This window comes from Rhopalosiphum maidis, chromosome 1, assembly GCF_003676215.2.
Source record: "Rhopalosiphum maidis isolate BTI-1 chromosome 1, ASM367621v3, whole genome shotgun sequence".
Lineage (NCBI taxonomy): Eukaryota > Metazoa > Arthropoda > Insecta > Hemiptera > Aphididae > Rhopalosiphum > Rhopalosiphum maidis.
This window is the reverse complement of record NC_040877.1, coordinates 2,758,946-3,040,650: the sequence shown is the minus strand read 5'-3', so window position 1 is coordinate 3,040,650 and position 281,705 is coordinate 2,758,946. Positions and strand designations below refer to the sequence as shown.

General features: G+C 25.9%; 4 protein-coding genes across 4 annotated transcripts; all 4 read right to left on the bottom strand.

The window, feature by feature from the left end:
* Nucleotides 1–2,401: 2,401 nt before the first annotated feature.
* On the bottom strand, nucleotides 2,402–6,807 carry LOC113550040. Its single transcript, XM_026951639.1, has 8 exons — nucleotides 6,763–6,807; nucleotides 6,550–6,648; nucleotides 5,126–5,179; nucleotides 4,229–4,381; nucleotides 3,477–3,751; nucleotides 2,881–3,039; nucleotides 2,569–2,645; nucleotides 2,402–2,493 (listed from the first exon to the last, which is right to left on the bottom strand). The coding sequence occupies exons 1-8, from the start codon at nucleotides 6,805–6,807 to the stop codon at nucleotides 2,402–2,404; spliced, it is 954 nt and encodes a 317-aa protein (XP_026807440.1).
* A 4,527-nt stretch (nucleotides 6,808–11,334) lies between these two features.
* Nucleotides 11,335–54,886, bottom strand: LOC113548918 (protein O-mannosyl-transferase TMTC3). Its single transcript, XM_026950020.1, has 16 exons — nucleotides 54,519–54,886; nucleotides 49,546–49,749; nucleotides 49,213–49,349; nucleotides 43,491–43,575; nucleotides 38,913–39,012; nucleotides 38,687–38,802; nucleotides 16,969–17,228; nucleotides 15,033–15,288; nucleotides 14,251–14,399; nucleotides 13,970–14,188; nucleotides 13,311–13,404; nucleotides 12,944–13,234; nucleotides 12,679–12,861; nucleotides 12,331–12,615; nucleotides 12,051–12,260; nucleotides 11,335–11,967 (listed from the first exon to the last, which is right to left on the bottom strand). The coding sequence occupies exons 2-16, from the start codon at nucleotides 49,729–49,731 to the stop codon at nucleotides 11,860–11,862; spliced, it is 2,679 nt and encodes an 892-aa protein (XP_026805821.1). The 5' UTR covers nucleotides 49,732–49,749; nucleotides 54,519–54,886; the 3' UTR covers nucleotides 11,335–11,859.
* A 16,213-nt stretch (nucleotides 54,887–71,099) lies between these two features.
* On the bottom strand, nucleotides 71,100–223,552 carry LOC113549048 (tetraspanin-2A). The gene is made up of 5 exons (XM_026950195.1): nucleotides 223,445–223,552; nucleotides 141,927–142,124; nucleotides 98,830–99,006; nucleotides 81,139–81,324; nucleotides 71,100–71,386 (listed from the first exon to the last, which is right to left on the bottom strand). Exons 1-5 carry the CDS (start codon nucleotides 223,550–223,552, stop codon nucleotides 71,312–71,314), a joined length of 744 nt encoding a protein of 247 aa, XP_026805996.1. The 3' UTR covers nucleotides 71,100–71,311.
* Nucleotides 223,553–255,228: 31,676 nt separating this feature from the next.
* On the bottom strand, nucleotides 255,229–256,901 carry LOC113554498. Its single transcript, XM_026958412.1, has 6 exons — nucleotides 256,763–256,901; nucleotides 256,074–256,536; nucleotides 255,947–256,003; nucleotides 255,740–255,880; nucleotides 255,367–255,518; nucleotides 255,229–255,293 (listed from the first exon to the last, which is right to left on the bottom strand). Exons 1-6 carry the CDS (start codon nucleotides 256,899–256,901, stop codon nucleotides 255,229–255,231), a joined length of 1,017 nt encoding a protein of 338 aa, XP_026814213.1.
* Between the last annotated feature and the right edge of the window lie 24,804 nt (nucleotides 256,902–281,705).

Sequence of the window (281,705 nt, the reverse complement as noted above, 5' to 3'; positions counted from 1 at the left end):
GGAAACAGTCTAAATCAAAAATAAAATATTATATATATGTGAGTTTTATGAAGTTAATGAAAATATTAAATATCATCATTCTTTGTTGGCTTTTTACGGCGGCCACCACAGCAGCACAACTTTTTGCCGGCCTTTGCAGGATTTATCTTCCCAGGTACGACAAAAAGTGCTTACATTTAAGGATTGGTATTCTGAAACTATTATAACCAAATTGCCATCTACTTCATCCATATCAACCACATCGATTTTTTCATCATCCCCCAATGATTTTTCATATGAAATTTGTTTAATGTCTATTGTCTACACATTGTATACTTTTTGATTGATTTTATTATTTTAATAATAAATACGTAATTTTTGGGGAAAGTTAATTTTAATGATTTAACTTTTTTTAAATACATTTTGAATTGTTTTCAATAATACTTATAACTTTGTGTACTTTGGAAAATTTAAAAAACGAGTACCTATTGTTAAGAAATATAATTAAAAATGGGCCATTAAAAAAAATAATGTATTAATGTAATGAAGTGATTTACGACGTTCACGTTTATAATTTTTAGAATTTTAATCACTAAATTTGTTTTTATTTTTCAATTTAATGAAAAATTTGTATTTACGCTAAAGCGAAGTTTTAGAAAATTTTATTTTCACATTGGCTTCCTTGATAAATAATAAATATTATTAATATCTGACTGTTGCGTACGCGAGATATTTTATATAATTGGGAAATGTAATAATATTATCTGTAAAATGTACAATGTAAATGTTAGATAAGATACGTCTGATACAGCGGTCATCGGTGACAAGCGATCGGCCATTGTTTAGTCGAAATAAAACCGTACATATGTAAGTACGCGTCGTAGCCGTTCGATAAGTGAACTGGCAAATAAAAGTGAAATAATATTAATTAAGGTTTAGTACTTTATTAAATAAACCCGAGTGGTCGTGAACACTGACATCTGTTAAAAACTAAGATATAAAATAAATACTTTTTTTCTAATAAATAAGTATATTTTGGTGCTTAGAATTTTTAAATGTTAAAATATCTAATAAGTTTTTTTTTGATAAAAATCACAAATAGTATTTTAGTTACATGAGAAAAATATTTAAATTTTGTTATCATTGATTATACATACCTATACTTACTTTGAATATTTTTTATTTCGGGACCTAAGATACGTATTTACTAAGATTTGAATGTATGTAACTATTTGCTAATATAATGTATTAATTTTGCTTTCTACCGTTGTTACTGAAGAAGGGAGTTTTCTAGATTTATTTACTATTACATTATATTTTATTATATTTAAAATTAATGATAGTAATCATTGTTTTCGAATAACGTTTTCGACATAAATTCAATTTAAGTTTCAGCTCATTTTGACTATTCCATTTTTGGTATCAAACAACATTAAAAATACTGCAAATTTATCCAATAATATACTTTAATCAAGATTTAGTTATTATTGTATTTAATTATACTGTAAATTTATAAATTTAGTTGTTAATTGTAGCTAGTATCTATATCTTAATGACTATAATTCAAATAGTATTTCAGTATATACTACCTGTATAATGTTCGCCTTACGCGTAATTAGTTCTGTAATGTGTATCTTGTAAGCACTAATCCATGTAATATTGATGAACTTTGAAACTATTTAATAATTGAAAGTTGGAAGAGACAATTTAGGAAGTTTAACTGATAAACATTTTTAATAACGACAAAATGCGCCTGGCGTTAAACTTAAAAAATAATAATTTTTAAATTTGTTAGTATTATAAAAAGTTATAACAACTTTTTAAGTAAACAGACCCTAATATTTTATATCATACTATAGTTTTGCTGTACATAACTAACCGTTAAAAAAAAAAAAAATTATAATAACATATGTATATTGGGTACAGAATTTTGTTACACACTGCTCGCGGTCCATGGGTTGGGAACCGTTGGTCTATACTATATTCCTCGATTTAATTATGTCCGCTTTATATATATATACAATATGATCGATATTAATGTTAATCAAAATATGTGTTCGAGGGCGTAACTAAATCATACATCATATGATATTACATAAGGATATCATTAGTTTTTGAAGATATTATAAATACCTATATCTAATAATATTTTTTTGTAAAAAAAGACATTAATCCACGTGATTAATTTCTTTAAATTGTAAAGATTATAAAATTTAGTATGTAATGTTTGCTATCTGTATTTTTTAAATATGTTTTCCATTGACAAGTGTTAATGAAGGAATGAATTAGTCAACTTGCGATCTATACGCCACCGCGATACCGTCCATCACACAGTGATACCTGTCACGATGATATTTGAATAATTTTTATTCAACAATTTGTATATTTCTGTATAGTAAACTGACTGTAGTGGCTTCAAAAGTTAATCATCAAAATGATGTGCTTTTGTAAATTTTGATTTAAGTTCGCTATCTACATTGTCAGCCAGACAGGTGAACGGACAACAGTTTTTTGCTAGTAAAAAGTGTGGTATTAATGTATTATTCACTAAGTTTGGTTATAGTAGTACCTATTACAATATTATCTTACCTAAATTACTGTTCGCCATGGGATTAACTGTATCGCCACAATTATCCTTGTACATGTACGCACCGGGTTCCTTGTAACTGTGAAGATTGCCGAAAATAATAATTTTTACAATATTTAAAGTATCTACCTCTGGGCTCTTATAAGTATTTAAATTTTAGATGAGCGGAGTAATGATACATTGGTTTTTTACTTAAATATTTTGGATTTTGTTATTAAAATAATGAGTTAGTTCACACATTATACAGTTCTTTTAGTAAGTTATATTGGTATATAATAATGATTTAAGAAATTATTAAAAAAATAAAACTGTACCTGTAGTTATACATTGTACAGTAGTTCATAGCGTTATTTGGTTTGCAATAGCTTAGTTTTGTAGCCCACGGTGTTCGAATTTTTTCCTGTTTTTCTATTTTCTTGTAGCTAGATCTGTTTGTTGTGTTTAAGTCCATTTTTTCCACGGGAGTGGTATAACTATATTATGTTAAACAGTTAATGCATATTTTAAATAAATGTAATTATTTTAAAATAATGAAAATACGATTTGTATACACTACTTAGAACGTTCCTTAGGATTTGCGAAGCACAGGGAATAAGTGATTGTGTGACCTCAGTACGAAAATAATAAATATAAATATCTATTTAAAAGTGTTTTTTGAAATACCGATTTACTTTTTGTACAATTCAATTAATTAAAAACTATCGAATTTTCATAGAATTTCCAATGTTTTGGTAGAAACAGAAAAAATAGAGTATTATTATAAAATAGTCATTTAATTAGTAATAACCTCAAAAAAATTTTCTATATTCCCTCCTTTCCCGATTTCCGCTGATTTATGACTCTTCATGAGACACTGTAGAACACATCTGAATCCTATCACCCTCAATACAAATACTGTGGTGGTACTTACCATTGGTTCGGTTTAAAATTTTTCTCTCGTTTCACACAAACGGGTTGGTAAGAACAAGAGCTCGTGGTGAGCCCCGCCATTGGACAGTCAGAATTTATCACAAGGCTGTCAGACTGCATAATTTTTTTGCCACGTCCGAGGCCTTCGTAGTCGCATGGTCCGTAATAATCGTGTTGTTGGGTAGTCATCATCCGCATAGGTCCTTGGTTCTCCGGACAATTGTCTTTGGGCACGATTTTTTGCACTACTGATACACATTGTACTGGGTAACTCATCTATGACAGTCGCAGTTCGATAAAATATTATTAAAGATTTGTGCAAGTAAATATAAATTTATTTATATTAGTCTATATCAGTACTTAAACAACTGTGGGCTGTTGAAATATAGTATGTATTTATTTTATTTATTTTCAAAGGTTTTTATGAAAAACAAAATAATTATTAGTTTCGATTAACTGCACAATTGAATAGACTGTCATTTTATAGTCATTTTTAAACTTACAATAATAAAAAGCTACCTTACTTATATATTAATAATTCCTTTATTAAATTGGTGCTTTTAGTAGGTGTCTAACAATTTAATTTTAGTGTTAAGTAAATTTCCTATTTTTTAACGATTTTGATGGTAAAAAATTATACACACGTTTAATTGTAAGTTAAAAGAAATATAAAAATTTGACGAAGTTTGAGTCCTAGATATAATATAAAACATAATTATTATGCTTGAAAAAAAAACAAACAAAATACTTCACCCTTTGGGACGTTTGGTTTTGAAATTTTCCGGCCATGACTAAGTGATCTTTGTGCACGATAGGCTTCGGTCGATTTTCACACACATCGTGATGGTAGTACGAATGATTGTATACGGAGTCGTCAGTAAATGGTATATTACTCACGTTCGATTGCTATATATTATAATACATAGGTTTACTCATTTAATAAATAAACAATGAAATGTAATAGAGTAAAATATTTATATAATTCTTTACATTCAAATTATGCCTGTAAGATAAGAAAATATAAATATCTAAAACTATGAAATAAATAAAAATATTAAATTATCCGAACAAAAATTATAAATAGAATACATAATAGTATAGTATAATACACTATAATACTATTCTTTTCATGTTAATATGGTTGATTGTAAAACTTCTTATAGAAAACTGCATAATATATGAACCTAAATTATGTGATACATTTAAAGTTGAAGAAAGTTCTTATTGTTAGAAATGTTATAGGTACCAAACGCTAAAAGAAAAAACACGTAAGTGACAAAAGTCGTAAACTTTCAACTACCTATTTATATTTCATAAATACGTGTATAGGTATTATAGTATATAATATAATATTCAAGATGGTACGCATACTTAACTCAAAAATATGGGTAAAAGATTATACTTGAAAAAAATACTTTGTCCTGTTAAGAGGATGTCACACTCACATGTGTTTTCTAAGTATTACAAATATACAATTGTATATTTTACATTCACAATAATTTTACTCCGTTATTTTTAAATTAATGGTGAATTGTCATTTTTTATGAAATTTGAAGGTATTACGTTTATTATTTAGGGACATTTGGAAGCTTTATTAAGCAAGTTATGATAATTTTGTTTACAAAAAATGTACAGTTTTAAAATACTTACTACGTTTGGTTTGCACGATTCTCGTCGACACGGCTGCACATATTGAAATCGATTCTGAAAATCAATAATCGTTTATTTAAACGATTGCTCTTGGTTGAGCATTTTATTATAAAGCACGTTGAGTTAAACAAAACTAATTGTATAGATCAATCACACATTTTATAAATACATAGATTTACAAATTCAGCACTATTTAATCTATAGAGTTTTAGTTAAATATTAATAATACTTATTACTTATACATATTATACAATATCATTATTCAGAGTTAGAAATATATCACATAATTTATAAGTACAAAATGTAGTTTGTGAATGGGAAATGTCCCACATTTCATTTTTTAGTACCTACTCATAAATATATAAGTTTAATGGATATATATATATATAAATTATCTATAATAGTCACTATCTAAATAATATAATAATGGATTTAATGTTATAACATTGTATGAATGACTCCCAGGAAAGAATATCTATTCTATTGTTATCCTGGCGGCTGCGTCTCTAGTGTATACATAATTATATTGCGTTCCTTTGCATCTTCATAGTATGTAAGTACATGATTTAATTCAACATATTCTTTTTATTATTGTAAGTATAAAAATAGAGGATTGTAAAAAAATTCTTTTACAGAAAATATTAAACCAATATATATACACGGGGTGTTCCATTTATTGTAAAATAATAATATTTTTAGAAAACAATTATAATTTTTTTAAGTTTTTACTCTTTTGAATGACAGGATACATTTTAAATTTAATATTCTGAAGGAAAATATTATTTTGAGTATTACGATTTATCAAAATAACATTTTGGACTGGTAGATTATTAGTTATAACTTTATAAGTATTTAAAATATAAACGAGCAGAGTAGGTTCTCCTATATCATTCCACTGAACTCATCAAAATATTAAAATATACTTATGTAATCACGTCACATTTCTTCGCTTCTGTAATAACTCTGAACTCAAATGTATAGTAACTATACTATATTGTTGGATCATCGTTAATAAAATATATTGACGTTCATCAATTTTTATTTTTTTAATAAATTAAAGCTAATTTCTTAATCATTAATCTAACTCAATCGATTTTCTCGCGAATCAAGTTTATATGTAAGAACAGAGACCTGCATCAAGAGTGAATAATTATTATTCCAAATAATAAATAGGGAAGTTTATGTTTTTTTGGAAAATTTTTTTTTATCTTAAACTTATTATACTCATAGATTTTTGATTTTTAAATAGAAAAGTATATATTTTAATTTTTGTTATCAAAAGTTGAATAATTTTCTAAAAATTTTGGTTAATTGTTTAGCTATTCTAAAGTACTGTTAATTAAAAATAAATAACACTGATAGATATAAATCTATTGTATTTATATAACTCGATAAATTTGTGTATTTTTAATACGTTTTATTACCTTTAGTGTTTGGCAAGCCTCTATATTTTGAAATCTACAATTTTTTTTTTCAGCTTTCTGTATACAGGCTTTAGGAACGGCGTTAGGCAATATTGAACACTATAAATAATTTTTTAATAATATACGACATCCATGTTACATATTCTATGTTACGTTGTAACACTGCATTACAAGTTACAACAGTATTATTAAAATATTATTGTATTTTCGTACTTCAAATGATTGTGCTGTTTGTAGACATTCTTTTACTTGAGACATTGTATTTTTTGTGAAATTTGGTCAGTTAAAATTGCTACCTACTTAAATTTGAGTTATTTATTTAATGTAAGTACGATTAAATTTTGTTTGTTAAAAAAAAAATTAAAAAAAATTAAAAATAAATTTACTTATATGGTTGCTTAGTATAAACAATACTATTATTGTGCGAACATAATACAACATTTATTAGCCAACTACTAAATACTGATAATTGGAATTTTAGGTGTATACTTTGGCAGATAATAAATTTTTTTTAATTTTAAATTATTATATAATTATTCTTCTCGAAAATTTGCGTTAGTTTTATCTGTTTGAAACATTTACTAAAAATAAATGTATTATGTGACTGTTTTTAATATATTTTTTGATAACATTTTTAATAATTATAATAAAAAATTTTCAGTACCATAACCGATTTAATTATTATTAAATACTGAAATTCTTCTTTGTGTACAAAACCATACTCCAGGTGACCAGGTCTATAGTTTTTCGTTACACTCTCTTAACGTTAAATACGATACTCAAAATATTTAATAAATCATAATCACTAATAATTAAGAACAAAAATATTCAGTTTAAACAATAAATATTTGGGACATTAACCTAAGTTTTTCATTAGACGTTGTATTATTATTAACTTTATTTTATCCACAATAAAGATAATTAAAAACAATAATTTTAATTAATTAATTGATGGACTATAAAAAAAAATCGACCCGGAAAAATTGTTTAACCGGTTCTCGAATTTAATTTGTTTTGTCCTGGATAATATGTTAAATGATTAACAATGAAAAATACATTTAAGTTTTATGTAACATATTGCCTTAATTCGGGGGTCTCCGACCTACGGCCCGCCAATCTTATTTATGTTTCTAAATTCATATATTAGTTTTCATTGTATTAATTTATTAATTTCTTACTAAAAATAAATAATAAAATAAGAGGTGTTCCTAATAACAACTTACAATAAATAGTCGACTTATAAAATATATTGTTCGTCAGTTAAAAAACACTGCTAAGAGTTTTAGATTTTTTTAATTGTCTTGGATGAATCTAACGACTTTTCGGATCCTGCTGAGTTGATGAATTTTTTGAAATAACAGAAGAATTGGCTGCCGTCCATTCAATGCAAGATACATGTACCGGTGGCAATTTTTTTTGAAGCTAAAAGAAACTATTTTTGCTTTGGGCCTTGATTTTAAAATTTTAAAGGGCGTAACGACTGATGGAGGTTGATACATGTATGAGACACATAAAAGTTTGGTTGGAAATGTTTGTAAAATTGTATTGGATATTGGATCAACAGAACTACAGAACCATTAGCTATTCACTGAATTATCTACCAGCAAGCTTTGTGTGGGAAAAATGCCCGAATATTTGAACAATGGCGGCGTCAGGATTTTTTTTTAGGTAGGGCCAATGGGAGGCCAACAGTTATAAGGTAGGACCATAAAAAATTAAAAATGAGTATATTGTAATGTTTAAGGTTAGGCCAGTGGTGCTTTTCAAGTAGGGTCATGACCCTACCTCGCTTGTCCCTGGCGCCGCAACTGTATCTGAAGTTATGAATATTGTCGTGCAGAGTGCAAATTATATTTTAAAAAGTGCTCTCAGTCATCGGCAGTTTAAGAACTTTTTATATTCTCTATCATTGTGAAGTTCGTTGACTCAGCCGAGGTTACCTATGTCTTTAATAAAGATTTTTTTATTTCCATTCAGAAATCGACATATTTATGACAGGAAAAATTGGTTAACTTACTCGTATTACAATAAAATAAATTTTGAATTAAAAAAATAGAATAGAAACAGAAATAAACATAAATTTTTCTAAATTCATCATATCTTTTTTTAAATTTCATTACCATTATTCATATATTAATTTTTGGCCTGCGATGCCAAAGCGTATATCAGATTTGGTCAGCCGTAAAAAAAGGTTGGAGACTCTTACTTTAATTTATTAATTACTAAACATAGTAACTTATATTTTTTATTTAATAAAAATATAATATAATATTAAATTTAAAAAAAAATGTACCTACATAGTTTTTTTTTTATCATCCAATAGGCCATTTTTATTTTTAACAACCTCTGTATTATCCAATATATTTTTTCCTAAATTCTTAAAACAGGTACTCATCTAATTATTAAGTATAATATATAACAGACATTTGTATACTAGTGATCGTTGACTATCCGGGAAAGTCCCCATATCCTAGGTTAGTGAATTTCGCACTGTTGAGCACCATTTAGCATCATATCATTGCCAAATTATTTAAATAACATCGCATGATACCTATAATATTTATAAAAAAATTGTGCATCGCACGACTAAGCGGTGGTAGTGATTTATACCTATTACCAAACCTTGTTCAGTAATAACCTGAAAAAACATATCATCATTAAACTAGATATACATAATATACTGAAGTCACAGATATACAGAGTGTCCCGCGAGGATTTACCCATTGCGATACCTCCTGAAATAATGGAGATATCATAATTCTGGTTTTTTAATAAGATTCACATGGACAAGAACTACAAATATTTCATGTTTTAATTTATTTTTATGTTTTGATAAAAAAGTTAAAAAATGTATTTTTAATTTAATTATTTAAAAAAAAATTGAAGATAGCCATTTTGTAGAGTTTTTTTTCTAAAAATTTTGACGTAATGGGTAAATCCTCGCGGGATACTCTGTATATACTAAATTAGTATATACAGATTATATACTAATGTAATGTACTTGGCTATGCAACCAAATATGAATCCTGCCACCATATTATGCAGTTTGGGCAATGTTTACAAATTTATGTTATCAATTCTCATGATAACACTAATAAATAAAATAGGCCAAATGCAACCAAACTTCAAATTTTAGTCTTTAACGTTTTGTTAATCCATTTAGCCGTCGTGTTCTTTTTTTTTTTAGAGAACTTGAGTTTCATATAATATTATATATTAGAATATGTTTATACTTATATACATTTTTATTCATTCACATACATTATGGTGTTCCACATTTCACAAATTTACGTTACTGAATAATAGTACTTGAGTATTATGAAATATTAGTATTAGAAAAATAAGCGCCTATTGCCCTTTTATCATTACACATTTTACATTATTTATTATTTTATTGCATTAAAATAGCTAAATTTTTAATTTCTAACGACTTAAGATCAATTCTATGTTAATACTCGTTTCGTTTCAGTTACTATCACTTTATCACATACCATTATATTGATAGCAGATTGTAAACATTGCCCAACCTATAGATGGCGGCTGACTTCATTTATTGAAAGTAGTCGGTTGTCTAGCTTAGTACATATATCTGCGACTGAAGTATATAATATTTATCATATGAGAGATGTTTTTTCCACCCTATATTTGGGGGAATAAGGACATTTTTAAAATATGCACTCATTGATACGTCTCATTGACTAAGTACTACATGTAACATTTTAAAGATAATTTAAAATAAAGTTGATAGTACTAGAATATTTTTTGCTATGTTTTACTAATCACTTTTGTAGTTAAGAGTTAAATTTTGAAAAACATATTGGGTTTGAAAATTTTATATAGGTACACAGATATATATTATATGCCATCAATATGAAACACATGTTTTTGCTATAGTTTTTACTCAAATTAAGTTGGAAATATAAAAATAATGAAAAAATGTAACACAACGTCTTTATTGTTTAAAACATTTAAAAATTTTTATTTTTCTTATAAAACATAAAATAAAAAATCACATCAAAAAGCAATATTTATCTTCAATATTACCTCTGGTAAACATCTATAATTATTTTACATATATAATATTATCAAATACATTAACAGCTAGCATTTTTTAGACCATATACAGTTGTTTTTACATATAGGTATTTGAAAAAAAGAACAAAATTTTGTTTCGTATAAAATATTAATTTCAGAAGTTAAAATTTTCCATGGTCAGAAGAACATGTTTTCATTTAATTTGTTTAAAAAGAACTTGTGGGTCCAGGTACAAAGTAAGAATGCTTTAAATTGTTAAAAATTATAACAATAATAAAAAAAATCACATTGATTGTCCGCAAATACAAAAAAAAAAAAAACATGAAAAATTACGACAATTTTATCAAATACTTTTTATTAACTTATTATTACACGAAAATATAATACTGATTTTTTGAGATTAAATTTTTAAAATTAAATATATTAAATAACTGTTTTTTAAATTCTTTTTCTATTGATTAACATAATGTAATTTTATTACATTCATGTGGTAAAGGAAAACAAAACAATAAGTATAAAAATACACTAATACATTTTAAACAAATAACTGCTTTTCAGACTAAAATGAATGTGTAACAAGACTTATTTTTTATGATTTATTGAAGTTTTAATGTAATTAAGTAGTCATTATTGTTTCAAACAAACAGATGTTGTTTTTTAAGTAGGTTCTTAACTAAGTTAATATATAAATCGATAGAAATTAATTTTTAAAATATTGTTTTACAACCAAAAACCAAAAGATAACTAAAAATAATAATTATAATAATGATAACAAAATGTGAACATCAATATTTGATCATTGTTGTTATTAAAATAATATTATATAGAAGTTGAATCAATTAATACAATCTTAATTTTATATTATAAATTATAATCATACTATGACCTACTAAATACATCACAGCACAATTTTTTTTTTACAAATTATTCTCGTTCAGAACGATTCAAAATAAAAATTCAAGAGAAAAATATATTTTATGATTTACTAAGTAACTTTTGCTCTTAGTTTAAATGTATAGAAGCATATTTTATAGATGAAGTACTGACATTGAGTAGTAGCACCAAATGAGATAACTAGATTAAGTATGAGACAAAGTCTATATGACTGTCGAATTTGTGACTTACAATATGCAATTATGTCACTTTGTTGTCTTAGAAACATTATCAGGTTGTAAAAAAAAAATCCAGTTAAGTACTAACATGAAAACGGTGAGTTATGACTAGGTATGTAACTTAAAAAAAATATATATTTTTTTAAATAATTATTTTTATCATTCATGACAACGATAGTGTAGACGGTTTGGTATCCGACTTCAGATTGGTGTCTGGACGAGTTGTGTCTTTTTCAGTTTTTCGGATTTCCTTAGAATCTGGGCGACTCTCCTATGGAAATAAAAATAAATCAAAATTTGATTTAAAAGGAATTTTTTTGTGTGTTATGGAAAAATATTGTAGATAATACTTACATTGAGCTGATTAGGAGTCTGTTTTGCCTGCAAGCGGTTTTGCACAATTTTTAAATGCTTGACAATGTAGTCTTCATCTGGTGCCATCAGATGGGCCTTTTGTAAGCAAGTTTCTGCCTCTTTCAATAGGCCACGTTCAACGTACACCACGCATAGATTGTGCATCCCTTGCGTATTATCTGGATCTAGTTGTAGTATCCTCTGATAACACTACAAAGATGACAAAAAAGTTTGAAAAGGTCAAGCTTTAGGTTGGAGCGGTCCAACGGTGAACACTTACGTTTTCAGCTGCGTCTAGATCTTTGATGTTGTTGATATATATGTCACCTAGCAATATCAGAGCCTTGACATGGTCTGGATGGAATCTAACTAGCTGGTTGAGGAACGGGGCTGCCTGCAGTGGCCTGTGATCGTCGGCCAACAGCAAAGCCAGGTTGAACAGAGCGGCCCTGAAATCCTCTTTAATGAGGATCGCCTGACGGAACCAATGTTCCGCCGCTGGTACGTCTCCTTCGTCCATAGCAAGCATGCCTAGGTTGAAAAACACCCGTTCGTTCTTTTGGCCCTAAAATCATAAAATATAAAAATATTACACCGGCATTTTTTGGTTTCTAAAATTAATGCGTACGTTTGACAGGAGCCTGAGAAGTCTCTTCTCAGCAAGTTTTCTCAAGTTTGCTTGCCCTAATTCTTGGAGCAGTATGGCTGAGTTGAGCAACGCTTGTTCGTGGTCTGGATCGAATTCCAGAGCTTTGTCTAAGTAAGCCAACGCTTGTGAATGTTTACCCTGTTCCAATAACACGACGCCCAGCTGAAATAATATAAGCAGGTTAAAAATGATGTTTTTTAGAAATTTTTCCTACATGGGTCTATGATAGATACTCAGTACTCACATTGTAGTAAATGTCTGGGTTGTCGGTGTCGTAGAATAAAGCTCGTTCGTACACTTCTTGCGCCTCTTTTGTTCGGTTGAGCTTGAGCAAAACGTCGCCGCGGTTTATGTATGCTTGTGTATAATCAGACCGCATGCTGATGGCCTGCCGGTATAGCATGTCTGCCTCTTCCAGACGTGTCTGGTTTTTAGCAATTAGATTTGCCAAGTTCAGTAGGACGTTTAGATGGTTAGGAGCTATACGAGCTTGGTACGATTCACCAGGTTTGGCTTTAGGGAGCAATGATTTGGCCTATGAATAAACATAGAAGTAAATTTAATCATAGAAATCATTTTAAATATTGAATTCTTTATGTTACGTTACTTACTTCTAAGTAAGCGTCTTCGGCTTCTTTGTACATTTTTAGATGGTTATACGTACGACCGACATTTATGTGAGCGCCAATATCATCGTGTTGAACACTGAAAGAAAGAGAAAAAAATAAATCACGTTTTAATTATAAATCGACGTAATTGTGATAGAAGTGATTCTAATCCATTATAAATAAATAATGATGATTTATCTAAAGTTTGCTTAATATATTTTATATAATTTCATTATTAAAAGTAATTTTTTTGTTTATAAAACATAATTATTAATATTATAGTATGTTTACAAGTGTAAAAATATTATGCTAATAATTATTGATATTATATTATTCATGTAAATATGATTTTGAAAATTGTAGTTATAATTTAAAAGTTTATCGAAAATTATTTTTTTGTATACATTTTTTCAACACTTATTTAAAATTAACTTAATAGAACATATTTTTTTGCTTTAATGAAAAAGTTCAATATCAAACCAGAAATGATTTATTTAAAAGTGTCATAAGAAATATTGTTGATTTTTATTACATATTTATTAATAATTGAATACAATTAACAATTTCGAAAATTTTTATGAATGGTTTACATTTTAAAAATAATTTCGTGGCACCCCAGTCAGGAACCATTTTACTATAGAGTATAGACATTTGGAACTCACCTGACAGCTTTGTGAAAGTATGCAAGAGCTTCTTGGAATCGATTCTCGGCTTCCAAGGCGTGTCCGACGTTGTTGTATAGTTTGGCATTTAGCTTATTCACTTTCAACCCAGAGGTAAATATCGCGTATTCGGACGACCAGTCCCAGTTTCTCGTATAAGTTTTCACTACGTGAGTGACCATAATAATGGCGACGGCTGTCAAAATCAATCGGGATTTGCTGTGGAACAAAATGTTAGTGAGCTGATCGTCGGTCGTAATGAACCCATCAAAGTATCTTACCATTTATCGATGATGAGTCCCAAACCGTAAGCAACAAGCATACAAAATCCCATTGATGGCATGTACAAGACACGTTCTGCTACCACGAATCCAACAGGAAAGAACATGTTCGATGCGGGGAGAAATGGCAGAACGGTCAATCCCAAACTCTGAAACAGTCAAAGTATTGTAGTACTTAGATCTATAGATTTTTAAGCGTTAATTTAATTTGATTTGTTCTAAAGTTTTTTAAAAACTTTTTACATTCAATAACATCATATAGAAATGTACCTATAATATAAATTGGAATATTTAGAAAATAAATCGACCTAGCAATTTTAAACTTTTTATAATTGGCGTGTTCTGGAATTACGAGTATAAAATGGGATTGAAAAGTGGACCGTAAGACGATTTAAGTTCACTAAGTAAATATCTCGATAAAAAAAATAACATTTCCTGTGAAAACTGTTACTCGCCAAAAGTATTTGAAGGAAATGAAAAGATTCAATCGATTGTGTTGTATACTATAATTACGACTTCAAAGGAGATATGAAACGAGAATACGAGGATATAAATACAGGTATACGTATATACATATTATTATACGTATTACACCATATTATTATACAGTAGCTATAACATATACATTGATTATAAGTTAAACGGTTTAAATAAATCGATTTAACTTTTTCGCTAAACGAATCGGAAACTCAAGTATTTTTTGACAATTCTGGTCAGCGGAAAGTTCAAGAAATTTATCTATAGATAAACTTAACAATAATAATCGAACGATATGTATTTACCATAATAACAACAATGCGTTTGGTTCGATTCGACGTAGTAAACGCCGTGTACATGAGCGCGATGATCACAGTGTATGTGGCCAATGTTGCTAGGTTTCTGGGATCTGACGTGGATTCGACTAGTGGTATAGTGCCCATGGTCCAGTCACAGCACAAGTCGCACGGGAATATCAGTAACCAAGCATTAACGCTCACCAAATAGTTATAGGTCAGTTGTCTTGCAGGCCAATCTGATACACTGGCTGGATTATCAAACCTTTACAATATAATTTTAGTTTGTTAAACACTGTATAATTATGTATATATTATTTATGCCCATAGTTGAATTATATAGTCATGATTGTGTGATTTTATGTTAAACATTAATTAAAATTAATCATAGTATAAAACATATATGTTTATATACTATTATTATTTTTAATTTGGGCTTCTTGATTGAAAACGGATTAGTATTATATGAAGTTATTGGTGCAAAAATGAATATTTTTTTTTGTTTTTAACATAACTAGTAAGGTTATTTATTGAACAAGCATTTTATTTAGATTAATGAGTCAGAAAGAAATGAAAAAATATTTGGAATATTAAATTTTTTAACTTAAATTGTGGTTTTTATGTTTACGACCGATAAAAAATTACTGGATACATTACGTCGATTCTGTAAAAAACAATAAAATATATACATATTAAATATATCCCATGTCAATACATTTGGCCCTCTCAGTTTTAGAGATATTAGGCGAATTTTGAAATGTTTTTTTTTCTATAGTTTTCAATGCACGGAAGTAGTATGTCAATGCCAATAAAATGCACACGCCCATATCCTGTAGGTTTTATTTCGATTTTCATTATAACTCGCGTATATACTATATACATGTATGCGTATTTTTATTATTATAGATATCAGTTCGAAAATCGATTTATGTCGCATAACTTTACGCTGTAGGCACGGTACATCATACAGTTGATTATACATAAACGACTATGGGAACACGATATATTTTTTTGGTAACGAATGTCGAATTTTGGAAATAGGTTGTCACCCTGTTAAAAAAATGAAAATTCTTCTATCGATTATCATCGGTAGATATTATATAATTATAGATGCTGAGATGTATAGATGTCATTATAGGCATCTTTGTTTATAGCCACAAGCCTAAATCGGCAAAATTATAGGGCCAGCAAATTTTGACCAATATTAATTATTTTTTTTTTTTTTTAGATGAAAATATAACAGGTTTTATAAGTTTATCATGCACATTTGACGATACAATGTATCTTACGTATCGGTTAATATTACGCATTGTTTACACTTGTTATACATATTATAATTTTAAACAATTAAATGTATTTATTTATTATTTTTTAAGCACACATATAGTGATACTTTGCTAAGTAAAGCGAGTTTTGATAAAAAAAAAATATTATGTATGAGACACATTTATTACGATACAATGATAATATTATAATAGATTACGTCGACGGATTTGCGACCATATCTTATTTTAAGAGTTTTCTGATGATGACGCCTCTGTACGGTGTGCAGTGTACGCCACTGCACACGGCAATAATTTTATAGTGTTATATAACGATGAAATATACGTATGCACATGTGTCATTACATAATATAGATAATACTGTATTATATCATATCATACCGTGTATAGTATATGTATCGTTTATTGTATACATGAAATATATAGTTGTGTCATTAGTTTATTGTATAATTCAGCCGTACCCCATGAAAAATAACATTCATTAGATAGGTAAAAAATATCAAAGTTGGAGGTAGTTTATCCGACAGTTTGATTAAATATATACAGTAGGTATTACTAATTCTATAAGTAAAATTATAAATAGCAAAAATATATTCTCATATTGAATGTTGTCGCGTATGCAAATAAGTGTGAATAAATTGCAACCCACAGGTAAAAATTACCTAGTAAACACGGGCAGTTTGGAGCCCATGATTTTTAGTCTGAACGCCAGTAGTGCACACGTGGAAAAAAACAGGAACGCCAGCCGTTTGACCGCGTCCGACGGGATAGCCTGTAGAACGCCCAACGGGGCGGAAGCCGTGTTTCCGGTGCCAGTTTTTGGCGAACCACCTCCACCACCGGAGCTTCCACCGCTGGTGGCCGACTGGCTATTCACGGCCACGGACAGTCTGAACGAGTTAAGCAGGTCCTTCGGCCTAATCTGAAAAATTAAAATTCATCTTAAGTATATACTGAGTTCTGACTCTTTTTACAAGCATTCTAAGACATTTATATAGGTTAAATTTGCATGTTGAGTTGTGTGCAATATTAACATTATTCGGGTAAATTTTACATTTAACCAAGTACTCAAGGATAATATCAATTTGATATATTGTTATTACGTAATAACAATAATTATATGAATAATTATATAATAATTATTATATTAATTTATTTTACTAATAGTAATACGATATTAACTATATAAACAGGCAATAGTATAAAATTAATCTATAAATGTTTTGAAAATGCTAACGTGTATATAATATAATATAGTAATGTACAAAAAAGTTTCGATTTCAGGCGAAAAATCAATAAAAAATCAAATTAAAAAAAAACGATATAATTATCGTGGAATAATAAATTTTATTATTATACGGACGATTAGTGTAACGTCACATACGTTAGTAATCCTTATCAAAATTTCATTTTGGATCCAAACAAAACAAAATACACATTAAATATTAAATTTTATAATATGGAATAAAATTAATTTGGAGTTTTAGTCTTTTAAAACAGCTAAATCTATTAAATCTATTCACAAAAGAAAAATGCTGAATAAAAAAAATGCTCTAGACTATTTTAAATTGTTTTAACAAACAAAACTAATTTAATAATTTATTTTGTATACATTTTAAATAGGCATCTTAGTTTGTTTGAATCCATTTGGTAACAATTTACAATTTGATAACGCGTCTAGCGTAGATGCATAATAATTGAGCATATTATAAATAATGAAAAATAAGAAATAAATAATAAAAAAATCAATTATTATTAACATTACCTATTTATTTTTACATGTAAACCTATTATAGTACATAAATACCACAATACTCTTATGAAATTACACATTTCACATCTACATTTGTATTATATTTTGTTTAGCGTAATAATCGTTTGTAATCTAACCCTAACCTTGCAATTCGTAATTTTCCTTAATAATTTTATTATATTGAATATTTTTATCAATTTTTACTATACTTCGAAAGCACGTAGTAGTTACTGTGCATTATTTGTATATGTTTGTGTTAGTGACTTAGTGTTATTATAGATGGCATTTTATCACTTTTTAACAATACTTAATTATTCCTTGTAGGCGCTCAGGCAAAGTCATATATAATCAATAGAACAACTGAACAAAAATTATCTAGATGACCAAAATTAAAAAGGTGGTCCAATACTTTATAATAGTTATTATTAAGGAACGGAATTGTATTAAAACAAGCAATTATAATATTTACATTTAAAATCAAGACGATTACTCCAGTTGAGTTTGAGTCTAAACCATGACATTTTTAATAAATTGACACTAATTTTAGTTTTAAATATTTTTGTAAGTATAAATAAATATATAAAAATATTTCTGTGATTTAACTTAATCTTAAATTTTTTATATAAAATATTATTTTGATTTTTATCGTTAACGAACACAAGGGTAATTTTAAAAATACGCAAATTATGAAAATAAAAAAATAAAACAACAGCGACTGCGGTCAAAAAATAAAAATATTATTAGGTTTATTCATTGAGTTAGGTTAAAACATTTCTTAATGAAACAAACAATAAAAACTTAAACGACGTAAAATTATGTATTTAAGTAATCAAGGTTAATGCTGTTCTAATTAATATCATACTATACTGGAAATATGATTTTTTCTATTCATTTTTAAATTTAATTTTTGTTATTTTAATTTACTAGATATATATATAGCCAAGATTATCACATATTAAAATATCTTAAATATATATTTGAATATTTTTACTTTTATATTAAATTAAAAGCTGTTCCTTATAGTTATTTTATGAATATGATTTGAAGAAGGATTACCGTTACCTATAGAACAATAATGTAAAATTTGTTGTTGGGTTGTTGAATTACGCTGCTCGGGGCGATTTCCTACTGCGGTAATCCCTTAAATACATGCGACTGGGTGTACACGTATAAGTTGTATCTATACAATAGGTACTGTTATCGAGTTACCGTTCGCATACAGGGTGATTCTATAAGTATACCCACCCACATATTTTCCTTTACCTAATGAATCAAATTCTTGAGATTTTTTGTACTATCAAGAAGGAGTATTGTGGCAATATAAGTTTTGGTTTTTCAAATTAGAACCTCTTTTTTTAATATAAATTATTATTAGAGGATCATTTTTTGTTGTTGAACATTTTAATGTATCCAATTCAAAATTCGTAGATTTTCAATTGTCAAAATATTTATTCTAGAGACAAAACTCTAAAATAGATATAATATTGAATATAGTATTTACTATTGATGCCTTCTTAGATTAATCTTAAAAATTATAAATAAGATTAATATTAATTACTAATATTTTCAAATCGCCATAGATCCCATATCTTCAAAACTTATATTATTAGTATACACAGTTTATTAACTCAATATATTATATTCGTTAAAATTTTAATCTTGTTTCGAAGAAATGTTAAGGGAAATTATCCTCTAAATAATTCACAGTATAAAAGAAGGCTTTTAATTTTAAAATCAGAAGTTAGTACATTCACAGTTAATTAGAAATTTTTTTTAAAAAAATTTAAAATTCAATGATATTATATTTAAAAATTCTAAAACACTGAATCATTGAAGAAATCTAAGGGGTAGATAAGCATGCTTGGCGAATCGTTCTGTATACGAATTTTTGTCGCGGGCGGTCAACTATATGGGATGGTCGTGCATAACACACGCACGTCCGTCGTCAGAGGTTTATCACCGAAAACGCGCGTCTATTATTCCCACACGCGCCATTAAGTCCACACGCACGCATGGACACTGCAGTACCTAGTCGTTTCATCCTATGGTGCAGTGTATGGCTGTGTGAGAGGCCCCTTTATATAAATTATTACAATCTGACGGTGAGAAACAATCCGCGAGCGAGACGAGATTCGTGAGGGGAACGACGCAAAGAAAAGAAGATTAAATAAATTTTTATACGCAGACGATATCTTTCTTATTGTTATTACTTTATTTTTTTTCGCTCGTGCCCTTCTATACGCGTGTTTCTTTATCCCCTCCCTCTCACCTCAATCATTGGTATTCCGCATTCGCGTTTCCACTCCTCGGTGTACAATTTAATATTTCGCAAACTTTCGGCGCGCAAATCGAAAGTTTCTGCTGTATATAGTAGTATTCCTCTATCTAAGTATAGGTATAAGGGGTTTTCCGTCTTTCAAAATGTTTTTTTTTTTTTTGCAAGCATGCAGTAGATAACTATAGGTATAACTGCATGGGATCTTTGGGGGGGGGCTTAGCACCACGAATGTATAATGAATAAGTCGCGAAACATTTTTTGTTTAATGGGGTACACAATTTTAAATACAAACATGTAGCCAGAATATTTTTTTTTAATTTTGACAAATGCTTAGATTTGTTTTACTATTAAAGGGGGTCCATACTAGGTAGTACAAATGTGAAGGGGAAATTCCCACTCAGATTATTAAAGTGAAAATATAGGGGCCTCATTATCCATCACTACAACATTTTGGTTCTATAGTTGTACATATGATAATTACCAGTAGGTACTAACAACTAAACGTTCGCAAACAACGCTTTCGGAAACTACGACAACAGAACATTTGACAGAAAAGACATCATCTGTGTATTAAGATAATTTGTATGGTGGTGGATGCATATTGATCGTACTATACATTTTTCTAGTCCGGATAAATATGGTGTTTGCGCGCAGAAACGGGTAAAAAACTGCTTGAATTATGGGATACGCATATGTGTCAAGTTTAAGGGATTTTCAATATTGATAATGTTATCAACGTGCGTGACGAATTGTCATCCAAGGGGCTGTCGAATAACGTGTAAAAAACACGTCCTAACGATTTTTTTCACAAACGAAATTAAAAAAAAAATTGACAGCAAAAACCAGCATAAAATTAACGCTTTTTCCAATTCAGTTTTACTATATCTTTTTATTTTTATTTTTCGCTCGCACACGTTTGATATGGTGTACATATATATATTTGTTTTATTGTATATACGAGTGATTTATTGTTTTTGGCATAAACTTGTACCACGAGCATCGGTAGTAAAGCATTCAAAAATATATTTTGGCCACTGAAATACTATTTCGGGAGCCTTTTTTTGTTCAGTATTATTTATTGATATCTTTATAATTTGTTCCGATTTTATTGGTGATTGAATAATAGTAATAATAATAATAATAATAATAATAAAAGAGTTTAATGGTTCACGCACCGTGATTAAAAACTAAAACAACGGGTATAAAATATTTTAAAAGCGTTCTCGAGTAACGTCTAAAAGTAACAAAAAAATAAATAAATAAATAATAATAATAATTCTTATCGGCACAAAAATATTATTAAAAGATAAAACCTTTTATTTTTTTACATTATACACCAAGAAATATAAATATATATGTGTGTGTATATAAGTATGTTACTGAACTGTATGAGATGTATTTTGAATGAATTTTATTAGACTTTTCACGGGCCCCCAAGACCACGGCTTTATTATTATTATTATAATTCATTTTTTCTTTTCTGCCACGCGTTAGCCAATCGAAAATACGAGTATATAATATATTTCCCGCATTGTAACGAATTCAGTAGAATAAATGTTGCCATCTTTACTCTAAACCCTAAGGAAATCTGTTCAGAAATGTATTTCCCATCTTTGTGTAAACCCTATAAATCTTATCACGCTGTAGTTTCACCTTCTGAGTAAACGACGAATTTTCACTCGGTTTACACAATATGCATAAATGTTTTGACCTACATATGTAAAAGTCAGATTTGCGTACGAGCGCGATTGGTTTATTATTCGAGTGAATTTAAGTGCGACTAGTAAGTCTGCGATGGGATAGATGCCAACACACATCACACACAAACTTGACATTTGGCAAAGAGCCGTTTTAAAACAGCAAAGGTCTTTTTGTCATTTTAATGAACATTTGTATCACGGGATATTTGTCTCACCGACGCGACAAAATCCGTGTTTTATTTTACTCTTAAGAGGACGTAGTACTCGCATGTGTTGTCTCCGTCTTACATACGCGAGACAGCAAATTTTCGTTCACCAGTTTCAATATTGTGCTGTTAGTTTTGATATTAGAGTGAACTGACCTATTATAAAATTTAAAGGTAAGATTATTATCCAAGGCCTCACGTAGCTTTTTATTGATATTATTTTTATATAAGTTATGATCTTTTAGAAACTGTACATTTTAAAATGTTCATAACTTACTTAAAAGACAGACTTAAGTTGTACTTAGAAGACAACACATGTGGGTACTACGTCCTATTAATATTATTATTGTTCATGTTACCTTGAATATTGTTCTACACACGACCGTAACACATTTGCCTACCTCAAGTGCCGTGTCCGCAACTATTGTAAATATTTTAATATTTATATTGTACGTTATTAAACTACAGTACACATAATATTATAATACTACATTTGTGGTAAAAAGTTTTGAAACTAATTAAATGTAATATAGTAATATAATAACATAACAAAAAACAAAGAGTTCTAGAAAAGCTTGAATTAATCAAGCAAACACATTGACCACACTAACGTGTATTCTATACAAGGATATGTTCCTAAATTATTTATTCAAATTCTGATTATTGAAATGTATATTTTTCATTTGACCATTTTTACAAATTATTAATACTTATAAATTAATAATACAATAAATTAATCCATAACATTATCAAATCGCCATAGCCTAAATATCTTTCAAGCCCATTATCATGAACCTATTATCTTATTAGTACATAATGTTAAATAACTCAAAAACTATTCATTCTAATTTTGATTCTGCAATTTTTATAAAAAAATATCCGCTAAATAATTTAGTTTACAAGAAAAAGGGGAGAAATTATTTGAAAGTAGGAGTTTGTATCTCTACAGGACACGCCTGAATATTTTGAATAACTTAATTATTAAAAAAAGGGGGTGAGTATTTTAGGTGGATCACTCTGTATACATTTTTCTAAATGTTATTGCTCGTTTGAAACGTATTTTTAAATAGCATTATACAAAATTTGTGTATGTTTTTTTAATATATTATAATTGAATTCAGTAGAACAAACAATTTTGTTTCGCAAGTATAAAAAATATATAACAAAACAATTATAGAAAATAAGTTACGGGAGGCTTGTAAAGACAAAAGTGTTTCGCGACCGTGCCGTACTTAAGACGAGGCTACCGTTGAGCGATTGATTCGATTTTAAATTATTTTTTCTCATAAACGATAACTCTCGTTAAGGAGTTAGTGAAAATAAATAATAATCATATACATATTAAACAGCCTTATCCGGTACACTCGAATATTAATGATCGTCCGACGAATCGCTGCCGACCTTAATTTCTGTACGAGACCAAGTATTGTAATTAATCACATTATGCACGCACTAGAAAATCAGTTTAACGATTTTAAATTTTTTATATATATATATATATATATATATATGTATAAATAAAATAAAAACTATCTTGTAATAATAATAAAAAAAAAGTAGATTCCGAGAATACGTTTGTTTCACTGTGTTGTGGTAATTTTTTATGTAAATCAGTATACCAAAGGAATTATATTATATAATATGTACTACGTAGTTACATTTGAAATTATACTTGGCATTTTGTCTTAACTATTTATTTTATTGTTCTTGTGACAATATCACATTATTTTTCGGAAGAACAACCACAGCCACCGCCTCCTCAGCTTCACAAACGTTCCGTATAGCTCTCAGATTATTATAACATCAATTATTTGTATCTGCTACTGCTGCGTGTCTTCGAACGTTTTTGGGACGGTGTCACGATAAAATATGTTATAACGTAAATAACGGCGATTAAGTGTGCGGTTTTAAGTAAGGAAATTTATCGAGAAATTAATAAATACAATATATAAAATAATGAACTAATTAATTACGGGATTGATAAAAAAAAAAAAAAATAATAATAACTTAAAACATTTCACTCTCTTCAGTATGTATAAGAACATTAACCAAATTTACTGGTTTTATAATTGCAATTTATAACGTTTAGGCACTGTTTTCGTTTCCGTTATCGTCATTACAGCATCTTTAACAGCATCCAACCATCACGTAACATACGATGGTAATTACTTCAAACATTACGAGACGAACAACGACAAATGGATTTTTTATACAGTAAAAATTGTTTATAATGATGTAATATTGTAATATTATTTTAAAAAAGTCATTATAACTATATGTATCAATTATTAAAAAACATATTATTTATTATAAAAAGTTTGGAGTATTTCTACTTTTTCAAAGGGTTTTTTTAATCTTATATTATTAATAGGCATATACTTTCACATAAGTTGTTTAATATTTTTCTTTATTTTAAATATATTATTGTTACAACCTTCGATTATCATACACTGCGTGCGATAATTAATTTACTATTTACTATTTACAGTTTATCTAAATTTATCAAAAATAAAAATCATTACATTCGTATGGCGCATGGTCTTTATAAAAACGTTATAACAATCAATAAAAAATAGCATATACAACATATAAGTTTAATCAGGATCTTTAATTTAAAACCATTAACATGATAGTTCACTATAAATGATGTCATAGTTTGTTTCTAATGTTTCTATATATATATTGTATATATTAGTTCATAAACGATTCACAGAGGTTGTATAAGAATACTTAACTATGTGACATTTTAATTAAAATAATCTCGACGATGAAAAATAAATGTAATTGTATTATGTTTTTCTGTACGCGTGAGAACATTATTGTCTCACAACTTTTCCGTTTTATAATTTTTCACTACTAGATAATGTAACTACGATCAACAAAATCTTAAATTACCTAACTATTTTAAATAATACACTTATATTGGACGTTCTAAATATCTGATTTATTACAAATACAGTAATTTAATTATTACGTTTATACATAATTATGTCATTAATTATACAATTTAATTAAATCATTTACAAAATACCCAATATTTTACGATTTGTTCATCTTACATGACCCAAACGCCAATCAAAAGTTTTCACAAACTTAAATCAAATCATTTTTTTTTAAACTTTTGATGAATATATTTCCATTTCACTTTGATTTCGAGTTTGACGTATCATCGTAAAACTTTACAAGTTGTTTCAAACATACTTTTAAGTGTAGATGATCAAAATAATATCATTTTAGATCAAAGTGCCTTATGGTATCATATATATTACGTTTAATATATAGGTAATTTTCAAACTAATTAAACGTTTTTATTATATGTCGACAACATATCTAAGAATAAGATTAAAACGGCAAAATTAGTTTTCTACTTAAATGATAGTCGAGTAATTTAGTAACACAATATCTATTAAAACTATTAAAAGGTGTATTATTTGCTTTGGATAACTATTTTTGGTGAAAGGCTATAGACTTGCAGTCTTTTTTCGATTGATCAAAATATTATTTTCTAAATGCATTTTTCGAATAATGGAAAATTTATCCATCGTAATACTAAATAATTAAAATGGTATCAAAACATGCAAAATGATTTGTGTTTATTAATGTCACATTTAAAAAAAAACAAAACGCTTTATTTATTCACATAAACATATCAAACATAACTTACCACGCACAATCAAAATATGTTTATTTGTGTTTCATAGTATAAAGTTGACAAATTAAAGCATTTTACGTATTAAATATTATAATGTATTATATTCTCTCAAAAAATTGTGTTTAAAGTGATTATAAGGTACTATTATATTTTTCATAGATACGTACGATACTCGTGTAAAGTATTAACTATTAATATTACCGGTATACCATCCAAAAAATAACCTTCCACGTCTTATCGCTAACCTAACAATTGATGTGTTTTTGACGATTAAAAATATAAAAACATCGAGTATAATTCATTTCAATAATGCCACCCAGGATGATTATTTATGTCTAAATCAGCGAAAGCGGTAGCCGTGGTGGGTTTAAAAACCACAAAACGAAACTCGGAGGCAAAAGTGTATATTATATACATAAAAATGAAGCGGTAAAAAAATCACATAAAAGCCTCGGGTGAAACGCATTAAAAGGAAATATTGTTACAGAATAAAGCGATATTTATTGCTAAAACGATTCTCAGACCCCAGGCCGAGCTGTTATTGCAATAGTGTGGAGGAGGTCAGAAAATATCGGAATATTATTATAGTGGAAACGTGACTCGTTTCTGGACAATTTAATGGCGTGTAGGCCGCATTTGAACGAGCAGCATAATGTGTGTGTGGAGTGTGAGTGTACGTTAGATCACTGTTTTAAAGTTTAAAGAATATACTTAACCCATTTAACGATAATTTTAAGTACTTTTGGTACTCGAATAATTGATATCGCATATATTAAGCTCGTTGTGGGGTTAACTGGCTGCTGGAGGGTTGAAGGATGGGACTGTGGCGTTTACCGATTTTGTCAAAGCTGCATCGTTTAGATTAACGAATTTATCGAGTCAGAACGGTTTCTCAGAAGTCACGTTTTCGTCAAAGAGCTTGGGCTTTAAGCTTAAGTTAATTTTGTGTACATATAACATTATAATTAAATCCCTCCCACACACACACACACACACATTACATGTCATACATAAGGGTATGGTTCAATTAGTTGAAATTCTCAAAGTGAGCCATTGTAAAATAAAGCGAATAATGATTATAATAAATATAATTAGACATTTGTTAATTTCAATTATAATGATTAATCGAATTTGACAAGTTTTAATTAAACTAAATCAATTGATTCAAATTAAAAATTAAGTATCAAAATAATTAATTTATGCATATATATTTAATACACATTATTAAATATACTATAAACAACAAAATTATATGACTATCAAACGATTGAGTATGCCATTATTTTTGGTCAAACGATTACACACACTTAATATTTTACAAGGAACTCACCATCCACCAAAAAAACTAATAGAATTGAGTTTGAAACTATGTGCAAAATTGTTTTTTACTTGGACACAATTTTTATTTATAATAAATATTTCTGATATGCAATTAGAGATAGACTAGTTACTCAATGTGTTGTAATTAATAACTAGTATTTTAGTTTAAATTTTATTTAAAGTTACTTAATATATTTTGTTTATTTATTCAAGAAAATGATGGCACTACTAAATATTTATTTGTTTGTAGGGTTATTGAGAAAAATGTATCATTTAAGTTATAGCTAAAATGTTAAAGTATTATCACAAAATAATGAACAAATAAAGATATAACATACATTTTAATAGATAATTAAAATATTTATTAAAAAATATATGAAAAAATTTGAGCACGGTATCAAAAAGTTAAACATGGACACAATATTAGAAATATGTTTTTTATGTTTTATTCAACTTGAAAAAAAAAATATTGGCTTATGAAATTTTTCAATGTCATTAGATACAAATATTAATTATATATTAAACGTAATTGTAACTAGGAACTATAATATTTAGTTTCTTAAACATAGAACATCATTAGAATATTTATTTTTAAAATTTCCGATATTTAAATTAACTATGAATAATATAGATCAAATCCAAAATACAATAGAAGAAACAGAAAAATATATAGATGAACTCGAAGATCAGCTTTCTGACTATGAAGATGTTATTGCTGAAAGAGATTATCTTAAATCCGAGCTCACAAAAGGTCAGACAAAATTGGATTATATTAAAATAGAAAAAACAAACATATTAAACGAGTTAATCCGTGAAACCAAAGAATTAAGTTGTAGATATAATATACAAGAAGAAAAATTAACAGGTTTACAAGAAGAAAATAATTGTTTACATTGTGAAAACGAAGAAATACTTAATAAACTAGATGAGCTGCAGATCAATATAAACAAGTTAGATAATATCAATTCAACTCTGTTGGAGAATAAAAAAATACTAGAAAGGCAACTTTCGGAAGCTATGGAGATTACAAACAAGTTAAAAGATAAGAAACAATTAACACAATTGAAACTGCAAGATACAGAACAAGAAATAATATGCACTCAAAACACTATTGCCGAAAAAATAACACAGATAACTGAACTGGAGAAAAATATTAATATTGAGCAAGACCGTTATGAATATTTACAGTCTACAATATGTGAATTAAAAACGAAAAGTGAAAATATTTCCAAGACTTTAAAGGCCAAGAAGGCTGAAATACGATGTAAAGTTAATGAAAAATCGGCCGAATTATGTATACTCAAATTTAAATTAAAAGATAAACAAGCTGAAGAGTTGGAGCAAAAAAATAGAACGATACAATTAAAGAAAGAACTTAACTTATTTAAACAGGAGCATTGTAAAGAGAAATGTAGAATAGATAAGAAAATCGGAGAACTTAGAGTTGAGCTTAAGTCAATTGCTTCAAATCTCAAATTGATTAATTCAAAACTTTGTGATGCACAAATAGAAAGTACAAATCTCAAATGCCAGATAAAAGATCAAAACGAGTCGATTAAACAACTGGATTCAACGAAAGAAATGCTACAACAAGAAGTGAAAAGGATCAAAGAGACTACAGATTCAACGACAGAGATGATAACGGCACAGCTTAAAAAGCATGATAATGATAAAAAAATGTTCGATAGGAAATTAGATTTAAAATTAAAAGAACATTGTGAACTCAAGAAACTAAGTAAAAATCAAACGGAACAATTAACAAAATTGAAGAAAAAGATATTAGACGTTAAGTGTAATTTAGACGGAAAATGTACACCAGATATGTGTACTTAAAATTGTATGGCTAAAGCCTAATTATATTTACCAATAATGAATCAGTACCAGTATCCAAATTATGAAAAAATTTGATATATATTAATAAAAAAATATATTTTTATTCATATTAAAATGTATTATATTTTATAACTTTTCGTATTTTGTTTTATCTGAAATATTGATCATACATCACAATATAATTGTTTTTAAATCGGATATTTGTATACATTAAATATTATAATTTGAACGCTTATACCATAAATTATTTATATTTTTGATTTGACGTATCTAGAGTCCAATATTAGTTCTAGGTTATTTTCTTTGATTGTTTAGGAAAATTTCGTTTAAAGTTTTTATTTATTTGATTATTTCTATCATTTTATAATATTAAAATATATGTTTATAGCAGAAAAATATAAAATAATATATGATTTATTAGTAGATATTTTTTAGCCAAAAATTTAAGTTAGTTTGTTTTGTTTATGTATCGTATAGTTTTGTACCTATGATACATTGGCATTATTTTTAAAACTTTACATTTTTTTAAATAAACCTCCTAAAGTTCTTTAATTTTGTCGTTCGATATATTTTTCGTTTAGTTTTGTATTGTGTTATTTTCCACAAGTGTTTTGTATGCAAATTAGATATTGGTCTTTGACTTTGGGTTTCGATATTACTAGTTGTTACCTATTTTGAAACTTCTTAGTGATGAACTCTTCGTAGTACACGAAAGTTTCTTTTGTAGCATTTGAGCTACCTCAAAGAGGGTTGTACCCATGGATAATTTCTAGCTTTTCAACAGAAAACTCTCCTACTCTACTAATTTATCAATAACCTGCTCGTGTTCATACCATAAATGAACCTTCCCTTTGCGTATTTTATTAGTATACCGTTTCTCATTTTGACTTTTTTTTACGCTAACAGTAAAGTTTTCATCAAATTAAATTTTGAGAGACTATAATGTCAAATAAACATTACATTGTATATCTATATTTAAATTAACTCCGCATGTATACTATTGATATAAATATATAATTATATTTTAGATTATTATAATTTTATTATATACATATTATAGGTGTAGAGTGTATTGAAATCGGTTTTAATTTATAATAAGTAAATCCTTTCATCATAGTTAACTTAATGTTTTATTGTATTATTGTGTTTCATAAAAAAATATTGATACTTGATAACTGATTAGATAATATTATCTACTTATGATTAAATCACAAGTCACAACACCACACTGTAAGAAATAATAATACATCATAAATAAGCAAAACTAAATAATACATATTAAATTTTAACTTCAAATATTCTTCCAATTCATTATGCACAATGTGCATTGCACATATTGTATAAAATAGGTAGTGAAAAGACTAGTTTTATAAAACTTAAAAACTTATTTGAACTTAACCAATCATTAAAAATTAGAATAATATTAAAAATTTATTTAAATATATATAAAAAACTACATTTCTATCGACCTGCACTTCTTATGTATACGCAGACTGAATGTTTATAGAAAACAAAATACCTAACTACCCTATATGACGCAACGATTGACATAGGGGATAAGTTTATTTGGTTTAGGGTGTACCCAAGCAAATTAGATGATGACAATCGAAGGAACGTGCTTACCATATGTCAGTATTTTCGGTCCTTCGTATTCTGTATAAACGCATGCACATCATTGCACGTTTAAAACCCGCCGGGGACATAGATTTAAATTTTGTTTTAACATGAACATGCCGGGCGTGGATGACGATGATGATGATGATGATGATGATGATTTAATTTCAACATTAATTACAGTCTATGATTATCTGCATGGATTTGGTCATTGAGTATATGTATTTTTCTGTTATGCATAATATGCTCTTTATTTGTACAGTAACTGATTTCAAGGTTAGCCGTTTTCTTGGTATAAATAAATATAAAACATAATAATTGACTACAAACACGCAACCCATTCCCCGATGGATAACTTATCTGAATGTGTGTTTTACTTAATGGCCGACGAAACTCCGGCCTCGTGGGCGCAATATTATTCTAGACAGCAGCTTACCCTTTGTCTCCCCCTTCCGTATCCATAGCTAATGAAATACGCAACGGTCCGACGCTTTTGCGGGTACCTAGATATACTTCTGTAAGGTATGCAAACTTTGACAGTGGGGAATAGTGGGTTTTGTTTGTCGAAGTTTCATGGTACAACTGACTAAGGGTTGCGGTAAATGTATATCACCGGTGAGCTATACGCGATTCAACCATCTGACAAGAAAACGTTAAAACATTGACGATTTTTTCGTTGTCGCTCTATCGTTTTGCATTATGATTTAAAAAAATTAAAAAAAAAAAAAAAATTAACAAATAAACAAACAATTAATGTCTGAAATATTAATCTCATAGTGCGGAGCTTACATAATTTGTAATATCGATTACGTGTATTTCGTATAATATATAATTTTGAAATAAAATAAAAATGGACATACATTGATCACGAGCATCCCTCTCTCCGCAAGCGAGCAGCACGATTATTATCGGTTTAAAATAAATATATCTATATATATACGATTAATGTTGATGTCAAATAGCGATTCGTGTGTTAATCGACGTATTATGAAATTATAAATCACGCATTTATCGGTAAACGGAATACTCTAAATATCATATGTTTACTTATTAATATATTAATCAATATAAACAATAATAAAATTTAATTTTAAAAACAAAAACGTATTTCAAAATTGTTTATATAAAATAACTACATTTATTAAATTAATAATATCATTTTGTAGAAAATACAATGATCTATGGATTTATTCAACTAAAAATATTTTAACTAGGTACTTACAAATATTTTTAATTAAAAGACCTAATAAATTTATAATATACATTTTAAAATGCATTGGATGTTTTTCAACGCACTATAAATATTTATTCTGTATAGATAAATTTTAAAATGAAAACATCGGACTTTTGGATGAAAGAACAAAAAATGTACAACACTATGAGCAATATAAAATATTAAGTTAAGACTTTTATGGAAATCATTCAAGTTTTGAATTTAAAAAACTTAAAATTAAAAAAATCACAAAAAATATAATAGAAAGAAAATAATTAAATATTTTGATCATACAAGATACAAGTATTTATTTACAAGTTGAAATAATTTTAAAATAATTGATTTAATTATTACCAGATGATCAAAAAATAAACCAAATAGAAAATACAAAGTTAAAAATCATTTTATAATATTTTATAAGTTTCAAAATTGAATAGGAAATATAGTTGGTAAAATATGTACGTGGGAAAATCAGCATGTGGTAGTAACAGTGACTATATTGTGGTTCAGTATTGAGTAAAGCTAAACTAATAATTATGCCTGAACCAATAGAAGGAAAGAAAATTGGTATACCTATAATATTTAAAAATATACTAATATACGTACAATACTATACTATAGAATTATAATTAGATGAGTTTGATATTGTCAACAATATCAATACATATTAATAATTTTGTAATATACTTATAGCTTCCGTAAAATCAAAATAATAAAATGTCAGAAGAGAATTTCAAAAGTCTATAAAATATAACAATAAAATAACCTTGTAAAAATTAAATATTTTGTTTTTTTTACGATACACCTAAAAAATATTATAACACATCCAAACGAAATTGATGATTGTAAAAAATACTGTACACAGATAACACGTATCAATTCTAACATAAACGATTGATTGGGTTAACCAATTTTAAATAATAAATTTATAGATTTTTATTGAGTCAAAGATAAAAGCTGAAATTGTAGTTGTGTCAAAGTTCTATCAATGTATAGATCAAAAAGTTTTTTTGATTGAATGTAATCGTGATATAATAATTTAATTGAAATATCTGAAATATTAATATAGTAGCGTAAGATTGGCGTTTCTATCATTCGATTGTAGTTAATTGTAATTCATTGAATGTTTACAATGTTAACGTCATATATTACATAAATAACAATAATGTATTAATATTAAATTTTAGTAATGAGCAGTTTTAAAGTGAACAATTTATAAAAAATAATATTCCACAACATTTGAAAGATGAAAAAAAAATATCTGAAATGATATATGTGTTAAAAAAAATATCTCGTTCCCAGAACAAAAACACCATTAAACACACGTCAATTGTACAGAGCAGAAGCACCGCCGCCAAGTTGGATTTCTCTGAACTCTGTTGTATCACCTGGTGTTTAATACACGTGACGGCGTCGTGTTTTTTCAATGGACATAATAATATTTCATCGGGAAATAGGTTTTTGCACGACTCTCCCCCTCACCACATCGTCGACGACGACTCCTCGCTTCTCTAATATTTCGTATAACCACGATAGGTACAAAGATGAGCACGGCGGGAGAGGTGAGAGGGCGTTGGTCGCACCGTTCTTTTTTTTGTCGAGGAAATCGAAATGCTCTCCGCTGTCAGATTATCGGCTCCATGCGAGGGCGGCGGGCTAAAGGGTATAAACCCCGGGTTAGATTGGCCATTACAAGGGTGTGCTCGACCAACCCTGAAACGTCCGAGAGCGAAGTAGAGTATATACAGGGCGTCGCGACGGTGAATTATTCAATGCACGGGTTATGTTTACAGTAGAAAGCGCATGTTTCCAATTAACGGACTCGAGTGGCAGCAGAGTCGCAGCGTGGAGGAATGTAAATAGAATTTTATTGTCTCGAAAGAACGACGACGTAGCCGAGGTCCAGCACTTGACTGTGAAAACTTTCAATTTTTAGGGAAAACAGTGGCATATATGACCGAATGGCGGACGGGCTACACGACAAATTTGTACGCGCCCCCTTCGTCTTCCACCTGAAAGACAGCGACGACGACTAAGCATATGTATAGCGAAACGGTATGCGGGGACAAGGCTTATTGTTATTAGTCGTGTCGTTTTACTTTCGTAATTAACTCGTGTGCTTTTCACCGCCACTATTTCGTATTGTGAAAGTATTCATGTATATCACCGCTGTGAATAATAAATATAATTTCCCAACGGTGGCGGAGATAGCGTAGAACAGGGAATGACTGTAGACGACGCGGGCGGAATGGAAGGCTTAAAATTTAAACACCCATGGATAGACAGCAGTGGTATTTGTGGAGGTAGTACAAAAGGAAAAAAAGAAAACTTTTCCTCGTCGTCCATAAAAGTGAAAAATTAACTTTAATGCTTACACAGCAACGACGAGCTCCTATAATCAACTCTCCATCTTGTAGCTCTGACTAGTTCCAAACACGCAAGCGTTTATATTGGGGTATCCTGTTGGTCAGTATAATGTTGGTTTAAATACAAACATGCCGGTACTCAGCATAAAACCACTTCGTTGAAATTAGCTTTCAATGTCATATAATACATAATCAAAACCGCAATAGAGTTGGTATTGATAAATTCTTAAAATGATGTCACACCCACCATGTATTGTCTTCGTCTTACAAACGTATAACATGACAAATTTTCGTTCAGTAGGATCAACTTTGTATAATTAGTTTAAATACTAGAGTGAAATTATGTATTATTAAACTTAAAGATGAGAAAATGATCTGTGTTCTCTCGTTAACTTTTTATGATATTTTAATTTTAATTTAATTTTTTTTTCTGAGTATTTTTAATTACAGCGAGTTCCGTTTAATGTGCTCCACTGGTTTATAGAATCAACCGATTATTGGAATGAAAATTTAAAATCCCAAACCAAATCTTATGTTACTAATGTTAAATTAACCTTTAAGTAGAATCACCAAGTACTGGATAATTGAATTATTTTTAAGAACATTCTTATCGTTTTAATGGTATTTTAAACTTTCACTAAAAAGAAACAAGAATTGTTTTAAAAAAATTAAAATGAGCTATTCAAAAATATGGCAAAAACGTTACTTTACAGTAGTTTCAAAAATTATAGGTACAATGTACATACATTATTATTTATTTAATTTTAAATAATTAAATATAATATATATAATATATTAATTTAATATGGATTTTAATTTCAGGCTAATATGAAAATGATATTTAAATGTATTTTATTTAACAAATACATATACATATAAACTCATAAAAAAAATGTTTTATGGAATCAACTGGTTAATAGAAGTTACTATTTATATTATGTATAATAATTATACTATAAAATAAATCATAAGTAATTATATTGTTACGAGTTTTTAAAGGGGGGAAAAATAAATAAAATTGTTTTTTAATAATTGTATAATGTATAACCAATATGTTATTCTGTAGTTATACACATTTAGTGATACAACTGATACACGATGATTCGAAAAAAAAGTTTGAAAATAATTTTTTTAGAATCTAAAATAAAACCGTATAACATTTTTTTTTTAATTATTAATGAGGATTTTCAAACTAAAAAAAAATTTTTTTTTGTTAAAAAACAATAATATATAAATTTATATATTAAATATATTTGTTGTAAAAGGTTTACAAGCAATTTAATGTAAGTATTTACTGTTTGTATTATACATATAATATATAAATGTTTCAAATTTAAATTAAATATTCAGTTAATAGTTTTATAATGTAAGTAAATGTATTCAAATATTCTCGCTTTAATTTTAATATTTATAAGTTTTTATATAATTTACTTGCAATGTACGTATTAAAGTTTATGTAATTACACGATCTTAATATGATATATAATTATCGATTTTAAATGTCATACTTTTATTGAATTAAAAATAATAATATTATGTTTACACCATATAATCAAGCCACATTCAATTTAAATAAAATATATATACACCAAATTCCCAACAATTGCAATAATATACCACCCACGTTTAGTTGTGTATAAATGTATGAGTGTATGTTTGTAAAGGACGTCAAGTGAAAACATTGTTAACACAAATTTTAGTCCATGTAGGTATATATCATTTCCTGTTTATAGCTTATAAATTCTACAGAAATACTGGATATGGAACGAGAAACTAAGCACAGGCTTAATAATTTATCTCTCTGTGACATTCCGGAACATAGAAATATTTAAATGCAATTGTTTCAAACAAACCCCAAAAAAACCATGCATCTTCCAATTTTAGAAAAAAATGTTATAATAAATATGTTTTATGATTAAATATGGTTTTCATTTATTTTTAAACATACTTAGAAGACCAGTGAAATCGATCCTCTGGTCGAGGGTCACCATAGGGTTTTTATTGTTGTTGTATGTATACGCACACATGAGTTTATCCTTGTGTTTTCCTATTGTTGGACAGCAGTAAAAAAGGAAAAAAAAGATTTAATGGCGTAATATCCAATATAATAATGGTTTTTTTAGGGGAGGGGATGTTAAAAGTTTTTCGGCTCTACATAAATTTCAATCGTAACCATTGTGACTATGGTTTTTTACGATTGAAGATTTAACGGGATCTTGTACTAAGAAATGTAAAATCAATTGAAAACACATTGTATTAGACTCAGGGAAAAATTCAAACTTTTGATAATATAATTTTAGAAATTATAGAATTCATTTACAGTAAGTATTATTTATATTTATACATGGAAATTGATTTGAATTGATAAAAATGTGTAAAACTAAAATATAATCATATTGTAAAAAATAAAACTAAATTACTCAGCTATAATTCGTAGGTTTATAAATTGTTTTAAATGATGTGTATGTGCGTTGTGCAAGAAAGGGAAAAATAGTCTATTAAAGACATTTTATAAATATCCAATAAAACTAAAAACCAATAATTAAAACAATTTTATTTAAATAAATTTTAAATTTCGAGCCATTGAAAATATTTGAAAATATACAAGCGAATTAAATAATGGAGTTCCATTAAAATGTTTCAAAATAGTTATATATAAATAAAATTACTAAAAATAGAGTAATACTATTAAATACAAAACAACAATATCCAATTTTTCACTATCTAAATAAAGGAAACAAATTTTTTTTTGAAAATTATGGCCATTTATTTTTTTAATTTAGGAATATTTTGTTAGCTATATATTAATATTATTATATTTTTGGCCACTTATCTGCCAATTTTTTTTAGAAGTATATTTCTGATTTAGCTTATTTAACAATACTAAATGCTTGATGCCAAATTTATTGACTGATTGAATTGCATATAAGCAATCTTATTAATACCGCAGGATTTATGTCCGGATTAATAACATTGTCTTGAACGTGAGTTAATTCGATTTATTTTCAACTCATCCTTCGTTGCGTAATAACGACGAATAGAATTCATCAACGTGCTTATTCTGTTAAGATATGGAGTAACCAGAGTATGTAAGGTAGAATGGTAACACTTTAATAATTTATAATTATATATTTTAGGTATATTAAAAATAAAATAATAAACAGGTTTTAACGTTTTATAGAAAATATGTAATAATATAAAACATTATTATACAATTAATTTGTTTAATTTAGGGGACACGGATATTTTATTTTATTTTATATTGACATTCATTTTTATCAAGTAATAAATAATTAAGTTGTATAAAGTTGAGAGTATTACATTGATATTAATAATAATACAAAAACAACGTTGGATTTTGACCATACATAACAAATAAAATAATTACTGCGGTCTATTTGAAACAACACTCATTGAATAAATAGAACTTTAAGTTATGAACTCAACAGTCAACATGTCATTGGAGTTAATGCAAAATAAAAAAAAAATCCTTCATAATATTACTTATTTATAAAACCAATAACTTCCTTGTCTTACTCAGAACTTAAAAGATGAATTATAGTAAAAATGAAAAAAATTAAGCCGGCTGTAAAGAATATTAGCAAAAGGGTTTTATGATAAAAAAATTTTATTTACAAAAGTTCTAATGCATTTTTTTTCTATTATGAATAGTGTAACGAGAAGTATTCCTCAACATAGCAGAAAATGAATACAGACAGTGTGTAGGAAGAATTAATCCAACGAGAATTAATGCTATACTCGAAAAAATGTTAAGCAAACAAGATCAGATACATATCATATAACCCTATTATACTTATTCCTCAGCAAGCATAAAAAACTGTGACTAACATTTTAATTCTCAGAAAAAATGATGCTCTAATAAAATGCATTGGTGGTGGGTCGGTGAGCTATATTTAATTTTAGCACTCATTGAAATTTATTTCTAGTTGCGCCTATATTAATAAGTAATAGAGTTTTATGATAAATAATATATTTAATTGTTTATCTTATGGAATGCGATAAGACTGAGAAGATCTGTTAGAATTCCTTAGAATACAATCACGAAAACTATGCTAATAGAAAATACAGTTACTGAGAAACAACTGAAGACAGTTAGATTAATTTCTATTTTAAATTATAATAATGTTTTTGTACAATATATTAAATTTTATTATCTTTTAAGATATTAAAAAATAGTTTAAAACTATTACATTAGTCAGAAAAAAATACTATTAAGTTTTATAACATATTTTATTATATTAATCAGTATTGATATTATAATCTTACGAATACTTGAAGAAATTTGATACATTAAAATAAGAAAAATAATTAAAATTTGTTGTTACTATTATAATTTAATAACTATTGATTAAACGTGTCAGCAGTAAATCCGTGTTCATAGTCTAGTAAAGCGCATTATTAAAATATTTATGAACCAATTTTACCTTTTGTGCGACGAAAACTTCATAAAGAGCACAAACTCCAGCTATTGTGATCCCTTGTTCTTTACACAACATAGCTACGCTTAAGCAGACCACAGAAAGTGTTAGAGGCTTCCATCCTGAAAGATAATAATTGTATTATTGAATTTTAATAATCCAAAGTAGGTAATTAAGTTTTATTATAATTTTTATTTATTCTAGATTAGAAAAAAAATCACAAGTTATTTACCGGAGTATTTTTTTCTTTTGGTTGCTTCGGTATATAATAGATATGCAGATAAGTAAAACACAGACGATAGCGTTTCTGCTCGTCCCACTACACCAGTAACCTAAAACATAAATAAAATATATTACATTCAATTTAAAAAATGTACAAGTTATTTATTTATAAATTCAATTATTGTAATAAATAAAAGTGATTTTTAGAAAATGGTATTTAAATTTAGTGTTTGCGCTTTAAAAATAAATAAAAATAAGTCAATTGAATATTTTGTTGTTAAATTCATATTCCTGGATATTTATAAAACGTTTTCTTACTGAAGCTACTCTTTTAACAATGTTTATCCTGCCTAATTCTACTGTCCTTTATATTGTTCACTACATCGTCCGGTCGTTTGCTAATGACCCAACCGTGCATGTTAAATGACAATTAGTTAGAATCATCCTTTCTCATCTCATAATCAAAAGAACAAAGCGGAATTATAATCTTCTAAAATGTAATAACATGTCTGTAATTGTTATGCTAAGCTACTTGCTGACCTATTTAATAGGGTTGGTTTTTATAATATAATGATTTTACTATGCATAGTACAAACACAGAATTGTTATTAAAGATTATTTTAATTTAAAAATTTAATATTTTTAATATAACTTAAGTATTTTATACTTGATTAAAAGTTGATGTAATATTTGAAAATATTTAAGTTTAAATATGAACAGGATATGAATATACAAATAACATGACATTTCTTTTGTCAGTCTCTAACATAAAGTTTGTGTAAATGAAACTAGAAAAATAAAATTCTTAATATTTCAAAGTTTTTTTTATACTTTTCCATTTTTTTAATTTCAAAAAATAAAAATAATTGTATATCAATATATTTATTTTTCAATATTATGTGCAATACATAACCGTAGATATAATATAGAGGTTATTAAATTAAAAATAGTAGTTATTGTTTGGAATAAATGAAGTGTGTCGGCTTTTAAACTACTAATAAAAAAGTAGCATCATTTTTTTGTATAAGCTACGAATATTTTTTAGAAACAATAAACATGTTTCTGTATATTATAAATTATATAAATCTAAATTATTTATTTATTATGCTTAACATTTTATTCAAATAGCACCTACCTAAATATTATAATATCAATAATAGTAATTTAATTCAAAATTATTTCTTTCTATATCGTATATACATCTCTCAATTTGGAGATCAATTAAAGCAATTGAAAATACTAGTAAAAGCAAAAAAAAAAACAATAATAATATGGTAACACTATTTGATTGTTATGTAAATATCAAAATACCATCGTTTTGCAAATGAGAAGTCTCAACAGGTATTACGGACACAGATTTAATTGACCTACTCGCCAGGGGACATTTCACTGCCAGATATTAATTTAGAATTACTCCGTTGGTACGTTATACTAATACACATTGAAATAAAATAAATATTTCTCTCTCTCTTCCTCCCTCCCTCTCTTTTGCTTACCAATTTTACGTTTTATGGGTAAATAATTAAAATTGATATCGATCGGGAATATAGATATGCAATAATAGTGGAAGCAAACCGGTAGACCAAACCACACCTATTGTCAGATGCCCGTGATGATTTATAGCATGTGTGTTTTACCCAGTCAAATGCATGCCAAGGCCTCGAAAACAGGCACAAATAAATTTACAAAAGGCTCATCGAGTCTTTGACTTTACCTTTGTTATGTCAATCATATATATATTAGAAAATCTTTATACAATTCAAAAATATCGATTTATAATAGTATTTTTCATTTCCAGAGTAGGTACACAAAGATAAGTGACATGCGGTTGCGAACCACCCAAAACTACTTAAGTTATTGTGAATTTGATTTGGTTATGTACAAATAAAATATAGATAATAAAGATACTTATTGTGTATTATATATATGTATATTATAACCAAGTTTTATGTAATCTTAATAGAAAAAAAACTAACAAATAATTTTTGAAAAGCAACAACGAAGTTTTCTTTTAAATATTCAAAAAACAAAAGCTTGGCACAGATGAAGACTCATAAAAACCTCTATTTTCTGTGTTTATTTAATTATACTCTAAATGGGTCACAGGATTTTTTTCTGTGTGTCCTTGAAAAGAATCCCTGCGGACTTCTGAACAAACGACATTTCATTCGGCATTTATATATTATTCATTAGTCACTCGACGCTTGGGTTGTGTTTGTAGAGCACTCGTTTTTCGCAACTAACAACTCAATTACACCTGTGGGAGTCAGACCAATTAATCTCTTCATCGAGAAGGGTAAAATTCATTTTTTATCTTTACTCGGTTGTTAATTATTTATTTGTTCCCACTTAAATACACTTATATTGTGTTTTCCACATCTTCATTTTGTCAAGAATACGGATTTGCTAAGTTACCGATTACAGAACTCTGTAGTTTTGAAACTATTTTTTAGTAAAACAGAGTAGAGATGAAAGTTTGGAGTAAAACTTTTTCTCACATTGCAGAATGATAGCATGTAACTTCAAAACTTTAAGACAGCAAAAGAGTAAAAAAAAATTAATTACTGTCCATCAATGGTTTGATATTAAACTTTAAATTACTGTATAGTCGTCTAAAGTTACATATACTAACTGGTCTTAAAATATGTCGCTTTCATATTTAGACGTCAAGCAATATGTAACTGTCAAAAACAATGTTTTAATTTACTACACATAAATTCAATATAATATAGTATAAATATATATATAAACAGCTACAACTAATGTAAAGTTAAAATAATTATATAATAATTTAAACATTTAAACGATTTTTTGAGAAAATTATCACATCGTTTACAAGGAACACTTATAACAATCTACTTATACAGCGCATTAAAGATGGATTTAAATGCAATTCCACACACACACACACACACACACACATCATCACAAATTATTCTACAATTTTTTAGCTTATATTGGCATTTTAAAAACATTAATAATTTTATATTATATTTTATCAGATTTTTACTCAGATTTGAGTTTGTTTAACGAGTAAATTGCATGACTGAAGGTAACGAGACCTGCGTATTAAGTAGACGTAGAAAGGTTGTCAATGATATTACTATAATGGTAGTGAGCTAATGCAAATTAATTTTACCAAGTTAAATATACATTTTATTCCAACGAAGCTTATTTCATGTAAATACGTCTATAAAAATGAACGTTTACACAAATTTACAAAAGTTAAGTGTAAATAACACATATAATCTATTTGAAAATATGTTGTATTATGAATGAATCATAAATGAAGATAAATTTAATGTCGATAATGATATATTTAAATCAAAAACTAGTTATTCGTTGTTCAGGAATTTTACAAACACAAATACATATAACAATTTTGAAATATCAATGTTTATGTTTAGTACGCGAGTGTTATTAGATTCATCCATCACTGAATGTCAATATATTGGCTAAAAAAATTAGCAAAGAATAGTCCGCCAATAACTGCAATATCACAAATAGATACTACACATTATACTGAACGTTAAATTCATGCTTGAAATTTGGGGTCCAAGCACGTACACGATTCATTCGATGGATATTTTGCTCTGTTGTGTTATGGTAACACAAAATCTATAGACTTACGAGATCTTCGAATTCCCTATAGCCGTATAAAATGTATAGAAAATGAAAGACGGAAGGTTATAGGTCGCCCGATCAATATTATTGTTGGTTTCTCAACTCCCGTACCATTATAGGGTGTTATTATGCGAAAGACTAATAAAAATAATATTAAAACAGTATACTCCCTCCTAACATTTTTTTTAAACCGAGACCCTCAGCACGCAACTAGTGAAGGCGCAAGCCTATTAATGTTCAAATCGCTTGCAGCGTCTCCACTCAATATGTGCTGTATGCAAATCAACTCCCTTTAGATGAATATTTGTTCTATTAGGTGGCATTTTATGCAGCCATTATAAACTAAAACAACGAAATTCACTAAATATAATTTTACAATATTCAATAATAATAAAAATAATAAACTATTGAGTAGGTATAGTATTTTTTCTCTTTTGTTTGACTTAAAAAGTATTTACAAATTAAATTTGTTAGAAATTACCATGAGTTTTTAAGATCATTTTAGCTAATTAAGGAATATTCGGTTAATCAACTAAGTATTTAATATAAATTATTAATTTTTATTCAAATAAAGTTATTATTTATTAAATAAAAATACAATGTATACAATAATAAATTATAATTCGTAAACATATTAAAAAAATATGACGAGTAAAACTATAATTTAATTTATTAGTTACACGTTATAAAACATATGTTACATTTATGCATTCAAAAATAAATGCAAGGTGACCCAAGTTGTACATATAAGCATATCATATTCAATTTAATTAGACAACATTTTATATTAATTTTTTTTTATACATGTCATGGAGACGAAGTTTATGAAAATGTCATGGTAGTCAATGATTAAATTTCCTTTGGGTTTTATTCATTATAAAAATATTTACGGTGTTAATACCCCAAAATAAACACGCGATTTTATATAGCTTATAATAAATATAAATAACTGAATAATACTTACGGCCTCTGTATGTATGGGGTGAATAGCAAAAAGCATGGCAGCCATAAAACTAGTGAATTCGGACGCCATTATAGTATGACAGACTCTGTAAAATAAAAAAATAAAAATAAAAAAACCGTACATGAATACATTGTTAAAGTATATTTACTGAACAGGAAATATTTTTTAATGGGGAAAAAATGAGACGTTATAGTGGATGGCGGTGAAATAAAATAAAAAAACAGTATACCCAATGAGACTACGTGTATTAAATTATTACATACATTTTCATCGACGGTAAGAAATAGTATATTAATTTACAATAAAATAATATGTATATTATTATTATTATACTTATATATACTATTAGTACATATGTATCATATACCTTAAGAACTGTGGTATTAAGTCCACAGAAGTGTTCAGATAAGAATAAATCCTTGGTTGCAGTCATTTATTTTTTATAAAGTACAAAAAATAAAGAAATATGGCCAAAATTAAGTTTTAAAAAGAATTAAAACCATTTGTCAACTTCGCTTATTTGTATTTAAATGCATAAGAATATTTTGAGAGCATATTCTTAGAAAAAGTCAATACCCAACAGAAAAAATTTTCAAACTAAAAATAAATAAAACATAATATTGTAACAATGTATAGGCGAGGTGTGACTTGTTTTATTTATAAGGTTGATTTTCACATCAGTTTGGACGTACTGTTAAATAAAACTAACAAAAAAAAAATAAAATAAAAGTTAACAAAACGTGAAATTAAAAAAGAAAATGATACATAAAAAGAACAATATTTAGATAGAAACTAAAATGATTGAAAATGAGAATTAATGTAATACTATAACGATTTGTATGATATAATAAAAATTAATAATGTGTTTTGAGTTTTTAATAACCAGATTTTGTTTTAAATATTTAATTTATTACATCGATTTATTATAAAAACAAGTACCTACATAAAAGTATTTTTTTTTTTTTTTTGAAAATATTAAGAACTAATAAACAACAATTTTATAGAAACTCTAATTCTATTATAAACCATCCACGGTAGTGTTTGTTTCTGAGATGAGGAGAGAAGAGTACATTAGTTTTACAATGATATTGTGTTTTTTTTAATCTTATATAGGTATTTAAATAATTTATTCAAATGTATGAAGCCAATAATAATTTTATAATATTATTATTTATTTATTCCTTAACAGACAATTTTTTTAGATGTTCAACACTGGTAGAACATTATAAACGTGCCTAATAAACAACAATAAATTAAATAAATAATAAATTAATCTAAGACAATCAACAAGTTAAGAACTACATCAAATATTAAAATTCGTAAAATTAATATAGGGTAGAATTTTGGGAATAGGCTGGTTGTGAATATAGAAAGTATAGTGGCAAAAACATTTAACAAGGAATAGTTTCTGAAGAAATATGCAGGATTACGCAAATGTATGCTGGACAGAAATTTAAAGATCCTTATTTATATATTGTTAAAATATTATTTATTATGATTTATGCGATTGTCAAATAGAAGAACCATAACAAATAAAGTTCTACCTATCTGCTAGTGCTGTAACTTATGTTGAGTATACCAAATATAATATGTATCACATACGGAGTCGGTGTCTTTCGCACGAAAAACTAAACTATACAAAGGATATAAAACATAATCGTTAATAGTAGTTTCATAATTGAAAAGTTTTTCCATATTAAAGTGGATTCTTTATTGTAATGCTTATGTGGGAAAGGGGTGAATCGCTTAAAACGTGTGCAAAACGCAGTTGGCTATGGACAAAAGAAAGTGAAAATAACCCTTAAAAGGACGCAGGCTGCAGAGTGTGAAAGGGTAATAATTTTCCGGCAACCAACATACAATGTAAGTCTGCCTTTATACACGGGAACCTCTAATGTGTATATAATATACATAAATATTATACAATACCTACCTATTAAAAGTTATTTGATCACCAGAAATGAACAATGTAAAGTTATAAAAGTTAAGTTAATTAAAAGTCAATGAAACTATTCTTTTCGAATTAGATTATGACTTATGAGTTATGAGCTGATATCATTTAATTACGTTTAAATAAACATACAAAATCCAAAATGGTATTATTAAACCAAGTTGAGAGTAGATCATTATTTAGTATAAAAAAAGATATGTAGAGATGTAAAATATATATTTAAAAAAAAAAAACAGAATCGTTATGATTTAAAATTTTATTTAGTGTGTATAATATAATATACTTTTATAAATATAATTTTAATATTGTAACAGTTTAATTTTTTTCAATAATTTAGCTTAAAAATAAATGTATTTACTATTCATAGATTTTTATTTTATTGTTACAAAGAAATAAGGTGATAAAGCAAGTACATTTTTAAGAAATCGTTTATATTTTTAATTTATATGAATGATAAGGAACAGAAAATAAAAGTGAAGTTAACATTATTGAAACTACCGAGTGTAAAGAAATTTGTCAAAACTATAAAGCGTGTGGATGACAGGGAACAAGTCTACGAATGGCTATAAACCTTGGTAAACAGTTTCTTAATAGGCTTTAATGGTTTGCGTTCCAAATACAAAGTGCACAAAGACTATAATTATATACATATATATATATATATATATAAATATATATATATTATTCGAGTTGTTATATCATTATATGGCCAGACTGAATGTTAGCTTCATAAACATTCTTCTTTTATTACTAGTAATGGATTATTGTTAAAATTGTTATTTAAATGAACGCTTTTAATTAACGTAACTGATCACAAATAATTATTTTCCGTATCCACAGGAACAATAAAAAATGAATTTAATTCAAATATGAACATTTTTTAAAATTATTACAATAAAAGGCAGCTGTCAGATATTTGCCTGGATTAAGTATTGTGTTGTTTTGATTAAACATGAGATTCCAGCCCATAAATTGGTTACCGTAAAAGCTGTATAGTAAACTTAAATATATCTTTCATTTCGATCAATTCAAGGTATATTTAATTAGTTATTAAGGTTCATCATCATATTATGTATTATACAGAATAATATAATTGATACTGTTGACAGCGTGAATTGTATATATTATATTATATTAATTATTCGTAATATTTTCTGAGATATATAGTATATATATATACAATTCAAATCGAGGGTTTATTTGTTGATTAATATTATTTAAATCTCCAATATAAGAGAAAATGTACTATTTAAAATATCGGGTATAAAGTTTTTAATTTTATAGGATTCAATTTAAATCGAGGTAAAAATGTACATGTTGAGCAAATATTTATACTTCAACTGTAAATTAATTATTATAACTTTTCATCATAACAATTTTATAATTAAAAATCTCACTTTTGCGTAATTAGAAATTAACATAACTTTTAACATGTATTATTTAAAAGTACTACGTTTATATCCATATATAATATTATATCAAGGCGACCGATTATATAATTAAACGATTACATTTTTTTTATTTTGAATACAATTTGTTTGATAAAGGTAACGCAAATTTAACTCATTACAATATAAATTTTCTATAAATTGAATGTATTGTTTTTACTTGGAAGTACATTTTATTTATTTATGTGCACATATATATTAACCTTTGGAAATTTTACTATTTATGATTAAAAATTTCAGAAATTTGTTAATTATTTTTCTTTTATATCCATCATCTTTTAGTTAGAAAAATTGAATATTAAGATCCGTTAGTATAGATGGAAAGATGCATGAAGTAATAATGATAGGATATGACCCTACTCAAACATCTAGGCTAAATAATAAAATAACTTTATTTTATTGTATTTTAATACAAGTTGTCAGAAATAATAATTATCCATTAAATATGAAAGAAGTATTATGTATACATATTAAAATTAAAAAAAAATATATAATAATAATAAAACACAATGATATACTTAAAAACTTTGAATGATTATATAGCTACGTTATAAATGTTTAAAATTTATATGTATATAGTTAATCAATAATATATAACTAATAAAATAATTTTAAATACAAAAATATGATAAAAAGATGATAAACTTATTAGGTCTTCTCCTAACATTTGAGTAGTCAAGATAATATTTCTTCCTAGCATACAAATTTAATATCCTCTCTCACACACAATATTTATCATCAATATTCTATAAATATACTTACTTAAATTAAAATATAAAATAACGTTTATGTTTACGTGAAAATGTTAATTTTAAAAATACATACGTTTTATACACTAAAATAAAATAGTTATCGAAGATTGTTTTATTGAAGAGTTTTTTTTTTATTTTGAAACATCAAGGGACCGAGAAGGTCATTCTCTCAAACTGTTTAATCGAAATATCTGTCTACCCGTCATGCAAATCCGAAAAGGATAAGTAATGGGGTAAAAATCTACTTTTATTGAAGAGGTATTTTTCGTAGCGTCAATAAGTGTACTACGGTAGTGCTTTTATGTAGAATAATATGTCGTATGCTAATTTTTACTTAAAATATACGTCATTACATTTTACGCTATTAGGTAAATTGATTAAATGATTATAGGAATTCTGGAGATTTCCAAGTATACATTGAAAAAAAAGATATTTATACAATTTAAAAACCTCATTAATCTAATTGTAATCATATTTTTAGAAGTAAAATATATAGTAACAATACCATGGAAAGAGAATTCTATTAGACAGGGTTTAATATTCTTTTCTATATAATCTCAGATTTACAATTTTTTAGATTTTTGAATTTAAAAATTCTATAAATTCTAAAAATATTCAAATTAAATAAATATAACTCAACCACTATAAATTATAATACTATAGATCTATATTCTATACTTATTTTCTACACAATGTCAATTAAATTAAATGATTCCATTTTTTATTTCCCTACTATATTATACAATAAAATTATAATTATTATATCAAATAAATGCATAGGTAAGCTGCATCTGGGGTGGTTAGAAAATGTGGATGAGGCGACGTCTCCTCCTAGAACTCCAAAATCCTTCCTCTATATCACATTTACTTATTTTACGTATTATATTTATTTCTGTACAAATTGTAAATTAATATATTTTAGATGAATAAAAAATTAAACTTCTAAAATATTGAAACGATACATGAAATAATATTTTTATTTTATTTTAAATTAAGAGATTTGTTAGTTTAATAATTATGTAATTGTTTTAGTCCAAAATATTCCATTAATTCAAACATTATTATATTATTCTTTTGTTGAAAAGTATTTAAAAAAAAATTAAAACGTATTTAAATTAAAGCTGGTGTATTATTTATATACATTCATCGGTTTGATACAAAATAAATGTATATTTGGTAATTATTAATGTATAGAAAAGGATAAATGTAAATTATAAGGAATTCTAAGGTATAGAGTCATTCAAAGTTCCAGGGCCCATAGTGGTTTTAGGAGGTGCAAAGTTTTCACAAAGTTTTGCTTTTCGGATACTGTTGCTGGGATTAATAATTTTATCATGGAAGGAGTATTTTGTACGGGGTCAAATTCTACACATTTTGTAATCTACACAGCTAGACCTCTTAAATTCACGTGTGCGAATACAAAGTTGTAATAGTTAATGAGATTTGTACCACAAAAATAAATAAATTACAATCCTTTACTTTGATTTCACAAGAAATGTTTTTCTAAAATCTAATTTTATTTCAATTTTGGCTACAACAAATATGTTATTGAATACATAATTGAAACTTACCTATAGTAGAGAACACTTGTTATGGCATGAAGCAGTATGTTTACAAGGTGATATCCCATAGGTTCCAACTGATGAATCATATAATTCCATCTAAAGGTTAGAACCGTTAAAGGTCGATATGATTTATGGCTTTGTTCCTGAAAAAAATTTGTTAAATACGCCAAATGAAATAAAAAATAATATAACTATTTACTTCTAATGTTGTAAATTATAAAAATTAATAAGAAATACACAATATATATGGTTCATTGGTTTGTATTAAAATATAAAATAAAATATTATCCCTAATGTAAAATAAAAATATTTATAGTTATGTATTCATTAATTTTTTACCTTATGCATTGGCGTGCCCCAAAAATCGTTGTAAAATATATTCCATACAGGAGTTTGAGGTTTTAAATCTCGGTTGTCTTTAATAGCACTGATATCATCAAAGACAAAGTCACAATAAAGACTGTTGTAGTAGCATGCCAGGCACGTTAAAAATATTAATGACGATATAGCTACGGATGAAGCCATTGTGTTTCACTTAATGATCTGTAATGTTCAACATGAAAATTAAAAAGAAAATTACGATATTTTGTATTTTTATAATTTATTTTATAATATTAGAGATTGACAAACATAGGTATAAGCAAATTATGAGGATAGTATAATTTATTTTATTCGGTTTACTTAGTAAATCGCATATAGACCTACATTTTTATTATTTTTTTTACTGTATACATTTATCATGTTATATTATACTTTCAAAAACTGTATTTAAATTTATAATGATATTAAATCTTTTAGAGGTATACTTACTTACAAAAAAATCTAAACAATAAAAATTAAATTATATTTTAATTAAGATATCGAATTTCTCAATATTTAGATGATAACAGCTAGTACTTCTACATCCCGTTAATAAAAATCGTATTATTACCTATATATTCCCCAGTTGAATATAAATTTAGTTTAATAATAAAAGTTACCTTCTTATAAAAGGTTAATAGTGTAATTTAAATTGATAGGAAATAAATGGCATTAGTTGTTTGTATTTATATATTGTATACGCTCTTTGATCACAACTATAATTTTGTTGGTAAAATATACCTGTTATTCAATAGACATAGGTAGATGTTTATGTTATTAGTTTGTTAACTTTAAAAATGTACCTACAAATTGATTTTTATCTTTTAAAGATTTCAAATATAGATCGATATCAGTCAATGTTAGCATTTTAAATAAATAAAAAAAAAACAATTTCAAGGACCTATCAAAATTGTCGCTAGTAATTTTTTTCTAGTTATTTTTTATAAGTACTAAACAAAATAAAATTTTCGTAAATGTTTGCATATTTTTAACTTTTTTTTTTTCTACTGGTTTTCACTCAAAGTAGTTTTAACTAGCGAGTTACTAAATTATTCGTTTTAGGTATTATATAGTCTAATTTTATTTAAACAAAAATAGCTCGAAAATAGTATATAAGAAAATATAATACCTAATTTAATAATTCAAAACTCAACATTAAGTTGTCATCATAGAACAATTATCACAGTGTACCTATAGTATATACATCCTAATTCGTGTATACTTTACTAATGGTTGTGAATATTTTTATAATTTTATTATTAATCAGGTTGTTATGCATTACAAATACAACTATATATGAAGAATATTCAATAAATTTAACAAAAAAAATTATAAAAAAATAAAATGCATATTTTCACTGGGCAATCATAAATAGATAAATACTATTCAGTTTGATTATAAAATACGACTATAGTAGTGTTTTCATGTCTTTCAGCATCAATACTTGTAAATAGAGTAAGTAGACAACACTCAGTTTTGTAAAAAAATGCTATTCAAAATGCTGTTTGAAGACGTCGACTAAAAATGGAGATAGTTCTTCCTAACTTTTAAGTTAATAATAACTAAATGTTATTATAGAATTTAATTTCATGATTTGAAATAAAAACGCGTGTTTAGGGAACAAAATGTATTAGGTTACAGCTACTTACATGGCAATTAATAAAACAGCTAATTACAAAAATACATTTTATAATGCAAGATATAGGTATAAAACATAACAAAAAAATTAATAGTATCATAAAAATACACATTTTTAATATAAAAATACCAAACGGTTAAAGGAACAATTATTGAAAAATTGATTTATAATCATTCTAAAATTTACGCATTTGTTAATTTATACAACTACACAAAATAACAATTATTTACATTAAAACTAAAACTGATAATTTTATAATTATCCGTATACAATTATTTTTAATAGTTTAAGTGGTATTTAATGTTGATACGAGCACTATAGGTATGTATTAGTTATAAAAAAACAATCATCAACAATTTCTAAAATTATAATATTAGGTAATAAATTACTTAGGTAGACCAATTTGATTCTGAATGGGATTAACACAAAATTTGAAGTTTGAAATTTCCCTATTCATACAAGTTTTCATTATAACATTGAAGTAACTAAAAAATGATATTTTATTAGGCCTTTTATACATATACATATATATGTATAAATATACAAATTTAATAAAAGCGTAATCAAATAAAAATATAATAAATAGCGACAAAAAATTATGTCAAAAGTATCCAAAATTAATTCTTAATTTAGTTGTAAATTTAAAACAAAAACTAATAGACTGTACATTTTTTATTTGTTTTCCAAATCAAATTTCTTTTACAATAAACTTTATTATCACATGACAAAAAATTACAAAATGTATATAATATGTACTGTACTTAATTAAGTTATTTTTAACATAAAATTAAATTTTAGAAAATCAATTTTTGTTAATAAATCAGATTCAGAAAATGCTGGTTTTATTTTTTACAGTAGAACAACCATGTTTTCGATTTTAACAACGCAGCAATGTAAAAAGGGTCAATAAATTCGACGCTTTGAAAAGGTAAAAAAAAAACAGAAACTACTTTGGTCAATGGGTACGTATTTTAGATGATAAAATGTATTGGTACCACGTGTGATTCAAATTGTATATACGACTGTATTATTGAATATAAATATATCAATAAGATACTTAATGCAAAATAATTGCACAATAATTGCTTATTTATTATTCAAAGAGAAAAATATATAAAACATTTTTTTATTTTTATTTTTTATTTAAATTAGACATGAATATTAAGAAAAAGAATGTAGTAAAAACTATAAACTTATTTGTTTTATAATATTATGTGTACTAATGTATACTTGTAAAAATAGTATTTTTATTGTATTTTATTTCAATATTCGATATTTTTTATAGAGAGAACAAATAAATTAATACATTTAATTAGTTTCAGTCATAGATTTATTAAAATATTATAACTATAAGAATTTGCTGAATTGCGATTTATAGTTTCCTACTGCAATTACAAATATTATATTATTGAATTTCCTTATTTATAGATAGAAATTACGATCGATGAGGAAAAAATGACTTTTTTTTAGTAACTTTTGCCATAAATCTTCCATCAGAGTTTACTTTTTCTATGAAGTTCACATTATTGAATTTAAAATACACGGTATAGCATTACAACGTTGTCTACGCTGATAATGGGCAGTCAATATTATAATATTTATAAATTACCCACTAATTAATAAGTCTAATGATTATAATTTAGGTACCTAGATGTTTTGTACTAGTTTTACAACACACGCACGCTGTGAATAGAAATAAAATTCATTGAAACATATATAGTAGGTATCTAACTAGGTAAATACTAAATAGTATTATGGCATATTTCAATGTATATTGTATTCATATTATGTATAATAATACAATATTATATCAATACAATCGTCAAACACTCAAATTATATCCCATAATGGGCGCATTTTATTTTTCAGTAGATATACAACAGTTTAAGTTTTAATCCATTATTCAATCTGAAAATTCTACGCAACGTGTGATTCGCATCGAACAACCTCCTAGTCGCTTCGCTTGGGATTCCAGAAATGTACCTACCCATACACTGCAATTATTATATTCTAGATACCTGATAACGAGTTTAATAATTCACTATTTCACATCGGTATTAAAATGGCTAATTTAAGGTACGTTGAGTAACAGTCATTGAATTCAGATTAACTTAGTATTCCTATATAAACTTCTTAGTGAGAAGGTGAATGAACTGTACTTATTAGCTTAGGTTCCTACAGATTCTTAGAGACTAGGAGGTAGAACTTATATACACTAACCATTCCATGTTCCAGTAAATAATTATTTAAATAATAAGCCTGTCCTGCGTATGATGGAATTTGAAATCAATCAAATGGACCCATTATTCCTAGATTGTATATATTATTAATTTATATGTTATCTTTAGAACATAATATTATGTTGTGTTTTAAATATGTATCAAGAGGGAATAATTGTTCTATGAATATCATGAATTATAATAAATTTAATATTATTAGGAATTTATTTAAAACGCGTAGATTGGACCAAACGACGATTTCGAGAACCATGCGATTGTAAGCTCGGTCCCAATATTTTACAGGTAAAATAATTAATAAACAAATATAATAAACTCGACTGGAATAAAAATAAAGCATTCTGATCTTCTTAAATCTAATTATATAGGCATATATATGCCTAATCGCCCTAATCTTATAATAATTTAGAATTAGCAAAAGCCCAGAGGGCACCCCCAAAAGAAAATTGTCATTATTCTCCAAAAAATGATTAAACGTTAAATCGACTATAAGATTGTAATGGTCGTGTAAATAATATTAAAACATTGTTTCAAAATGTCATTACAAAAAGGAACAGAATGTCTTAGTGTTAAACTGTATCTTAACAAAAATTTTCCAAGATAAGACGTACGTTATTTATTATTCTTAAATTAAATTGTATAATAATTTACTATATTTTAATAAAAAATCTGGGATCGAATCTACGATCGATCTTTTTTGTTACTTGTGATTACCGAGTTGAATTTACATTAAAAAAATATTATCGTGGACCGAGCTTAAATATAATCTGCCCCAAAAACCGGATCAAGAAGACAAAAACGTAGATAATCAGTAGGTAGGAACGGGTACGCGGTGTGTGTTTTACCACTCACTGTAATATTAATATTATTTCGTATCTGTAGTCCCTAGTCGACCGGTTTAAACGTTCCGCTTGACCATATCTACCGAGAAGAGGCGAATAAGACCACAAGTCCGGTTGTCCGCGGCTATCATTACTCGTCACGCGCGCGCGGATCAAAGGAGGATGCTGTGGGTTGCGAAATTACGTTATTATATTTTAACGTTGCTGCGATAAAATAGTTAAAAATACACCTACCGATCTGTTTAATAATATATGTTATTATATTGTCACTTCGTCATCTGCTGCGGTTGTCGGTACACTTACGCGGCGGCGACGACGATAATAATTGTTACGGTCTTCTGTAATCGTCGTCGTCGACGGTGACGACGACATGTCGCTTACTCGCTTCGATGTAATAATATTGTTGTTGCTGTTACCGTACCGACCGAACTACGAAACGAAACAAAGTGACAGTGTTTAGTAATCGCGACGACGGCGTTACCGATAGCAATACGATGTCGTCGGCGTTATCACGGGGACGAGACTGCGGTCGCGGTAACGACGCGCTCCAGCTTGGGACGCATGATTGTGCGCGACCCGAATGTGGTGGGGTTCGTGCGAGGACTATCGCCGCCGCCGCCGCCGCCGCCTGCGCTGCTGCCTCGCTGGTCGTTGCCTCGGTAAAGCGGCGGCAGCGCCTGCCTCGTGAGCGCTGGCGGCGGTGGTCGTGTTACGATATATATGTATTTTTTTCGTTCCGTTCTTGTTGTTTTTTTTTCAACCCATCGACCGCGCCGTCGCCGTACGACTGAGGCCGACGGTTGCCGAACGCCGCGACCCCGTCGTCGTCGTCGCGGTGTACCGTTTTCAATCGCTCCCCCCACGACAATCGCTCAACTCTCTGAGGCAAGACCATAATAATAATATAATATTAATATTATGCTCGTACCCTCATCCGCCGCCCAAGACCGTAATGATAACAACGATGATAGTACCAATAATAATATTATTGTTGTACACGATTTAAGATAATATAATATAATATATTAATATCTTAAACCGTGTTCTACAATTATTATGAAAAAATAAGTTGGTCGGCGAAAAATTGCCGACACTCAAAAATACATTCGTATCTTTCTGCTATAGTCCTATTATTATAGGAATTGTCATGAATGAGGGATGAAGGCACTTGCAGGTATGCAATATAACGTATGAAACCCTCAAAAAATGTAAACAAAAGTCTTAAGTAGGATGATTCTAAAAATGTAAGCTTGGAAAATTGTTTTAAAAAAATATTTTGCAATTCATTTTTATCAAGGTTACGTTAGTTATTATTCTTATTTATTTAAATTGTATTGTTAAAACAATCAAAATTATTAGGTGAGGACGTAATATTTTTATTGTTGTTTTTTATTTATCAAGTAGACATATAGTATTGATAACGACGATCTAAAACAATTCAGATAAAAAGTAATTTGGTAAAAACTATTGTCAGAAAAACAATAATAATCTATTAAAATGTATTAAAAATACATTTAAATAAGAATATTTTATGAAGACAATTTAATTAAAAAAACACTCTCATAAAAGTGCATGCAATATAATATACTCGTATCATTAGGATTTAGGAATTCTGTAAAATAATAAATTATTAGTCGAAGTTAGTTCCTTAATCTTCTTTTATACCTATGTATATATAATTTATATGGGGTATAGAGAAAACATGAATTCACAGCTTTGGTTATCTATAACTATATATTATAATGGCCTTGACTTATATATATTATTATAATAATATATTCCTTATGCGGTTATATTATAGACGAGAAAAAATGTGTTCATATTATTAAGTCAAGTTAATATATTATACTTATATACATGCATATTATATTTTATTATATTAAATGTATTGATAATCGAGAAATAAATATCAAATAATTGAAAGTAAATAATTTTTGAACTTAAGTTGTAATTTTGAAAATTATAAACATTTCACATAGGTACCCCAGACTTGTCATTTAATTTTAGAATTTTCGTATTCTACATAATTTTATTGATACAAAATAAATAAATTTATAAGTAAACCAAAAATCTCAAACAACCATAAAATGTGTTTATCAAAAATGTTAAATATCACAATATTTTAGAGTTTTCTTCTTTGATTAGAAAATAAATGTTCTGCTTACTGTGACTAAACTTTGCTATATATATATATATATAATATATTTTTTGACATTTAAAACAAATATACAAATTTGAAATTTGAACATTAATATATACATGATGCTTTATAATTGTAAATTTTTGTCCTAACCATAAAAATAATTATAGACATATTCAAAATCAATTTTTAAGGACATTATTCAAGTATTAGTTAGTATGAGTTTTGAGATTTCGAATAAAACTCTATTATTGTTACAAATATATATAAAGCATAGAATATTTTATGTATTTTTTAGGTAGATATTCTCTTTGATGTTTTTAGACAAACTGATATTTAGTCATCGTTTAAACTAGTATAAGTATAACTGTACTATATTACCATAATAATTCTAAGCAAATTAAGATTTACAAAAATTATTAAATTATTTTACATAATATATATATTCTTTATTTTATATACTATAATAAGTATAATATATTATATATCATTCGAATACAATGTTTAAATATAAAATGTATACATATTATACTACAATGTTTATTCTGTAATAATTGGTAATACGTGTACGTATTATGACCTTTTTCATTTACTACGTTACTACATTACTACACTACTGCATTTACCCGAGTCCTGAGTCCAGAATCCATTAATTATGCATTTGTACGTGTTCATGAACATAGGAACCACGCGAACCGTGGTGCTTATTTATATGACTATAGTTATATGAACTGTTTATGCTTATACATGCAGTTCTGTTTTTGTATTAACAAATATGCCGAAGGCAGATTTTAAAATGCCTCATCACTTTTATATCATTCTACCCCTCAAAACAAAATTAATTTTTTCCTTTGATTTTTCCCTAAACAGCATCACTTAATTTTATTTGCTATCCGCTTGTATGGGAAAAAATTAAATTTTAAAAGAAACACTTTGACGTTAAATCTTGAAATTATCTGTTCTTCAGTATATATCCAACTCAACTACCCTTGCATTGTCGCATCAGTAATCTTTATTCTATAAACGAAAGTATATCTACTAAAATAATTACATGTACCTCGAAAATATGTCTGATGTAGGTACTTATACTCATATGAATAATTTATATAAATAAATTAAATTCTTATATTACTTAAATAAGCCGTTGACTAAAAGATCAGTTTTGTTATAATTTCATTATATATTATAATAATTTCTGTTAATATTTGTTAAATAATGAAAAAAATTGATCAGCGTGCAAAGTATTTGGATTCTGGGTTCAAATAATCGAAAAAAATTTTCGCTAGGCATAAACGTTTGTGTGACTTATAGTTATTTATAAATTTATAATTATGATATTTGATCACACGATTATTCTCGTGAGACACGCGTGTCTGGTAACAAAGTGTCTCGTGTGCAAATAGGTGATAATATTATCATTAATATCGATCTATTATTTCGATTTAGTATATGATAACTTAAGATTGTATGATTTATTTATTAAGTTAATAAAAAGATAGTAAATAAAGATATTACCAAAAGTTTAATTTCATATTACTTGTTAGTTTTATTATATCTTTTAAATTACATAGTCCTAAAATTTGTGATTTTTTTTTTTTTTGAGGAGTGAGATGTATCTTTTTAATGGCTTAATCTCATTCCGTAAATTAGCTACTGTCTAAAATTTATTATTCTACGGTGGTTACAATATAATAATTTAATACCTATAAAAATAACATATTTGTACAATGTATATTTTATATAATATATTTAGGGTTTAACAATTTTTAGATAAATAACTTAGTGGAAATATGCTGGGATTCTCTATAGAATGGTCGACGATATTTAAAATTCAAGAGAATCAGTTATTATTTATTATAATTATATTATGTTAATAACAGTGTCTTTCAATTTTCAATTAGATAAATCCAAATATTGTATTTTTCAAATTCAATTCATAAAATAAATTATTATAAATGAAAAATAAACTAAATTGTAATTATCTATTAATCGATTGAAAATTAAATATTAAACTAATAAAACAAATATTAATATAGATATCTTTATAATATCATTATGAAATCTAAATATATGTTAATAGATCATATACATATAATACTACTTTATTAAAAAATAATATATATATATAATTGTTTAAAATATTTTGACATCGGAGTTTAATATTGTTTTTGTTTCAAAATTTAGCATGTAGTATCGTATTTATAGATTTAAATTGTTTGTGTACTATATGAATATTTAAAATACGTATTCAAGTAAACATTTCTTCAAAATTAAAGAAGACTGTATTTTACTATTGTTTGCATAATATTGTACATTATTATGTTACAATATATAAAAAAAAATATAAATAGTTATTCTAAGAAGTGTTGAAATGTTGTGGGGTAATCTTGTTCCACTCCACTTAGATCGAATAAGCTTTAATTATATTATTGAGTGTTTACTATTAAAATATCACCCAGTTAATAAATAGTTAGGTAGTTAAGAAAATGTGAGGTAATTACAGAAATTATAAAATTATAAATAATTAAATAAACAAAACCAAAATCATGATAAATGCTATCTATACAAAAAAAGTATTAGATACTGAATGTAATGAAAAATGATTTTAAAATGATTTCGTTAATTAGTTTTAAAACATTATTTCTGAAAGAAAATACAATTTCAGATTCAGAAAAGAAACAAATTATCAGACTAACTAATAATTTGAAATATTGTTTAATAAGAATCATGCCTCAAGCTTCAATTAAAATATAAATAAATAAAAATTATTTTTGAAGCAATTATATAAAAAAAAAATTGTTTTGTTACATTATTATAGGTACTTAAAGTTTGTTTAAAAATTATATAATTAAAATACGTAAAGACTGTCTTGTATTTATTTTTTTATTTTACTTTTTATATACATTGTAGTGGTATTGCAATTCTGGAGAAAACTTTTTAAAAGGGTTTTTGTGAAATGTGTGTTAACAGTTCAAAAGTTAAATAAATTGATTCTAGCTGAACTTTAAACAACATTATCGGTAATCGGTATATATTTATGTGTGTATATATAAGAGTAGTCTAAACTAAATGTTTTATTAAATTTATTACATCATATTTTCATTGTTGTTATATTTTATTTTAAAAAACCAGTTTAAATTTAGATATGAAATATATCAATATTAGTTATATTTTTTATAAATTACAATATTACATACAGCTAGTGATAGAAATATTATTATAATTAAACATTTTACATATTATCTTTAAAATTATAATAATAATGTAATCTGTGATTTATTTTATTCATATTTAAGCAAAAAAATTACTATAAAAGTTTATAAACCTATATAATATTATCTAGTTATCACTAATACTCGTTTTATAATTTTGTTCGACTTTTGACTATTGGATTTTTGTGCGTGTAAAATTATTGGACATCACAATAATGATGAGATGTATATACAATATAATATATATTATAAACAAATATATGCCAAATAGGTACTTATAGCCTCATAGATCTCGCCATGTCGGCAGTGTCATAACATCCTGTTGCAGTTACTAAATGTATCATAAATAGTACCATGTTCAAATTCATAAAATAACGATACAAATAAATGTTTGACAATTATTCTTTCCATGCTCATTTTCTCTTATTTTTTTCTTGTTCTTGTATACGCACGCATACACACACGACACACGTATATACGTACGACTTACGATTTCGCCTTTAGATTAACTCTTCTCGGCCTGACAACGTCCCGAAATTGCCCTGGCCCGTACCATTAGTCTTCGTCCCTTGGACAAATCCAGTCACCGTCCAATTAAAAACTGATGGCAGGACAAGCGGGCACAGGATTTTGTGTGTGCGTCCATTCAACGAACAAACTGCGAGCACTCAATTAAATGCACTGTCATGGGAAAAATAATGAACAAGGGATGTGATCGCGCCAAGGGGCTGCGATGACGGCGGCGGTGGGATGGTAGGTGACAAACGAGATCGAGCCTTGTGACATGTACACTAATAACGATCCCTATTGTCAACAATTCAAATAGATCAATCGGTTATTGGTGTCTATAATATACTTTATAGAAATAGAGCTATAAAAATATATTTGAATATTATTGTATAATACAGTAGGTTCTGAACGTTTTAAATAAATGAAAAATATATCAATTATTTTATTTAATATTATGTAGAAAAAAATATCAGGTTTGACTGTATCAAAAATTGCATAAACAAAATCAGACAATAATACTTATCTACTTGATTTATTACCAATATGTTATCAAATTTTACCAATTTGTTTGATGAATCAATAACATTATCATTGTTTATCTATTTATAATAATAGTTCTCTAAGCATAAAATATTAATATAAATTAAATAGCTAATAATGTAATTGTCATCAATAATATTTCTCTTCACAGATTGCATACAATTTCATTTTATAATACATTTGATTGATTAAAAATAAATACCTACCTAAGTAAGAAGAGCAGATAAAGTTTTATAAAAATTAAATATAGTTTCATTGTTTTAAATTATTTATTATTCTGTTTTAGTTATTAGTAATATGTATAAATATATTATGTATTTATATATTATATGATGTGACAATAAACTAAATGTGATCTTTTATCAATTATAAGTATATAAAATATTTTCACATCAAATATATACAATTAATTTTTGATCTAATGTAAAGAAACTTTGTTTAATTCATTTTAAATTTAAATTTATTGAATATTATTATTAATTCATTGGTAGGAAATAATGAAAGGAATTTTATTTGTTATATTGTTATTACAATATATATTATGAACAATAGAGGATATATAATTTATCGCTTAAAAGTTTAAACTAATGAAACTAATTTAAACAATTAATTGTATATACAACAAGAAACTGAAATAAATACATTTCAAAGCGTTATGTTTATTGATATTTGGTTATTTATAATTTTATTCAATAAAAACTATTACAGGTACAATTTATTAAAATTATTTATTTATTTAAAAATATAAATCTTTTTAAAAAGTTAGATAAATTATTTTATACCTTACTTATATGATTATTAATAACTTAGAAATTACAATATTGTAATAATATAATTAATATTTTAAATAATAAGAACTACTCATTATAGTTAAAGCGATAAATTGAAGAAATATTTTTTTCTCTTGAATAATATTACATATGATTTGTAATTTCAACTTTATAAAAATTGTATTGTAAAACAAATTATACTTTTATATATTTATAGAAACTTCAACGATCAGATATACGTTTAGCTTAGTTGGAATACTGTGTTACCTCTAATTACTAAAATTGACTCAAGTTCATATATTATTGAATTATGATAAAATAAAAAAATAAATGTTCTGTAATAAAAGAGAAATTAGATACCTATACTGTTCTAAGTGGTGGTAATGCTCAAATATTAACTCTTAAAGAATACACGTTTTAATTTATCTGATGATAGTAAAGAAAGGTCCTTTTGGCACGATGAATCTCATTCTACGTTAAGGATAAATATTTGGAATAGTGCCACGTATTCCCAATGGTCTTTTTCATGTGATTTAACCTCTCTGTATAGAGAACTGAATGAAAAGAAGCAAATAACTTTTAATTTTAAATCACTGAGTTACTGTGATTCTATAGTTAATTTTTAAATTTATGCTTGATCTGTTAACCTATAGATAGATTTTTATTTAATAAATGACAAAAACAAATATTTTAAATAAACATCTATTTTATTCTACATTTTATGCAGTTGTTGAAACAAAATGTTTGATGAGTAGGTTATCAATTATAATCTCATATTTATTTATAACTTATAATTATTAAACGACTTAAGTTATAAGCATATTCCTATATGATATAAATACCCTTGTTGAACATTTTTATTTTCAAATTACGAATATAAATATAAACAAATTCAAATAATATTATACAGATTTGATTGTTTATTTTTGTAAGATAAAAAAAAATACTTAATTAAAATTTATATTGTGTTGTTTGATACTTATTTATAATTTTAAGTAACAGAAACTCACGGAACGTATTATAAATGTTAATGTGTACCTTTTCTAAATTGTTAGCACATAATATTTGTATATAATAATATAATGTGTCTATCTTTATATATTAATATAATTATAACTTATAATTATATATTTTATACAATAAAACACATTTTTTCCCTTATCAAGCCTTCTTTGACAAAAACTCTTATTCTCCATTACCAATTACGCGTATTGTACAAATATTACATATTCTATTGCTTAAATTAAATAAATAAATAATAATAAATAATATTGTAAAAAAAAAAAGTATTGTTTTTTATATGGATTTCATGAGTTATTTATTTTATATGTATTAACTATACTATAAGTAAGTATAGTAGTTATTATAAATAATCTAATTGTGTAGGAAAAAAGTAATATTTTGGGCTTTTTGTAGACCTTGATTTAACTTAAAATAATTGACGGTTATACATATAATAAGCTATTTTGCTATACATTATGAAGATTTGATGTTCAATATCTTCAGACAAACATTTTCTTTAGGAATATAATTTAAAATACGTTGTGGTTGTGGTAATTGCCGTTTAATAACAAATATAATCTATAAACCCTTATACTTAGTGCATACTACTTATGGAGATGGGTAGGGTTGAACTATAGTTCTATATCACGCCACTGGAAAATTATTTTAAGTAGTCTTAATGAAATAGTATAAATTATAAGTACGCCAAATTATTATTAACTAATAGTTTGGCTTTATACTTATTCAAAAATTAAAAAACAATAAGTTTATAGGTATAATTTTTTTTTTATATTTAATTTTTATCTTAATTAGAGGTTACACATGTGATAATTAATTTAATAGGTTTAGTTTAGCAATTGCATATTTAATAATAATTTGACCTAATTAATAACTAAGCACTAAAAATTTACAAAAATAGTGAATTTAAATATTCAATATTTTTTTCATAGTTGTAGCTTATAAATTTTTATTTACTTTTAAGACACCTACCTTGACTGAAAGAAATATTTAAAATATTGTACATATTACACTTTTAAAATGGAGGCTATATACTAAATTAATTAATTTTAGTTACCTGTTAACAATTTGCACATAAGCCCCATATAACACTTAGATAAAGATTTTAAAATATGTATAACATATCTAAATATCAAAATATGATTTTAAGTTTTAGATTCTGAGTGGTGTAGTGAATTTATTAATTTTATAATGATATGTTTTATTTTTGTGTCTGTTATCAGTTCTTCACCTAGAATATTTGATCTTAATGGTTTTTTTGGAACGAGTAATTTTCTTAATTATGAAAAAAAAAGGAAAAACGGGAATTTTTACACTAAATCAGTTTTTGGAAAAATTGATTTTTTTATTTTGTTATAATTGAAAATGAATTAATGTAAACAGTTTAAATATTTTGACTCTTCTTGAGTTATTTATAAACTATTGAAATTTTTGTTTTGTTTTTTTTTTTTTTTATAAAATTAATGAATTTTTGTACGTTCAAAAAGCTTGAAGGTATTTTATAAGCAGTTTTTAATATAAAAAAAATAAAAAAATGAATTCATGATTTTTTTAATATTTATATATACAATTTTAAAATTTAATACAAGGATCATTATATTATATTTTTCAACCTAAGCTAAAAAATGAATTCTACTGTAAGGTAATATTAATTTTTATAAGCGTTATAAGCGTCAAATTTTTACTACATTGCATATTTACCCGTACAATAACTATTTCTCATAAAATTATTTTTCTGTAGTTTAATAACGAATTAGTCGAATTACCATAGGATATAGATACTTATAATCTTTAAAATAAATATTAGCGTTAACATTTTCTATTTGTAGTATAATTTCAGCTCTTTTCAAGTTATTTATAGACATAATAGTTTTAGTTTATTTCTTTAAATGTTGATAACAAGTTATTCATTCAGCCAAATATTTTAAAAATTAAATACAATTCAAAGCATAAGCTTTTCTTGTATTTATAACTTATATAAAAATAAGTAGTCACATATTATAATAATTATAGTAATTTTGTAAAGTATTTAAATTAAATTAACTAATAAATTAATTAAACCTTATAAATTAAGTATTTTAATATTATGTTAATTTTTTCAAATTTTTACTACGGTTTACTACTGGTAATTTATCTAATAGAATTCATAACTTATGGTTTCCTGTGTTTATTCAAATTTATATTATTCTGAAATTTTGGTTATATTTTAAGGACTATCTTCAGAGATAATATATTACAACTATAATTTGTACGAGTGTTCTTATATTAATTAATTGTTTTTATATGCATAATGTGTATATATATATGTATGTGTTTTATTGTTTATCAGTTAATTATTGGTTGAAAATTAACATTGTTTGGCCCTATTATCTATAAAAAGATTTTTTTAAATAAATAAAATAAAAATAAAATTGTTTAATTGGAATATCTGATTTTTTTATCGTTTTTGCAGCATCATGTTTCTTCGATTTTTATTGCCACTTATATGTTAATGTAAGACATAGAAATGCATATATGCAAACTTTTTAAGCTAACTGAACAGAAAAATCAGAAAATAATTTTATTTAAATTATACAATTATACAATATTATAGCGTAGAAGTTTACGCATTGTTGATTTACAAGTATAATATTACCTTATCACTTTAAAATGGTGTTAGATTTTTTTATGTTATTTTGTATTGCGTATCTTAGATTTAATAAATGAAATATAATTTTGAAACGATCATTAATCTGAAAAAGGTGGGTTTTAAAACGAAACGTGAGATTTGTAGATCACGTGCCCGGAAATCGCTGAATGGATCAAAGGTTGGTTCATTTCCGGTCATAAATCTTGATCTCGGTCAGTAATGTTTTATTCAGTTTTTAGGGTAAGTATATCGCACAGTAAATGTATTGGAAACGCCATTTTATGTCTTCGTCGTCTGATGATTTGATAACCATGGTGTTATTTCCGAAAGAGGTGCAACCAGCTATCATTGCGGTTGGCCAATAAATGTAGTTGCATATCGTATGTAATAATTATTGCTAAAATAGTTCATAGAGTATAGACTTATAAATATTGTTTTTTATAAACTATAAAACCATAAAAATGTATAAATAAGTCCAGAGTTCGAGAGTAATCTTATGATAACGATTACTTATCATTATATTTTATGTAGTTTTATTCAATTTGTACCTATAATAGTTGTATGAACGACTGTACTTAGATTGACTGTGTTCAACTATAAAACGTTACTATACGAGAAATAAATGACGATTTTTAAAGCAAAATTATTTGAAAATTTATACCTACATATAAATTTCATAACGTAAGTTATTTTTATTGCTTGTAAATTAAATAAGTTTAGTGATACATAGACTATAGTGTTAAACATAACAGGGTAAAAAATTTAATACGTGAATTCAGTTTCCACTTCGCAGACTCAATACAGAATAATTAATAAGTAAATACATTTGAGTAATTTATATTCTATATGAAAAATACTGAGATTTAAATCAATAATAATTATGGATGTCTAAGTAATTTAAATTTTTCAAACAAAATGTGTTACATTCAAATACCTTTTATTTTTATGATATTTTTTTATTATACATCTATATGTATGAAGAAAAAATTTCCAAGAACCGAACAACTAAAAAATAAAAAAGAGAAAACAATCATTATTTTAACCACTTACCTGAATATTAACAAGCATTTATGTAACTCCTTAGGTTTCCGTTTTTAAAAAATATTTTATTTTATTATTAAACTTTAATGTTCGGTAATTAGAGTTAAAAATATATAGTATTCAATTCCAGTAATAGACTGTTGTTATTATCGTACAATGTAAATCATTATACATTTTTGTTTACGCAAATATTTTTAATGTAGGTTGAATGAACGAAAATAATTGGCCTTGAAATTATTTACTCCTTACATGTCTATTGTGTACATATATGTCTACGAGATTCTTAGTTTCATGGGTTTTTTTTTTGTTAATAGTGGGGCAGGAAGTGGGCACAGAAGGTCTTGTAACATTTCGAGTGGGTTTTGATGACGTAATTAATAACGAGCTTTCGGGTGTTTTTATCCGAAACGACACTAATTCCGAGGTCATTAAGCTTCGCAGTTTGAGGCTCCCTGGGGAGAGATGGAGAGAGGAAACGTCTGCGTGTGGTCTCAAATCCCTAGCTTGGGATCAAAACGTGATTTTTCACCCTTGGCTGTGGAGAAAAGCGAGAAATGGCTGCTGCCGTACCCGTCACTGTTGCAGCATAGGTTGTGGTAGCGGTGGCCTAGTCAACGGTGGGTAAAACGGTGATGGAATGGTGGTGTAGTGGGGTTTTCATTCCGTGGAAAGTCGGCGACTCGTGTAAATCATCCCTGTTGCCAGATTAACAAGAATTCGGGCGTCAATCTTTTTCGGTCACACAGCTGCTACGATTTCTCACGCAACTCTTACGGAAAATATATAAAACGTCCGATTTTCAGGTTGACAATACTTCAATTAGATGTATGCACACTGGTACTACTATAGTGATTAATATCGATACAAAGACCCTCATCAATAGCTCATCGGGATAAGTACATGTACCTATATATATTTAGGGAACATAAATACTAATGATATATTTAAAATATAACCTTATTGATATAACAATACACAATTAAATATTTCAAGTACTATGTTGATACAAGAATATACAAAACGAAAGAAGTCTCAATATCGTAGGTTTCAGATGTATCTCATTGACATTAAGTACCTATGTAACTATTTTTTTTAAATTACTTCCCTATAAATAAATATAATCGTTATTTTTGGTTTAAATAAACATCTAATTTCATTCAATTTGGTACTTAAAAGTCTAAAACAAAATAAATCTGAAAATGTATTTGGTGCTTATAAATTTATGTTAGAACAAATTATATAAAATATTGTATTAAATGTCTAGATATTGGCTATTAAAATTAAATTTTATGCATTTTAATCTACAAAATAATTTATACATTTTGTCAAAGATTAAACTACAAATACTTATAGAAAATTCTTCATAGTTATACATTTTTAGATTGTTATAAATTTACTTATAAAAAATTATGTATTCAATTTTAAAATGTTTTCAGCATGTAAACATTTTTTTATCAAAATTTAAAGTAAAAAAAATTAAAAAATCTATTATATGTTATATAGTTTACTACAATGCTAATAACTATACCTACCCTATCGATGTATTCAATTTGTATACTATGATTGGCTATTATAGTATCATTAAATTCAAAAACCATTACGATCAAGATAGAAAAAAAATCAATAAAATCAAATCAGTATTTTGATTTAGTATGATATGATAGAGTACGTTATCTTGATACATTTTCAGATTGTATGAGTTTATTTATAACACAATTCCATTATCATTAACATTTAGTGCAGTCAAGAATAGTTATATAAAATGTATGCTTATGTTTAGTCACTTAGATTTTTGAACTTATGTTTCTAATTAAATATTTTAAAATCATATTTTTCATATGCCAATAAAATATATTTTGTATTATATTGTTTATGAATAAGTGATAAAGTAGTAACGCCAATTTTAAAACATTATTATAAACTGAAAATTTAAAAAAATTAAAATATTAATAATAATATTTTTAATATAAAAGATTTTTCTCTTCAAGTAGTATCTATCAATATCAATTTTATTACTAACAAGAGGTAATCTGATTTTAACAGTTCAATATCATAATTTCTAAAATATAAAAGCTAAATAATTTAAAAAATAAATTGTTATAAAATATATTATTATTACCCTATAATATTCAAGTTATATTAGAAAATATAATTTCATTGCCTGCGGATTAAATTTTATATTATCTAATTTTCAATTAATAAAATTAACGGAACAATATGTAATGTAAATCGCATTATACCATTATTATTTCCGAACAAATAATAACGATGCAGCATAGTTAAAATAATGATAGTATATTTTATATAAATAATAAATATATCATATATATTTGTTTTTAATCAATAAATATTTGAAATTAAATAATAAACTAAAAATTTAGTGCATTAAGCGTTGCAATAAATGGTGTAGTATAATAAAAAATAAGAAAAAACAAAAAAATAAAACATTATATTATACAACATTTAATGACAATATTATAATATTTTAACAAATTTATTAAATCTCATGAAATATATAGTGTATTATTTTGTTTAAAAGGAAATATAGTATAAAATTATTTCATAAGAGTTAATATTTTCGTAAAAAAACAGAATGCATGTATATTTCATTTTTTAAATTTTTTGTTAAATAATTCAATTTAATAGACAATATTATTCTTTTACCAGTGAATTTTTAAAATATTTATATAATTGATATTTTTCTGTTGTAACAATTTATGAAATCTTTTATTGTCTTAAGCCACCTATGAGTTTGGAAGGTCGAGTTATAATGAATGCAAATTCAAAAAAAAGAGTTCGATGTAAAAAATCGGATGAAAATATGTATATAATAAATTTAAAAAAATATTCTTTAAATTAAAAACAAGATTGATATCTTGAGTAGATTTTGCCAATATAACACAAACGTTTAAAATGAATGGTAATTTAAAATAAGAGTATTTCAAATACAACGATTAGACGTCATAAACCTTCAATTTTGAAACATGAATCTATAATTGGTTTTATACTTATAAATTATACTTAATTATTATAACTTGATGCATACCTTATAGATCTACTTTGATTTACGTAGAAGCTATATAGTTGTTGAATATACCTACTATAACTACACTACAGTTTAAACAATAATATCAATGTAACAATAAACGTATAAATAAATTACTTAAATCATTAAACGATGAACTATTGAAATATAAACAATTCACCACAACATTTTTTTTATTATTATTAATTTATCTAGGTATATTTACAAACTTGAGCTTGGTAAATATTTAAAATAGTGTGACATTTTATAAAATATACCTTAAAAGTAATATATTTTTTAAATTCTTATCTTTAATAAAACGTATATTATGTAGTTAGATATTTGTATTACATGTAAAGTTTAATACTGGAGTATAATAATGTTATTAGATCATTAAAACAATATAAGTTTAGCAAAACGTTTTATCATCATAACCACGAAAATGTTTAAGACGATTGAATAGATGATAACTCCAAATTGACAAATATGTTTAAGAGTACATATATATCATAGTATTATACCTAGGGACGTTATACATAAGTAAAATATTTTTCTACGGCGCAGCCATTGACGCTGAGACGAGTGGCAGAAAATGTTTGAAAATGTTTTTCATGCAAATCAGGGTCTAAATGTAAGTACATTGCGCATCGATAAGGACCAGTAATCCCGTGTTTTCCTTTTTAAGGATTAACAAGAAATTTTGGTTCGTATTTCGGTAGCTTTAGATTCTTATGATAATATTTGTTTAGGTGCATTTAATAGTTTGTTCAGTTAATGCTACACGCACTTATATTAACACATTATTTGATATACCTAATTACAAAATAATGAGATGTGCTAATCTATGTTGGAAATAATATCGTCGACCACAACTAAATAACATACTCACGTGATGTGCATTCGTTGTCGTATATTATATTATACATATAATGTATTATCGTCGTTTTCCACATTGGCGTCGCAAGAATTCTCAGCTGACAAAAACACACCACTCACCAACACACACTCACACACACAAAACGGCATAGGCGACAATATAGGACCGGAAATTAGTATTGTTCTTTCGTCTGAGATATTGGCTTTTCCAGAGGTGATCATGTGGAAATTTCGTTTTTGTAGGATTGCTTTTCGTGTGTTCGATTGGTCGACGTTAGGAGGGCATCGGAATCCGGATAGTGACAATAATATGGCCTTAAATACCCAGATTTTCCTGAGACAAAAGTGTGTAATACCACGATTCCATTACGCCGAAACGAGTTCCAGCAGTTATCTGAGAGAGGAAAAAAAGTAAACGTACGCACGTCGCGTCAGAGGAATTTGATGGACTTGTAAGTGTACCATCCCCAGCCATGTACCGATGCAATATACAGAGGGCACTCACAATATAGAGGCGTCAGCCGTACCAAATCTGACAAATAAAAACCTGACTTTATGTGAATTATAAAAATGTTTTATTTTTTTTATGAAACATGGCAGTAGAAATTCGGTACCCATAGATGACTACGAAGACTTATCGATGTAATAATACCATTAATCACAAAATGCATAGTGCATATAAATCAAGTACATTTTGTTTAATATAAGAATAATAAAATAATATTGGTCTGGTTATTTCGTTATAAGCCTGTGGTAGTATAACTTTTTTTCATATGGGTTATTTTTATATTTCAATACTTTGTAACTTGATGGGATAATCAAACTATATATTTTTAATTTTTTTTTTATTTACATAATGTACTATATAGGTTATAAACGTTTTTTCTATCTTTTCGTTTGATTGCTTTCAATATTATTCATTAGATTTTTGTAAAATATAAGCAATAAAATATCTGTAAACATTTACGAATATACAGACAATATAATGCTTTGAAAATATTTAATTATTATACGCTGCTATTTAAAAAGTTATTAAAAAAATATATTTAATATACGTAAAAAAAGAAAATAATTTGATTTATTTTTGCAAATATGAAGTAGTATTATATCCACTTGCATAAAAATTAATAAAAACATTAGGTAATACTTAGTATAAAATTATGTTTGTTTAATTGATCGTTCTATGAAAGTTTTCTTTTTATTATACTCGTAATGGCATGATTTCTGTATGTGAAAATAAAAATAACTAATTAATGATCTTCTATCATCGGTTGTAGTTGAATTTTTCTTCCTTTTGCAAAGCCTTGACTAAAATCAGACTCAGAACGGATATGAGCATCTGAAACAAATACAGGTCTTAACATTACTAACATTATTTTATTTGCAAAACTAGACAAACCCGAATATTAGATACATCATAATATAAGAGATTGAGTTCATTAAAAATTGAATACCATTAAATTGTTTAATAATAATTTATTTAAAAGAGATCTTAAGAATAAATTGTTTATTTTCGATTTTGTAACAACTGCTTAAAGTGAACAGTCGGTCATTTTGCATAATGCATTTGTAAAAAATAAAATCATTAAATCGTTATTTTTATCCAATTTAATTATTTTTTATTACTTGGTACAGCGAACACCATAATTATAAACTACCTTCTAAATCAGATGCAGTTAAAGTATTTAGAGTTTTGTATCAAAATATTAAATAAGATTCTATAATATTATTCAATCCTAAAAGCAGAAATCAATGTATTTTTATTTTTATTTTTAAAAACAAAATATGATTTCTACATTATACTATTTAAGAAATTTTTCATTCATGACATAGTTACTAGTTGAATTTTAATCTTATCACCAGGTTGGAAGATGTGGCTAAATCATAAAAGTTAAAAATTAAATTTAACTAAATTCATGTTAACAAGTTAAATCTATAGTTTATTTAGTATAGAGGGTGGTGTATTCGATTGGATTTTTAATATTACTCCTTAGACATTAAAAAATCACGATAAATCACAAGTCCACATTATATGACAAGAAGTATTTCGTAATCAAATAAACCAAATTGTCTTTGCTAATAGTTTTGAAGCTTGAACCTGCTATATAATAAGATTTTCTTTTCATTAAAGAAAAAAAATATTTTTGCACCAGAAATATTGGAATGGTGAGTCAGTGGCAGTAGAGGTGTGTACAAGAAAAATAATTTTAATTATTTAAATTAGCATTGGAGAGAAAAATGGCAGATTTAACTTTTTACCTTCATCTCGTCTCTTGTGTTTTCGTTTCTTTTTATTTATTATATATATATATATATATTTCTGTAGTTTATAGAAATAATATAATATAAAAAGAACGAACGTTATAAATAGCTTTATCTTTAGTTTTTTGTAAATTATGCAAATTTAAGCGAAACGAAATATTTATTTTATGAATTTAGTAATCTTTTTAACTTTTCACCCCCTCCTCTTCATCATAAGTTTATTATTTTTAATTTATATTCTGTTTATTGTATTTATTTTGTATTAATTTTTATTTTTTTTTCTATAGTGGAATTTGTTTGTTGTATACGAGAAGAAATAATTTTACAAACTATTTTACAGTTTTTTTTTTTTTTTTTTAATGAATATAACGTTAATTTTATTACAATATTATTATATATATCAGTTCTTAAATTAACACAAAATATTTCAAGAATATTGCTTGATGTTATTTGTATATAGTCGCATCCTTAAAACTTAAAACATTGTTTAAGATATATTGTTATCAAAATTTGTTTGTAAAATATTACAGGCAATATTAGTTTAATAATATATAATCTATTTGCAATAACCAATTCAATTATAAAATACTTAAATTAATTAATTAATTTTAATTTTTTTTTTTATTATTTATTATCAAATTGTAGTACACAACATAATACGTATAATACAACAATAAATAAAATTATATCAAAAATACCAATATACAAATAAACAGTTAGGAATAAAGTAAATCATAAGTTTCATCTTTAAGAATTTCGCTTATGGATGTACAATAACATATTGTTATATAATATACATTTAAGATGGAAGTAATAATGGTATCATCAACACTAATAATTGTAATAATTTACAATTCGTAATTAATCAGGACAATTTAATGAATATTTCGATAATGTTATAAAAATATCATACTCACACATTAAATTTTTATCGGAATTATATTTGTATATTGTTCTTGTATTGTCGTAATGATATAAAATTAAAATAATATACCTACTTTAAAATTCTATTATTTTTGTGGGTTTGTTATTAGTTTATGATTAGAAAAAAACGAAATAAATATTTATGATAATGTTAAAAGCATATATTATATGAAATGGAATGATCTATTTTATGAATTTCTTATGTACCTACTGACAACCAGCATAAAAAATTGTAAATTATTAATTATTTTGATACATGATGAGAAATTAAGGAATCATCAACTAAACACAAATATTTTTGTTCAAAGTAAAATAGAAAAAAAAATGAGTATAAAATATAATAAGTAGTTACGTATTCCACAATACCTATATCAGTATATCGCAGTATTCTTATTACATAACAATCAAATTATATTTTAAATTCATATAATATAATTAGATTTATTCATCACTACTCTACCTAGTCATAAAAATTACAGCATTACTAATTTTTCTAAGCTCTGCCCGTCATCTACAAATAATTCTTATTTTATTATTTTAAACAACATTCCAACTAATACAAAAAACTACACGGATATTATTACTCCAGGTAAAACAGACTGAAAAAAATTTCAATAAAATCACATCATACTCAACATATCTATAAAAACCCTACTTAACTTAGATACTGCGGTTCAGCTATTTATCTCAACTATCATCCAAAATTTAGCAATCAATGCATCCAAAATAAACCCTTTCACCACTTACCCAATCAATGCTTTGTCTTCACACATGACTCAACTCATCACAGAGAAGCGTCGACCCTGCAGTAAATGGCAAAGAACACATGTAGAATGAAAGCCTAATGTTCAAACTTTTATTCTTACGCACATCATTATTTCTCAAATCATTTTTATTAAGTCGAAATTTGCAGTAAGATGTAAAGAAGAAATTTCCAACTCACATCCTATAAAAGCAGACAGTATCCTTTCCCCAAATCTCTATAATAATATGTTAAATAAAGAAGACATACCGTAGTCAAATAACACTACCCAAGTTACTTTTGCCGATAATACAGCTTTAACTTCATTTAAGTATGATATAATCTTTGCCACAAACAACCTTCAAGACTAACTTATCTAAAAGAATGGTTCGTTTCATGAAAAATTAAAATCAACGAAAGCTAATCCACCCATATCGCTCTTACCCTCAAACCTAAAAATATTCCTTGTGTTCACCTTTACCAAATATTTCTCATGGATAAAACTATTCAATACCTAGGTCTTCTTTTCGACAAAATATTAGACTAGGCAAAATACATTATGTAAACAAGAACATCATGTAATATTATTACAGTATAATGACCTCAGATGTTGAAGACAATAAAAAAAAATTTTAAAATAATATCCCTTAACCTCAGACTCTATAAACAAAGTCTACTACTCCGATCCAAAATCTCTTTAAAGAACATTACACTAATTTACAAACAAATATTACGTCTCGCAAAGATGTAAGGTATGTAATTCTAGGGAACCTTAAAAAATTCAAACCTAAGTAAACTTCAAAGGTTTCAAACAATGAATCCGTTTTTTTCTAATGCTACCTGATACTTCAGTAATCATACTCTACACTTCGACCAACCAAAAATATCCACACTTGTTTCCAATCGCTATAATAAATTTATTAACAACTTCTTTAACTGTGTAAACTCCTCCATATCCAAATACTTCTGAAGTACATAACTTGACGACCCTTTCGGTCTCGAATGTAAATAACCACGTAATCTTTTAAATAATTAATAACAACTTACTTCTCTTAAGTTTATAAATTGGAAGTACTGTCAATAGATGCTTCATCTTCTCTTATGTTTTATTAAGTCTTGTACATATGTTAAATAATTTACTTATTCTATTATTTGTAAATATATAAAATATATTATATATAGAAAATTTAAATTTATGTATTTGTATATAAATTTTGTTTTTATTTTTTTATTTTTTTAAGAGCTATAATTTAATTATTTTTTATTTAATCTATTAATTTATAAGTAATTTGATTAATTTAAAATGATCACTATAAACTGTATATAAAAAGACGCCTGTTTATAACTATTCCAATATTGAGTGACATATCCGATAATTTTATTTTACGTGATTAAAAACCGATTTTTTTCATTTAATAATAAAGAGAAAATAATTATTATGTTTTAAACCAACTTTTTAATTACTAAATAAATAATAATAATATAAAAATATTATTTATAACCAATTATTGATGTATTAAATAAAATATTTATTTATAAATTACTAGGTACTACTAGGTAATATACTTTATATAATTTTGATATTTTAATTTAAATTTATTTAAAACTGAGAGAATAAAATTAAAAATTATCTCTTAAATTAAGTTTAAACGAAATTAAACGCTTTCATTAATGTATTTTCTAAAAAAATAAATAAATTAGAAGGTGATATTGCTCATATTATATGGCATATATTGTTTACAACACTATTAATAATTTATAAAGGTCTCACGCAATTTAAGATAAAATGATAACTCATTAGATTGTTGGTAGAAGAGTTGAAAGGTTGGATTGGTCACAGGAAAAGAGCACAGTATTTTATAGGAGCCTTGGAAAATTTCCATTAAAAAAAAAAACAGCGTGAACATTTCTATGTGAAAATATCTCAATAATATTACGGATGGCGTGCCGTGTGCGGCGTATCAAATTTATTCTCAAGCTGCCGCCTTGTCATTTCTTTAATAACATTAATTTCCTTTCCGACTTTTTAAACATAAATCGTATAAAATGGAGACCGACTACGGTTATCGTAGTCATAAGGATTCGATACGCCGAGGAGTAAGGAGTGACGGTCGGTGGTGGGTTGGTTGGGAGAAAAAAAAACATTTACAGTTGTCGTGATGAAATATTATACACTACCCTGTACCTTAGCTAATACTTCATACTACCCTTTCCAATACTTTTATATATAAAATGGATATAAATTATTTAGTTTGCTGGGTTGATGGGCACATACAGTGTAGGAGTAACAGTGGCAGTAGTGTAGCGGTGACGGAAGTAGTAGTAGTTGTACTATAGTAGAAGTGTCGGGTAAAAAGAAACATATCTATATACATATATACATATATATATATATATATATATGAGTAAGACTTTTTTGCGCACCGTACAGACGTTTTTATTTAAAGCTATAAATTTTGGTACCTACGCAATGCGTAGTCGATTTTTTTGAAACACTTGAAACATTCGACGGACCGCAACTTATGGACTTAAGTAACGACGAGCGGGTGGGTATAAAGGCATTGGATTCCGTGGCCATTTTTATACAGGACCTTGAAACAGGTGAGATGTGAATTTTTCTGCGTTGACGGTTAATTTGCATAAAATAAACTATCTGCTGGGATAAAGGTGGTTCTCGGGACAAACAGAGAAATACACAAGAGTCCATAAATAACTTACCATCCCCATATGGTTAGTCCCGATACAATATATCTTGAGCATAAAAATGTATATAATATATTTGAAATGTATAGTAAAAAGATAAAAAAAATAAAAATAATAATACCTAGTTAATTTTAATCATAAATATTCTATGAAAATTATTAATGAGATTAATTTATTTTTAAATTTTAAATGATTATCAATCTTTGTGTGAAATTATTTGACGAAGTGTTTGACGTTGTTTCAAGCTATTTTCTACTCTTTAAGAATAGATTTTTGTAATACTTATATTTATTATATAAATAATATAAATAGGCAAAATAAATATAAAATAAAATGGGTTGGAAATTTAATTGCAATGGCTAACTAAATGTTGAAAGGGAAAATAATAATAAGTAAAAATGAACGTATCATAATATATTATTATTAAAACGTAAGGCGATTTCTTTGGACAGCTATTTATAAAGTTCTACTATTGGACCGATTTTTATGATTTTTTTTCCAAACGCAAGTACTCAGTGAACAGATGAGTTATCTAATGAAAGTAGTCTGACAATGTATCAATTAAATAGTTTTTGGAAATATTTAGTTTTTCGTGTAGCAATGCACGTTTATTGTCGTGCACACACATCTTTACAACCACTACTGGTACGTCTATTGAAGTATTACTGCGTTGTTTTATCATTACTAGACGTCAATTTTTGATAAGAATAGTTTTTGCTATGGACAATAAACAAACATAGGATCATGTATTGGATAAAGTGGAGTTGTACGAGTATTTACTCCAACCTGTAATATTTAGTCAAGGTCAACTTTATGTTGTCACGTGCAAAGTTAGATCTTTTGAAAAATTAAAAATACAAATAATACCAAACAACAAAAACAATATAATGAATATAGTGTATTAAGAAATCCCATAATAATAATAATACAGAAATTCATTGAAATTTGCATTTGTTTGTTTTTGATGAAATATTTGCAGTTTTCACGTATGAAAATATCTTGCATATAATATCTATAAATGTTATTAAAACTTATGAAATTAAATCACTCTCCATTTTACGGTTTTCCTAAATATTAATGACATATTATTGTAATGATATATACATTTTTTATAATCAGTTATATAAATAATTATTCGACAATCTTAATTGTTTACTATAACCTAACCCTGCAGCGACGGGTAATTTAACTAGTATTATATACTTGCAGAAATGTTTATTTTAGACAAAATATATTGTTTGTTGGAATATTTTAAATCTCCAAGATTTACTTTCAAAATTAAGTTATACAATTATTGTTGAGATAAAATTTTGTCAAATTAAAGTTTCTATGAAATTTGTATAGTATTTTTTTTTATTTTATTTACATTTGAATTCAGTTTTTAATAGATTGATGCTCTTTTTAGGTAATTCTATCCTCTTAAGAATGCTATCATAATACCTACATTTAACAAAAAGTTAAATAAATTGTTATAAAACTAATAATTATTACAATATATTTTACTGTATTTTATATGAACAAATTAATAATAATTTATCAAACTTAATTTGTTACAAAAGATACACTAATATTTTATTATGTTTTAAAATTTTACTTGAATATTAAGTAGGTTCACAATGGCTGTTCATTTTAGGTTTGTAAAATGTACAAAATTTAGTAAGTATACTATATACATTAGTTTTTATTATTATTCAGTCGAAAAGTGTATACATAAATATTATGTATAAGTAGTGCTTACATGTACACGTTAGCTTTGTATAATATGTAACAGAGTTTGTTTGTAAAACAAATATTTAAAATAATACTATACGATATATATGACATTTGTGTGCTTTCAAACTTTATCAATAGTTCGTTGTATGAATATATATATATATATTATATGTATAAATGTAATTGAAATAATATATACAAATGATAGTTTGAAGTAAATATAACAGAAATAGGAAAGTTTATATAATATTCAGTGTTCAGTATGTTTTTTTCAACTATTGAATTTCTAAAAAAAAAAAAAAAATTAAATTAATAAAAGGTAGGTGTTAAGTCATATTATGAGTGATTGTATCGAATTTAATGAAATATCCATTTTTATTGACAATTGAATTCTAAATTCATTTTTAGTATGTTTATTGTATTTATATTATTGGTAATTAATTTATATGATATTCTTCATTAAATTTAAGTTTAAATTAACAGATAAATATGCCAAAATAGTTGGTAATTAATTTATGAAAAAAAATATATATGTTACATACATATTGATTAATAATTTAGTTTTTATATTTGATTAGTTATTTTTTTAATGAATAATTTACATTATGTGATTATTTAACTAATTAAAATTGAATGATCGATATTATTATAATTTTCAATCATGTCCTGTAAAACACTTTTAAACAAAATAGATAGATAGCTATATAATTGTATATTGAACTGTTATTTTATGTGATAATTTAACGTTCAATACATTTTGTTTGAAATATAATATAAGTAGATAGTTTCTATTGCATTTCCATCGATATTAAAACGCCATATTATACGCAAACAATACCTAAAGTATTTCAGAAAATATATTGAAAATATAAGCATTCGAACAAATGATTACAACTTCGTGTAAAAGAAAAAAATGATTATTTTATAATGTATACGTGTGTACATCTAAGTGCGAATTAAAAATAAAATTTTTTTGTTTTACAATACTGTAAGCTAGGTTCTCTATATCTTCCGAAATCTCTCTCTTGCTCACACACTATTGAGTATTGCTGCTACATAATATCTATTTTCTAGGCGCCTCAAGCGAAGACTATTTCTCGTATTTCGATTAAGAATTCGCTGACAACACAAAGAACGACAGTATGTCGTGTGTCATAAAAAAAATACACATGCCTTCATGTATTTGGGTGATTATTGCTTTAACAAACATACATGACCGCACCTTACGTATATGCACACGTCGGGATCGATTGACGGTGGCGAACCATATATTTTAACGTGGACCCGCGCATTGAAAGTTTTCATAGAAGGTCTGTGATACTTTTGTGTATTATATAGTATGTGAATACAACACATCGGAGTGCGGCGACGTTGGAAGCAAGTGCCCGTCGAATACACGAGCAACGGTGGTGTAAGAGAGGAGGTTGAATGATTTTTTTTTGTTTTTTTTTTTTTTTTTTATCTAAAAAGGTCATACTAGGAAAATGTCTCCAGAGAAGGTCTTAGAAGGTCAATTCGATAAGGTTATTGGTACAAATTGTGAGTAACTCGTTTAATGCAAAATATGGTCATAATTTAATAATTTTTTTAAAATTATAAAAACACAAAATTCATCAGATGTTATCGAAAACCATGCCAATCAAATAATGTATGCATATCATATATAGTATGTAATTAATATGTTTGAATAAAATATTTTACTAGGCTGTAATCAATTTAAACTTTTAAAATTAAAGCAAATGAATATTTTTAATAAATTATCTAAAATACTAAAATTGTTGAAACGTGATCACAGAGCAATCTAAGATAATACTTTACGGGTTTTTTTTTGAGAATGAATAAGAAATATGATATAACCAAGATTTTAATTACCTATGGTTAGTATGGTTTTTCAATTTTATAGTTTTGAAAATTAAAATACATTCATCACTTCGATCAGAATCTAAAATAACATTCAAATAAATATGATAAATTTAAAAAAAAATAATTTTATCAGAAAAATATTATTTATGAATAAAATAAACACTAAGCTGCCTTATAATATTCTATTTGGGTATCAAAGGCAATAAACAAAAAGTACATCTTTCATATTTAGGAATATTATTTAATGGAATTTCCCACTATAATATTATAGTACGGGAATAATAATGATAGAATTTGGAAATGTCTAATAGTTTTTCATTGAACGTGGTGTTTGGTGTATCGATCTAAATGAGTATCTACTTACTATTTATATTGTTTGAAGTTTTGATATAAGGGAACTACCTATAATATATTTGTATTATATTTAACTTAAAAAGAGGAACGTTAGTACATAAAAACCTACACTATTATATGTCATAATGAAAAGGTTATAAGTTTATAACCTTTAAATATCATAACATTAAACATCAAAATTAAAAATTAAAAAAATAAATATACTATAGAATTTAAGAACCATTCTTCTGTTTAATATAATATTTCTATACAAGAGAAACTTTTTATAAGCTCTTTAGCCAAGTATGTTGTATTTTGTGTATAGAAAAATCCACACATTATTGTGCTGTTTTAGCCATTCTACTCGTATTAGGCGTGTAAAAAACTATGATATTTACCACATGTATTTTGACTATTGATAATTGAACAATTAAATAATATATTATACTTATTTGATAAATGTATATTTATCCTTTCCCTAACCATCACCATTTATTATGTAGTTAAATAGCCTAGGTGAACGTGGGATTATGTTTGGAATCGACGATTACCTCCAAAGCGGCTATCGATATTGCTATGTTGGTGGTCCACCGGGATTTGTCTTCCAAGAACCAGGTAACTTCATCAGCACATCCGTAGAAGAACGCGTTACCGGTTACCGTGTCCCTGCATTCTGTAGGTAATGCTTTTCTCAGCGTCAAATAGTCATTGGGTCCATCCGCTCCACAACAACCGATCTGAAACAATATATTACATAATATAATTAGTGTACAGCAAGCAATAGCAAGCATGCATAACCGTGCAGTATAATATATATTATTGTACATATCACAATGCACATACAATCGACGGATTCGTCAGAATCAACAAAGTGGCGTTTAAAGTTGGTCGGAAAGTAAATTCTGGAAAATCGAGGAAAACTATTCGATATGCCGAAAATTGTTCGCTCCAGAGTTCATCATTTATCTAACGAGCTGAGTCAATTATACGTATTTAAATGGTGTTTACGCCGAATTAATGGATACGCATATGGAAAACATGCGATAATCAGACATTATGTACTTATACTATACGCGTGTAATACGCACCACAAAATATAGTGACAACACGGACGATACAAGTTTAAACATCCGTAGTTTCGATTAAAAACGATTTAATAATGCGAATATATGAGGGAACTTTATATTCTTTGTTCAACGGTTGTCGAACGACAAAACGTTAAACAGACCACGTGGTTCCGAAACTTTCTTTACGTTCTTCGAACTCGCAAAACGTTTGATGTATATTATAGATCCGCAAGTATAATGTGGAATAACGTGTTTTATTCTAACGAGTCTTTATCAACAATTTCAATGTTATCTCACGACTATGACACGTTACGGCCATGACGATGACGGCTGACGGTTATTCAGATCTCAGATGCACTAGCATAAGTAGGGAACATATTTTAGTTTAACAATTTTATATTTTATAAACATTATACAGTTATAAAAAAAAATGGAAATTCAGCAATCCATGACTCTCAATACATATTTTAATAATTAAACGATTAAACAATTACTTTGTAGTGAAGAATGCATCAGCATATTGTCAATGTGATCTTCGATTAATATTTATTATACTGGTAAACAGTTGACATTAAATTATGTATATATCATACATATATTTATTGTTTGCTATAAATATACTTTAGAAACCTCACAGTGACAAAAATCAATAAAATGTTATTAAGTTTGTGTATTTTTAGGAAAATATTTGTATAATAACTGATGATACTTATTATATAATTTAGGTATTGTATAAGTACATAATCGTATCAATTGAACAAGTATAATATTTCAAATCATCTACACAATATTTATGTAAAAAGTAAAATACTATAGGAAGTTATAATATAGTAATATTACAATATTATATACATAGCAATTATTGTAACTGTAATAAGTAAGTATATTATAACGTATAGTATAAAGTGTAAAATATATGATATAATAATATTTTTAGAATTATATTTTTTTCCATTAATTTTGTATTTTACAAGATTTAAAATTAAATTAAGTAATGTTACTTTAGTTGGGAATAAAAAGTATAAAAACATTGTTTACTTTTTATAAATAAGTTATAATATAAATAAAAAAATATATGAACGTATTAGTAAAATACAACTACATTATTTACTTGAAATAACATTTGAATAAGAAATGTTTTTACTTTTTCCCGTCGAATATGTTTTCAAGAAATTTAAATTAGTTATTTTTATTCGAAAAAAACTAAGTTATTTCGAATAAACGAAAACACATTAAATCATGTCAAGATGTACAACATTTCTGATGGATTAATTTACATTTAAATAAATCCCGTACAGTACTATTGCTTTAAATTGTTTAACTTTTTCGTAACCAAATAAATTGAAAATATGACACAAAAAAATTGAGTTCTCTGGGGAAACAACCACTCAACTTCTTTGTAGAGTTTTTTGTGTGTTTACAAGAACATGTATAAGAACATATATCGTCGGCTACAGACTAAGAGTATATGAGCAAACATCGAAAGTCTTAAAAGATCAGATACTTCAAAAATGTATTTTCTGTAACGAGACAGAAAAAAATCTTTTGAAATGTTCAGTTTTGCTTTATAATATTTTCGTACTTCCAGTTTATACGATTATAAGCGGTTGACTGTACCGAATGACAAGGAATAACTTACTGTTTTTTATTAAAATTGTTCATGATGAAAGTAAGTGTTTGATACGCTAAATTTTGTATACTTACATAGACACGTAGTAACGCAAAATATTACCGTCGATATAATTATTAAGTATTGTTTGCCTTTACGTTGATTGATCAGAAATCTTAAAGTCTCAAACACATAAAATGTATCGATAAAGTTGCATGTCATCAGAATAAATTATAAATAATTGTGTTCCGTTGATAATGGTGTTTATCTTTTTTGAAGTTTACTTAACATAAATTCGTTAAATGAATATTCTAATGAACACAAATAAAAGTGTTCATTTTTGTTGTTTACTTCAACTGTAAGTTGTTTACATATTATGATTTAAGATTGTATATAGTTGATATAAAACCAAAATATTTATTTATCGTCAACTATCCAAATTCAGGTCAAAACAATGAAAAAAAAATGAAAATATTTATTGTTGGTAGGGAAAGAATTTTTTAAAATATACGATAATATATTAATGTATATGGGCTATAGAATAACTAGGAAAATAAATACTGCGTCAGCAGTTACACATGAAACTAACATTCTAAACATTTAATAATAAGTTAATAAATCTCAAACATCTCCCATTTTATTTAGTATTCGTGTTTCCCTCGTGAAAAAAAAAGTTAATTCAGAAATAAATATTATAATTATTACTTATTACTAATAAGTTATGAGTAAGTATATATTATGAGCTTAAGTTAACTATAATGTTATATTTTAAATAAAATAGACCAAGTACTGAACTGATTTATCTCGGTTTATACATATGTCGAATTCCATTCACATTTTATCATCAGTCCTTAGGGCAAGATAAATTTGAACTTTGCACACATTTCTCAACATGTTTTAAAAATATTGCACAAAACTTTAAGTTTGAGTACTATCATGGGTCCTTATTTTATCTATAACATTATGTATTTAAGATAAAAGTTTCTTTTCTCCAGAAGTAAATGGTAATTTTTTTAATTCCCTTTGAGTTATTATTATTTTACTGTGAAAATGAATCAAGATAAAATTAAATAAATTTAGTTATCGACATTCATAAGACATTATATATCTGGTGAATAAAAACGAATAGGGGTTATTTTTATAATAGAGCAACTTAAAAGTAATTCCAAAGAAATTGTATAAATATATATTAATATGTCAAAAAGCAAAAAGTTTTTATTTAATAAAATAATATATTTATAATGTATAATACAACAAAACAATTGGTAGAAGTTTCTGCTGTATAGAAGGTACTAATTTAACCTCTTATTGAGTAGGTTACTGTAATGAATGTATTACATTTGAATTAAATTATAAATCATTTTAGATTTATACGACAAAAACCGATTTTGAGCGCGAATAGTATGTCAGCCAAAAAGTCAACAAAATATTTTGTGGGTTTATTAAACTTAATACAAATTCAAACACTTTAATATATTATGTCTATAAATTTCGATATTTTTAATTTCTTAAAGCAATATATAAGTATATTATTTCTTAGTAACTATTAACTTGTAAGGGAAAATTTCTAAACTTTTTTAATCAAAAATAGTAAAACAATTCACAAATCTAATGTTCATTTATAGCTTGAAATGCCCAAAATATTTTTAAAATGGCATCATGTATATAAAATGTTAATATAAACATTTTGTATAAATATCAATTGTTTAAGATTATTGTTTCAAAAAAAGTCGATTTCAACAAAAACTGGTTTTGCCTAAATATTCCATTTTTTCGTATTTTGTTTTTTAAACGTTTATTTTGAAAAGTATTGGTAAATTTTTTTAATTTTATTGTTAAAGTTAAATTTAGATCCAACTTTCTACCAAAAAGTTGAAGATCGAAACATATTTTCTACTGTAAAAAGTGAATTCAAACACACACATACATAGTTTTTTTAAAACTTATAAATAATCTCTTCATCGTCAGGATTTAAAGTAGTCGATTCAGTTTAATTATAGGTTAGCCCGGAAAATAGATGGAATTAAGTTATATATATATATATATATTTGTTTACTAAAAGTTTCCTTCGAAGCATTATACAGGAAGTTTAATTGTTATAGTAAATCGGATATATAATTAGTTTTGAGTTTGCGAAAAGTCAAAAAATACTGTTTTATACCTATACGGTAGAATTGTTAGTTTTTTTTCTTTGATTCGATGGTGGTCTGATCAAATATATTTAAGACTTCATGATAATTTTTACGGAATTTGATTTTCCAAAAGTTCTTACTATTATATACTTACTCTTATATCAAATTACTTCATAAGAATAATATATACATATAATTTATTTACATAATTAATTTTAATTATCTCCATCGAATATTATACCTTTGATCCACATATCATGTTAAGGTATGATGCTAGCTAATCAGTTAACCATGAAAACAGAAAAATCAGCTACATCATTTAAATCAATCGATAATTGGACATTGAAAAAAAACGAAAAGAAATGTCTCATTTAATAATTTCTAATGGTAGTAATTCAGTAATTTTAAATGATCGTATATGTCTTCTCCTGTAGTCATACAAAATTCGGTGATTTTATACAAAGCGTCAAAGCCGTAAACCATCAAATTGGGTTTCTACGCTACCAAAAATCAAAAATATAGATGTATTATATCGATCACGACTACACAACAAAAAAGCAAAAAAATAATATAACAAATTACTCCAAGCTTCAAAAAAAAAGGAAAAAGTACCATAATATGTCTTTTATATCGTATAATCATCATTTGTAGGTAATTTCATCAAGCTCGAGATTTAAATATCCAATTTAAATAATTGTGGACGTAGTTTAAAAATCTGAAAATCAATATCCGTTATGTGCAAACTATTCAATAAACAACCAATTTAACATTTGTACAGTAATAATTTACGAAGACTTAAACAGCTAAATAAATAGTAAAAAATACTTACAAAAGGTTTATTATATTTTTATTTTTATGTGCATAAAATTACTACAAGACTTGTTCATACTTTTTGATTTGATATTTAACTTCCAATCGCATGAATTCAACAAAAAAAAAAAAAAAATAATAAAATGTTTTTTCTACTAACCATCTTGCCGACGTTTTTCAACCACATAATATCATAATGATGATAACTGCGTTCGACTACTGGTAACAAAGAGTTGAACAATTTCTCAACTCCCCTTTGTCCATGTATATTATTATAACAGCTTGTACATAGCAAACACAATAAAACGAGAAAAAGCCGCGTCATCTCTATATACACGCGTACACACATTTGTATAGTTACTGTACGTGCAGTTTCGAAGTAATAAACTTTTGATATTAAAATGAAAATATAGTTTGGTGAAACTTTTATTAACACCATCACCATGCATAATATGAGGAAATAAAGAATACCTATAGTCAACAATTAAATTTAAAGACGGAAAAGAGGTAAACCACTCGTTATGAACGAACTCTATGTGTAATTAACATTTATACATGAATCTAGGTTACAAGTCTTGAAATGTACTCTAATATTCTAATTTTGAGCACGAACTTTCAAAGAAGAGTTTTTGTTGTTTAATTTCTTGGGTAAATATTGGTATATACATACATGCTCACTGAGCCTTCACAGAAGAAGTGTCTTGAATAATAGCAGGTATATATCTAACTATATGTATATATATTTGCTAACGGTATCGTGTCTGTATTATTCCCACAATATAACCTAACGAAATTAAATTGTGAAAAATACAATATTTAGGAGCAATCGCGGATGCAAAAAATATTAACTCGTAAAAAAATGATCGTATTTTCAAACGGGACTCTATGTTAAAATCATTATTTTTGCAAAGTTGTTATATTATAATTTTGTGAATAATGCGCTGGGTGATTTGAAATTTAATTTTGTGTGTTAGACACTCTACACAATGTCGGTTTGATTTAGTGCTCTCGATATAAGTACGTATTATATTATTGTTATAGTGTATATTCCATTGGTCGGGCATGAGCGGCGTTCGACCACTGCTGTACAACGTTTCTGATGGGAATAACAGCTAGCTATATATACATGCTAATCCACGCCAACGAGGAGCTAATTGCCAGGTCGTTAAGTGACGATAGATAGTATAGCGTAGTTCAAACTTCTCTATATATTTGTGTAAAGACTCTCGGGACGATGGGTTTTCGACTGTTCACTAAGGTAATTTAATTGACGAGCGTGGTTGGCGTTTCGTCAAGCTCCAAGTCGGTATAATGTCAATAGAAATGTGTGTTGTAGTATTAATATCAGCTTTTATAATTTTATTTCTATATATTAATAGTGTTTATAATATTATAAAAATAATATCATAATATTGGTTAATATGGCGGTAAAATAGGTCTCGTCTGACTTATCATTGTTTTTTTTTTTTTTACGTTTTTTGACGATTTATTGCGTGCACTTCAGTCATACAATATTATTGCAGTTAACATTCAAAACACTATGCAATGTATACCTATATTGTGTAAAATCGAATAAATATAATAACTGAATATGTAGATTTTGTGATCGTAAAGATAATATTAAAACGTGAGCAATAAAATACGAAAATGTGGCTTACGAATTTGGATTTTGACTTTTCGTCTTAAAATTATTAATTATAATAAAGCTATGTAGTTTTGTTCAATAATTAATGCTCTAGCTACTTTAAAATTATTAAAGTAATAGTACAAGTTAACTCTATCATAGACATGTGATAAAACATAGATTTCTTGTAAAAAATAGTATAAAGGATCAGATTTATATTTGTATAGGTTTGTTTGAAAACTTCAAAAGTAGTTGTAAACAAACAATAAAAATCAAATCGTTAAAAGTCGACCACTGGTCGTGTTAGGTATTGGCTGTCGCTAAAGCGGTTACAATGTAGTATTTTTCACATAAGTACGTATAATAATATTATTGGATCGTTTTATATATTTTGTTTTATTTTAGTATTTGCAATAAATCTAAAATTGTATAATAATATACGAGATAATCCATTTGACATAATAATACTCATTATTATTACAAAAAAACACTAATGTTTTTGAAAATATTTCTTTTAAATAATTTTAAATCATAAAACCAACATTGTTTTATCGTTATATATTATTTTTTAAATTCTTGTTTTTTTTTTTTTGAAAAACATCAAATTTTTAATTTCACACTCCAAAGTAGAATATTATTCTAAGTATTTTGATCTGTAAACATTAAATTTCAACAAATAGTTTATGAGTTATAACATTTAAGAATATTTAAAGCCTAAATTATCGGAATAGTAGTCCAACACATAAAAAACATATTGCGAGGAACTTCTTAACAATAATTAAATTCTTATCATCGAAACTTAAAATACCTATCTCATAAACTGCCCGGTCAAAATTTTATTTTTATAAATCTAAGTACTTTAAAAAATATTTTACTTCAAAAAACAAAACTGAAAATCAATGTTGTCATTAAAAAAATTATTAAAAAATTATTGAAAATAGAAAAAATATTTTTTTCTAGATAAATGCTGTTTTTTACTTAAAATTATGTAAAAATAAATATTTTTTTATTGAACATTTAAATAATAAGTGTTATGTTAAATGAATTATTCGATATAATAAGTGTCGGTTTCTTTTTTTTGTCTAGAAATCGTTGTACAGCAAAAAAAAAAAAAATTTAACGAATCAAAAAAAATTTTGCGAGTATTTGTTTAATATAATGTTCTCAAAATTGAATAACTCATTTAATAGTCCGAGTTAAATTTAAAAAAAAAAAACGAGAATTATTTACAGGTCAAGAATATAACGAAAATTTATAACGTAAAGGTTATAATATTAGGGTCTATATTTTGCCAAATAAAAAGCAAAACGAACAAGAGCCGTAAAAAATAAACACATGTATTCGTTTTAAAATAATGTAATAAATATGTATTTTATCTGGCGCTAGTAGTATATCATTGAAAAACATCAAATTTACCGCAAAAGGTAGCACGCCGCAGGTTGGCCATAGGGTTTTTCACATTGTTTGATTACGCTGTGAAAATCTTGGTTAATTTTGCGCAACATGAGTGGCAAGTGAAAATACATAATTGACTAACTATTGTATTGTGAAGTTACAATTCCCTATACATTATCCTATTGTGAATAATTAATAAGCCAATAGTATGAATATTAAATGATTTTTGCTAGTTGAAAAATCTAACGGTTCATAATAATCTGTAAATTAGAATTTCCGTGCGTTTGTATTGATTTTTCTTGCTACAGATAATATTGTTAAAAATAAATTATTAAATAATAAACAATTAAATATATATAGGTATGGTTCACGTCCGATTTCCGGTGTTTTGTCTTCTAATGCAGGTTAATTATATAATATCATTTAATCGGTCTATTTTGGTTTGATATGGTTTTACCAAAACATTTGGGACTATTATAATAGGGTGTATGCCGTATTGTATAATAATATCGCATTTTTGTCAAATATTAAGCAGAGCTATATTCTCCGGCCGTCTGTCACTAAATGATGGATTATAATATTTTTTATAACCCGGTCGAGTCCGTAATAGTTTGAGCTGTCGCCGAACGCGTACCTTATCGAGTTTGTAAAGAGAATATTGTTACCTACCTATTGTTATCTGCGACGACTGCAATAAAATGTCTACCTGTAAATTCGTACAAAATTGAATTTAACATCGATTTACCTATCATTATTATTTTACTTTGATAAAAAATGTAGGCACACACATATGATATGTTTTATATGTCTCTGAAGAGTTTTTGTCTGCCGTCAAAATGTAAACGTTCGTGCGTACATGCACGTTACAGTGCACCGGAATAGTGATATAATCCGCTGGGCAAAATGGTGTATGCCGTCGATACAAGCTTGGAAAATGGTTATTTGCAGAAAGATTTCAAAGCGGCTTTTCCCTAGGTATACGTGTACTTTTGTTTGTTTTCGATGCTTAACACCTTTTTTTTTATTTATTTCGTTTGATCCTACGCGAAGAACGACGAACTTTGACTAGAAGAGGTGGCCACGTTCAGCACGTTAAGTACAAGTAGTAGTATTAAGTACCTATGTATTTAGTGTGAAAAATATCTGCAAGGATGATAAATAGAAAAAGAAAAAAATTCTGATGAAACTCAAACGTAACCTTCAAGTGACACATTTCACGTGTGGTGTAATAAAAAAAATATTAAGTACATCATCGAATTTAAAACATTATTATTTGTAAATGTAAAGAATTTCGATGCAGATATACTCAAATTGATGAATTATACAAATTTGAATTTCCTAACCTAATTATATTGAGTTTCTATTTTTTAAGTGGTCGATATATTTATTTTTTCTTCATTTAAAATGATGTGATTACAGTCATTCGTGTGTAGTTAAAATTAACAATCTAGTGTAAATTGTACTCGTGCATGAATATAAGTATTGATTATAATATGATTATAAGTATTCTTTTATATGTAAACATCCATTTTTTCATTAAGTATCGATTTTTTTGGAAATAGTTGTTTTACATAATTTAAAGTTATCACAACTTATTAAAGACAATTTTTGGAAGTAAAAAAATATTATTTAATATTATTAATATTTTTCATGGTTATATTTTTTAAATTATTTGAATGACAATATAATAATATTTTTAATTCTATCCAAATATTATGTAAATATACAAAGAAATCATTTATGTTTGAAATATAAAGAACAATAAAGTTGATGTACACATTTTTTAAAACAGATTTTTATTTTTTTTATTTTTACAATAAATTTGAACATATAATATTGTATATTAATGTATCTCTACTGAATTCAGTTGTAAAACATTCAGTTGTCTATGGTAGCAAAGTGTATTGTGTAATATACACAATTTTATTTTTATTATATTTATTATATTATATTGTGCATTCATTTTTCCTGAATTTCCTGGATGCTCGAGGACTGTAATTTACAAAGACTTTTTTTAAAGCATTTTTCTCTTTTCTTTTCATTTTTTTTATACTCCTGAATGGTCGAGTTCATTCTTTATTGTTCGTTTCTGATATATTATTTTACCAGAATTTTTTCTGGGCATTCCCTTTGAAACTGGTAGTAAACAGATATTAATATGTTAGGTTATAAATAGGAATTCTTGGTGAAGTATTACACTCGTATTATCTAACTTAATGTAACTCCTTTGGTAACAATATTACGTCAATATAGTAAAAACATTGGTATTGTTGTTAATATATTGTGATTAAAATATTAAAAATATAGTTTTGAGAATAATCATCGATATTCTATGACATTATTTTTAATTTAAATGTAAAATATTATGTATTCTATTATAGTTAAGTATGGTATTTTTTTGACGAATATCATAATTATCGTTAGCAAAAATGCCAATTTATTGTAAGGAATATTCTGACTCATAATCTTATGCATGATTACAAAAATATGGAAAAATGTTTAATATCTAATTATTTTATGTCATTTTTTTTAGTTAATTAAACATTTTATTAAAAGGTGTTTCAATATTAAATACTTCATGTTAATTGAACTTACAGTTCCAAAAATACCTTTAATAATAGTCACTATGAGAAAATAACATAACTTTAAGGAATGGTATACCTGTTGATATATTTATATAACGGATAATGCATTAAAACTGGTTTAACAGTTTAATTATATACAATCAATTTCTATGTTTAATAATTTAAAATATAGTTTTAATTAATGTTCTATTAAATGTATTAAAATATCATATAAACTGTACGTGACTTGTGGATAATAAATGCGTTTGTTTAATTAAAAAACGAGTAACAAATATAAATGGGTTTAATATCAGAATATGTACCATATGTATAATATATGTCATAATATTGTTATTGTTGTTAAATACAATGAAATATGTATAGTGCCGTGTTTGCGGTGTTAACTGTTTACCCTTTAAACGCATATTTCAGGTGTCTATATAGAGCTGTTTCGTAAAAAAAGATTTGGATTAACGAGTAGGTAATTTTAAAACGAATTGTAACGGATGTATAACAACATAAAAACACATAAAAAAAATATAAGCATACTTAAAAATGCTTACTTGAACATGTTATAGACATCCGGATAGTTCATTTGTTCATTAGTGTACTAGATGACATACTTCAGTAGATCCATGTCAACATCATCTATCACGCTAACAACTAATTAATTCCAGATGACTGTTATAATATGTTTATAGTAATCATAATTATTTATTGCATGTAATAAGTTTATGTTTATGATATTAATTGTAGTGGTAAATCTTTCAAAACCATGTTATATAATATAATTAACTAATATTTTATTTATTTAAAAATGTATAAATTAGATTAAAACAGACAATATTATTATTTGAACTATGTTTATTGGAATTCCTAGTTTACCGTTAACATTATAGTTTATAATTCAAAGGATACTATATAGAAATTCTCACTGTATTGTCTAAATAGCCATATACAACACGTTTCCTAAACGGCTAAATGTCTAAACCTCAATATGGAGCTTTGTTGTTATCGTAATTTTTCACAGTATTTATAAAATAAAATTTTAAATTATATGAAGTTCATGTTATTAGTTATGATAAAATTAAATAAAACATCTATATAATATTTTATTTTATTTTTAAATTTTTTTTTATTATTTATTACATTCAAAATATTTTAATGAATTTAACAATTAAAATTTTTAAATTATTTATACATAATAATAATAATATTATTTATACATTTTATACGACTTCTATTAAAACTTAAGATAAAAGTTCACCTGAAAACCAGTTTAAAATAGACTTTTTATTAATATAGAGAATATTTATATATTTTTAAAACAAAGGCATATTGCATTAAAATTCAATATGAATCTAAATAATCTACAAACTTTTTCCAAAAGTATTCTTTTTGTATTCAACCTGAATTATATGCTCTATTTTCACGGATATTAGTATGTTTAAAACTATTTTTTTAGATATATTTATGTATAAAAATGTTTATATAGTAACCTGGGTGGTAATATATTTTTAGATTTTGAAGAGTGTGGATCCTTTTAAATTTGTTTTGTTTAGACAATTTTTTTCTATTTGGTTTCGTTGTATTTCCAGATTTTACATTATTTTTACAACATTCACGAGTTATTAAGCCGTATTGAAAAATGATTTATAGAGTGCATTGTATACATTATACAATGCACACAATTTCTCCAGGTATGGTTTTATTTATCTGTACCTTGGTAAGTAGTTTTATCTTCAGCATCGTTAATATTTTTATTTTTCAGTGAATAGGAAACAAATTTTACTTTACTGGACATTTAAAACATTTTCGATTATACTGGAATATACTCGTATATAATATGTATTTTCGAAGATGCATTTCGATTGTACGTCATCGGTTTAATAAGATGACACTTGATACAGTTTCCAGTTGAACAATTCGGCGTTTTAACAGCTGTATTTTAGGATTATGTATCATTGAAACGATCTGAGCGTATAGAATACACAACGGAAATTGGTTTGTTTGACTTTGTTCTGTTTATGATGTCCGTAAAAGCTGTGCTTTATCTCTAACGACTCTAACGCGTTTCTAAATGGAGAAAAAATAAATTGGCAAATCTGTTATGGTATATTTAGTTACTGGGTATATGGATGTGTAATAGTTATTTAAATATTAATTAATTAATATCGTAAATAAAAAAATAATGAACATCACAATATTGTTTAAATATTTTCAAATCGTAATAGCCTATAGGTAGTCATAAAAACACATCGATATTTCTGTTGATTTGATATTATTATACTTAAAAAAAAGAAAAAAGTAATCGACCAATCAAAATTTTGTTGTGAATATTCATATTCTGCTGTGTCGTTCATAACTAATAATCGGCTGTAGAAGGACTCCTGCAGGAAGGTTTTTGTGTTCGATTGCGTCTCGTCTATCAGTACAAATCAAAAGTGACTGGATATACTAATACAATGAAGTTACATTCTTAGAATCTAGAGTGGTGGCGCTAAACGGGAGCAAGGCTGAGAAAGTGCCCACCAAAATTTGAGTTTCCCCCTGCATTGCCCTCCTTATTATTTAATATTAAAAATATGTGAGTAAATAAAGAAATCATTATTAATATATAAAATAGTATTAAATAATTTAAAGAGTTTTTATAATAATTAAGTTATATTATTTTAAGTTTGATTGTTATATTCAAATTAAATATTTATATGATCGAGTAGCCATACATAAATGCCTCAGCAGAAAAAAATTTGGCCCGGTATCGTCCACGATAAAAAAAAATATCTGGTGCCCCACTGTATTATATACACGTCATCGACTCATCTAAATAACTTCTATTCATTTCTAAACGTATCGAAACAATTTCTCAGATAACCCGCCATAACCTGAATGTATAGTGATATATTGCACCTACTCAAACCTTTTGACCACATTACTAATTGGAAAGTGCGCGTAAATGCCTTTGTAATTATACCTCAGACCCAACGATCAAAACTTTAGTTCGTCCTAATTCGACGACGACTAGCTGATATCGGTTACACCAATATAGCGGAGATTTAGTTTAATTTTAATGAACGTTTTCATTCAAACAGGCAGATAAAAGAGGTGTAACCTTCCCCTAACATTCATAATATACAAATTTTTAAAATATTTTTGCTCTTTATCATAAACATTGCCAGTTAATGTCCAATATGAGATTAATGTACGTACATAATTATATTATTTATATTATGTACGTAGAGATTATATATATTATATTTGTGCATATTGCATAATGTTAACATTATTTGTAAAATCAAATTACTTCGCTGCTAGTTGGTTTGTTACTGATTAAAAATATCGCTTGGCTCGTGTTTATCGGATTAGGCTTTGATTTTGTCAACATCAAGTACCTTGGTACAATGTGCGATATCACTCTAACTTAATTGTATTTAACACACACACACTTTTGAAATGTGTTTACCGTATAAAACAGGAAATCAGCAGCTTTCATTGACATTTCGGTGATGTGTGTGTGTTTTTTTTTTTTTTGGTGTGGTGGGTCATGGGTTCCTCGTACTCTTAGGTTAGCTGGTTACCCCCTTGCGTAGAGTGTGGTTTCATCCAGGCCACGTGCTTCTGTTTGTTTGGTGGATTAAAATTTAATATTTCCAGTGAAAATTTGAAAATTAATAACATCTAGCCATACTACGCGCTATCGAAAATAATTAATAAAATAATTACATCCTCGTTGTATTTCAACGAACACGGTGTCGCATACGCCATAACTATACACGTACCCGTATTATACATTAATATAATATATGTAATATATACATAGCTGATATTCAGGTGTATATGCGTTGTAAGGTTATAACAATAACGATAAATAGTGTATAATATAATTTTGCATGTATATGCTACGCCAATGACGACGGAATTAATTTCAACATTTTATTACATTCACGCTTGTGTAAAATACGTATTATTTTCGGAAATTAGAATATTATAGTGTTGGGTCGTGCATTTTCAACAATCAGATATTAAACTCCACACTCGAAATTATGGCTAAAACTGTGATTTTAAATTGTATATTTAATCTATAAATAGGTAAATTTTTTTTAAATATAAAAAATAACGTATTTTTCAAATGTACTTAGTGCACAAGTGTACACAGATGTAAGTAAAAACTGGTGTGTATCACGTATGACGCGTGTGATTATGAATTTATTATTAGTTTAAATATTTACTTTATACATTATATTTTAGCCAAAAGTTGGTGATTTCTCAGAACTTGACTTATCGTAAAACCAACGTTTTCTATATGTTTGTTCTGTGCATAACTGAATAACTGATAAGAGATTCATTAGTTAACTTGTCATATTAAGCTAATAGCAGTTTATTCAAACTATAGTCTAGTCAGTGTTATGTATTCACTGTTATTTTTTACATGTTAAACCTATATACACAGAAATACGATTTTTTATAATAGTACTGAAGACAGAACTTAATCTATCTAAAAAATACTCACTTTTAAAATGCCTCATAATAAGCTTATGCGTATAAGGTGGTTCGTTAAGTATTGTTCCATGTTTATGTCTCATAAAGAGTTTTTATGAACTTTTATTTTTGAAATTTTTGAGAACAATTAAAACAACTATATTTTTAAATAATAATATTATCAAAAATACCCTGTTGCGATGTAAACGTTTGAATGTATAAAAAAATGGTGGTTGTCAGTTAAAAAAAAAACCAGTTATATATTACCATAATATGGTATACGATTAAATAGGTAATAATTAAGTATTAATTAGGTATAAATTGTACCTTGACATTATAGAGGACTCGAATATAAAAAAGTATTTATGTTTAGTGACAACATAAAAAGATTCTTTTCATTTAAAAACTGTTCTAAGTATAAATTTATTACAATTTAAAAATGAAGACAAAAAAATTTAAGATGAAATATATGTTCAATAATATAAGTTGATATGAATAATTTTAATCTTTAATATATATAATAAACAATAATATTAATGGGCTATATCAGTGCTTCTCAACCTGTGGTACGCGTACCATTAATGGTACGTGGAAAGCTCATAAGTGGTACGCGACGAAGATCTCCCTTTATAAAAAAAAATTGGAATGAATCATTATTATCATTAAATATTATTTGGTTTATTTGATAGTGTGAAGGTCGTTTGTAATCGTAATAATAAATAATAATAATAATTGTACATTTTTAATTTAATTTAATTTCTTTTTGTACATTAAATACTTAATTCCCATCATTTTTTAATTCCTAATAAAATGAAATTCTATACATATAACATAAACGTATACATTATTAATAAGTAAAACAAATAGTCAGGTGGTACGTAAACATTTTCAAACTGTGTAAGTGGTACACGAATATAAAAAGGTTGAGAACCGCTGGGCTATACTTTATTCGAATTTGGAACCAAAGTTAGAATAATGTATTTAGTATCATTGAGGAATAGCCAAAACGTAAACCATAAGAACTGGTAGGTACTAACAAACAATACAAAGTATATTACATATATATTATTATTAAATTATTATTATGACTGTATTTTTCTATTAAATTTTTTTTATTGAATAATTATGAGAAATGCATATAAAATGTAAAGTGTATAAGTATAAAATACATACATATATATATTTATTTATATGAGCAGCGTTATATTGTTAAATAAAATAATTTTTTTCATTATTTTACGAGTGTAGATATTTCAATTTTCAATTTATAGTAGTACATATTATTATAATAATTCTAGGAATAGCGCAGCTAACTAAATAGTAATGAATACATATGATTTGCGTTTGAATTTAGGTTATAGTACAAAAATACATTTTTTTTATTGTTACTTTCATCCCAATACTTTTGTCCTTTGTGTGAGAAAATATATATATAATGTTCAACGGAAATAATTATTTTCCGTACGAGACAGGTATATTAATATCCAAATATTGTTCATTGTGTGGGGTTTTGAAGATACACTATATTTTATCATGTATTTTTCTTTCATCAAATATAAAAAAAAGTTAAAATATATATTTTATTATTATTGTTAAAAAAAAAGTATTGCATTGGATAATATACGGCAAGAAATAATGAACTCCTGACGTCGTATTTTAACAATAATACTGACTATAATATTAATCGATATTTAAAATTATTGTTGTATATAGGGCTCCACCCGTTAATAAAGATGAATACATAAATATTCAGAAATAACTCATCACATAGTCAAAAACCATTCATGATGATTGAGTGCACTAACAATAATATTATAATTATTTAAAAATAATAATGTTATAACCAATTATGATATTTGATAATTAATAAAATACGTATGTATTATAAAATGTATAAATATAATATATGTACATGACCTAATATACGTTGCAATTTAAATTGAGTTCAGATAAAAATAAAACACGATTTTTTCAAATTGTGATAAAATAAATACAATATTTTGAAGAAATACTGAGTGATTCTTTTATCAAACAATAGTCATTATTTTAAAATCTAATAACATTGAAAAAAAAAAATGATATATTTTTTTAATTTTTGAAGCAGTATATGAAATTAAAAATGTATTTTGTCATTCAAAAAAGAAAGAAAAAAGAAATAAATTTCAACGATAAAAACATATTTTTTTTGACTGAAAATAATGTAGAAAAATATTTTCACTGTCATTAATAGATTTCGAAATAATGAGTGTTATTCTACAAAAGAATTGCTCTATACTCATATAATATATATTATATAACATAATATTATAATGTTACATATGTCTTATCAACGCTTTTTGGACAAATTATTTATTTTTAAGAAAATAAATATACAAAAATCCTATCTTAGAAACGTTAATTCTATAAAATCGAAATGTATAAAAGTTTTTAGAACCTTATGATATTATAATATTATTAATAGAATAAAAATGTTGATAACAACAATATACATTTTATTAGGTATAAATTATAAATATAATATTGGAAATAAAACATAAAAATATAATATTATTTTTTACTTACCGATTCTTGGATCATGTTTAACGTATTTGTAGCGGCTTCGTTTTGCGATTGCATTATCAAGTTCATCATGCTTTCCCTGATTGCTGGTACGATTCCAGATCCCGTTGTGGTGTTTTCGAGTAATATAGCGGATCCAAATAACAGGACAAAAAACGAAAACAGATGTACGCCAGCGTTCTAAAAAAATAAAAACGTAAGTAACGTAGTTTATAATTTTAAATTTTGTATTATCCTACTATTATTATCACAAGTACGCCAAAATCAACAAAAATATAATATGATATATCTGTCCACATTAATTTTGCTCTCCGAGTAGTCAACCTCTTATTAGTGCATTTAAACATTGAACCTATACCAAATTCTGATACAACCAAATACTTAGACCAGTTAGACCTAACCTTAACAAACTTCTAACGTGGGAAAACACATCCACTTAGCTAAATTAAAACCAAATAGGCGACTTTACTTTCTCAGTCCCGTTTTAAGTCAATTTTTCAAAATCCCTCTCAAAATTCTATAATTTTCTACTTAAACCCATGGTATTCAACTCTGAATAAATTAAATCAAATGCAATACATAATTTAACTATAACCTCATTCCAAAGTGCCTTACTGAATTCTTCTTCCACGTCAACAAGCTATATTGTATATAAATAAAACATCCCTTATTAAACTAGATATATGTATTTTTATCTTAAAGAATAATAATACTAATAATTGACATTTACTTTATTATCATTTTTATAATGTCTTTTTAACTAAAAAAATTATTTTATATCTTTAAAATTGGATATTATCGTTTGTATAGGCATTACATTTTAATGTATTGTTTATAAACAGCATTGGTAATTTGGTTTATTCATTTTTTTTTCGATTTTCTGCAGAATATAGCGTAATAACGTAAACGAAAACACGGTACAAGACATACAAAGTAGTGTAATAATGTTATATGGTCACCGTAGTTTCAATTTGTTCATTTCGTGATAAAAATATTAAATAATATACACGTGAGCGTCATAATAATCTATACGTCAATACAAATTTGAATCGGTACTTTATTGTACCTTTTGGCTCAATCATGCATTGATAGGATATTTAGGATATTTAGATTCACTTAAATTATGACTATTTCCAATCAAATACTGCAATAATGTATCACAGAAAACACGAATAGAGTAAAATGATATAAAGTATGAGGACCATCACCCTTACACTATTCATATAGTTTTGATTAATGCAATAACATAAATATTCATTCAAATAAAAAATATTACAAAATTATTATATTATATTTATTACAAATAAATCCGTCAATTTCAATTGCGAAACAAATTTATTATTTTTCACCATCTGACTGGAATTCTTAGAGGTTTATCGTTTATGATCAAAATGATAAAATAAAATTAAGATATAATTAATTAGTTTTTTTTTACAACAATACATTTTAAAAATTTAATTTTTTTTTCTTCTAACTGTTATATTATATTGTTAGTAGAATATTTTACCGATGAAAAAAAAACAGGTAAGCACCCTTCGGTCCCCATTCTATTTCAATGTAATGTGTTTCACCCAATATTATGTATAATTTAGACGACGGAAATCCGTTGTCGGATGGTTGCACTTAGTGTCATCTCGCACCGGAGGTCGTGATCGATCGACACTGGTTTTCGATACATCCGCATGTCTTTGCACACGTCAGAGCATGTCAAGTTAATAACAGCTCACGATTGGTTTTAAGGAGAGTAGGTAACAGAAATTACCAAGGGGTGTCATACTAAATAAAACTATTAAAACAAAAATACAAATTTTTCTAAGTAAAATCTGGTAAATAAAATATATATGAAGACATATAGATGATTACTAAATGATGGCAAATTTATTGTTGTTATTAATTGTTATGAAGTATAGATATTATTAAATTAAACTATCAAATCATTTTAAGTATTTAAACTAATCAAAATAAGTCTATTTTTAACAATTAAATAGACATGACTGTCAGGATTTCACAAACAATTTTAGAGATATATTGTTGATTGTTAATCAAAAATATTGACTTTATTATAAATTTTAATATTATGCATGTTAGATATTTTCCATTTATATGTAATATTTTTTATACCGGAAAATAATATACAGCTTTATGAACTATGTACAATAATATAATAATATTACAACTTATTGTAAATATATACTTAATATTACAATTTAAATATTACATAACTTTATAATTGTATTAAATTTTATGATTTTAAATCCAAATATATGCTTTTACAATAATTAGGTACTAGAAATATCAAAATATTTAATAATAATTTAATTTAATTTGTTCATGGTAAATAATAATTAATAAACTTGTCTGTGTGAGTATAATTGTGTGTTATTAGTAATTTTGTAGGTAAATTATATTTGAGCTGCACTTAAAAGAGCTTAAATAAAGTTTAAATTAAATTAATGAAGGGAGGGCTATTTTTTTTGTAAATTTAATTTAATTTTAATCATGATATTATATTGTACATTAATAAATATAAAGAACAAAGTACATCCATATTGTCTTAAATTTGGATAGTTTTATAGATGTTTAAACCCTTAAGGTTTATGTGCAGTTTTAATGGATTTTTCTAATCGTTATCACAAACGATAAATTACGATAAAAATAAAAATGCGTTGAAGTTGGGGCGATTCATGAATTTGATACCCACGAGACAATGGCGTGAAATTCTTAATTACAGCTTTATGACGACTATAAATATTATATGAAATAATACTACAATTAGTATTATATTATAATATATAGATTGGTAAAAATTAATTAAGACTACCTTATTATTAATGGAGAAATAAATTACTAATTAGTAATTAAAATATAAATATTATATTCCAAAAGATCCTTAAAATTAATATTGGCTGTCACGCCGTCTTTATTCATAATCGTTTTTCATCGTTTACATTTTTATTAATTATCATTGGAAAAAAATTTGTAACATCCATAAAAGTGAGGTCCTATTCATGACTAGGAGTGCTCAACGTAACTACTATACAGCAGAGCGATTTTTTCAAGGTTTTTGTTTTCAAGTTGTGACAGTCCTATAAAACATTTAATGAGGTGATATTATAGTGATATTTTGTATAGTAAAATATTTAATTTAAGTTCTATTTTCGTTTTTCATTGAACATGTTAATAATAATAATTCAAGTGCGGATGCGTGCACACATTTTTTAATTTGTTTTTTAATTATTAATGCGTTACGCATACCGGATGTGAATAATAGAGCGCCGAGTGCTGTTAGACTATTGCTTCTTTATGTTGTGATTTAAATATTCTAATAAATAAAAATAAATTACTTACAATATTCATAAAACGCAGTGTAATATACATTTTATATTTTTAAAATTACGTGATGTGTTTTTGACCAACTGTTGTCAACGCCGTGTTGTAGTCTATCAGTCACAAAACTTTTTTTGCGTCACCAATGTATTTTTTTTTCTTTTTCGATTTTCGTTTCCTGTATAATTTTGCGACTGACCGAGTTTCTTTAAATCTATATTGTTTTTTATTGCACGTTGAAGTATCTCTACTAAGAAGTTTCTTTACTCAGTACCATTTATTGTTATTGTATCTTATACTCGCATTATCCATTAATTAAGCGTATGGTTCTACGCAAGTAATATATAACTCAAATAAAAATTGTCTTTATTTATCTTTTATTTAGTAGTGTCGACATATTCAGCCGTCTTAAATTTTTACGTAACCCAGAAATCGATTAGTTTATTCCACGCATATTTATCGGTAAAAGTGGTGTATACTGTATAGTATTATTAAACAATTTACGTAGATCTGACTTTTGTTTTGATGTATATTTCAGTAATCATATAATTAGTTTTGCTATATCTTTCACAAGGTTAATGATCACGTCAGTTGCCATCATAAATGTGAACTGTTAATTTTGCATTACTAAAAATGTACTTATAATTAGATATTCAATAGACCGATGGGGTAATAATGAATTATAGCTATTATTATACATAGGTTAGAGATAAAATATAATTTTAAATAAAATGAGGTAATTTTACAATCGTTTCACATTACTGCTGTTTATTAATAAAAAAATTAATTTACAAGTATATCCTAACCTATCCTAAGCATTTAAATTTATAATAATTATATTGATTTAGTTAGCTTTAATAAATTACCCTTCGAGTATAATTTATTCACATTTTTTTAATGTTACTGGATTGTTATGTATATTAATATAATATATTTATCAAATTTTCTATTCGCATGCTAAAAGATATGTTCCGTCGAATCATAATAGCAGCAATATCTATTGTTCTGGGTTCTTTAAAATTTCATATTATTTATTATAAAGGTTTGTGGATGACGATGGTGTGCAATCATTTTTACGTTCGTCGAACCGTCTTAAACGGGTGACTGGGCGTCTTAAGATCGTTTCACACAAACGCACGCTGCAGTTCTTTGTGAAGTCAAGTTTCCTCAAACAACTTTTCATTCGTTCCTCTTTTTTCATCTCCTGTTCGACGGTCTTTATGTGAATACTGATGTTGGGGAGATTTATATGCCTGTCGAGCTTTACTTATACTTAATGCAAAGGCCTAATGCGCCGGCACCATTAAAAAAGCGCGAGAGGCAGAAGCTAAGGCCTGTCTTAAATAAAATACGGAAAAAAATCCAACAGATGTGTGCACATTTGAAGACGAGTTTTATTTCGATCTCAGTAAACATCAGCGTGCAATGCCAATAGAAAAATCTAAGAAATCATACTGCGTAATAGTTGAATGGAGATAGACTGCCGCTGCCAGTCGTGTGTACACAATGTGGTTTTCGAAAAGCTCTTAAGAGATATGTTTTCTTACGTTCCTGAGCCCCCCTTTTTTTAGCTAAACAAACGAGAATAAATTAGCAACATCGCAGCGTGTATGGTTTACATGTCAAATGCACACGGCATATTATATATACGTAGTTTGTACAGTGTATACAATATACATAATATATCGTATATATATATATATGTATACGATGACATGTTGATTTCGATTTTCATAAATTTTCAATAGAAATAAAAGTAGAAATGCTCAGTGGACCTTTTCAATACGCTGTATGATTATTCTACTTTGTACGATGCACGTTTTTAAAACACTGTTTTAATTATTTTTATTTCTATTCGATGTTTAGATATTTAATATAAATTCTATAAACCTATAAATATATTTAAGTATGTTATTAACGGTTTTTATATACTCTGTTAATTCACGCAATGTGTACAAATTATAATATTTAAAATGTTTCTATATTTTCAAGATTTTTATCATTTATATTACTGATATTATAACACAGTGGATTTTATTTTGATTTAAAACGTAATATAATATATAAATCAAGAATGAAAATTCGTCCAAAATGTTTAAAATATAAATTGTACGGGTATAATATATTAAAATGATTTGAAACAAACGAAGCGTATTTTAAATATATACTTTCATTAAAATACAACGAATGAACGAATTTAATGTTTTTATTGAATTATTAGTTGTAAGTAAAACAGTTAAAAGCAATAATAATTGTATTAACAAATACAAATTGTTGGGACGTTTGTTTGTATTAAAAATTATTGCAAAATACGATTATGAACGTTTTCCATTAAAATAAAGTAAGGGTCAAAACGGTTGCGTATTTTTAAAAAGATAGGTATTATATTTAGGTATACCTATCGTCGATCAAGACCGTTTGTAATCGTTCATGAGCGTAAAAATGAATAACATTTTTTCGTTTAATTCATTTCGTTATAAAAGTATATTATTATATAATGTATAATACCTACATTTTAATTATTATATTTAAATACGATATATATATATATATGGTAAAATATATAAAAATTAGGTCAAAATAAAATTATGAAAAAAAAAATGTCGAACTTAACATTGTTAAGTTGATGTAGTTTGTTTTAATTCAATTGGTACATTTTTTTTTTATACCAACAGTACAATGTATGTCGTGTTATATATTAATGATAACGATATTGATATAGTTTTGTGTATTATTTTCACCTTTATCGTTAAATTTGGCAACTTTCTTCGTGGAACGATATAATAACATAATATTATATAATATCACTCGCAAACCTATCGTATAAATATTACGTTGGTTGGTATACATATAAAATATTTACATATTATACACACAAATGCTCAAGATTTATGAGTCGTTGGGCGTTCGAAAGTGCACAAGTGTGATGTATGGAATAGTTTTGGGTGCACGTTATCCGTATAGTATTCTAAGTTATAATGCATTATTGTAATTACAATAATTTATTTATCGATGAAACGTTTGCATATATTATTATTATAATATACAAAATATATAACAACAGTATATTATGTGGTGTGTGTTGTTATATACGCGTAATTTATGGGTCTTACTCTAAAGTGAAATTATTTGCTTACTATTATTTAGCTTTTACTAGCGTTATCGTTATGGGTATGTTTTAATTTAAATTACGTAAAAAAAAAAAATGATAAATATAGTGCACTGTTTATAAAATATATTTTTATTTTCACAAAATTATTATTGCTAAAATTATGTTTATCGACCATGGCTCAATCTCAATGACTGGACATAGAAGCTAATAGCTATTATAATAATGTCATCATTCAATCATTGTACATAAATTCTCTGCTGAATTCTTACAAGGATGTTTTTGATACGTCAGATATTGTACCTACGCATAATTAATAAATACCTATGGCTGAAATACACTTTGCCTAACGCCACTCACAGTCAATTTTGTTTGTTGAATTATATGTGAAATTGCATATCAAAGACGATGATTTAATTTGTGGTTCGACTTGCAGACAATTTCATAAAATGTGAGATGTGTGTAATAATACATTTATAAATTGTAAGAACGCATAATATTTGCACGTAATAAAGTGTAGGACTTAAATATTTTGTTCTATTTTTCATCCTATGTCAGTATTTATTTCTTGTAAAAATATAAATAGTAATAATACCACAATAATGTAATAATTTATTGTTATTATCATTAGAATTGTTATTGAGTTAATTATTATCAACCAAACTACTAAGATTTTTAATTTTTGTTTCAACTACAAGATTAAGATAAGATAAGAAGTTTTCATCGATATTTTATGCATAGTGAAACTATTATAGTACTTAATTAATTTTCTTGGAACCACATACATATTTTGAACCTGTAACTGTGTAAGGTAGATAAATGCATATTCATATTGGTATAGTACATCAAACATTTATAGTATAAATAAAAAAAACCGTAATAAAAAATAATATAAATTATATAAGTGTAGTTTTATTTTTATTTTAGTATGACTAAAACTTAATAAATTATATTTAGATAAAATACAAACAACGCATTAAATAAACACATATAAGCTGATGCTTAATGTTTTCAGAAAAAAATAAGTATGGAAACCGTTTGGTTAGACAATAGTACTCTGATATTTCTTGTATACGTATCTTGAAATCGGTGATAAGGTTGAGTTAAGGTCATTCGAAAAAATCCGGCAAAAATAATGTAATGTTTTGAGAGAAAAAAATAAAATAAGACACAACGTCAAGGACGACTTTACCCATAACCCTTTTTGCCCGCTTGGAGTGTCACTTGACACCTGTATGTTATCAGTATAGATACTTTACGAGTACCTCAGACACCGACGAACTATATATACAATACATACATATATTATGGAGAGTGAATTATTTTTCGCAGCGTTATTCCAATCGACCCAATCCTTTCGTAAGTGGTACTATCACGAAATTTTATCTTTTTCACCAAATATATTAAAGTAGTAAGTCTTTCATCTGAAAATAATTACAATTTTTTCCACTTAAAGTTTCTATGTTAATCATTATGTATTTTCTCAAAATTATTTATGTTTCGTAGTATTTTCTAATGTATATACATTATACATTTATTGTGATTTGTAATAATAGGTAGGTATTGTTTGTGTATACATTGATATGGGAGTCTTTATTATAAGTTATTATCTTTGGTGTAGTTGTTATATAATATATACATTATACATTTATAGTGTGTGTGATTCACCAAGCGTGATCATCTCCATTTTTGCTTCAAACCTACAGTTATTCAAATTCTGATTATTGGATTTTTTTTTAGTACATCCATATAACAATATTTTAAAGTTCTTCAGTTTTTTGTACTACTTAAGGGGTATTCCTATGATGAAGTAATATTGTAATTGTATTCGTTTTTTTTTTACTTATGTGTCAAATAGTAAGCTTATGTTATTTCATTGCGATTAACTTCGACAATTATATTAAATAGAGTGGCTAATGACTACTTTTTATAAAAGATAAAATTTTAAAAAGTAAAAGTGGTTGAAGTATAGTTCTTTATAGTAATTCTAAGTACAATTTCACCATTTTACGTAACAATAATACATTTATTCCAGCAGTTGGGGAAAACAGTACAATAAATATTATAAATAAAATATTAATCACTAAATAATGGTGTATCAACAAAAGTCTTTAAAAGATCTTAATACAAAACCAAAACAAACTATATTAAATAAGACATTGTTCAAATATCTTGCTAAATTGCATTACTTAACTAATTTCAAAACAATGATTCCCAAAACCTTAAGCGTGAAATTATGAGTGAAAAGAATGTAATTATTTATAGTGAAAAAAGGAAACTATTTTATGATATTTGGATAAAAAAGTGAACGTGGGTACAAAAGGAAAGTCATTTTTTAGCGAAAGAAGTTGCGCCCTCGAAAGCGGTAGCAACTCAATACCGTAATAATAACAACTTAAAAATGTCCTATTGTGCTTATTATTCTTCGAGAAAAAAAATGTTATTAATATTGTCTATTAAGCCTTGTACGCGGCGCATTCAAATCGATCGACGAAAAGCACTCCAATCATGTATGCGAACAAGCGTCGTGGTTTGGGACTACGATGAGCGTGTAAAATACGTATGCACGACGGGACACGTTTTATCTTTCTAACTGTTCGACGCGCTCCTTTCGCTCTGTTCAATCGCGATAACTGCAGTGACGCGGTCTTTGTATACATACCATACCACGTGAATGGCAAATGGAAATGCACACTAATGAAATCGCCAAGCAAAACTCCGGTTTAACGTTCGGTATACCATCGGTAACCCTCCTAATTATTTTTTTCGATCTATACCGTCTTACAGTGTGATAGAAGTTTATCATTAAAAAATGTCCAGTAAATTAAAGAAAAATTGTTTTTATTTGTATTAGTGTATAATATTTTCGTTTGGTGAATTTATTACGAACTCAGTAATATTTTTATTATTTTTATTATATCAGTTAAGAACCGATTAATATCAATATTATTGTATGTTATTACTTTTTATGCATATAAGAACAATTTAATTGAAGGGTATCTTAATTTAATGGACGGTAAAAAAATATTGGCGAAATGTATGTAAAATTTAGTGAGTTTCCATTTCTAGTCTTCGATGATCTATTAATATTTAAAACTTTAAAATAAATATTTTAAGTCTATAAATTATATCCTATTATATTATTATTACATTAATAACCGGTCATCGATAAGTAATGTGTTGTTTAATGTTTTTTGGTTCCTATCTGCTTTTAAACTATAAATATAGATTATATTATATTATTATACCGTACACCAGTACTTCTTAAACTGGCTATACGACTGGTGGGCCGTGAAATATATAATATAATATACCTAATATAATCCTGGTAGGCCATAAAATACTTAATGATTTTTATGAAGGGGGCCTTGACAGTTTTACATTAAATTTAGGGAGGCCTCATAACAAAAAAGTTTGAGAAGCACTGCCATACGGCACCCTATTGATATTAAGCTGCCAAAATGTATAGCGTGTATGATCAATATAGATTATAGATATATAAAGATAAGATGAAGCGTCAAATACCTAGGTAACATGCTCAACATTAAAATAATATTATTAGATATTTAATTAGGACAATTTATTTCTGAACGCTTAAGTCTTAAATTAAATTTAAATTTAAAATAATATAAAAACTTTTCATACTTAAAAAAACAAATAATATATTATAATAAACTGAAAAAATTAACTAAATTAATCTGGAGGTATTAATATGTAACTTGGAGGTGCTTAGCATTTTTTAGCATTCCCTATGTGGATCTATGGTATTTATGTCATTTCATATCCCGCAGCAGAAAATATCACTATACAGATCGACGTGTATACAGTTTTTGACCGTTAATATTATAATTACATTTTAGAATAAAGTTGAATTAAGTTGTTTATCCCACGGTTGAGTACATATTTGAGTACAAAAAAAATACTCATAAGAACCCGACAATGTCATATTTATTAAATTTTACCGAAATAATTATGTTACTAAAACAATAGTTTAACGTGGCCATTGGGTTAAAAAAAATGTAGGTAGGTATTAACACACAATGTAGTACGTATATAAATAATAATATTTGTATTGGATCGTTACAACTTTTACATAATTATTTATAAGTAGTTGAAAAGTATTCTAACTTTTTTATGCTTTGTTTTGTGTTAAGCTAACATGATTATTGTATTGTTCATAAATGAAACCATGAACACATATTTTATTTTAGTAACGTACATTTTTTTTTGTATATAATATATATATAATAATGTAATTTATTGTTATATTAGTGATGATAAATTTATTATCATATTACTATTATATAAGCATTATAATAATAAACACAACTAACGAATATACGAATTTAATTATGTATAATATGGGTCAAATAATAGTTGCTTTAAAGTTTAATGTTCGAGTATTATTGTATTAAAAAAGTATTGTCAGTTATATAAAAGGTAAAATCGAAAATCGTCATTAAACTGTAAAAAAAAGGTTAGTCGACCAATCATGCTGTATATGTTTAATTTAATACATATATATGGATTATATAATTTGTATTTTATATACAACTATATCTGGTCAATTGACAAGTTATAACAATGATTTTTTTTTTTTATCGGAATAGGTATATGAGATAAAACTATACATTATTTTTAATCGATTGGGATTTATTTATAAACCTTAAAATGTATAAAATAGACGATCTCCACGTATGTGCTTAAGCAGGTTTTTATAAATAAATAATAAACATCATGTGTAATGTCCAAAGTTTAATGTAGGTATTTTGTTATTTATATATATCGTAGTAAAATTCAAATATATTTTGGTCGATGTATATTTCCGTAGTTTGTTATAACTGAAAAGTTATATTATCACGATTATACGCTGGTTTTCTATTATTTAATCATTAAGATCAAAAACTGAAACTTGGTTGTTATCATTGTCGTTATTATTACTAGATGCTCGAGGTAAAAGCGTAATTAACTTGTTATTAAACTACATTAAATGAAAGAGCTAGAGTATTAGATAACATACTTAATCATTTTCATGTTTTAGGATAACATGAAACGTTTATTTAATTTAAAAATTAAGTAAACAAATTTTATCCTTGCACGAACTTTATGTATTAAATTTATTCCACGTATAGTTTGTGCATGCCATAATACTAATAAAATAATTATGACTGATATGAAAGAGTAAACATTTTCTTCAACCGGCATACACCTATTACGTTATTATACACGCCGTGTTCATAGACATTACGACGTTTGATTTATTTATTGGAAAACGGATGTGAAAAATATCATTAGAAAATAGAGAGGGAGTCTATGGTATTAGATGCTGCGAAAGCAAGGCAACAATAGAATTACTTAGTTTAAAGTTTGAAGAAGTATAATATTATTAGTACGAGTGATGAATCTGAGAAGTTACAACGATGACTCAATCTTCCAAAACCACGTAGAGCGCTATAAATTCTTATTTCCTCTCTTTATCAGTTCTCTATTTCTCTCTTACAGTCTCACATACTCTACCATGGCCTAACCGAATCTATGTTAAGGGTTACGTGTGGTCGGTCAAGCAACAAGTGACCGTTTGTAGGTTCACACGGATTATGTAACGTTAGTAAGTGTACTGATCGACCTCTGAAAAAATTAATTATGATCGTCAATTATTATGTTATTAGTTATATTGGGCATACTAAGTAGAATCATTTTCTAAAAATACAAATTTACAGATCAAGCATTGCTTATTTGCTCGTTTTTATTTATTTTTTTATTGTTTTAAAACTAACGCATCGTGATTTTTGATAAGCTACGTAGTTAATTTATTTGAAATACAAGTAACGCTAACAAATATTAAGATCGCAATCAACCGTTATGTGAATCATGTGATTTTTAAATTTAATATTTATCTACATTTTTTTTTCACCATAATTTGTACTTTAAGCAAGTGTGAAATATACATGTTCGAAACACACACCAACACAATATACGCGTGCGAGTGTAATTATTTATTATTATTAAAATTAGTTTTGTATAAAATTGGACTTGGGTAAAAATTATTGTTTTTCTTATTTTTTTTTATTGTCACTAAAAATGATAGTAGATAAAAAAATACACACATCATTGTAATATCAATACATTTATCGTGCCATATAGAATCTAAAATATTATATTTTAGTTACAATATAATATTTTGTCTGCAGATAATGGTTAGCGATGTGTTAAATTTCTATGATAAATATTAATATTTTTTATTGGTAAATGAAGAATTTACATTGTTATTGAATCTGATATGACTTGATTAAAAATAAAAAAAAACTCAATAAGTTATAATTCCTATTTAAATTTGTATTAACTGACGCGAATTAACGTGGAAATTCGATTAAGAGATGGAGTTTCAAAATCATAAATTAAGTTAGTTTTGAATAAAACAGTATAGCCTTAACGTTTCTTGAAAATAAATAATAATTAAATTAAATTGTTATTTCTATTAAATGCACAATTTTGTAATATACAATTTATAATATATTTAAATCATAATCAGTTTATAAAATGCATGATAAATCAATCGTTTATTAAGTCAAATAAAATAATGTTATTAAAACGTCCTTAAATAAATAAAAATTCTTGGAAGTTATATTCAGTTATACACATATTAAGTTACATTATACTTGATATTTTTAGGAAAATCATCATTAAATAAATTTTAAACATGAAAAATAATGTTTTGTATTTTAAAATGTGTTAACTAACTCTAAATTGCTTTGTTCATCAGTTCAAAGCTATTTTAGTTGGAAGTGTACATTTCTGTGTATATATATACAAATTTAGACATTCGTCTTGTACTTACTGACTTAAAGATTTTATGTAAAAATCTATACAGATTATAGATAGGAAATTGTTTTCTGATTAGAATTAATTATCATTCAACGGCTGGATGTAGTTTTTGTGTACCGTGAACGTGAACCTTACTTAACCATAAATCAGTCTGAGGATTGGCCAACTGCCAGATGCAAAAACATCAATATCAATTAGGTCGTCAACAATGAAATCAAAAGAACTGTAGTGTATAGTTAAATTAAGGTGACTACTAATTATTAAGCAAAAATTTAAAAGTGATAATAATAAATCTGTGGTGAATTACTAGGGTATTTGTCTTCGAATTTGAAAATGATGGTAATAAATCATCGTCTCGGAAGTATACAATTGTACGCTTATGAGATTTATCCAAAATCAATCAAAATTTAGTTAGAAAATAGTGCTTGCACGTAGTTCTTTGAATTGTTAAATCGATATTTTGTGGTTAAAATGTGTTAAATATATAATTATTAAGCACAAAGTGTGGAAAAATGTTCACTAACTGATAGCGTGGTAAAAGTGAGAAAAAAACAAATCATTTTAATACCTGCCACAATCCTCACAAAATTTAAACTGACATCGTTTTGTTTTGATACAAATATGCTGAACTTGAAACTGTCAAATAAAACCGTTCTAGCTAGTCGTAACTTTTTCAGCGGTCGCTTAGCAAATGATTCAATATTAGTACGATCAAGTGGCATACTATTGCTGTTTTCATCATACTTCGATCGATGTAATGGAAACTATTTCCTTTGATGTGACATCGATTCCCTTTGATGATATTTTTCTTTTCTATTGATAATTCCAAACCACATCACATAAACCATACTTCTACTTCAAAAGTTTCATCACCCAAACACAGCTAAAAATCAAATATTTATAACTTTCGTAGTTTGTTTAATTTCATCAATCAATTTAAAATTAAATTGATTTATTTTGTATTTGTGGTGTTCAAATTTATATTAAAGATTTAATTTCAATGAAAATATACAATTTACCGCATAAACAATTAAGTATAAAATGTTATATTAAAAGTTATACCGATTATATGCATTATGCGTATATTTTTATTTTTATTCGACAACCAGAAACTATTTAACAGGATTTTAACTTTATGGATTTATAAACTCTTCTTGATATACCGTATTTTTATTCAAAAATATTATTAAAATTACGTTTTTAAAATTTAGAACGGAAATGATAAATTATTAGGTAACAGTTTTGATATGAATGGATTTATGTAAAACTCAATCAACGCGGTTGACTGAAGATTTCATAATAAATATTTCATCCTTGTTAGCAATTATATTTCATAAATTATACCTCAAGATTAAAATATGTTTTCTAACCGCAATACGTAGATATACGTATACACCAACTGTCACTGCAGTTGATTATTTCCTGAAAAGTCTTAGAGTTTTACGAAAATTTGAATTGTTAAATAACCAATTATATTTGCATTTATCTTTTAATTTCCGAGATAGACTCTACCACTACCAACCACCTCACTACACACTACAGTCTGTTCGGAGACTGCCGTTTCCTTTTTACATTTTCGGTGATGCTTTCACATTGCATGGCGTGTTATTATGATGTTTATGTAAATCACGTTTCGAATTTATTCTGAATACATTCGCTCGACCAGTGTCATCATAAATATATGTATACATATAAAATAAAAGAATAACGGGAAATTAAAGTTGGTCGAGTGCCTGTACGAAACCTCGCCCGAGGGTTGTACCGTACGTTTATAATGTGTACAGCCGAACGCGGAAACATAGCGAGACAACGATGACTACAATATCTCGTCGTTTTCCTATTTATCATATTGTGCGCTGTTGACAAATACCGTCTAAAGGATAATGAATGCGTGAAATCTGATGTGCATATTTCCACCATCCACCGCGCGTTTATATTATAATATAACGTAATACCTACCCAATGTTTTTGCACTAACCGTAAATCACGTACCGGGTCCTGGTATAGTAGTCGCGTTATAATAATAATAATAATAATAACGATAATAATAATGTAATATCAAATTTTCGACCAGTTTTAATTATGGCGACAACGACGGAGGGACCTTCTTGGGAAGCGCGGGATTCGCCAGCGACCGACCGACCGGAGCACATTCCACCGAATAAATAATCGTTTTGTGTATAATACGGCCCACGACACTATACCTATACATACAAAGACGACGACGACGATGACTATAAACGAAGCGACAACGACCGTTATTAATCGCCAAAACAACGCATTATTATATTTATCGTTTCGGAACGTATTATAATAAATAGGTACTAGCCAGTAACCATACACGCGCGTCTCGTGATGCACGAATTCCGAACCTATGAGTATCTCAATGGCCAAGGTTGAACAGGAAATGTGCTCTCGGACAGTTTATTAATATATCGATGATTTCCTTCTATGAGTATTAGATAATTTTTTAATATTAATTATTAATTATCAATGTCGATATATTATTCTGTGTACTATTATACCACAATAAAACTACTAATACTATAATACTACAATTAAAAAAAAAAAATATATATATATGTATAGATATAATCTATACATCGATTAGAATAGGTATATAATATAACATACCAATATTTTAGGTTAAGGCGATTTATTAGGTAAGTAATAGTCGGATCGATACATACACAATGACTTTATAATAAAAATAAAAACGAATAATTGTATATTTTATCATAGTTTTTAAAAAAAAATTCCCCTACATGCTTATGATTGTGATCAACTACAGAGGGATTAACGGACAACGGTGGACAATCAAAGATATTTATTATCGTTTATATTTCTACAATGATCGTAAACCAAATATGGCATAATAATATATTAAGCTTATGCTATCAATAAATATATATAAATAAATTAACATTTTATATGAATTAAATACATTTATATAAAAGTAAGCAGAATTATAATTCATATATTATTCATTTTCATACCATATAAAATCTAAATTTAAATTATCAATTTACTATGTTATAATTACTGTAGAGAGCTAAGGGTTTTCCAGTGGTTTTATATTTATTTTTTTTTAAATTATTTTGTATTAAGCTTTTCTCAAACCGTATGAAATTTTTATTTTTTCGCCCTTTTATTTAATAGTAAAACCATTATCAACTCTTGATTTTAAAATGATAACCTGCATTAACCAGGTCTATTTTTTTTATGAATCTTAACGTTTAAATTATTATTTTTCGTTAATTTTTTAGGGAGATATAGGTTTTTAATGTTGGGTGGTTTTTGGCTCTTATAATTCTTCTTGTTTCTGAAGAACAGTAGTCATGGGTATGATAATAGGAGGTATATATTTTTATAATAATAAACTCGTTTTCGACTATCGACACAGTAATGAACTTTGTACCTGTAATTATACCAACGCTTCACAGTAGTAGTGATCTGTAGGATGAACATCTAAAAACCTCAATCCTCCCAACTTTGAGCAGCTATAACTCACTAACGGTTAAATGAAACATAACAATTTTAACGTTAAAATTCATAAAAAAAATAGCCCTACTGTTTTATGACATTTTAAATATAGGTTAGGTTAAATAATGGTTTTATACCATTTGAAAATCAAAAGTTCATAGTGGTGTTACTATTAAATAAAAGGATGAAAAAAATAAAAATTTCATGCTGTTTGAAGAAAGCACAAAACATAATATTTTGAATAAAAAAAATGAAAAAAAGTCAATACTTGACGAAATAATGAGGGTATAATGATAAAAGAATCACCTTGTATACATAGGTCAGAACTCATAATATATGATTTATGTATACACATTAATATTAATAACATGTACATGATCGTATTATATATCGTAATAGTGTAAGGATGCGCGTATAAAATATATGAAGCTAGAACTGTGTATTTTACGTAAACCACGATATGACGAAGTATAAATACATGCAAGGGACGTCCGGCGCGTGCATATACGTGCAGTCATTTCTTTATACGATAACAGAAATAGCGTGGGAATATGAGATGTTTTCGTGAGACCATATAACATACTCGGATGATGATGTTCTTTACAGAAGAAAACCCCAGACTCTGGACCGCCATGAAGAGACTGTTTGGACATGTATCTACAGACCTCAAAGCAACACCTTACTCGCAGTTCCGATTTATAAATAAATTTGAACTTACAATATTTTCTATTTACTGAAACACTAAGAATATTTTTATCTTATTTTTTTTTGTCTTAAATGCTAAAATTAAATCCTTACCATTTAATGATTTATGCCGACAGGTTCGTTTTACTTCACATAGTAATTAAGTTTTGACAAACCATCGTGTTAAAGTAGGGTTGGGGTTTACACTTCCAAAAACCACCACCGCACAAAATTACGGGGCCATATCGATCCACATCAAACTTGTAGAAATACATTTCGGAACGCATAATTCACATGCAATTCCATGTTTATGAATGTTATGATATAGCACTTAACATACTTAGGTGCACGTTTAAAATGACACCTATTCGTTTCGATTTTTAGCATGAACTTGATACTGAGCTTTATGCTCTCGGACTTTTGAAATAATTTAACGCTCGATAAAACGGTGTTTACCTCGCCGCGCGAACGTTTTATTATTAAAACGTATTATTATGTATATAAATAGCTATAAAGCTCGTACCGGAATCGTTGCCGTAACTCTTTATCTTTGTGTGTTTAAACATTCAAATGTTTAAGTGCAACACTCAAAAAATTAATTTTAAATATAAACCGTTGGTAATAATAAGAGATTATTGTAATAATTCAGCCGTACAATCCGACAAGCGGGATTTAAGTGTTGATTATTATTTTATTTTTCGTTTTTGCTATGAGCTGATTTCGAGTGCAGCCTCGCTGTTTCGTAAAACCGTTTACCCGTTTTACCTACGTATAATTTACGCACGTCTCGTCTCAAGATTGTTTGCCTGGGAAACGCAACGTCTATATATTTTCACGCAGGCGGTGGGCGTAACGCGATTAAGCGAGAATAAATTATTATTATATTACTATTATAGTTGTCTCGCTCGTCAGCTGCACGGCACTGCACCTGGACCTTCATAATAATATGCTCGTGCGGTATTATAATTCCTCGTAAACCACTCGTTTAAACGCCGCACTTTGTTTCGGGCGAAATAAATCGTATTATCCGGGTGCTCCCTGAATAATGTAATACCCTGCACTTCCGTTGGCCGTGTTCGGAGCTTCCCCGTTGTTTTTATTGTCGTAGTGTCCCCTGTCGACAAATTGAATTCGTCCGTCCAAATAGCGGTCGAGCCCGTCGATTTTTCTGTAGGTTTAACGGCCCCGCTGCCATCACCACGAGGATATTTTCCACCTTGTTAACCGACAAAAATCCGGCGACCTGGAAACGCGTGCGGTTGGTCGGAGAGAAAGATCGCATTCAAGAGAAATCCAGTGTGCACGTCTCGTTAAGCTTACACGTCTGATAGTTAAAACGTTTCAATTGGTACAAGTTGCACACTATATACTTATTTACATATCACTATTTTAGTATACGCGCACTTACCGTGGCCGACTAAGACAAAACGGATTACGTTTCTCCAATGTGAATGCCGGCCAAATGCTTAAGAAGTATACGACGGATAGGGTACATCAATAAAATGACTCGTTACACCACTGTACGACGTTTTGAAGATGCTAAACGACCGTGTCATACGCGATAAATATCAACAATACGTTTTTATCTACAGTTATAATATTATTATGGCTAAAAATCAATTTTTACTAAAATTGAACTAATATATATATAAAAATAAATGTGTAATTGTCATCAAAAATTTAGGTTAGTAATTTCAATCAAATTCAAATCAATACTTTTTTCGATAATACGTACACTGCGTTTCGATATGAGAATTTAAGATATTTTAAAATCATATTTATTTCACTAACCTATTTATACCGTTTTACAGTACTTCAGTGTTGACAAAAGATATCTAATAACAATAATAAAAATATTTCATTTATGTATTATAATTTATAATAATATTAATAATATAATAATAATGCATTATTTTCGCCAAAAATAAATAATTAGTGTAGTATTGTGTAACGTTGTAATTACGAAAGATAAGATGGCTGGTAATTATAAATTCATTCGTGTCCGTTGAGTCTCGACGTCAACAACTGCAGGTGGAATAATTCGTAGATACTAATTTTGGTGAAAATTTCATGCACTATTTTTAGTGACATGCGGATGCTGTGATTGTGATGATTATATATTTTTTTTTTATATACAAATTACAAACTACCATAATTATATATTATGTTTACGTCATATCACCTAATTCTACGTAGGATTTATGGGACTATCGATGCGTGAGCAGCAATTATTATATAGTTTTTGCTGTTACGTTTAATAACGTCGGCAGTCGACAGCAACAACAACAATAATAATAAACAAAAACCAATAAATTCCATGACCGTATTATGCACATTCAATTTATTTTGCACGGGTTGCAAATGTATTTCAGGGCTTTTCGATTTTTCAGTGTTCATTTAAATTAACATTTAATTCGTAGATTAATCGGTCGCGTAGCATGGGATTGGTTCGTAGAGCTTACGAGATTGAAAAAAAAAATCGATATGTTTATTGTTTAGTATACAGTATATACTATATAGTATGCTTGACTTGAGTAATGACATTGTCTGTGTGTGATCCAATTTCAATAAACATGAAAAAAATTGCAACGCACAGATTGCAATAATGAAAGTAATCTTTTTAATTCAGATAACAGTCGTTTGCAAGTCTCGATCGTCTGGTCGTGAGTTTTGTATTATAAACATAGAAATGTATAAAAGAGAAAAATTGACTTGCACGCGGATTAATGTCGCTAGTTGTGCAATGAAAGAAAGAAAAAAACAAACTTTATACGGCATAGGAGAGGAAGAATAAAGAATTTCTGTGTCACCGTTAAACTTTCTTGGGTATTATTCGCAAGAAAACCGCCACGCCGCCGCTATCACCGCATTGTTTGTAGACAGCACGTCGTAAACATTATAACGGATTCGCCTTGAAAGCATTTGAGAAAATTAGATTTTTAGCAGACATTATAGTATCGTGAGTGTGTGTTTTCGAATAAATCGTACACACTAGGCTTATGCATTTCTGTGACTGAACTCCTATCTAGGGGCACTACCGTACTGGGATGTTATTATTGCGTGTATAGATTTTGAGACGACAGAAAATAATTAATTCACTTTTTGAAAAATATTTTTGCCGTAATCCCGAGAAACTTTTACGTCCGGAGCACGTGTGTATTTGGTTTTTTTTTTATTTTGCTTATTTTCTACATATTATTACACGATTTATGATTCTTAACGTATATTAATATCTAATGTGGTAAATTTTTATTTATTTTTTTGCCATAATAAATACTTAATATTAGATTTTAAAATAAATCAAATCAATTATTATCTATAGTTAATATTATAAATAATAGCTATTACAACAGTTAAAATATCTATTACAACTAAAATTTCTGAATAATTTATTAAACTTTAGGAAAAATTACTACGTATAAGTTATTACTAAAATTATAAAAATAATTCATGTAGTTTATTGTATGCATTATTAGTGTAAAAATGAAATTGGAGGTGATTAATAGATTTACGAAAATATGTTATATAATACTATATAAAATATTGGTAACAAAAAATGGTTAGAAATAATACTTGCGATAAAGACGATTTTTTTAATAATTAAAATTATGTTTTATATATTAAATTACTAGGGTTATAAATTAATTATTCTTAATACTATATTATATAATTTATTAAATATTTAAAATTAACAAAATTATATTTGTAAAGTTAAATGATAAAAATATTAAGATTTATTATATTGTAAGTTAAATTAATTTCAGGTTTCTACTATTTAAAATAAATAATATTACATTGTCTTTAACACTTTTGCAAACTATAAAATAAAATATTTTTAAGTTATTTTATATTTTTGAGGATACTAATGAGTAAATTAAACATACTGTGCTGTATATCGTTTGCTTAAATGTTATGATAATAATGAAAATTATTCTTAAGCTTAAACCAAAAAACGTATCATTCAATAAAGTTATTAATTGTATCATAGTAATTTTTTATTTTCTGATTAAAAACACGACCATTTTGATACAGTTGTATAGTTAAAACTGGTATATGACAGTGTAAAAAACAAAATAATTATTGTATTATTACATTATTATTATAATATTAATTGTTTTACTCCTATATCGGTTTTTTAAAAAATAATCTATATAAACATTGATTCTCAAGTACACTCAAACGCAAAAACCATACAAAATTAATATCAAATATTTTTTACTTATTATCCAGTTATTATTTTGATATAAAATTATTATATTTATATTTATGTACACAAATTTAAATAATAATAAAAAAAAATATGTTTATTATATTAAGATTGAATTATAGAATACATGCAGTTTAATATAATACCTATATAAACTTTATAAACAGTTCAAACCTTTCGAATTTAATTTAAGCATTCAAACGAAATGTCCTTTATTTTTGTAGTGCCGAACTTCATAAAGTCTGCGTATATCGAATATCGATATTGGTTTGGGTTCACGGGGCCTACTGAATGTATTGGTTTCTTGGAAAGAAAGACGTGTTTATTTTGCCGAACTAAAGATTTATTGCATTCAAAAACTATCACGGGATTAGCTACCCACGGACGGTTTGTTTATTTTTTTATCTTTCAACTTTATATAGGAAGACCATCATAATAAACTGCTGTCCATTATTCAAGAACAACAAGTCCACGAGCTCCGTGGATAGAAATAATATTTTGACGCAGACATTATGCAAAAACGGTCAATGGCTTGGGTGGAAAAAAAATTTTCTTTGGGTTATTTTTCGACCCTCTTTATTACTATCGGAACCAGGTTTATTTTTCCCCCTTTACCACTCTTCCAATGATCTTCTGTAGCTGGCAGGCGTGATTTATTGGTTGCAAATCCAGGTGCAATAATACCCTTTCCGAGTTTTTATGGCTTCTTCATTATTGTTTTTTCACCCTACCATGAAATCTCCAGTGGCTTAAGTCTACGTTATTCGTCGACATCCTGTCGAACCATGAACGAAGACGTAAAGTTTAACTGGCAAGAAAATAATAAATAAATAATAATGTAAAAGTACTTTATATTACACGCGTAAACATTTTTAAAGGTCCTTTAAAAATTTATATTGGTTATTATATATCGTCCCATACCTAAACTGTTATTGTTAATATTTGATGAATCGTCTAAGAATTTTTTAGTATTCCTAGTGTTATAGATTTTAAATAACTCGTAATATAGGATACAGTTATATTATATACGTTGATTTATCGATATTCATTAATTGAATAAATGGTTTACGTAAAATTAATTGTAACCTTTATCGGCGACATCAAAAATGATTGCGTTCATACATTTTACTAGCCGATGGAATGGGAATGTGTGAGATCAATAAATAAATTACACACACGATCGTTGACTTATTGTGTTAACAAACGATTTCACGTCGTTTCGGAATTTTCTACCCAAAGCATTATTGTGTTTCTAAATAATTAACGGACAACCACGCAGTGAAGTGTAGTTTGCTCTCCACGCGTAACCTGCCCACGTCTAATGATGTAATATTTCGGGGTTGCAATTTGTCCAATGGCCTTAAACTTTGATGAACACGCCCGATTATGTAAGATTTAATTAATGTTTCTGGCTACACGGTATACGACCAGTCGTCCTACGTAGCCTGCGATGTTTAGCTCACTGAAGTCTGTATATTATGCATATTTATAGCCTTTGTCCCAGCGAAGTGCTTAAAAATTATATTATTACTGTTATTATTAATATCGTTACTCATAAAGAGTCGACGAAAAGTGTAATAGACAGAACCTATAAAAATTCGTGTTTTACGACGAGTTGTTAAAAACTGGGAAATTTGATGATCAGTGGTATCTTAATTTTATTTAAATAGAAATATAAGCCTAATTGAAGGTTAAAAATTCGTTGTGCCGTGTAAGATGTTTTTTTACGATAGGTTTACCAAAATATGGTTATAAAAATTTAACCATAACTACCAACACGATACCACGACGTATATATTAACTAAAATACAATTTTTTAATTATATATAGTCTACACGTAAAATAATTGTAAGTGATATATTTGTATACACATTTTTTTTTTATCTTGGTCTTCCTCGATAGCAATATTAAAATGAAATCGTATTGTAAGAATAAAATTAAGAAGCCATATTGAATAGGATAACGAAATGCCAACGACAGCGAGTTTATGTTGTTTTTTTCAGCAAAAGTGTTATGATTATTATCGACATCTAATGACCATCGACATTATGCTACTTTTTTATGTTGTATGATATTTCCATTTCCATAATTTCCTCTTATTTTTTACGACTGAAATATACTACACGATTATTACGACTATGAATTCTGATGTTCTAATATATTATCATGGAAAGTTTAAGATTATTGATTTTATTTGATAGAAAAAAAAACATTTTGATTTAGCAGCAAATTTCAGACTATAATAGAAAATACCACATTAATATGTTATTTATAACAATGTATTTTTTTTTTTTTTTTGAACGATCATTATTCGATTTAAATAAAAGCATAATAATTTATTGTTTTAGAAAAAATATTAATATATTGTTGTTTTAAAAAATTTATTTGTACATACTTTAAAGTAATACATCATATTATTTGTATGTGTAAAGTATATAAAATATCTAAATTAATTCTCTAAACTATGATAAAACAATGCTTTATGCAGCCAAAATTTATTAAAAATTAAAAAAAAAAATAATTTGTTATCCTGGGCTTAGACATTAATCTTACCTTTAATAATCTATATTTTGTGACATTATTAAATGAACGATTTCATACAATTTATATGAATGATTAAATTTGTATAGATAAAAATAGTATGGATGTCAAATTAGTTTAATTTTTTAAATTTATTTATATTTACTTTTTATAATTAACTTTGAAAGTATAAGTGTTTATTATGAAATTATTAAATCCGATAGTACATAATCTTTTTAACATTATTATCAAATGTAAACTTATAAACATTGGTTTGAAATTAATTGCCTCCGGATAAGCCATACAAGGTTAACTCACAATCTCTTAACGGTCAAAGAAGAACTTCTACTGTGTACAACTTATGGAGTTATGTTTACTGTTAAATATATATAATAACATAGTTCTATCAAAGTATCAATACATCAATGGTCTCAAAAAATATAATATCTTACCCGAAAATATGGGCAAAACATTTGGATCAAATACCAAAAACATTACAAACATGAAACCTTCATAAGAAAAACTGATTTATATAATACAATTTAGCAAACTTAGCTATATGATAATATTACTGTATGTATACACATAGTATATATTTATTTAACTTAACTATGAATTTATGATTATTGTATTATTATGGTTTTTAGCTTTATACATCTAATCAACTATTTGTTATGTACTTTAATTTAAAATCAAAAAATAATATCTTTGTTGTTAATATTTTTCAGATCATTATATAAAAACAAAATATTGGTATTAGTTTGTTTTAACTATTATTATACTATTTGATGATCTGATATCCATTTTTTTTTTTAATATCAATAGTTATTATAAGTTGAATCAAGATATTAATTAAAAAAATATATATTATAGATTTATAATAAATTCATTTCGATATAATCATTATGAATTCAGAATTAAATTATAATAATATATATTTTTGCTGAATAATAAATTCAAATAATCTAATTTTTTACTTACTAAAATTAAACTTGAGTTTTTGTATTTACATATAATAATGAACGGGTTAAAATGTATTGTTAACTTTTTTTGTTTACTCGCGTGACAAAGTTTTTTTTTTTACTTCAATAGAAAAAGGGAAGTTTATCATATTATAACATTTTCATACTCTTACTGACACTTGATTTTTTTTTTTTTGTGTTTGTACTATCAAATATAAATCTGTTTTGATATAACTGACAATTGAAACTGTGACATTTTTCGTTTAACTTTTTTTCGTACCTTTTTAATAGGATAAAATTCAATCATATATGTTAATTAAATACATGGTTTGTAATAAATGAATACTCTGAAAAATATCATGTTTTTAAAGCACAATGTCAATTTAAACATTAAAATTATATGTAATTGACTTAAAAATACTTGTATTCGTATATTATAACATTGTGATTAACAATTTCAACATCTAAACATTTACGGTATATATTAAAAGTCTATTTATAATTAACTGTTCTAATTTTTTCGAGGATAAAATATTACATAATACTTATTACATGGCTACAAATTTATAATAATAATTATTATTTTATTGATAATAATAAACTAAATTAATCACTTTTCCTATTATTGTTATTAATGTCCTAAATTCTTGTTTAATAATTTTTTCGAAAATTAACTTTTATACATTAACTATTCATACATTGCAGCATACCTTATTTTAATACAAATTGAATCCATACATAAAATATGTATTTGTAATGATAAAATTAAAAGCTAATTATATTTTATATATAAAAAAAAATATAGTCTACAAATGTAAATTGTATACTTGATTAGTTGTTTTTTAATAAACATTATTTCAGCCTATAGGACTAATTTTAGTTAATTATTAATAACGATTTATTCGCTTTTTAACGTTTCAATATTCATATAAAAAAAATTACATGCAGGGTATTTATGAACTTTGTTCACCGATTACTATGAATACTGTTGAATATTTTTAGAACTGTAAATGTATGGATAATGTTGAATTTAATTTAATATTTTTTACGATTAAGCACCAGCTATATAATAGCTAAAAGAAGTAATTTTATGTATACAGGTACAATATAATTTTATATTTAAGAATTTAGCTCTTAAAATATGAAACAGATACAGTTTATATATTTATAATAATATGCATTGGCTGTATACAAAGTAATTTTAAAATTATAACGAAGTCGAAGAGATTGAAAACAAGTATACACTTGAAAGAATTTTAGCATATAACACAGAAAGTCGATGATTGCACATTTTGAAATATTAAGTTACATGTCGACGAAATATTATTATATACATCACTATTGAAACCAAGTATTTCCAAAACTTTAGTCTTCACTTCTAAACATGAGAAACGTACAGATAGCATATCTATAGTTTAAAGTAAAAAAGATTACCTTAATTCTTTAGTTTTTAAACTTTTTCAAATACTATATTAGAAACATGCTAGATATATGTAAAAGGATTATGTGAATTTCACGGATTTGCATTTAATGTTTAATGACATGTAGTTTTGAACGCATCCTTAGGTACTAATAAATCAAGATCAGAATGTAGTAATTTTATATCCTCTAAAGATTCAACAGAAATAAAAAGTTTTAGATCATTGGCAAAGAAAAGTACTTTAAAAAGTTTACCGGAATATCGTTTATAAAATCAAGAAAAGAATTGGAGACAAGCAAAAAAAAAAAACCTTGATGAACTCTTAAGGGAATAACATAGATTCATTATTTTACTTTTATTCCTAAATTATATGATATTTAATTGTTTGAATATGAATCAATTATTAAGTTAGCACTATAATTCAGTTCTTGTATAAAACGATAATATTCAGAACATAACCTTTATATTGGCGTTTCTGTAGAAATATATTAAATTACAGTTTGGATTCCGGTCGATTGGTTATCTAGCAAGTAAAGATTTGGATATTATTATTGTTGCGTGCTTGCATGTTTGTACAATTTACAATAATCATAATATAATTATTGATACATTTAAAAGCTAAGACAGCTTTGGCACTGCTATTATCTGAAATATTTCCGAGTTCATGTATAAACTTTCAAACTTTTGTTCAATTACGTATTCATTACGTAAGTTATAGCTATCCTTAAAGCTCTTCATATTATAAAAAACCATAATTCTAAAGAGAAAATAATTTGTACATACTCTCTTAGCGCAATATAAAAAGTGTCCTCAACTCTTCATATATCGGAATTCATATTCAAAATTATATTTACAATATTCAAAATAATAACTTCAAAATAAAATAACTCTAGATCCCTGACCCATTCTAACGTCATCGAAAACGAACGTGCTAATCATGCCACCAAAAATATAATTTCATTCACACAATCATTCATTTTTTAAATATTCTCAATTAAAAATTAAAATAAATACATTTTTGTATGACATTAACATTAATTAACTCAATCTAACAAACTAAAATTAAATTAAACAAAATAAATGAACTGCAGGCCTTTCCCTCCCAAATTGTCTAGAAAGCTCAAAGTTATGATTATTAGACTTATCAGACACACAAACATTTCTCATAATTTTTGAATAGTCAAAGAAAACGTCCACTGTTGATGGGTCCGTATTGATATCAAAATAATTTTTGCCGAATCAAGTATATCATATTATATGCTCAAAACATAAAAGATCCTATAGTTCTGGAATCACTTGCTGCATGCATGATTAGGCGATTTTGACCTTAATTCTTTTTCTACCTAAATAAAATTCATTATAACTGCCAAAGTTTCAATCTATTCAACAAGATATAATTCTTACCAACGTATCATCTAATATTTAAGTAGCGTTTTTATTTTCATTTGTGCGTCGTTATACTTTTATAATATGCTATCAATATGCAATTTAATCTTATAAATAATTATCACCAGATAGCCACCATTCAGAAGCATATTTAAAATTTTTTTTTTTTGGGAGGGGCTGTGGTATTTTTAATTATATTGAACTTCTACAATTTACATATGATAGGACATAATAAGGAGACTTAATAAATATTTTCTAGATTTCGGGGGGGGGGGGAGCCCCTCATCACCACCATAAATACGCCTCTGCCACTATTTCTATGGATTTATTTGAATATAAAAACATTTATATAAACAGATTATTATAATATAGTGTTTTTACTTTTTAATTTGTTTTGAAAATTTACAGTTGATCTATTTTCAACACTATTTTCAACTTTCAATAATATTTTAGGTCTGTCAACGTTTATTTTATATAAAAAAAAAATATCTGTGAATTATGTTTGTAAAGAAAATAATTTTGTGGCTAACGGACGCGATTCTAAATTATTACAGAATAAGTTTCACTGTACTATTTAGATTAAAACAAACTTTAAAACATTATATTATATACCACGTATAATTTCAGAATTTAGTTAATATAGGTAATAGCTAATAGGCGTTTTCCAGTAAGTTCGTTAGAGAATAATCTTAGTTGTTATAGTTACATTAAATTATATTGAATCGTTTTATCGGATAAATTTTATGTACACAATTGAAACTGTATACATAACAGTATTTAAATTTTAAATGTAATATTGGAATATGAATAAACTAATATTCCATATATTGTTATTAAACTAAAAGTGTAATATCTAAAACTATAGTAATTATTAGTTTTTAAAAATATTAAAACTACAATACATTTTAATTTTAGAATATAACAAAATTTTACTAAATTCAGACTTAAGTGAAGTAATTATGTAATCTACCGCATTATTAAATAGCGAACTACCTCTTTTATACAATAAATAGTAATATAAATAATTAAAAATGAAATTATTTTTAAAGTTTTATTCATTTATTAATAAATATTTTTTAAATAAAATTTTACATTTAAAAGGCGATAGCACAGTGCAGCAAGAAATAAAGTTTGGGTAATAGATGTTCTGTACGTAGTATACATTGACATATTTATAAAAATTTATCTGGAAATCAATGTGATAGTATAAGTTTAAACGCAATTAAATTTAAAAATGTTTAAATAATTAAAATTAAAAGGGTTGGAATATTTACCATACAATATTCTAATTAAATATCATTCAGGAAATGGGCAAAAAATCTTTAGGACTGACTAATGTGTAGCTGATGTCAAGTTTCCATTATGTGACGTTAAATATATCTTCATTTAGGTCTATTTTTTTTTTGTGTTTTTGTTTTGTTTAAAAATAGACCACGAACAGTTTATTGTTAGGTAATGGTATCATAATTGAAATTTAAAATATAAACTTTTGTTTGTTCACTATATTCATTATATATATATATATTTATTTTATTTTGGCAAAAGTATAGGATATTAAATAAATTGTAGTTCTAGCGGTAAAAATTCAATAATTTTATTCAATTAAATACTTAACATTTTTAAATTTACTACCGATTTATACTTATATAGGTACACAACACAAAGCAGCGGACCACTGCTGTTTATATTGATCGGATGTTGGTTTTAATTATTATATAGATAGTATGGTAGTATAATGGAGGTAATTTACATTATATAATACAATAACTATCTACAAAGCTAACGAAATGGACGGTAATCGGAACGAAAGTATACAATCCAAAGTAACAATAGTAAATTATTTCTGAATTTACAAACATTTAAAATATTATAACATTAATATTAATATACCTAATTTTTTTTTTAAATCAGTATGTATTTAAGCTATTGAAATAAAAAAAAAACAATATTTAATTTATGTTTAGCTTTTAATGGCTATTTTTGTCTATTAATGTTCTTAAAAAGTCGCATACAGTACATGGCTTTAAGCAAAAAAAAAAGTCTACAAGGTAAAAATATTTAAAAAAAGTGATTTTTTGAGAATATTTTTATATCATTTAAAACGAAGAAACTTGTTAAAGTTGAAAGTTTAAACAACCATTGTCAAGGTTAAATCAATAACTATAACTTCACACCTTTTATAATTGTCTGGAAGTCGGTTTTAATGATTATTATTCAACGTGATTGTGAGCGCTATTTGGATACCACACAATGGCGTGCACAATGGTTCCTAATAGTGGTGGGGGATGATGAGAATGATGAAATTATATTAAAATTATTTATACATTATCTTTTATAAGAACATTTTCTCCCTCCACCACACCCTAGTGTGTAGTACTGTGTGCGCTGTTGGTATCAAAAATTGAATAAACGAAACAATTACAATTGTGATATTATTTGTGAATTTCGTTTTATACCTATAACACGCTCACGCATCTATGTATAATATATTTTGCTCCTCCGCCCACAACATGCTAGTTATAATCAAATATTTAAGCCGATAAAAAGCTACCGATGTATTATTCAGAAGCCGTCTGCTAAAAGAAATAAAACATACGATCACGTACACCGTTGGCGATTTATATAAAGTGCGCCCTCATATCTCTTTATACACCAATAACATTTTCCTCAGGGCTGTCTTGCACGTCCTAGCTAAATGTAGTACGACTCACAAGTGTATTGAAGGGGTAATATTTGTCGACGAAAAAAAACTGATTAGATTTTGAAAATATTATTATAAACTAAGAGGTATGGCTGAGTTATAGTATTTATGTAGTAGAATTATTACGAAAATGTCGTCTGTGTTCTCGACGAGTCCTAATAGAAAGCGACAAGATAGATGTACCCAGTGCAAAACGCTGTAAAATATTTTGAGATTTTGTCCCATTAAATGTCCTCTGGAAACAATACAGAAAGTCATAACTATGGATTTCATAATATATTATGATATTTATAAATATAATGATTATCAAATTAACAACATTGCAGTTCAATAATAGATTGTTATTGAAACATCAACAGAACATTATTATACAATGATAATATATTAGAAGAATATATAATAAAAAATAATTGAATATTAACACTATACAATTGATTATAAAAAAAAAAAAATACTTTTATTTGCAGCTCGATTAAATATGAACTATATTTATTTTATTTTAAATTGCCATGCATAGTATAATTAATTATTGAGCTGTAGATGATTCAGGAAGGGTAAAAATACGTGGAATGTCATTGTTACGAGTTTTAGTCGATATTAAATTTGAAACTACTAAATAGTGTATTTTATTATTCATATTTTAAGATGTTACATGGTGAAATATAATATATAAACATTATTTCATAACATAGATTACCCGCTTTTTTTTTTAAATACATAATATATTATTTAATGAGATTATTTTTTGCTTACAGTCTTAGTCACAAATTGTATAATATCAGTGATACCTGCAAGATTATATTGTACATTATTATGGTATGATCTATTTATGTTTACTTACTCGAGAAACCTCTTAAGACTTCCTAATTATATCCAGATGGTTCCCCACGATATAGGTATAGTAATGTAAAAAAAAAAATATGACACCCGTCAGAGCGAAAACCGTACTTGTTTTTAAGAACATATTTTGATATTTAGATGCCTTTAACCCGTCAAAAATGTTATGGGTTGAGAGAAAAACATGGGCGTGCATAAAACCGTTGGCGGGAATTGTTGTTTTTGTTCTGCTAAAACGTTTTAGCCCAGCCGTGTAGATTACAGCGGATTTGCATATTTGCTAAGATGGTGTTTTAATGAATGGAAAGCGATGTGCGGTCGGGCAATCATCAGTCATTGTGGACAGTATGTATATGTTGGTTTCGGGACAAAAATGCTAATGAAAGAAACATTTTTTATTTATTTATTTTATTCAACAAAATGTTAGTTGCTTTTATTTTGTTTTTGTTTTTATTTTTTTAAGTCCTTTTTTCAGAAAATACGCCATTTAGATTGGAATTGAGGATAAAACCGACCTTTCGGTTGTATTAATAATATAATCCCTTAAACTGCCATGCATTGTAATATAAACGAACGCACGTGGTCAAAGAGATCTCCATTAAGATTTGGAGTAAGGGCAAGTGTGAAAATATAACGTAGGGAACTTAAGCATAGCAAATGAGTATAAGGCCTTTGATCTGGGTGTTTACAATACCTTGTTAAAACAAAGTCATTTCGAGCCCAAAATCACACCTCACTAACGCATTTTGAATCTAGGTGTTATATTCAGCTTGATATATAAATCCCTTGATTTAACTGAGATAAAAAAAATTAACGATATCTCTTATTTGTTTATATATAATTTTTAAATTATAACAGAGTATTAAAATATAGATATGTTTACTAAACCGAATTTATTTTTAATTCTAATAAGCACGAGAGAAGAAAAAATAATAACGATTTATTTTATGAATTTGTATTATTTTTTTTTTTATATTAAGTATATATTTTTTTTAATTAAAATAAAAAGTTTCATGATAAAATTTAAACGATGTGAATATGTTATGTTTGAAATTTCTCACTAGCTGGCCAGTTAATAAAAAAAAAAAAGCAGTTAAATACATATTATAGTGTAACATGATGATTTAAAAAAATGTATATTGTGGAACCTTAAACTACTGCGTATTTCATTCATTTCAAAAACGAAAAAATGAAACAAATTAGAAATTGTCTAAGTATTTAGATACTAAGATACCTATTACAAACAATTCGAATATCATAATAATATCGTATTGAAAAAAAAAAAAAATAAATTGCAATTTTATTTTTAAATTTATTTAGTAAACATACGTTTAGATTATAGTTAATAGATCTAATATTATGTTATATTTGTTGCGAGCCTTATAGTTATATAGCTTAACAAATTGGATGCATTATTTTATTATTTTTTTTTTAAATCATGAAAATATATTATGCTGTAAAGGACTACAAACCTTTTTGTCTATTTGAAATACTAAATCATTGTTGTCGTTTCGTTGCATTGTAAACTACAATAATTATCTGCATGTGCATTGTGTTAACGACAAACCAATAACAATACATTTCAAATATAAAATATCCTAAGTATTATATTTTTTATTTTATTTAACAACGAAAATTGATTCACATCTATCACATACATTTATTACCTATTGATGTGTCTAAATGGACGTTATAAACCTTGTTTAGTGCATATATCAATTGACAAAAGTAAACTTCAAAAAACTTGTATTGGGTCTTCACTTTATTTCAGCTACGTATGTTTTCGGACAATTTATTATATTTTAATGATAAAGCTATATTATATCATAATAATATATAGTTGGCGCGTATTTTAGGGTCCATAAATGTCATGCGAAGGAAATTTTCAACGAATTATAGACACAGTGATTTTTTTTTTAGATATATACACCATTCGGATTTATATTTTTGTAGAAACGTTAAATTTATTAAAAATGAGTTGTATAAAATATGAATATTTTATGAATGCCCTCAAACATGAAATATAAACGTTAACATATTATTATTTGTATAGTACTGTAATATATGGACATATATAACTTAATGCCAAAATTGTCTTTGAATAAAATACTAAAACCTCGAGTAACAAATGGATGTGCATTTAATTATGACGAAAAGGTTATATGTTATTATGAGTTATATAGTTTTATAATATGCAAAATTTGGTATGTATAATAAATGTTTGTTTAAACATTCTTTACGAGTTAAAATCAAATATACCATTTCCGTAAAGAAAATTTTAATTTGAAATTGTATTGTATAATTATTAGGCGTTATAATATCTGTAACTTAAATTATAGTAATATTATTATATAATTAAAATTTATCGGAAGAGTAAATTAATTTAAATGTAATATTTATATTTTCATCTTCTTATGTTATATTTTTATAATTTAGTTTAACTATAATAATATACATACAGAAATGTATCGTTAACTGTCTGATTTTTTCGTCTATGCACAGTGATGATTACTCAGTTGTTATTACTATTTTATTTCTCAACATTAAACCACGCGTGACCATCACCAATATTACTTATATTGTGTAAGTTGTTTCGGGCGAGACACTAATCATTTATAATTCCTTGGAAAAACACCGTTAACATTGATCCCAGCTGTTTGCTCTTAATTAGAGACCTTATTTAGAGCGGCTCGGCGAAGACGGTGGCGAGGAAGCACGCATCTGTATTTCGAGCGGGGTTAAAACCTTAATTAATTTTCTCGCGGTAACCCTCGTTAAAATTAGTATGTAGGTACAGTTAACGAGTATATACCACACTCGCGCTTCGAGTGTTTCCGAAAACACGAGGCCGAGTGATGCGATGACGATGCACTGCAAATGGGAAAAAGTATACTTAAGCCACGACGTGAACGTTTCGTCCACGTGACAACGTAGTAGTTGGAACTCGCGGTTAGGTTAGGTTAAACCTGTAGGCACCTAACCTAAGTGATCGTGACGGTGTATGTTCGTACTCCACTCTTGGCGACAACGACTCTTGAAAAATTGAAAATTGATTATGTTGTATCTCGGTGTAGTACGACGTGGACGGCGGTCGGTGTATTAAAAAAAAAATATATACTACATAAATAAACCGCGTAACATTGGCGTGAGGTACCCTCGGGCTAAAAGTCCATTAAAATAATTAAGAGACCGGCTTGAAAGAGGGAAGAGAAAAAAAAATTAAATAAACGTTCAGGAACATTATTTTATATACCTTCGCGTCGTATAATAATAATGGGAGCCCTTCATAATAGTTTCCCGCACTTGGAGCGCGCGGGCTGGAGTCCAGGCAAACAACAACAACAACAACACGCAGGGACGTTTTTAGCGAAAACTTTTAAACTCTTTATTATTATTATTTTTCTCGTGATGTAGACCGTAGTGCTGCTCTCACTAGTCAGTATAATTTTAGATCAATACTTAAAATACCGAATTCTTCTTAACGTGCTACTACCTTGCACGGTTCTATTATTTCCTCCGTTCATCAGAGCGGATCATAAGCTGCGGTGTGCACGTATCGGATGAAACGATATCAGAAACCACATATTATATGCAACCTTTCATATTATTTAAAAGAAGCGATACGTGAAATGTTTAAACTAAAAAAGAAAAACAAATAACAAAAACAAACACGCCGCCGTCGGTCAGTAATTCGTACTGTTATATAGCAATAGCTCAATACCTCGCCGTAGTTACGGGTTTAAAATTTAAAATCGTAATTCAATAATTAAAAATAAATCATCATCAATGTTATTAAAACTCAACACCTCGACGATTTAACGGGGGGAGGGTCGTCGGCTATCCGCCGCCACCACTTCCGCCATAGAACACTCGTGCGCGTGTTATCGTGTGCTCTCGTACGCACGTTCGAGCAAAGGCCCGTCGGCGAATTACTATAGAATGTGTAATACGTAAACGCACACACACACACACACACACACAAAAGTGTATAATATTATATATGAGCGGTGTTATAAATAACATCACATGTTCACAAATGACGTGAATCATTGAGGTCTGAGTTATGTGCCGGGTGAGAAATTGAACTTCTGGCAATACGTTACGTCTACCGCCGCTGCCATCATCGCGTGCACTGCGTGTTTCGAGCCTACGCGCTTATATATTAAACTCCTACATTTCAACCCGTTCGCATGAGGTGTTGGTTGTGAGTGTGCATTGGCACGGCGGGGTACCGATAGGGGACCACAATATATCATAGGTAGAATTAGCTTCTCGGCGAACTCACACACACACACACAAACCAGAACGACGACGGTTCTTCCGGTCTGTAGACGAAAACAATGAAATGCTTGTCGTATAAAAGTCGACGATACAGTGCAGAAAAAATATTCCACGGATTATAAAGCGAAAATAATTTGTTTAGAAAAAAAACTTCTTTACGGCTGTACCTACATGATACATTCAAAACCTTTTATTAAAGCGATTGCACATAATATTATATATTTCTTTATTTGAATGAACTCAATTGTTCAACTAAGTCATTTTGTTTTCCAAACCTTTATGCGTTTCTCTTATTCGTAATCCATTTAGTAGTATTAATAATATCATTGATTTCGTTTATTATATTTTATTATACATTTTTTAATTTAAATTTTATCAACAATATGTTTATTAGAAATGATCATATAATTGTAAATTTAATTTTTCTCATTGACTTTAATGTTATCAGAAGTAAAAACAACATTTTTCAAAATAATTTTATAAAACTATTCATAAATTAAAAAATTGTCTATTTTATTTTTATTAAAAAAAAAAAAAGTATTTTATATTTTTAGAATTTATTTAATTTGTATATTTCATTATGAAAGCCAACACTTTATTAATGAACAATGGGTATTTATTTGTTATACGGATTATACAATATGTAAAAGTGCAAATAATGAAATTAATTACTTAAGTCCACATCAGTATTTGCGTATGTTCGCAATTTAAATTTTTGGCAAACTTAATCTGAATCTCTGTACCCGTACATTGTATTCAAAATTGTTGTGTTATTATATTCAACTTATTTTCTACAGAGAAGCATAAAATACGTTAAAACTAATGTTTCATTAGATATAAGAATGTATTGGTTCTACAAATTTTTAAAAGCTAATATTAAATTATATTGTACGTTACAACTCATTTTTAGTCATCAATATTATTGGTCCTTAATCTCTATTATATTCAAGTTTTATACAGTATATAGTGCATGTAGCATATTGAACATTTAACAGCACTTAATTTAGATTATATTTTAATTATTTAGTGTATACATTAAAAATATATACTAACAATTAAAAATATACGATCAAGAGACATTTTAAACAATTGAGCAGTGAAATTGAATTAGTATTTTAATAAATATCTACACGTACTTAAATATATTTTTTCTATAATATTTTATCATGAATACAATATGTGTACACCTACAATAGCTACATTAAAATATAGTGTATAAATCTACATTGTGTACCTTCAATTAAAATTTAGTGGTTAAATATTTTATTAAACTACAGTAATTAAATTCGTTCATTAAAAATTGATTTTACTAGTTGGTACAAATTCTATAGTATGTAAACAATGAAACAATGCACAAAATACGATAATTATATAAAACTATTTTTTAATAATATTAAATAAATTATACAGAACAGGTAATGGATTTAATAGCTTTGTATCCTTTGTAACAATTTATATAAATTTTTGTTTGATCCTGAGTAGGGCGATAAATGTATTGATTTAACAATGATGTGTATTTTGTGTTCAAAAAAGTTGAAATTTTTTCCAAATATTTATATAATTATTTCCTATACATGATATAATTTCTAAATATTTAGACATTCTACAGACATTTTCATTTTTTTTTTTTTTATAAAAGACGATGAAAAGTTGTCGAAATTCTTGAAAATTGAATAGATCCCACACAACTTGTTTTTATATCAGTATAAAAATACTGAAAATACATTGAAAAACTTTTTTTGTATGCATTTGCAGTTCAAATTTTTACAAAATTCGTCAAAAACCTTGAATTTTAGTATAAGGTTTCTCGAAAGTTGTTTTAAATAGAAATTGAAAAAATTATCGTTTTATCATGAAAATTAAAAAATTATTTTGTAGTAAAAAATGTATAAAATTTAAATTTTTTATAGCTAAGTTCCAAAAAATAAATACAATTTTAATTATAAATAATTCACAATTTAATTAAAAAATCTAAATAGTATATAGTTACCTACAGTTATTTTGTTTTTATTAAATTTTAAGTTTAAATTTAGAATAAATTGCATAATTAAACGACGAATAACGATGTTTATTATTTTGTTATCATACAAAAATATTATTCATAAAGACTTTATTTATTTTACGCAATGGAATTCTAAAACTATATAGATCAATATTAAGACATAACCTATTTATACCATGGACCTATTCACATTATTATACAGTAAGGTAGTATTGATTCAAAAGTTAATAACAATAATATAATAATATGGTATAAATATAAATTATCTATATCTATTTATAATAAAACATGAATGATATAATACGTGCAATTATGTTATCGACAAAAATTAATTCCTATTCTACTAATTTTAAAATATATTGCTATAATATTATTATATTAAAAAATACACTTATTGATATAATAACAGCTGACAGACCGTATCCGTTGTGAATCGTTTTTTGAATACAGTGATAAATCATTGGTTTAAAACTTAACACATTCATTGCAGCGATTCAACACCAATTATACAGTAAAGCGATACCTACTTTTTTAAATTAGATAACTTATAATTAAAAAGTTGTATGCATTATTTGATTTGTTGATGGCCAGTCTATAACAATATAATTATAAGGTTAAATAATTTGATAATTTTAAAATATGTAATTACTTATTATTAATAAAAGTTATGAATTCCTAAAATATATATTAATGGTATCATAATTAACATGAGTAGGTAAAAAGCAGAGCCTTAATATTCAATGGGTTGCATTAAAACATAAAGATAGAATATTAGAACATAGGATATTTGATTTAGAGTTAAAAAAAAAATATAAATTAGATAAAAAAAAATACCTTCAAATATTATATTTCAAGGTGTAAATTAATTAAAATATTATTTTTATGTTTATTTATAAGATATTCTTGCTGCTTATTTATTTCTGGGATGAGTACCTATGATCAGTTTGTGAATCTTACTTACCTATTGGATTGTACTCTAGCATATAACTCTTTGAAACAGGACTACGCTTTCAAGTATTTCGTGATAGTACTTCTGGATCAGAATAGCTCCCCTGAGTTGCTTTTCGATGTTGTAGTGTTACAAGTTACAAGGTTTTGATTTTATATAACACTCTGAGATATACATTATTTCCCTGAGGTCTTGGATGTTTATATTAAAAGTGAATTTAACATAAATTCTGTTGATATTTGACATTTTATTTAAAGTTAAATAACAAATTTTGAGTATATCACAAAATACCATGTATGTTACAACGTCGTTCGTGGTTATAACACAAAGCGGAACACTGAATTATATATTAGAAAAAAAACAAACTATTGTGGTTGTCATTATGAGTTACGCTAAGTTGGGCACAGTTCACCCTAAGCTGTATGTTCAAAAATGGAAGAAAAGTTATCATAATATGACATTGGTATTTAAAATGTTGAAAATGATAATGAAGATTTCGAAATTTCTTAGTACTTAACATTGATTCAAAATCATAAATATATATCTACATGTACTTAATAAGCAATGATTTATTTATTGTATGGGATGTAATGGTATTACGCGGATACACATTTTTTATTTTAAAAATAGTTAGTAAAAAGTTCAACTTAAACAACGAATAATATTTAAAATAAACTAAACTTAAGTTAATAAACTATGATTTATGAATATTAAACTTGATATAGAATTAAAGTAATGATATACTATACTACCATAAGTTATAAAAATATTTAAGGTGGTTTATCGAGTATCTTTACCTCTTTTTTTTTGTCAAAATTCAAAAAACTGATTTTTGGATTTTTTAAATTCTTGAGATTTTATATGCTATAAGGAGTGCACTGAAAAGATAAAATTACTATTTTTCAAATGAAATATACTGCCCCTTTTTTTTCTGAAAATTATTTAGTGGATATATTATTTACTAGCTTAGAAAATATGAACGTATCAAAATTAAAATTCTAATATAGTACCTATTATAGGTTAGTATAAATTATTTGTTTTTATACCTTGTATATTGCATTTTTAATACAACAATATCAAATAATGAATTGATTATTAACTTCAAGTGGAACTAACTTTTGGCAAAATTAATTTTTATTTATTATTAGATAATTAGCATACAGAAATTCAAAATATAAAATGTTTTATTATTATTAATACTTATTGCTTATTATGAAATAGACAGTTTTACTAGCTATTATTGATTACTAAGTAAAAAATGAACTTCTTTTATGTCATAGTTTCAAAAATAATAACTAAAACATTATTATTATTATATTACATGATATAAAATTATTAATTTCCATATAACAACTAAAATTACCTCGATTTTAGAATATAAAATATTTTGCTATTTCTATGATCTTAGTTAATAATACAATGAATTTGGACCTACATGAAATTTAAAGTTTCAGGTTTAAGTTTTAAGTCTAATTTATTAACTTTAATAGATTGAAGGGAGTGGGGTTAAGATAATTTTACATTATATTAAGCGTAACCATGGTAATAGATTTTGAAGGGGGAGTAAATCCTTTGTTTATTACATACTATGTTCGATGATAAAATATGACGTAGAAGAGGGTGGAGAATAAGAAGAAATATGAGCGAAAGAAGAATTTGGATTTCATTCAATGGCACTTAAGAGGATATTGCATCAACATTTGTTATCTTTGTCTTTTAGATGCATAATTAACAAAATTACGAAACAGTAAACCTTAAATCAACAGTAGTTATACTTTATAAAAATGTTGGATTTAATTTTTTACACTTTTTAGTGTGTAAAATGTAAACAGTTCAATTAAAAAAAAAAAGAAAAGCTAGTGTTACAATAAAAATAAAATAATACAATTAAAAGATCACATGAAGTGTTCACTACTTAAAATTAATATTTACTTATTATGTTGTAAAATTACAAACCGAAACTAGATAATTATTTAAAATGTATGGAGCGTATTTTTTTACATAATAAATTGTTCATAAAATATCATTCATAACAGTACATTATAAATGTACCATGTTATGTATTAATATATGACGTATAATATTTTTTAACTCGAAAAGAAACAAAATAATTATGGACTTATTTATCGTTATATTTGATAGCTACACTAGCCAGAAAGTGATTCAATAATTTATGAATAAAATTCGCTTCAATATTTTCTAAAATACCCATTTACAAACTTAAATCAGTGTTGAACTATAAGTGTGGTTAAACATTTCATGGAAATTCATGAAAAGTTCATAAACATTTTAACAATGTTTCCGAACCTCCAGGTTGTGTTTAAGCGTTATGTTTTTCAACAATTTTACATTTTTATTGAAATATAAATAATTCATTACATAAAAAAAACTAATTTAATTTAACTGTGAAAGCCTGTAAAAATTGTGTTATAATAATATTATATATTCACCATTAGAAATTTTCTTGAACTTCGTTATAAAATGATGTATTAAGTATAGGTATAACTGGTATAAGGTACTTATTTTATATGTAAATCATCGTCATCATGTTTAATTCTAACAATTTTTGTTTACAAATTTTAAGTTTCATAAATAACGGTACACCCATTAAGAAAGTTATACCATATTATTATATTATTCGTTTAATGCCAAATCACAATGTATACAAAAAAATGTAGTGTTGTTTAATCGCGTTTAAAACGATATATGGATTTCAATTTTGTATTTAATAAAATTACGTTTGATATATATTTTTCGAGAAAAGATGTTTTTTTTTTATCGATCGGTTTCATTTGAAAATCGTTCCGAGTAGGGTTTGTACCGGATATTTACGAATGTACAAGGCAGCATACTATAAAATCACTCCTTCCTATCACCAAGTTAGCCATCGTTATTAGGATATTTTTATTTATTTATTTTTTTTTTAACAAAACGTCCGATTTCCGTTTGGGAAATTTATTGGTAGAAGGTAGTTTTTGTTTAGTTGTGTATTTCTTCTATTCTTCTCAGTCTGACCCCGTCGACCAAGAAATATCCAACGCAAACCTTTGGACGGGAAATCAAAACCCACAGGCCTCCTGCACCGCCGCCCGCATTACCGGCAGCAAACCGTAATTCTTTATAATACCCGAGATTTCGGCGTCTCGTCCAACAAACCAGTCGTAAATCACCGAAGTTTAATCAAAATGAATGGGCCACCGGAAGTCGGAGAGCAAACAAAAGTGATCGCGTGCAGCGTTCGCGGGCTTTGGGCGCGTCGTCGGACGTACGCGTACTACGCCTTTTCCGCCGCCACCGCCAGCCTTTGATGGATTTCTACAGAAGACGGTATAACTCATGATTATCGCATCTGCGGATTTTTCCGGTTTTTTTCATCTCTGGTTTGCTCGCAATCTGATTTCGCCATAGCGCGGGCACTTGACCGACTCACATATGTACGGGTATATACCGTGGTATCTAGGACTTAGGCGCCTAGATATACATCAGTCGTGTATCCACGTATACGCACGAAAAAAATTTTCGGAAACGATAATAATTGAGAAATTGGAAAATGAAACAAAACAAATATCCCTCGATTTAAAGGCGATAACATAGCTGTATTATAATATTATAGAGCATTTCGCAGTGATTGTTATTGTCACATTTTCATACTTCGTCAAAGTTGCACCACGGCTTCCACGTTCAGCGAACCGTATCTTATAGAATTTTGCCTTACTAAGTCCACCATTTGAAATGCGTTTCCTTGATAGTTGTTTGATAATTCCTCGAATTCGACGCCTTGCTATAGTATATTGTATTTTATTTGGAAAGAGGTAACCATATTATTATTACCGACCTCATCAAAACCTCATTCGATCGATTGATCCCCTCTGCATATACCCTCTTGATGGTTAAATGTGCATTGTTTGTTAAAGTTTGCCACCGATCTGGCGATCTCATACTGTGGTTAAAGAGCGAAACTATATTTAAGTTGCTAATATTCCTGGGATTCTAATCGCTTAAAACCTAACGTGGTAACCGGTGATATATTTGGAAAGCATATAGTAACATTTTCGCGGAGTGAGCTATAAATATATTTTAATTGCAGGTAACATACATAGTTATATGGTTAAATAAATTTATTATGTAATTTAAATGCTATAGGTATGCATACTTTTGCATATTGAGCAATATAAATACACATCGAGTACGCTATTGTGAGCTGTTTATTTTACAGTGTTCACGTTCATTTTAATAATAGTTTTGTAATTGTTTTTTTTTTTTTTTATTTCTCTTTAATTTAAATTTAAAATAATCTTATTCAACTCATACACTTTAAACGTAACAGTACCGATGATATACGTCGACTGCATATCAATAATAGACAATTAAGCTTTTTATAGAATTTAATTAATATTATATACTTACCGCCATAAGTAGTTGGCTGAGTTCCTGATAGACAGCAAAACATGACAAAAACGGAGCTATGATTACTACAATAGACGCAAATATCAACACGTACATTCCTAAATAAACTTGCCAGATTTCAAGAGCGTCGATCCATTCTTGAAGTGTCGTATCGAGTCTTGAGTACACCACGTAACCCCATAAAAATATTCCCATTATCTAAAAAAAAAAAAAATGTAAAAATATGTAGGAACGGCATAGTGCAGAACTGTTAGAAAACTAAATTTATAATGAACGTAATTATTATGTGCTTGTAAATAAAAATATATTTTAACAAAAGTAACAGATACTTTGGATTTGTACGTTAATTAAAAAATAAAGTTATCATATTAAATATCATTGTTGTTATATACTCGGTGTATTATATTCTATGATTATTAGTAACTGTTATAAGTTATAAATTATAATATCATATACGCCATACTATACTATGGTTTTAAAAATGAGACTTATAGTATTCGTATATACAGTGTGTACCATTCATAAGATTAAAATAAAATAAAAAAACAAATAAATAATAATAATAGTTTTTTTATATAATTTCTACGACATGTAATTTTAGTTTCAAATACTTAAATTATGAATTACAAAACAACAAAACTTTAGGATACATATAATTATTTTACAACTTAAAAAAAGGAGGAAGTAGGTTATTATTTTATTATACGATGTAAGAATGAACCTTGTCATTAAACAGGTATTGTAATGTCTATGTTAAGAAGATGATAGCATGTTTTTGTTTTCTCTCTTAGACCCACGTACGACGCATTCACATAAAGTCTTTTTATGAGGAATCTAAGCAAAGTTACCTACTACAAACATTGTATTAAATAATATTTTTGAGAATTTTATTTATTAGTTTGATATATTTTTTTATTATTTGATCTTGTATTCAATTTAAAAAGTAGAAAACAAAAAATTAATTTTTTAGACGATAATTAAAAAAATCGATATTTCACACTTCAAAATGTTATTCCCTATAAACTGTGTGGTTTTGTAATGTATAATTTTACTCGAGAATTATTTTGTATTATAAATGATTTTGTATAAATATGTTTTTCTAGATTACGTGTGGTTTAGAGAGGGATAACGTAGAGATAACTAACAGTGCACAGACATAATTTTAAATTTGAATTCAATAACAAATCATTGTATAAATGATGGAAAACGATTCAAAATGTAGACGGTCTAACTTGATAATTTTGAAACGTTAACAAATATTTATACGTTTTTTTTTAGTTTTTCTTTATTTTTTAAAAAGTACTGAAGTACTGATAATGTTTTTTATTTTTACTTCCTAAAATGTCCAATTATAATAATTTGCTATAAGAGAATGTATCATGTTTTCCGTAGATGTTGATGTTCTTAGAATTTTTATTACCAACTATTTTTATGTTTTCAAACTCAACAGAAAATAAAAAACACACATCATTATAAAATCAATAATTTTATTACTACGCTCAGAATCTAACATCAATCCCTAAATGTAAACAGTAATTATTATTAATTATAGTTGAAACACTTGTATTCCATTATTGCGTGATTATTTATTCACTGAGAATCATATCATTATGTAGAGTAAAAATTGTCATAATTATCGATAACGTTTTGATAATAATATGTACCACTATGTATGTACGTATTGGTCTTTCCGTTGTCGTAAATTCTCCAAACATTAGAACGCTACACAATATATAATATGTCATTTTGATAGACTATTCTGCAATACAATAATAATAATATAGGTGTATTATCATACACAGTAACAGAGCTAACGCGCTCGTTTTATCGCTATAACAATGTAAACTTTAGACTTTTGTTTATTCATCGGGTAGACACGTTAGTACGAAAAGTCACACTACACATCAAAAATAATAATATTCATGCCCAAGAATTGTCATCACAAATGTATTACTATATCATTGGCGTTGTATGCACTATTTCGCATCCGAGTGCTTTGGCGGGTCTGTCCGACGTCGTAGACTCGTTATATACAGATAAAATGATATTGGTTTGTGTAATATTATACTCGTTATACTGACGAACTTTCTTTGGAAAATTTAGTAAAAAACGTTTATAAATTCGTTAAAAATAAAAACTATTGACTTATGATTTCACTCGGGGAAATAAATATTTCATTTTTTTTTCTCAATCCATCTTTTAGGAAATTTTCAGAAACATACATTGGTGGGAATATTGAATGAGATAATTACTATTTATTTATTATTTTGTTCATTAATGATGTATTTTAGTAAAATATTCAAGTTTATTGATTAAATATTAAACTACATAATTAACTATTATAAGTGAAACACTAAATAAAATATTCTTATTTAAATTATATATCAATAGTATATATATATATAGTTATATGTTTGTATTATGCATTTATGCATAGAACACAAAGCATTTTCATTAGGATATTATAATTTATAATTATTTATGATAAAGAATTGAAATTATTAAATTAAAATTGAATACTTAGTTCTAAATCAATAAACTACGATAATTAATATGATGGATGTGAAAATGTGCACCTTTCACTTCCAATGTGTACACATATGAGTAGCTAATATTTAATTATTTAACATATATGCTGGAATTTATTATGCTGGTAAAATACCAATAACAGATTTAATTAAATCTTATTTTAAAATAAAAATTCTTGTTGGTGGTAGTATTTTAGAAAAATTATTGCGCGTGTAACATTTAGATGTTAATATAAAGATTAAACGACGAAGTGATAATAATTTTAAGTTAATTGACAACTAATAAACGTTAACATCCACGTGGAGCTTTTGCCTTATCTGCGCTAATACTTCAGATTAATAGTAATTTGGTGGTTATACAGCTATAATTACACAGTTTTATAGCTACATATCATAGTAATACTTAATTAAATATGCTGTGGAACCTAAAACTTAATATATGCTTTTTTGTTTTATATATAATGTCTTATCTATCAAATTCAATATCCGGTTGAAGATTAAAGTAGTACACTTTATAGCATAATGTTTCAATGATTCACATTTGTTTGGTTTTCTTGCTAACATTTTTTCAGAATGGATACCAGGATTTATTCTAAGAATTTCAATCAACTTATTATACGCACTTTATTTAAATAAGCCTATCAAAATTATAGAACTACAGTGTATTATCGATTATCCGCGGAATAGTTTGACAGGTCATCCACGGATAAGCTAATTGCGTGGATAATCCGAAAAATTAAAATCACGAATTAAACGTATCAACAGTTATCAAAAACTATTAATATGTATTAAACAAGCATATTATATTTTACGTTTTTATCGAGTAATTGACTATCACAACACAATTAAACCGATAATGATGTATAATAAAAGAAACATATATGTATAATATTTTAAAACTCGAATATCAATTAGTTTTAGTGAGGATCTAAATTATAAATTAGTTATTATTATTATTTTGATATTATATATATATATTATATTTTTTGTAAGTACAACGTAACTATTTGTCATTACGGTAATCATAACTGAACAATTTATTTAATAAAGTATATTCAAGTATGTTAATGTATCTAGCTTTAGGCGAATGCTGGTGCCGCTGGTGGTTTATATTCTCAGAGGAGTTCGGAGACATCATCTCCACCCTTTAGTGATCATAAAAGAACAAGGAAAATACATATTAAATGGTCGTCAATAATATGTAACAATGTTTGACATAAAACCTAATAATATGTCTCAGTGAAAACCGACGCCTTATACAGAGTTCACGAAACATATAATACATAAGGGTTAAATTTTATCTGACAATTATGTTTATAAAAATATTGATTTAGGTTCAAATGTACTTAAAAATGTGTCATACACAACGCCGCAATGATGACAAAACGGTCTTAAAGATTTTTGTCCATTGACATATAGCAATATTTATCGACAGTGGGTATTTTTTTTTTTTATGTCAATCGTATTTACTTCGTTGTTGTCCTTTTTGTATTAGGTTTTTGCTCATCGAAGCATTTTTAACGTCTCGCGACGCCAGGCCAATTTTGGACTTGGGCTTAAAGAAAAAAGTAGATGGTAAAGGTTTATATTATTATGTACAACATAAGAAGAAAAAAACTAAACCATTATTATTGCTGTAAAAGCTAGACAAATGTACGTCATAAATATCGCTATATTTTAGATAAAGAATTATTACGAAAAACAAAATATTACATATTAACATAATTCTTAATAATTGTATACATAAAAATCAATATTATATAGACAATATTAATAATTATATTAAAAAAAATAATTAATAGAATTTATAAATTCTACAAATATGGCACAAAATAAATACCATAATATTAAATATTATGTGCACTGTATATTTTTAAGATTTATATTTTAATTTTTTTTTCACCGAGCGATGATTTAACACGTTCGATAACGTAGTAGATTTTAAATAAATCGGTACGTTTAATTATTTTTGAATGCAACAACTGATAATAATAACTTATGAACTAATTTAAAAAATATATAAAACAATATTATGCGTAATGGTTTAAGATACATTTAAAATATTCACAACTCAAAAATAATGTTACGTAATTTATATGTAAGCTATATATGTACTTACATATACATCTTTTATCCAACACTTAAACTTTACTAAATATTAATATTAACTTGAAATATAACATTTCAAGAAGACGCTATAGTATATTGTATTATGTATGCTCCATTAAACATTAAAAATGTCCATTATCTTCTCCTCGTCCATATTAAATAAAAAATGTTTAATAAAATCTGGTGACTGTGTATACCATTTTGAAACAATTGAATTCAAAATCACATTCCGTGTACTACACAAAATTTAAAAAGAAGCACAGAATTCGGCCTCGTTCAAATACAATTAATTGGTTATAAAACATGTATAAAAAATTAAATATTTCCAATTCCGTTAAGAGCACTGAGCAAGTAATATTAACTTATAATATTTAGTTCCCCTGTTTAATGTATGATTTTGTCACTTATAAAATACATAATTTATACTGATAGATTCTTCCATATGGTAATTAAATTACTATAATTGTATATAAAATACGCTAAAAAAATTGTGTTTGATTATCAGCAATTAAATTTTCGTTATAAATTGTATAATAATTTAAGTGAAAAAAATATTAAAATATTTGAAAATCTGTCAATATTATTTTATCATAATATGTAATTAAATATAAGCTGATGATTTTTTTTTATTTAACAACCAAAACCAGAAATTCTGACGATAATAGCAATGCCGAATCTTAACCTGCTTATTTAATGTGTTAGTAAACATACAACGAAATTAATGCCACTTTAACCCGTATTAAGACAGATACACAATGTAGTTAGGCAGAGCTGAAAAGTACCGTTATTAGCTTATACTTTTAGGCCTTATTAGATCGATCTTATTTATTCATCGCGAATTACGAGAAAAATGGCATGAAATGGCTAGAGTGCCTTGAAAATCGGTTAAGCAGGTTTACTAACAAATAATTATTTTCGTGTTTAACTAAGTTCTAACCAAAACTCATTCATAGAAACATTTTTCGGACAGTGAAAGCGGTCTTTAAGTATTGTTGCGACGCTTTTCCGACTTGCTTTAAATCGCACACTTGCACGCAGCGAAGTATTTAATAACAATGTCACGAGACGTTTTAAGCGTCAATCCTTCATCGCAATTTTCAACAAATTAATGTGATCAAAATTAATTTTTCTATTAATTCCTTGAGATTTATTTTTTTAAATATAGGAATGTTTGAAATTTACATTTATCTGATGCGATATAAATAAAAATATTAGCGTAAACGGATATGTGAATTCGTTCGGGTATAAATAGACTGAGTGTCTTAGCTTGAGCAGGATATTAAAAAACACTTCAGACGTATATTATTATTCATTAAGTGTAGGATTATATCACATTACACGAAACCTGAGATTAAAAGTTATCAAAAACTATAGCCACTCAGTATCAATTAGAATATAGTAATAGTTTTTTTTTAGCTTGACGAAACAAATTCATTAAAACTTTTGAATTTTAATCATTTCAGATCTGAGTAAAGTTTTTTTTTTAGAACCAACATTTTAAAGGGTAAAAAAAGAGAATTAAAGTTTTTCGTTTCCCAACTAATTTGGTTAGACGTCAAACATTTATTCAAGACTCGTGTTATTCACAAATAATCTTTTTACAATTTTAAGGTTTAGAGAAAAGTAACCAATGTTAATTTGATTTTAGATTTTACAAAAACATTTAATAAAATATTGTACTATATGATATAGGTATCGAATTGTAATTGAAAAAAATAACTATAACTCAGATTTATTATTAGTGGTTTCAAATAAAATGATTTAAAATTTATTTTCATATCATATTTTTAATACAACTTTAATAATAAATTATTAATTTTATACTATTCCTACTTCATATTTAATTTTAGTAGGAGTTTATAGTACTTTTATAATACAGTTAAATAACCCCATCTATTTAGCAACCCTGAATAACCTAACAATTATAACTACAGTTAAAAGCTTCTCGTTGTTTATAAAAGTTTTCCTTTAAAAGCTTTTTTAATTTTTTTTTTTATAAACCACTATGAAACATTTCAATTTAATGGACTAGTGTTTCTACAAACAATACATAAATGATACACTATTTCTTTTAAAATCCACACCAATCATAATGATTATTTTAAATTATAATTATAATTCAAGACAAATAAATATTTTTCAATTCAAAAAGTATTAAAGTAAACAAAAATGTAATGAATTGCACTGAAAAATATCTGGAGTAAATAATAATTTTATTAATTTATACTATGTTAACTAAAAAAAGGGTTCAATTATTTTATGGACTTACTTTTTTTTATAAAGAATATTCCGGACAAGTGAAATGAACACAAAATTTCAAATGCCTACATAAATATTGATCATATTTATAAAAAAAAAATAATATTTATTTAAAGAAAAATATATTTTGTATAATTTTAAAAGGTCAAATATTTATTAAAAAAAGTTTTAATACTCGTAAAAGTTTAGACAACTAATTATTCGATTTATGTTTGGGTTTATTGAAATAATATCATTACCTAGGAAAAATATTTTTATAGGTCTTATAATAAAGAAAATAATTTCTCGATCTTTTAACAAAATTAAACAACAAATACACTACGTATTATATAATAATAATTTATATTTATATTGCACGTTATTAAACTAATTACAAAAAAAAGATAGATTATGTGAGTATAGAACGACGCAATGCTGTTTAAATTAATATAAAATACTGAATATGTTTTTTGGATAGATTTAGTATAATAAACTATATAATAACAGCACTTATATCATACTATTATATTGGACAGAGGTCATTATTGTTTTTAACGAGTATCTATGACGGAGATTTTTTCTAATACATAAATTGTGATGACATCGTATTGTTGTTAAAAACAGTTTTAAAAGACGCTACTCATCGATTCTTTTCGCAATACAATACCAAACGAACACAATACGTCCTACGTGTAATTCGTGTTTTTTTTTCAACTTGGAGCAAATTGGATTAAAAAAAAAAATAGGTACTGATGAGAATTTTGTTAAGTATAATTATTATACTTGTAAAAAACTCATTTAAAAAAATTAAATAGTAGTTTAAAAATTATACGAGTATATAAATGGTTGAAAAATAAGGTAAAAAAAAAAAACCAAACAAACAAATAATAAATTGTTGAACTCTAGGACTCCCATATTTATACCGTACGCATTGTTTATTATTATTGAAAAGCCGATTGGCGTTTATATCAATATAAATAAATAAAAAATAAAATTATTTCCAGCTGGAAATTTTTACATACATAGAAAGTAAATCTAAATCCCAAGATTACAAGTATAATATTCAGTGTGCAAAGAGAATAGTATGATAATCGTTATGATGGTTGATTATATTATTATTAATATATTTGTTTATAATTGTGTTCAGTATTGTAAAGACGTGTGTACGGCGTCGATATAATAGTAGTGTAGTGATGTTATTTTGGTGTGAATACACTTACTAAGACGTTTGTTCGTAGTACATCACGGGGAGATGCCGGCGCAATAAAGTTTGGTATTCGTGTGGGGTGTGGGTTGCTAGTAAGGGAATTGGTTGGCGTGGCAAGGTTAGGTAGGGGGGATGAAATAAGATAAAATGCTATAATATTATGACCCTTTGCAGCGGATACGATGGCGGAAGACGCGCCAGGCAACGGTCCCTCCGGCACTCACCTTTGATTGGAACTTTGCTAATTAACGGATTACGCCTCGGAGACGCGAAGGCCAAAGGCCGCGTTCGACCTTAATAATAATAATAATAATAATAATAATAATAATAATAATATCAACGGATAAATGGAAATGCCCATACCCCCCACGATCTAATACGCGCGTTTCCGTTGTGTTGTTATTGTTACAATATACTATGCATAACACTTTCCGTTTACAAATTGTTGATTAAAAATTGCCGTTATTTGTTTGATTTTTATGTACAGTATGTTATCTGCATTATTTTTTATTATGTTTTTGCATCGATCTTACAAGACTTCAGACAATATTGTAAATTATTAGAATATATTTTAATAATTTGCCGAGAAAAAAAAATTTTTTCTCATAATTCTGAGAAACTGTCATTTATCAATGAAAGTGTATTCTAATACAATCAAAATATTATTTTATATTGTCGTCGCTACAACCGTTATTTGCTCGTGCGATTATGGAAATTCGCCACTATTTTCTTGAAATGCTTAATATATTTATAGTTTTAATAATAATAGCTGGAAAATGTTAGCACAATACTTTCAGTCACACTTTCAGAATAATTGTTGTCTTTTTTATGATTAGTAATAACATTTTTACTAATTAATATTTATACATATAATATATAGTATATTATATACACATTATACATAAATATCTACGAAACTATTCGAGTATATTGTTTATAATTGATATTTAGTTAGGGAAATATAAACTCAAAGCAAAAAATACTTTTAATTTATATGCATGTCGACCGAAATCAATAATATTTCTATAGTAGAAATATACATAATATTGTGTTGAATGTGTGTTTACTGACATATTATTATATTTCTGATTTTGCGTGAATACATTTTAAAAATGTATAAGACTTCTTCTAAATTCCCAATAATTATTGTAAATAAATTTTATGATTTATTGTTAACTAACTATTTTTATTTAATTATTATAAATGTATTTAAAATAAGTTTTTATTCATTTTTATAATATAATCATTAATTATAACGTTTGTTATTATTACAGAAAATCGTATAATATAAACAAATGTATGTTTTTAGTTAATGGATATTTAATTAAAAATAACAGGATTTGGTCTAAGTTATTATTGTATACAAATACGTTTATCAGTTTTTAAACAAGAAATCGGTTTAATTTTGTCTTTTAATATATTTCAATGAATTCAAAACTTTTTCAGTACCTACCTTTAAAACTGAATAGAAAACGTAAAACTTAAGTTCAAATTAAGTGTCAAAATGAAATTTTGACACTTTATTCATTGTAATTAATTCACATAATATTAAAGGTTTTAGCAGTTCTGAATCTGTTTATTATTATAATGTTAATTATTTATATTTTGTATATTATTAATATCAATTAAAGTACTATAAGACAATTTAAAAAATTAATTTAGTACTAACTTAAATAATTTTTAAAACATAAATAATATACTCTAGTGATGATATAAAATATAATAATTATATAATTATATTACAGAATTTTCTTCATTAATCGAAAAAAAAAATAATTGCTCTTGAAAATAAAAAAAAATGCTTGTTTATTAATTGAAAAATATTAGTAAGCTCAAAATGACTGTTAATAAGAGTGACTAGGTGTACCATATTATAGTTTTAGTTTCCAATTTAATAAACATCAGTAAAATATTGTCTTATAATATAAGTACTAAGTATAATAGTTACATTCGAACATTTTACATTCTGCAGTTATTTAGCTTTGTTTAATATTATAATCAAAAAAAGAGAACTCATATTTAACAAAAAAAAAATAAAAACATTTTTTTCTACTCGAGTTGATACGATGAATATTCGAACAGAAAAAATTGTACATGCCTTATTCGTTCGATAAATTATTATTTTCATTGTATACGTCTCGCATCGAAGAATAGTGTTTAATAAGAAAAAAACGATATTCGCCATTAATCATTGCTCAAGTCTACCGTTTTGTCACACGGAAACGACTAACATATTCAAAACTTCTCAGAAATTATGTTTTCTTCACGATCATATAGTTTCAGACAATGTACTTTAGTATATTTCATTGAAAACCTAATGAGATAATTCAATATATTTAAAGTTTTTCGGGTCTCGCGTTTTTTATACTGTTTAAATTATCATTCGAGCATAATAATTTTAAATCTTTTTATTCGGTATACTTCTTTTTACACCTCGATAAATAGATAAATACTTGAATTATATATAAATTGTTTGGCTATATGGTAGTAGTGAGTAAGTATTACTAAAATAGTACTAATTGTATATTGCAGTAGTCATTTAAATAGTGGTTAAAAATATTAAAATATAATTTATACAAATATCTGTGATTTTACATAAAATACCAAATCATTAATATTTTATCAAATCAAAAACTGTTCTGTCTGTTTTTATTCAAATAATATTTATCTGGCTTTTATTTCTTACAACATTTTCACTTAAATAATAATGAGAAAAAATCCACAGACAATATAGCTCGTATTTTATGTAGAGTGTAGACCATAGAACGTTAAACTTTTGTGTACTACTATTTTATATATATTTTTTTTATAAACTTCAAAAAGTATGGTAAAACGATGTATGGAAATGAGAAGTCGGCTTTTAAAAGTTTTGAAAGAAACTTTATACCGTATTGTCATCTATAGACCGTTCTTCGTGAACAAGACTTTTATTGTTTTTTTGATTTGAAGAGTTTATTCGAAATTATACGCGAGTATGATAGAATGATCATGTTAGTATTATTATCAAAAAGTTTAAAATACATAAATATACTTAAATGAAAAAAGAAGAAGAATAAATACACTTAAATTATGTATTAATTTAAACTCCAAATTATTAGTTTATAAAATAATGATGGATACAGTCATTTTAATTTTTAGATGATTAAAATTGTATGACGAAACATACTTAGTTTTTTGACAGTTTACTTAGTCATTAAAGCGATTGCTAGAATATTGTCAGTTTGTATAGTGTAGGCTCTGTTAAAAAATAATATTTGTTTTTTTTCAAATAAATTAATGTGTCAATATCCTGTATTATGAAAACAAATTGAGAAAATAACAAAGAATAATAAATTGAATCCTTTATTTAAAAAAAATATGTAATTCAATAATTAAAATATTAATTTTTGTTGCATTTTTACGACATAGACATATTATAATTGACATATGTAAGGTTTCACTATCTAACTGAAACGACTAAATAATTAAAATTTTAAATTAAGACATACTGAATTAGTATTTTGAATTTTTATGTTCGTAATTTTTATACATAAAATATTATTATCATGTTTGATTCAATTCGGCATTGTTTGACAAAAATATTTTAATATAACGTAATCATTTTATTTATATAGTATATTGTGTAAAGTAACTTTGTAATTGCTATTGCGTAATCGTCGTTGAGGTTAAGTTAGGTTAGGTTGACGACAGGTGCATGATAGGGTAAATAGAAAACATCAGGAATATCACCAAAATTGAATGCATGTGATAGAATGTTTCAGCTTGATATTTTAGCAATTAAGTTGCATTCCAACATCCACCTATGATTAATGTGTATTGCTTATTTTTTACTTATTTAAATGATCCACTATTTTTTAAACATCGTCTCCTTAGTTGTCTATATCGAATGTAGTTTATAGACATTAACTTGAAATTTTCGGTTTTTTTTTTAATATATACGATAAAGTTTATATTAATGTTTTTATGTAAAAAATGTATGTGCGTAGTCACAATTTTTTTTTTTATAAACGTTTAGAGTTTTAATATGTACGAAATTCCTCAGTTTTTTTTTTTTAGATAAAAATGCATACAATCTTTAATTTTTACATCTAAAATTTGAAAATGTAATAAAAAATAGCGTAAAATCACATAATATATTTTTTTAAGAGAATGAAGCTCAGACTTTGATTACATTAGATATTAAAAACTTGATTCTTATACAAAGATTTACCTTTTAAAGATTTTAACTATTTCATAATTATTAAAATAATATTAATCTAAATATGTTAAAATATGTTACTATAATATAAACATATACATAATAATAATGATTACCTAAAAATCTTATTACAATTTTCAAATTGTTATTTTTATATTATAATACAATGCGATTTTTTTTTACCAAAAATTAATTCAATCTACCGTAAAACTTACTTATAATATTAAAATAAATTACTATAATGGAAATATAAATATATATAGAACACATGACACTTATTGTTAAGTAGAATGTTACCTACTTGAAGACTTTTTTTTTTAAGTTTGCTTTGTTTATTTCTACACTTGATCGATTAAAATAAAATAAAAATTTAATTTATTTTTAATTTGTAGTATTTAATCATGTATTATACTTGATACGATATTTACCAAAATTACTAATAAACAGTAATTATAAACAATATAGAAAATTTTTTTTATACTTTATAATTTATATAACACAAACTGTATCTACTTTTGTTAACATATTACTTATGAAAACATCAATAATCTTGACTCATATCAATTATAGACTTGCAAGGGCCATAAATTTACTGTCCAACCCGGTTCAGGAAATGTTATAAAAAAGCCTAAGCCCAGTCCGAAAAGTTTTACAAAAAAAAAAAATCCGATTTAGCCGTTTTTATTTTATTTTTAAGGCCCGGTCCTTGCAGGTCTTTAGTAATAATTATGAATTTTATTATGATACACTGCAGACTTCTATATTATATAGAATATTCTAGAATAGTCAGTAGAATTAAGAAAACCCGGCCCGATTATATCCGCCGGCCGTCCCATTTGGCTACTTTAAAATCTACGGTCGGGCAAATGCATACTCCTGCCACCCCCAAATGATGCTCCTGTTGTAAACACACGTTTGTGTAAGACACAAATAGGTATTTATAATGATGCTATAGTTATTTTCTCATACAATTTCAATTCAAACAACACATTAAAAAACCATTTTAAGTATAGAGTTTTTATAAAATGTCAAAAATATATCATATAATAAAACGAAGATTTTTTTTTCAATTTACAATTTAATGATAATAAAAAGTATATATTAACGAACTTTAAATAATACTAAATATATTTTATTTAAATATAAAATAAAAGTGTTTTATTATAATAACAAATAAGATATTATACTGTAATACTTGTTTTGGTAAAAAAAGTGTATTAGATACAACATTTAAATTTATAATGTAAATTATTATTAAGATTTGTACTAACAGAGTTGTTATAAATATGATATATTAAGTTATGAATAGTATTATTTTAATTTTAATTATAACTACTAAAATTAACGTGTATCATTATGTGTTATAAAAATATTTTAACTGTAATTTCTACCATAGAATAATAAAATAAACCAATTCCATTTAGCAAATAAGTCATACATCAATAGTGTAGGAACATTAAATAAATTGCACATTAGTTATTACTCATTTATATCTGACTTAAATATTTATGTATGAATTGTAAAATACTGAGACTGAAAAACAAAAAAATAAATAGTGGTATACACCAATAATATATTTTAATAATATACAAAATCGTGTAATCATAATAATTGTATTATTATTTTAATATGCTCTTATTGTATCCTACTTCTAGTTTAAATAATAAATTAAATATTCTTAACTACAATTTATTGTATTTTAATATTTTTTACTTATTTTTGTATAAATTGAAAAATGACATCACAGTTCTAAATCATAACTACTGTACTCAAATTGAATATAATTTAAATGTAATTGTCCTTAAAATATTTTCGGAAAACATATTTTGAACCTTAACTAATAGTTTAAAATAATCTTTTAGTACACAATTCGCTTTTATTTAATTTTTAGGTTTTAGTTTATTATCTCATCTCTCCAACACAGCCATTGATTTTGGAGGTGATCTATCTTATTAGTATTCAATATTTAAAATATATTATATAAAATAGTAAATTGTAATTGATGTAATAATAAATATATATATTATTATTATTTAAAATGTAACTATAATTTATGATCGGTGTAGCTAAAATGCCTATCCATTACGCCGTGTTACCAGAACTGTCAGGAATGTTGCTTAATCATAATAATACATTTTGTTTTATTGTAATATATGTCGACGCAATAATTGTATAAATCATAATATTAATACATTAATTTAAAGATTGAAAAAATTTAAGTATGTAAACAACACAAAATTATTAATGTTATTATTATACGATATCCATGTAATTATAAACAAACACTAAACATTAGTTGAGAAATAACGATGATTTAAAATAATAATTTGATTAAAATTTGCTATTAATATTATGTACAAACATAATGTAACGACTGATGACATATGCTATTTAAACTCTTATTATATAGAATACTATATACTATATAACTTAATTATTCTTCAAAAAATCTTCATTCATCAATTACCCACCAACTCAACAAAATTATTTTTCCGTTTCCCAGGGGTGTGATTTGGTGTTGGCATTATTGTACAAAGAGTACACATAACAAACTTCGTTCAAGTTTGGTTAAGCTAATGTATACAGCAATCCTATGTGAAGAAGATTGCATTTTCAAACTTAAATGTGTATTTATCCAAGATGTTTGTTTAATGAAACAATGTAAAGTCGAGAATATCATCACAGCATGAGCAAACAATGAATTGGTGTGTCGTCACCTAATATTGAATAGACGATTTGTTTAGTCAGTTTTTTTTTTACCACTGGGCAATCAAATATGTAAATGTAAAGGAAAAATCATGTTAAGGTACGATCACATAAGGACGACAAAATATTAATAAATATACGAAGTAAATTCGTTGAAGAAGAAACATAGAAATAGAATTAACCGGTTGATAAAATACAGAAAAAGGTTTCTTTTATATTATTATATTATATAATTTTCTGATTATAATTTATGACCATTTGAAAATGAAAAAATATATTTAAATCCCTTTGCGAAACAGGCAGACAGTCGATTTTTTTTATTACTGACTTTGCAGGACGTATTTATAAAATAAAACTTATAATGCATTTTTATTATTTATTATTATTATTTTTTTTTTTTTTTGTTCAATACGACTAGAATTACCTCTTTGTTGTAAAAATTCCAATATCCGTCATCAGATATTAAAACGTTTGCCTCTTCAAAAAAAAAAAAAAAAAAACAAAATAAAACAAATAAAGAAAAGTAGGGCAATATAATATAGAATTTAAACAAAAATATATTTTGAATAAAAAATTATAAAAAAAAATTTTAGGATTGCGTGAGAGTATTTTAATTATTTTATCTAACAATTTTATATTATAATTAGTTTAATTCCACTAACATATAAATCAACTATAAATGTATATTCTCTAACAAGATTATTATCAAAAATAAAAATTGCGTTAGTCGATTGAATTAGATTTTTTAGAAAAAGAATATGTTCACATTTAAATTTGACCATTTATAATATCTAACCTCAACCTTAATCAGTAGTGTTTTCAGATTCAGATAGACAATAATTATTTATACGAAAATTTAAAAAAAAACAGTTTAGAATTTAATTATATGGTAAACGTAATTTAAATTAAGTAAAAAACGTTAAAAATATAAATTGATTTATGTGTAAGTTTAATTTTTCATCAATTTATACCAATTAAGTGATCTAACTATTATTCAACTACTATAATAACTATTTAATGATTTACTAGTACCTATCGGTAAATAAAAATAATCAAACAAACTGTATGCTTAACTTTAAATTGTATTTATATTAAAAAAATTATAATATGTAAAACGAGTATTATCAATATAAGATAATATTTTAAAAAGATGATTTATTAATCGTGAATTTATTTAGGAAATTTCTAAGTAATATAATAAAACAATAAAAACTATTTTCATATATTTCTAAATAAAATTAATATTTTTTTATAAATAAGTTAAATACTATGTGCCACAATAGTTTATTAATATTATATAATAAATTTAAAAAATGTATTGAAAATTCCTATTAATTATTGGACATGATAAATTAATTATTAATCTACATAAAACAAAACACCATCTACAATCGAATAACTTACTTTATAGTTATACTCCTAAATTAGTTGCCTTCGTTTGGCATTGCGTTCATGAATTTAATTGATACTAATTAGAACTGTTGTGAAACATTATTTCGTAACAACTTTTTTATTTTCTGAAAAAACAAATAATATTTAATTTCTCTTGGTATTCAGCTTTTAGAAATAAATAATTTATTTTTACATTTTATTAAATTTTAAAGGCACCTATTATATACAATATAATATCATTTATTTATTATTTATTCTACTTGTCACAATTATCTATTATCTATATAACACAATATTGTAAATATAATATGTATAACAAAATAATAGTTGTATTTTATTTTTATATTAAATTTAACAGCGCAAGACATAATAAAACAATTAAAAATATTAATAATATATTCAGTAAATACTAAGTATTAAGACGGCTGTTATTTTTCCGTTTTCCTGTATTTTATATAAATTTATTATAATAATATAGTATTTCTATTCTGTTTAATGCATAAATATTAATAAAATATAATTTATCAAAAAACACCTTTAACACCTATTATCTGTAGTAACTAGTAAACATAATTTTGTTCAATAGCATATTATATTCAGAAGAACAAAAATATTTATTTAATTATTTGTTTCATTTTATATAGTAAAGAACATTTTAAATTCTGAAGGGGGTGAAAAATTTATTTAAAAAATAGTTTAATTTTTAACTTTGAGAGTGTTTTTGAAATCAAATTAGATATAGTTTGTACTTTAGATAGGTACATAAAAATTCTCAGTGTTTTGCTGAAAATAATCGGAAAAATAAACAAACAATTATGAAAAAACGGAAATTTTTACGATGGATTTGTTTCTGACAAAATATATTTCTTCATATTGTTATTATTTAAAAACTTGTAACTATAGATATTTTAAATTGTTACAAAATGTTTATTGTTTGTATTAAAATTTCATGAGTATATAATATAGTATAATTTTAAAAATAATTTGACTATTTTTAAGCTATTTATAAGCATAAGATGTCACGAGGCATGAGGGTTTCTACATAATATGTTGATAAAAAATTATTCGATTAATTTCTTTAAAAGCGTATAAAAGTTTACACATAGCTAATTTTCATAAAATATTATTTATATACAATTATTAAAAATATACGAAAATATTATTTTTTAATTTGTATTCAAAGTCAAAATGTGTATAAAATTCGTCAAAACCACAAATATTTTAAAATACAAGTGTATTGTAATCAAATATTTATAAAACTTTCAATACATACTTAAGGTTTTAAAATTGAATAGCATGTTAATTATAAGTCGTATTCAATACTGGAACTATTAAATTTAAAAAATATATAAATAGAATTACAAATATAATATTTTTAGAAAAAATTATAATCAACCTACTGTAATACTAATATAAAATAAATTAATTGATATAGCTATTATTATACTAAAAAATATATATCACTTAGTGATATAATTGATATAAGCTGATAGAGTTGATAGACCATCTTTGCTCAAAATAGTTTTTCGTACAGGATGATAATATATCAGTGAATTAAAATTTGATTCACCCATCTTGAATCATTCGAAACAACGAATTGTTATTTGTGTTATAATCACTCCAAATTTTATAATTTGAATATTAAAATTGTTGGTGTACACGTATTCATTTTGTAATAATAGTAATAACCATTGTAATTATTGTGACAATGTAGAACTAATGATATTTTATTAAACAGAATTTTATCATAAATAAAGACATCAAAACCTATTTTTATACTTAAAAATATTGAAAAGTTCAAGTTTTAAATTATTAATGTATCCATCAGAGAGTATAAACTTTTTTAATACTCACAGCAAAATGTATAAGTTGATAAAAATAAGTCTCAAAGCTTTATGTTTTTTTTTTTTTTTATCAACTTATTATATTGTTGAAACTTTTATTTTAAATAAATACTACTCAACGACTTTTTTGTAGTTACAAATATTCATATTATAAAATCATAATGTTATCAACATAGTATCGCATTTAATACACAAGAAGTGTACGTTGGTGCTTTACTGGTTTAAGCAAGTTTTGACACTCTGTGAACGTTTGACATATTGTGTTACTCTTTGAATAGGAATCGATTATCATGTAGTTTTGCGGCGAGTTCATTTTGTTCGGTATTACGAAAACGTTAAGATTGAATTAACGTGTATTGTATTTGTGTATTTCAGAAATCAATACGTGCAGAAAAACGTTCATCGACGGACACGTTCGGTGAATTCAAATAATATTATCCAGATATAATAGAAAAATACAACTTTGACGAATAATTTATTTATTTACATTATAATATAATTTGGTGTTTGATAATATTATTATAAAACTCTGTAATTGATCTAAATATAGAAGGTTCAATCTTTTCTATTTTATACGTGTATTCATTTTAGGAAATTAAAATTAAATACACGATATTAAAAATATCAATAATACAACTTTAAAAGTTTAAATCATTTTAAATGTGTGGGCCATTTATTGCAGTATGCATTCGTTAATTTAATTAATTAATTTAAAAATATAATGTTATTACTCTTGTAAAAATATTTTATATTTTTTTCAACTTCATTTCAATTCATTTTTCGGCAGGTAGGTCTATGAAACGGCTTTTTAGATACAACTGTGACTGCCCTGTCTTATGTCACAACAGGTTTCTTTCAGACGAAGAACATTTGCAAAATTACCAACATAATATAATAATATTTGTCAACATCAAATCCCACCGAGACAGACGATGTGCACAGTCACACATTGCAGAGTACCAACGAAACAGGGTTGCGAGTAAGTAACTCAATACACGCTGCACGTTGCAATAAGTGAGTAGGTACGTCGAATACCACACGAGGGATTTAATCTCACACACGTACGCATCCGTCGTCAGGGGTATGTGTAATATAACCAAATGATGTGCCCGTGGTAAATGATAATAATATTTAGACACGACAACCTAGAGTAGGCATATTATATTATGATTCCGTTACCTAACAGTGTAATGTAGGCCGTGTAATATATTCGGTCAATTTTGCGTAGTGTTCCCCTATCGCTGTCCCCAAATAAAATTACTCGTTCAACTGAAGTTTCGTAACCAGATATAGTAATAATAGACGCGAGTGAACGGACTACGAGTGTTTGATACAAATGAACTTGAAATGATTGTTTTAAAATAAACTAAGCGTTTAAATCTGGTCACCAAATTTGTTAAATGTTTAAATGTTTTTTTTGTATTTTAAATAAATTTTGAAATACTTTATGAAAACAATTGAAATGGGTTCTTATTTTATGAATTTATGTTTTAAAACATCACAAAATACTTAAATAAAAAGTTATAATTTTTTTTTTTTTGTAAATTTGTGTGGAGAGTTTTTATCTTTTGACCTCTTTATTCAATAAAAAAAAACAAAAATTAATGTAACTATCCTGAATAAGTATTTATATATCTAAAGCTTGAAATTGTTTAATCAAAATATGGTTATCCTGATAACTCTTGTAAACAAATATAAATATTAAAAAATAATATCAAATAATTTAAATTTTTAAATACCGTTTAAAAGCATTTTTAACAAGTATGAAACTGGTACCACAGAAACAGTGGTTATTATTGTCTAAAAAATTCCTGTGTTTTTTTTTCCTCGGTATACAGCTGAATTTTCCGCCGTCGTTTTACATCTACTGATTAAAAAAAATAACAATAATAATTATAAGCATATTATTAAATTCTTATATTTTTTTTCGTTTCCATGCCACTCATTTCGCCATTCTTATAAATATAATATATTAAATACCCATAAACACAAAAAATTAGCAGGTATATTACATTTCAAAATGATGGAAACAGTAGTAAAATTTTTTTATATATATTTAAAAAAAATTTAAGAACGTTGATTGCTATCAATTGTTTTCCTTAAAGTTCGCTAGGCATATTATTTTTTGATTAATTAATTAATTAATTAAAATTATAATTTTTAAAATGTTTGAACAAACTTACTGTGCATCGTCAAGTTTATGATTATTTTATTTAATGTTGATGGATATAAATCAAAATTCAAACGAGTAGTTTCTAAATTATTAAACTTTATGTATTAAAGAACATACATAAAATTCTATGCGTATACATCAAATGTTCAAGAATTCAAATAACATTTTTTCTCTGTTATTTTTTTATTATAATGTTTTTTTTGTTTTGTATCTCTACTAGTACCTTGCAGTCTTGTTATAAATTATTCTAAGGTTAATGGCGTTATGTTATAAACTAAGCCGAAGATTTGAGACTAAGAACGATAAAATTCATTTTTTTTTAAGTTGTCGGTAGTGAAATACGTCAAATAAACCTCAAAGGCGATGACTTCCAGACCTCAAACGGACAGCTCATATCGTACTACTCATTTCCCTAGTGGTTTTCTAAGTTTGTTTTTTTATGAGCATATTAACGAACGTGAATACGAAAGGTAAAACTACTGTAACTGAACTATCGTATTGACTTTTTACAAATAATTCAAATCGGAGATTCATAGTTCCAACGATGGTTAGGTTAACCTAACCTAGGATGGTCAAGATGTTTCTTTGAGAACGCCAGTATTTAACTATGATTTCCCTCTATTTCGTGATCAAGGCAAAAGTCTACATCCGGAAATTTAAGAATTTAATTAAATAAAATTTGTAAGAGTAATGTATGTGTAGGGTGCACTATGAGGGTCATAGCCCCCCCCGCACTACCATTAAACTATATATAAAAAAATACTTTTACAAATCCACAAGTCATTTGAAACCGTTTGCTAAACCTAACTTTAGACGAATGGAATTGTCATATCAATGGATAGCAAAACCAGTACCGTTGTAGGGCGACAAAATAAACATCTTAATTGACTATTTTACAAATCAAGGACCACACAGTATAGGCGTCCTTTAATAATCATAACTTATTATAACCGAAGTTATTGGCTGTGTGGTGAAGCGCACTCATATTTTGTGTGTATGTTACCCTACAAGTTTGGGTAAGAGGTAGGGGCAGTAGGGGCAGTAGGGGCAGTAGGGGCACATACCGTTACTAAAAAAAAAAAAAACTTGGGCTATACTCAAATCCGCGTAACCACGATCTATGGACATGAAATTTGATTGGATTCACATATTAATTGTTTATTGTGTATTTAATAGGATATAATAACTTGGCTTCTACTATATTTCATGGACATTTTTTACATAAGAATGTTTGGATAAATTATCAGACAATTTCTAGTTGTGTTACAAACGGTCTCACATTAAATAGCATAAAAAACAAAATAAAACTTAGTTCAAATATCAAGACTATAAGTAGTTATAGTGATTTGAAAAACGATCATGCCTTAGAATAATCAGACTTTGATCATTTTCATTTTTATTATTCAAAAGAGGAAAACTTTGTTCAGGTCACATTGAAATCAAATGTTTAAATTGACTTTAAATAGTTCCAGATGTATAAACGATGTTTGCATCTTATATTCAAATCCGATCTGCATAAAGTCTTTTAAATAAAAAAAAGTTTACGAAATCTGACTATTTCACGAAGCGTGATAGTTTTAGGTGATACAAGTTTTTGTGCTAAAAACGTATCGGTTCCTACACCTTTATCTGTTTAAGTATCTTTTAGTCGATATCTGTTTCGTGTCAATTACATATCCAGAGTTAATTGAGAAAAAGGTCTGGTGCAAAAAATAGTGCTTGATCTTAATGAAACGCGTTTAACCAATCAAAATGTTTGGAAATACATTCAATTGATTATCGTTGCTTGTGAGTAGAATAGACATAACTGGTGAATTTGCGAAAATAAGAAAAAAAAATAATAAAAGAGACAGAAGTATATAGATAGTGGAATCCCGTTATTTCGAACCTTTTCCAATCAACCCCTGAAATCAATTAAGTTATACACAAGGGGTGCTGCGTATGAAGTGCACGCGTCTCGGAGTGGCCTTTGATCGTCAATATTTTACCTTACCCGTAGCGCACACGTGATTGCCGAGAGCACAGGGAAAGTATTATGGAAATAAGAGCTAATGGACTGCAAGATTGTGCCTCGAGGGTCCAAGAATCGATTTCACATACAATTAATTAGTACCGTGTTGTCGAACATGAAACACTTATTATGCGTCTGATTTCTGTTTCTGTCAATATTATACTGTATAATATAATATATATATATTTTATAATATTATGTATATTATATAGACTTCCTGGTAATGTCCAAGGCTACGTAGTATTGGGTTGAAATGCTTTTGAAGTGACAAGACGTATATTTCTGCAAGTCAATAGCCACGGGTAAGGGTGACCATTGACCAACGAATCGGTTCATCACTGTTATAATACGAGTTACCTCGACCGTATATTTATTTTCGTCTCTGCAAAGGATATTATATGGTACTAAAAGTTTACACTCCACTCAGTAAACAACTTTTGTATAATGTTGTTATGAGTCACTGTATAAAGGCTCTTTTATATTATGGCTACGCTAATAAAATAAGTTTTTATTTTTTAATGACTATAATTTAATATTTAAACAATCATCGTAATTCGTAGGCCTTAATAATTTAGGTTTTTTATTTTCTAAAACACATAATATATGAACATACTATAATAATTATCTTTTCGATAACTGTATAGTTTATTTCATAATATAATATAAGTACCTAATATAATAATAAAACAAGTTTCAATTTTAAAGTGCTTTAATTATTTAATTATACTATAAAAAAATAATGTTATTTTTACAGTTGATAAACTTATTATTATTATTCATATATAAATATATTTTATACATTTATGAATTAATAATTAGTATATTATAATATGTATAATTTATAATATATATATACATATATATTTTTATTAAAAATACTATCTTTTGTTTAACTAATTTATTGGTCTAACAGTGTATAAGAAACAATGTGTATTCTTAACAACTGACTTATGAACTGTTTAGTGCTATTACACATCAATTATATTTTTTAACCGATACTATAACTAATTCTTAAGTTAAATATATGTTTATGTGAGTATTATATCTAAGAGTACATATATTAACCATTCATATTATAAAAAACATCCAACAACCATCTTCAATTACTGCTCTTATATTTTTCATCAGATCAAAATTATCTTTGTGTTATACAAATTAATCACTACAATTATCATATAAAAGTGATTTTCTCGCAAAGGAATAAAGGATATCTTATGAATATACATAAATAATATTTTATGATTAACCGTCAATATGTGGTACATTCTCATTTTCATTAGTTATTTACTATTCAGCAAACCAATAATAAAATATTACACTAATCTTGTATAATTACTACCTAACTAAAAATCGAGCAACTAAAAAAATTAGATGTATTAAGTTACTAAATTTATAGGTACAGTATTATTCAAAAATGTCAATTTCAATTATATCAGACATTTGATTAGATTGTACTTGAGCAAAAAATCAATTTGTTATTTTATTTTTAAATTAAAATGAATTTAAATTAGGAAAATAACTAAGTCAAAAAGATCTTATTAGTTTTGTTATGCTATTATTAAAATATATGCAAAATTGACAAATATGTTCACACACATATTGAATAGAGAATATGTATATTAATTTTACATGATCATAATAATAATGCATATTTAATATATCTTATAATTAATAATCTAAATGGATATTATAAATAATATTATTTATCATATTTCTATAATACAAATTAAAAACAAAATATAGCTACGTCAAAAATCGTACTTTTTAACTATTGAAGTCTTTTAAAAATAAATAAATATTAAATTACAGTCGTCAATAATTATGTATATAGATCAGTGGTTTATAACCGGTGTTCCGCGGACTTGGTATAAGACGTGTTCCACCAAAATTTTAAAATCGGTAAGAAAAATATTAAAAAATTAAAAAATGTATATAATTACTGTTGTATTTTACGGCTGTGTTCCGCAAAAACCTTATCAAATGTTAAGTGTTTCGTAATTAGAAAAAGGTTAAGAACCACTGATATAGATAAATACGAATCGAAACACATAATTAATTAATTTAGAATACGATTTTATTTTTAAATTATTAACTGAGTTCTGACTATCTGCATGTGTATTTAGAACTGAATTATTTTTTCCCGAAGTATTATAAATAACTATAATTAATATTATGAATATATAATTTAACGATAAAATATAATAATTTTCATTATTTTAGCCTCAGGAATTCAAAATAACATATAAATACGTATTTTTTATGGTCTTTATTAGGTGTATAGTAGTTTATAAAATGGTTATGTGAAAAAAGTATTTGATAAAAACGTATTGATTGAAAAAAAAATGAAAATAATATAATATGCGTAAAAAAAAAAATTGCGTTCATATTTTTCTAGCGAAGTTCAATAAAATTCTGATGAGATGGTTTAATCTGCAAAATACATTTTTACTTATCGGGATGAAATGTCATTTGTTTATCGATGTTTGTGACTCATGAAATCAATTTTTTTCTTCTAATATATTAATCCAATCGCGTTGTTTATTTTCCGGCTGTTTCCACAATCCAATCATATCTATCTACATTTTACATGCCTTATTATTCATTCTGGTTTGTAATATTTTTGAAAGCTTTTTATCTCCAGGAAAATTATAATTTTTTTTTCTATTTACTGATAATGTGTATGGTATTAATTTATGATGATTTAAAAATTATGTTGTAGCGTATTTCAAATCATACTTGTTATTTAGAATAATGCTTAATCATTTTTATTGAACGTATGTTACTCATATTTAGTCGTTATTATTTTATTTTATTAATGACCAGTTTAGTCTGTTTTTTCGTTAGATAATTTTTAGAATTATTCTATTTTTACATTATGTACATAGTATACAATATTATATATATATATATATATATATTATGTCTTTTAAAATAATATATAATACGAAAATGACGTAAGTACATTCATACATATTAAAATATATTTATAGTAGACTATTTAATTTTTTATCTTCGCAATTTTCTCTTAAAATCCTACAATAATTTTATAGTTGAATCTCTTCATTAAAAAATTGTTAATATATTATATGGTAAATTGTGTACCATATTATATAACAATTTATCGAATGGCTGACAATTATTTATTTTCATCTTATTAAATATTACAATGTATATGTGATCCATAAAATATTTGTGCTAATGGTATTTATATGTTATATGTAAAGTGTACATTCGACGTGTTCTTCTAAAACCTCAAAACAATATTAAAATAATAGTATTAACTATAGCATAATATTTTTAATTCATAAAGCCATAAGACCCGAAATTCAATTGTATCTAAATAATTATAACATTTAATAATATTCTTGTAATTAATGAAATTAATCAATTTTTAATAATATTATTGTTTGTTTTATATTTTATAATTTACAAAATTAATGTTTAAGTTTATAAAACACATTTTGGTGCAGTTAAGTTTAAAACTTTACGTTGAAAATTAATGAAGCTCAGACTCAACCAAAGAGTGCTGAGATTACTTGAAAATTATTGTTAAAACGATTTTCTTATTTTAGTAGTTTTTCCTCAAGCGTAAAGAAACTATAAAGAAAAATAACTTATACTAAATTTATCTATGTAGATATATTATTATCTAGAATAAAATGTATTTATATTTCATTTTATCTAGAAAAATATTTATTTATGTATTACAATTTAATATGAATAAATTATTCTATTCATACACATATATTTAAGTATTATTTTTCAGAAAATGTAAATTTTGGTTTTATTTTAGTTAAATGCTTAAAGTACCATTACTGACGGTTGAAAATAAATTATTATATTCTTAAAGTTTTTTTATTTTTAAAATATAATCATAATAAACCCGATCAATGACCTTATATTTGGTTGTTATGGTTTAAACTTTCGATAAATAATTTTATGTTTAGACACCTAATATACAAATGCATTATATATACTATGTAGGTAGCAAAGTTAACTATGAAAACAATAGGTGAAATAACTTTATATCATCGTAAATTATTATTTAGTGCAATTTAAATGGTATCCCATACCACCAATACGATTTTCAAACTATCAAAATGCTGTATTTTGACATTTATATTTTAAATTCTCAAAAAATTGTTTACAGAAATTAAATTACTTCAATGTGAAACCAATAAGACTTCCTCCGAAATTAAGAAAACCAAAATTGTATTTTTTTTTTTTTTTTAATAAATATTACAGATACAGTATAGATTATAGATTATATTATATACATAATATAATGTTCACATTCCAGAAGTAATATTGAATGCACGAAAATATAATATGACATTATGACGTATGAATGTGATTAATACTAATAACTTTTCTACAGGGTTTTACGAGTTATGTATAACTTTGTATATAACAGTTATATTTGATAAAAACACAGTAATAAAATTCTGTCATAAAATTAATGGTTCTCGAGGAAATATCCTTTTTGATTTAACTTATCACATCTCACTTAAGCAATACGATTACAATGTCAAGGTTTTAAACAATTTTAATACACCCGTATTATATGAAATAGTAATCACGTCTAGAATTACATTTCTGGTTTGTTTGTCACTGCTGTTAATCATATTCTCATTTCTCTCCTTTAATGTAATTATAACTACAGCAAGTTCACCAAATTTACGGTTTAATTTCTGCACTAAATTACGTAAGAAAGATTCAACGTCATGTGAATACAAGTACTGTTACGTACATAATCTCAAACTTAAATTTCATAAATCTTCTTTGAAACAATCATGTATGAGCTATATATTTTTTTTGTTTATATAAGTTCGTAAAATTGAAAAAGCTTTAAGTTGGTAAAAATATTGATAAGAAAAAAATATAAATAAAAATAAGGATATTTATAAAAAAAAAAAAATATTTCATAATACAATTTAAAATGTATTAGTATGGATTATGGACTATTATTATTTGAATTAATCCATAAATTGTTCACACAATACACTAAAGTAATAATGATTTAAGATTTTGAACGGATTTTGAACGGAGTCATGAATACATTGATTTTTAATAATATATATTTTTTCTGTCTATTATCGTTTTTTGGGGCACTAAAAATACTTCGATTTTCTACTTTGAGAATGATATCTTGTAATAAAATAGGATTTAGTTGGTTCTTTTGAGGGTAAGAAGTAAAAATTTCCAGTATTTTTCAAAATGACATCAATATTTTTTGATTAAATTAAGTTAATATTAAACTTACTGCAATACTAATGTTTAAATTATTTATTTTATAGCAATATAAAAAAATGTCACAATGAACTTAGTGATATAGGGTGACAGTAACGTATCTAAATAACACATCCGTTCTAGTGACCCAATCGACACCTATATTTAAGTATGTATCTGTTTTAAATTTATTTAAAATGTTATCATTATTTTTTTTTTCTAAAAACTGTTATTAATTTGTGATCGGATTTAAATTTAATTTCTGTTATTAATGTTAGGAAAATATATTATTATTGGTTATAGCTTTTATTTTAAATGTTATGTATTTTGTGAAATTATGTAATATTTAATAATTTTATTTATTATATTTTGGAATTTATTGAACTAAATACTTAAATAAAGTTTTTTTACGCTTCAATTTCATTAGATTATTGACTTTTTATTGTAACATTTAATTAAAATTACAATCTTTTTAAATCGAAAAAAGCTTTCAATCAAAAAAATATAACTGCTATTTTCGTTCTCTTTTTTAGTTTCACCTATTATATAATTTTTTTTGTAGTACATGAAAATAGTTTAATATTTTAAACCTATATTAAATCATGTAAAACTGCTAATAAATTTGAATATTTCATCATGTGTTTAGCTAATATTTTACATTTGTAATTAGAGTATTTTTTAGGTAATTCTATTTTAGAGACTTTATATGCATTATTATTTTTACTGTAACAGTGTAACCATAATATTATTATACAATATTATAAATTGATATGTTAAAAAAAAATCACGGAATTATTGGGTAACTATTAGATACTACTTTTTAAAAGCATTTACCCGTGTCTGCTTATAGATTGATTCAACCCAACACTTGTTACACGTTAAATGTATTTCAGAATTTTTAAGAGCAGTAAAACAAAATCAAAAACAAAACGAATCAAGACTATGGAGGTCAACGCTACCATCTTCGATATTGCTTTTAGAATAATATAATATGGTAGGATGACTAACTAACGACGGAAATACAGCAAAGCGTTACGGTGTCAAACCGTTATTGTTTTCAAGTTGTCAAAACAATCCAGGAACTATATTATGAACAGTGCACATACCTACGTCTATGTTTATTTTCATTGAAGATAGACATCGGTCGACAATGATTTGGCCGAACGCTGTCTGATCTAATCAACGCCCATTACGAAGATTGGTTACTGAAAACTGTCAATTAACCAAATTTGACTACAAACTCAACGCCATCCTCCGATGATAACTTATTCGTGATAAAATCTCTAACGCATCATCTATTTTCGCACACACACACACACACACACACACACACACACACACATGTTTTTTTTTCATCGCGTTTGCATTCTTGTTTCTTCTGTATTCGCATTAAATCTCACGTATAAATCAGTGTCAGTATCCATTTTACAAATTTCAAAGGACCCAAAGTTAGAGTTAAAGTTTCGCGTATCGCGCTGTGGGGGCCCGAAATAAAGCGGACAACCGCTCGTATATATAGCTAGCTAGGTCGTGTTCGGCTGACAGATTCTTTTTTTTTTCTCTCTCTCTCCCTCAGTCGGATTTCTCTCCATGCGTGGGTGTGTTTGTGTGTGTCGCGTGACTCCCCGGGGCTATAACCATTACAGTTTGTGTTCACCTCCATCTCCACCGGCCATGTCGTGCAGGAAATCGGCATCATTAATCGCGCAATGCCTTCAATTGATTCCGAGAGTCGAACAATAACAACAGGGTTTCGGTATAGTGGCAAAAAAATATGTGTATATAGTGCATACGCTCGGTATATACGCGCGTATACGGCGTACATAAATATTGTGTCCCTTGTGCAGTAAACAACGCATTCTGATTTGAAAAATGGTTTTCATTTATTATTTTTATTATTATTACTATTTGCTTGTTGTGTTTTGATTCTTTGCAACAATCGTATTAGCTCATTTTTTAAATCACTACAAAAAACAAATGTATGGAAGGATAAAACCGAGCAAATTGTTTTTGAAAAAATGAAGCATAATTAAAATTCCTTAACTTTATTTTCTATTATAGAATATTATTTCAGCTACTCATATGATTTTATCTTACATATTTGAGTATAAAGTTATAGATAAGACCATACATTTCTTTAATGCTTCTCTCGAAAATATTAGTTTATTGCAATTGCTTTATGTTATAGTCTGGTACCTGTGCACACATATTAAACCACCTAAGATAAGGTCTAAAGTAGGATGTATATAGAATTTATTTGGAATTTCCAGAATATATTTATGACTGAAAAAATGTTTTGATATGACAAAGTAACATCAATTACATAACGTGTCTTGTAGTATAGCCATATAGTAACTATTAAAATTTCGTTTATCTCTGGTATAGTGTATGGTGTACCAGTGACAGATTAATACCAAACAGGAGAATATGAAAGATATTTGATTTTAATAATATTAGACAAGACACGTCTTACTTATAAAAATAAATTGTTAATACTTATATTATATATTTATTTACTTAACCGATGACCTGAGGGCTGATATCAATACACAGAGCAAACGACGAGACTATAATTTAGAACCTGCAGCATATATGCAACAGGCCAGATCATTATTATTTATTATAATACATTTTGTTAAACAATCAAAAAAAATTATATATATTATACATAATGGGACTTTGTGAAGATGTATAACGAATTTAAGATTTATATTTATTTATTTATTATATTATTTACAAATTCAAAAAAAATTATTTGTACATCTGATGATATTTATAGGTACATCATATAATATTACTATAATAACCATATTTAAACAAAATATCATTGTAAAATACTATTGCATTATTCAACTACCTATTGTTATTATTTTAATATGTTTTATAAATTATATTTTTAATTTTTCTTTACAACATAATTTTAATTTTAAAACCCTGTAAATTTTTAATTTTTAACTGTGACATTGGGTGATAAGCGTTGATGCTAAGATCAACAAACTTAAAAAAGTGAATTGCACTTGACCTGTACAAGAAAAACACAATTCATACTTTAGTTTTGGTCCCTTAAGAGTGCTTTATATTTGTGAAGTTGTTTTCTTCTTCTTTTACCCTAAAAAAACACGGCTTTTACATTCATTTTTAAGGTCTTATCTATATAAAAGAGATAAATAATTTTATTACAGCCAATGTACAATAGCTATATGTTTTTCTCCGTGGTCATTATGATTCTTAAAGTCAGATATGACTTTCCTGAGACTTATTGCGAACACCCTTTAAACGAAAATAAAGTCTTCTCGTGTTTCCATCTTATTGTCATTGTTTAAATGAACTGTTATACTTTTTTTTAGATAGAAATCACTAAAGTGTAAACGGTGCGTAATTTATTTAATCAACATATTTATAAAATAAACTTTATCCATTTTGTTCCTCATAAATAAACATAAAACATGTTTAAAATTAATTAATATACTTAATTGTATTTTGTAGAAAACTAGGCCATCTAATTTGAACACAATTTGAAGAGCATTTTCTGAATAATAATCTACAATAATTGTTTACATTACATTAATTATTCATGACTATTTATATAAAATTAATTAAAATTGAGTTTTTACAGTATATATTGATATATTAAACTTTCTTAAAATAAATTTACTAAAGACTAGGTGTAAGATGCTAATAATTACTAAACAATTTAAAAATTAGAATGACCTGTCTGTTCTACGTATAATGCAATATATTGGTTATATTTTTACTTATTATTATCAAAATCAAAATACTCACAGTTAAAGAAAATCAACATGTATATATTATTATTATTTTTTTACAGTAGAGAAACAATTTTTATAAGACTTGGGTGCTTTATTAGTATTATGATTTAAATAACGAAAAAAAAATCTCGTCGTTTATATGTCTTTTTACGACATTTACTTAACTGAATATTCAACCAATTAACATTAAATTATACTTAGGTCAACTCAAAAAAGTATATGATGTTTTCTTTTCGATTATAAAACCTTTCATTAAAGTCTGCAAACTTGTAATTTCTGCTCGAGTTGTGTTGGTTTATTCCTCAAATTCTGCTTTTACTTGTCGTCTTTACCGCGAACACTGTTTGGTGTTCCCGGTAAGTTGTGGATTTTCCCTTGAAATTATTAATAATTCTGCGTTTTACATTTAAGGTTTGTCAAACTTTTCGTGAGTATTACATAATAATATTAAAATGTCTACGATTTGTTAAATAACAAAATGTAAAAACTACCTACACTTTATATTACTGCTATAATTAATTTTTTTAATATTATGAATGTCATATAGGGAATTATATCTTTGCTAATAAAACAATTTATAGTTTCAATACTTTTGATTTTTTAATGAAAATTTATAACTTAAATTTTATATTGCATCTTAATAACAAAATATTTTTCCTAATATGATAAAAAGGACAAATAAAAATGATTTTCCTTCGACTATATTTATGTTGATTTCTCTCCAAATAACACTGTTTTTGTTTTAATATCCCTTTACATATTCTATGTACGTATATTTGACTATCATAAAATAATATTGATTCAAAAAATGAGATAATATTTTATAAATATGTTACCAATTTAATTTTAATATTATTCAAAAAAAAAAATTCAGTATAGGCAACTTTATTCGTTGCTCTCTTTTAATGGCCTAATTTTGGGTTGCTAGTAAAAGTTAAGTGATAAATAAATATTTGCTTACTACATTTTTGATATTACAACTTCTTAACTAAATATTGTCTGTATTATTTTTATTGCTATCAATAATTTTTTATTATAATATTTTAGTTTTAATCCGAATTATTGCATTGATTACGCAATGCGAGTGTAGTAAGCAAATATTTTTTCTTTTATAGTTTGTTAAAAATATCTTTCTGTTATAAGTCAAATCCTTATCCACTTTTGCAATATTGCTTTTTATTATTTTATACTTTTTTTTATAGATTTAAATTTGATAATTAAAAATAATAATTATTAACTGTTATATTATTTTTAAAATTTAAATGTTAAACTATTGAAATAAAAATACCAACACATAAACATATAGCTGCATGTGGCTTAAGACTACAATAAAATATTAAGAATTTAAAATTAAAGTTTTACTTTAAAATGAGCACCCTATATTGTTTCGATTTGTTCAACGCTATTAGTAATATTTTCTTTTCAAACCAACTGTTTGTTTATTTTGTTATTCATGTATTGGATTAACTTATGACGCTAACTGCATGAATTATTTATACCTATATACATTTATACACACTTATGTATTTATCAATACGTTTATAATAAATTTTTAATGAATTTCCCTATTGTAGTTTTCTATATGATGATGAAATGAGATTGCATAATTTATATATTATTATTGTGCCATATAATATGTTGTTGATTTAAAATTTGTGTTTTAATTTTAATCAGAATACTATACTGTCGGTTACATTGTATAATTTGAACAACTTTTTCGTATAGTTAATTTAATCTAGAAAAAACGAAGTTTTTACTATAAATTTGGACATAAAACTAATACATACATATATATACCATGTATGTGTGTGTGCATTATTTTTTAAGTATATGGACGTGGGTTTTTAAATGAAAAATGACGGAAGCGCATTAACGTGGATGGGATATAACCCCGTGGGGTAAAACGAATTTAGTGACTGCAAATCAGTTAGCGAAAATGGTCTAGTGGAAATTGTTCAAAGGGCTACCTCCTCCGGGCTTTTATTTGAAAGGTTAGGAGATTCGTCTGATAGTCAATGATGGTTTTCGCTTTATGTAACGATAATTAGATTTCACGATGTATTTTTATTTATTGTCATCACTCATCTTGCACAAAAAGTATAATACTAACTTGGTCAGCAAATAAAATTTTTGAAGCTACAGCTAGCCCTATTCTAGGGCTTATAAATAAATTGTTATCATACGTTATTGTTTACAATTTTTATCTGATAATTATGACTGATCACGAAGGATCTATCACACTATGATTCACAACAACTAATATGTTACAAATCGTGAGTAAATAATATAATCAATTATTTTTTCCTACAAAAACAATTTGTTGTAAAACCAAAATACAGTTAGTATATTTAATACATTATTTGAATGAATTAAATATATATATGCATTCTAAAAAATAAGGAAGTTAAATATAACGTGTACTTTCGATTCTCGCTAAATAGTAAGTTTTACATTGACAGCTGAACACCATGTAGTAAATCCATAGTAGGCATATAATTAATAAAATCATGCCACCATAGTTCATTGTTAGAACTCGTATAAATACGAGGAGAGCATCGAGTACCTATTATAGACAGGAGGTAGTCATAGTGACTGGCTATTCACTCTTTGTAAAAATATTGCTCGTCGTGGACTTTGTCAAAGGCACATTGCCGTAAGTACTTAGTTATGCCCATTTCCCAGTACTATATAGTAACTTTTACATAACAGATAGATATTTTTATTTGATTTATTGTTTAAATGTATTAATATATTAATGTAAAATATTCATACTTAAAAATACAAGTGTTCTGTTTATAAGCTACCTATCTTCTCACAACCACTTTAGGCCAATCAGGAATGTGCTATTTTGTTAAATAATTAATATGGTAATGATCGAAGTGCCTTGCACAACATGTAAAATTAATTATTACAGTTATTAGTATGGTATTATTCAAATAATAAGGGAGATTTAAAAAAAATATATTATTGTTTAAGAGATTTTATCATTTCAATAACGAAATTGATAAGAAAATATAATTTACATGATGCTGTGCCGAGATGATTCGCTGGGAATTTGCCAAATGACACAGCGTTGTATGAGAATTGCGTTTCTTTATTTTCGTGTGGCACATAATATGCCATATCCTATACCGCTGTCATCACAGTTTGTCTCTTTTCCCTTTTCCCCCGTGTAGTCCTTTGATTATTTTTCAAATGACAGATTAATGGCCTTCACAATTCTCTCGTTTCAAACCATTCTTTCAGTCTTTCTATTGGCAACGTCTGGATATTACAGGTACTTTGTTAGAACATTTTGTATATTATTGTATTATTTCTTTCTCTATACACATAGCTGTAAATTATTCATTTGAATTTCAGAATTATTTGTACTTAATGGTAAATCCAAACCAAAATGTTCATAATATCTTTATATATTTTAACATACCTGTATTGTGTATGATAACACTATTTGTATTTCATTCACATATATTCGTAATGTAAAATCTTATGTGTAATATATTACCTGTAAAGTATGTTAAATAAATAAAAAATACATATAATAATAAATATATGTCAACATCACGATGTGATCAGTTATAAGACAGATTTTAATTAAGCATAATATAAAACAAAAAAAAATTGGTAAGTGGTGAAGTGGGTACAGTTCTAGTGTATATTATGTATCAAGTGGGTCACTATTATGGGTATGTAAAATTTGAATTTAATGATACATGATATATCATTGTATACGAAAAACTACTCTGAGAATAAACTATCAGTATCACTAATTATTTTTTATGATATAATTTATTATATTTTTTTTATAGCTATTATTATAGTCATTTATTTTAATTCTAGGTTTACGGTAGATTGATATAATTCTTTTCGATAATTTTAAATAAATGATATTGTAATAATATATAAATACCATATTATTTCAACTTAAGTATCTCAAATTGCAATAATATCTAAAACAGTCAATATTTATTCATAGTATAAAAATATAATATCTTAAAATAAGTCAACAATGTCATTGTATATAGCTAAATTTATATTGATTTAATAAGAATAAAAGTTTTGAATTACCAAATATAATATTTTTAAAGTATAACAAAATAATTAACAGTGTTATCTACCTTTAAATAAGTAATTTAATCAAAATTTGAACTTACAATGCCTATATAACATAACTCATACACTTGTACATTTTAAAAACTTATACATAAAATAAAGTTTTTATGAATTTTTAACTTAAAATAGTTTGCAATTTTTGGCGATTTCGCCAAGATTTTTCAATTATCATAACAATAACATCAAATGAATATATAAAAAAAAAATTGTACAATAATAATGTAAATTTTTTTTTTTAAATCTTGATATAGATACAAGAACAACATTTGTTGAAACTTGTATTGAAGTTTTAAGAATTTTGACCTAGTGAATAATTTTTTATTGACATTTATGAAAAAAAAAACTGAACAATTTTGAAATTTATCATGCTTATAAATAGCTTAAAAAAATTCAAGATATTTTTTATATTTGGTTGTAAATAAAAATAATAGTATAAACATTTGTTGAAAATTGCATACAATAAAAGAATTGTTAAAGAAGAAATAATTATTGTACGGGTGAATATCAAATGTCATAAAAATTTGCACATGAAAAATTATTCTGGCTTTTGGTAGAATTTTATTTTATATGTAGGTTAAAAACTTATAATGGACCTCTTGAATTAAATCTTCATTACATAACATCTTTCAAATCTTAGATATAAAAATAAAAATGTAAATACATTTTTCACTATAAAAAATTTGCTAATTTTTTCGACTTTAATGAATTTTATCAATATTCTTATTTTATACATTTAAAAAAAAAATTTAGACTCTAGATTTTTTATATTTTTTAATTGATAAATTAAAAACGCATGAGAAGCTTTTATTTCATTTTCAAGAATTTTTATCCAGAGAATAACGTTTAGTAAACAAATAAGGGAAAAACCATAGTAATTTTTTTAATTTCTCATGTTTATAAATACCCATCTCAAAAAGATTTGAAATATATTGAAAATTTGATCGTAAATATAAATAAAAATATAAACATTTGGTGAAAATTTCAAGTATTTGCTTTTATTTTATTTTAAAATACAACAAAATATCAAAAATTGTTTATTTTATTTTGGTTTTTACCGATCATAAAAAACCCTATATTGACCTACCAAAGTACCAACTAGATCCAATTTGCTATCAAAAACACCTTTATTATTGAAAATCAAAACATTTTTACTGCACCGAAAGGTGATAACTGGCAGAAAAAAAAACACACACATTATTGTTATATCAATCACCCCGCCCAGAATATTAAATAAGTAATTAATAGTACCTAATGGATGAACGTCTGTACTGCTAATAATAAATAATGCTTACGTTTACCTAGTTTGGAAATATAATGACAAAACGTAATATTACATTATAATATTAGGTATACGCCTACAATAAACAGTGATATACTTCGAACATTATTGTAGTTGTTTTAATTAAACGACATTTTCACGTAGTTGAACACAGCTATACTGGCAAACGAGTGTAGTCGACATTTTAGTTTTTGTACGCAATATTTTTACGAAACATTAAAATGACGGTTTTCATTATGAAATTGTTTTAATTAACAACAGGTAAACTAAGCGAAAAGTCGTTGCACGGAACTTATCATAACATAAAGGACATACACGCTGAACAGTGTCGTTTGATATTATCTAGTTAGTAATTTAAGAACGACAAAGAAATATTTACGAGTACCTACAACATTGAATCCACATAAGTATGATTACTAACAAGTAATTTTAACGTCGTCGCATGACTACTAGTACAAAGAGGTAAAATAACGTTGAAATTACCAACTGAGAATACGAATGCATTTATGTTTTTGTAATAAGAATGGTTTTCTAAAAGGCTTCCGTTATATTACATCACACATTACACTATTACAGAGCGTCGAACGTGTGTGGTTTTAACTTATAAGTTATAACCGTTATTACTATTATTGTTGTTCTTGCGAATTACACTCAAACATAAACGATATATTGTTTTCTTTTATGTTTAATAAAATAAAATGTATTATACAATATAATTTGCCTGACGCTATATAGTTTATAAAATGGTTATATAGGTGCTGAGTTTGCCGTTGTTGGCTAAGACGTTAACTGTCCTTTATTCGATTTGCAAGCTATTAAATATAATAATGTTATATTTTAGGTAATATATAACGTTTTCTGTACTTGACATTTATAATCAAGAATCAGTTGAAGTCGTATTCATAAAATATCAATACACCCTAATAATTTGTAATTTTGTATATAATATTATTATATTCAAACCGGAATTGCACACAAATGTTTAATATAATATTATAGTTATTATATTTATTATATTTATTGTTCCTTTAATAATTTCACTGTTTAATCTTCGTATTTATTTATAACATATATGTTTATATAAATGGCGAATTTTGCAATAACTTAATAACGCTCTACTGGTGGTTAAATTTGTGGGAAAACACATCAAGTCTTAAGTATGCAGTCTTGCCGACTTACACAACCATCCTATAACAAACGTCTATTGCATTATTAAAATAATAATTATTGTGATATTTTGAGTTGATTTATTAACGTTAAGGGTAAAATATTGAATATTTCACTGGAAGATTGATAGAGGTTTTGAAGTTTTATCTATGATCGTCGCAATTTTTTCAACCTTAAGTCTTGCATTTTAATTAATACTATGATTTGTTGGATTTATTATTTATATTTTTCGTTCTCTGCAGTTTTAAACAGATGACCTTTAAAACAAATGCACGTTTTTATACACCTTTTTGTCATAGAACACAATTCAAACCATTAATTCAAAGTACATATTTTTGATTACCTTCAAACGATTTGTCTATTTTTTATTACACATTTTGTCCGTAAAATATAATAATATGTTTTATATTAAATTTAAATCAAAATGATACATAAATTACCTGAAATATATACTTTTTTGATTAAATTTAAATAGTATTTCGCGGAAACAAGTTTACCATGATGTTTTAAATTATATACTACCTAATGCCGCGTTTGAATATTAGATTAGTATGTATGTATATACACTAGTCCATTTAAAATAAGGTTATACTTAGACCGTGCTAACGTAAATAGCGCAGCACGCGTTGTTGGAAACTAATCCACTTAATTATTAATCAATTAATTAATAAATGAAACGAAACAAATTATTTTAAAAGCCGTGTAATAATGTCACGATGGTAGCCAACGAGTGTGTATTATTATTATCATTGTTATTAATATTATGAAAGTTTGCCGTACTTAGAGCTATACGCTGAAGTGATTTTCCAAACCTCGAGTGGTTTTAACGTGAGTTCCAGCTGTCCTCTAATTGGTATGTAGGAGTGCAGAAGTATGGGGTTGCCTATTTATATGTATATATCGAGAGCACCCTTTCTAATTATTTGCATTGGGACGGTACGTTATATTTGATTAAACACTGTTTCAACATACATTAATTTTATTAATTTTTTCTTTTTCTTTTTTGTAAGATTTTATCGAATAAGATATTCAAATTGAATTACGAACACTATGGTAATAATAATATACCCGCAATTGTACGATACGCGTACAGACTGTTCGTATCTGTATGATATTATCTTATTATACTATAAAATATAATTTACAAGCCGATTGGCACGTCCGTGTACCTATAATACGTACATATATGTTACACGCACATATATTTATAATATACATACAGTAAAGCCGTTGAGGACGTGCTAGTGTATTAAAATATAAAGCACCTACATGCAAATAGGTAGGTTACCGTCTGCATTTCCACACGTATATAACAACCGTAGAATAACAACAACAATGATAATAATAATATATTATTGTACTTCGTAAATGACCCACGTTACAAACGACCTGCCACCGATGCTTTGAAAATTAATTTTAATTAATACGAACACCCTAATGACTGCTTATAGTAATATTAATGTTGTTATGGTTATCAGCGGACAATGACCATATAATATAATATTATTTTATTATTACATTATGATTATTTATTATTATCATTATTATTGTTATTACGAGACATTCTATCTGCCGCGAATTGAACTGTACATGACACACCTGGTTATGCTTATGTTTCAGTGAAATTTTATTGTAATGAAATGTCACGGTGTCGAAAAATAATTTCGTTTCATTTGATTCCAAAATGACCACGAAAAATTTCACAAAGCTAAAAAAAGGGAACTCCACTATACAATTGGCAGAAGATCTGCCTATCTAAGATTAAAATCACGGCTACTACACTATATCCTACTTTAACCTAAAGAAAACACCTCAGGTATGTATTCGGACCAAGACTTATAAGCTACTCAAAATTAAAAATGATTGTTGTTATTGTAAATATTGTTGTAAACATGTTAATCATAAATTGTAAATAACATTGTAAAATGTATAATACATATATTAAATTTTACTGAGTACATACAACTATACAAGCCATTTTAATAAAATGTATTAAATATGTAGAAACATTGATAAATCTGTTCCGTTTGACCGTTTCTCAACGAATCCGTCTTGTAAAATATTTTTAATATATTGAACATTGTAGGTTCTTGTTTTTATCTGTTTAAATGAAAAAAAAAAATCGCCGTGTTCCCTAGTTATCCACTTAGTTATATAGTTTATTAACATCGAAATTTCACTTGTCTTTGATTACACCTCACATGCACCGTCTCGTATAAAGGTACTTTATATAAGTATTTGTTGCCTACGAAACTACAAGGCATAGTTACATACATTGGTCTATAATATATTATTTTGTACGTAGATATGCTTTTAGATTAGGATTGATATTATAGGGACTTAGAGCTTTCTATTGGTCAGGGAATTTTTCTTCACGCCCCATTTTTAGGACAGTTTCTAAATTCCTAAAGCATTATAGATGGGTTCGCCTCTAATAATAATGCTTATGCGATAACTCGGTGTTAACAATTAGGGCCTATTATTGTTTCATTGTTATATTTTTTTCTTGATAAAATGTCAATACTACGATTGTATTTTGTTTCTTTAATTTGTAATTGCATTACATAAGCAGCCTATATTTCCGTTACGAAGACTTATGATAATAAATATCCAAATTTCTTCGTTGTTATTTATTTATTATTTAGTTTCGTATACTCGTACAGCTAATATGGTTTCCAGAGAGTTATTATTTTAATACCGAAAACTATATTAAGTTACATTAACATCGATATCATAAGATTAAATTACATTATATGGGTAAAAATTACAAACATTTTGTAAATAAAAAAGTGGGAACATAAATAAACAATTTTTATGTATTTTAGAAATGGTGGGACCTGATTATCGTCGATTGCTGATATAAGACCAATTTGAAAATTCACCTATACTGAACTCATAAACTGAACAGGAGGTTTTCATTGTTAAAATAAAAAAATAATACCTATCCAACCCCTTTCAAATAAAAATAGAATAACTTGACAAATAAGTGACCTTCGCTACCTTGCCCGCATTTGCTTTATCAAAGGTCGTTTAAATTATGGTAACCTACGTACACAATACACATTGTACATTATAATATTATTTATGTATTATATTATGCGCTACGATTTTAAGCACATACGCCCCGAGATGTGCTGATAGTGATTGGATAACGAGGAGTGGGGAGGACTTCACTTGGGTTAACGAAACTACAGCACGGATACGAGTCCCGAGTGCAGCGGTATAGGACCCATCGGTGCAATATACGTTTTGCAATTTCTATTTCTCGCGTTTATATGGTTTTACGGCCACCGCAGAGTAAAACGACATAACATCAACGATATATTTATACTTACGTTACGCACCGTTTCGACGGATGAGTGGGAAAGTTCGAGAAAACGACGATTCCGTGCGCCTCTTTTTTCCCACATGAGTAGTTAAGGCTCACCACCACCACTACTCCTTCTGTCATATAATATACAACGAAACTCCCTCCACGGCTATACTACTTGTAGAAAATGTAATTATTATTATTATTATTATTATTGCTGTAGCACTTTTATATATAATATAAACATATATATATATATATATATACACACGAAAAAACTGTCTCTACTCCTCAACTCGTGTTTCATTTCGCCGACAGTGATTGTTATTCGCCCGACGCCCACAAACGAGTCTTCGTGACATATAACGTCATGAATGGTCACTCACGTGTTAATGTCCACGGGTTTAGGATGGTCGGTTAGCAGCTACGTGAAGCATAAACGAAATAGACGAGAACTGAATCTTGGGACGTCTATTCAGTTGAAAAACGTGTTGATATATTTTGTAGATAACCAATGTTTTTATTGGTGTTTCGTACCAAAAGTATAGGTAAAATATTTATCGGTTCTTTACTTTAGATTTCAGGCAAAGAAAAAGAGTTCTCGTTTAACACAACTGTTTGTGTTTAGTTATTATTATTTCACAGACAAATCTTTTTACGGGCATAGTTGTTACATTATTCGGATCAAATAAACTAAGTTTAAAATTGTTTTTTGTCCTAATTATAATTATTAGCGTTAAATTAATAAGAATACAGCGATTTGCCTCATTTGTGTTCTGTTTGACATTTTACTATTTTGAAATTAATTATTTGGTTCGGTTACCTTTTTCATATTTTTATAGTGAAGTAGAATTTTGAGCATTGGCTATCGATTCATTTGATAATAAGAATTTAAAATTGGCTCAAAATATCAAAAAAAAAAAAATCGTTAAAATTATTCAAGAAATTAAATAAAATATTAAGATCGATTTTTTTTTAATTTTACTAAAATAAAAAAAAAAAGATAAATCGTTTTATATTTTTAATGTGCAAATCAATTTAAAATTTAAACTTAAAAACAGCTAGAAAACGCAAAATATTATTTTTTTTTAGTACCTAGATAATAATTACATTTTAGTTGTCTTATTCACATTTCACAGTCACGCCTAACGTCGTAGGTTGAATGAAATTAATATTAAAATCATAAAAATGTAAAAATATATTTAAAATTTACTTATTGTGCTTTTTTTTTTTTTGCACAGATTGTAAATAATATAGCTTTTATAAATAATAATCAAAAAAAAAAAAATTTAATTATAAAAACACAAACATTGATAAATTAAATTTGAATTAAAATCGAAATTTTCATTGCCATTGCATATACTTGCCCAACACATATAATTGTGTACACAAACTAATCGACAATCCATTACTACTTGTCACGCTTTAGTAATGAAACGAAACAATAAGTAGATATAAAAAGTACACTATAATTACAATAATATTATTGTGTGTATTATTATATAATTATCAACTTTGTTATTAGCTCGTTTCAAACACCACCATATTATATGATCAGATGTTTTTTAGAAAACAATCATAATAATACGTTTTCCACTGTTAAAGTAATATTATGTGCTAGTTTCAATGAATATTTTTTCTTTTTCTTATTATTAATTTTATAAAATATAATATGTAAAATTAAGTAATATGATATATTCATATTAATAATATAATAATATTATCAAATACAGTAGCATTTAAAACAACCGTATATCACTGAATTGTCTGTTGTCTTATAAATGTTTTTATTTAGTCTGATGAAAACGGTCATGTGTTGTGATTAAATATATGTATCATGACTATGCTCGAGAAAATAAAGAATAACACAAAAACGATATTATTTTACAGCCACTTAAAATAATATTTTTGAAAAAATAGCTATCATGTTTTAAATTTTAATATTTTGTAAAATCAATCGTTATTCTCATATTATATACGAGTATAACGGCCTAAAAAAAAGCAATTTTTACTTAGATAATAATTATTATAACACGTAATATTTTTTTCAACCAAATATGTAAATTCAATAAGCATTTCACGTTAATCTCAAAGCAAAAACAGTTTAATAAGCTCCATTATATTGTGATATTAAAACGTTAAAATAATATACAGAATATATAGTGTTTTTGACTTTTGTTTATTGTTCTTAATGCCGTTTCCTCATTTATAAACGAAAGCATTATCGTTATTATTAGCTACCTTTTTTATCTATTTTACTATTAGATAACGGATCAAAATAGTTTTTTTCCATCGTGTCCCATTTAATATTTATATTTTTTTCATTAAAAAGTGTAATACAAAAAAAAATTGAGTACATAGATAATGTCTTATTATCTAAATTTACAGAGTGATTCACCAAGTATGATCACTCTTTTATTTTTTTTTTATCAATAATATAGTTTTCAAAATCTGATATTTTAGAGTTTTCAGGTACACTTAAAAAATAATTTTCAAATTATTGAGATTTTGTGTACCATTTATGAGACTCCTGTAGAGATCCATAATACTTTTGTTTTTCAAATAAGAATCCCTTTTATGCTGTAAATTATTTAAGAGATAATACTTCTGAGTTCTGAACATTTTGACATATCAGAGTCAAAATTCAAACAAGTAGTGTTTATTTGAATTATTTAACTTTGTTTATTATGGATAGATCTGTGATAATGGGCTTGAAGTGTTTTGATAAAGGTTATGGTAAAATGTAAGTAATTAATTTTAATCTATCTATATGTGTAACATCTTAAACAGAGTAGGTACATCAACATTTCCAAAAAATCCACCAAATATTTACAGTTATAAAGGAGGATTCTCGTTTGAAAAGAAAAGTTTGTACTACTTAAGTAGAACAAAAATCGAAAAGAATTTGAAAACATAGTCTTTAAATATATTTAAAAATCCCAATAATCAGATTCTATTATTAAAGGAAAAATGGGGATGAGCACATTTGGTGAATCACTCGTTATATATCTGTCATTACTATGATACTACACCAGCAATACGAGTTATATTAATAATAACTAATAAGAGTTATAATATTGGCAGTTTACCAATTGCGCTTAAAATTACTTTTTTTATATAACAATGTGCTCTATGCAGCAGGGTCGATAGACCAGTTGCTCTGAAAACATTTTTTCAATGCCCGAGAAAAACCTATTAGTTAATTATAATTATATAATAAATGAATACACTATTCGATTTTTTGAGAGTATTAATCCATAATATAATATAAATTAATAAATAATTTTTTTCTTCAGTTATTTTATTAGTATGATCAAATGTTTGTAATAAATAATAATGTTCCATACAATTTTTGATATTATTATGAAATATATTTTAACCAGTAATGAATTGATCAATGAATAAGTTTTTAATTTTCAAGCATTCTAGTGTGTTGATTGTTTATGTTTATGTTGATGAAATTAAATCGAACAGCAATATTTTCATATCTGAAATTAGGAAAATCTGAATATAAGCACAATTGGTATACTGACTCTAAACAAATATTTAGTTTTAGGCGCAATTGGTCCATGTCTATGACATTACGCAATAATTATTTCACGCTATTTTTTTTTTTACTATTTATAATCTTATAGCATAGTAAAATAACAATAAATAAAATTGTGTGAATATAATAATAATGTATTTTAAAATATTAACGCTGATAATACTATAAGCTTATTTGAAATGCTTAAGCGTTATATTGTATACGAACGAGGATTATACTATATTAGTCATTATTAATTTTGATTTTTTAAACATATTAATCAAACAATTGTTTAATTAAAATAAACTGTTAAAATATATGAATTTAAGATTTATATATTGGAAAATGATTTGTATATGTTAAATATTTTTAAATTTGTATATGTGATCTAATAAAAATAAATATTATAAAAGGCAGTTAAAAAAAAGCCTTACACTTAAATATTTTTCGTATATATAAAATAATATGTTACGGGATACGAGATAAATGGATAGGCTTATATTTTGAAATATGCAAGTAAATATACATAGGATGGCGATGATTTAATCAGACATTTTTCGTTCAACAAAATATAACAAAGTCCATAGACTATATGGTGCTGAAAATCAGATTGGTTATATCACATATATAATATAATCGGTAAGTCGAAGCAGTGGCTAAAAGGTCGTGACGTCAAAGCAGACAGAAAACCCATTTGGTTTTCGGGACGTTCAGGCGCCAAAATGGATTCGGGTCAACGTGAAATTTGTAGTGGGACGAGATAAGTAGGAGGAACTATATATATAACATATTCCATTGATGTAAAAATGACCAAAGAATGGCAATATTTGTGTTATGATATTTTATATACTGTATATCTCCATAGTTCTAGTCGTTATAGTTTCAACAAAGAACTGTTGACTATACAAAAGGCAAACATTTAACTAATCAAAAATAAAAACTTCTTCAATACGTCATAAATTATGATATTGTACTAATATATCATATATAGCTTAGAAGTTTATTATTTATTATGTATTTTTTTTTATATACGGACATAAATAATATTTGTAGGAACCTACAAAAATGAAAAAAAAATGAATTCATATATTACTTAAATATTATTTTCCATAACAAACTCAATTCAAATGGTATTATTTATTTATGTTTTTATACATTAACTTTATTTTTAATTTTGTGAAACTTTGCCATAAATCATTATTTATGAACGTGTTTTTAATATTTACAAATATAAGTTTGTAATACAAATAACTTAATAATTCATAAAATGAAAACGGTGTTTATGTGTTTTCAACGTTTTCACTTAAATATAATATACAATATTATAAAAAACGTGGTGGTCATAATAATATGTTTAAAACAAAAAGTTAATTGATGTAAATTTTTGTATTCGTATGACCAATATACTATACATTTTACAGTGCCTATACTTAAAATTTACCATACATATGTTCTTTGTATGATAAGTATAAAATTGTATTTTATTCATTGTAATATTAATAATTGTTTATTACGTTTATACGGCATACATGTATGTATAATATTTAGTTAGATTAATATATTTCAATTTATTTATCCATATATATATTAAGAGTATTTTTTTTTAATTCAAGTGTTAAATTGAGTTATTGTATGGAGTATTTTTATTTTGTGTTTGTAAGAATGTAGAAATGGATTTGAATCCACTTCCCATTGCTCTGCAAAGCCCTCAATCAGTATCGATAGTGTATTTTTCCATTAACGACTTAGATACGAAGTGTCATACTTCATTCTTATCTAGCACACTAATCAGAACTTCATGAAAAACGTGTATAGTATATTGGGTCCAATTTGGGGAACACAATTAAGATCGGTTGCAAATGATACGCCGAACTTGGCGTCGCGTTGAGAGTGTGGTGGACGACTGGTGCTAGCTTTTGGTGCCGTGAGAGAGGTGGATAAGTGTAGTAACTGTATTAGATATAGAATGAAGAAGTGCAAGAGAGAAAATTATAGATATAGAAAGAGAGAGAAAGAGAGAGAGAGAGAGAGAGAGAGAGAGAGAGAGAGAGAGAGAGAAAAGGAAAAAAAGAACTATTCAGTTAGGTCGTTACACAAAGCGCATCTTTTGAGAGACGTCTTAGGATTATTGTACAACTTTTCTTGCATTAGTTCTGGACATAACGGTGTCGTTATCTAGATTAAAAAGTTCTGCCGGCCATAAAGGCCGATAGGAGCTTTTATTTTATTTTTCTTCTAGTCAGTGGCATCAGTGGTAGGGTGGTCGGACGGGTGAAGGATGAGAAGAAACTGCGGAGCGACTGGTGGTGGTATACACGACGAAAATCGGTCTGTACAAAACTCATTAGAAGAAATGGTTAAAAGGGTTTATTCGTAAATACTTAGCGTGTGTTGAGGATAATTTAGTTAATATTAGCTTCCCAATAGAGTCATTTTTACTTTAAACCGAGTGGTCTTTAAATGTATAGTTTTGTTTTTTTGTATTGGCCTGAATTTAATACCACTTATATTATCATAATGTCGTATGTGAGTTATATGTAATTAAAGCAATAGTAATGGTTATATTATGATCGAACTCAACTGGTATAATACTAATGTGTTCAAAAAAATTGTCAATACTAATTTGTTTTGGTAGACTAATTTTTCCATCATATAATTATTAATTGAGTATTTTTAATCAGTTATAATGATAATATTATTATTACAATGTCAGTTATTATCTTTGATTAAATTGTCAAGAGTGGCATATAATTTCTAAAGTTAAAATAATTTTTTTCCTAGGTTTATGTTAAATGTATTATGGAATATGATAAATTTCTAAAAATAAAAATATATTCTATATAAAGCATCTCTTTTAAGGCTGTATTATTTGTTTTTTTTTTTTTTAAACAAAAATTTCAGCGTTTTATTCGGATAAAACGTCAAAATTGAATTACGTTTAATTGAGACACAATACTATTTGTTTAGCTTATTATTCTTTATTGCTAATTTAAATAAAATAATTGCTAAACACATTATTATACTCGTACCTTTTGTATTTTTTTTTGTTTGGGTACGCGTCGGGTTTGACTAACGAAGTGAGTTTGTGAACTATTATAATATGTTTTAGTCGTTAATATCATTGATCTAAAAACACGTCCAAAAGTCAGTAACAAAATCTCCTGGTAAAGATTTCGAACGCATAAAATTACCTATATTGTGTCACGTGGAGAATGTAACATAATATTATTACTATTATTATTATGTAGAACCGGCTGGTGTATGGTAATTTGCGGTGGGGAATTCTGTAAATTAATATGATAATATTAATGTCATTTATTTTCACACAGACCATTAATCTGTTTGTAAATTATCCTGGTCTGCAGAATAACTGATAAATTTGTCGCGGATCTCTTATAATATGCGTGTGGCAAACCTAGTGAAAACAATATCTCCGTCAACCGGAAAAATATCTAACGCACATCGATGTAAGTCAGTTTTTCATCCACATAATATCACAGATGATAGATCAATAATACTTTAGTTATACCATATAACATAGTCATACATCAATAGCGTTATGAATGTATAATAGTATTCTGCTTCGACGTATACACGCGTAGAAAGAATAAGGCATAAAGCTGGTTAGACATCCACGCTGTTCTTGACGATTTTTTTTTCTATTTTTGTTTTATCTTTTTGCTATATATTATCATATGTGCGTATACCGTATATATACGTCCTTACGCCGGTCAGGACGATTTATGTTAATACTTGGTAACGAAATCATTCTCGCGAAAAGGTTTTCGCTCCATTTGATTGACCCCAAATTAAATAAATGTGCACGGGCGCGCGTACACACACACACACACACACACACACACACACACACACACATATACACATATATACAAACACTTCCACACACATACACATATACATACAAACACATCCACACACATATACACCGTGTAACCATCCCTTAATACCGTATGGTGATTTGCACGTGCATAATAACGTACATGCCATACCCATCGACCGAATGCATAGGTATATATGTAGCCCGGAGATGATGCACTTCATACGTGAGAAAATGGTACGTGTATTAAATGCCTATGTTATGCTTATTGGTCGCTATTTTTCATCTGTTAGTTTCAATCTAGAAATTTCACTAGAAAAATATTCAGACACGCGTGATTAGAACCTATGGATAAGCTACGGCGCTACATGTATCACATCATAACATTTAGTTATTTATATCATAACTCGAAATAAATATTGCAATACTGATGCATAAGAACATAATAATGTACCATGGTAATTCAAAGCATAAGTTTCACGAGCGATCATCGTTAAACAAAAGTTAAACAAAAATATGAAGGTATATTAAACGTAAATCAATTGCATTTGCGAGTGGAATTTATATCAGAAATAACAGCATACATCACTTATGAATAGTCAAATTATATACAAAAATATTTATTGATATTAATGTGGGTTTAGTAAAAATAGTTCGTTTTACAAGTAAATTTGCTAGTTAAGAGAATGTCAGCGCACTATTGTCTATTTGTTTTCCCTCTCTGACTAACGCGCAACATACCAAATTTTACGTTTATAATAATGACTCTAACCATATTAATTTCTCAAATTAGATTGAAATTATCTCTTACAAAATTTAAAGTTAAGAATATTATCTAGGGAATTCTATAAGCGTTTTATTATATTTTAATTTTAAAGCGAGTTATGAGTTTTTTAAGATGTTTAAACAATTTAAAATTTTTAAATACTCATAACTCGTTTTAAAATAAAAATATGATAAAACGCTTATGAGATACCCATGATAATGTTCTTAAATTTAAATTTTATAAGAGGCCATTTCACTATAATTTGAGAAACTAATATGGTTATAGCCATTATATAATCTATCATAAAATTTGCTATGTTGCACGTGGGTTAGAAAGAGATAACAAATACTACGCTAACATCCTCTTAATTGCAAAATATTATTTCGGGTATTTAAATGACATATCAGCTATTATATTATATTATATTTTAAGATAAATCGATTATCAATTTCTTGAATTCATTTTTAATCATAAAATCATTACTTAACCATTAATAATAATTTAGTACTGTTCTATAGTAAAAATTAAATATAGAAATTAATAAATAAAATCAAGCAATTTTATTTAAATTTACTTGAATATTAAACTAAGTTTAAAATATAAATTCAAAAAAAAATATAAAAATATAAAATATTTTATGGATTGATCAAATAGTTTAAATTATTAAAGATACATTTGCGAAATATTTCAGAATAGGCTTGAGAATGTTGTCTAAAAATGAACTTGGAAAATAATATACATTAACTAAATCAAAGATACACAGTGATGCAAATTATATAATATGTATCTTTTATTAAATCACAGCTCAAGCCTGCATATGAAATTATCTTTACTGTAATATACAGTAATAATATAATACTGCTATTAACTTTCCCTTACCTTTTGTAAGCTTTCTCTTCAAAACAAAAGTTACAAATTACAAATTATCCAAATAAAGTGTCCGAAAATAGCATCAATGTCCCTTTACATACAACATAAATAGCTATATAGACACAGAATTGCCCTATTTATTAGTATAGTTTATCAATTCAAACATGTTTACAATAATCTAAATGAATCGAAGGAATTATCCATTCAAAATAAACGAAAAATCATCCAAACTTAAGCTAGGGATACGTCTACCACAGACATCTCCTAAAAGTCCACGAAACCAAATGGACAGATTATAATTTGTAAGCATAATATGGCTTTAATTAATTACTACAACGATTATTGTTCATAAGTTTGTAATATTATGATGACGTTAAGTATGGTGGTATGATGGGTTATGACACGATTAATCAAATAGCCAATAAGTAAATAAAAACATTTAAAATCATTAAATATAATGTACCTACGTACGTGTTACATCAAGATAGTGCTGAACTTCTTATAAATTAAAAAGTAATATATATATATATGTTTTACAAGTTCAAAACTTTAATCTTGACAACTAAGCTCTATGAAAAATGTTATAATCTTTGCTGACTTATGTTTTTGACCTTCGTATAGTTTACAAGATGACGAACGAAAGAAACTAAAAATTGTACATTTAATGGTGTTTTGAAAGTATTTAAAAAATGAGCAGCCACTCGTCAGAAAGAAAAATTTCATCATAAAAAGAACATATGGTTTATGGTTAATGTATATGGTTTCATAGACAGTCTAGGAAAACTTGTTTGAAAAAAGAAATTGAATATGAAGTTTTATATACAGATGGAATACCATTTATTTTTAATCATAAATATCGAGAAAAACTGTTTCGTTCCATGTATAACACAATAAATAAGTAGGTACTTATTACTTAATCAGTAATAATAAGGAATGCAGTTTCGCTATATATATATTAAAAGTCTTGTGTGCTGAACTCTACTTCAATCAACTTAGATATTATAAAGACTTTAAATAGTGGGAAATTGTGAAATTGTAAAAAAATCAAATGATAATAAAACACAAAATATTACTAAATATACAGTAATAACATAGTATAACGTTAGAACGATATACAAGACAAATTGACTTTTTCGTATTGTTTCATAAATGAAACGCACAATATTATATGTCATTATATAATTTGATATCGCTGTGAGTAAAAATAATTTCTTTATCATATTAACTTTTTTTCATTTCCATTTAGCAAAATAGAATATATTACACGGAAAGATTCTAAACCTAAACTATGAATACTACGGAATAATACTAATCCTGCAATTAAGTTTCAAACAATTTCAACAAAACTCAATGGATATTAACACGGAAAAGTAATAATAGTTTCACGAATTAAACTTGGGTGAAGTTTTTATTATAATAACACTGTCGTGTTTATCATGAAAATTCCTAAGCGTCTTTTACACTCCTTGCTAGTTTAATCACATAACTTTTAACTGAGTATGCCACTAATAAGCCAAGGGAATCATAACGAATAATATACTTTAGGAGTGCAAAATGTATATTTTTACTAAAAGGTAATTAGTTTCCTAATGGGTGTTTGACGCTAAAAAATTGAATCTACCTTTGAGAAAACTTTATATTTATAAACATAGAGTCAGCTTATTATTTATTATAAGTATATGTATAACAACACATCGTTTAAATAACTTTTCTCTTTAATAAAAATTTAGATTTTTTAAAAACAACTACGGTTTAATATTTTTTCGTCGAAGTTTTATATATAAAACTGACGGCATTCCTGACAGTATGAGTCTGGCACGTTTCCTTATAAAAACACATTAAATAAAACCAGCTTTTTATCTGTGAAGATTTAAAATAGAGTTTTCCCTTCATTCAACACCTCATCGTGAAGTATTAAGCATAAAATTATTCTTAATACCTACATGGTTTCAACAAATAAGATGGCATATTGTATTAAAAACGATAGGGTGTATATTGAAGAATATGAACGTCAGTCAATATGAACGCAACGGTTTTGTGATGTACTTTAATGATTTCTATGGATTTTTTTCTTTAAAAAAAGGAAACTTATTTTTAAAGGTTTATATGTCATTACGTACTTATAATGATTTATTTGTAATTTATTACCAACTAGCTATTATAATAATCTAATACACCCATATTTTATACACTTGTCCATCTATAGTTATCTATATTATATTCATCCAACTATGAACCAACTGACCAAGACGTGCTTTAAGTTGTCGTATAGACGATTATCTGTTACCGAGTATTGCAGAAATTTTTCCAATAGAATTATCATTTGTCGTTGACATATTTTTATGCTTTCTTCCACGTTTACAATTCAGCATAAGATCTGACTCTCAAAAAAAAAAAAAAATAATAATAATAATAAACAACAACAAACAAACAAACAAACAAAACAAAATTTCCAATAAAAACAAACAATGTGGAACGAGTGGATGACTTTTGGAAGTGAATAATATTAAAATTATTATAAATAATTCATAATTCTGGTCTGTTGAATAAAATGTTTTTATATACATGTGTGTACCTTAGTTTATATATGCTGTATAAACTTAACAGTGTTTTAGATCTAAATATTTTTTATGTATAAAACTGTTATTGAAAAGTATATATTACTTAAAGGGCATCTCTTATTTTTTACCCATCTAATACTAAGCATCAAAGGAAGTAATAATTACTTATAGTAATTTTTTGTTTTTAAAGAATTTTATTTTTCCTATAAAATTATTTAAAACCTAATAAAAACATGTTTATTGATTGCTCATGTAATAAATAATATCATAAATAGTATAAAAAACTTTGAAACATCTTAAACTTATACCGAAAAATGATATACATTAGATTATACAATAAGTACCTACACAGCGCAATTTATTTTTAAGTCAAACATGTTTGTTTCATATTAAAAAAATATTAATATATTAGTTAAATCTACATATTATGTACTCTATGTACTTGGGTGTTTATAATATAAAATAAAAATAAATAAGAGTAATTTCTTAGGTATGTATACAGTATGGCACTAATATAAGTAATAACAAATAACAAATAATTACTAATATTAATAATTTATACGATAGTTATCATCATAAATGGTTTGTAATAATAAAATACGCGTTTATTATAATACAATTTAAAAATAGTTATTTTAATATTTTAAAATATTTCTTACTTTTATTCACAATTACAATGATTATACAAATGTTATTGTATTTCCATCAACTATTAAAATATTATTTCTGTTATTTATCTCCTTTTTTTTTGTTTTGTTTTTTGTTATTTTTTCGTTTTTAACACAAAATATACATCAATATCATTCTGATATAATAACGGTATGTCTGATATTGTTACAAGTCTCTTAATCATCAAAATATTCAGATTTTTAACAACGAAAATACAACGAGTTAAAGATAGAAAGAAAAGCTTTGGGGAATTTATCAAATATGTTAAGAAGTATGATTGAGAAAAAACAGTAGGTACTCTCAAATGTTGTCTTTATGTCTCATGTAAAATATTATAAACTATTTCCTCACTGTGTCTTATTTTATTGCTATTTAATTAAGATTTATCGATAATGAAATATTATATTATAAACAATAGACACATTTAAAAAAAATTGAAATTAGTGTAGATGTGTGTAAAGTATTAAGTACAAAGTATGTGTAGTAGATTATTGTAAAACTAATTAATGTTTTATTAACATTTTGAATAACGTAAAAGTTATTAATTTAATATATATATACATAAACATAACAATTTGTAAAGATAAACTGATAATGTAAAAAACTATACATTGATAATGAGTGTATACAGTTATACTTCAACTCAATAGTTTATTTAAATTTTATAATAATTTAAGAAAGAACGATTTTTTTATTTAGTTTCAAGTACGATAATATTATGTCAAATAAAAAACTAAGATTGGTTGTATTATTATAGTAATATTATGAACGATGTGTTCTTTTGAGAATTCAATTTAAAAACTATATTGAATTTATTTGTTATTCTTTTAACACACACACGTATATATAAACATACATAGTAATAATCATAACTACTGTAGTTTTAGTGAAGAAGAGATTTGGTGGTGGGAAATGAAATGAATCGTATTTAAAGTCCTTCTGGTTTTATAACTTCTGACGACGAGAATCCTGACGCCACCGATCAACCCACCCTGGTTCATACCATTTACTATCTGAATCTACTTTTTGTTTTATCATTATAGTTATTTCTCGTTTTCGAGATATCATCTCTTTTTTACACTACAACCAAAAGCGAAACTTTTTTAAATGTCCACCCGTAATGCATATACATATAATAATAACCTGTGTGTAATAAAAGGTTCGCAAAGGATACTCGGGTTTGTTTTTCAAACGATAGGAGGAAAGTGTGGATAAAAACTGAAGCAGCTAAAGTCGACAGGAGAGTATTTTCAAAATGCGCATAACCGACGCAGTGTTTCAATTTCCTGTTGGCTTTTTATTATCATTATTATTAATACGATTATTATTATTGTTATTGGTCTCGTGAAGTCCCAGAGAAATGTTTTTTTAGATCATCTAAAGATTTTTCATTCCAGACAATAAGATGAGACGCTGACTTTATACAGAAAAAAACTTTATTTTTTTCATTTTCTAAAGTATTGTTGAGAGGCACACATTTACTAAATTACTAATTTAAAATTTTTTTTATTACTGGTAGAGTATAAAACATTAGCCAATTCATTTAATTGTAGAAATTTAAATAGTATTTTGTGAAAGTCTATCTATGGTATTCGTAAAACTTAAATATATAAATATTTTGTATTAAAGAAAAAAACCCATTGGTTCTTAATTGCATATTTAATTATGATTTTTTTAAATTTTAAACAGGTTTTAGACAGTTTGTATTTAACATATACTGTAAAAATCACTTTATTTTGGTTGGAATCATTACAGTTTTCTTCGTAACATTATATTTTAGACATACGGATATTAATAATTTATAAATTAATATAAGCACTAATTTATTTCCAATATTGATAACCATGATAAACTAAAAATATTTTACTTTATATATCTATATATATATTTGTTATTTTTAGCTTAGCATGTTCAATCTATATAATAAACATAATGAGTATAAGTGGATTAAGAAAAAATACAACAGAAGTTATATACATTTGAGGTAATAAGCCACCTATAATTGACGACCTATATGTTTTTATATGAACCACAATATGTCCTTAAATTTATTAATAAATAATGATGATTTAAATTACATTTTTAAGTACATACATATTTAGTAAAAATAACCAATTTAACTATACATTTCGTGAAATGATTAAAATATATATGATTTGTGAATATGTAATTCAAAATATAATATACACTCATATTGTGTAATCGTGTTTATAATTTTATACCTATTTGAATAAATAACTTGTATTATACATTCGTGTGTACTGAATATATTGACTAACATAATTTTAGTCAAAGATTTCACAGTTGTATGATATAGGTATATCATACACGCACATGTATATGCAAATAGGGTGATTCACCAAGCATGCTTACATTCCTGTTTATCCTTCAATAATGTATTTATTCAAATTTTGATTTTTTGGTATTTTTAGTATCCATAGATACCTACTTTATGACCACATTTTTAGGTAGGTACGAAGATTTTTTTTATTATATTTATGGATTGTACAACAGTGCTAAAATGTATTTTTTTAAATGTTTTTTTATTACAATGATTAAAAACATATGAATTTATTTTATACTTGAATGTATCTGAATCGAAATTTAAATGATTATTTAAAGAATTATTAAACCTTATAAGCTTACTAATTATGTGAATTCTTAATAATAAATTTTACATTTATCATTATATTAAAAAAAAAAAAATAATAATCATAATCATTATTATATTATCATATCTTTTAAACTAAAAAATATTTTATAAATTAATACAACCCGAGTGTAAACATATTTCATATATTTTTATTGGAAGTAAAAATGAGAAAATAATTGTGTTTTAAAAAAAAATTAAGTAAGACGCAACCGTTCATTTGTCAATGTATTTGGGACCATGTGCAACCCTTCTCAGCTTAGTTGTTTGTTTTTTTTTCAAGTGCGGAACCAAGATACTCTCACCATACTTACACAGTAAGTTGTATTTTCTGATTTTCAGATGGCTCTTGAGATTTAACACTTAACTTTAATCTTCCTAATAAAATAAATAATAAAACAAGTTCTTGGAGTTCTTATGGTCTTGTAAAAGCAATCATAGTTCTCAAATGGAAAAAATGTACAATAATGAAATTTGTTCAAAACGAAAATAAAAAAGTATAAATATATTGAATGCATTTATATTGTTCTGGATACCACCATGTAGAATGGCTTCTAATTTATATTCATAGAAAATTTGCTTAAAATTTATATTATTATCTTAAATAGTATTAATTAATAACATTACCATTTTTAGCTCAGGTTATTTTGGAAAATTATTTGAAATTCTATCGAAATAAAAAATCAAATAAGCATATTTGTAATACTATAACTTACTAGGACTAGAAATTTTTTTATTGTTTTTAAAACGTGAATGATATCGAAACATTTATCATGTCATGATATCTACATGATTAAAAACATTATTGATGTTCCGTGTATACACCATCACTATAAGTCTATATTATGTAATACCACTAATAATAGTAATAATATTATACACTGAACAGTGAACACACTATAGTCACATCTATCTCTCGAACATTATTTCCGGGATAATAGGTATTACGCATAATTGGAATTAATTCCATTGCGACATATATAATAGTAATAATATGTGTATGTATCTACCTACCGACCTACACTCAAACCCGCGTGAGTGAGCCGTATGAAACGCAAAGGAGGTGGTGGTTTATAATAATAATATGTTTTTAGCACGCACAGTTTCCAGGTTTTATGCAATACACACTCGGTGAAATGTTGAACCTTAATTTTCCTCATACTTTGGCTCCCGCTCGCCTTACCAAGCGATGTGGCTGATTTTGCTGTGCACAGTTTTTCTTCTTTTTTTCGGGAGGGAGGCGGCGGAGCTGTAGGTGGATGGCGTCGTAATGAAGTCGAAAACATAGCCACCGTTATGCAAAGTAACATGGCAGTCTAATAATAATTCGCAGCAACATGTGTTCGTAACAACAACTGCGTGTATACGACCTAGCTATGAAGATAGGAGCCTTTTGGGAATCGTAAAACTTTACCGCCCTCGTTGTTGAATTGAATGCTGGTGGTAGTGCACATGTAGATATTATAGGTGACGGTGGATCTGGATGTTGGAGGGTGAGGGTTTGGGACATACTCTTAGTGAAAAATATTAAAACGCGATGTTATTCCTTCATCCTTGTATAATAATTATTACGCCGAGTGAGTGGTATATTATTTCAGAAACGAGAATAGATTAAAATATTATATTTTGAACGAATGGACGTAGATTATATTAACATAATTTGTATGTGAGCGTGGCCATTCCCAAAGCCTTTATAACACAGCGTATTTTACAATATAAGATAAATAGTTTTAGTTAAACTAAAAATGTATATTACCAACACATTAAAATGTATTGAATCTTATTCTTAACCATCATAAAATAAATTATGAATATAAAAATCAAATCGGTAAGCCACTTGCGTAAACAATTCCTATTTTAAAAATTTGTATTTACATACCTTATGGTTTAACCGCAATGCTCATGAAAAATGTTGGTGATTTAATAACATAATGATAATAATATATACTATTTGTTTTTTTGTTTACATTAAACAATGCAGGAAACGATACTATTTGACGATGCTATTCAAATAATTTTTGTCCGCAGATCAATAAACGTATTTTCAGTTCACCCTAAATATTTGATATTGAATATATTAATTAAATTATTTTCGGAACGACTGTAGTTTTCGCTATTCAAGCTTGGAAGTCAGAGTGACCAGACAGGCATATTATTTTGCAAATCTGTTTTATCGGAAAATGTTTCCATCAGCTAATGGAAATGAAATAATTAGTTTATTTATAAATTAATAGTATGGATGTCTACTATGATAGTGTCAGGTGTTATAAAGGTTTTGCTATTGTTATAAATTCTAAAATGGAAATGTCAATTTTAATTTCAATTCGTATATGCAAGTAATGCTTTAATATTTTATGTTATACTTACATATTTTACAATATATTATATTAATGTAAACTTTTGTAACAAATACTCAATTATTAAAAATTTTAATTTTTTTATGTTATGCCAATACGCAATACTATTTTTAAAAATAACAAAAAGAATAAAAAGAATTCATAGTATTATAATTAATTCATATCTAGTATGTAAAATATATATAATTGTTAAACATATTTATAAAGACCTTTGAGTCGTTTAAATAATAAAGCCCCAAGGCATTTTAAAAAAAAATAGTATTATAGTGTTCGCTCAACTTAAAAAAAATATTAATATTTAAAATTTAATTATTTTTTATTAAATAAATACCTATTTGAAACTTCGAGTTTCAACCACTGTCTGAGTTTAATATAGTTAAATTTTGAAAATAAAAATCAGATCAATAGCTTATATTATTATTTTAAAAATAATTATTTTGATTATTCATCAATGAAATATAATTATTATAATACATCTTAAAATTTTTCAATTTGGAGACTTATTCAATTTAGCCTTTATTATTAAGTGGATTATAAACTTAGCTTGAAACTATAAGAAGTATAACTAAAACTAATAGAAGAAAATTTTAATATATTATCGAACGTCACAACTCATAATAAATATTATACTTTATCAATTATGTTCAACGTTATTAATATTGTTTAAATCAATACCAATTGTTTTATTTGTGAGTTTAAATTAAGTCTTGCATTATATTTTGATGCTCACTAAATATTTTTATTAATTATTGATTAAAATTTTTAGTAATTGTGATTAAATATATGGTTCCTAAAAACATTCAAATAGAACAATAATAACATTGTCAAAAGTATTTTCGAAGCATTAATTACTAGGTAATTAAAACAACTGTATGATAAAAATTTCTAAAAATAAAACAATCTTTTGACCAATTAATTATGTTGAGTACACCATAATAGTATGTATCAACTGTTTGTTATAAATTAAGATAATCCTGACGTATAACCAAAGAAAACTTAATAAATCACGTTTGAAAATTTGTTTCAAAGAAAAAAGTTTAGAATTAAAACTGTTCATTAATTTAAACTGTATAATTTTTATAATATACATAATTTGTTTATGTTAATGTTATAATAGTTGTCTTGAACATTCTTAAGTAAACATAATGTTATTATAAAGTATTTTTTTTCAACTACTACCGTTTCTTTCCCCAAATGTTGAAGAAAGATAGAAATTAATGAGAAGTAAACTTAAAATGTGTAGCCCTATTACGATATATCGTTTTGGACGTGGAGTTTACATTCCACAGTAGATACTTGTCAACTTGATTGCTGATTGATATTAAAAAAATTATTCGATCTGTTTTGTTGCCAAGGTGACTGAACGAAACATTTTTCGTGCCTTTGTCGGCCAAACATCTAACCCTAAAACATCGATCTAATGAAATTGTGCTGAAGTGGATATAATGTTAATTCTTTATAAAACATAATTATACACATTGTATAAACAATATAATATAATTAAAACAATTTATTACAATTTACCATAGTTCTTTGTAATTAGTTATTGCTATGATCGTTCAATCAAATTTTCCACTTCAGAGGAGGAGTAGCGTTAAAACGTTCTATAACCGTGTGGACTGGTTATCGTTGAGACTAATCTTAAAAACTAAAATAGACGTAATTAGAAGATAAAATTTTTTAGTACTACGCAGTAAGTATACACATAGCAAAAATTAGTACTAAATAATTGTTGTGTTATTTTATTAGCGTATAAGCGAACAAAACAATAATTTGATATGGAAAATATGAAAGATAAAAACAGTAAATTAAATAAGTAAAAATAACATTTTAATGATGAAACATTAGGCCTACTGTACGCAAATTTTCGGTCAATAATTATGATGTATTTCAATTTATTATGATTTTCTTTAAGAAACTTTACTTAGCTTTATAGCGAAGTTATTCTATACACAACCAACTTTATTTTATAAGTATACATAATATATATTTAAGGAACTAATGGTTTATTTATTATACATATATAAATTATATAACATACTAATATCATATTTAATAAATTCTTAAGATTTGATATATAAGCATTAAAAATGTTGATGAAAGGAGTGGAAAGGTAGAGGAATCATTTTATACCTTGACAATTTATAATGCATAAATGCGCTATACACTCCATCTTATATAATCGTTTAAGAATCCTTTTACGAATAAATCACGTTATTAAACAATCGATTCCTGAATAACTAGAAAAATAGGAGGTTTGAAAAGTTTTGACCTATAAATATTTTTTATATTTATTAAATAACTAATGTTAAAAATAAAAAAAATATTTAACGGATAGGTATGAGAAATTTCTTGAACTATTAATTTAATACTTAACTATTATTCTACTTTAAAAACAATAACAATTGTCAAATTATAAAATATGTAAAACATTATATTAATTAGTAACAACTATATTGCATTTAGCAAAGTATAACTGAATTGTTTTATGTTGACCAATTTATACAACGAAGTGTTAATGGAAAAATGATATACTAAGTATAAACTATTAAGTAAGCAATATATATATATATATAGTTTTATACATATTATTTATGCATTTTAACAGTTTATACTCAACTTTCATTGCATAACGTTGGTTTACTATTTCGCTTAACTGAACTTTAAATACATATTAATAAAAAAAACTGCATCCCCAAAAACTATATAAAAATTATATTGTCAACTATATTAATGTTTTTTTGAAATTCTCAGGGTCTTACGTTAAATGGATTATCCTGAATAGACATTAATTAACTGGCAGAAAAATTTATTAGAGAATAATATTATGCAAACATTTACTATTATGTCACTATAAGACAATTTGATTAATTTTTTTTTGAAAGTGGACAAATAGATACCGCTTTGTTCCAAAATAAGTGTCAATTAAGTGACTGTAACGCGTGTGTTGAACTGTTAAATCTGAATTGAATGATATATCATTGTATACGGTAAAATATTCTAAGCGGACACGGTCAGTTAAGACTAATAAAATATATAAAGTATATTTCATGATATTGTATTTATTTATATAATCACTATTGAAATATTCTTTTTATACTATTGGGTAGATTGATTTTATTATTACCGAAACAATTTCATTTATTAAATGTATAGTGTTAGTATAATTATCATGCTAATATATAGTTCTACCGTAATATTATATTATTTTTATTAACTTTTGAGTTAATGCCACTTTACCGTAAAACAATGTGAATAAGTTCATTATATAAATAGATAACTAAATAAAACTAATCTACATATTATTATGAAATTAACATTATGTAGAATAAATTAAATTTTAAATTTTAAATTTAAATAATAAAAGTTTATAACAATATACATTTTACATAATAATTTTAAGTTCCTATGAATAACGTTTTTGAATTATTACAAAAGAATTAACATAGTTATTCATAGTTTAAATATTTAATTTCATCAACTTAAAATGTCTAATCAAAAAAATTGTGCATGAATATTTTTTTTATGTTTGCTTCAATATGAAATACCAATGAGATAATTTATTAGTATTAACTTTTTTAGATTTAAAAACATTTTTTCAACTAATTATCGTGCATATAGACAATAAATAAATAAATAAAATATGACACACATCATTATAAAATAATACATTTATTGCTTCACTCAAAACATTTTCACTATGAATAATTTACTTAATATACTGATCTGTATACCTTAAAAAAAAACATTCTCATACACAAAATTATATGCTGAAATTGAAATCGTCTAGGTTTATTATACATAGTAATATTATAAGCGTCTTATCATAATGTATAGTATAGACAATTAATATGCATATGGCAAATATTTACGTAAGATTATTCTAATTTCAATACGATTTTTAGTACTTTTTAATGTTATATCGTTAACATTTTATTGAATAGGTACGAAGTAAAACACGACAAAGGTTTTTTAGATACTATAGTCTTGTAGATTCTTTTTTACGGCTTCAGCATTTAATGCAGAAGTGGAATTAGGTACTCGTTGAACATTTGATATAATCATTAAATAATAATACACCTTTAATCGTAAAGTTTGTTGTAAATAAGCGCTGTGTAGTGTTAACGGATCTGGACACTAGAATTTTAGTAATAAACTCCGGGTCAAGGTGTGGCGGAAACTTAAAGTACCCATCTTCGTTCCGATTGACGAATTCGTTAGTTAACTTTAATACCTATTACCCTTAATACTGTAATCTAATTTCAAAACATTTAAATAACAAAACAACCTTACCGCTACAAACTTGGTAATAGTATCATCCAAAATTTACGCTACAACAATTTCCCACGTAAATTAAGCAAATGCGATGATGATAATCTTCTATAGACTTTGAATAATATAAATTAAATATAAATATTTTATCGTTTTCAATATATACCAAAATCGTGAACTCACGAGAGATTAATCCTTAAAGAGCTAATTTTGTGTTAAATACATGATATTATTAAGGAAAATTTTAAAGGTAATGTATCAACATTGTAATGTGAACGATTGCAAATAAAATATTATGACAACTTAATGATACTTTGAATTAACCAGGAGTTCAACAGTTTAAATATATAAATATTTTTTTACGAATAAATACAACATATTTATACTGAATATAATAAATTCAAACCAAATCGATTTTATTTTAGTAAATATGCTTACTCATTTGTTTGTATAAAATAAAATAAACCACTATATTTATATATAATTGGATTAATAGTGTTTGTTTTAATATTAATTTATATTATGTACCCATTCTAGTAAGCGAAAAATATATTCGCATTTATATCTCATAAATTATAATATTATATTTTTTCTTAGATATTGATTATTGTCTTAATTTAGCATTCACATTCTATATGTATTTATATATTGTGTTTATGAAATATTGGTTATAGTAAATCTTTTAACTTAATTCAACTCTATGAAAATGCTGGTTTTATTTATATTATTTAAAATTATTTTATGATGCGAACATTGTGTTAGATATTATGATTCTCTAATTTATTAATAGTATTAAATTACATAAAACATAAATTAAATTGTAAATTGTAATAAATAATATACTTTTATAAAATAAGTCATGACAGATGTATAGGTGAATAAAAAACAAAAAATATATAAAATTAAATAATACATTTACATATTCCTACTACGATGACGTGTTTAAGTGAGATAACTTGACATTTTCGTATCATACATCAAGTTTATAATATTTTGATAATGATCTTAGACGTTTCTCCTAAAATATGTATATAAATTATATAGTGAAATGGAATTGACTTGTCGGACCGTTCCAGACACTAGAACCATTATGTAACCTAACGGATCCTGATGGCTGTAAAACACGGTTGACATCTAAACTTATAGAGTAAACGTTCAAAATAAATAGTATATTTCTATTTCTATCATGTACATAAATGTATCATAGGAGCACAACGTACAAGGATTACATAAAATTATAGTCATAAAATAGGTTAGTTCTGTTTTGTTGACTTATAAACGCCTAATTACAGATATCAAAATATATGAAATCATAACAATAAATTAATTTTAAAAATCTAATATGATAAGATAAACGTACTAACTTATTATAGGATTTCTATATTTATAAGAGAACATCATTTTTATATTCATTATATTTTACTAAAAATAATTTTAAATCTAAATTTTAGTTGTAAGTTTACAACAATAAAGTTTAATGAAAGTTGTTGTGATTTATAATATTATATTAATGCAATTTACTTCTTTAAGATGTTATTAATAAAAGTTATTATTTATCCAAAAATATAGTATATTAATCATCTTATAACTGATTGTAACTGTTGCAGATTTTTATTTATTCATAAATAGTTTCATTCAAACTACTCAAATATAATACAATTGTAAACTAGTGTATTGTGTAGGTATAGACCAGGGATGGCAAACCTTTTAAACACTACATGCCAAAAATTACCTTTTTTTTTTTTTATAGAGCGTGCCATGAAAAAAATATTAAAAATATTATATTTTGTTGTATTATAATTTGATTGTATAATTAATGTATTAGTATAAATAGGTTAGTTTAGGTACATAATAATAATAATATTGTTTTGTCAATTATTTGTTTTGATGTGATTTTTGTTGTCAAACACTTGATGCCAATTCGTTAATATTTGGTTTATATTTAGTAACTTTCAATAAAGGACACGTGACACTGCATTCATCAATTAGTTGGTTTCTTAAATCTGATTCTATAAAATTCATTTTTGAAAATAGTGACTCGCATGTATAAGTTGAAGAAAAAATAGACAAAACAGCTAATGCTACTATTTTTAAAGTGAAATAATCTTTTGGAATTTCATTCCACACTCAAAATCTTGTCCCTATATGTTTACGATCAATTTGCTTATCGCCTTATTACGCTGAATTTCTTCCAATTTCATTTTTCAGAATTTTTCTTTCAATAGGTACTCAACTGAAAATCTACAAGCTGCATTTCAAAATCATCTAAATTCAACAATTCTAAAACTTTTAAGTTGAGTTTTTCTAATGAAAATGTATCTGGATAAATAGATGATATAAAGTATAATATAGAGCCTTCAGTTTATTAATATTATATGTTTTAGTAAACTTTCACCATTTCACCTGCAAACACACTTTGTAAGTATATATAATAATTAAAAAATATCTTTTTCTAATGATTTTCATATTATCTGAGATTAATCTACCATTTTTTTACATCTCAATGAACTTATTTAAAAGTTTATGAACAAAAAATCGAAACTTCGAGATTCTCGATTAATTGGAAATGCTGTGTTTAAAACCTTTTCATTTTGTTTTACTGTATAAAAATAATAGTTTTATATTTTCCGAGATTGTTTTTAAAAGAAAAAAAATTGTTTTTGTTTTAACTTCAAGGTAAGTTTTCATGTTTATGTGTCAATTTTGAATGAATCGCTCATTTGAAATATGAAAATAATTAAGCGTTAAAATGATGATCCTATTGTTAATTTTTTTTTGTTAAATTTTTTATCTTCTGTTTTAAGCATTAGTTCTCGACACACTTAATAAAAAATTTGCAAAAGAGTTAAATTAAAAGTTTGGTTAGTTCTTCTTCAATAGTATATCTAATATTTAATTTAATTTATTTTCATTATTGTATTTCGTATAACAATATTAGATAATATTCAATAGTTTTACTAGTCTTTTAGTAACATTCCCACAATATATACACATACATGGCCACCTAAGTAAAAAATGAAATTAAATAATATTACTGTATTTTGCCCACGGGTTAAATTTAATGAGAAATTTTAGTAACTTTTTTTTAGAGACAGTCACGCGACATCCGACTTTAGCACGTAAGCAGGTAATTTTCATATTGAACAAAACCATTAAAATTATTACCTTGTTGAAAAAAAAGTTTTCTCTTTTTTATAGTTTCAAGTAATTTATTTAAAACACATTATTTGTAAACGGATAGATGTTTTATAGACAACTTCCGTTAAGCATCTATACAGTGTAATATGTATACAAATATAATATTGTGAACTATAACTACATATTTCATTCTTAAAAAACTACAATGAATAGAATTATTTAAAGATTAAAAAAAATAATCAATTTCATGTACTTTGCACGCTTTTTATATTCAGAAAATTAAAATAATATGTTTAGATTATTATTTAACAATAATTGATCATTGTGAAATCTTCTATTATGATTTTACTTATATATTTCACGACATGTGTCAATTTTATAATACAAAATCAGCCTGGTACTGCATATTTTGTCACTGTTCACTAATACTCGTAAAAAGTACTATAATTTACTACCAAAGGCTTCAATTTTGTCTCCCCGGAAATTATTATGATTTTATTTCGTAGGGTTAGTAAGTTCTGTATATCGTTCGTTTAATCTTTTTAAATTTTATGTCAATTCACTCTCTTGTTATTATGGTATAAATATTTTTATTTTGATTAGCATTGTTATAATTGCTTACCTACTGTTACATGAATTTAGAAAAATTAGCTTAAACTATATTTATTAATATGTGTATTTAAATCAGAATTTCATAATGAACAAATAAAATAGTTTTAATGCTTTTTACTATAATATTGTGTATGGCCGAATACTATACCATATTTTACTATGTAAGATGTCTGAGCCTAATAATATAGCGTAGCTTTTACTAGATAAACAATAACAATAAATCTGGCGGATGTTGACAGGCAATTTCCGCTCAAACACTCGAAACTCACATTGCTTAATGATAATTTAGCAATGAAATACATCGAATAGTGGCATCCGGTAGATAGCTTGCGAAATAGTCTTTCGGTTTTACTACTCGACTAAATACTGTAATGGAAATGTAATAATAATAACTCGGTGTTAAAATTTTTCTTATTTTATAAAACAAACCTAAGTTTTATAAAAAGTTACGTAGGATATCTTATGTTTAGGTGCTTAGAGATCAGCTTCGACGAAAGATTTCATTTTTTCGTAGACGCATTTCTATAAAAAAAAAAATATGAACATACGGCGTCCCGGATAGGCAATTCAGGTACACACCATAATGGATTATTCAATTTTTTTTTAAACAAATATTATTATAATAATATTATGAGCATGATATTATTACAAATAGAGTGTAGGGACTTTAAGGAAAGCATGAAAATCGGTATCAGGAATATATCATGAGAAAAAAGTCAAAGAAAATCATATTTACACATGTTTGCTTACAGTCGATATTCAAATTTTCATTTAGTGCTCCTTATTAGCCGTTTGCGTGCACGACGCGTGTCTCTTTGAAGTCGTTGTAACCTTTATATTTGGTTTATCGTTATTTCAACATTAAACGTGGCTCGTAAAGACCTTTCGAAAAAACGTTTCGCGACGATATAATATATATTCCAAGAACGGAACATAGCAACCGTTATACCTAATATTATATTGTATATTATTATTACGGTTTATCCACTCGTCGGTATCTGCCACGTGTTTAACCACCAGGCAAATATATACACCTACATTATATTATATTTAAATTTATATATATATATATAAGCTGCAATGCTTATCGTAGTATAGTTTCTAACACGAGTGCACGACACAAATGGAAAGTAAATAATTTTCACTCACTCACTCTCTCTCTCTCTCTCTCTCTCTCTCTTCTTTATCTTATCTTTCTATTTCTCTCTCTATCTCTCCCTTTTGCTCTGTCTTTGTCACTGACTCGCACCACACTGGCACGGTTCGTTATAATATGACGTTTTAACATAACACGTTTCTCGTTTGGTATTGCCACCGATAAGGTTTCTATCTTTCTCACTCGCTCTTTTTATCACCAGGAAAACCAGCCGATGTGCGCGTGTGAAATATAATATTCCAACGAATGAATCGCGTGCAGAGGCTATAATAATAATAATAATATACGATACCTATAATATACCCACTAAAAACCTAATGGCCTTTGTTCCCTATTCTTTCTGACCAGAATTTTTTTTTTTTCAATGTTTGTTTCTTCCTCTTTTGTTAACTGAGGAGTGGAGTCCGAATTGCCTGACACCCTGTCTCGTGGGAGCCGTTTAATGGGTTATTATTTCACAATTATTATGTACTCGACGTAAATACAAAACCTAACGTATGCCACTACCCTCTAAGCTGGTTTCATTTAATCTGATTGGACGGCAATACTATAAGTAAAAAAAAATATATCTATATATATACTATTATAAAGGATTAGATTGCGAGAAAATCCACCCAGTCACTAAATAATGTGCAGAAAAAGAGGGATATAGAAATAGAGTTTCTACTCGAGGAAAAAATATATTGATGTACGTATATATATATATATATATATGTACGTCTAAACTACAAAAACAAGAAACACTCACTAAGCGCACTCTGAATAAACCATGATGGTCTTTAACTTGTATTTATCATTTTATACAATTTTTATTTTTTTTGACCAGTAAAACTTTTTTCATCTTATATCATCTCTAAATTGTATATTACTTGAATAATTTTTATCATATTTATTATTCCAAAATTATACATGATTAGACACTGATTATGACTGCTTAGGTCTTTTTATCGATAGTTTATTGTTATTAACATATGTCGTTTAAAAATTCAGTCTAAAACACAGATACTATACCAATTGAAAAATTGGGTGAATAATAAATATTTTAGATTTTATTAGATCGAAGTTCTAGTATTAATTTCATTCCATCACTCGTAATGGTCGTCGTCACGGACCTGGTTAATCGTAGGACGTTACCAAAACAAGTTGTCACCTTTGCTTTGGTTCATACGTACTTGTACAGCTGGTTCACTCTACTATTTTATCCCTCCCGTGATTGGGTATGGCGGATGTGTCAAACGAGCTATGCTGATAGTATATCGAATTAGTGCTTGTAAGAATTAGCGTCGGTATGCAATAATGCTTGTACTAATTGTATTTTTGTATGCTGTGGACCACGTCAATTTATGATAAAGTGAATTATTTAAAAAATGTCTTGATCAGGAGAATATCGTTCAACTCTATAATGTTTTATATTAAATAATAAATAAACATTTCTACTATATTATTTAACTTCATAGTATGTATGTAATAAATAAAGTCACTTTTATATTTAAATTCATAATTTTGATTTGACATATGTCGATTTAAGAAAATGTGTTATTTGTAAATATTCTTTGTATCTAAAATATGTATTCTTTATAGTTTTTTTCTTTTTTTAGTAAAACACAGCGTTGCTATTACGTTATAATAACATTCATTATAGAAAAATAGAAAATATATTATGGTATTAGATTAAATTGATGAAACATGTTTATTAAATTAAAAATGAATAATGTAATACAGTTTTTAATTTGATACGTTCTTTTAATACAATTAAGATTTATAATATTGATTTTATATATTCTTCATAATAAATTTGACGTTAATAAATATTTTAAAACAGATTAAAATTACATAATAATTAAAATTTCTAAGAACTACGAACTTATATTTTACGTATTTTTAAATGACTGCAACATATCGCTAAATTTTAAGTTTTTGACATTTATAAATTTTCATTTTAGAATTTAAGCATATATTTTTATATATAATTCTTCTATACGAATATATGTCAATGAACTCCTCATATGAAAGGCTAGGTAGTTGACTTTTTAATGGAATGTTTTGGCTATGCTTGAGTGGGTCCATGCATAATTTTGATTTACAGATGCATTCGGTAGATGGTGCTGCAATCGGAACTAAGATTTTTCAATATGGATAATATGTCTTTAATTACACATTTGTGAATCTTAGATGCAAATGATTTCAAAAACCATTCATTCAATCGTTACACGATTTTTTTTAAACACAAGAAAAGTGTGTAGAGCAGGATTTAATCATAGTTTTATGGATCCAATTACCATCCATAAAACATTGAGCGATAAAGTATGAATCAATTAATGGCATTATGTGTTCAGGAAAATAAAATTTTAATTTACTTTTTAGTACAAAAAATGGTAAAAGTTTTTCTCTAGCGAAGTTGAGCTACTACTAAAAAATTGTTCAGTATTATATCATCTTGAATTTTTTTAGCTTATTTTAAAATAATAATTATGGAAATCTATTAATTATGTTAATTAAAATTAACGGTTTACCAGTTAATTGATAAAAAAATCAAGATACCATCAAAGATGTAGCTCCCTAACCTTGTAGCTCCGTACGTTTGTTCAGGTGGAGAAGGTTTTAAGCCAATTTTCGATTCCATGAGTTAAATAACAATCGAGTTATTAATTGTTTTAAATAATTAGCTAATATGCTTACATAGCTATACAAGGTACTTTTAAATGGTCAAAAATACGAGTGAAGCCGATTGGGACAGATTTGTTGAGTTGATATATTTGAAATATTATCTATACACTAAATCAGAACACCAAAAATATTATTTATTCATAAGCATGAGGTACACTAAATGTTAGCATTATGTTAGCATTAACCATGAATTGTTTAACATGAATGCGTTTTGTACGGCAACGGAGTCCACGGGCACAGCTATTTTGTACATAGTAAAAAAATATATATTAGGTTAAATATAGTTTAAATCAAATAACCATGAAATAAGTACATTCTAAGTCTAGATTTTTTTTATAAATCGTATAAATTAATATACTTTGTGAGTTTAATTTGAAAATACATTGTCCTCTGTAGTATTATTTTTTATTTTGAGAAATAGTAAACTTAGAAATTAAAAATACGTTATGACCATAATTTTTATATTAAATGCGAAATAAAAAACAAAGAATGACCTATACTATTACAATCTAGGTTCTATAAAGTAAAAATTAATTACAAAAGTTAGATGTGTACCTATTTAATTATAATTTTTAAGCTATAACATCCTTTTAAAATAAATTTAATATTTACTTTTAAATGTTTGTTTATTTTAATAATTACTATAAAATATTTTTATTATTTTTAACATTAATATAATATTTAAATACCTAATTTCAAACATATATTTCCATTTCTAACAATAAATATATAATTTTATAATTATTATTATTTATTACGAATTAAGCTATGCAATATGTTTAAATTATTACGTTGTTATTCGTAAGATATTACTATACCAATAGGTAGGACACAGGAAATGCAACTATTTGTATGGTATAACTATAGTTTATAGTTTTATACTATTCTTATATTAAATCAGTTTTTAATCATAAAAAATGTTATTATTAACCCAGGAAAAAGGAAGTTATAATTACGATTTTCAGTTACTTCCGGTCATTCAGAAAAATGTAAGTAATCCACGAATTATATTATCTTTATTAGAATTTTTTTCAAATTAGAATTATGAAATATAGTGCCCCCCGCCATAACATTTTAATAAGCCGTTTACAAGAATAAAAACAATAGTATTTTAATAACATATAATATCTTCCTATTATAGTTAAATGAATTATTATTCCAGTAAAAAAAACTACATTCTAAATGCTTCTTTGAATTTAATTTTTTAAATGCTGTTATCATTTAATCTTTGTTAATAATTTGTGAAAAATAATTTTTAAATGCTAACGATAAATAATATGCTCTTGCTGTATTATATATTTAATTTTTATTCTACCAAGTTTTTAAAACACTCTATCAATTTAAATATTTTTATTAGAAATAGTTGAATATATTTTAAAACAAAGCATAAATTGGAATGTATACATATATTATATGAATTATATGTATCATGAATAAAAAAAATTTACAATAACTATATTGAAATATAAAAAATAGAGAATAAAAGACTAATTTACAGGTAAAATAAATTACAACCAGTTTTTTTTAAATTGTATATTACTTTTAGCAAGTTATTTTAGTTTATTTTATGTATTTAAATTTATGCATTATAAAAAAAAATTGATTTTGAAATTTAATCTCTGCAGCATCTACAGAATTTGGACAACTTGTTCGATTTATATGGATAATGTTAGTTTTATCGAGTTATAATATAATAAGTAGATTTTGATTGAAACCAAGGTTTTTATGGATATTTTTGGAAGATAATACATAAAACAAATAATACAATATATTTGACACTAACTTATAACATTTTTTATAAAAGTAGATATAGTTTGCATATTATCATTAATGTTATATTTCCTTAAACTAAGTAAAATATTAAAGAAAAGAACTCCTTTAAAAAAATATAATTTATCTTTTGTTTTTAATATGGTTACGATATTTTAGAATCTATATATGGTTGACATAGTTTGATAAAATTTTACGCTTTTCACAAACTGAGAATATATATTTAGCTATTTTTCAATCAAAAGGAAATATTTTCTTTTGAAGTATCTAAAAGTAAGGAAAAAAGGATTTATTTCGTAACATGAAATACCCTAAAGATGACATTTTTTTTCTTTATACCCACAAAAACCTAAAAAACTTAATTTAAACATGCTTCTAGCTCGTTATAGATTTGTAGTGAATCTTTTAAAACGATGCGTTACCAGAAACAAATATGGTTGGTTTAAAATTTATTTTTTTATTTTTTATTTTCTATTAAATCCTGATTATATGATGTTTTGTAAATTGTTTATTCATTTAAATTAAATTAACTACACATTTATTTTCAGTTATGTTTATTAGACCATTTACTGTTTATTGAGTATCAAATCATTTTTTGTAAATTGTATTTCACTAATTCCAATTTAGCTGACCCACCATATGGTTCACTCGTTAACCATTTTCCAGTTTTGTAATAATTGGGTTGTACATTTCATCTTTCTATAATGTAAAATGAATTCATAAATCAATAACAATTTTTTTTCCTTGTGGATTCACAATATTTTCCATAAACTAAACAAAATAATAATTTAATAAACAAATAGAAATGTAATCAGGAATTATCTAAAAATCAACGTGAAAATTACTTGAGTCATCATCATTGTGATATTTTCGCCAGCTTCAAAATGAAATATCAGTAAACATAACTGCATATCATAATAAGTAGGTATACAAATTTAAACATAATTTTAAAGATCAAAGGATAGTTTTTAAATATTATTAAAAACGTATACGTTGACGACAAACTGTAGAAAAAACTTAAGACATAATTTCAATTTCATTGAAGAGCTTTCCCCGTCGCAGTTGTTACGAAAGTAAGTCAATATTAAAAAGCAAATGTGTTTTTGCCGCATTGTACATTAGTACGTTTTATAATAATGTACACAAGGAATGTGCGTTGTTAAAATTACAATTTTTTTTTTCTGAGTAGGAGGAAAGGGGGAAATATCACTCATTGTACCATTTACTACTTCTACTCTTTGTGACGACATTTTTTAAAATATAAATGTATACATTACATCAGATAATAATAATATACATTATTAACGTTGTAAAATGATATTTTATTATATCATTATCTTTATATTATTTTGTTGCATCGAATCAGTTCTTTGCATTGAACTCACCTGATATTCCAATATTAATTGACGTGCATACTTTAAAATGACCATATTTATAATATGTGATCTGAAGTATATCGTTTGATACCAATTTACTTAAATATCAAAATTTAGTGACGATACCTTAGCAGATAGTAGATTATACAATATTTCTAAAATGCTCTAAACGTGATATCAAGATTTTCTTTTAGATATACCATCATTGCATTTTAAATGCTATTCAGCATTTTATAAATAATTCAGAATTATGTGTACAATAACCATTACATTATCTTTGTTTGAGTTGGGCATATTTTAACTACAATATTATTATTTCGTAGATACTTAATTCATTTTGTAGATAATGTTTTTTATTAACGGTATTTTTATATTTTTTTCATAAATTGTTATAATAATTTAAGTATAAAATAATATAATATGCATGTCTTCGTATTTTAATACATGTATATTTATCGTTATGATCATTAAATACACGTGTTGTTTTATAAAGTAATGAAATATTTTTATTTTTACTTTTTTAGTATCTTTTAAGGGTGGAGGACTCATTAAAAAAATATGTAATAAAACACTTACCATAAAAATTGTAATCATGGTTACGGCTTTTGACGTAGTCGAAACATTACGCTGAAGTAATGCGCCCAGCAGGGCATACATTTCAAACGATATCTTGCCACGTTCACTCACAGTTCAGTGAAACACACTCGAAAATGAAATTAAAGTACTATTGTTGTGGATTGTATCGTATTTAAAAGACGGAAGAACTATATTTTGTGCAGTCGAAAGTCGTGTTATCGATCGGAGAATCCATAAAACCGTTCCAAAATCGAGTAAAACAAGTTAAATAAATTTCTCAAAATGATAAGTTGTTCAAAAATAAAAATAAAAAATGGAAACATTCCAAATAACTTATCCGATACACACTAGTTACTGGATATTTTCGTTTAACCTTATTGGTACCTATATGCTATATTATCATATGATATGTGTTTGGACAGTTAAGTAAGATGTAATGTTTTCTCTTCACTACAATAAAATATCAAATATTAATAATTTATTCTCTTGGGTCATCATATCATATGCGTTCATATTATATGAGTAATAGTAATAATAAACGTATAGCCGTACATGCAAAGTCTGAGGTACCAAACACGTGGAGTTGTTTGATCCTATATTTGGTAAATAGGAACTGATCGTGCAGTCAAAATGTTAAACGGACACAAGAAAGACGTCTCGCAAAAAAGTTGTGGCTATAAATCACGATTCAGTATGGGCTCCAGGTAGAAAGTAAAATATTTCTACTTAAAATCTATGAAATTGTAAGACTGCGGGGTTGTAGGATATCAAACTAGTAACGTGTTATGATTACGGCCATATGTGGATTTATTGGAATGCCAAACGCTTTATATGAGTTAGTATATACTACCTCTATGTATTATTATAGATATTTGATGCTTATGACTTTTTCATGTTTTTTTCTATTAGTTTGTGCATTGCAATCCAAATTTTAAATCCAATGTGCATTATTATACAAACAACGAACATTTTTAATAGGGTTCATTATCTTCTTAAAGATTATTAAATAATAAAAAATTAATAAAATTAAAATTAATTTATGAGTTAAAAGTTAATATTAACTTACCTACATTACGAATAACTTTATTTTTAAAATAACTTCTAACTCAATGATTTTTTTACACGGTATATAATTATCAACCAGTTAATTTATATTTTTACAGTTATGTTAAGTTTATTATATTTCCTATATAAACTAAAAAGATTTAATATTTATGTAGTTCATTATTAATTATTTATTTAATAGAAAAAAAAAAGGGAAACAAGTGGTCAAATACAGATAATTGTTTTGTAATACGATATGTGTTGAATGAACATCAAATTGAGTAAGTCACTATAATTTATGTAATCAAATTGAATTCAATGATAAATTATTACTACATAAGAAAAACTATTTTGAGCTAAATCTATCAACCTTTATTATTATTAAGTATATTATATTAATATAATGTATGGGATGATGTACCCAAGCAAGGCACTCGTTAATTCATAAAACATTAAGGTTTTTGAAAATATTTCTGTCATAATATTATTTTATATTTAAAATTAATTTTTGAAAAATAATTATATTTTTATAATAAAGTATTATTTTATATTACATTATCTTTTAAAGCCAGTTTAAATTCTACGCTGAATGTTTAAATATATGTGTAATATAAATATAAACAATAACTTAAACAATAGTAAATATTTTTAAAATGTCATTATATAAGATTTAAAATATAATAATAAACTTAACAGATGCATATTCACACGAATAATGTTTTTAGTTTTATAAAAGTACCTACTGAAATCACTATCCTTTGTTTAAATATATAAATTTTACTTCAAATTACTATAAAAATAATTGTACTTATATTTTTTTTTTAGATTTTTAAAATTTAATAACAACTATTAATGAGGAATCTTGCTTTAAATTTTCAAACCTTAGGTATTAACATAAAATAGACTATATTTTTTATTAAAAAGTAATTTTCCTATTTTCATTGTTATAATAAATAAAATTTAAACTTAAATCACTTATGAAAAAAAAAAATGTGACTACGTAATTTCCATATTTATTTATTGATATATTTATTATTTATTTATAGACTAGATATAAAAAACTTTATAATAAAGTACTAAATACATTCAACTCTCTACCGAAAATCTCCTCGAAATTTAAAATTAAACTATAAATCGAATTTTGACTACTCAAAAGGTGAAGACTGACAGAAAAATGAAAATAAAATAAGTATACACATCATTGTAAAATCAATGCATCCATCACTTTGCTCACTATATAAAATTATCAGAAATATTTTTCAATTATTACTAACTCTTATATTACATTTAGTATTTAACATGCATATTTGTTTTAGCTTATATATACACCCTTATAAAATATTATCATTGTACTTTTTACATAGATTATAAAATAATATTAGAGTTGAAAAAAAAATGTACCTGTTTTTTAATTAAGTTAAGTATTTTTTTTATTATAATCTTTAAATTGGTACTGTTACAAGTGAAAAAAAAACGTTAAACCTTTCTTAAGCTTTTCTATTTTTAACTTAATTTAATGACTTAAAAAATTAGTTTGCTGAATTAAATTTCCTACTTTTGATGATTTTTAATGAACAAAAACCGATTCAATTTAATTTTCAACGTTATACTCGTAGGTACACGTTGTGAATTTATTAATCATTAGTCATTATTTTCAATGTTTGAAATTTACTTTTTTTGATTATAGTTTTGTATAAAACTACATAAAAGAATGTAAACTCCTATACTATAATGGACCGCATTTCGATAATTTATCGAATTGGATTAAATTAATTAAACCAAATGTGCACTTGTTAAAAATATATTCAAATTGATGAAAAACCGATAAGTATAACTAATATATTATATAATATATCTTATTTAATATTTTAAACCTTTAAAATTAATTATTTTAAGTTACATGAATACATTTTCAATCAGTATAAAACGTTATAATCCAAGAGTTATTGCTATTTTTATTTTTATTTTCATATGTATTTATTCAAAAAAAAAAAACATTTCAAGTGAAGCTCATTAAGATATGATCAATTTATACTATTCACAAGAAATTTTAAAAATGTCTACATTATAATTACTATATTTTAAGGATTATTTAAAATATACATTTATGTATTTATGTACATATCGACAACTTTCTTTTTAATCCAAAATGTATTTATGTATTAATCTTGAAAATAATTAAAGTTTTCATCACAAATACAACAATAAACTTTTAAAAACTGGATGTTAACTTAAATAGTATGAATAGTCAATAAAATATAGAGAATTAAGTTTTGTTTGGGTTTTTAAAGATTTTTTTTATTTATAGATTGATTCAACAACCATTTTATTTTCAAATGTCTCCAATGTATTTAATTAAAATCTATTTATTGGAATTATTAAATATGCCTTAGTCAATATTTTCGAATTCTTAAGTGAGTAAGTACTGTTATACTATTTAATGAGTGTTTTGTAGAGATACATCCATATTAACTTAGAATATTTTAAAATGTGTTAAAATAGTCCAAGTTTATAAATTCTAAATCCAATATTACATATATTTTAAATTTTTATAGATCAAAATCAATAGTATAAACATTAAACATTTAAACAACTGATAAACTACACCTTCAAATTTTAATATGGTATATCAACCTTCTCAAAAAAAAAAAATATCCACTTCATAATCTACTCATAGTGTCTTTCTATGAAAAATGGATGTTTGCATTGCTATAATATTCCTTATATAGTAAAAAATGACTCAATAATTTGAAAATTTAGACTTTATTAAGTGTATTTAAAAATTCCAATAAACATATTTTAAATAAATGCATTGAAGACATTTGGAGGGAAGAGAAAGTAAGTATGGTTAGTGGATTAATCTACATAATGTAAGTACTGTAAAAAAAATATAAGCGCATTAAAATGATTATACGTTAATCATTTTATTATACTATATACTAATATAAGTCACACTTTTAAACTTTAAAATACCAAACAAAACGTAAGTCTCTATATTTTATGAACTTTAAATTACACTTTATATTACAGTGAAACCCCTAAGTACCGGACATTCTCATTCCAAATTTTGTTCACTATTTCAGAGTCTGCTATTTAAATGTGACGAATGGATAAATAAAAAATAAAAATATATTAAAATAATAAATAATAAATCAAAAACATGTTATACATTAATTTTATATATTTATATTATTTGTATCTATGATTGTAAGCATATTTGTATAATATGTAATATTATTTAAAAACAAAATCAGTTACCGAATGAGACAGTTATTTCCTATGACGGATAAGATAAGCTTTATTAATTATATATTATAAAAATAAAGAATGTTGATTGTAATAAAATATATTTAGTTAATAATTACGATAACAATTATGAAAATCTAATCATAAAAATGTCCACTAGTTGAAGGTTTCCGTAAGAGAGGTTTCACTGTATTTAAATTAAGATCTAGTTTTTAAAAATGTTATGTTTGTGGAATATTTTAAATATTTCAAAATTAAGATATAAATAAATTTCTTTCAAACAAGTTGCAATGTAACATACCTATATACATATATATTTGTTTTAAATTTTCGTTAAAATTTAGTAATTATAATGTATGAACTTTTAAAGTTACGTATGAATAATGTGATTTAATCATTTATGTTCATTGCATACCTAAAACAGTTATTACAAACGAAAAAAATAAAACGTTCAATGCTTATAATTATTTAAAAATAAACATTGATTAATAATTTGGTATGACCTTGAAACAATATAGCTACTATTTATTTTATGTTCTAATTGTTAAAATGTTTGTCTTTAAGTACTCATTTATATGCAGTCCACACAAGGTCCCTTATTCAACATAATGATAATATGGTAGTATTATATTATTTACATTATACAAAAATATAATTTTAACAATAAACCAAAAAAAAAAAAAATGTAATCAAAGAAACCATAGAACTTTCTGTATTAAATTCGCGTTAATAAAAACTTTCATTTTCTGTTGCTGGTTGTGTTAAATATTGTTGTAAGATAAATCTGCGGTTAAATTAAGCATGGCTTTTTAATATTGATAAATTAATTTCAGATCTGTCGTCATGATATTATGCTTATACTGCAATACTAAACGTGTAACACACAGTGGTTTATTAAACTGTACTGTTTATCATATGAACATAAATCCATCGGATTTCAACGATATTAATACAATAATATTAGGTCTGTCAGAGGAGATTTTGAAACTACATATCTACTCATGAAAAACAGTGGTTGTTTGCTGCTCATGCATATACGTACAATGCATATTAAAAATATTAATAATATTAATTGTGGTGGTCGAAATTTTCAATCAAAGCATAATAATATTATGTAATGTTAGTGTTTGGGTCGGTGGACGAGATCGGGTAAAATAAGCCACGTGTTATAGACAATATATTATTGAAACCGGCCGGTTCATTAAATGTGTACATCGTGCCATCAACCTTCCAATCCATACTACATCCATAATACTCGTAATATAATAATAATATAATACTTGTCTATGATCCCATCACTAATAGTACGCGCAGACAGCCCGCTGTAATATGCCATCGTCCAGTGGTCGTATCCACGTCTAATATTATTATACTCATCACGCAGGCAGATATAACGTATATAGGACGCGCGAACACGGTTATTCCACGAACCACATTGAATATCGAACGCGCGTTAGAATCAGAGAACATAATGTAATATCATTATAATATTGAGCCACTGTGTTATTATTGCGTAATGCCATTTGCGTTTGTCCGTCATCATCATCATCAGAGTATTATTATAGGTACTGTTGTATAGATAATCTTAATCAAGGGAATTCACCTTAAACCCGTGCGATCGGATATTATTATTGTTTTACAGCTGGAGTGCAATCACGACTCAAGCTGGCGACCTATATTATAATGTATAATAATTAATTAAATATTCATTCTAAATTCAAATTTATACTATGAGCCCAGCGACAAGCGTTTTTTTAATTATTTTTTTTGTATTTTTCATCGCCTTTTGAAGTAATAAAAATGCTTCGGTCTTCAATATTGAGGACACTCTTTGGTAGCAAACCCTATTTAGTTTTTACTTAGAAATTTGTATCATAATTAAAAAAAAATATTAATTGTAGGACTTAAACTCTTACTTATATTGTTATAATTTAATATACACAATAAAATATTCAAAAAAATTAGAATAATTATTAAATATTGCATATTTATAATGTAAATCTATTGATTCCAATTTACATAAATTTAATATTGGCTCAAAATGTAATATCAATTATTTATGATATAAACAAGCTAAGATAAGAATTTTTTAACTAAAGGATTGGTGTTAGTATTTATTTTTGAATGGAATTTGGCCAGTTTGTTGAATGTAGGTAGTTTTAGGTTTTATTGGAAGTCTTTATTAATTGTATAGCAAGAGGCAAATGTTATTTGACATGGATACATATAACTATATAAGTTACTGTTAATGATGTAATTTAGGTAACAACGTAAATGTCTAGTCAATATAATTTGTGCTTAACATCAGTATTTGATATAATCAACGCCTTCCTTGACATTATCAAACAATAAAGACAATATTGCAAAAATAAAATAGGTCCATTGTGTTAGTTAATTTATAACAATGACTAGGAAGTTTTTAATTTTTACAACTTGAAGATAATGTCGATAATTTAATTTTATAAAATATTTTATTTAGGTGGTTGATTAAAAATGCAAAATGATGCTAAACAATATATAGAACAATCGGTTAACCAAGTCAATGATCGTCAACCGTAACTACATAACCGTAACTGATAACCATAATTACGGATCTTCGAACGAACACAATGAAGGTAGATAACACAATAATAGTGTTATTTTATCTGTGATATATGTATTTATAAAGGTATTTAAATTATATTTATAAACTTGAGACTTTCATATTTTTTAGTAAAATTAATATCTTGAGTGAAATAATTACCATGTATATTTTATTATTCATATAAAAATGCGCGTGGAATCTACTAGTCTCTGTATTCGAATTCAGTAGTGTAGTTAGAGATCAAACTTTAAACTTCTTTTCCCCAACAATGAACGAAAAACGTAATTTTTTTTTTCTTAACACTAAAAAATAGTCCTGAATTTAGAATATCCTTTAAAACGAATCAAGTTAGAATTACAACCTATAACTCACAATATTACCTAGTGTGTTGGTCACAGTTTATAGACGGGCCGTCTCGTTACAAGTAAAATCGCATAATAATAAACCATTCGATGATAAAACTATATGTTATCAACCATCAACCATTACAAATTTAAGCAGCAATACATACGAAATAATTTTTCTGTTGATGGAACAACGGAAAAAACACACTACGGTGCACTTACCCATATTACGACGCTTATACAAAATATCGTGTACTTCAACAGGTTAATGTGTTTCTCCAATTTGGCTGCGGCTTTGGCTAGAGCATTCTGGGCACTCACCACAGTCATCGTTTCGTTTTTACTCGTGAGTACGCGGCCGATTTTACGGTAACGTGTTTTGGTTTTTATTATTATTACGTCGTCGACTTTTTCTACAACCGTCGTCAGTACGCGAACAAAACAAACTGCTCCGCGTGGAAATCCACCGTACACCGACAAGTGGCCAGATAAAAGTATAGCACAGGTATGTTATTTACTCTGCATAGTCGCACCTTAGTCGACATTCCGATAACGAAAACAGTTATCTCTTCACCACAAAATACTATACGTATTATTATAGTCATCTATTAGTACTATTTTGTGACTAATTTGTCGTAAGATGTTTCAATCATGTATAGCTTACTGTAATTTATGACTACACTATTACGTAATAATCTGCTTCGTTTGATAGGAATATAATAATACTATAACAAATATCACGTATTTGACTGGCACCTATGGACACACTGTATAAAAGGTGATTCTTTTACTTATTTTTTAATTATTTCAAAATATATATCCATTTACTTTTTTAGTTTATATACTCGTGTTTTAATGTTTTTTATCGTTGTGTTTTAAGTTTTTCACTTTTTTAAATGACAACATTCATTTATAATTTTATATTCCGCAACAGAATATTTTTCAGACTATTTCAATACATAATAATAATTGTTGACGAGTAATTTAGGAATTATAAGTATTTAAAGTTTAAATGAGCAGAGTGAAGAAGTTATTTTACAAAATGTTAGTCAACTACTCCGTTTATATAAACTTCAAATACGTTTAACTCATAATACTCGTCCATACTTCGATTTTTATGTATCGAAATACTCCAAAAATATTCTGTCTCTGAGTATAAAATTAAAAATCTTTGCTGTCATTGAAAAAAATAAAAACTTAAAACAATATAGGTATAACAATAAAAATATTAAAATGTTTGTTATTTTTTTTAAGTGTTGTTCTATTTTGACTTAAAATTATATCGATATAGATATTGAAATAATTAATGTTATTCGATAAAAGAATCACTCGGTATATTAACTAACCCACAGGAAAAATAATTACTTTTTATATTACTTTTCTATTATTTTTATGGTAAACTAAATCAAGTTTTCAATTGTTTTTGATTTATTTATTTCATCTTTATATTATTTGGATAAACACAATACATTTTTACGACCTACGAAAGTTTCCCAAATACTTATAATAAATAATAAATCGTCTCTCCAAAAATATTAATTGGTGATTTATTTATGACCGATAGCAACATAATATCTCGTACCATGATTATTTTCTTCTAAACAAACAAAATGGTTTATGAGTAAGTGTGTACGTAATAATGATAATAATAAACCTATATTTGGAGATTAAGAAAACAACCCGGGGTAGACATATTACTGTATAAAGATATACGTATAGTTTACCTCGTCATTGAGTAACTAACTATACTGGATATGATTGAATTTGATTATAAGACATTGCATAATATAAAAATAATTCTAAAGTGAACACATCGCTTGTGACTTATTTCTCAGAATAATTTTAATTTATTTAAATTACTAATTTAAAATGTAATTTTTTTTAAGATCAAACGTTACGTATGTTACTTTTAAGTAAATTAATACTCATGTACAATTCAGCGGCGTAAATAGGTGCAGTGTATATATATATTTTGAAAATATCATTGAGTATATAAAATAATAATAATTTACGCAATAGTGAAAAGTTTAAAATTAGTTTACCAAATGTATAAGATAATATTAATGTTTAATCACTTTTATCTGTTAGTATAATTCTATCGCTATGATAAAATGTACATTATTTAATATGATATCGTACAACATAATTTTGTATTGAATTTTTGAGGCAGTAGTGAATTCTTCACATAATTTCAATTTCGCCTAACTGTTTGACCAAAAAGATAAAATTGTCTCAATCCTGTGATAGCCGTTATATTATTAAACATATTATAACAACACTAAACGTACTTAGGATTTCAGGATGAAATAATTACAAAAGTGGTAATATAAAAAAAAGTAAGGTCATAATGGTGAAAAAGAACTCGTTATTTTCACCACCTACAAATACTGCACACCAATCAAATGACACTCACAATTTACTGCATATTTAATTATTTGCATTAAACTGTCTAAACTCTAAAGGTCTGAAAATTTTAATTTATTTATAAAGAAACTGACATAGGCATCAATTCAATTCTTCGGGTTATTGTATATTTTGCTGTCAAGTCAACAATTATTATAGTTTATACTAAAGTCTAATTTGTTATTATATGACGAAAAATAAGCCAAATTCACGCGCATACTACTCATGCCAAGTATTTTTTTTAATTAAATACTTAATTTACGGTAAATATCTGTTTTAATTTATTAATTGTTTATTGTATGCTGGTTAAAAACCATTTTGCCATTGTATTAAATATTAACATTTTGTATTGTTTCCGGAAATTATGATAATACAATTTATTCAGTCTATTTCACCTAATTCGTCATCTATTATGTAACTTATTCAATGATAATATAAGTATATTACTGTTAAGTGTACTGTGTATACACTGTACATAATAATATAGTGATGTCATCACATACAACATAATCATATAATCCTGTTAATAATGATACTGATAAACCGGAATGAAATAATATTAATTTTAGCCATAATTTTGAAATGTATGTTATAGTAATTACTGAAATTTCTGTATTTTCCTAATACATTTCTCAATTTTAAATGTACAACAAATAATGTGACAAAACTAGTTGATTCGAAAAAAAAATCATGCATTGTTGGGTAATGTATTTTTTTGAAACATTATTTTGATTTTCATTGATATTTTGAGATATATGTTTTTAATATTGTGCGTATTAAAAGCTTTTCGAACGGTTTTAACATTATAAGTATTTAACTGTAAACTATTGTGATTCAAATAGGTACTCCTAATGTTCAGTTTTCGAGTGGAACTACGTTAGACGAAAGTACCATCAGCAATACTATGATACGACATTAAGATAATTTGGGTTCCGATTGACCAGAAATATGATCATTTTATTGATAAACAATGTTATACTCGAATAAACGAAAACCTTTAAAAATAATTGGTTAACAACAAGTGTTATTACAGATTGAAAATAAGTGGATCGGGCGGCCAGTCAAATTAAAACGTCGCCGCATCGTTTTAGGGACTGACTAAATGCTGACTCGATGGTCGAGGGATAGGTTGGTTGGACATTATTGTTCTTCCAACATACGACATTATATAATAGGGCGTATTATTTGAAACGGTGAAATACCGAACTCGTACAATGCAAGTCGGAGGGCAGAGCAATAAATAAAAACACTGTACGTTAGAAAAAGCCAGTAAAAATTTATGAGCGCTCATTTTCAGTCGTGTAACGTTAACTCGATAGACCCCAACGGTCCAGACGCCGTCGCCATTGCCGCCACCGCCGCCACTGCCACCGACCTGAAACCCACGAGGAACATGATTTATTTATTTATTTATTACTGGAAATACATCATAAAATGTGGCGGCGGCGTTGGGTAAATACGTGCATGACGTTATTGTGAAACGATAATATTATTATAATGTAGATCGGTTGTTATTGTCTTCTATACTCGCGCTGCCTTAACGTAAGCGAAATACTCGTCCCATCATAATAATGGTTCTACGACGTTTTCGTTTGATTGTGCATTCAGTTGAACGTGCAGTTTTCTAATAGTCCATTACACGACCAGGTGAATGAATGTAGAGCGCCTACCTACGTTCCGCGCATGTTATATTATTATTGTCTAAGTTCTTTGAACCGAATACATTAAAAAACCTTAAAAAGTGTAAATTGCAATGAACTAAAAATTATTATGAATGTATTAAAGTTTCAAGAAATCGTAGATATGTTATAATAGTATAAACCGTTTTGTTTTCAACGCCGTAACAAGTCAAATGTCTATATATTGATAAAATAATACATCTTGTCTCGATGGAAAAACATTCAAACACTTTCAAAATAATATTGTAAACCAATAACCAATAGAGCGATTTGTTCGCTCTGCAATTAGAAGTTAAATAACACGCATTTATTCTATAACTTTTATTATCCCGTATTGTTATCTGTTTGCAGAGTCATTATATTATATTGTTTTATGAAAATTATCCCACCGTTGGTTACTTACATAGGTAAAAAACTTACTCATCAGTTACAATCGTATAGTATAGTAATGTATAGTCAAGAGTCATATTGAATGATAAATTTGATACTGTTGTGTGGCACAACATTTACATTATATTATTTTTATAATGATAGAAGTGGTGGGTGTATATATTATGTACTATAAAATATAGATAATTTGATTTATTTTATAAAATTTTAATCAACAAATAAGTTATTTGAATTTTATTAAATATTTTATAATATCAAGATTTTTTACTGTTTTAAACGTATATGTTATTGTGTACAATTATTTGAGATTTTTTAAAAATGTTATAAAGATTTAACAATTATATTAATATGCGTGGAACGTGGGTAGATGTCTGACATTCGCTCTCCAAGTTGTATTGTAAAAAAAAAATTATAAATTATTTACTAAACTAAGTTTAATTTTGGTCATCTCCAGGACTAACCTTGCGAACTTACAAATCATTTTTGACCCGATTATAAAATCAAAATTTTAAATAAATAGTGTTTTCGTTTGTTGAAAATCACAAACCATGCAGGCGATACCCTTGAATTTCAAAATACTTAAACTGTTATTTAATAACAAATGTGTTTTTATTAGATATGACTTTACAGACTAGAGGTTCAAAAATACTTACGATAAGACCAACTTTAGAAAGTTTTAAAATTTGTGCGTAACATTTTACATACTTGTAACTAGAATAAAGTCTTTCTCATATTTAAATATTTTTTTCTAGTTAAATTATCATATGGTTAATAAGTATCCATACATTTCACAAGACTTGTGATCAAATACTCGAAATTCTTAGAAAAAAAGTCTTGCATATTTTGACATTTTCGTGTTTATAAGACATAGGTATTATAGGTTAAGTAAACCTAACCTATTATAAGAACACATTATGAGATTTTAACATATATCTTGATGGTTTATCAAAAATTAAGTATTTTAATAATTAATTTCTATGAAAGTCAACAATTATATTAAACTGCGAATTCGTTATATAGACGATAGATACTGATTTTTATCTTAAAGGTAGATTAATAAAGATCTGTTTTGGCTGTATTTTTGTTTAAATAGAAAATTGAATAAAATAAAATAATTCAAAAAAATTTAAATAAGACAATATTTAAAGAAAATTAAATTTTTTAGTGTAAGACGGTCAAATAATTGTTTTTAGACATATTAAATTTTCGATTTCGTAAAAAATTAAATTTCATATGCTCATAAAATTAGTTTCTATATTAACACTAGAATTTTTTTTTTACAATTACTTGAAGGAAAACTTCTGGATAACCTTGTATTGAATTTTTGAATCTGTATAAATCACAAAAAGTTTATGAATTTTCAACTTTAAAATTCTTTGCAAATTTTCGTGATTTTGATATATTTCGTAAACATTTGAACTTTAAATCCTTATAAACAAAAATTGTGCTTATAATTTTTGATTTTTTTTTACTATGATAATAAATTGCTACTTATAATAAACCTTGTATTAAATTTTAAAGATTTTTTGGATAGCCAAATTTTTTTTATCGGCATTTTCAGAAAAAAAAAAATTAGAAAAGTCGAAAATTTCAATTGTCTACAAGTAGTTTAAAATAGGTCAAAATATTTTGAAAATTAAATCGTAAATAGATAACCATATTATTAACATTTGGTGAAAATTTCAATATTTACAATGATTTATTTTTGAGTTACAATAAAATCAAAAAATCGATTTTTTTCAAAAAGTAGTTATGCGTAAAAATTACCGTTTTTCTGTTTTTTATCAGGGTTTTTCCAGACGCTTTGGAAAACTACTGGAAATGTTTTACTTTTGACCTCCTAAAGTACCAACTAGATGAATTTTCCTATTCAAAAAAGGGCTGAAGTCAAAAATCGAAGAATTATTATTACTCTAAAACGTGATGACAGATACAAAAAAAAAAAAAAAACTCATTGTAAAATCAATACATTCATCACTCCGTTCAGAATCTAAAAATACATAAATTTCAAATTATATTGTTAACTTTCAGTTAAATAAAACGTCATTATTGAATATTTTCACAAAGCAGCTGACTTGTAACTATTTAACAGGCTAATAATTAATCCAATACATATGAAATATACAATCATTTTATTTTCATATTGCAAATGTTTGATGTATGTATAATAATATATTATCCATAAAAATATTCATTTTTTAGAATAATGTAACGCAGAACATTTTTGTATGGCATATCTGTTTAAATCGACTGTTCCAAGTAACGGTGCTGTATTATATATTTAATATTCTGACAGAACACTATCCAACCAGTATTTTATTTTCAAGAGAAAAATATTGGCTCTCAACAAATGAATAATCAATTATTAATAAAGGGAAAATAATCCTAACTTAAAGTTTTAATTTTTTATTAAAATTTAATGCAAAACTGAAAAACTGTCAAAAAGTTTAAGTCTAGGTAATTATAGTATATATTATTGTTGTTATTTGGTTTAATTCTCATTGCATGTAATATTCAATACGTCACATCGGTATTTGTTGTAAGTGTAATATCATAAAATAAATATTATAACATAATAATTATCATTAAAAATAATAATCCCCTTTAATCCAATCCCATCTGTGGTTTCATAAAAAGTCTCTATCTAGATCTCATATTGTTCGTTTTCCAGACACAATTTACTTCCTGCTCACGCCTTTTACCTTTCCTTAAATGACTTTCTTCTTGTACTCATCATGTTAAAGAAGCTATTTGTGACTTCATTCACAGTTTTGCTAAATGCGAATCACCGCCTCTAACCCCCGCTTAAAATTATTTCATTGCTTAGTAACAATATCATCTCAATGAATCCTCAAGTTGTTTTAAATTCTTTTATAGACCTGTTGTTATTAATATATTAAAGTTTTTCGAATTTACTGGGTTCTTAATTTGATTTTAATGTAAATACGTTTTCAATTGTATTTTATTTTATTTATAATGTATTATTTGTAACGACCGTTTTTTTTTTAATTATGTGTAATTATTTAGCTGTTTTAATTTAGATACTAGAAACTATTAAATAAAAAAATAAATAAATAACAAATGGTTAAAAATAGTTACAAAATTACAAAATTGATATTTATAAAATTGCAAGAACCCTATTATACCAGATATAAGTACAAACATAAAAATCATATGATAATTGATAAAAACTCCAGATAGATTTTAAACTTAATCAATGCATATATTTATAATTTCATAGTATTATACACGAGTTTACAAGTTTATATTAAAGTATAAATTACAACTTAAAACATAATTATACATAATACGACGGTATTATCAAAACTAATCAACCTAAAATGTATTGTTTTGTAAAGATGACGTTTGAAACTGATCACAACAATGACTAATGTAAGCAAAATATTATAGATGTTTATAATATATATAGAATATATATAACATAATAAGAATACAATAAAATATATTTTATACTGATTAAAAATCATTTGATATTGATAATAATATCATAATACCTAACCTAACCTAAAATAATACTAAAATAATGTTCTAATTGCTTAATAATATTATTGTTTTATTTTATTTATCTAGACTTTATATCTACTGCATTTCTTGTTATTAACCATGTAAAAATGTTAATATGATTTTTGTTATAAAATTACTAAAATTACTTATAATTTTCAATTTTAATTTCACGTCACTGATGCTATTTCACAACAATAAATCGTATCAAATACAATTTGTTTCTACTAATAATAATTGACGTTAACTAATTATGAAATTTTCAAAAAGATATAAAATACACGTGAAAAAATTTTGTGATTCTTCGGAATCATGCTAATTTAATCATATACCACATATATCTAATCAGTTTTTACTTTTTATTACGTGATTATTATTAAACAGCTAGATACGACTGCAACTATAGTGAAGGGTTATTTTCTTTTAATATCAGTATACCCATCATCTGTTGACGTATTATTTTTATTTTTTTCTCGAGGTTTTATTTTTATTTTATTTTTTTTTTGTTGTTGTTTAGGTGTCCAAGTCATTTGAAAACGGTGTAAAATAACGATAATAAATATGAAAACATGTCCCTTTATTCGCGTTAAACCGAACAAAAGATACAACACCTTTTTATGCATAAAAACGGCGCACGCAAACAAATATTTAAAATATTCATAAAATACCACTCGTTGGAAAACTACGTATGTATAAATTTATATATATATATATATATAATCATATATTATTATAATAATATGTATGGTTATTTTCTTTCTCTCTCTCTCTCTTTATATATATATATAACTGTATCTGTCTCTTTTTTTATTATCCAGTTATTCAAGAACAAAAACGCTTTGTTTTTTGTGGTCACCCTTCAGTTTGCTTACACTATACATTATATGTAGATTTTGTTACCATATAATATGTACCAAACAGTTGAATTAATTAATTAATATTTTTAAATGACCGGTGTTACTTACACGTGCTAATTCTTATACGTACTTATACATTTTTATCCAATGATATTTCGTAACAACAACTTGTGTGGGTACGGTTCCAAAAATACCACATTAGCAGTCGATGCTACAATTACTCGTAAATCGTTCAATGTACGAGTAATATTATTATATTATAAAATACGAGCACATAGCTATGCATAACACGTAATCATATTTATATGTGTGTGCATTACTACAAAGCAATAATTATAAGTTATATCGAATTGTTGAATGGTATTCTGCACAAATGTAAGTACCGTGAATAAATACGTATAATATTATACCATAACTCGGTAATTACGAGTTAGATTATTACTTATTGTTTGTAAATGCCATTTTATTTTTTAAAAATTCAATGGTTCAATAACTATTATTATAAAAAGCTTATCTGCATTCTACAGTTATTTTATTATTTTTCCCATTCAATTTTTTATTGATTAGGTTAAATGCAATTAATTTTCGAAGCTTTAACTGCAGTGCACAACTTTACTATAAGAGCTTAAAATTTGGGAATTATGTAAAATTTAATAACTAAACAAAACATAAAATTATGACAAATTTACAGGAGTAAATACTTATTGTATTTATGCATATACCTATCAAAACCAAGAGCTTATTATATATATATACGTTTTATATTCATTATTCAAATATTAAGTTGTGTTTCAATTAATGTAACATAACTTAACCTATATAATATGTATAAATAGACATTTTAACTATAAAAAAACTTTAAAAATTTGAGGTTTAATGATATTGATTGAATTTTATTTGTAAACTATCTCGTTTGAAAGTTCATTAAAAAAACAAACTTTTTTATTCCAATCCCATTCTTATCTTGAATTCCTGCAATAACTCAAAACAAATGTTTTTTAACTTAAGATATCGCTAACCAAAAGTTTCAAAAACTCTATAATTTGGTTTTCATCTGATAATTTGTTACGTTCGTAAATCTGTGAAGGTTTTTCGTATGATAAGAGCTGGTTGTTCCATCAAGTTGGCTCTTCAAATATATATGTTACATTTAAAATATATAGTTGGAGTCGTAAAATTGTTCTGACACTGTAATTTAGGAGTTTACAAGAGAGGTTTCAAACATATTATAATAATGAGACCCATAGGTGTAACCCTTGTCACTGACACCTAAATACATGACTCAAATCGGTTAGTTATGTCCGTACGGGTGCCCACATATGTATTTATTACATTTTCGTAAGGCTTGTGCCACTGTAAACCTATAACTACTATTATTAAGAATCTCGATTTTTCAGGATGTGTGAAAACACTGCAAACGTTTACTTTTGAGCTAATTTTAATTTTTTTTTAATGTTTATAAAAATTACAATTTACCTATCTGAGATCTACACATTGTTATGATGATAAAATAATTTTAAATGTTAAGCTTAAAATACGGGAAATATATGAATATATCGTATTTTAATACTCATGTTAACACTTGTTAATAACTAATTTTGTAAACTAATAATAGTATAATGTGATAATGTGTATATTTGTTTCTAAATAGCATAATATATTTATCTAAAAGTAAAATTTGTAACTTGAAAAATCCGGAATACTTATTCCTGGATAAGTCTTATCAATTGGAATCAATAATTGATTAAATGTGGAATTAAATTCTATGCAAATCGGTGGAAATTTAAAAATATGAATAAAATATTTTCCATGTATAATTAAACGGTATAATATATTAATACAATATAAATAAACAGTAGTGAAACACGTTAACACGTCCATACGCCATTGCCGTAATTTAATAATTATATCAAATTTATTATAATATTCAATATGCTGATGGAAAATCCAAATAAAAGGCATTTTTGATGAGCATAGCTAACACGAAAAAGCAATAACACCATTGTTCCTCAGATTATTATAATAATTGACATGTTAATTTATTGATGAAAATTCAGATTTGGTCGATAATACGACTACATTGTTATTTTCGACATTCAATTTCGATAGAGAATTTACCGATAATCAAATCTGTATACATTTTTTAACTGTTTATATTATAATTTATAACGTAGAAATATAAAATCAATTTATGATTAAGAAATCAATTTTTATGAATCGAAATTAACATTTAGTATTTACTATTGATGAATATTAATCATTAAATTCAACAATTCAGCATTTAACGATTAATGTTTAACTAATGATATAATAGATTTAGTAACTTTAAAAAAATATATACTCCTAAAATGAACAAAAATATGTTCTAGTACAAATACTTTATTATATAAATCATTTGTTTTCAACATTTTTATGTTCACGGTGCATTTCTTATAACTATACATTTTGACGGAACACTATAGTAATAATAAAGGAATATTATATATTATATAATATTATACGCGTGTATCATTGTCACGGCACACAAGTTGTTACTTGCGAAACATTGATCTAAATACTCATATTATACATTTACATTTTAGTTAAATTATTTATTATTGAAAATTAATTATATACACATTATTGTATATAATAATATTCCAATATATAATTCAGAATTGTTCATATTTCATATTTCAAATGGTTTTAAGAAATTAAAATGTATTTTAAAAAGAACACCTGAAAAAAAAATGTAAAAAAACAATTTGGATTAATATCAATGTATGTCACTTCCTATTGTGTTAACATGCCAATTTCACATTATTAATTAATTAAATTCTTGTATCATTTATAATAAATATTAAAAATAAAAATACTATACAATTATTAATCATCAATTTATGTTTTTATATTTGGTCTCGGTAGAATACAATACATTTAATATACAACTCTGATAATAATAAATTATCAGAATTACTTCTTGTGAAGCATTACTATTGTAAACCCATTATTAGTAAAATTTGCTATTATAATTTTATTACTCAAAAACTTTGGACTGTATATAAAAACAAAAATGTTTATAACGTATATACATATTGTTAACAAATACACATGAGTGATGATCGTTATGTGACACTAGTATGACAAGATAATTAAAAATTCTATAATGACCCAATATCAAAATAGTTTAAAAATTCTGTGATAAAACCTTCAAATTCTCGTCTGGTTGAATAAATTATTTTGTAAAAATAAAATTTTTAAAAGATTAGAGAATTATACAACTATAAAACAATTACAGGCTATCTTACACTGTAATTGTGAAAGTATTAGCACCTTATTAAAATTATTGTATATCTAATAATTTGTTTACCCTTATATAGAAAAACGATAATTTATTTATTTTTGGTTTTTTTTTTTAAATTACTTCAAGAAGTTTTAAAATTTATAAATATTTTTTTTAACTTTTGAGCCTAAAAGATGTAATTTAATTAATATTTTATTTTATAAATCAAATACTTGCAGAAAATTACTTTGAGAAACAACTTATTCTACGTGTTGTTTATAATTTAGTCTCTTTATAGATCTATATAGTCTCTCCATAAATTTAGCTTACAAGAAATTTAAATATTATTGAATAAACTGAAAAGGATTTTAAATGTTCAGGTTTGTGCACTATAAAATTATAGTTCAAGATGAAAGCAAATATTTTATTTTTACTTAACGTGGAAAGATTAATATAGAAAAATTGTTATTTTATCATAAAATTGTATTTACTTATGAAAATTGCATAAATAAGTTTTTTTTTGGTTTTTCAAATTAATTTTTTAGTTTAAGCATTCATTCTCCAAATAGCGTACATTATATTTTTTTTTCTGACATTTTCAATTAAACAGTTTTTGGGTACTGTTTGATCTACATAACGCCATGTACAAAAATTGACAAGCCTGTCTTTGACATCCTCGTTACCGTTGTTGCCGACTGACAAAACTTTGTTCTGTAAACGTTTCCAGCTCACAGCGGTCAACAAAAATGACTGCGTTTGTGGTGCCTGATAACTTTTCAAATGCGTACAACGAATAGAGAGTGAAAAAAAACTACCAAAGCCGACAAAAGGTTATTAAATTTATTATTATTCATGTACATGGCGGTATGAGATTAATATGACTTTGTCTAGGGACTTTTAAAATTTGACGTTTCCTTGTCTCGGGTATGAAATTTCCTGTTTGAAAGTTGCGATTCCGTTTTGGTTTGTTACTCTCTCTCTCTTATTTTTATCTTCTAAATTAAATAAACATTTTTAACCCATTTCTTCCATAATTTTTATTTTTTTTCGTAAGTGCATTTCTATCTACTTCACTTTAATAATTAATATTAATAACGTGAATTCCACCACGGACGTCGGCCTTATTCCTCTTTCGCAGAATCACTACCGTAGTTCGAACAAGAATTAATCGTTGCATCAACAAAAACAAAAAGGGTTGTTTAATAAAAGATAATATATATATATATATATATAATTGCCTAGATGTAATGAAATCAAGTTATAAATACGCAGAATAATTATCAACCGAAAAGAATAAAAGGAATGGTAAATGTTATCACCGTATTATTAAGTTGTATATCGAGTATCTCGATCGAAAATTAATAAACACTAAGGTATACTTAGAGATGTGATCCAATCGGTATGTTGACATTTTTATATTACTGACAAAGACGAGAGCCATTAACTTATGTATATATACATTTTTACTCGATACCTAAATTGCATGTTTCCATTAGTCGGTTTTATACGACAAACCAAAAACATATTTTCTCTCGATAAAACATGGATTTATTTCTTTTAGATTCTATCAATCATGCAATTTTTAGAAAAAAACAGAATCGATACATAACAAATATGTATGGTTGGCTCAAAACTGTTCATGATTTTATGCATTTAAAACAATAATATTATTTTTTATACATTTTATGATATAGTTTATTTAATATAATGTAATAATGTATACCAAAATTTAATTTTTATTCATTATTTTGAAAGTTAGAATATTGGGTTAAAAGTTATTTGAAAAAAATAAATTACATAGTCATAGTCCTTATAGTAAAATAAAGATTTAAAAATATAATTTTTTTTTTTTGAAACGAGAATATTTTTTTGATGTCATAGAGTTAAAGAGGACGTTAGAGATTTTAAAAACAGGCAACAGGTGTGTGTGTGTGTGTGTATGTGTTGTAGTGATAATAATTTAGGGTAGATGAACATATGATAAGTAATATTACAAATTATTTTATTGTTATGAAGTGTCAAGTGTGCAGAGAGGGAGTCGTTAACGAAAATTTAACGAGACTAAATCCGACACGAGAAAACAATGTTATGCATTTCCTAGACAGATTGAGGTTTTTAAAACAAGATCGTGATGGAGTGGTTGGTATATACTTCTGAACTAAGGGGTAAAATAAAGTGGAACCGTTTATCAGTATTTATGTCATCAATTAGTTATACAACTATGATATTGGAAATAAATTCAAACCTCTAAATTGTTATAATATAGGAAGTTAGGTAGATCATACGTAGTGAATTTGGATAGTTAGTCATTGAATTGGTCATCTACTATTCCCGTATTACCGAGTATTATAATTTACCGGTTATAAATTGATTGTAAAAGCCTGATTCTGCTATAGAAATATCTGAGATTGAATATAAAAAAAGAGGATACAAGATTGTGATTTAAATACATTTAAAGCTTGGAGATAGGAAAAATAATTATTGTCGATAAAAAACTTATGTCGTGATAAGGATGAGATATTTTAAGCAATTAAATTATTGTGAAGTATTCAACCATGTATGAAAATGCATTGGGTGGTAGACTATTAGAAAAAGAAACGTTAAGCTCCTGGTTGTGTAATAAAAACTCAGTTGATATAAAGGAGAAATCGACCCATCAATAGAGATTATAGAAAGAGAATTGGGAAGGATTTGAGAAAAATGTTTTTGACATGATAGGAAATATTATGTTATATTCAATAAATAATTACCAATATACTTACTATATAGCGTAAAGAGCTACAACTTACACAGAACGCGTTGCTTAGTTTTAAAACGTTGGCCGAAAAAAAATCACTTGCAAACTAAATTAACAAGTTAAAATAATCGTACTCTATCGCTGTATGCCGTATTTCGCATACGACGCACATACACGTCGTATTAATTATTCGAATTCATTATATATTTTGTACGCGCATATATAAGTGTGTAATTAAGTACGATTTAAGATCATCGTTGTTCAGAATTGTAAAGTTCTACACTCGTCTGCCGTACAATAATAAAATATTACGCACAACTGTATCATTATGAACTCCGCGTACGTGTATTGTGCTTTTAGAAACAATGCGACTTTAATCCCAGTTTTCCATTGTTACTGTATTTTACTTGGTTTAGTATGCGTTATGAAAAACTGACGTTTCGTCGCTATCGTTTTAAATTAGATACTGCAGTATAGTGCGTAATGTTTCCGTATAGCTTTATTTTTACCGAAACGAATAACTTTGCGGATAGGATGAAATTTAAATGTACTAATTATTATTGCAACGCAAACCATTATTATTTATTTATTTATTTTTTACGTCTTCAAACAATACAATATCAGTATGCACCTAATGAAAGCATCGTGCAATAAATAATATTATGGAAAAAAGTTATTATTAACGGGTATTTTTTTTTTCAGAGAAAAAAGATTAAAATAAATATTATATTGCTTTTATATAGGTATGCGCTATTTAATATACTACCAGCAACCATAAATTTTACTGTTCTTTGTGGTGATTTTATTTGTATATAGTTACATCGGTAAATTACGAGTTATTATAATTTATTTTGTTTTATAAAAATAATATTGTAAAATAAATAGATCTTAGTCAATTTACAGTATAATTCCATACTAACATGTATTTATTTTTAGCTTCCGACACTACAGTGTAGAAACAGATTGTATAGTTCATTAACAAACGCGTTGTTTGTATCGTACACGGAAATCGGGTCTTAAAGGTTTAACCTTATAATATTTTGTATAATTCGAGGTATTTGTACATAACCTTAAATAACTACAATATAATAAACTTTCACTTCTATACATTGCATAATTTCTAACATTATGATATAAAATCAAATTTCTTATCAAAAAAAAAAAAATATATTTATCTTTTCTGTAAAGGAAAATCAGTGTTTTATTTTAAACATATTATTCAGTCATTACATAAATTTGTTTTACTTCAGTTGATTGACACTTTTTCTTCGACAAAAGAAACTTTCATGCATAATCCAATAACAGTTTAATAAGTAATTTACATCAACATGTTTATTTGTAGTAAGAACTTTTTATTTTTTCTATTAAAGGGAATATTGTTGTTTTTCGTTTGAGTATACAGTTTTTCTGGTTTTTCAAATCTCAAACTTCAAATGTCAAATGTCATCAAAAATATGTATACACTATACGTACATAATATGCAAATTTTGAGAATGTTGGAAAAATAATGTATAGGGGACTTTAAATTACTTTTTCAAGGTCTAACCATAAAAATTGAAAACATTTTAACTACAGAATAATTTGCACTTTTTTGTAATTTTGATGAATTTTGTGAAAACCTTAACTTTATATAAATATACTATATAATATACTTTAACTTATATAAAAAATGTATTTATGTAATTTCGGTGTTTTAAATTTGCTATTGCTAATGAGGAACATTTATTAAATTTTTAAGCTTTTTACCAAGAAAAAAAATTTAGTAATTTTTATAGAAAAAAACTAAAAATGCTAGAAAATTTAAAATACATGAAGGTTAAGTTAGGTTATTTCAAAACAAAATATATATTAAGTTCAAAAAAAAAAAAACACTATATCAATGTACGGCTCTTTGGTTTATTACTCCGTTGATAAGCTAAGTTAAGACATCAAAATAAATAGGAAATCAGTATACTGTTTTAGATTCTGATCAGAGTGATGAATGTATTGATTTTACAATGAAGTGTGTATTTTTTTAAATTTTTTTCCTATGTCTATCATCACGTTTTGGAGTAGTAATAGTGCTTTAATTTTTACTCCAGCTCTTCTTTTAAAAGAATAATGAATCTAGTTGGTTTTTTGAGAAGTCAAAAGTAAAAAATGTTCACTAGTTTTCAAAAGCATCAGGAAAACCCCTAAAAATGTAACTGAAAAACGGGAATATTTAAGCATAACCAGTTTTCGACAAAATCGATTTTCTTCGTTTTGATGTAACTCAAAATCGAATCACTGTAAATACTTCGAATTTTCACCAAATGTTTATATTAGCGTTGTTTATTTACGATTACATTTTTATGATTTTTTAAGCTATTTATAGACTATTGAAATTTTTCAATTTTTTTTTTTTGTTTTTTTGAAGCGCATATTAAAAAAAATTGGCACTCCAAAAAATCTTTAAAATTTAATACAAGATTAATTATAAATTAAAAAGTTTATAAAGTTTGATAAGTCTTATAGAAGTAAAAAAAAAAAATCAAAAATCACTAGTCACAATTTTTGTTTATAAGCATTTATAGTTTAAATGTTTACGAAATATGTCAAAATCGCGAAAATTTTCAAGAAATGTTGAAGTCAAAAATTCATAACATTTTTGTGATTCATAACTAAGGTTAAAAAACCAAATACAAGGTTCTCCAGAGCTTATCCTTCAAACAACTATAAAAAAAAAATTCTAGTGTTAATATAGAAACTAATTTTATGAGCATATGAAATTTAATTTTTTACGTAATCGCGTAAAATAACGATATATTACAATTTAAATTAAACCTAACCTAACCTAATTATCCTAGACTGACAAATCATCTACGTTCAGAATCGTTTTATGTATATATTGATACCTGTCATTGTATTCAAATTTAACACATCCATTAAAGTAACCTACTCTTCATCTCCACTATACAGCAGAGCGCAACCTACTTGCCAACACTTTTTTTGTTTTACTTTATTACAAGATTCGTCAGTGATGCATAATAAAGTCATTAAAAAAAAAAAAACAATATTGCAATATATATTAGTACAAATTATAAAAGTATATAATATGACCATATAAAAATTGCCACCCAGGGAGATTTTCTCCCTCCCACGCTTTTCCTCTTAATTATTATCTCTGGACCCATTTATAATACTTATACGCAACGTAAGATAACTTTCAAACACTATTATGTAACATTCTGATTTTATAAATGCTTAATTATATTCAGTCTAGAATATTACGGAATTTAAAATTTTCAGATGATCCAATAGTTACAAGTTTTTATTTAGATTTTATAAGCCTATAAATATAATAAATATGTTGGAAATTTGAATCATTTTAAATATATAGGTGATAAACTTGTGTCTTACTTTACTATATCAGAACACCCTGAAAACCTTTACAAATTATAAACAATAAGCTTGTGTAAATATATAATACATATATAACATAAATATATTTTTAGATTTCTATAGACACATTACCCAAAACTGTTGTAGTACTGCAAAAGACAACTTAAACGCACTTTCAAATCTATCAAAAATATCAAAATCTATGTATATGTCTTAATTATAATGTTCTTTCTCATACTAGTCCCCTAAAAAATTCAACCAGCTTATAAGCCTATAATTATAATAACTCTAATGCTAATTATTTATACGGTACATATGCGTTCCATAATGATATTTACTTTAGAATAAAGTCTCCGAAAAAAATGGCCTTTTCCTCCACGACCGTTGGGTTATTCAAACATTCACGATAGTTATGCGTTCCTGCTACAATTGGATTTCAATAATAGTGTGATGCGTTGTTAATAATGCGGCTTAGTGTGACTCACTATAAGTTTCTATTATATACATGTAATAGTCAGCATATTTTTTTAAACTCTGTAAACTACAAGTGTGTTGGCGATTCAGTGGTCAACTATTATCCGTTAATATAATAATGATAATAGGTGCAGTATAAAATAAAAATTCAGAATGCTAAAAAATATTTAAATGCACAAAGCGCGATTTTGTATTGGTAAACTTCGATATAATTTAAAACAAATTATAAAAACATAATATTGTTAGAAATCTATAATATAATTTTCAATACTTATAAATACAGTAAAATCCCGTTGCAATGAACTCCAGGGGACCGATTTTTTTTTCGTTATGACAGAAATTTTGTTGTAACGAAAATTCAAATAAGCTCTTTATAAGCCCTGCTTTTCGGCAGGATACTTCTATGACTTTCGTTATAACGGGATTTTTCGTTGTATTAGTATTCGTTGTAACAAGAATTTACAATATAAATATATAAATTTGATAATTAATATTTGGGTCGCTAATCAGTAAAGTAATCAGCATAATTTTAGTACTTAGAGGTGTTCAGAACAGGATAAGAGTGTCTGAAATATTTTTACCAAATTAAATAAAAATACAATTTGGTCGAATTCTTATTTGGGAATCATATACTAAATTATAATATAATCATGTCTTCGTCATCGTTTGTAATTTTGGAAAGCGTCGTTGTCATTTGTGTGTATTGATAAAAAAAAAAATGTTTGTTCATATATATATATATATAAACCCCCACGGGAGGAAAGCAGTTATCTCATACCAGTGGTGGGTCGGGTGACTGGAGTGGTGCCCGCGGCCGAAAAGCTATAATATTCCTTCGTACAGCACGTACGGAATCATCGTGTACATAATATATAAATATGCATACAGATAGTGAAAGAAAGCGAGACAAAAAAGAAAGAGTGAGAAAGAGAGAGATGTCTCAACGTGGTAAAGCCCCTAATGGTTGGATCTCGTAAACGAATTATAATACAAACCACCCACCACAATCCAAACGATGCGACGAATAACTGGCGGAAACGTCACCACACAGTCATTACAGTTATAACTTATAACATATTATTATATAATATTATATTATGAAAGAATTTTACTTCATAAACATCTCCTGAGAGAGTAACACGCGCGATTTGCGTTCCAATACAATGCCAAAATGTCATTACGATTTTTCAATCCTACGCGTGCGTGTACGAACAAAATATCAATTAATTATTATTGTATTATAAATACCTAATAACATTAATCTATGGGGGCAATAATATATTTTTACACAGACTTTCTGGACAGAAAAATCGTTTGATCGCAAAAACGATTGAATACATAATACCTATTATTATAATATAGGTACAATATAGATGTAGGCATTAATATACATATTATATTGATAGATGAGAGTTTGATATATTTTTATAGTAATAATAAATTTACATACAGTTATTACCGTCTATTTTGAATCGAGTTATTCTTTTTATCAACAAAATTGCATTGCTATTTTAATGTTTTTAATCTCGATGGATACTCTAATAAAATAGTAACAAAAATGTATAAAAAAAATAACAGACATTTTAATGAAAAAAAGTTACTTATTACTTTAAATATATACGATTCTATTATACAGATAATATTATTATATTCATAAAATAAATTATACTATTCATAAAACAATAATATATTTATTTTAATTGATTAATAGATTTTAAATGTAAATAAATAATGTATTTCATTAGAGTTGTATCAGTACCAATTACCATAGAGTATAATATATTATAATACTATAATACTGAATAGTTTAATATGCAACTATATCGTCTCAAATATTTAATAAAACAGTGAAATTATTCTAAAAAAATTTAATTTAAATCCTTATTGAATTACAAAGTACGAGTAATTTACACAGGAAAATTCCACACCACTGTGTGGCTTATTAAAAATCGTACGAACTACGGAACTTCAAAATCTCAACTAATATAATATAACAAAACTGGATTTATATTGTTATACTAGCTTGAAATATAATATTTATAGAATTCAACAATTAAATTTAGAACAATTATTACCAAATAAGAATTTAACTCTTAATACAAGATCTAAAAACATTTGACAAATTAATAAAGAATCACCTATAAGTCATAATGTTTCGTGGAAATAAATTACTTTTAAATATGAAAATTTGCTTTCTATTTGCTCTTTCAACGAAAGAAAACTAATGTCCTTTCATCAAATGATGCATCGTATATATTTTTCGTTCTTTAATTGACCACAAATTTCACAAATTACGTAATTTTTACATTCAATTTTTCTAATCGTGTATGATATTTTTTAGTTAAATTCAATTAAATACGAAAATTACCCTTTGCAAATATTATTACATTGCATTTCGAAAACCATAATAAATCGTTAGTAAACGAACTAGACGTATTTTCTGATATTTCAATTCAAAACTGAAAATTGTTGTTGATTGCATGTTGAAAAAGTTTATCTGTATTTCATATAACATTAAGAATCAACTACGTATTTATTATTTTTCAAAATAAAGTATAGTTTTCGCTGTAATTCTATTTAACGAAATTTCAGAAAGTTTTCGTTCTTCAGTTCTAGATTATATGGTTTTACGTATAACCATTTTTCAAAGGAATAAAAATTATACTTTACTTTTAAACTTACGACTGCTCATCTCGGTATGAGTATAAAAATTGTGTTCTCAATTATTAGCAGACGTACTTAGAAGTTTTAAATGAATTATATTTGTCCATACTTTTAAACTAATTATCATCAGATATTTATTATTATACTATTATAAACGCTTAAATTAATTTCCAGGTCTTATGAAAATGGCACAATAGTTTTGTTTATTATTTGAGCAAATAAATAAATACAACGCAATTCATAAGAACAATTCGATGTTTTTAGTTGAAATTAAGTTTACGAGTAAAAGCAGGTTAGGTTAGGTTGCTGGAAATCAAACATTTTAATAAAAGATCATTTAAAATTCTAAAAAAATATACAACTGTCAATGACTTCAATAACTGTCGTATATTACGTTTATATACTTATTATTTAATTTAAAAATTATACATACAAATAATAATTGCACTATGCATTTCGTTAATAGCAGGTTATTTTTATCGTATAACTGTATCCTTATTTTGCATTGTAAATCATTTTTTTTTTTCATTGGACTATTTTTGTTTCTATGATTTGTTTAAAAAATTTGTTTGAAATAGACGTATTTTTAATTTTTCTCAACTTCACATAAACAGACGTGTTATTGGAATCATATTTTGATTGCTATTACTACGAGCGTTTAGGAAAATAAAAAAGTAACGATCATATCGACGAAACAATACGCTTACACGATTGGTTTCAGTACTCTTCGAACTGAAATTTATATGTATCCTAGTGGAGACAAAAGTAAATGAAAGGAGTTGAGAGAGAGTATGATTCAGTGTGAGGGAATAAAGAGTGAGACAGACGGATAGGGTGTGAAAAAAAGAGAAATTACATCCGACATGGGTGACTTTTCTTGAGATGAAATATGAACAGAAATAAGGACAAGAACCCTTGACTTTTATATTGTACTCTAGGGGTGCCAAGTAGAGAGATGGTATATAAAATATACGAGTATATATGGAGTGATGAATGCAAAAGTAATTTTAAACGATAGCGAATATTTTATTTTACTTTCTGGGACGATATTGAAAAAAAAAAACCTTTTGATCGGTCTGGTACAAAAGTTTTGTTTGCCATATGCGATCGGAGTGACTTTTCGTTTATTAACGTGACACCGTACGTTGGCTGTTCTAGATTAATCTTTAGAGAATTTTATGTTTTTCGTATTAGTTTGAAACTTTTTTACCGTTTTAAAAATAATCGTTTATACATTATATTTGGTTCTCTAATGTGTTTAAAAGGTAATGTTCCTAACTGTGATTTGGATGGATACCTACTTAATTACTATTATTATTATAGTCTGATTTTAAAAAGTATAAATACAGTTGGAAGGCATAGTCATCAGAATAAAATATTATCTACAATGTATAAAGAACGGTACTCCGTCTGAAGTAATAATTGGGGTGATGCGATGTAGTGAATTTATAATCAGCGTATTGCCTATAATCCGAGCACATACTACTCTACCGTGTCGTATCGTGTACTCGTGTTCTGTATATTTAATATGTTGATAACAAAATATTGTTAACACGTTCTTTACAGAGTTAATGTATTTAACACTGTCTACACGATATGTAGTTAACTTGGCTTAACTTTTTATAGTGTGGTCCTGTAATCAATCTCCATCGAAATCGTAATCGTAACTATATTATGTTTAAAGATTGCTGTTCTGAACAAGCAACTAATCACATATTATATAATATTATTTAAGCAAAATAGAACATATGTAGCGATTTTTTATGTTTGTGATAGAGATAGATAATTTATAATTAACACAACAATAGTTACTCTATATTAGAATTAGGTTACAAAATAACTATTATAGTTAGGTTTGTGTGTATACATATATTACGTATATAAAATATAAATCCTAAAACTTAAATTACTAATTATTCGTAGTCATGGTTTAAGGTATTCAAATGTAAAATATTTATTTAACTAAGTCTTAACTGGTCAATCTTGTGTAGCTCTTAATTTTCTTTGTATATTTTAAATTCAAAGAAAATATTAAGGAAAGAACAGGGAAGAATGGATTAGCCGACGGTAGACATCAAGAAAACACGTGTTTCAATAAATAAATATTACTTTAAAAGAGGCTAACTGGCATTGTAATAAGTTTAGTAGCAAATACTCTATAACGATATGTCTTCCTTCCACAATCGATACAATTTTATATTGGTGATACAACTCGTTAATAATAATATTGTCCTATGCTAAACGTTCATTTGATTGACTGCAGCTACAAACAGTATCAAATAATACATTTTATTGAAATTATAGAATCGTAATGTTTATGATTTTCAACCTATTAAATATTTAATTAATAAATTACATATATACGCGATATCTATATCACAATATTTTGTGACTGCACGTCCAAGTCCATTAATCAATTTAGTGATTTTGATTTTTCTTAAGGCCTATGTGTGTAAAATTTAAGAAAAAACAATAAATACAAACTTGTTATAATTCCTTCTCATTTTGATCTCGCAGTGGGATATTTTTTGTGTTCATTAAAAAATAAATTCGCTTATGTTCAAGTTCGTATTTTTTTCAATTAATGAACACGATGACGTTCACATTTCTTAAAACAAAAAAAAAAAACATCCATATAGTGTTATTACGATTTTTTGTTATTTGTTTTCTTTTCTTGCATACCAATATACTATATCATTATTATAAATACGAAATTAGTTATTAAAATTATTTTAAGTTTCATTTGTTTTGAAATCATATAATATTGTTTTTAGTGAAATTTTTAAAAGTTTATCTTGTTAAATTACCTTTAATATTTTTTATTATTTTGAAATTACATAATTATTCCATTAAACATCGACTTTGTTAAAACATCCTAACGGTAGGTATAAAAAAGTAAACAGGAGTGAAAGATTTGAATGCTCATATTTCCTCTAACCTTCGGTTATTGCAGTAGTAATCTTAGTAATTCCCACCTAATTACTTAATTTTTAATTTTTAGCAAAACCTAAATATTGAAATTGTACGTAATACATTTATTGTAAAAATCTAACCTACTACGATTAAAAAAAGGGAAATCGTTTGGCTGTATATACGAATAAAATTTATCTTACCGTAGAGTTAGTCTCTGCACTAAATGTGTTAAATTTTAATTTAATAATAAATACAATAAATAAACCATTCTATAAAAAAAAAACGATTTTGAGTAAATATCTTCACATCAATCTATAATAAACTAAGAATTCAGAAATCTGCACGTGTGAACCAGAATTCCAACTTGGAGACATTTCAAACTACTTAGTGCCAACTACGACTGAGCATTATATAATTATTCCATCTTATAAACATATCCGACATTTACATTATTATAATTGGTTTTTCAGACCAAGTCTCGTTTAAATTAAATATATGTTGCAGCCTTGCAGATATATAAGTTAACGAAGAAAACAAATTCATGAGTTACCTGTGACCTTATAATTCTCTTTTTAGTTACCACGAAAATCGTGTAATCTATTACAAGAACGACAGTTCTCTATCTTTTATTTACTTTTAAAGTACTTAAGGGCATGGAAAATGTATTTTATTTAGTCGCTAGTAATAATTTCTGCTATAGCGTATTGAATAAGTTCAGATGTTTTAAATAAACCGTCGTCAAATGGTTTTAATTTGATCGTCACACTGTGAAATTATAAAATAGCTTACAAACGTATGATACATGATTTAAAAACATTGTAAATTCTGCGATTTTTACACTACCTTTGTTGTAGAAATTAAAAAAATAATAATTATCTACACTTAATCATAATTTACAATTATTAAATTCCATACTGCGTGTGTGCGTGTTGTGTAGGTATGATAGGTAGTAACCGTAATTATAAATCAGCAAATATAAACTAAATTCGTGTTTCTAACATGCTACGACGTTTGATTCCAATGAAAAATAAAAATATTACAACCACCATTTAAAACTGTGGTAAGTAATTATATAAAAAGTAGAATTCCATAAAGGAAAAAAAATATAGGTCGTATAAAATATTACAATTATAAAAAGTATAAAAAGTAGCGTAAAAATAATTTATTGTTATGATAATTACATCAGCGTTTCTAATCATATGATTATTAATAGAATAAGCAACTTATTCGTTATTAAAAATTCAGTGTTCTACAATTATTAGAATAGTTTTTGATTCATAATAAAGTATGATTATATAATACGATAATAAGAATTATATTTGTAACTTATCTTTAACATACGAGAAATAGTATTCAATATTATGTTTTCAGCTCTGATCTAAATTAAATGGGTAGGAAAATATTGTTTTTACTCTGAAAAAAATATAGTGTATATAGTTATTAAATAAAATTATTATACAATTCGTTTTTTAAAAAAGAGATCCAATCACCAGTACTCTACAGAATTTTTAACATGTACAAACTCTTAAAATTGAAGAATCTATTAAATGTAATACAATTAATACTTAAATAGAAATTTGATTAGTTTTATATTATGTATAATATACTAGTCGAAAGTACTGTCTTAAATACATTATCATACTCTAAAAGTAGGTAAAAATAACATTTTTAATTCAAGTCTTTAGACAGTCAGTTTTAATTAACTAAAAACAATTATGTGGCAACAAATGAAACTTATTTATAAGCTATAAAGATATATAATTAGAAAAAATGGATTATTTAGCAGAGAGTTATGATGTGGTGTAGTCACTATATCACAGAACAGTAATAAATTGTAAATATATTAATAATTGGAAGTAATCAGCGTAAATGAAAATTGTATTAGCATAATAATATATTAAATATAATAACATTATATTTTATATATTATATTAATACATTTAATTTAAAGTTTATAATATCATTAAATCAAAATTAAAAAAGAATCAAGTTATTTAAAACAAAATATTCTTACACAAAAAACATTTTTTTTTTTTATATATATATATATAAACTGAGTTAGTTTATATTAATTTTGTAATAAGTATTATTAAATATAATAAATATTATTTGTGTTTTTTATAACAAATTACGATATCCATTGTTAATGTTTTTTTTTTATTACCTTTCTGTATTAAGATTTTGTTTTATTATAATGATTTGCTATGGCATTTATACTTTATTAAAATAAACATGAAATTAATAATAAAATTATTCAGTGTTGACCTTTTAGTTTTTTTTTTTTTTTTTATAGAAATATTTGAACAGTGTAGTCATAAGAAAAAATATTTGTGTAAAACAGGTGAAGCGTATAATAAAATAAAAAATAAATAATAAATTGATCACATTGTAATACTGTAATGCTCGGGTTCTGCTAACCCTACTATTACTATTTCAGAGGAATATTATATAACATTCTTTCTCCCATAAAAATTTAAAAATTAATCAAAACGACCCTTTTAAATCTATTTTTCCGTAAAAAAAAAATATATATAATGCACATTAAAATAATATTTCATATAGATTTTTAAATTCTAAGTTATCATTATTATTATTTTTGTTTTTGTATTAATAAAATGTATTGTTACCTGGTCGAGGTAACCTCGTTACAATATAAGTTATCCAGAGAAGGTTTTTTTATCGATAGTAAGAAACATTTGGCTTATAAATCTATAATAATTATTATATTTAAAACAGTACTTAATTCTCTTGAAAATAACTGTTAATAAGTGTATTGCTGAGTTCGCTTGTATTGATGATTAGTGTCGAATTGCCTGCCGTGTGTCATTTTAATATATTAAGTAATAATCCAGATATGTCTAAAAAGTGTTGGCCAATTCTATAGTTTGTGTTAATTGTATAAAAGAGATATATACATTATAATGTTACAATGAAATATTACAGTATAATATATTTAATGTATCCATCATTAATATTAAATATATATTTTGGAAATAAAATAACTATTTTTTTTTTCACTGCAATTAGATTTTTGATTATGTTTAGGTTTTAATATGTTCTTAATAAGAATGTCTCTATAAACATTACTGCACTTTAGTATAAAACTATCTTAGTTATTGTCAAAAACTATTTGATACTAGTAATTTTAAATTGTGAATTTAAAATGTTTATAAAACTTTTTTAATTTTTGTTGTAATTTAAAAAAAATGTATAAGTTATTTGGAACATTTTATGAAATTGTATACTACGTGATGTTGACTTAAAAGCTAGTAATAGTGTTGGTAATATTATATTATAAAATTATATATTAATAATTTGTATATAATAATATACTTTATAGGTATTCTATTTTTAGTATTTTATCTATTTTATTTGTTGGAGTAGGAAAAGAAATAATTCAAACTATACTGGAAAAATATAATTTTTCTTATAAATAAATTCTGACAGATCGTCTCCGCTCAAAACCGTTTTCCATCCAAAACAATAATATTATTTTACATTGAATTCAAATGTAACACATTCATTCATAGTGACATATATTATGACAATGTAAATAAAAAAAAAACTATACAGGAATAACTTTTTAATATTTTCTTTTACTGTTTATGTCTATTTCTGAATAATTTCTAAAGTTTCTGAGAAATATGTAAAAAAAATTTAGTTAATATGAAAATTAATTGCAAAAAACTATTTTTTCAGTAGTCAGAATCCTTGTGATGCTTTTTCGCGCTTATATTTCATAAATAACAATAGTTCATATGAAAGTTTACACGACATAGTTTTATTTTAGTAAAAGTTATAATATTTATTTAGAAATTTGCAGTTTTTTTTGCCTTTTATAAAGGTCCACAGTTGTGTATACTTTACTAAAGTTTTCTAATATAATAAACAAGAGTAGAATTGTCAAAATTCAACTTTTCTTCTATAAACCTCGTTGTTTGATATTTAAAAAATACACTGTCATAATCTTAAAATCATTCAAAAGGAAATTGCATTGTATTTGTAATCTCGATAAGTTTTTGGTAAACGACTAATGATTTTGATGTGAAATGCACAAATATATGATATAACATATATATTTATATATATTTTATTCTATGATTTATTTTCATAACTTCAAAAAGATATAGGTAGGTGGTAAATTTAAATAATCACAGAAGTTGAAAAATGACACCTAATATATATTTTTTATCTTGACACAAACTTTTTAAATTTTAATATTGAAATTAATTTTGAAATAATATCATCCCATTTGGTATTTAATTACTATAGGAAATTAAAAATTTACTTAACATAAAATAGCTGTAAAGAAATACAAGTTGTAAAACGATTTCTGATGTCTACCACTTTGGTTGACAGGACTATATTTATAATAGTTCGTAATAATATAATTTGTATATTACTATTAACTCTGTAATGTGTTTGAATTATTTTTATGTGTTAATACTTCGTATATTATCCCTTGTATAATAATATTTTATTTGCCTAACCATTTACAATCAGGTGAAGGATATTTCCATTTCAACAAATAGTTATAGGTATGTTATGTTAAACTATATAAACTAACATTAGTCTGTACGAACGAATCTGGAATATCAGATTATTTCACTTGACAAATAATTTTAATAACTATAATATAATTTTCAAACGCACTGACCCGTACCCAATATCTAATCTTATAAAATAAAAAAAAAAACAAATTTCGACCCATAATAAAATTAATAGTTCATGATGTCTTCTAAAATGCGTACCTTGAAAAAAAAAAACGCAAGGTATTCCCGAGTATGTGTAAATGGAATATGTCTTAATTTTACGACTGACATAATCTGTACGCTACAAAATTATGGAATATGAGTGAAAAAAAACGTATAATAATAATATACAAGTCATTTTATTTCAAAAATATACATAATATAAATATAATAAAAATAATTTTTAGAATGATTATGTCTTTAAAAAGCAAATATTATGAAGGATATACAGAGCTATATACTTAAACATTGAATAAACATTCAATTTTTTTATCTTAGAAATAGAAAAGTGAATATAAGTAGTTTTACTGAAAAATATTTCATGAGAATTTGCAATAAACCATTTATGACTGCATAATAATTTAAGTATCGTAAATTACTAACTTGATATAATACACAGAACACAATAAAGTAATGTATTATATTAAATTAACAAATGTCATTAAATAAGTGGAGATTTTAGAAGAGGAATTTTATAAACTATTTATTTCGATGCATCAAAATCTAATCAGTTGACTACTAACCCATTACATAGAAAACGGTTTTGGTTATATTATATAACAGTATTCTGTAAGAACAAAACATGCATTTGCACCGGATCAGACTGTAAAGAATGCCCCATAAAATAGTTTAAGTTTGAATTTTTCACTATTTTTAGTTTCAACGATCACAAAGTTGTTTTTATCATATTTTATATCAATTATCGTTTTACTTAAATAATTAGCTACCCCTTTTCCCCGTAGTGAGCTTGTATATTTCGTTTACTCGTTGTTTTATAGCCACAGATTGGTTTACTACTGAATATAATCATCGGATATAGTATAATATATACCAGATATAGTTATCGCTATTTAATGTAGATTTAATTTAGAATAAATTAGCGTTATTTATTCAATATTTGATTACTTCCTTCAATTTATGAAGCTGATGGAATTTATTACCCACACTGTATCTACATAACAACAAGAAGCAATAAAAAATACAAGCACTGGATTAAAAAATATGATTGATTGTATAATTGAATTGATAACTGTTATAAAAATATAAAAAAAAAAAAAAATGCTGGGTCAAGATAAATAGTGAATGATACTATTTGTTCATTCTGAATAGGTATAGGTATAGTATAACTTATCAATAGTTTGTAATATTAACGGTATACAAATTTCGTGAATTGTTTTTTGTTTATAATGATTTTGATTATTACAATAAAATTATAAAAAAATATAAAAACTAAAAAAGTTAACTTCCAATAATTGTAAATAGTTTAGATACAATTAATATAATACACATAAATACATTCGTTTAGTTTTTGCACTTTTTGATTAAATTATGTAAAATCCGTAATAATTTAGATTAAAAAGTATATTTATAGTAATGCTAAATAAATCTGTACTTTGACGTGTTAAACTGATTTTTTAATAAACAAAAAAAAAATTAATTAAAATAAATTTATTTAGCTTAAAATGTTCAATAACACTGATAGTAGATAATTGTATTCACTATTTGTATATGATAGCATTGAATTGCTGTGGTTTGATGTAAGTCGAACGGTGCATTCATATACACAACTGCGTTAAGCAACTCGTCTGCGACTTAACTGGCTCAGTTTCTATTTGTCTCTTTAATGAATACCCGCCAGTCGTCATCGAATAGCTGCAAGATGAATGTATGGTAAACGTCAAGAAAAATGTATACAAAAGCAACCCATTTTGCCTACCAATCATGTTAAACCCATCGGCCGTGGCCGCTGTGACGGATAATAAGCATCAGTTCACGGCTTATCAGAGAATACTGAAGCACAGTTTCAGTGTTATTAGTCTGAATAGTTTTTCAAACACGACTCGTTATCAGTTCTGTCCGATAATGCTGTTCAACCCATTCCGTTATATCCCCCACCCCCCCCCCCCAAGATAGTTTATAAGTATGTTTGGCAGGCCTATAAAAAAAAAAAATGAATAATGTATTATATGATATTATAATATGTTCTTATATATATTATATATATATATATATATATATACATTTTGAGAATTTAATAAAAGATTACTAATACGTATTTCATACTAAAACTATAAAATCTAAAAATTTATAAAGATAATTATTTACATTTTAAATTAAAACTGGGACGATATTATACTTGTTTAAATAATAAATAACAATATTAATTATTTTGTTATAATTTAAAAAAAAATATATTATTTGAGGGAACTTTGAACTTTTATGTACATTATAATATATTATTATGAATTGTACGATAAGCAATACAATTTTTCATTTATTTTAAGAAATTTTAAAAATTATACATTTATCTATTTTTACTGGTCTGTGGTATTAAAGAAAAATGTTACTACTAATGTATTAATGTTATGTTATATTCCGGCGATGTTGCTGTGATTAAGTCCTCGACGAGCAATCGACTTACACGATAGGATAATAGCCTCTAGTGAAGCACTATAACTATTCATTCTAATATACGTTAAGAATTCTGATCCTAAATATATGGCTCCTAGCAATGGCGAACGGGAATGTGTTGTTCATAGTAGCCTATTATTCTAATGCCTAGTAAGACATTTCAATAATAAAATTCATATATTATAATATACGCCTTACGTAAAATGTTTTTTAGAAGTCAATAAAACTTAATTTTGCAATGAAATACATAAATATTATTTTATTCATTTTTCAAGTAGCAAAAACCTCTCAATAATAATAGCGGACAATTCATATGTCCCCGTAAGTGTCCGCTATTCAGAAATTTCACTGTATCGAATTTCCTCCGTAGTAGAAATTACATTGTTCAACCTTTGATATCAATTCTAACACGTATTATATCATATTATATTAAAATTAATAGTTTCTAATAATATATTAACAAACTGTTTATTGTTGGGTTTAATTTCTACAATAACGATGTTTAACAATTACCTTGATAAAATATCAAAGGTAATAGACATTAATTAGTTTGGGTCTATCTACCATTATATTATGGAACTATCTTACTCGGTTTTTGCAATCCTCTTCTTCAACTTTTGCACATTCTGCATCCATACATTTAGCTGCAAAAATAAATCAAATTTTTAAGACAAATGTTTTTAATTTTATATAAAATAATAAGTTCAGAATTCATACCATTTTCTTCAGCACAGTCCATTTTTCTAACAATTCCTTCTAATAATACAGGATTTACTAACAAACGGAAATTATGTGGGTACAGTTTATCGAACGACCTAATCATTTCCTCGTCTATGTCCAATTGTGTTCTTTCATGTTCGTGAATAAACCTGCAGAAATCAAAAACCATGTCAGTCTCATTGCTAGACTAATAAAACAGTATTTCTAATTTATGTATTTTTTATTCTAAAACATACAGTACACATTATAATATATGCATTAATCCTATTCAATTTTCGTTTAATTTATGCTTAAAAATTAAGATAAAATATTATTCAGGAACACATTACGTCACTGCGATCAATGAGTGTTGAGAGTAAATTATATTTACCAATCGATACACAAATCGGAACCAGGTATAGTGTCGCCTGTTAATAAACTGTTTTCGTTCCACTTGAAATTCGTCGTTATATTGAACATTTCTTGATATGTGTCAAGTATTTTGCAAAAGTCTCTTTTTTGTTCGAGTTTGCTGTGGGTCAATATATTTTATAAATATTTATGTAATTGCTTTTTTTTATGTTTGTCGTTTACTTACCTCCCTATAATGCTCAACGATGACAGTTTTTTAATTAGCGACGAGCTTGTCTTCCTTCTATGGATTAAAAAATAACAAATAATTATTGTTGATTATTAATATCAATATTTATGGTTATATTATATACTTAGAAGTAATTTTGGGGGGTGCCACATGAATTCCGGCTAAAGACCTTTCCCAATCCAATGGTATTGCATGGACAGCATTATCGGGTGGAATTGATAATGACTTGTGTTTGAAAAACCACTCATATAGTGGTTCGTCGGACTGAGCGTAATAACATTGAAGCCCTGCGTTTGGTATTTTCTGATAGGCTGCAAACTGACGCTTATCATCCGACACGGCAGTTACGATTGGCGGGTTTAAGACGGTCGGTCGACAAGACGGATCGCCGTTGTAGAAAATGTTTCTGGCGTTTACGATCCATTCGCCTTCCAGCGGTTCGATGACGGCTGGTGGGTAATCGTTGAAAGGGCAAACCGGAACTGGATGATTAAGTCCCATGACAAGCAACTTGACGTAGTCGTATTTAACCGTGGCGTTTGAATGTCTCCTCAGCGCTTTCAGCCAACTCGAATATTTTGACTTAGCTATCATTGAAACGAATGCCAAAATATTAAAAAAAATAAGGATCATAATATTACATGTCTAATACAAAAAATAATAATAGTAATAACTTTTAAAAATTATAACTTGTATTAGGTAATTACGATTTATTAGTCTAATAAATTAAATACATTAAATTAAAACTCTTACAGTTTACTAAAGTTAAACTATTTTGGTTGAAAATAATTATTTATTCTTCGTTTTACTTACCATCCATGTCGTCTTTCCTAAGTATTACTAATTTAACTATTCGAGCATAAAATTCAAACATGTCAGCTAAATTGGGGGTTCCCTTTGATGTCGAACTGACGTTTTTTATGGAATTACTTTTTTTAATGATTTTTGACATTTTTATGAGTTAATTGTGTGTATGATCAAATTATTATATTATAAATTTTTATAAATTTCAGAATAAAATAAAATTTGATAACGGTTTGTAAATAGTTTAAATCATTAACAACATATGTTACCTTGGTGATTCATCATAGGCAATTAAATATTATTTTAAAAATGGATTATTTACCGTAATGTTTTTTTTTAGCTTACATTTTAGTTATGTTGAAAAACTTAGCATAATTTTTAATTATGAATAAATTTGATTGAATGTTGGGGATACATAGTTGGTTGAATAGTAAATAAATTGTGTTTGTTTTTCATCTGGTTATGTACACTCTGTCATTCAGGAAAATTGAAATGTCGCTAAAAAATATATACCAAACCTCACCGAACTTGCTGCGTTCATTTAGCATAAATCTTTTTCAAATTTATATTATATAGAATTATTTAAATAATTTTAAATGTATACGTGAAACGCATGAAATTAAAAATAAACAAACATCCAATGACAGTCCAATTTTACTGTTTTAAATGTTTACTTTTGTATTTTGGCGGGTATATCAAACAAAATAAATGTAAATGAACCTCTTCTCGTATTTGAATGGTTACGTGACGTTAAATATATATACATAATATTTTATTTTGTAGCCATATACTCATATAATTTTCAAATCCAAAACTATTTGTTGTCTAAAACATAAAAAAATCTTTTTAATTTATTTTTAATAATCCATACGCCATGATTTATGAACCTAAGTCGTAAGTAAAAAGTTTGTTTTTTCTGTTCACTGAACTATAAATGTCTCTTTCATGTCCAAAATCAAATTTTTAATTAAAATCCATAAGTATAATTATTTTATTCCAGGCTCCTAAGTGTTCGTAAACATCATTTCAATTCAAATAAAACAAAATGAAACATTTTATTTCGTAATATATTTTATTATTTTGTATGTCGTTTTTTTTTTTTAAATATATACCCTTAAAAGTTGATATATATATATATATATATATATATTAAATACTAATCGCACTCAAATAAAGTAAGAAAAAAATTTTAATGTTTTAAAAAATGTTTAATTGTTGGGATTAATGAATATTTAAAAATGCAGTAAGTACACAAATGTATTTTTAATATAATCTAAAAACATTAAATATTATGCAATATGGATTATTGTATATTAGGTTACCAGCAATACGTATATGTGTACTATATACAATACATTTCTAAATAATGTCTGAATTAACTTAATAATTGCGGTATTATCCAGCACTTCTATTTTATTTATATCTTATAGTATGAAAATACTTCAATATATTTAATAAATCATAAAAATATGAATAATGGATATAAAATATTAAAGATTTAAGAAATATTAATATTTAAGAATTAAAATGTGAAAGCAATATAAAATAATATTCCAATAAAAATGTAACTTACCTAATTCATATAGTTAATAACTAGCATCATAATAATTTAATTGTAAAGGTGTGATTTATGGAATGTATACACAAAACAAACAAATTTATTTATAATAAATTATCAATTAATATTTATGTAACCAACAATTAATAATAAACATGACAGAAAATATTGTTTTATATATTTGTGTATGTCATGAGTCATAGACTCATGGATAATACTATCGTTTCTCACATTTGGATGTATATTTTATACAGAATGCAAATTACAATCATTAAATGTAAAAATAAAATAAAAATAATATCAATCAGAGTAAGAACGAATTAATTGGTATACAAATGTAAAATACTTTATTAATTCATAAAATTATTCTTGAAAAACTTTATTGGGCATAATAAATTTAATTAAATATTATAAATTTAGTACTCTTTATAAACGTATATAATATTATTATATTAATTATACAAAAAGTTAAATGAATCAAAATAACTATTAAATTGTGAGTATAAATTAATATTCAAAATATAAATAAATTCGCACCGTATTTATCATACCGCTCAAAAGTTTGAGGATCAAGGTAGCTAGTGATTAGTTTTGAGAAATATTTAATGTGATCTATGCTTAGATGATATTATATTTATAAATAATAATGATAAAGATACAACGAATAATATGCGACACACGAGACACAAAGAAAACAATTCATAACGATTGCTGTTTCAACTTGACCTACGATTTCAGATCGAGTTCAGTTAATTATTATTGCCTGGCAGTAAATTGCGGTTGTGCTAAGTACCTATGCGGCCAGATGATAAAGTATGTATACGGATTCGAAAGGCGAGAAATAATTGGATTACAACTGCAAGACGATTATACAATCTAAATCGACCGATAGAAATATGAGTCTCCTCGCATGTAATACAGTCGTCTTGTCGTCAAGAATTTAGTGAAAATTAAATAGTTGTATTTTCAATAATAAGACGATCGACTTTAGACTATATGATTTAAACGATAATCATTTATTTGAATAATAACGCGTTTTGTTATAATTTGCTTTTTTATTTTTTTTTGAATTAATATTATAAACGGGAAAGTTTTCCCCCTTTAGGTTATTTAATCAAATTGTATGCGAAATACCATAGAACGAATCGTATTGTCGGTTTCAATTTTATCCCTAACTCGGATTATGTCATGAATTATTTATAATACAACTCTTAAACAAAAACTAAATCATACCTATTAAAAATACAATTGGAATTTGTGCATTTTCATAAAATATATAGGTATCTTTACTGAAAACTTTGTAATAATTTTAAGCAAAAGAATTTAAAAATATACATTTCCCTTCAATTATGTATAAAATGAGAAATGAGTAAGAATAAGAATTTAAAATTTACATTCTGGAAATCTATAAAATAAAAATTGATTCTATTATCTGAATCAAAAGTTTTTTGAAATATCTAATATATTAATATATTATTTTGTGTAATGAATCTCTAAAATATTTTGTTTATAAATAATAAATATACTTTAATTGTGTAAATTATACAATTTAATATAGGAAATTTACTAAGCAAAAACCAATATTCTTTAATATGCTATGCCATATTAAAATTCAATTATATAAACGCAATTTTAAATATGATTTTGAACTTTTTTTTTTAAATGTAATGTAACTTTGTCTTAATTGGTAGAATAACTAATTCTTAAAATAAATTTTTATCAAAGTTGAATAAACTTTAACTGTACATGAAATGAGTTTTTAACTAATAATAAATATTTGGCCAAACATTTGGCCTTATAAAAATAATAACTTTAAGCGGCTGTAAAAAAATATACAAAGTACATGTGAGTTAGAACAGTAGTACTTTAATACTTATGTATAAGTATATACATTTAAAGTAAAACCAAACTTTTGTTACAAAATCTACTTTCGTTTAAAAAAACACTCAGATTTAGTTGTGAATGGTTTGAAAAACTATTTTCTTTAGTAAATTGTAGAACGATTGTAATATTTTATTAAATTTAAAATCGATCTTTTTAACAGAATTGTTGAACTTTGCCTTAGTCAGTATTTGAATAAAAATTACTCGATTGAATTACCAAAAATAATGAAAACAAACAAAATTAATACGATTACTGGCATTTCAATTGTAAAAACGCATCAGTGCATTTAAAAATGTATCAAATTTCACTTTAAGTGTTTGCTTTATTATTGTCATCGATATTATTAGAACCTACAACACTTAAATTTTCCAATATATATTTAAATACAATCACATCGACAGATGCTGAATTCGAATAAGAGAGGTATAAGTATTGTAAATCCAGAAATTCGAATACTTCAATGTTCTTGTTGACATAAAGAAATTATATTCTAATAAAATATTTAAATATTATACATTATGATATAGTGTATGTGTGGAAATTAACTACGTTTACGTATGTTTTTTATAGTTTTGTGTAATTAAAATGTAAGTGTATTAAAATATGTACCTTATATTTTAATACTTTTAAGACTTACACGTGTTTAACAATTTATTCAATTTGCGTACACGAAATCATAAACTGCTACACGCATTACATTGAATTTACTTTAATACTTCATAGATATTATCAATATCGGTTCGGTTATAGAATCTATGAACAATATTTGATACTGTTTATCTTACAGACTAAATAATAAAATCAAATCAAAAATAAGATTTGTTATTTATTAAATTGTTAAAGCGTTTGCCTCGTTATAACTGTACATTTAATAAAAAATAAATACGTTTTTATTTGTATGAAATATGTATTTATGTTTTCATAAAATAAATTTATCTTCTATTATAACAAGTTTTAGTTGTTATTATACTTTGAGACCGAATAGATAATCAATTAAGAAATTCGTCTGTGCGTGATAATGGCACACATTGCATACACGTGATACTGCAAAAACCATTTTTAAGTTCAAGCACGAACGAACGATGATATCTTCTTTCCTTATGTCAACGAATATCTAGCGTCGTCTTTTGTAAGTGTCCGACAACAGACTGTTTTTCGCATGACAAGCGCTCTTATTGCGTCACTTAAAAATCATAGCATGGACAATCTCAACAAATTCGAATTTGCGTTTTATATATCAAAATGGATTCATATTTTAAGACGAGGAGGTGTTAGGTTAGTGGCATAAATGTCGGGGTGGAGACAAGGAACTTACAAGGAACTTGTCCCCTATGAAATTTTAGTAAGGTAAAATTTATAAATTTTACCCTCCAAATATGACAATAGTAGACATCTTTAAATATTGTAAAATATAAATAATAATACAATCAATTTAACACACATTTTATATGATAAAAATATTTGTTTCCGCAAACTATTGCTTTCACTTACCTAAACCTGAGTACCTTTATTCACGCTTCTCTTACTATACAATATGTAGATATATTGGTTACCACATTATTTGTGCTACAATACAATAACCTAATAATATATTTCACGAATAATATGATTACCCAATTATCATCATCATTATCATATTATTATTATTATTATTTTAAAACAAGTGTTATAATATAACACCTTTTTTATGAACTCTTATTTATCTAGATAATATTATTTAATAACTAAATATTAATATTAATTTTTTTTTATACTTAAAATTTGCTTCTAAGTCATGAAATAAGTTTTAAGAGATGTATTAAAACAAACAATTAGGTTATAGTTTCGATTTTGGTAAATATATTATAATGCCCTCACCTTATATTTTTATCCAATTATGCCACTATGTGTGACTGTGTTATTAGTACTAAGTTAGAATGACATATGCAATGTGAAAAATCAAATTACCGTATTGGCCCATCTCAAATAATTTTTCACTAAAACCAATCTCGCTCTGATAATATATCCTATAAATAACAAATATTTCAGTAGCAAAATCTATTTAATAAACCTTTAACAAAAATTCATAATTGGTAAAAATTGTTTAAAAATAAAATATGAAACTATACTGTTCAGAAACATTTTATACTATTTGAAAAAATTTAGCAACGATATAGTTTTTTGTACCTCCGAAAAAGTTCATAAAACTAAGATTAGCCTTGACGATTTGTCTAAAACGACAATAAATTTTAATAACAGACGTCTACTCTAGAGTAACAGAACTGTAATTATAATCATGCCAAAGAACATTTTTCGCTCGACTTCCGATTGGTAGCTAATGGTAGGATGGAGTAAAATTCCAGAAAAAAATTTTCTGCATCGCCCCGGGAAGCGGGGAAATAAAAGGAAAACCAAAAGAAACGGGCATTTTACAGTACGTTAAACGCGGTGTTTGCAGCTCGAGCGTGTGCGCACCAAATTTTTTTTCTCTCGGCCTTTGCGCTAGTTGCCAGGTCGTCTTCTTTGTGGTTTTTTTCCATATCGCCCCCTCTTCCACACACATCCAAAATGGCTCGTACTCACCGTCCCATTGTCATCTCGTACAATTCACTCCCATAAACGACTTCGGCCGACCGGAAAACTATCGTGTTCGTGGGCACGCACACATACACCACACGCATATAACACCGACACGCGAAACCGGCCTGTGACATATGTGATCGGCGGTATCGTGCAACCGTGCATGAGGTATATTTTTTCCCTTATTTTTTTCTGTTGCATGTGGTTATAATATATCACACAGTCATACGACTTAAACATATAATATACATAGTGATCCAACAAGCATTCTTAACCATTTTCTTCCAACAACATTGTAGTTATAAAATATTATATAATACGATTATTATATTTTTTTATGATTGTATTTTAAATAGATTTTACTTAAGGAGTTTTCTATTGAACCAACATACTTTAGCATTTAAATAAAATTATCCGTATTTTGAACGTAACATATTTAGTGAATATTTTTTTTGAAAATGTAAACGCATCAAATTCAAAATTTCAAAGAGGTTTTGAATTAATTAACTTTTCTTGGTAGACATGATAAGGTCTTGGTTGACAAGGTTGGTTGACTTTGCTTGATAAATTTCATGGTTTGAGAATATTTGGTGGCTGTCATGGTGGTTTGAAAATCTTAATAATTGATATTGAAATCTATCAAAATTTATAATTTTTGAAAATGATCCATTTATAATAAAAGCTAAATTTAATTTTATGTATATTTTAAATTATTGTTAAAACATATTTAAGGAGTAAGGACTATGATTCTTTGTATAAACATTTTGATATCTGAGAAACTAAGTTTTTATCACCATTTAACATTCATTAAATAATACAAAAATGTTAAGAATTGTAAAATATGGCCTTATAGTATATTTAAAAATTCAAAAAATTAGAATTAAAATAAATGAATAGAAAAAATGGGTGTGAGTGATACTTGATACATATATATATATTTAGTCTCGTGAACGACCGTGCACGTTCTTCTATAATGGCCAAACGTTCTTTACATTATTATATAATAATATAATACGAGTATACGCGTGGTTTTATCGGCACGGTAAAAAAAGCAAATAAAATAATGAAAAAACTAAAATCCCTCGCGCCAAAAGCAATATTCTGGTAACACGTTTTCCGAAAAACATATTTTATTTTTTATTTTTGTGATATTTGTTTTGTTTTTTTTCCAAATCATAAACGCCGTCCATTGGTTTTTACGCGATCATCTAGCGTGCTTTTATTTTACGTCACGAGGGCGTTCCCGAAGTATCCGAACTTGTGCGTGTGTATTATTATTATTATTACTATTATTATTATATGACGTAAAAGAAAAATACTGTTCCGCTCAACTGTACGACATTATTGTGTAGGGTGAATGTTTTCGAAACACAACCGGGAACACGTCTCGGGAAACTTTTGTTTCGTTCTTTTTTTTTTCAAGATTAACGTGTCTATTGCGTCAATCTAAAAATATATATTTTTTAGGATATTTTGATCATACCAATACATCTTGATTACAACCTACACTACACCCGGACTTATTAATAAAATACCTAACAATGTTTCTTCATTTGAAATTTTAATTTTTGAAAAATAAATTAGAAGAATTGTATTAAGAAATAATATAAAATTGTCCTTATTCGTAAATATTTTTTGTTTAGTTGCAATGTCGTATTATGCTAATAAATACTAATTATGGAGACTGGATATATAGTTTGTATTATAAAATGTTATTATAAGAAAAATTTATATTGTGATGACAATTATTGTCAAAAATATTTTTTTTCTTTAGATATAATTTAATAATTTAGTTTTATTAATGAATTGCTATCTTTTTAAATGCATATTTTGGTAAGACTATTACAATAGTAAAATTTTGATCAATATCCAGATGAGTAACAACTTAACATGAACATTATAGTTAACATTAGATGGATAAAAATAACTGTTAGAGTCATAATGTATTAAGTGCTGTAATAGTGGTGATACTATTATATTATCAACTATTATATATGTAAGCTAAATATAAATTCAAACTTATTCAATTCTAAAAATATTTATGATACATTACAAGGAGAATCTTTAATTAAACTACATAGCTATATTATTTAAAAATGTATTAACGATTTTGAGAATATTTATCTTACATAATTCTCCAGTTGAAATAAAAATCAATTAATTTTTACAACTAATGATATATTAACAATAATACGTATAAAAAAAAACAGAGTGACATAAATTAAGAAAAAAATGTAATTCAATCAAGTAACAAAACAACACTTAATTATTAATACATTTTTCGATACAGTGTTCTGAAAATATAACAAAATTGAAAATATTTTATACAAAAAAAAAAATAATAATAATAATAATCATTTTGTGATCGAGCAACTTTCAAAACGATAAACATTCGACCGAGAAGAAATTTAAATCATCAATATCGTCGAAATTTTTTTATTTTGGAATAATGTAATCGTTTCCGATGGAATTAAACCTATTTATAAATTCTGGAGATAGAAAACGGCCACCCAGGTTCCGGAGAAAAGTTTAATCACGAGTGACTGAAAATTACATGATAATACCACGGTGGCGGTCGCTTCTCTGGCTCTATGTATTCTTTATTCGCCGGGTTTATGTTGTAAAGCCCTGCCACGAATTACCGTGCGTGTCCGGTCGTGGTCGGCGATAATGCCGCTACGTGCGTTCGGCAAATCGCACGTACACCGCGTAAAATCATAAATGGTTGGGACTCACGAAAAACGGGCTGGTAGGTGAAACACGAAAATTACAAAAACAAATAAAAAAAACGGGGGCGAAAAAAAATACACAGGTTATGAAACCCGGGACCGTGGGTCCGTAGTTTCCGGATTTGTTTAGTGCAAATGGACCGTCGAGAGAGCAACCAGCCTGCAGGACCGTCTAAGCCTTTGGGGCTGAAAGTAATGAATTCCCCAGATGATATGACCTGGTGTGTCTCGTGTGTGTGTATTATATATATAAACACCATGGTATAATGGAACTCTTCGTCCGTCTACCCTCGTATCTGCTCTGCTGATCCCTTATTCACGTTTCCGTTTGTTTTTTTGAGGTCAGCAGGACGGCGGAAAGGATAAAACGTCACTCGGCTCGTTTCTGGGTTTCTCAACTTTTATGACAGCGGAAACGTGACAGGCCGTCGGAAAAACCAGATCTGCTTCTTATATTCAACTATTTCCTTCTACCGCCATCATATTCATTTTTTCCTATACTTTTAACTTTTGTTCCATACTTATACACTTATGTAAATTAACCGAAACTCGTCATCAAAAAATGTTTGCTGTCAGTTATTATTGTGAAGATGAATAATAATAATTCAAAACCGAAATCTGCAACCAATTATTTCTAGAATCAAATTTGTTATAATTTTATAGCAATTATTTAGTGCATACCTAAGTTATACCTAATTATGTTTAAGATATTAAAAGTCATATACGAATATAATATAATACTATAAGTATATGGTTTGTTATGTTTGGCCCTCGTTTTAGATTTTGAGTAAAGTGATAGATTAATTAGTTTTAAAATGATGAATATTTTTTTTTTTTGTGCAAACAAACATTATTAATTTAAATTAATTTATACGGACGATATAGGTAATAATAATATGTAATGCATATAACTATATATGGTAATAACCATATAATATCTAAATGCATTGACCCATATCAAACATCTAGTCTTATAATGTGTTTAAGAAAACGAATTTTAGTAATTTTACCCTGTGATTAAAATTTGTATTAATCATCTCTTTAATTAGTTGCTTATGTCGTCTAAATGCGTTAATTGAAAACGTAAGGCGTTCTCGAGCATATCTAAGCGTAGTAAGCTTTAATTTTACGACTGACATAACTGGCATCCTACGTACAACGTAGTTAGTGTATTACTGAGGAAGACAGTGACAGCAAAAGAAAAGTTGTCTCTGGAATATGTATACGTAAAAACACCATATATAATATTTATTTAAATATTATAAATTACTAGATCGGCGTAAACAAAATACAAGAAACAGTCTTGATATAAGTCAATATATCTTTTTCTTTATTGATGGAAAATAGAAGTGTAGGTATTTAAATAGTGCTGATATTTAGATATATTAAAATATTATTAACTATAGTCGATTACCTTCAACTATTCTAATCAATTATTATTCTAAAGAATTTTTATACCTGATATAATATTATATAGATCATGATTTATAAAGGTGCTTACATTTATTAAGATATTTATTTGTACACGTTAATTAGAAAAAAAAATCGATAGTCAAAAATAAAGTTTTTATATTTTGTATTTTTAGTGCTAATATATTTATCACAAATATGATATGTTATGTGCATTCAGTTAAACTAAATATATAATAATATTGCTGTGGCCACAATCTCTTGAATAACACCTGCGGGATAGTCATTGTAACGGAGTTATTCAATAATTCTAATGGCGCTAATCCACTCGATTCGTTCATTCGTCATCCCGCACACTGGAATAATTATGGCATCAAGTTAAATTAACAATTCTGTCTCGCGTAAGGCGTCACCGTGAGATAAGCGACAATTAATTATACCATTTATTTGCAGGGGAAACCATGTAATTATGTATTCATTCAAAAACGAGGGGTCCTAACAAGACTGCTAGGGAGATGCGGCGGGAAGGGGGTAGAGACATTTTATCGGAGCTTAAAAGTTCAACTCGGCCGCCACGCCCATGACCTGTTTGATTTATTAAGGGAAATTGCCGTATCGCCTTTACCTTTGTCATTATTATTATTGTTGCTATTATTATTGTGCGTGTGAATATCATAATACAAACTTTGCGTACACCTATGGTTTACTGCTGAACAAACGTTTGAATTTACGACATGCTGGAACAACGTTTAGTGGGTAATTGCTGAATTTAGTAGCTTTAGGTTACTATACATTTAATTAAAGTAAATTTGGTTGAATTCCGATAATAAGCACAAAACATGTTGAGTCAATTGCACTCAAAGGCCACTAAAATATTATGGATATTAAAATTTCGTATTTTTTATTTAGCATAAGCAGAGTAAATGATGTATATAAAAGCAGCATGATTTTAATGTAACACGATGTTTAGAAAAATCGAGTTTGTACTATAAATTCTTAATCGAAAAATTCAAAAATACTTCTGTAATAGTAAGGAGAATTTTGTGACATCTTATTATATAAACTATATAATATTTCAATTTATTATTTGTTTAATGTATACTATTTAAACTATTAATTTTATTTTGTAGTTGTACTAATTATGTGTGTGTTATCTAGTACTCACCTAACACCACAGTGACAAGTGAAAAATATAGTATATATTTTGTTTTTGGCGAAGAATATTAGAAAAGTTCTAAAGTGACTTATTTTTTTTAAATAGTCAAATAAGCAAATGCAGTTTAACAGATTGAAAAATGTATTATTCACATACAAATATAAATTTCTAAAATAAAATAAAAAGTCAATACGAAAAAAATACTTAAAAAATATTTTTAATACATATTAAAATATACTATAGGTATATAACCTGTACTGCGGTCGAAAAATAATGGGTAGTTAAAATGACCGTGAAATTAATAGAAACTGGGCTAAATATTCATGAGTTATTTGAACTATTCAACGAAGAAATTAAATTATAAAAAAAGTAATAACGAACTACTATGAAAATGGGTAGAGTCGTATGACCCAAACAAAAGAAAGTAGAATAATATGTCATATCATATTTGACACTCTCATTTGAACGAAAACGTACATCGAACATAATATTGTACATCATACATACATATTATAAATAGTATATATCACAAAATGATTGAACGAAAATAAATTAAAATATACGTAACTACTACCTATATGTTATACTTGATAAACAACAGAATATGGTTCTCGATGAAATATTGGTAATAATATTTGGATAAAAATTAATATATACATAATATCAAATAAATGTACATATTCAAACATAGTTGATTGAAGTGTTATCGTAGTTTTGAATATAATATGATTCAAACAGTGGGAAAACAATTCTTGAAATTGTTCATTGGAATTAAAAAAAAGTCATATAGTATGATAATATTATACTATATTTATAATTAAAATAAAATTGATTTTACATCATTTATATAATTTTGAAATCACAAATAATCTCTTCTTTTTTTTTGTAATCATCAATGTCATTATAAAAAAATAATAACATATTATATTTTTGTTTTGAATTAAATCCAATGAAAATAATCAAACGTTTTACTTGATTTAAAAGTTTAAACATTTTACAATCTGATTTTTAATCAAATATATTATACAACTGTCATATTTTTTTGAGGGGTAAGATTTGAAAGGATTATCTAGATGCTAAGACAATCTCGTCTTTCAGCCTATTTACCTACTTTCTCTATACAGTGCGAAATCTTCCAATTAGGTTAATATGTTTACGTAATAAAAATTTAAAAAAAAAATCGAGTTAATTAGAATGAGAGAAACGTTGATTAAGTATAGTTTTAAAGAACATATAATGAGGAGATTATCATATACGGTTATATTTCCATTCAAATTGTACAATATTATTATTGAATAGCATAGGTTCGTTCAAGATAATATCAAAGTTATCGGAATGAATAACGAATATTTTTTTAATTATGCTATAGTTCACTAAAAATTCTACTAAAAATGTTTAATATTACTGTATTATAATAAACAATAAGAATTGACCGTCCAATTAAATAGTAGGCGTCATTAAGAAAAATAATTGGAATTGCGTGGTAACGCTTATTATTCGTTATTATGTTATTATATATACGGCTTAAAAGCTTTAACCTGTAGACAACGTGTGCGTATACATACCATCAGAAACGGTCGATACCTATATTGAGGGTTAAGTAGTGGTGACACATGTGTGTGAAATTAGGATAATATTAGATTACCTTAACCATAGTACCCGGCTAATGGTTTCACTATAGTTCGCAAAGTATTGTAAACAGACAAAATTGTAGAATAACATAATACAATAAAGCTTACCCTCGGGATCAATTTCAAAATCAATATGCCAATACCGATGAAATGTTTGCTTTTAAGATTACGGATATATTAAAAATATTAAAAATATTATAATAATTCTTATATGTATACAAGAAATTGATTGCTTTGAGTGTTATTTGGAAGTGGATTCAAAAAGTTAACTTTGTACACCAGTGATTTTGTTTTTAAGTTAAGGATCAAAATATTAATATTAATTTTGTGTTGAATCGTATCAAGAATTCTATTTGATGATATTATGCTAATTATTTAGGCATAAGTTGAGAATAAAGACATGTGCATTTGTTTAAAAATTAATATTTTAAACCAAAAACATCCAAGTTTGAACCATACACTACTAAATATAGCTTTTACAAGGGATTTACATTGAGTAAATGTATTCTGTTTTTCCTAAAAATAGTAAGAAGAAAAGCCTTTACTGATAGCGTAGAGCCCACCAGGGAAGTTTCCGCGTTCCCAACAGACTGGTACCCTCTTGAATAAATAATAATTTCGTCTTGTAAACAAGTTGATAATAAACATAATATATTGAGTAATAAAATTCTAATTGTAATAGAAAGTGTCGTGAATTCATTAGATTATATTATTATTTAAAAACATGCAATACATATATTAAAATATATATTTAAATATTTGTTTATGCATTTTTACTTTTTAAACTTACATCCTATTTGATAATATTTTAAGTTATTGGAACTTATAATATTTATTTTTTAAGACATTTAAATTTACACATTAATCATTGTGGTCATCGATATTAATATTACAATAATTCAAAACGGTTAACATAATTATTTTTAATAGTTTGTAATTAAATTTAAATTTAAATTTAAAGTTTATTTTAATATTAAATCTAATTCGATTTTTAACTTATAGTTAAAATGTCTAATTATTTATTTATTTATTTACAAAAACAGGCTAAACCTAATATATACAAGAATAATAAAAATCGTGTTGATTTACAAAGTATAATTACATACTTATTATAGTATTATTATAATACTTCTTATAGTAGGTAATAAAATACAAACTAGTAATATATACAGAATTAAAGTTACATAGACACAATTAATAATCAAACAATATTTACATTATTTTTAAGGTATACATTAAAATAAAACAATATTTTAACAAAAGAACAAATGTACGTTATACTAGTTTACACGGCTCATTAATCTAGTAATGTTAGCATTTTGAGTATAATTTGTACGATAGAATGGTGCATAGAATGTATTAGATTTCCTAGTACGAGAAGTAGGTACTAAAAAATTAAATTTAGTGGTTCTGAACAATTTATGATACCATTTAATAATTTAAAAGTGAAACAAAAATTGAGTTTAATTATCCTTATATGTACAGTTTCTAAATCGGTTAATAATAGTAATGGTGAATAAGATATGTGTCGCTGACGTCGGACACCGCATTTAAATGCGAAAAACCTTAAGAAATGGTTCTAAATCGCTTCAATAGCTTCACACATGTAGGACCACACATGTAAAGAGACCAAACGATAAAATTAAAATCGAATACCGAACAAACGAATGAGCAATACAGCAACGTTAGAGCTATTACATTATTAAAATTAGAATAAATTCTACTTAAGAATCCTAGTATTGAAGATATGATTTGTTTATGTGTATTATACATAATGATCTTGCATGATAAGGAAGAGTCAAAGAAAATACCAAGGTCCTTAATAATATGAAAAATTCTAGCCAATTCAATGTCAATTAAGTAATACTTATAAATTTGAGTTGCACGCTTTATTAGTTTGTCATAACTTTACATTTATTAACATTTAAATACAGTTTAATTAGAACGCACCAATTATTGATTAGATTAAGGTCATTTTGGAGCAAACCGTCGTTAGGAGATTTAATTATTCGGAATATTTTTAAATCATCAGCAAAAAGTAGTAAGCGGGAATTTGTAATTTTTAAATCATTTACATATATATTGAATAAAAATGGAGCTAAGTGACAACCATGTGGAATCCCACATGTGGCATCGTACCTTTAATGGTGACTCAAAATTGATTACTTCAATACATTGTTTCCCAGCAGAAATAAAAGAGACTAACCATGAATAAAAAGGATTACGAAAACCTAAATTAGCTAAGTTATATAATTTGGCCACGAGAATGTTGTGGTCTATTTTATCTAATGCCTTAAAGAAATCAGTGTAAATTACATATACCTGGCAATTCGTATTCAAGACATCTAATACGTAATTGTTGAATACTAATAGATTTGTAGCAGTAGATCTGCCGAAAAAAAGCCATTTTGTTTATCAAAAATTATATTTTTAAATGAAGTAGATAATATCTTAGCAAAAATTTTTTCAAATATTTTTGGGATGATTGATATAATGGATATAAGACGGTAGTTTTTATTAGACAATTATCACCACCTTTAAAGATTGGAGTAGCATAACTCAATTTCCAATGAGCGGGAAAAATACCTGGTTTAAGTGACAAATTAAATTAATATAATAGTGAAACGGGTAAAACAGTTTTTATTCTTTAAAAAATATTTTAGAAATATTTTCAGAACCAAGAATTGTATTATTACTAAGGTGGTCTAGTCCAGACAAAATATCTGTTACAGATAAAGTGCATGAACAAAAGTTAATAAAGGACAAATCGTTAGTAATTGCAATATACGATGCAGTGATACATGGATTAAAGACACTAGAAAAGTATTGAGAAAAACAGTTTGAAATTTCATCACTACCTGAAAATTTAATATTATTATAAAACATGATGAATAGAGTAGATGTATTTAACTGATTAATTTGTTAACAAACTTCCAGCAATATTTTGGGTTATTAGGGACAGAATTTTGTGCTTATGGAATATAGACCTATTTTATTTTTAATCTTACATTGAGCACGTAAATTAGAAAATGTATTATAATAATCTTATCATTCTTATCTATTGGGGAGCCTCTTAAAAAATATTTTATGAGCTCTCTTTTTTTGAAAATATTAATCACTAAATACCTTAATATCTTAAAGTATATTTGAAACTTAAATTTAGATAAGTTTATTATTAAATAAAACAAAAAAAATTGGGGAGATTATGTTTGATTAGTCACTTAGTGTATATTTATGTCGTAGGCCATATGAAAAATTAGTTTTTTTGCAAAAAGACTAGGCTATTTGCAATGGGGTAGTCCGTTTGCGAACTACTTATTATTTTTCCAAACAGTCTGCTGTTTTTCAGGCTCATTGCATACAGCCTAACAGTAGTTAGGCCTTTTAAGAACTACAATAATTTTATGGTAAAATCATTTTAATTATTTTATTTTAAGAGTTATTGATAATAACACAGTACAATTTAATATGTAACATAAATGTAACATGTAACATTACTTATAACTTATACAGTTGTTGACTATTGAATTACTAGTTTTATTATATATTACTAACAAAAAAAAAAAAAAATATGTAAAATATTAAATTAAATTGAAATATTACAAAAAATATTACATTACAATATATAATATATAATTTTCAATATTGTAATACAGTAGAATCCGCTTATTTGGGACACCACATAAAGGAGACAACCGCTTAAGAGGACGCTATACCCACGTGTGTTGTCTCTGTCTTATACACGCGTAACAGTTAAAAACTGTTTTGCGCGGGATAATTTTACTCCCTCGATATTTATATCAAAATTACCAAAATTTTAAATCGCATTGAGAAGAACTTTACCTGTGTCGTAGCGTTTTAATTTTGTTGATAGTGGTAACCAATAATTTTTAATAATTAAATGAAAAAACCTAAAGTTCTCAAACCGATAAATTGAATTGCATTCATGTTATCAAAAAAATTAAAACGCTACGACACAGGTAAAGTTCTTCTCAATGCGATTTAAAATTTTGGTAATTTTGATACAAATATCGAGGGAGTAAAATGTTACGCATGTATAAGACATAGACAATACATGCAGGTATAGCGTCCTCTTAATAGGGACAGATTGCATAGTCCCGAACGAATGTATTAGTTTATTAGTTAATCGGTTAATCGGGACAGTCGGATAATGGGGACCACCCAATGTGTCCCAATTAAGCGGATTCTACTGTATTGTACTGTAATAATTTTTGTAATAATTTATTTTAATTTAATTTAATATAATTTTACATATTTTTTTTTTTTTTTTTGTTAGTAATATATAATAAAACTATTAATATTAATAGTCAACAACTATACAAATGAATAAGTAATAAATAATAATGTTACATGTTACATTTATGTTACATATTATATTATACTGTGTTATTATCAATAACCCTTAAAATAAAATAATTACAATTATTTTACCATAAAATTATTGTAGGTCTTAAAAGGCCTAACTGCTGTTAGTCTGTATACAATGAGCCTGAAAACAGTAGGCTGTTTGGAAAAATAATAAGTACTTGGCAAACGGGCTACCCCATTGAAAAAAGCCTAGTCTTTTTGCAAAAAAACTCATTTTCCACATGGCTTACGACATTTATAACACATCTATAAATAGTGCATCGGGTACTAGTGGTGATGTCTCCTTTCTAGATAGGTAATTTATTTCTGGTTGTAATATTATAGAGCAGCATTAATATATAGTAGTGTGGCTCGTGGTTGTCATATGTGCAGTAAATTTTTTTATTTCATTTTATTTTTTTGGACTTTGTGGTATACTGTTTTTACCATAAAATCTAACTTCGATCATAATATTCTATTTGCTAATATTAGTTATATCTTTCTTGAATACCTTATTCCATAGCTAGTTAACATGCTGTATAATATCCATCTCTTATGCGTTCTTTTTCTTAATAGATCTCTTGATTATTTCTGTATAATAATACTTAATATTATAACTAATATTACTATCCTTATTATTTTCACAACTCACTGACACATTATATGAGTTTGTGGGTAAGCACGATCGTGCATGTCGGCGTCGGTTCTGGGAGTTATGGGATTTTTAATTGGCGCCGGCTGGAAACTTTCGACCACGAGTTTTTCGTCGCCAGAAACTTTTGTCGGGCTGTACATATTTTATTTCGATCGATTGCGACGACGGAGGTGGTAGTAGTGCATAATAAATTGCTATGCTAGGTAACGTGTACACTGACCGACATAATATATTATATTATATATTATACTGCATGGCTGTTGCCATTTTATCAACGCTGATTCAATCCAAACGTTACGGTATGGTTAAATTAAATTTCAAACCTTTACCGCTCAACTCTAACACGTAACGGTCATATAGCTAAATAAAAGGTATAATTTTATAGGATTAGACAACCAAACAGAAATACACTATACAGGTGTTGTCCGTATTGACATTATCCTAAATAATATCCCAAGTTACTCTAAATTTGATTACTATTTGTGTGCTTTATATTATATTAATAAATTATGTACTGAATTTAATATAATAATATATTTTTTAACATAATTTAAATTAGTCCGTTCCTTCATCATAAATACGATCAAATATGATTTGATTTTTTTTTATTATCGTATAGATTAACTGTTGTGAATAGTTTAAATTTGCATAAAAACATTTATTGAAAAAAAATATTTTTAATTTTTCTATAGTTTTTTTATGGTTGAACTTTGAGGTATAAACAATGATGTTTGGTGTACACTTATATAGAACTTCTCTTTATTAGTTAAATAACGATTGGTAAAATATAGTGAACAATTTCTTTTATAACGACATAGAATACTCAATAGAGTTTAAATGCATTTTGAGCAGCGATTCACGATTCCACACATTATGCCTTTTCATTTATACGATTCTAAACAAAACGGATTTATGATATTGTTCAGAAATGTTATTTTAAAAATAATTTTAGATATTGCAGTGATTCATATTAGTTATTACCTTTTTATAACATATTATTAAGTAGTCAAAGGAGCTTAAATGACTTCGGACTGATTCATAAGTTATCTGTTTGACCACTTATACTAACATATAAATTGAAATTATATTTATTTTATTTTATAAATTTACTTTAAGAAAACCGTAAATAAATTCAAATGATACATTTGACAAATAGTTGAAACTATTTTAGTTTTACTTTCTCTTATAGGTATCTAATGAAGTAAAGAATGGATTCAAACTAATATTTGATGATTACACTTTTAACTTAACAGGTTCACCTCCCACGTTTGATTGGATATTAATAGTCGCATCAGTACATACATATAATACTATGTAATAAAAATATATTGTATTTGATCAAGCTATAAGGTATTATTATTTTAAGTTCGGGGTTAGATAATTGAATATATCAAGTCGATCTTGCTTACTTTCCAATAAAACTACATAGATTATAGTACATTTAATTAAAACATACTGATATATATTTGTATATTACATAATATAGGTTCATAATATCACTTTTGCGTTAATAATTTATATTTAATGATTTCGAGATAATAATACGATTTATGTAATATAAACTGACTAGCAACTGAAGTTCAGTTCTGTGTAATTATTTTTAACTCAATTTATTTTCATTTTATAATTTTATACTTTATAAATGATTTACTGTGTCATGCAATGTAGTATCACTTTAATAAAGAACTTTTATTTTTACACAATATATATATAGCATATACAAAGAATAAGTATAATATAATATAACTAGTGACGTATTTAGTTTCTATTTGAAATTAAATATAAATCAATATTAAAAACTATTTTTAATTTCACTTAAGGACTCATAGAAATCTGCATATACGTATAATAATCAACACTGCTGAATATGACTTTTGTCTTTGATGTTTTTTGGTATTTAAAAAAAATGAATATCATGTTTGTTCAACACACACTTAAACTATGACCTTAAACAATTTACAATGAGATATATTCTATTTTATTTAATTATATAAATATCACATATAGGTATAGTTATTTTATTACGTTTTTTCTATGGCCATCCAATAATAATCATTCGTTTTTTAACGAATAATAAAAAAAATTATTTATGTATCCGATTCGTACCCAATAATAGCCATGTAAATTCAGATAACGGTATACTTACAACTTCTTGAAATCGGCGTTAATCAGTAATATCAATAGATACAGCCATATCACTAAAGTGATATTTTCAGATCGTACCTTTACTACTAATCATGTCAATCATATGTTTTAAATTTGATAGTTACATCAAACTAGTTGAGCTTTTATTTTTAGTCACTTTTACGTTTTTAGTACTTATACTCATACACTAACACATATACTCACAATTTGTTTAAAACAAAAAAATTTTAGTTACTAAAATGTACCAACTCAAACAAAATAAAAGTATCTTGTCGTTTACTTAATTTTGAAATAATGTTGTCATCTTTAAGATCAGCAAACGTAGTTATTACATACAATTTGTAAAGTTATATGTTCACAATACGTGCTCAATTATTTGTTGAGAAAGTTTTAACGATGAAAAATTTTTACGCCTGAAAAAATTAAAAATTAAATTTTTGTATTGTATCACTGTATCGTAAAGTACTCAGTTAAGTACGACGACTCTTATTGTCTACCCACCTCACATAAAACCGTTTTATCGTGATACACACAGTTAAAGAACACGAAACAAACAAATTTGATGTAGACGCTTCAAAAAATATAATAAATATTGTAATATACTCGTCATATGAGAAAAATTATTAAGAAAAAAAACTCTATTGTATTAATCGTGTTTCTTTTTTTGTTCATATATCTCTTTGCTACTGTAAAATACACACGAAACTTAAGTTAAGTTCAGGATAACTCTTAATATAATTCCACCCCAACTTGCATCATATATAAATTAATATATTATGTTTACCACACACATACACACAAATTCAAATGAACGTTATGTCAATTTTTTCAAACCCTAAGTGATTTGTAGACTAGAATTCGATGCTATACGACATACATGGTGCATCGTCTATATTACATGCCTCTGTGGCTGAGCAAACCACATACACAGGTACAGAGTTCAACAACTTTAAAATTGAACTCGGAAGAAAAATCAAAGTGATTTAGAATTCAATTAAACATTGTTGCCGTGATAAAAAAAATAAATGCTTAATTCGATCAATACTATTACATTGTTTTCGGACTCCACCGCTGTACCTTATATCAACTACACCTAAATAGTTGAATCCTTTTGAAACCTTGAAATGTAGAATTCTGTAATAAAAATAAGAAAATATTCAAATAGTATACTATACTATAGTATACAGGGTGATTTACCAAGTATACTACCATTTTTTAATTTAATAATACAATTATTCAAATTTTTCTTTTGGATAATTTTAAATAAATTTAAACACCGTATTCTCTAATTTTAATTTTTTTTTTTGTATTACTTATGAAATGTCTTGTGGTGGTACAAACTTCTGTGTTTTAAATGAAAAATCCACTTTTTACTGAAAATTATTAATTAGATAACTTTATTGAAAATGTGAATGCACCTAATTCAAAATTCAAACAAATATTTTTCTAGTTATAAAAATGGGTATACTAAGAATAAAAGGTTAATAAAAGTGTAGTTGTGCATTTGAAACTTTCTTAAAAATTCTAAATGTTGATATATTTATGAAATTGAAAGTCATAATATAAAATGAACATCTCGTAGTTTTATGATTTAAATTCGTTACAAAAAATGATTTTATCTTTTATATTAACGTCTTTATATTAATCACGTATCGTATTTAAATAATGTATTTCATGACCTAAGGATTAAACTAAGTATCTTATTAAAACAATATAGGCTAATAAGCTATTATGCACATAATACGTGAAGTAGGCTATTGACTATTCTACAATGAATTTTATTTACAAGTATAGTCACGTTTTAAAGAGTAACTGTTAATAAGTATTATGTTTTGATACGTACAATAATAATAATATAAATGTTATATAATTAAAGTATGTTGTATACTGTAATGTTATAATATTATGTTGTTAACAATTTTATAAATTATAATTTATGGTTAATATCTTCGTTATTTCAATATATAATTTAATAGTTGTATGACTCGTGATATTTAAAATTAATAGAAATTGTAAATTGTTGTTATTTTGATTGAGATATTAGTAGGTGAGAGTAAGTAGAAGTGGTTGAAAAAAAATTTAACCGAAAAGCTGAAAAACATTTAGGTACTTTAACTATGAATATAATATTATCTATGCGTACCCTACTCTTTTGACAATATTGTGTATATATATATATGTGTGAGTATGTAAATTCTATAAATATAAAATATTCTTTACCATACTTAAAGAGAAATATTTCACAAAAACGAGAAAAATTAAATTATTCTTAATAAACACAAATATTTATATTGTGTGTTCTGATTAATAAATATAACATTTAAATAATATTTAAATCATATTTTCGACTACCTATTAAAGCGAAACTTAATTATCTCCCCCCCCCCCCCCCCGAGGAAAAGGCTTGTCGTCAACTCAACGAGCATGTAATGATGGCACAATTATTAATTTTAATTAAATTAACTTAATATTATAATACTTTGTTATTGATGATATATATCTATCACAGAAATTTTAATTTTGTACTTTGATAAAATTATTTTTGTTTTGTTTATAATAGAATTAATTGCTATTATGGTGTGCAAAAAAGTTTATGTGTGTATTAAACTACAAACAATAATAGTCTTGATTTTAATCAATTTCATCAAAAATAGTTAAACATTATTCATAAAATCAAAATGTTCTTAATTATCAAATTATATTACAACTTAAAAAGTAATATTTTTTAAAAAACATGGAGTTAGTATTTTTACTGAGACATAACTGAAATTATGTTTATACATTTGTCTTTAAATTTAAATTACTGCAATTATAAGTAATTTATCAACGTTTCTATCAAATATGATTATTGATTTATTTTTCCATCATCTATAGGTCGATTATAATGAGTGAATATAAATATTAAAATATATTATTCTATAATACTGATATATTCTAATTTAACTGGTGCACCTATTGCTCTATAAATTATTATATTAATTGTTTATGTATGAAAACATGTAAAAGTTAATTCAATTCTTATTCAATATGAAGTGACTTATTATAATGTATTACAAGACGAGTATTTTGTGTTATATTTTATTATACTATACTTCTGTAATTTTTAATATATGTACTGTTTACTTAAAACATTTTAAATACTAAAATAAAAATAAATCAATTCTGATAAGAGCTCGTCAAAATAATTTTATAGAAAAAAAAAAAAATTTACCTAAAATTTTAAAATATTTCACAATTGTATACATGCTATTTTAAAAATTACTTAAATAATAAATATTGAAATATTAAAAACAAAGATTTCTAATAAGTATATTTTTTTTTTATATAAATATTCCAATAATATTAATTAGATGTGAGTATCCCAGATGTACCGATATTGACTATACACTACGCCGGGTTACAAGTTATAATATAAAAACAATTTGTTGAAAAATGCATGTCTCGTAAATGGATACTTTAAATATGTTCTTCTTTTAATCCAAAATATTACAATTTAAAACTGTATGGTAATTTTATAATATACCTATGTCATTCACCCTAATGAACTTACCACATAATTGTTCATAAATCGCTCACCTTACATCATAATATAAACATAGTATAATATACAACTTATTATTTTAAAATATAATATAATAAAATAATGAAATTTTAAATATCTTGTTTCATATATTTTTTTTTTTTCAAAACATGTTTCCAATTAAATCGATGAAATCATCACATAAAATATGTAAACATATTATTAATGTGAAATTAAATAAATTATAAAAATTAATTAAATTATAAAATACAGATACAACATTTTAATGTACCTATTAATACACTAGTTTAATGAAGTAAAACAAACTGTTGGTATTATATGTTTCATTTTATATTAAATTTCCATTTTTACTTCCAAAAAATTAAATATAAATTGTAAGTTGAAAAAATAAATTTAAAGTTGATTTAATTAAAACTCTAAATTGATTTATTACTAAATACTGAATTTTAGTGTTTAGTAATAACGAATACAAATAAAGACAAACAAAATACTTGACCTAACCTAAGAAAAGTTTCATGAACAAAATCTTTCTATAAAAATTAAATAGAAGTTTTTTTATGTTTGAAGATAAACATACAAGGATACTGAAATATTATCTATAAATATTTTAAATTGTATTTACATGAAATAAAAAAGAAACAAATTGTCCAATATAAAATAATATATGTCATTTATTTTTTCTAAATTTACATTTTTCGTTCCACAGCAATTTAATAAAATATAACACGCACGTTGTAGCACTATGTAGTCATTAAATTATGTACACACCACCCTCCTTTCTATATTATTCAAAAAACGTAGAACATGAATTTAATGAATCATTTTTTTAGGTCATAACGAATATTATATAATCATTTACGAGTTGATTTTAACATTCAACAAAAATATTAGGACGTTTATTAACTGAACAAGAAAAGTGTTTTAAACATTTTTAGTCATTTTCTTTTTTTTTTACAATGAGTAGATATGATATGATTTATTTAAGACTTATTCATTGTTTTTTTCTAACATTATACAGTTATATCTGTTATAAATTTTTATGTATTATAATTTATAAATAATGTATTTTGTTTTAAGCTCTTTTAATTGACAACATAGTTTATTACAATTAATAATTTGAAATAAGTTATAGGTTATTTTTATTACACTAATCATACTTTTAAATTATTTTGATAGCATTAGTTATAGATAATACAATAAAATTAAGAATAGAAACATAGAGTGAACATAGAGTGAACATATTTTAATATTACAGATATTTTTGAAAGTATAAAATAAGGACTTTAACATATAATTTATTTAAGTTTTTATTATAA

Bases quoted from the DNA above. Each gene is read 5' to 3' on its own strand.
- LOC113550040 (XM_026951639.1), bottom strand. From the start codon at position 6,807: ATGTCTCAAGTAAAAGAATGTCTACAAACAGCACAATCATTTGAA. The intron at 4,382-5,125 runs GTAAGTATTTTA...TATAATATATAG, and splicing joins AATCGTGCAAACCAAACGTA to CAATCGAACGTGAGTAATAT. The intron at 3,752-4,228 runs GTGAAGTATTTT...CGACTGTCATAG, and splicing joins AAAACCAAACGTCCCAAAGG to ATGAGTTACCCAGTACAATG.
- LOC113548918 (XM_026950020.1), bottom strand. From the start codon at position 49,731: ATGGCTTCATCCGTAGCTATATCGTCATTAATATTTTTAACGTGCCTG. The intron at 49,350-49,545 runs GTAAAAAATTAA...AATTTTTTTCAG, and splicing joins GGGGCACGCCAATGCATAAG to GAACAAAGCCATAAATCATA. The intron at 17,229-38,686 runs GTAAAATTGGTT...TTAATTTTTCAG, and splicing joins AAGTTTTCGTCGCACAAAAG to ATTAGGCCGAAGGACCTGCT.
- LOC113549048 (XM_026950195.1), bottom strand. From the start codon at position 223,552: ATGACTGTGGTGAGTGCCCAGAATGCTCTAGCCAAAGCCGCAGCCAAA. The intron at 142,125-223,444 runs GTAAGTGCACCG...TTTTTTTTTTAG, and splicing joins GTATAAGCGTCGTAATATGG to ATAATGGGAATATTTTTATG. The intron at 99,007-141,926 runs GTAAGTATATAA...TTATTTTTTTAG, and splicing joins TCAGCCAACTACTTATGGCG to AACGCTGGCGTACATCTGTT.
- LOC113554498 (XM_026958412.1), bottom strand. From the start codon at position 256,901: ATGTCAAAAATCATTAAAAAAAGTAATTCCATAAAAAACGTCAGTTCG. The intron at 256,537-256,762 runs GTAAGTAAAACG...TTTCAATGATAG, and splicing joins TAGGAAAGACGACATGGATG to CTAAGTCAAAATATTCGAGT. The intron at 255,881-255,946 runs GTAAGTAAACGA...ATTGACCCACAG, and splicing joins TCGTTGAGCATTATAGGGAG to CAAACTCGAACAAAAAAGAG.